The sequence below is a fragment of the Lepisosteus oculatus genome, chromosome 8 (assembly GCF_040954835.1).
Source record: "Lepisosteus oculatus isolate fLepOcu1 chromosome 8, fLepOcu1.hap2, whole genome shotgun sequence".
Taxonomy (NCBI): domain Eukaryota; kingdom Metazoa; phylum Chordata; class Actinopteri; order Semionotiformes; family Lepisosteidae; genus Lepisosteus; species Lepisosteus oculatus.
Genome location: NC_090703.1, coordinates 6,213,639 through 6,470,101, shown reverse-complemented (window position 1 = coordinate 6,470,101; position 256,463 = coordinate 6,213,639). Strand labels below are relative to the sequence as shown.

General features: G+C 42.7%; 9 protein-coding genes, 2 long non-coding RNA genes, 2 other non-coding genes and 2 pseudogenes across 24 annotated transcripts; 7 read left to right on the top strand and 8 right to left on the bottom strand.

Annotated features, from left to right (window-relative positions):
* The first annotated feature begins 2,708 nt into the window (after window positions 1-2,708).
* On the top strand, window positions 2,709-4,672 carry LOC138241013 (uncharacterized). 2 transcript variants are annotated; one of them, XR_011190201.1, is made up of 3 exons: window positions 2,709-3,033; window positions 3,454-3,620; window positions 3,990-4,672. It is a non-coding gene; the product is annotated as an uncharacterized lncRNA (long non-coding RNA). The 2 variants fall into 2 exon arrangements; XR_011190200.1 differs by having other exon boundaries at window positions 2,709-3,081.
* A 4,681-nt stretch (window positions 4,673-9,353) lies between these two features.
* ankrd9 (ankyrin repeat domain 9) lies at window positions 9,354-11,306 on the top strand. Its single transcript, XM_015350275.2, has one exon. It carries the CDS (start codon window positions 10,196-10,198, stop codon window positions 11,045-11,047), a length of 852 nt encoding a protein of 283 aa, XP_015205761.2. The 5' UTR covers window positions 9,354-10,195; the 3' UTR covers window positions 11,048-11,306.
* A 2,166-nt stretch (window positions 11,307-13,472) lies between these two features.
* Window positions 13,473-44,844, bottom strand: tecpr2 (tectonin beta-propeller repeat containing 2). 2 transcript variants are annotated; one of them, XM_015350274.2, is made up of 21 exons: window positions 44,648-44,844; window positions 43,541-43,610; window positions 42,654-42,904; window positions 41,818-41,946; window positions 40,723-40,854; window positions 40,375-40,532; window positions 39,490-39,802; window positions 39,191-39,323; window positions 38,515-39,009; window positions 37,069-38,045; window positions 35,619-35,802; window positions 34,572-34,745; window positions 31,479-31,659; window positions 30,153-30,294; window positions 29,593-29,833; window positions 28,646-28,735; window positions 28,099-28,332; window positions 20,688-20,836; window positions 16,357-16,498; window positions 15,942-16,091; window positions 13,473-15,543 (listed from the first exon to the last, which is right to left on the bottom strand). In XM_015350274.2, the coding sequence occupies exons 3-21, from the start codon at window positions 42,870-42,872 to the stop codon at window positions 15,386-15,388; spliced, it is 4,401 nt and encodes a 1,466-aa protein (XP_015205760.2). In that variant the 5' UTR covers window positions 42,873-42,904; window positions 43,541-43,610; window positions 44,648-44,844; the 3' UTR covers window positions 13,473-15,385. The 2 variants fall into 2 exon arrangements, with proteins under 2 accessions (XP_015205760.2, XP_006632369.2); XM_006632306.3 differs by lacking the exon at window positions 43,541-43,610.
* A 26-nt stretch (window positions 44,845-44,870) lies between these two features.
* cinp (cyclin dependent kinase 2 interacting protein) lies at window positions 44,871-47,678 on the top strand. Its single transcript, XM_015350276.2, has 5 exons — window positions 44,871-44,983; window positions 45,257-45,434; window positions 45,753-45,885; window positions 46,120-46,249; window positions 47,304-47,678. The coding sequence occupies exons 1-5, from the start codon at window positions 44,977-44,979 to the stop codon at window positions 47,504-47,506; spliced, it is 651 nt and encodes a 216-aa protein (XP_015205762.2). The 5' UTR covers window positions 44,871-44,976; the 3' UTR covers window positions 47,507-47,678.
* A 450-nt stretch (window positions 47,679-48,128) lies between these two features.
* Window positions 48,129-56,553, bottom strand: znf839 (zinc finger protein 839). 2 transcript variants are annotated; one of them, XM_069193064.1, is made up of 8 exons: window positions 55,339-56,553; window positions 53,701-54,669; window positions 52,754-52,981; window positions 52,569-52,661; window positions 51,842-51,994; window positions 50,578-50,706; window positions 49,901-50,045; window positions 48,129-49,559 (listed from the first exon to the last, which is right to left on the bottom strand). In XM_069193064.1, exons 1-8 carry the CDS (start codon window positions 56,320-56,322, stop codon window positions 48,550-48,552), a joined length of 3,711 nt encoding a protein of 1,236 aa, XP_069049165.1. In that variant the 5' UTR covers window positions 56,323-56,553; the 3' UTR covers window positions 48,129-48,549. The 2 variants fall into 2 exon arrangements, with proteins under 2 accessions (XP_069049165.1, XP_069049166.1); XM_069193065.1 differs by having other exon boundaries at window positions 53,701-54,666.
* A 411-nt stretch (window positions 56,554-56,964) lies between these two features.
* Window positions 56,965-57,037, bottom strand: trnak-cuu (transfer RNA lysine (anticodon CUU)). Its single transcript has one exon. It is a non-coding gene; the product is annotated as a tRNA-Lys (tRNA).
* A 340-nt stretch (window positions 57,038-57,377) lies between these two features.
* trnai-aau (transfer RNA isoleucine (anticodon AAU)) lies at window positions 57,378-57,451 on the top strand. The gene has a single exon. It is a non-coding gene; the product is annotated as a tRNA-Ile (tRNA).
* Window positions 57,452-59,099: 1,648 nt separating this feature from the next.
* Window positions 59,100-79,090, top strand: ehd4 (EH-domain containing 4). The gene is made up of 6 exons (XM_006632169.3): window positions 59,100-59,521; window positions 61,948-62,124; window positions 66,623-66,720; window positions 72,473-72,885; window positions 74,569-74,733; window positions 75,914-79,090. Exons 1-6 carry the CDS (start codon window positions 59,292-59,294, stop codon window positions 76,469-76,471), a joined length of 1,641 nt encoding a protein of 546 aa, XP_006632232.2. The 5' UTR covers window positions 59,100-59,291; the 3' UTR covers window positions 76,472-79,090.
* A 1,266-nt stretch (window positions 79,091-80,356) lies between these two features.
* sptbn5 (spectrin, beta, non-erythrocytic 5) lies at window positions 80,357-137,469 on the top strand. 3 transcript variants are annotated; one of them, XM_015350483.2, is made up of 73 exons: window positions 80,357-80,534; window positions 84,311-84,422; window positions 86,826-86,993; window positions 87,903-88,019; window positions 88,484-88,641; window positions 89,122-89,350; window positions 91,933-92,567; window positions 93,067-93,205; window positions 93,597-93,820; window positions 94,261-94,414; window positions 94,748-94,948; window positions 95,804-96,010; window positions 96,768-96,948; window positions 97,074-97,210; window positions 97,485-97,694; window positions 97,879-98,031; window positions 98,462-98,592; window positions 98,917-99,168; window positions 99,297-99,584; window positions 100,183-100,423; window positions 101,086-101,225; window positions 101,378-101,477; window positions 101,989-102,159; window positions 102,572-102,736; window positions 103,096-103,322; window positions 104,469-104,655; window positions 105,051-105,251; window positions 105,579-105,695; window positions 106,234-106,400; window positions 106,614-106,746; window positions 107,483-107,628; window positions 108,223-108,337; window positions 108,777-108,887; window positions 109,383-109,562; window positions 110,165-110,368; window positions 111,257-111,406; window positions 111,825-111,929; window positions 112,145-112,336; window positions 112,584-112,739; window positions 113,114-113,305; window positions 113,853-113,948; window positions 114,378-114,496; window positions 114,776-114,890; window positions 115,305-115,418; window positions 116,572-116,693; window positions 116,857-117,019; window positions 117,338-117,526; window positions 118,918-118,995; window positions 119,284-119,456; window positions 119,576-119,666; window positions 120,202-120,348; window positions 121,088-121,225; window positions 122,640-122,896; window positions 123,336-123,522; window positions 123,885-124,097; window positions 124,362-124,558; window positions 125,434-125,638; window positions 125,971-126,147; window positions 126,786-126,941; window positions 127,847-128,064; window positions 128,481-128,670; window positions 129,110-129,286; window positions 129,634-129,741; window positions 130,561-131,193; window positions 131,422-131,493; window positions 131,807-131,893; window positions 132,005-132,096; window positions 133,183-133,359; window positions 134,563-134,670; window positions 135,092-135,240; window positions 135,601-135,687; window positions 136,138-136,284; window positions 136,429-137,469. In XM_015350483.2, exons 2-73 carry the CDS (start codon window positions 84,312-84,314, stop codon window positions 136,551-136,553), a joined length of 12,402 nt encoding a protein of 4,133 aa, XP_015205969.2. In that variant the 5' UTR covers window positions 80,357-80,534; window position 84,311; the 3' UTR covers window positions 136,554-137,469. The 3 variants fall into 3 exon arrangements, with proteins under 3 accessions (XP_015205969.2, XP_015205968.2, XP_015205970.2); XM_015350482.2 differs by having other exon boundaries at window positions 84,306-84,422; XM_015350484.2 differs by lacking the exons at window positions 80,357-80,534; window positions 84,311-84,422; window positions 86,826-86,993; ... (1 more) ...; window positions 88,484-88,641; window positions 89,122-89,350 and adding an exon at window positions 90,732-91,417.
* A 614-nt stretch (window positions 137,470-138,083) lies between these two features.
* On the bottom strand, window positions 138,084-150,183 carry LOC102694681 (cytosolic phospholipase A2 zeta-like). Of its 3 annotated transcripts, none has more exons than XM_015350487.2 (20): window positions 150,066-150,183; window positions 149,285-149,357; window positions 148,767-148,903; window positions 148,319-148,450; window positions 147,392-147,432; window positions 147,038-147,080; window positions 145,996-146,050; window positions 145,538-145,692; window positions 145,000-145,143; window positions 144,825-144,859; window positions 144,457-144,592; window positions 143,979-144,115; window positions 143,193-143,415; window positions 142,724-142,841; window positions 142,320-142,457; window positions 141,518-141,625; window positions 140,820-141,005; window positions 140,376-140,542; window positions 139,824-140,010; window positions 138,084-138,474 (listed from the first exon to the last, which is right to left on the bottom strand). In XM_015350487.2, exons 1-20 carry the CDS (start codon window positions 150,087-150,089, stop codon window positions 138,257-138,259), a joined length of 2,457 nt encoding a protein of 818 aa, XP_015205973.2. In that variant the 5' UTR covers window positions 150,090-150,183; the 3' UTR covers window positions 138,084-138,256. The 3 variants fall into 3 exon arrangements, with proteins under 3 accessions (XP_015205973.2, XP_015205971.2, XP_015205972.2); XM_015350485.2 differs by having other exon boundaries at window positions 149,933-150,156; XM_015350486.2 differs by having other exon boundaries at window positions 145,538-145,689; window positions 149,933-150,156.
* Window positions 150,184-153,150: 2,967 nt separating this feature from the next.
* Window positions 153,151-155,612, bottom strand: LOC102694483 (acyl-coenzyme A thioesterase 1-like). The gene is made up of 3 exons (XM_069193062.1): window positions 154,905-155,612; window positions 154,061-154,263; window positions 153,151-153,942 (listed from the first exon to the last, which is right to left on the bottom strand). The coding sequence occupies exons 1-3, from the start codon at window positions 155,479-155,481 to the stop codon at window positions 153,340-153,342; spliced, it is 1,383 nt and encodes a 460-aa protein (XP_069049163.1). The 5' UTR covers window positions 155,482-155,612; the 3' UTR covers window positions 153,151-153,339.
* Window positions 155,613-158,490: 2,878 nt separating this feature from the next.
* On the bottom strand, window positions 158,491-160,976 carry LOC138240965 (acyl-coenzyme A thioesterase 1-like; annotated as a pseudogene).
* Window positions 160,977-167,934: 6,958 nt separating this feature from the next.
* Window positions 167,935-172,856, bottom strand: LOC138241012 (acyl-coenzyme A thioesterase 1-like; annotated as a pseudogene).
* Window positions 172,857-174,794: 1,938 nt separating this feature from the next.
* Window positions 174,795-178,000, bottom strand: LOC138241011 (acyl-coenzyme A thioesterase 1-like). Of its 2 annotated transcripts, none has more exons than XM_069193060.1 (3): window positions 176,609-178,000; window positions 175,798-176,030; window positions 174,795-175,676 (listed from the first exon to the last, which is right to left on the bottom strand). In XM_069193060.1, exons 1-3 carry the CDS (start codon window positions 177,183-177,185, stop codon window positions 175,074-175,076), a joined length of 1,413 nt encoding a protein of 470 aa, XP_069049161.1. In that variant the 5' UTR covers window positions 177,186-178,000; the 3' UTR covers window positions 174,795-175,073. The 2 variants fall into 2 exon arrangements, with proteins under 2 accessions (XP_069049161.1, XP_069049162.1); XM_069193061.1 differs by having other exon boundaries at window positions 175,798-176,000; window positions 176,609-177,864.
* Window positions 178,001-182,221: 4,221 nt separating this feature from the next.
* On the top strand, window positions 182,222-230,281 carry LOC107077782 (uncharacterized). 4 transcript variants are annotated; one of them, XR_011190198.1, is made up of 8 exons: window positions 182,235-182,380; window positions 182,624-183,175; window positions 199,355-199,530; window positions 201,135-201,220; window positions 223,600-223,650; window positions 223,758-223,859; window positions 227,390-227,499; window positions 229,189-230,281. It is a non-coding gene; the product is annotated as an uncharacterized lncRNA (long non-coding RNA). The 4 variants fall into 4 exon arrangements; XR_001478780.2 differs by lacking the exon at window positions 229,189-230,281 and having other exon boundaries at window positions 182,230-182,380; window positions 227,390-228,311; XR_001478781.2 differs by lacking the exons at window positions 201,135-201,220; window positions 229,189-230,281 and having other exon boundaries at window positions 182,233-182,380; window positions 227,390-228,311.
* Window positions 230,282-256,463: the final 26,182 nt, after the last annotated feature.

The window sequence follows — 256,463 nt, the reverse complement described above, 5'->3', positions numbered from 1 at the left end:
ACATTTTCTTAAAACCCATCAAAAAAAAACAATACAAGCAATCACACATTCAAATAATCAATACAACAGCCGCGACCCTTATACGGTTTAAGGCTTGTGCTGTGCACAGCCTTATCTTTACACCCGGGTGTCTCCACAGACAACAAAATCGTCTAAACGTCCAACAAGAGAATGCAGCTCTCATTGAACTGGGATGGACATGCTAACTCACCTACCTGGTGTCTTTCACTCTAAGCCAGACAGTACCTCAAATGTGGCATTGAAGGTACTGACTTCTAAGCTTTTCCTATCAGTTCTGAGGCTTGGCTGAGGTGGTCCTGACCTACGGTATCTGGTGTTCTTTTCCCACTTGCTCGTAGTTTCATTCATTTACATATTTCAAACTTTCAGGCATCTCTTGGGCTTTTCGTCTCCCAGATTTGCATTTCTTTGGACATGCGTTGTCATCTCCCACACCCATCCTCACCCACTCTTTCTATTGTGCTCCTGTGCTGTGTGTTTGTTAGTATGTATATGGAAAGGAACAAGTGATAGGTTTATTCCAATAGAATGAGAAGAAAGAAAACAACGTTTTGGCCGTGGAGCCTTCTTCAGGTGTGATATGTATGTGTCCATTAATCTTTTTCATTTGCATATCTAGTGTGACAGTTTATAAGAAAGGCAATAGAAAAACAATTAACAATGAAATTATAAGCAGTTTTATATATACTGTAACAAATCCAACCTTTAAACTCCCACAGTTACTGAACGCAATCCTTTCAGTGACTAAAAAACAAACTTATTTTTTAACAGCTATGAACTCTATCAGTCACAGAGCTGTGATGTCAGTGTTATCTAATGTCGTCACTGCCTTCAGTTGAACAGAGAATGAGGTTATATTTGCATTCAGTTTGCATTTAATTTCTTCAATGGTAAGGACAAATGTACTGATCAGTTACAATGAAAGCAAAGAGAGCATTATCTGTTATTCAAAGTGATGTTGAAATATTTGAAGAATAGTTGAAATTAAATCAAATGTTCAAACTTGGTGAATATTACTGCGTACCTTGTTGAAATAGTGCCATTTCTACTTCAGGTAAAAGAAAGCTAAGTGGATGATGCCAGAAACCATCTCTTCCTTCTATATTCCTTCTTTATTTAGGAAGTATATCTGTATACTTTGAAAGAGTAAATGTATGTTTCGAAAGATTTGTTTTAAATATGAGGTTGAGAATTGAGATGATGTTGTAGACTAATGGTCATTGTAAAAAAAAAATTTTTTTCCCTGACCAGCACTGTGACAAGAAGAGGAAATGTTTTCAACCACACACACACAAAAAGAAACCCTCAAACAATGGTCTGGAAAAGCAAACCAACCCAATGCAGTAAACAGATAGTTCAGACTTCGGCACCGGAGACATAGGAGGTGTGTTGTCAGGCTGTTTTCAATCCACTCTGGTCTCAGATACATCAGCAGTGGCAGAGTCCATTTTGCTACCTCCTCGGCTATCCATTATTTTACTGCCCAATAAGAAACTGGGTCAAGCTTGCCTGGAGCCTATGCAACAGTTGTGTTTTTCTGTAAATTAAAAAAAATCAACTAATCAACATATTTCTTTTGCAGGCCTGTTGTGACAGTGATCCCGTGACATTTCCCCTTGTGCTCTGAGATACGGTTGTCTGGAAAAAGAAACAGATGTGGAGATGAGGGCTCACACCAGGCCAGGCCAGGCCAGGCCAGCTGGTTGTCTCGGTCCCCATGGAGATTTGTGAAAGTGCTCACCGTACGGGGTGGACACCGGCGCTGACTTTGGGAAGCTAAACGGCTGCACGACTCGTCCTCACAGCCAGTGGCCGCGCAGGGCTGTGGAGAGAGAGAAGGGGAGGGAGGCTGGGGGGTGGTGGGCAGGTGACGCTAATGCGGGTCTCGAGAGCATGGGCGTGGTGTCTCGGGTCTGGAGAAACATGGCTTCCAGCTTGGGCCATCGTTCACCCCTTCCCCCGGCCACAGGAGCACCACTGCATCTGAAACACGATCGCTTCTTGTTGCCCCATTTAAAGTGGGGGAAAAAAAACACCGACTGCAGCCATAACTTTGCCCCCACCCCCCTCCAAAAAAAGATAACAACATTCAAAAATGGCCTAAGATGTTTTATTAGTGAGCAGTAAAGACCTAAAAAGGTACAAGTAGGGGCTGTGATCCCAGGTCATCAATGAGGATTTGCTGCATTTAAAAGACCAATATCGATGGGTTTTTTTTTAAATAAAGCATACAAATGCCGTTGCTTAACACTAGGCCATCGTGTCTACAAATACAAGACACGGGCATCAGGTCGTGCTGTGGGTTTTAACTGGGCGCACTGGGAACCTGTGCTGTGCGATGGGCCTTCTCCCTACATCCCTGCAGATAGTTTGGTAGTTTGATAGTCGCTTATGACCCCATGAAACGACCTAAGGCCCTCTCTGAGCCAAAGATTACGGGCTCAATACACAATAGGGGACGGATTGTTTCGGGCAGGGTTCACTGAGAATTTCACATGTTTTTACAAATTTTACTATTTAAGTTCTAAATCGTCTCCTCCATAACTCGGCAGTTGCTGTTTGTCTTTTTCCCAGCATCCCTTCCCCGTGAGCAACGCGCTACCAACAACGAGACGCTCGCAAAACATTTACTAAATAAACGCGTGTTTTAAAAAAAATTAGATGTCATCTAGTGCGCGTAACGTGTACCGACAGACGTCCAAAAGAGCTTTTTAACGTGTGAGCAAAGTCCCTTTGTTGCCAGGCCGGGGTGCAGACTCGCTCCAACACGGGACAAGTCTCGTCTGTGACGTCCCCCGGTTACTTTTTATATCCCCGACGGTGGCCGGCGCCGACAGGTTGAGCAACCCCGAACACTGGTGTCACGTCGGCTCACCGTCCCCTCCGCAGCACCACCTTGCGACGGCGATGGGCGTTGCACCCCGATTGACTGTGCAGCGCCATTGAACACGTTCGCCCGAGCGCTCCTCTCCGTCTCCCGCCGAGAGATGGGAAGGGAGAAGACTCTTTGAGGTCTGGAGAGATGAGTCGTGCAGCCTTATAACTTGCTTTATAACTGCGGTAAATGTACAAAACTATGAAAATATTTTTTTGGGGGGGCTAAGGAACTCATCAGCATGAACTCGGTTGTTGTCATTCTTTTACTTCTTCTTTGACTTCTGATTAAAATGTAGGTAACCTTTGCTTTACACTCCCCTGCTAATCGGAAGTAAGCGAATTTACCTTAGGGCAGAAGGGAGCCTCAAAAAAGCATTAAGCCCCTTTTGCATTATTCGATACACTGTTCACTGCCCTGGCCTTGTCTAATTCACAATATTCATATTGTTCTTGCAGTTGAATTAGACTAAGTTCCTTCCATACAACCAGCTGTGCGTACAGACGAATACTCTGTTTGCACGCAGTTTTGTGGCAGCTTTCTCTGTGCTTGTCCAGATCCAGTATTTCTGAGGATCTCTGTTCCTGCTCCTCTGTCTCCTCGGTCAGCGCCAGTAGGCGTACACCGCAGAGCTCCTCTGTGATGAGACAGTGTTGATGGCTGGTCCCTCATTAAATACACAGGAGGAGCTGACCTGGACAAGGAGAGTTTTTTTGTTGTTCAGGTTAGTAGAGGAAAATAGTCAGACTTTGAACTGGATTATATGACCCACTATGTACTGGGTGCGATGCAACTTAGCTCATAGTGGGTTTTTTTTCAGAAAATCTTCCTGTTTCTGACAAGTTTGAGACTTGATCAGTCTTGCTTCACCTCAGTATTCTAGCTGTAACATTGTGACATTGTGACACTGTTACATTGAGATGCTGTGATATTGTGACACTGTTACATTGAGATGCTGTGATATTGTGACATCGTGACACTGTGACATTGTGACACTGTTACATTGAGATGCTGTGATATTGAAACATTGTGACTCTGCGATGTTGTGACACTGTGATGTGTGATGTTGATGTGGTGATATTGTGATTCTCAGGGTTCCAGAAAGGAATCCATCATCCCCCTCTGTGCTGTGCCTACCTCTGCCTTTCTAGTTCAAATCGTCTTATTGAAGTTTTACCAAATAAACAACCCAACAAAGTTTCCAAGGCACAAATCCCCTCGACACCCCCCTCCCCCCACCCGAAACCAGGGTTCGACCAGATCAACTTAAAAAATGTCAGAACCAAATACAAAATATACAGCCGTAACCGATAGACAAAGCAAGGAAAAGAAGCCAAACATGAAGAATAAAAAAGGTACAATCAGAAAAATAAGAAAGGGGAGAAACAACAAGATGCACAGCTGCCTGTTTCTGTCTTTCCCTCGATGGGGTCAATCACAATAACACACACTGACGAGTAATGAAACAAGATTTCAGTTTCGGTTCATCCCAATGGGGGAAACAATTAAAATCAAGCTGCATTACCTGTCAGAGCGTGTGTAACTGTAGGTTAGCACAAACTGTAAAAGGACTGAGCACTGCTGTATTAGGAACAATAAGGATCTGCAGCACGAGTAGTTCCTACAGACGAGCATGGGGGTGATGAGCTAGCGACTAGTTACACTGCCCCTGGAGGGAGTTATCTGCATTTGTAGAGTGCACGGTTTTGTAGTGAGCCATGAATTAGTAAGTGGCCACAGAGGAACACTGTTGTTTGGATCAGAATTATCTGCCCCCCCCCCCCACCACCACACACACACCTCCCCCCTGGCCACAAGACTCTCTGTCCTTGGAAGCCCTGTCTGTCTCTCTTTGTCTCTCCGAGTCTCACAGAGTTACCATAGAAACAGGAGTGGGATAAGGTAACATGAAAAGTGAATCCTGTAATTTCTGAGAGACGGGCGGGCATTTTGTTGATAGGCGAAAAAAGTGACAAAGAAATCACTTGTAAGGGAATGCAGCGTGCCGTCCGAAATGCACACAGACACATCAGAACAGGTCTGCACTCGGTCAAAGGCGTTGTTTCTTTCATATGGCTCATGATTCAAAATGGCACAGAGCAGCTTTATCAGTGGAAACCAAACAAGAAGTAGTTTTTGTTGTTGTTGTTGTTGTTCTGGGCCTCGGAGATGTCTGCAGTCTGTGCAGCGCTTCGGAGAAGCCGGAACGCCAATGACAATCATCAAAGATCCAGCCAGACATCACATGCTCTCTCTCTCCAGCACCTTCCCCGGGCCCTGCCTGTACTTCCGCTGTTGCTAGGTAACAGCTGTGGGGCTAGATGCTGAAGTTGAGTCCCCCTAACCCCTCTGTCTGGCGGGCCTGTCTAGCAGCACCGCAGACACGGTCCTGTGCAGCAGCGCCCGCGCAGCAGAGCCGAGCAAAGGGGCTCCCTTGCCTTCTTTCTAGCCTCTCAGCAGCTGCAGACTTTCAACAAGCCTCCATTCGTCAAAGAATATTTCCAGGCCAGTGTCCAGCTGATTTAAAGGCGGGCAGGCGCTACTCAAATTGAGATTTCGCCTGCAGGTGGGGATGAAACGCTTCAGGTGTTTGTGTGCATTTTGAAGCAATTCAGAAAAGATTGTCTCCCAATATTTATTTATTTTTTGTCTCTGGGAACAGTCCTTACATTTACCGTAAGGCCTCTGCACGCTGATTTGTGCACAGTTAAGTGTTTCCCCCATGCCAGCGATCCACACATCTGTCACTGACCCTCACTGCTCTCCCATTGTGCACAATGCTGTCATTTACCAGGCCTCTACTGGAAATACAGCTCCAAAGTTTCTACACCTGATTCCATCACTAAGAAAGTAGCTCCCTCTGGTGACCTAGTTACGACACGCGTGCCTGACTGTGGTCTGGGGCGAGGGACAGTCTTAGTCTTAGGCTAAGTGGTCATTAAAAATCCCAGGGTGTCTCTCGAGAAGAGTAGGGGTGTTACCCCGGCATCCTGGCCAAATTTCCCATCGGCCTTTATCAATCATGGCCTCCTAACAATCCCCCTCTATAAATTGGGGGATCAGGTGGGGCTGCACACTGGTGGTGGTGGAGGGGAGTCCCCATTACCTGTAAAGCGCTTTGAGTGGAGTGTCCAGAAAAGCGCTATATAAATGTAAGCAATTATTATTATTATTATTATTATTATTATTATTATTAGTCTTAGGCAGGGACACTCACACAGGGGTACAGTGTACTGGATGAGCCCCTCTGCTCGGGACTTTCCTCACTCAGACTCCGTTGCAGTACCGCAGCGCTCCAGCAGGGGTCTCTAGAGCCGGCTAGACGAGTTTCTAAACTGACAAAATTCAAGTGACTGGGGGGCTAATTCATTTAGCGCAAATCATTAGTAAATTGGAATAGATTAAAATAATTCTTGTGCTGGAGGAATTCTTTCACGTAGGGCCAAAGGAAAACCCGCACGGGAGCATTCGGACTGGATTTACAACCAGGATGTAAAGGATTTACACATCTACTGCTACATCTGTTCTCTTTCTTTTCTTTTCCCGTTTACAACCGTTTTTTGTGCAATATATGCCAGGGACCTGTGCAATACATTTATATCTATATCTATATTTACATCTATATTTATATTCATATGTGTGATACGATTTTTCTGCGTACTGTTCTGTTCTAGTTTGTTCTTTGTGCGTCCGGACTGTGAGTAACTCTTTCAGTGCTCCCCTCACTGTACTGATTGTATTGTATGTGTTGTACTATTATTATTATTGTATCTGTGTTTGTTTCTGTGGCTGTGTTGTCTGTGTTAAGCTGCTGCTGCACTGCAATTTCCCTCACGGGATCAGTAAAGTATCTATCTAAAGCCACTGGGGAAACAGATCAAGACAGACTCATCGTTTTTTTCACTTTACCGCTGTGACACCCAGTAGGTACGACTTATTTTGGTACAGCGAGGAACTGAACAAACTAGAAAGCTCTAAGGGGCAAACGATGGTGCTTCCGCTGCATGCGTCCGCGTGTGGGTTATAATAATTTAATTGCTTACACTTAAATAGCGCTTTTCTGGACACTCCCCTCAAAGCGCTTTACAGGTAATGGGGATCCCCTCCACCACCACCAGTGTGCAGCCCCACCTGGATGATGCGACGGCAGCCATAGTGCACCAGAACGCTCCCCACACATCAGCGATCAGTGGGGAGGAGAGCAGAGTGATGTAGCCAATTCATAGAGGGGGATTATTAGGAGGCCATGATTGGTGAGGGCCAATGGGAAATTTGGCCAGGACGCCGGGGTTACACCCCTACTCTTTTCGAGAAACGCCCTGGGATTTTTAATGACCACAGAGAGTCAGGACCTCAGTTTTACGTCTCATCCGAAGGACGGCGCCAGTTTACAGTATAGTGTCCCCATCACTACACTGGGGCATCAGGACCCACATGAGCCGCAGGGTGAGCGCCCCCTGCTGGCCCCACTAACACCTCTTCCAGCAGCAACCTTCGTTTTTCCCAGGAGGTCTCCCATCCAGGTACTGACCAGGCTCACACCTGCTGAGCTCCAGTGGGGCTGCCAGCTGGGAGTTGCAGGGTGAGATGGCTGCTAAATGTGTCCGTTATGTGTCCCAAGAGCTTCCCCCCCAAAAAAACCCCTCCGGGACAGCCCGGAGGAGCCAGCGCCTGCGCCCACCCCTGGCGACTCGCACCCGCGCCTGACTCAGCCGGGAGGTCAAGCGCTCGGGCGAACGACAGGAAGGAAACACACGCGCACTCGGGGGCTGGTGAACTAGTGAAAAAATCATTTCACTATCGCCTCTCCCACCCTGCACGTTTCGCCGGCGATGATTATAGTCATTCTGCTAAGACATTAAACGAGTCACCAGGGGACAGAAGGGCAAACTACGTGGAGGCAGTTAAAATGCCAACAGGATGCGCTTCTTTACTGAAAGGACTGTCTGTTGTAGCGAGTTTACAGTATTTGTTTGTTTTTACTTCATGAAGGCACTACTGTGTATCCTTGTTTTCGGTTACTGAAGTGTCTAGCGATTTCATGATTTCTTTTTTTTAATAAATAAAATGCAGGCCATAAAAAAATGTTTCCCTTCATCCACGTAGCTAAAGAAAGGATGATTGTCACTTTGAACTGTAAGCAGATACACCGCACCGGACTGTCCACAAGAGGGCGTCGTTGTCCAAGTTTAAACTTTTTCTTCGCGCTTTCAACTCCAGTTTGTGGAAGAACCCGGCCAAAAACTGATCATATGTTTTCCTTCAATTACTTAATCAATGCATCGTTAATAGGGATTTTAATAAGAATACATTCATTCTATTTGTACTGCCTGATGGTCAATAAAGAAAAGCAAACTTTATTTGCGAAAATTTCCTACCACACGTAAAATATATTAATATTGGTCGGAAAGTAATGGTTCTTTTTTTACTAAATGAGCAATAAAAGAAAGACATCACTTTCCTACCGACCGTCTGTTATTTTATCTGTCCATCCTCGGTAATCTCGGGTTCTAGGCTAGAGCTTCCTTTCGGCAGCATGTCACCGGTGTAGATCGCTCCTGTTAGAATGATTTTATTAACGGATTAAATGTACATGTCGGGGTCGCTCTTGACTGCGAGGGCGCCGGGACTTTCACAAGCCTCTGGCCTCCTCCTCGCCAGCGCGAGACCGGTGGCGTCAGCCCGGTTTCTATGGAGACAGAACCCCGGGCGGCGCTGCCTGGCGCCTCTCTGGCGCACCGCCGCGGGCACGCGCGCCCACCCTGCGGCACCCTGTGTCTCTTCGGGCGACACGCGCGGCTTGCTCGCGAGGAGGCCGGGTCGGGCGCTGACCCCTTCCCTCGGCATCCACGCAAAATGTCTTAAGAGACGTTACTAGGTACATAACAGCACAATTGATTAAAAACAACAACAACAACACATACTGCTATGATTTGCAATGCATAATTGTATGCAATGTATAATTATCCTAATAGCGCTTTGAGAAACCACGCTTTATAAAATAAAGTTGATTATTTTATTATAATAGTCCGTGACCACTATCAACGTCAGCTGTCCCTTAGCTGGGGACAGGAATGAAGGTCTTGCTGCGCACCAGAGGACCCGCAGAGCTGCTGAGATGAAGCTTTGGCGATGTTCACAGTTTCTTTTCCTGCTGTTTCATTTCCTGCCCTAATCCGTTGTGCCGATTTACCTACTGTAGTTGCCTCTTTCAAACCCGCGGACTGATAAAGATAAAGATATACAGGCGTTCGCACTGGAACTCTTTTACCACTCCTAAACCGAATCGGAAAGGAAGGCGAACAGATATTTTGTTTTTAACTTGTCCCCCTTGACGCGGAGCCCGACTCTCGCTGGTTTCATTCGCTCCTATGTGGAGAGTATCTTATTATATCAGATGAGGAGACCCTCCCCCGCTACACGCTGACCTGCTCTGAATGTTCCCGGTGCCGGAGAATTTCACCCGATAGCAGGTGTCGCGGTGACGGCACCCCGGGCAGCTCTTTTCAAGGAGAAAAGTTGCGGAGAACTTTGCACTCCATTGACGCAAAAGAACGGCCACGCCCCCTCCCGCTTTCAGCCAATGGTGCGACTCGGGCCACAGACAGCAGCCAATGGGAAGGCGGCTGCTGGAGCGTGGCGGTGGGGGAGGGGCGGTCTCCAGCACGTTGGAATAAAAGCTGCGCTCAGCCCTATCAGAGGGGTTTGAAGAATTGTTACTCTGGCTGGGTCACCGACGGCAAAGAGTGTGCAAATACCCTGCAAACCCTAGCATAGCGTCGCCTGGTATTTTTTTCTCTGTTCAAATACAACTGTTCTTAAGCGTTGATACAGGCTTGGGCTTGCAGACGCAGCACACTTCTGAGGACTGCGCCTGTCTAGAAAGTTGATCTGTAGAGGTTCAAAAGTAGAAAAGAGCAAAGACAAGCAGGCAACAGCAACCAAAAACGGTAACCTCGTTTAGCCATTGTTGTGCTATGGTAAACAAGAGATGTTTCTCGGTTATAGAGCATTGTACGTTATGCGAAAGATCCAGTAACTAGAACACAGAAAAGCAAAACAAAAAAAATACCTGCAAAAAAACAAAACAACAAACGCGTGATAAATGCGTTTGTTTTGGTTCTGCCAAAATACAAAGCGAGCTAAAACAGACTGGAAGCAAAGTGTCATAAAACCCTTAAACAGGGCTTTTGACAGACGGGGAAAACAGCATTACTGTGTTCATTGTGATAGCGAGTATAAATCGCTCATTGATCACCCCAGGGCCCGGAGGAGGGCACTGACAGCTGGCCGGTCGCTATGCCTTGGGACGTCAGGGTTCTGGACTACAAATCCGAAAGACACTGCAAGAAATCTTCCTTCGCGTTTTACCGAGCCGTGCGCGACCTGCTAGCGGTGTGGGTCTTGGAGGACATGCGGACCATGGAGGTGTTTCACTGGGAGGAGGACGGGCGGGCGTGCGCCTACTCCCCATCGGAAGCCCTGCTCTACGCGCTGGTGCACGACCACCAGCCCTACGCCCGCTACCTGCTCAGCAGATACTCGCTGGCCGCGCTGGAGACGCCCAGCAAGAGCTTCTGCTGCTGCCCGTCCTCCACGGCCCCGCACCTCGCCATGGCCGTGCGCTACAATCGCGTCGGCATCCTCAAGATGATCCTCTCCGCCGCCAAGGGCTTCAGGGAGTGCGAGCGGCTCGGCTACGTCAACCGCCGCGGCTGCGCTCACCTGGACGGCGGCAAGACCCCGCTGCATCTGGCCTGCGAGCTGGTGCGGCCGGAGTGCCTGATCGTGCTGCTGGGACACTCGGCGTCCCCCTGCGTGACGGACGCGCAGGGCAACACCCCCCTGGACAGCCTCCTGGCGCAGATCGGCCGGGGCGCGCCGGACCCGCGGCTCCAGCGCCTCTGCCTCGGCTACCTCATCCTGTTCCTGCCCGAGCTGCGCTGCAAGGCGCGGCGCCAGCTGCAGGAGAACGCCGGGCGGTGGCGGGCGCGGCTCGGGGAGCAGGCGTTCCAGTGGCTGTCCGGCTCGGCGCCCACCTCCCTGTTTGTCCGGGCCATGCAGGCGCTCATCCATTCCGCTCCCCCGGAGCACCTAGACTCCCTGCCGCTGCCCGACTTTCTGAAACCTTTGGACTTCAGGCTGCAGTAAATCCAGGGAATCTCAAAGACTTTTTTTTTTAAAAGAAACAAAAAAACCGTGTACGGGTATCAGAAACTGTAAGAAGCCGAGTTCTGGCTTGACTTGTGGTTGGGTTTGACTGTAAATAAGGAACTCACCTGTATTATTTATTTATTTTAAAGGCACAACCAAACCTATGCACAATAGTCTTCTACACTGCCTTTGTACCTGTGATAGCTAGCAATAATGAATTGTCATTCACTTAATAAAAACGAAGGTCTTGAAATGAGCTTCTCTAGACTGGGGTGTTATTTTCCAAAAACAAAACAACAACTAAAGACCTACTGGTAAAGAGCTCACCGGCACGTCACAGCCAGTCCACATACTGTACTTCAGCGACTTTGTTTTGCGGTTCATATCTCGCATCTCACTCCCGCAAGCGACGGGAAGGACAAGCGTGCACTTTAAAGAACGACCAGAGCAAAGACAAGCGGCATCCCTCAGATATGTCCGGACATCGCTGTAAGAAAGGCGAGCTTAAACAAATACACAAAAAAAGCCCCGTGTAATATTTTCCAGAGGGGAGAACTCCATTCTGGGGGAGTCAGTCTTTGGCTCAGTCTTGAGTCACTGTTAAATGTCGCGGATGAGTTGTTCTACACTCCCAGCTGCCAGAAGAGAGGGTTCCCTAAATAAAGCTGACACGCTGTTGATTTCCAGCACGGTACCGAGACTCCTGTTCTCAGACGCACTCCCTCCGCCCACCTGACACATCCACCACGGAGCTGTGCGCGGTGTCAGCGCTGGTTTTTATTTTTATATATATATAAAAAAAGAAAATGCAACAAACAAGGGTGTACGCATACAGATGTCACGACATTACAGCACAGTTATTAACTGAATAACAAATCAGTTAAAACTTTTATCGACTGCACAGAGGTTGTGTGGTGTTAGGGGTCACATTAAATAAGTTCATATGCTAAAAGATTTTTGTAAACCAACTCGCCAAGCATATTTTTAAAACATGTTTAATGTATTTGAGATCGCTTTCATGGATTCGATTGTTTCAAAGCACGTAGGAGTTTTGTTTTTCCTCCACACGTGTTGCAGACCTGTCCCTGTGAAAGAAGCGCACTGGTGGAGAGGTGATAGTTGCTATGGGCGCACCGCACAGCCCGAGTGTTTTGCGGTGTTGCATTGGCTGTCATGGAAACTCCAGACTGGTCTGGACTGTCACAGTCCCTCTCCCCGGCACTGCACAGGTTCAGCTTTGTTACTGGAGAGAAACAGGAAACCCCTGCCTACCGGGTTTTGCATATTGCTTTGTAAAACGATGTGGCGAAGCCCTGAGGCATAGTGTACGTCGCTCGTAGTTCAGGGGCACCTGATTCTATAGTACCATAGTCACTAGCCTTCACCTCTCAGTTCGCATCCGAGAGGTGAGCCAACAGCAAAAAGCGGTATTCTTCTTTTCTTTTGCTTTGGTCAAAGAAGAAAAAGACCCAGAAAAATCCTGCTCATAAAACAAACACGGGGGATAGGAAACAACGCCAACTGAAACTTTTTAATTCGGTAAAAAAAAAAGCTTAAAATCTTGTACATTTGATGTTTGGCCGTTCACCGGTCACCCGAGCGCCAGTGAAGTGGAACAAAACAGCTGCAAAACGAGTTTCGATTCTCCAGAACAGGGCGTGTTGGCGACACGAGCAGAGCGATAAATAACATCAGCTGAGGCACGAAGAACCAGGACTGGCAGTTTACCAAGTGACATTTAGCAGGCACCCTTAACATAGGACTCGCACTCCTGTAGATAACATTCCTCGACCCCTGCCTCCCCATTATGGCCATACCGCTACCGGGTCTTCTTTTTAAGGCTACAGAGCCTTCTTTATATATATACACACACACGTGTATCCATAACATGCATATTATTTATGTGTTTTTAGGTTTAATATTTTTTTCTTGTACATCGCGAGTCCCTTTTTCCTAGAAACGAAGGAAGAGGCTTCTTCACTAAAGCGCTGGCGAAGGAAAGCGACAGCCCCAGAAAAGGGACTGACGGCTCAACAGCACGGCGACACCGAGAAACGGCGTTATTGCGGAGATCCGATCGAACAAAGTCAATCAAGCCCTTTCAGTCGCTGCCTCTCTAGTCGTGAAGCGGGCACACGGTCCCCGAGTGAGCGCGCGGTGTGGGAGCTGGTGCCGAGATCCACGCAGCAGCCTCCGCCTCAGCCTCAGGGCCGGCTGTCGGAGCGGGTCGAGGTGCGCGGTCCGGAACAAGCCACAGTGGACCGGCCGCCCAGCAGCTCCAGAGAAGACCTGTGGTTGGGCGCGCAACCCAGCACGCACGCACGCACACTGCCAATCGCACGATTCAGAGAAAACAGCCCCCTGAGTCCGTCCACACCGGCTGAAACTGCCCCCGCTCCTAAGAAGACACGAGGCGCCACTCTTTCAGTTTCAGTCAGTTTATTTATTTTTGTACTCCCACTCTTAAAAGCCAGAACAGGATCTAAAATACCAAAGCCATGTGGATGATCTTCACAGGATACCAGTCTCAGTACTCCATCCATTCGGTTTACAAGGATGACAAGAGGGTGCTTGGTCTCTCTGGGCCACACTCACATCCAAGGCCTCAGACAGTGAAAGCAGCTGAGAAGATCTTGGAGCGTGTGTGTGGAAGGGGACAGGTCATAGTGTGTACATTGAGAAGGAGTGTTAACTGAGGAAGAAAGGTAAAGAAAATGGGGGTCTTCTGAGCCCAACCCACAAAGCTTGGCCACATTTATTTCAGAAATCTATTTGTGAAAAAAAAGGGATTTGTTTAAACTGATAACACAGTCCCATAAAATTTTAAAATCATTACTACTTAATACCAGACCCGTGAAAATGAAGAGATACTTCACAAAAATTTCAGGACAAATTTTAAACACTTTCCACAACATCGTGTTTTTAAATCCAGCTCACTCCTACCTCTCCTTAATAAAGGAGAAAATCCAAGGAAAAAAAGTGAAGAGGTTTCATTCCCAGAGCTGCATCAGTGCAGACAGGACTTTGTCTGTAGTACTGGAAGCAGCAGGTCTGCTCAAAATCAAACATCAACAATCTGTATGTCCCGCTCACCAATCACAGCTAGTTTAAGTTAAGTTTGACACGTGTGTGTTACAAGTTCAAAATTATAGGTATTCATTATAAAACCAATTAAATATGAAACGTACAGTTATCATCAAACTACAGTATATACATTAGTGTAATAGGAAACGAGTAAACCAGTACACTTATTTTATCTGTTTTCATTATGCTTACATTATTTCCCTTCATGTTGTCATTAATACAAGAGTACAGTACTTATGGAAAAACAGAAAGTGGATATATCTAATATTATTGACACCGACGTACAGAGTGCAAGATGAAAAGTCAAGTGTTTGCATCTTTCTTGCTAAAGTGCACAAAGTAAGGCTTAGGCAAAAGAATAACAGATTAGACAAGCTTATAAACTGTGTTTTATAGGACCAATAGATATGCATAATTGTTGTTCACTCTATTATGCAGACGAATATGCAGAAAGGTGCAAAATAGATTTCCTCTGTTCCTTAGAGCTCAGTATTAGATGCGTTGTTGAAATAAGGCAGTGCATTCATCATTATGTCCCCTGCAGGTCCAGTGTGTTACCTTATATCGGAGCTTTTTCTTACAGCACAGGCAGTCTCCCCTGCAGAACATTAAATCACTGGTTTCTCACAGGTGAGTCCAGTCATCCGAAGAGATTGAAGGAAAACGCAGGGGAAGACAGCTCTGTGCAAGCGCCCAGTGTGGTGAATATATATGCATATAGGTTCATTCCCAAGATTATTCAAATCAACCTTACAAGTTTCTAAAATATGCTCTGGGTTGTTTTATACTGTTTGGATCACGCTGTTTTGAAAATATTTTTGAAAGCTGGCATAAGCATTACAACTAGCTAAAAGGCAAAGAAAGGTTAAACCTGCGAAAACACAAGTGAAAGATGCGCACAGAAACGGGAGGAGTGGAAGTGGTGAGTGTGAAGACTGTTAAGATAGAATCAGTGAAGCTGTAGCAATGAATTTCACAACAGCCTCCTTGTGTGGCAGGCAAGTGTCCTGAACAGTACAGAATACATGTGCAATCAGCATTCTTGTGATTAACTCATAACTCCACAGGTCCGCACAGCCAACAGTACCACTAGCAGCACGCACAGTTAATAAAAGATACCAGAAGTTAATTTATATACATATATAAAAAGAGAATGTAAAATCCAAACATATTAATAAATTAGAGGCCGATGAACCTTTTCAGTATACAGAAGAGTAAGGATGCCTGGACCTCCAGGTGCCCGTGGGGTCTCTAGATGACCTCCCACTCGTCCTCTGGATCGTCGCCATTCAGCGACGATGAGGCCATGCTGACCTTTGACCTGCTGTTGCTGTGGCAGAAGGCCTTGGTCAGTCGGCGAATCAGAGAGCCGGTCATGCCCACTGCCCACAGCTCGTCCACTGGGGTGACTGTAGAGGAACACAAGGCCCGGTGTTGAAGTTACTGCGTGTTCAGGGGTGGAGACATTTCAGTAGCTCTCGCTGTGCAAGTAGTGCATTCAGGCAAGCAGCTCTAAATCTGCCGAAAACCCTTTCTGATATCTGTTTTCTTCAACTATACAAAACTCAACTGAAAAAGGCAAAGGGGGGGGGATGTTTGTGACATTTTTTAGCTTTTACATCCTTTATGTGTTAAGACTTGACAAGTGTGTCTCAACAAGCTTTCCCACTACACGTTTTAGTACATCCTTTCAGCTGTTGTGCATTTACGCCTCATACAGATCCAGGAAAATACTGTCCCAGTAAAGAAAGATGGGGAAATGGTGAAAACGTTCAAAAATGGACTTCAAAAACATTGCTTAGCTCACCTGTTAAACAGCTGACCAGGCCTGGTATTTTCTTCCAGTAGTCTCCTGCTGGGTTCTTCTCTGTGATGCCATATCTACGGGCTACATCTCCATTGGGGCAACGCACCCACACAGTCCTGGCACTCACTGTTAACTGCCACGCCTGCAGGCCTGTGAAAGCACGAGAGGAATACCACAGTGCAAGCAGGCTCCACGTATTACACCTCCAGAAGCAGCTGTCTTATTTACTGTAGTAAGCCTGCACCTATTAATGCCAACTTAACATTTATCTCTAAATGCACTCCAAATTTTAACTACTGGCTAACAACACTTTCTTTTCCATCTAAAAACTGGAAGCATGCTTTAGATCTGCATATGTTTCTCCTTTCTGCAGATCATTCCTGGAAGGCTCGCTCCCCCTGTCCAGCAAAATTACCTGGGACATGCTCCCAGTCTGTTCCCACCGGCATCTCCTCTGTAATCCCAGTCCGGACGTGCACGTATCCTCGGCTGTCCACTGCCCACAGCATCCTGTCGTTGGGACTGGTGTACACGCTCACCAGGTGCACCCCCACCGGCTGCAAGACCAACAAGCGCGAGACATTTACTGCCCGCAGGTCACCCATTCCAAGATATCCAGCAGTCAAAACATCTGCATCAAACTGCAATACACACTGCCTAGAAAAAAACACGTATTAGTCCCTTAGAGTTGAGATATTGTACAGTATTGGAAATAATGATGGAAACAGTGGGGAAAAAAGTGGGCACAGTATGTCATGAAAATTATGCTCCACGGCTTAAACAGCTACAGCGTAATAATTAACAATGTAATTATTATTTCCTTATACAGTACTATACTGACGTCCCACAATGGAGCTGGTGATGAAACCCATCCGAAAGTGTTCCAAGTGCCATTGCTCTTGCTCAGAAGCCATTCCTGAACGAAGAAAGGAAACCAAAAGGATGAAGTAAGGGTTTCCAAGCAGCTCCACGGCCACTGAGACCTGTGCTGATGTGTACATGTTACAGTTTCCAAAGAAATGTTAACACCTGTATGTGCAAGTCCCGACAGGTTCGCTACTGGATTGTCACCTACCACCTGAAACTACACAGACTGATGAACTGTCAGTTTTGGAGTGTTTTTCTTGATCAATCCAATACAGCCTTACATATAGTACTTAGTAAAAACTGGACAGTCCAGCGATAAAAAAGTCCCAGTGTTTACCTCTTATTCCAATGTCTACAATGGCAACTATTTATTTATACGGACATCTGTCCTGAGGTGACGTGGCAGTTTCTGATGGGTTGACATTGTAGCATTTCACAATAATACTGCATTTAATAACAAATAAATAATCCATTCACTTCTATAGTGCTTTTCTAGACACTCCGCTCAAAGTGCTTTACAGGTAATGGGGATCCCCTCCACCACCACCAGTGTGCAGCCCCACCTGGATGATGCGACGGCAGCCATAGTGCGCCAGAACGCTCACCACACATCAGCTATCAGTGGGGAGGAGAGCAGAGTAATGAAGCCAGTTCATAAATGGAGGTTTTTAGAAGGCCATGATTGGTAAAGTCCAGGGGGAAATTTGGCCAGGATATCGAGGTTAAAAATCTCAGGGTGTTTCTTGAAAAGGGATGGGTTGTTAATGTCCCCAGGGAGTCAGGACCTTGGTCTTACATTTCATCACAAGGATGGCGTCTTTTTAAGAGGGAAAACTAAGAGTTACTATGAAATACTCTGACATGGAACAATGTAACACTTTCAAGTTACATCAGTTGCTTCTGACAATTTAATATTAGACATAAACCTTGCAAAAATCGATCCATTGTATACACGTTAGCCTTCAACAAGCCTGGGAGAATGTGAGTTGCCTCAGTGGGAAGGGAATCAGACTCAGGGCTGGTGCTGGACAGGAGCAGAGTGGGAGTGACATCACAGAGGCCCCCAGTTTGTCAACACAGAGGAAACACATCTTCGGGAGGATTGCTCTGCCACATGTGGTTTCTGACAGCCGGGGAAATGTTCCAAGTGCTTACAGGAGCTCACAATCAAATGAGAATAGCTATGACAACCTTCTGACAAGCTTGAGGAGAATTATAGGTTTAAATAATTGTAAAACAGTTGGTTTGGAGTTAAAGCATTCGCAGTGCTAAAGCATTATCATGACTTGTCCTGGACTCCGTAGTCAATTTGTTTGACGGTTTGTTATTTAAGATTTGGTTCCTTCGTCATTTAATGACATATCACAATGAAATCGTAATCATAAGCGAACGATATCCGAGCCGAGACATTGTCTGCGCAGGACAGCTGCTGTCAAACAGCACGCTTTAATGAGGGCATATATATTTCAGAAATGGACACATTTGTAATTCGTTAAACCAGCCCTACCAAAAAACTCCTCAGTGCCCAGGATCTTAATTTGACTTCTGGATGCTAAAGAGCGGACCAGCAGATAATAACCCCCAAACTCCTGGCACAATAAGGAACACGCAAAATGAAATCCTAGGTTCAGCAAAGAGAAACTAAAGTCATTTCATATTCATGGAGATTCTGTATCACTGGATATCGAAGATGCCGTAAATAGCTTCATTAGCAGGAGCACAATGCGAAGGAACACATTCTCCTTAACAACAGCAAGAAACTGATGAGTAAGAAGCAAACAGGGGGTAGGGGGCAGAGAAATGCTCTATAAAATGTGAATACAATTTAAAAAGAGGCGCCCCAATAATTCTGAAAACTCTGAATAGTCCATCACACCTCTGTGCTCTGTGGCAGGCCAGCTAGAAGGCACTTGGGCCACACACAGCTGGAAGAGCACACCCACCTTCCGTAACTGAATGATAGTTATAACGTGATGTAATGCAACAGAAAAGAAACAATGAAAAATGCACATGGAGAACAGCAGCAGCAGCAGCCAAAAACATAAATAAATCAGAAACGAATGATGGGAACAATGTAGGCGTATTACAATAATGACACAAATAAGAAACCGGGTCAAGAAAAACATCCCCTTGTGTTGTCCTGGAAATAGCAACAAACCAACAGAAAAGTCCAGGTTTGCATGCATGACAAATACAGGACCTGATCTGTGGATCACACATCGCCGTGGTGTGCACTGCTGGGTCTAAAGGAGTCGCAGCATCATTCTCAAACTGACTCCTGGGTCGGGGCGAATTAAAAGAGGATTCATGTGGTCTGTAAACGAACCCTCAGGACAGGAAAATCATAATGAGCATCTTGCCATAGTAAGAGGGTTCATATGAGACGGATTTCAGAAGTAGAATTTAATCATGTAACAGACCTGAGGTGTCTTATTCCGGGGAAAAAAATACCATATTTTGTAAATAAAAATGCAAGAAACATGTCGTTGAACTCTGTTTCAAAGTAAAACACTTGAGTAAATTAAAAAAGCTAAAATTACATCAGATGAAATCTCAGCTTTTCCATTAGTATTATAGTATAACTGACGTCTGATAAGGGTGAAATCGATTTTTTTTTTTTACACGCAAAGCAAATGTATGGTATTAAATTTATAAATGCTTAGAAATGCAGAAAATCCTCATAGCTTGGAAGTATTAAAAATATTTTTAAAATGACAGTTCCTCACGAGGAAAATAAAGACGCTACAAAGGGACAGGAAACAGGAAACGCAATGGAAACGAAAGGCCCCGTTCAAAGGTATTCTTGTTAAAATCAGTACTTCTCTTTTCCTTTTGTGAAATATTTTTCCCGAGCCGTGGCTCCCTGGGTTCAATCGATCAGCCCCCCCCCCAACACGACAGGCACACGCGTTCAGGAGCCGGCGGCTGCGAAAGAGGAATGCGATCAGGGCCGTATCTTTCGACCACACCCGTGGGCGCTGGCACTGGCGCAGGGGAGCACAGCTTTCATTTCTGTACAAAAGAAACCTAAACCTAGCAGGCCGGAAATAAGCCCCAACTTGCTGTGCGGTGTTAATCACACAGCACAAGCTAGAGGATTAAAGCTCAGTATTTTAAAAGACACTTATGGGAGAAAAGCTCATTATTACTGGGAAACCTTATTTTTACTGTATCCAGAGCAGGACTCTTGCCGACTCCATAAGGGCAGCAAAAATACATGCTCCGCTGTACCTATAGTTTATTTTGCAGAAGACAAAAACACACACAGACGGAATGAACCTCCTGAAACAGGACCCTCTAACCTACTGCCTACCTGTCAGGCAGGGGAAATGCAGGACTGAGCTTCCCTGAAGTTACAGATCTCGGCTGTATCTAGAGTTATTTCCAGTACACTTGTATCAAAACCCTAGTCAATCCACTATACCATGGGGGCTTCAAATAACCAACATCATTTTCTTCCTGTACTTCGCCAGAACAGAACTAATGTGAAAAAAAACAACATGTGATCCAGGCAGCTATTTCTATTCCACTATTAGGAAACAACTCTTGCGTATTTTCTGTGCATGGCACAATTTAAATTTTTGTTTCATGTTCCCATGCTTTAGACTTGGTGTCATTGTGTATTAGCATTATTCTTTACCCGGTTGCATATTTGGGCACATGTTCAGTAAGTTACATGCCACAGCGCTGAGTCATAATGTCCAGCAAGACTGTCATTGTGTATTAGCATTATTCTTTACCCGGTTGCATATTTGGGCACATGTTCAGTAAGTTACATGCCACAGAGCTGAGTCATAATGTCCAGCAAGACTGTCATTGCACAGTGGTGAAAAACATGTTGCCGAGCTCATTTAGGGAGAAGAGAGAGCCCATGCTTACCTGCTCAGGGGGTTCAATGCTGATCCAGGCAGGCAGCATCATGCTGGGGTTGAGGGGCTGGGTTCCCACCCGGAAGTAGACCATCCCATTGGCATCACAGGCCCATACATTCTGACTGCCACATGAGAGGCTGGACAGCTTCACCCTGCCTGCAAACAGGAAGCACAACACCTGAGCACCACCGTAACAAAGTGTGCACATACAGCATGCAGACCTGCCATATTTAAATGAGGATCCTCAGCGCAAACACAGTCTGGTGTGCATCAAAACACAGCCTGTGCCTTGAGCATCATGTTGAGCCAGAAGCCGACTCTTCTGCAGCAGGTTGGTATTAATAGCAAATACACAGATGTGGGAATACTGGACCATTCCACTATGTCTGGTCCCAGTCCTTCAGGTACAGCAGGGCTCTGAATTCATGCATTTCCAACATGCTGATTGTGCTGGTTGGGCTTGTGAGGCATTGCTACTTTATGAATATTTCCAGCCCATGATTACTCTCATCCCCAAGATTTGTCGAATTACTCTCGGTTCTGAGAGCTTAACAGTTCACACCAGAGTCCCTTCCCACTGCTGTGCCCTCATAAGTGATCCTTTATCTACTTTCTTTGTAGACAGCACAAACATCTTGTTTCCAAAGAACATATTTACATATGTGTACACAAAATACACATTCAAAATCTTTTTCCAGGAAGCTTAACTTAATATATATAGTATAAACTTTTGTATCTTCTTCTACCGATCCAAAGACTGCGATGAGCTTTATACATGAACTGTAAATAATGGGATGTCTCATTATGTGAAGTATAACTACTGGAATATGTGTTATTGAACCAGTGTAACCGCAACTTCATTCTTTTACAACACTTAAGCTGCGGGCTTTAGATTCTACAACTATGCTGCTACAGGAAATTACAATAAGGCAGAATATTCATGATATGATATTGTTATTATTCTCAACAGAATGGGTGGCACAGTGGGAGGGTGATTAGTATGGCTGCCTCGTGGCACTGGGTTTAAGTCCAGACCTGGGGTGCTGTCTGTGTGGAGTTTGTATGTTCTGCCCTTGTTCATGTGGGTTTTCCTCCGGGCGCTCTGGTTTCCTCCCACAGTCCAAAAACAGTTAACTGGCTTCTGGGAGAATTGGTCCTGTTGTGAGTGTGTGAGTGTCTGCCCTTTAGATGGACCGGTGTCCCATCCAGGACCTGGGGGGCTATGACAGAAACTTCAGTCCCAGAGCCGCATGCCTTACTCCATATAGAAGCAATCTGATACAGTAAAAAAAATAATAATCAAAAATCAGTTCCAGCAATAAAAGTCTGTAACAGTCTGTGTGGCTTACGTAACACACCACAGCATCTGGCAACTGCAGTGTGCACGACTGTTCAACCACCTGGTTTGAACCAGGCACTGCTGCGTGTTAAACTTCAATGTGAGAAACAGACTGGCAGGCCATGAGGTTAATGCTCTGGTGGCTATTTGGCTATTTCAGGAGGAACAACCGGTAAGTTTCTCAGTTGACATGCAACACCTAATGCCTGCAGAGCAAAGGGGCCGGATTCGATTCCAGTCCTCTGTAACTAATCAATAGCTTGGGAACAGTTTGTCCTACTGCCTCCACAGGAAAAATTGTACCTCATTGCACAACACCTCTTGATCTTTTGCCTTTGAGCACAACACATATACATGCACACAGAAATACATTTTTTTTGTTAATAAAATAGTCATTTTACAGAGAGCTATCCAGAAAAGTTTGAGTTCTTTTTGATGATGTTCAGTCACTGTGTGTTGCACATCATCTGCACTCATCATTTGTAGCAGACTGGATTTTGTGCCATTGTTATGCTCAAAAGGACAAAGGGATTCCTTCTATGTAGTGCAGCTCCAAACACTGCAGTCTCACCCCTCCTCTTACAAAGTCAAGTCAAATCTATAAATAGGAGTTTCCACTGCAACACAGTACATTCTGCAGGGGCTCAGCTGAAAGCGTTAAACGCCCCCTCCGACACATGCACAAAAATGCAAGACAAATGCACGAAGCAGCACATCGGCACACACAGAGAAGGAATGCATATGCAGACAGACTCGGCCACTTGTGTAGGGACAAGCCACTTCACCCTCCCACTCACGCACATACTGTATTCACACACAATCCCTCCGTTTCCGTCTCTCAGAGCTTCAGGGTCAGACATCCAGGTAGAACAGCTACAATCACATCACTGTAAACATGATCCCTGTTCTCAGAAGTGGCTGCAGGCTCTGTGCGCCTTAGAAGGCTATCGGCTTTTATCTCAAGCAGACAAGAGTGTGCCGGTCAAACAGGTCATTGGTTGAACAGACATAAGAAACGAAGACTGCAATTCCTGCCAGAAGCATCGGCTGGGATACGAGTTTGTTAAACAGTGCAGCATTAAAGATGCGAGCTTAATTAGAACTCTCAATGTCAAGGCAGACCTTTATAACAGACAGAAGCCATCCACAGCTACAGCAGGCAGCTGACTTAAGGAACCCTAACATGTTTCTGAAAACAGCAACTTTGAATCTTTGCAAAAGATTGTATCCTTGTCAAAGACTGAGTCAACAATCATGTTCAGATCACAACAATTGCGTTTTCAATCCTTTAGGTCTCCATAACAATGTATTAAAACTGACACTGTGCCAGTTAACAGAAAGACAGTGCTGCGGCTGTCATTTAATTTTCCTCTACATTAGTTCTCTCCCTCAGGTGGGACTCCCCAATTAAAATTTTTACTTTCCTTTAAAACTGATTGATCAGAAGTGACACAGAGTAGCACTGCCAAACCCTCAAGGGCTTTAGTCTAGCAGGGTTTCTCGATTGTTAGAATTCTAATTTGAAATCAACGTAAAACACTGGAACTGTGAAAAATCACTGTGGTCCAAATACACCTCAGATGGTTTTGCTGCCAAGGCATTAAGCCACTGATAATTTTTGCAGAAAAACGTGATGGGTTCTGATCCTCCAGGAAATGATTTGCTGGCCCATGATTCATGGCAACAGTGTGATGAAGAACTTGCTGTCTAGCAAGAACTTTCTTTATACCTGATGATCCCATATAGCAGGGGATAGAGACCAGCCAAACACAGGGTAGCGCTGTCCAGCTCATAGTCTCTGCCAGGTGCTGTGGTGACCTTTGCACCTCACATGGGTTTAATGAAACCAACACAATTGTTTTTCTGCGAGTATCTCAAACATTGGACTGGCTCAACTGGAACTGAAAATCTTTGCATGACTCACTTTTCTTCATAGAGCTGGTTTTATTGAGACGAGCTTCAAAGGCGTTTGGGAACACTGCCTAAGCTGGTGTACTGCACTGAACAGCAAGGCCTGCTGAAACAGCGGGGGAGAGAATTATTTCCCTAGATGAAGGGGGTTTCTTACAAAGGCATGTTGCTTGGAGAGCAAAGATAAGCTGTTGTTTCACACTTCAGCCCGAAGAACTGAAATCCCTTTGAGAGTCAAGTGCGTGCTCTCTCAAAACCACAAGAGCTTGTGAGTAATTTAATTGCACTCAGAAACATATTTCAACCTGGATAGCCTAATCAGTCTCATTCTATCTGGGACAGGTACTGAGAGATTTCGGAAAGCGATTCTGGTGACTCGTGAATTAATTTACCTGGGACTCTGTGGGGCTTGAGGCCAGCAGGATTTTCAATTACAAAAATCGAAGCACTTTAGTGTGTGGTTTCTCTGTATTCCAGCTCGATTTCTTACAGTCTGATGGATGTAGTTTATTCTTCATAAATTAACCTTTGAGCAACAAGGTACACGTAATCAAAATTAAACAGGAACACAAAAGCAATTGAAAGGATAGGTATGCCCAAACATCAGCAAGGCATGCCAAATTGAACACGCTATCATTATTTTAATCCTCATCATGAGGAAGTTCCCCGAGCTTCCAGAGAAGTTAGTCACTAGATACTCCAGCACACTGCAGTTTATAGATTGAGTTCTGCATAGAAGAAGTGGTAAACAAGTTCTAGTACTGAACAGTAACTGAAGAGAGCTTTGCAGGGCAAAACACAGAAATGAATCTCCAAGTGAGTATCCGTCTTGTACAGTTATGCAATCCTGGATGGGCCGATCATTTGCTTATGAGATAGGGCTTAAAACAGGTTTAAAAACTCAGCTGCTATCAATCCCCCAGTTGTCACCACGATAGCAATCATCACAGTAAGCAGTCAGCTTTAAGACTTGCATAGGACATTACCTTTGCAGCCCCCCGCTACAAAACACATGAAATGGATTAGCAAACAAATGCAGTTACAAATACAGGATATGCACAGGAAGCATATATTAAACTCTAGGCATATATATTAAAAAGTATGCTTCTATGCTAACAGATCATTCTTCATTTAACTTCAGTTGGTTGCTAGCAATTCAGCTGACACAGAAAAGTAGAGGTCTTATAATTTACCCTACGGATGTGCTTCTGTTTCTGTCTTCTTTGGTACCAGAATTTATTGTTCTGCTTTTCTACAGAGTGGAGAACCCCTGGGTGTACCCGTCACGAGGCCCAGGCTGCTTTGCCAAGCTGTGTCGATGTGCCAGCGCTCCGCAGCTTGTACCCCACGGTGTCGGATATCACCCACTCTGCTCATTCCTGCGCCCGCCCCCTGACCTTCTCCCGCCTGCCCCACAACAACCTGCGTGTAACCCGGCATCCCAGATATCCATTACGTGAGCAGACCAAGTGCGTCAAAAAATAAATCTCTCCTCAGTCCCCCCCCGGTGAGGTGTGTGTGGGGGGTATTGAATTCTCTACAGTCCTCTTGGTCTGGCATGGGGACAAGATCATTCTCACAACGGCTGACTTTGCGGACTTCAGAGTCCTCATCAACAACATAACTCTGCTTTGGGCTGAGCTCTCAGGGTTAGTCATTTGCAGCACCATTCCTGAATATCCACCCCCCCACCACCCCCTGACTTATGTTTATGGAAAGCAGAAACAACTTTTAGATCAAAGCGTTTAGAACTTTAGATTGCTTTACATTTTGATCGGAAAAGGTGTACCCTAATGCAGGAGGTTTAATCAGTAGAATGTTTCATCACATGGGCCATTAATCACAAACACCCTGATCTTCTTTAATCGGTGCCTTCAAGGGGATGTGCCAGAGTCAGGTTAGTAACTCTGGAGCTACTAACCTTCAAAAGCAGGTCAGACCACTGGAGTAATGCAATACACTAGGAGGTGCATCAGAAGGACGGCACTTGGAACCTGAACAGAGCTGCAGAATGCACTTTCAAGATGTGCACCAGTCCTGAACGCTACCTGGAAGACACACTGATAATTCTAAAAACACCTCCTGCCTTACATAGAGGAACTCGAGATCCACAGTAACACCTGTCACCTATCTAAAAGTATAGAAAACGGTCTCGGGAGCAGGTAGGAGAATGTTGGGCATACACAACAACTTTCTATTCTCTCTCAGCTTCACATAAGCTTTCCCTTTCCATGCCTTTCTTTTCTTTTTTCAGAAAGTAGGTATGATGACAATAGGCCCATGGAGCATCTCGCCAACCTGTTTCACTTTTTAAAGGTCAGTGAAGAAGAAAAACAAAAAGCCAAAGTTGATCTTTTTATTTTTTTACTTCTTTAACATTTTCCCTACTTTTGCACAATTACTGCCCCTCACTCCTCAGTTATGGAATCTAGATATTGTAAACAGGGATATTATCAAGCCACTTCATCACCCAGATGCATATATTTTTGCAGCTGAAAACATCTGCAGTCACACCGCAGACTTTGGAAGAGCCCGTGGTTCATTAGTGAACAGGTAGATCTTGCAGGCTGAACCCTAATCAAAGCGGGGCTGCAGCAACTAGAGGCGATGAATGAAAATGAGTCTGGCAATTTATGAGAGAAACAAATGAGCTAATGACTATTGCAACTCACAGCCTCTTCCTAACTTTTAGAAAACTGTAAAACAAAGCTAAATAAGTAATAACTATGTATTACTTAAAACTGAATGCTTGCATTTGTGATATTTTAAAGCACGAGCAAACAAAAACAGTTGTGTGAAGGAATCAGAATTTCAAGTAATTGAAAGCAACAAATAATTTTTCTGCAGTAAAACCTTCAGACATTGTTCAAATATTTTTAAAAATCTCATTAGCATCCATAACCCATATGGAATATGGCAAGCCTGCTCTTATCTGCAGAGTTCAGAGGGATTGCTTCAACACGCAGTATACAGCTCCCTCAAAGCTGTAAAACTGTGGTCAGTGGCACATGAAGGAGCATTGTTTCGCTCATAATGTCCATCTTTGAGCTTCATCGATGGGTAATGTCATTGGCTTTCAATACAATCCACTGCAAATGGTACTTGGAGAACAGCTCCTAGCTCCATACAGGATGCAACAAGGCACATTTCCTTAATATACGCTATGTACTGTACCTTCCCTGATTTTCTACACCTGTTTATGCCTGGGCAGCTCAGTTGTCTTGCACTGCATATTTTATCAGGAGTTATGTTTCACAAGTTGGCTTCCCAAGCGCAAAATTCACTAACAAAGCTCACTCACCAGTTGTGAAGAAAGGAGGAAAGACTGCACTACCCATACGAGGAGTTTGTTTTTTCTGTTTTTTTTTTAATTTTAGGTATATGCTGAGAAGTGCTGATTTATTTATTTGTTTTTGTTTTTACATATTTGTTTCACATTATCAGAGGGGTTATGGTTCTCATCCAGAGCAAGCTCCTTCCGTGTAGGACAGAGAAACGAGTCCATCCATTTGTCTGTGCCTCAGCTGGAGAGTAGCGCTCACAGTGCAGACTCCACCGGTGAATCAGCAGCCTAATTTTCCACAATCACTTGCTGCTGTGTTTTATTTGAAAACAGCAAAAAAAATCCTTTCCTATCTAAAACTGCAGTGTGGTATTAAGAACACAGAATGGCTTTTTTAACACTAAGGAATCCTGATTGTGCCCACGAAGGACCCTTTCTCGGGCATCTGGTATCAAAGGTTCAGACAGAGTACATGCATTGCGCGCACACTGTACAGACATTTGCCGTGCAAGACGCTGTGGTGAAGACAAACAGAAACAGCAACAAGACACACCTTTATGGCGGTTTTGCTTCATGTGATTCAATACTAAGAAGCGCCTCGGTTCTACAAAACTGTTTTTGCAACTGCTTTTCAAAATCTGTGCAACAAGCGGCATTAAGGGAAGGTTTTGAGGTTGATCTCTTGGCATCTCTCTTGCACTTTAATGAAACAAAATGATTAAAACGGAAAACCACTAAACACAGAAGATCTCGGTCATATTTGCTCTTTTATTATGCTCCAATGTGTTTGTTTTTTGACCCTTCCTTCGACCTCACAGGTATTATTAGAGCAAATGTTTTGCGGAGACATGAAACAAACAGGGAAGCGAAAAGGCTTCTCCTTACCAAGCTGGCTGAGGTCCAGGGGGGTCCAGTGCATGCCAGTGGGGCAGCTCTTGGAGAGGGTACGGATGTAGACACGCCCCCTTGTGTCCAGACCCCACACAGCATCCTGGCAGGCTGACAGATGCACCATTTCCACTTCGGGGGGGAGCTGCACAGTCGAGGGCCGGAACTGTGGGCACTGGTCGCTAATACAGAAGAGGTCTTTGCAGCTCTGGCCCAACCACAGAAAACTCCCTACAACAATGAACGAGGTTATCAAAGGACACATCAGCAGACAGGACTCTGCACTGCGCTGCAGGCTTACTTAACAAACCACCCAACCACCGAGTGAAGTTCAGGCAGTTAAATAACAAGGGTAATGATGAAGCCCAAACTTAAAGGTCACACCAGTACAGAAAGCATATGAACCGAATCTGGGCGGCAGAACTGAGGTGCACAGAGGAGTCAGACATGAATTGTGGCCTATAACACGAGCATTTCTTACTTTTTTAAACCAAAATAAATATTTGGGCCTTAAAGACTTAAATAAGGACCGACGCACAGTCACCTTCTTTAGTCGGAGCCGACGACGCAATCACAAAGGCCCACTTGGCTGCCGACGCAGTTCCACGTGGCACCACGTTGGCCCAATAGGTGCCTGCAGGATCACAAATGGAAAGGGTTAATGTCCTGCACACTGCGGACTTTTCCTTTTCATTCGCACCTCTCAAACAACTTTGCTTTTCATGCTGAACTTCGTCACGACTGACAAAACTAACAATAGTTGAAAGTTCCCGAAAAACCCCATTTTCCAAATTACTGCTACGCGGCGATGATATTTCCAATTGAGAACATTAGCTTTGAGTGAACATTAGCAATAATATAAGATGTGAACAATTGTAAAACTTCAGAGGTAAGCTGTGGGAGTTTTCTGCTAGTTAATTCTCTCTGGTTTGGCAATTGTATTGTATAAGGATAAATGCAAAAGGAACTTATATGATTAATTCTATGAGTTCCTATTTAAATTTGACCTGTAGCATTTCATTAAAGACAGTAAGTATGATTTTCAAAGCATATATAAAAGCATTACAGCCAAAAAAATCATGATGAAATGAAGGCATGAATTATTCTTTCAGTGCCTCACACCACTTGCAGCAGGACTATTTAAGCTTGCTGAATATTGAACCACATGGCTCTCCCAATTTGCTCATTCACATTGTTAAACGTCCCTTCTTTAAACGACCCTACTAATTAGCATTCTACTAATTAAAGAGTTTGCTGTAGCAAACGTCTGCATTCCTGTTTCCCCACAGCACATTCCCGCTTGCCTATGGTATAACCATGATCCTTCTGCATCAGGCCCTGCGTGATCCACGAGACCAAGCCACCAGTGTTTTATTGTAGCGGTGATCTTTAACCCGCGTCCCAGGCTGCTCCTTTAATGAGCGCGGGGCTTTAGGGCAACAGACAATGCAGGCTTCAGACAGGCTAAGCGGGTGAAACTGAAAGCCGCACCGATGAGGCTGCCCTTGGCCACGTGGAAGTCGTTCCTCCCAGAGGCGATCCAGACGCCGCTGCTGTTGACGCCGAGCAGGCTGGGCTGGCACTGGGGCTGCTGGGACCAGAAGGCCACGCGCAGGCGATCCGCCACCTTCTCCACTGGGGCCTGGGCCGCCGAGGCCACACTGTGCGTGGCCTGGATGATGGTCTGGAACAGGCTGCACTGGTCGAAGACCACGTAGTCCGTGATGCTCACCTAACGGGACACAGAAATAACTGCATTATTTATTTCTGTCCCAGCTGGAGGGGTAGCGGCCAGATGGAGCTCTGGCACCCAAAACAATGTCACTCGGCTAGGGCAGGTTCTTGTAACCTGTAACCTCAGAGGTCTGAGGTCTAAAAGTCAGGCCGAGGTCAATCTCAATCTCTCAGTGTAGTGCCTGGACGCAAAAAGGCGCATACGACACACAGCTCCTATCTATCCACCTTTCTGCACTCGGGTTCACAGACAGAAGCTGCCCGACCATAAAGACTGTACTGCAGCCCGCAGTGCAAGGCCCTGGGTGTCCACCCACCTGCCACCAGTGATCGTCCTCCCCCTGTGGTTTCTGGGCTGTGATGCCCGTCCTGAACCACAGGTTCCCGCTTGTGTCCAGAGCCCAAGCGGTGTTGTGGTCTCCCAGGGCAATGCACACTGGCTCCAAGCCCTGGCTCTCACTGGGGGGAGGAGAGACACACTGCTCAGGCACAACTTATGCATCCAACTACAACAGCTGCAATTCGTGTGAGCCCGAGAATGTTAATTCAAGCAACATGATACATACCAGGAAGTCCCCAATTATATTCCACCTTAATTACAGACGGCATATCAGAAATTCCTTTATAGGACTTAACATCTGTGGTAAACACATTAACACTGTTTTTTCAGAAAATAAAATATTAAAAAGATCATATTCAAACAAAAAAAAAGATGTTAAATGCACCTAAAAACAACTCTGTATGAACTCAAGTAGGTAGCCGAGTCGGCATGTGTAGGCTGCAAAGGAGAACAATTTAAGGTTTATTCCATGCTGAGAAGAAAAGAGACAACATTTCGACTATGGTGCCTTCTTCAGGTTGTTCACACCTGTGAAGGCGGCTCCACAGCCGAAATGTTGGGTCTCTTTTCTTTTCAGCATGGAATAAACCTTTAATTGTTCCTTTGCTAACTAACTCTGTACGTCAACAGAAACCAGAACACAAGTAAACTAAAACTGGCCCAATACTGAAGATACCATTGAGACACTACTGCACTATTTAAAAGAATTTTAACATATAAACTTCAACTGCTTCAAACTTGGCATTGAAAAAGCAGAATGACTGCTTTCCAATGATAAGAAGGAGACTCCCTTCTCCAGTCATTCAGCCCCCTATCTCTTGCTGTTCAAAGCTTTAAAAGTTGAGATAGAGCTCAAGGAGCACGAAAGCACAGTAATTCGCAGCTTCAGAGTCCCTCTCTCGAACAGGGAGGGGGTGGGTTGAGGACCAAAAACCGCACTAAGCGGATTAAAAAGAGCTCAACGCCACACAAGCGCACAAAAACTCCCCAAAACAAGGCCTGTCGTACGTTGTGCAACAGGACTGTTACACCTTGTTTATAAAAGCAGACAAAAATGTTTTTCCCCAAAGGATATTTAAAATCATTACCATGAAAGAGAGAAGTTCTATAAAGTAGAATGAATCTCCTTTCATTTTTTCGAGTCTTTAAAGCAGAGCTCCTGACCACTGCACTTTCTACCCAGTGACTAGAAAGGTGTGGGAACCCTGGATTGCAGCTTTCTCTCACCCAGCCAGGCCCAGCCAGGCCCAGCCAGGCCCAGCCAGGCCCACAGGAGGTTAAAGCATTGTGCATTGACGGGTACCTGACAGCGTCACATTTCCACTGCTCTCCTTCTGTGCAGAAGCTGCTGAGCCCCTCCCTGTAGAAGACACCTCGCTGCTCGGTCAGCGCCCACACCACGCTGCCCCGGGCTGTGATCTGGGTCAGAGGGCACGGGCAGTCCACCTTCACTGCCCGGGCACAGGGCCGGTCCACACTCAGGCCTGCGGAGGAGCAGCAGCACTGCGTCACCCTCGCCTCCTTGCATTTTGTGATGACATTAAAATGATTTAAAAATGACCTAACTGCACTGTAGTTTGTAAACGGAAGTAGTCTGGTTAAGGGGGATAAGCGTTTCAGGCCAAAGGCACCTTGGGATGTTTAGATACCTCTATAGGCTGCTCCATGCAGCAGCTGGGGACTGCAGTCTAGTCCCAGGTCACACAAAGGGAGATTTGTAAAGCCTTTACTGCTACTGAATGAAATTTGCACATGATTTTCTTATGTCAACGGAAGAGCTAAAATGGTGCAAATCAAGCACTGGACTACATATGAGAGGAAAGGTAAAGATGTGCGCTTGCCTGCACTCCTAAATAGCGTAAATTATTGGACTACAATGGACTACAATAAAAGCTAGTCCACACTATCCGAGGTGGAATTACGACCTACTGATTTGGGGGGCACTGCTTCATGAAACAGTGTAGAGCCTCTTTCTTGTACCAAATTATTTCCTGGTTTAAACTGTGCCGATCTGTCCCAGTGCTGTAGCTGGGGAAAGCTTCCTGTATTTAATTTGGGCGCACCCGAAGGATCTGGGGTTGGCAGGAACTCTTTAAACGCACTCATCCAGTGACTGACTTCATTACACACACCCACTGTGACCTGAAACTTAAAAAATCCCTTTCGAAGTACTGTACGTCAACACCAATTGTCAGTGATCCAAATGTCTGACCCACAATTAGTCATTAATCAAATATTTTTTGCAAATCACTACCTGATTTTCAAGAACAACTAGTTTTCTCTCTTTTTATTCCGAGTGACATGAAAGCACTGATCTTTAGGTCTAAAGTTTGAAAGGAAGTCTTTAGCACCGTCACCCCGAAAAGACACTGTGGGTTGTCCTGCTAAGTGTGTAACAGATTCCCAGAGAGGATTCCTCTCTCTTGTAATATAGTACAAGATGGCAAAGTACAACTGAATCCCACGGCTGTACTGTCCTCAGAATTGACAAGTCAGTTGAGCTCTAGGGGCTGCAGGATGATTCAGTGGAGCTTGAGAGATTTGTATTGCAGAGCCTGGTCTTCTGCTTTGCTCTCTGACTCCGGGTTGCAAGCTTGAAAGGACAGCAGGCACAGAGAAGACTGGGTGCTGTTTCCGAGTGGCGTGTCAGCTCTCAGTATTAGCTTAGGGCTGGCATGACAGCAGAATTCATCCTGGAGCAGGAACAAGATGGAGGCCTCTGGGACTCCGTTCCTGGACCTGTTTGTCTTTGTTACATAATTAACAACGAACAGAGAGGGCTCAAGCAAATGCAGGATTATAAAACGACGCATCACACAGCTTAAACCTCCACCGGGGTCACCTGTGCTGTATCAGAGATTCTACGGCCCAAAACCCTTCTTTGTTAGATGAGAACCAGGTGCTGCTGCAGACCCACTTGATTTCCAGACGTACTGCTTCATAACTTTTTCCCGATGAATACACATCTTCACAAATATAAAGCAAACGACGAAAAACAGACATTCAGATTCCTGGAAAGGTGTGGGGAGTTTTATTACCATGCAGAGCAGTACTTCACCGTTTGAAATCTGGAGATTTGGAATTTAAGACAAATGGTGCTCTCTGCAGGTGAATATGAATAAAGATTCATACAGTATATTGCACATTCCAGATAACATACTGCAAAGTAAATTAAAATCAAGCACTATATTGTTATAGCAAGCAAAAAAAGAAAACCGCTATGGAAACCGTTCAGAGGAGAGAAACCAGATACACCCCTGTGTTCACAGGAATGTGCTACACTGACAGGAAAAAAATATTGAAACTTTTTAGTCTTGAATAGAAGACCTGGTTAAAGTCTTCAAAATCTTAAAAAGACAGTCATTTGGATTTCTCTAGGACCAACTGTGAAACACAAACTAGAGGACTCAAATGGACATTTATTTAAAAAGGGAAAAAAAGCAAAGACTATTTTTCTTCTATACTTAACTAAAAGTTAGCTTTTAGTACAAAAATGCACAGAACAGTAATCATTAACTCCAGGCTATAGTCTCAATGCTGAGTTATCCCAAAATATCCACCAGTAAAGAAGTTCTTTCTTAATTTAATCAGTTCTGCCTCTGGGCTCATGTTTTATTAAAATAGTTATAGTTACTCAAAACAGTTTACAATGTATTTCTCATATTAGCCTACTTTGTACTTTTCTCTTTATTTATGTGTCCTTTTAAAAATATTCATAACATTAAAACAATTAACTTTAAGAGTAACAGAGATAAATATTGATCAAATAATGCCTGAAATTAACTTTGCACATCTATAAATTCATTCTCCTTAAGCGTATTAGCAGAGACTTTGTTGTATGAGAATATCAGGAGCAGTTTTATAAGTTCAAAGCATCTGTTATATGAAAATGGTATCTTTTGAACTTTGTGTGCTTGCTGGCTATCCAACATTATTTTACAAATGAACATGGCATGAGAAATAGTTGCAGAATGACCACCAAAATGCACTTTAATTTTGCATTTTGCAGCAATGTTAGATAATGCTTTTGAGATCTCTTTAATTTAATTTTTTTATCTCCTTTGGATGAATGCCTTTAAATGATTTAAAAATCATTTAAAACTATGCAGTAAAAATATAATGTTCTGATACTTATTAAAATAAATACATGGAACTGTAGTATAAACATACAACGACTTAAAATAAGCATAAAGAAGTTTAATTTTTGAAATACTAAATGGATAATCTTTTTCTTATAGTGTCAGGATTACATAAACATAACTTAAGACATCAGACCAAAAGATGTCAACACAATATAGGGCACACTGCTGTGTAAAACCCAATCAAACTATGTAGTCATCCATTTGGGAGGGAGATAGTGAGTGAGGCAGTGAGAGGGCATCTGGGACTGACACACCTGTCTGCAGGTAGAGATCTCCATTGGTCCTGATGATCCAGGCTGTATCATCACTGAGAGCCACAAAGGCAGTCTGAGGGATGGCCTCATACCAGTGCCTCCTGCTCTTGATGGTCACCTTTCCGCAGGCAAACGCCTTGTTAGTCTTCTGCTCCACCTTCCACAGCAAGGACCCTGAACCAGAGGGAAACAGCACCTCGCCATCAGCTTCTCTCCCGCTTGCTTCCCTCTCGCGCACAGATGCCAAGAAATTATTTTTAGGAGAACAAAATTTCAGGATCGCACAGAGAGGAAAAGATCAAAATATTAGTGAAGATGAAGCAAAAATGCCGGCTGACGCTCTGTGCTGAAACAGCAAGACGTGTAGACACCAGCGGTAGGAGATGGTGAAAAGAAGCACTCTTTTAATTAAAGCAATGCTGTTACTGGTTATTTTTCACTTAAAAAAGATCTTTTATGCCAAAAAAGCTTAGGTGTGAGTATGATTATATTATGCTCTGAAGCAACATTTTTTTCCTGTACATTTTACTTCTCTCTTATGGCGACTCATAAGAGCTACAAAACCACATACTGTAACGTTCTCCTAAGGGGCTGCACTGGAAGTAGTACCACAGTTCAATATTAGCCAGCTGTTAAATGCCACTTAAACTAAAGTACTGTTGAATTGACCACGTGCCGCTGAAAAATAATAGGAAAACATAAAAAAAATTATTGAACATTTCAGTTCATGTACTGAAAGATTTGTTGACATTTATAATATTGCTGTTTGTATTTCATGATTATTTGGCGAGGAACGCATAAGAAATGAAATGACCCCTTTTTAAAAAAAGGCTACAGAACCAAAAGACGAAATTTGAAGGCAAAAATAAGAGCTTGACGACAGGTATAATGCTTTCGAATCAAAATGTCATCATGAATGTTGGTTGGCTTTCGCTGCTATAAAAACTCAAGAGGAAAAAAAAAACAACTCACTTAATTCCAAATGCTGTTGAAAAGAGCCTGTAGATTATATTATAATAAATCAAGCATACTCCTAACAACTCTCACCTGAAGGTGACACTGCCACCTGCTGGACACTGTCCTCAAATTTCTGCCAGCGCAGCCCGGCGCTGGGCAGGGGGCTGCAGTACAGCACGCCTTTGAAGTCCAGACACCATATATATTTCTCAGACACCACCAGGCTCAGGATCCCATAGCCCGGGCCGGAATAGCCCATCCAGCTCTCTGCAAACTGACACAGACAGTGAACACACAGCGGCAAGAGGCTTCTGCAGCGAGTCTTACAACACAGTGTGAAAACAGCTTCCCGGGCTGCCCGTGCTCAGGACAGGAGTAGACAGACGCGCGAATAGACAGCGGTGCTGTGTACTGTCAGGAAGGAAAGGCAGAGCTGGGCGGGACAATGGAAGCCCTTTTGAGGCATCTTTAAAAACATGACATCGGTGGTGGACTTGGGGTATGGGCTGAGCTGCACCTGCGCCACAGAGCTGGCTGCTCTGAATGTGTGCGCCTGTGCACAGTTAATCCCAGCAGCCAACAGCTGAGTTCGCTCAGCAGCTGTGACCTAACTGCAGCGGAGCACAGTGAAAAATCACCACACAGGACCGCATTCTTCTTTCCTTTCCTTACTCCTTATCTAACGTATCAGTGGGGCTAATATGGGGCAGAGACCCACCAGCCTGAAACAGTGACTTGGTCTTCACAGTCTCCTCCAGAGCCTCAACACCCACCCTGACAGGTGAAGCTAATATAAAGTCTCTGCGCTACATAATTAACGTAAGGAATAGATTTATTCATGTGTCACACATCACCCTGCTCCCACCAGCGTGCAGCACTTACATCTGTCTGAGCTGCTGCAGAAAAGCGGATATCCATGACCACTCTATATAACCATGCCTTGCCAGCTAAGCCTTCACAATCTATGCATTCTCTGCAGAAACCCCCCCCAAGGGAGCTATAGAAGAACAGCTATAAAAATGTTTCAGACAGCGTTTCTGCTTATAAATTCAAGGACCAACATCCATGACTTCGACAAAAGCACAGTTATCTCTTAATATTCTTGTATAATTGCATAATTATATAATTATATACATAATTGTATAATTAAACATATTCCATTTCACAGTAGTTAAGTATGCTAAAAAGAGGCTTACAGAGTTAAGTATTCTAGGTTACTACAGACAGCTCTTATCCACCAATTAAAAAAGTATCACTATTCCAACGATTAGCGAATATCTAACTTAACTTTGTTTGCAAAAGAACAAGTAAAGGTTTATTCCATGCTGAAAAGAGAAGTGTGCGGGTGAGTTTGCAAAAGCTATAGAACAGGCTAGTGCTATTCAGTTAAGATATTTTTTTCTGCTAATAAGTAAGGAACTTCAAAATATTAACCAGACTGTTTCCACCCCAATTATATTATTTCAGCAGAAATGCTTTTTATGATACCCATTATACCTGCTCTCTCTGGAGCAACAATGGAAGTATAAGTAAATTTTACCTGATCAGACTTGAAAAGGCTTGAATCCTCCAGATCTGATTTCGCTGCGTCTGAGCAGTGCCCATCGATGAGCCTCTGGAGGTTTGTGCCCAGTAAGGGCTGCTCCACCAGGCTGGCATCCGACGCTGAATGCGGCACTGCGTGGGCATAGATATCCTCCTCGTCGCTGGAGATGCACTGCAGCCCTGCGTCTTGCCACTCTTGCTCTTGTGCTCTGGTGCTGAGCGTGGAGACGTGGCTTATGACATCGTGCAGAGCTGGGAAGGGGGTGACTAAGTTCTGATCAGATGCTTCCAGACTTCCACCAACACCCAGCAGCCCAAAATCATCCAAGGCGGAGAGATCATGTGTGTGGCTGGGTGGCACATGGGGTTCCGACTCATCCTTTTCTGACCTTACTAAGCCATCCTCCCCAGAAACGCTCTCAGCGCTGGCTTGCGTGTTCAGGCTGTTGCATTCAAGGAGAGCGTCGGCATCACAATCTGGAATCGAACCCCTGACCTTTGCACCTTGACCCGGAAGCGCATATCTGTTGCTTTCAGACTGCAAAGCTAGAGGGTCTTTCTGAGTGACTTCCTGGCCATCCGACTCCAGGAGGCGCGGGGAAGGAGGAGAGGAGCTTGGGGCCTTTGCAAGCGGCACGTCTGAAGTTTCACAGCTCTGAGGAACAGGCGCCTCCAGCCCCAGCACCTCCGCAGGGAGGTCACGGAGATCAGCGCTGGGCGGCTCCCCCAGCCGAGTGCTCGTGACCTCAGGCGAGGTGAGGACCGCAAAGAGGTCGTGGCTGTGCGAGTCCCCGCTCACGGAGCCCTCCCGGTCAGGAGAGTCGGCGCTCTGAAGGTCCAGGCTGCTGCCCAGGAGGCTGGTGCGGTCCGAGAGCAGCTCACACACCGGCGTGGTGGTGCCATCGCTCACGGCGTCTTGGCTGAACACCCCCTCGGACCAGCTGCTGTGGTCCGAGAGCCTGTTCCCACTGTCTGTCCAGCGAGGGGTAACACAGAATTAGTCATACAAAAAAACAACACCTCGACAGGGGCGGGGATACGTTTTTCCCTACATTACTGAATCACCAAACCTACCTTGAAATCAATGCTTTATCTTAAAATTAAATTACAGAGATCCCTGCCATATTATAAGACTGGTCCTACTCTTTAGTGATGGTATATATGATAGAGAGCACCGGTACAAGTAGAAACACAAGTAGACACACACACAGCTGTGCATGATAGCTTGGTCTCGTGCATAACATGTTCACTTAATCTTAACAGTACTGTATGTGGACCAAAGGAGAACCAAACGATTCCCATAACATCTGCACTGCTCTTTCGGGAAGTCATCATTCCGATTTCACCACCAAATTCCGAAAAGCCTTGAGACTCCCCAGTTTGGGATCGTCTCTTAATAGGATAAAAATGCTAATTAAAAGAGTAAAAAACAAAATCCTACCGTGCCTCTTTTTCTTCTTCTTCTTCCTGACTCTGATGGACTTCACCACCAGCTCTTGCTCAAAGTCCTCCGTGCTGACGGTGCTGAACCTGGTGGAGGAGCTCAGCCCCTCCACCGAGAGCTCGGAGGCAGACTGCTCCACGGCGGCCCCCAGCCCCAGGGCGCTGTCCCAGGACGTCACCGAGCTGCTTCGGCTGCGGGACTCACTGGTCCCCGAGCCCCCCCTCAGCGGGGCCTCACTGGCCTGCTCCCTCTGTGGGGCACCCTTGGGGTCACCCAACGCCACCTCAATTTTCTCCAGCACTATCACCGCGTCCTGCTCCTTTCTCCCCCCCTCTCTCCTGCAGTCCTCCTCGCCGTCTGGTTGTGTGTCCCTGCTCTCCGCGATGATGGACATGGTTCTGATCGGCTGGGCAGTTTCTACGGCACCAGTGGGTTGGACCATCTGGGGTGCAGTGGCTGTAGGGGTACTCAGCCACAAGGGCACATCAGACGCTGGTGGACAGAGAATGTAAGAGACGCATAAAAGTATATACAAAAAGTACCATGAACTTTGTACTTATGTGTGACAACAAACAACGCAAAGGCATTCCATTCTGTTCTATTTGTCTCTGGTCTGAACACTCTGAATATTGAAATCCACAGTTTGACTGCGACTAAACTGCGGCAGTCTTACCGCTGGAAGCCAGGCCTTCGGGTCTGCTGGATATCCTGATGATGTCGCGGTCCCCCTTCAGAAGAAAGATCTCGTGGTCTGTGCATGACACGGACACGATGTCGCCGGACCCCTCCAGACCGCCGACGACAGCCTGTCAAATACGATGATGTTGAATTCGTTAATGCTTGCGGTCCCTTTAGCTAATGATATTTTGTTCATTTTGTTATGCTGGAAAATAAAAATTACACGATAGATTCAATCTTTTGAAACGGGTCCGGCACTGTTCTCTGTGTGTGTGTGTGTCTGGGCTCTGTCACCTGATTGAGGGAGTCCAGCACATAGATGCTGTACTCGTTCCAGCTCAGCACCCAGCCCTCCCGCAGGAAGCAGCTCAGCAGGCCCAGCTGTCTCTCTGCGGGCCGGTACCCCTCGGTGGCATGGCTGCCGGCGCGCGGAAACAGCTCGAAGGGCCTCACGCCCTCTGCGAACACGTCCTTCAGGATGTAGGTGGCCTGCACGCTGCCCTGCACGTCCGCCTTCCAGAGGCGCAGGCCTGGCCGGGCAGCGTAAACCACCAGGTCACTCTGCTTGCACAGGCCAGGGTGGAAGCAAGCCCCAAATTTACCATTGCTGGAGAAAAACACAAACGCAGCTTAGCGCTTCTGAGATCCGCATGCGGTGTGTGCAACCCTAGTTTTTCTTTTCGACAATCCGGAGTCTGCCCAGGCCTGGCCTGGCCTGAGAGATGTTCTTGAATCGCTGGGAACCTCTCAGAGCCCCCAGGCTGCCCAGACCGCCTCTGAGGCTCAATTCAACATTGCACACAGGTTATCAATCACATCTCTACCAACACCTCGTCTTCCTGAAGATAACTGCTGGGAACACTGAGGAAACAGCCTTGATCACTATGACTGAACACAGGGTCTTCACAAAAGGAATACCCCCCCCCCATGCAATGGACTAAGCATTTTTCTTTCAAATATAACCAAGGTTACATGCCAATTAGCTACACCTTTCCACATGAGGCATGATATTAACATCTGTACTTTCTATACAGAAGGCCAGCCTATACTTCCTATCAATAAAACAGTTAGGAATCAACACAATAACTAGCATACTGCAGTTTTCTATAACTGCAAGCGCAACAAAGTCTGTGGTTTTGCAACCCACAATAAGTGTTAATTTTACTCAAGAATCCATACCCTTTCCTGGGCTTTGTTCCAACCTGCTGGACTGCCTTCTCTTCGGTGTAGAAGAGCAGGCTGTGCTGGTGTGTGGATACGAGCAGAACTTTCTGGCTGTACTCCAGCTGTACGATGGCAGACTGCTCCTCCAGCAGCACGCTGGGGTTGCACACACCCTGCACACGCAGAGGAGCCAGAGAGAGACAGGGCTCGATTAGGCATTAGGCGAGCCTGCACCAGGTGCCTACAGCAGAGCAGCACGCAGCATGCTCTGAAGGAATAAGAGGAGACAAACTGACCAGGCTTCATACACCCAGTGCTGTTTAAACAACCAGACTGGGATCAGCAAATGAACGGGAGCTGTACCTGGTCCAAATCGATGGCAGAATAGACAACTTTCCCTTTGTCATCCCCGGAGAACAATTTCATTCCGTTTGCACTCCAGGCCAGGGCTGTCACTGTGCTCTTGTGAAGTCCAACTACGTCAAAGCGCCGCAGCTGTGGGTCAGAGAGGGAAATCACAGGCACGCCGACGCAGCAGTGTCATGCCCACGAACACTGTGGGAACTCTCAAAGTCTTCAGCACACTGGTCCTTCAGAAAGGCTTATCCAGCTCACTTTCAATAAATGAATGCACACTATGCCAAATAATGTGGCAAATTAACCCAAACTCACATAAAAAAGCCACAAAAAGTTCAGAAGCACCATGAATGGTTAGTTGCATTGACCGTGTGTTCATTTCATTCCTCGCCTTGATTTCACGGCTCATATTTTAGCCTGTGGACCCAATTTGAAAAGATATACCCTTAATCATCAAATGAAGAGGCTAAGTTTTAAAAAAAAGAAACATGCATAAGAAGCCATGACTACTCCATGAAGAGTTACTGCAATCTTGAGATATAAACCTTCACGAACCAGCCCACATCATATTATTACCAAAAGGCACCTCAATTTAAAAGGGCAACATGATACAGACTAACACTGTATCACTACTAAGCCAATGAGGCAACAACATACCCAAGAAGTAAAGTAAGATCAGTAAGATAACTAAAATCACTTTATTAGCCATATACAATTTCTTGCATTAGGAATTTCTCTTTTCACATACCCCAGCTTCCTCTCCATGAGACACACAGGCACACAGACGGGGAGAGAGAAGATGGAGGTCAGAGCGCAGGGTCAGCCATTTATACGGCACCCCTGGAGCAGCTGGGGTTAAGGGCCTTGCTCAGGGTCCCAACGGAGTAGGATTCCTCTGCCAGCCGTGGGATTCGAACTGGCAACCTTGCAGCCACAGGCGCAGATCCTTAGCCACAGTGCCTCCGCTCCGCCCAGCAACACTATACTCAGCATGCTTTGCACAGATATTACCATTTCAATTACCACTCTCTGTCATTCACTCATGACTGATGGAGAAGCCGGGGTGCTGAAGTGTTATTGAGCACTTGGCAGTGTACTGACCTGCTTGTTCCTCCCGGGAAGAGGAGAGACGAGCTGGAAGAGGGCCACTCTGCCCGAGGCCGTGCCCACTGCCACCAGGTCATCGAAACAGCTCAGGAGCTTCACGGAGGTGATGGCCTCGGTCTTGCCCTGCACGGACACGCCACCACACTGAGACAGTGGAAAGTAACCTCTCTCCTGTTCAAACTGCTTCACTACCCACGCGAGTCAGCATTACACCGATGCTATAATATGTAAGACACATAGGCTTGAAAACAACTGTCCATGGGACGCGTTTCCAAAGAGTGAAACTCTTAGCTCAATTAACTAATTAAAGGACTGGGGGAATGAGAACCGAAAGACCTTCAAGTCTCCTGGGCCTGTAGTTGAAAAAGCCCAGAGGGCCTGTGGCGTATGTAATCCCCAACCTGCTGTGAGAGAAAGCTTCAGTGCCCCCTAGTGGACAATCATAGGGAACAATTCAACAGCAGCAGATGTTCAGAGCCAACCTGGCCTCATGTCAATTTGATTTTTAAGTGCATTACTTGACAAGGTGCACCAACAGCTGACCAGCAGCCCAAAAAGAACTATTCCCTTTATAATTTAACACTTAGTCCCACTAAATCATTAATCTTCCAGTGGATACGCCAGTTTAACAATCTATGCAATACAGTACAAGTCATGGTCTGCAATACAGATGGACCTCACCTGCCGCACTTTGTGGGTGAGAGGGTTAGGTAGAGCCCAGGGAAGGGAATCTGTCACTTTGAAGACAAAGCAACGCAAAGTATTCAAACAAACGGGACGATCATAGTGCCGTCGGGACCTCTGGTAATTACACGCCCAGCGCGCCGTACCTCGAGGTTATACTTATTCATCTGGTTGAGCCGCCGGCAGTAGAGGTAGAGCATGCCAATGCTGCTGCCCACGGCGATGTAGTCACTGCTGGCATCCAGCGCGGTGAGGTAGACCAGCACCGAGCGAAACCCCCTCTGCACCTTGGCGGGGATGGTGTTCAGCAGGTAATAGAGGGGGCAGAACTCCTTCAGGGCGGCAGGCGAGGCCTGGGCAGCCATGGCGGGGGGTCAGGGTGGCGCCGGAGCAGACGCTGAGAGAGGGGCAGAGGAGGGCGAGAGGCTGGGAGGGAGTGCCGACACACACCTGATAAAGACAGACCTATATCTCGGTCGCAGAAGTCCACAAATTAGGTAATTGCTGTATTCACTCATTTCCAAAATCTTCTGTGAACGAATAACACAATTAAGAAACTCCTTGCATCCATTTATCTAGCAGAAATTAGACTTCATGAGGCTACTTGTCAGATATGCAACACTGCAGTCATGGGTTTCAATTACATTTGTGAGTGCTCAGATTGCAGCACTGAACAGTTCTGGTCCGTTCCCTGAAAAATAACAATCATCCCTGTTTATTCACAAACTACATGAACATCCCAGTTCATTCACTCCTTCGGGTTATTTACATCTAGACAAACAATAAAACAAATTCAGCATTGATTTATATATATATGTATTTTAAGACTTAATATTGTTCATACTATTACAGTTAAGTGAAAATGAAAATACAGTACCTTTATAAGGCAAAAGAACACAGATGTTGCACAGATTATTAATTCAAACAAACGGTTTTGTTTATATGCTTTTAAAATGGTACATATACATATAAAAGAAAGGACACGAAAATCAGAGCTTGGAAAAACAAGAAAAAAGTATTTGATCATACTCACAGAATCAGCAATGCACAGGTATTGGGTTCCAGAAGGACACCATTTAGGCAAGTTTTGGAAATCCTGAAACCTGACAATTATTTCAAATGTATTACCATGCAAAACCCTGCAGTATTGCACACGAGGCGCCATGCATACATTGTGCACAGATAACTGAACTCTTAGCCCGTCTTTACCAACTGCTTTGAAATACACTTAACACAATTAAGGTTATTATGTTAGGCCTATATTTTAATTAGAGACGTTATACATCCCCACTACTTAATGTATAATAATGTTTGTCGACTACGCAATTTGATAAAAAGTCCAAACAAAATGACCCGCGAAAAACCCTTTAGCCTTTTCTACTTCGCCTTATTATGTGTACAAGGCGACACTAAATAGAAGAAAATTGAAGACAATTCCCTAAAACTGTCACTCAATTAGAGTTATCCAGCGGCTTGCCTTCTGAAATCTCGTTATCTCCTCTACATAAGCAGAACAAACCCAAACCAAGTTTCAGGCGTTATTCTGTAACTGAGGCCATCACTAGTCCTGTCTAGCCAGTTATTTCTATCATTATGAAAACACGCTCAGAAGGCTCACAGCAACACAAACAACTGGGGGTTTATCATCACGACGCATTTTCAAAAATAAGATCGCCGACGCCCAGAACTGAAAAGTCACTGCAAATACAGTGAATTAGTGGCAGATTACGGACTGTGGTACCACCAAGACACCAAGCACAGCACAATGCACACAGCAGACGGTCCGTTTCATATTGAAGGGTGACAACGAGCGTAATGAAAGAAGATGCAGCTAGCCACAGAGTATATTCGTGAGAGGAAAAGCATTCACAACGCCGTTTCCTTACAATAGCAAAACAGAAATTTGTCGAACACAGTCTGGGAGCCTCTAAAAATTAAACGCCCAGTACTGTACCATTAACAAAGGCCGGATTTCTGTACCTTTCAATTCCGTTTTTAATGTACGTTGTATTACTCTTTTGGTTTAAAAAATAATATTAAACAAAGCCAAACACGCTGCTTTCCTAGTGTAGTCACTGAACAGTGACAGGGCTATGTTAGCAGAATACGCTCCAAGAAAACGAAATTATCTCTTACTTACGTTGCAACGCGAACATTACATTGGATACCTTTTCTCTCTCTCTTTCTGTAAATCAGCCAATTTAATTGTGTTCTGTACATTCATTTTATGAACTGTAAACAAAAAAAGCAGCAGTTAAATTCTTTTTTTTTTTTGTTGTTACCAGAAAGCCCAGTCGCTCTGTTTTAACAAGGCATCAACATCACAGGTTCGACTGGTTGACATTTGACATCAGGAAGTGACGTAAACTACGTCTTCAATATGGCCGCCTCCTACAGTAAACATGCTTGATCTTACATCGGGGATAAGCATTGCAATTTATTTATGTATTACGTCTGAAAATTACTGACATGGAAGGTTAGTTTTTTTTATAGTGCGTGAGTTCGGAGTCTGTCAAAGAGTTATACAAAGTAGTTGTCTGAAATAACCACAAACCTTTTTATGTTCTACTCGAGAGTTCATGCCGATTTATGTACTTAAGAGTTTTAGTTAATTGAATATCAGTGAAAACATGTAAATACGAGAGCAAGCAAAACCGATTATTTCGTCAGATATATCTAAATGTGGTTCAGATACAGTTTTCTTTTAGATATTTACTATGAATCCGATTAAATCGATTTCTGTTTTAAGTTTCAGTGAACAGTTCAGGGAATGCAGCATCTATTAGAAGACCTGTTTCAACTAACAGTGCAAGAAAGATAAAGGACAATGCTGCTGACTGGCACAACTTCATTCTGAAATGGGATCGATTAAATGATGAAGGTTTTACAATTGCAAACAAAATTGTCAACCTGAAACTAAGCAAAATGTAAGTATTATTCTACATGCATTTGGCATCTCCAATAGAGAGTGGTGCATTGCCATTTCATTGTTATTGCCCATTAGCTTAAGAAAATTTACTTTCCAGTGTGAAAATTGAAATTGAGATCCATAAATTAATTTTGATTTTGTAAGAAAAGTGACGTGTAACAGGTACTGTATAAGGAGCATATATGAAAATAATCATACCCTTAATTTCTAGTAATATGTACTTTTAGTCTAGTGTTTGTATAGTATTGTTTATATAAACTATTATTCTAGTAATAAAAAACACCTCCACTTTTACTACCCTGTCTGCTTTTACTAGAACAGAAAATGACTCAGAATTTAAACTGGAGTGTGATGGTTCAGCTGTCTCCCCAAGATCTGCTACTGCAACCGAACCAAACCAGGAACTGCAGGACGAATGCACTGAGCTGTTGAGGATCTTGGAGAAAATGGTCTGTAAGAGCAATAATATTGCAGTCTTGTCAGAATTGCATTTTCATGTACATCCCTCAAAGTGGACCGCTACGTTTTGTACATTATATCAGAACTTACATTGCACGTAGATTTAGCTCGGGTCCCTGAGTAAATATATGCAAAACTATATAACTCTGAAACATACACTAATTTCTAAGAAAACATGATAAAAGTGTGAACACAGGATTCATTTTGTTCCCATTTATGGCCAGACTCACCTTGTATCAAAAATGAGGAAGCTGTCATCTACCGTTAAAGGCATATGTGCACTGGAAACATTTCACCATGGAGATGCCGGAAGAGAAAGCCCTTTGTTTCATACTTGGCCGACGGCACAGTTTGGTGAGTAAAGATGAAATCGGTACTGAATATATGAGGGATATGCTGTTGAACCAAGCTAGACCAAATTACTTCATCTTGTAAAAATGTAAAATACTTGCAGAAAAATGTTTTTATAGAATAGGTTTCTGACAATTTTTTACTGTTCACTTACTTTTAATTGTGCAAACAAGAAAGGTTACAATCACAAGCTGGCTTTTTGGCTGACCTAGCCTCTTTTGTAGTTAAGACTTAACTAGTTCGAGTTAACTTGAAGTTCCGGGATGCCCCTTTTACCGTGTGCCTTTACAAAGCAAAGATGTTTATAAGGTTCTACAGCTTGTTTTTTGTCATCAAACGTCAAGTGTTACTAAAAGTGGGCAGCACGGTGGAGTAGTGGTTAGCAGCACTGAGCCCCGAGTTCAGTTCCTGGGGTGCGATCTGCATGGAGTTTGTATGTTCTCCCTGGGATTTCTATGCGGGTTTCTCCCCACAGTCCAAACACATCCAAGCTTATGGAACGTTGCCCCTGGTGTGAGTGTATGCATGTCTGCGAGTCCTCTCCGGGTTGTGTCCTTCCTTGAGCCCTTCGCTTGCCGGGAGAGGCTCTGGCTTCCCCACGACCCTGTATTGGATAAAGCCGTTAAAAACCATATAGTTTCTTAATGTTGTGTTCCGTTTTCATGTGTGCTTTCTCAATAAAGCGTTAAAAGTGCAAGTTTAAGAGATCCAGTGCGTGCAAATAAAAGAAAAAAAAACAAATACTGGCAGCATTATTTACACTTGAGGTTCTCCTGTTTTACTCTCCTGTGCTGCCTTGCCAAGCTCCTGAAACCGTGGGGTGAAAACTGAATTGATTTTTACATGAGCAGATGTAAATGTACTGTGCAATAAATCCAGCACCATCAGGCTTTCACTCTTCAGGCCTGAAAAAGAAGCAGTGCTTCACAAAACAATTCAAAAGGCTGCAGTGGAAGTTAAAATCAAGAAACAGAATAATCTGGAACAGTAATTATAAAAGTGTCCATCAAGACCCACTGAATGCTGTAAAAGTTTTTTTTTTCCCCCCTCTCTCTAGATGACGTCTCCTCAAAACTTTTGGAATCTTATGAGCAAGAACTGACCCTTAAAGAAACAATAGTGCAAGAAATTGCACACACAACTGACCGTAGTCTTTCCCTGGTTCATCTGTCAGCCTGGCTTCATCAGCCATACATTGAGGACAACACCAAGGTTCTTTTAGAAAGCATGCTGCTGGAGACTGGGCATAGACCACTGTGAAGCAAACTGGAGGACTTATCTTAAATGTCATCAGTTTCAGATGAAAAACTGCATTCTTTCTCCTTTGGCAGAGAAATGAGTATATACTACTTCATTTTGAATTGTTTGTCCAATTTTATGCGATATTAGGGTGAAGTGACATGGGAAGCTCACAGAGAATTAAATATAGCACAGTAACAAGGCAATTCTACCTGAATATGTGTATAAACAAATACTTTTGATGAACATTTCTCTTGAAACCTTGAAAGAAGTTAGACTGCTTGATCTCATGTTCAGGGCCCTCATCCTTTTAAAAGCTCAGAAAAGATATTTATTATAATGGAAACCAAAACGTCACAAGTTAAGAGTAAAGCAATAACACTGCTTTTATATAAGCGACAGCATATAAACTTCAAATATTAGGAATTGTTCCTGTTAATGTCTTAAAATATGCACACCATCTTTTAATTAAAATGGAAGGGTGAACACAAACATCCATAACCAGCTAAGACTTTTTTTTTATTTCACAGTTTAATTTTAAGTATGAAGATAAATAGTTGTGGGAAAATATATTAGGAAGGAATTATCTGTCAACTAAAACTAAAATTTTGAAAAGTAGTGCAAATAAAGACTTACACCAGTATAAAACAATACTGCGGTTTATTTTCTCTTTGAGAAGGGGTCTCAAGGTATAATATTAATTCATCAAAGGCAGTGAAAAACAATTTGGCAAACATTTGTACCCTTAAAAAAAGTAATAAGAAAAATAGTGCAAATTTTTTAACTCAATTGGTATGTAAATTCTTCTTATAATAAGCTATACATATGTACATATATTTTAGGAGGGGTTCATAGAAAACCTTTTCAACAATGGTGAGAAACACTGAGCATTGTACACACACATATGAAATAAACTGTACAAATAATTTAAAAGTCTTCAGCTTGAATGTCAAGATTATAAAAATATATGATGGTATGCTGAAAAAGCCCCTCCCAGAAGAGGTCTGCTACAGGGGCAATTTTGCCATTCTACCCTTGAGATTCAGCACTGCCTGAGTAAGAGCTCACTGGGAAGTCTCTGAAACCAGGATACCTTCGCTTTGTCCCTCTGTCTCTATACCCAGCAGGGCCTCCACCGTCTCCAAGGGGACACCTTCAGGAGCACGGATGTGCATGGTGGTGCCGTCGGTATCCGTCACTATCAGAATGCGCTCCGATGCTATATCCCCTCCCGAGTGGTGCATGATGAGGCCTTCCGATGTCTGGATGAAGATCTGCTCATGACCCTGAGATAACAGCTCCTGGTTTGCGTCCGAGAGCTTGAACTCGACCGTTCCCCCGACGGATATGATGTGCTCCAGGCTGCCGTTCTGCTCCACGCTCTCCACCAAGGTCAAACCCTTCTCCTCCATCACCTGCAGGCCGCCCTCTGGCTGGCCCTCGGCCTCACTCTGCAGGCTGTCTGAAGCAGGGATAGGTGCTAAAGTCTGCTGGTGCTGCCCCCTAGGCTCTGCGTTGTGAGTCCGGTAAGAATGGTCCAAAGGCACCACATCCCTGGAAAGTGCCTTCTCCAGCTGGTGCATTTGATCTGCTATGTCAGAATCGTTCAGCACCTCCGAAGGTTTCGCGCTGCCGCCTTGCTGGTCGTTTTGGGGGATCGCCAAGAGAACTGTCCCACTCTCCTGCTCACTTTGTACATCCCCCTCCATTCCTCCAGCTGGTTCAACCTCCATGACTTCGTGATTCACAGTGTTAGCTAAGTGCTCCTCAACCAGCTCCTCGGGCGTGAAGTCGTTCTCCAGGCTTGTGAAGACCACCGCTTGCTCCGAAACAGTCAGCTCCTCCTGCTTCTGGATCTCAGTTTGAGAACCATGCAGAGTGACTTCCACTGGCTGGTACAACAGCACATTAGCTGGTTCATTTCTAGTCTCCAAGACCGGAAACCCATTTTCTGTCTCCAGTGCTTTTCTGCTGCTGGGGTCTACTTCTAGTGCACCCTTCACAGCTGATCCATTTAGTTCAACTGTTGGCCCCTGAGACAACGCACTGGGTTCGTTCTGAGCCTGAATAGTGCCTGCAAAAACAAAGGCATTAAGGTGATGAAACACTGATTAGCAGTAACGACACTAACTTGTGAACATCTTTTTTCAATGTGGTACAGTACATTTTCATGCACCAGGAACCAAGATCATTCCGACTGCAGTTATTACAACTTAGAGTGAAAATAATTGGATTGATAATAATTGGATAATAAAGATTGGATCAAATCTGAAATCCGAAAAGATCCTTTAACTTTTCAGATTTTTGTCTGAAAGTGATTTATGTGTAAATCACTGAAGAATGGATGTCATGTGTTTTAAAGCTGTTCATACAAAATATACTTCTGTGTAAAGCAAATACTACAGTATGTTTTACCTTGTTGAGCAGTCCCAGTCGTTAACTGCACTTCTTTCACAATATTCTGAATTCCGTTTTGGTTAAGGTAAACGCCATTCGTTTCTACAGCTGAGTTTTCTATTCTTATCCTTTTTGCTGGCAGAAATGAGCTTTCGCTCTCATGCTAGGAATAAACATTAAAAAAATTACTTCTGGGTACTTAAATACATATACAACATAACCAGATTAACCACCAAACATGATTATACATTCAGGCCCATAATTTCAAATTCCACAGTAACAAAATGTTAAAATGTGCACAGGATAAAAAAAACCAAAATCAATCTTAAAAAAACAAATGGCAAAACCTCTGGCAGTGTATAATGGGCGCTTTAATGGAAAACAAAATCACTAGAAAAACTCTGGTCACAACATAATTTCTTTACTATAAAAAGTATTTTTCAAAGATGAAATTAGTCTTCATTTGTCAGAATTCTGAATGGTAAAATCTACGGCTTCGTCACCAGAAAAGTTAAGGAAATTTAGAGTAATGATAAAAAAAATAAAAAGGGCCCAGGAGAAGAATCCTTTCAGATTGTTGTGAAACTTGACACAAATACCTCGAGACTGCTAAAATGATCTCGGAAATAATCTGATGCACTTCGCAGGTTTTTAAAACACAAATTATTTTTCCGTTTTCTGCCGAAGCAGTTTACCTCCATGAGACGTTTGCCTGCTGAAAGATTATTTTCCTTGCAGACCCTTAGTGCTGGCTGTACCACAGAAGCTGCACCTTGCAGCCTGGCCTTCTTCACAAGATCCTCAATGCCCAAGGACCTGGACACCTGCGGAAATGACACTGTTAGTTCTTCAGCCATCTAACAATGGATGATCCAGATGAGTCACTGAAGCTGTGCATTCTAATGCCCCAAATCTTAATCATTCATACTCCCCCTTTTATTATGCATAAACAGGGGTAGTCGGCTTTCAGGTTGGGGGGGGGGGGCACATGTAGGAGAGGCTGGGTGGGGATTGGGAGGCAGAGCATCTGAAGGTTCAGCTGAGCCGAGACTCTTTGCGTCAGAAAAAGGGGTGGCTAGAGTCTCGAGCAGCTCAACAAGTTAAGGGGTTGCAATTCTGTCTGAGGTGCCTCTACCGCCCTCATTCACCCTCCCACTCTGCTAGACGAGCTTCTCCCTGTGCCACTCAGTCACCTCTCCATTCCCACCGTCGATGGTGACAAACCCAGAAATGTATTAAAATACTTCAACATGCTTAAATGTATCCAACTGTCCAACAAGGTTAATTTAACGCGGTATATTGAGATAAAGAGTCACAATGTTTTAAGTTTAAAGATTTAAACTCAACGTAAATAGCGTGTTACTCTCTCTACTCTTATTGCATCTCAAATGTACTTTTTATATTTCATATCAAAATATCTTTTTATGTGTTTAATATGACAAATGGCAACAGCATCTTTACTCACTACTTTTTAGCCATATTTCTTTTCTTTAACCTTGTTAAACTGGATTGTCGGATTACATGACACCTACTGCGGCCTTCAAGACAAGTTACAGAAAGCTGTAAATGACAGCTCTAAGTGACAAATGACAAGCAGACGGCCATTCTGGCAATCTGAAAACTGCAAACAGCTTATTCAACTCTCTTTCTACCCAGTGAAGGAAATGGTTGAAATGAAATGATAATCTTGTGTATTTTTCACAAGCCACTCTGCCAGCTGTTTAAACCAATGTCTTGTTTTCAAGAAGTGGTTGGATGAGGTCAATCAGCTACTGAAAAACGAAACAAGCTAGATAGGTCAACTTCTCTTTTTTTGTAACATTTCTAATGTTCCAATAGGAGTTAGCCATACAGAAGCTGCCCATCTCTTTTCTATTATACCGGGTGATGGACACACCATGCTCTTCTCTGTGTGCGACTGTGCTCGGAGGGAAGGGGCATCTTGCGCTGGTACACTACCTCTGGGTCTCTGATCTCCAGAGGGGTGTGCGGGCCCGGGCCGAGAGGAGAACCGAAGTGCTCCTGCGCCATCTTCTTCACCTGGCTGTGCAGCTGTTCGAACTCCCTGTACACATCTGCAAAGTGAGGCCTGGAGGGCCGCCCCTTCTCCACCTGAGACGGAAACAGTGCACAGCAGGACTGAAGCTGGTTTTAGCCATGGTGAAAATAAAGTTTTTTAAAAAAGGTACAACATACACTGGGATTAAGTGCTTTATTTTCTAAGAGGGCCCTAGCGTGGCACTAATCCTACCCTATCTTCAGAGGATCTTAGGCAATTCCGCACAATCACTTGGGGAATCCTAGACACAGCTGGCTAGTGACATGACCTCGAACCCACATTGCCTGGATCATAGAGCAAAACCTGCAACTGAGCATGCTCCTTTACTGCCACTTAGGAGGCTCCAATTCATCTACAGTTGGGTCTTCACATGCGTGAGGCTTCGGTGCAGAGAACAGCCAAATGTGCTGTAATGTACTAAAGTATACCGTAGGTGTGGTTAAAAGACATAAGCTGATTCACGAACATTAAATTCTCAGATATCAAGACCCTACGGTATTTTTAAACACAGAGCTTCCATTAAAGAAAAGAGAATGCCAGTTGCAATTCAGTAACTACCGAATATCCTCTATAACAAGACGACGTAAGATTTCCAAAAGGTGCTCCGGTCCGAAACGCCTCCATTACCTTCATGAGTAAAAACTCCCACACTGTCATGACTTTTGCCAGGCGGGGCAGAGCCATCTCCATGAGCTCTTCAGTGTCACTTTGCTGCAAGATCTAACACAGACAGAAAGAGGCGTCCTTAGCCAACTGGCTGACATAAGGCACACGCAGACACCCGAACGAAAGACACGTCGGGGCTCGCCTACCTCTTTCAATCGGGCTCTTCTCCTCTGTGCCTGCTGTTCTGTGGTAACTCCTCCCAGGTATTTGGGGGGCCGACCAGGCCTGGCTCTTCTTGCTGGACGGCCTGATACTTTGGGGCGCCCTGGCCTGCCCGGTCCCTTGGGTCGGCCAGGACCGCGTGGTCTCCCCGGCCCGGCGCAGGACGGTACCCCTGGGCCCGGGGCAGGCTGTACTGAAAGGGGGGTGTCAGCCTAAGCAACAAAAAGATGATGCCTTGAGCTCTGACCCAGTCACCTAGTTGGCCTCATGGACAATCATGAGGCATCACGCTGGAAGTGATTCCAGTTTCCAAGTGCATATATCAAACATACGGGGATCAGACAGACAGGTGTATCAAAATGACTTTTTAATGTCCCGGACATAAAGTGTTGGATTTTTACTGACCACATGGCTACGTGACATTAGCTAAAGAGTACGAGTTTTTTATCCTGAAAAAGAACATAGACTTAATAAAAACATTTATGTTGACCTTTTACGTCAAGACATGACCAAGCATAAAGCAAGATTTGCCAATAAAAAAAAAAAATCAGACAAATGTCTGTAGTTCTTTTTGCAGCCCTCTTATTTAACCATGCAGCGCCAATGAAGACAACCTGAAGCTGGAAAACGAATTCCTTTGTGCCACAAGGCTTCAGAGCCTGAGGTGGAACGAACTTCCTTTGGCTCCTAATACTAACCTCCCACACTACAAACCATCCCAGTTATTTAATAGAGAAAGCATGCATTACACATACTAATATTCCCATCTCTCCACCCTGCAGACGGCCTCCGCATTTGACATTTCTCATTCATGTCAGCTCTAAGGTTCCCGACATTGTATTGCGTCATTAGATTGTAACCGATCATGATTGAACGTGTGTGGCGTTTCCTTTTCATTAACAGCCACGTCTTTCACCCGCAGGTCACCTACCTTCTGCCCTTGCAGTGCCACGACTGGCTCCGACAGTGGCCCTACCGGGTCGACACCCTCCGCAGGGGCCACAGGTGGCCCTGGGGGCAGCAGCTCGGTGCCGTCTGCCGCCCGTGAGGCTGGAACTGGTGTCGGTGTGGCGTGCACAGGAGGCTCTGTCGCAGGCGCCCCCCCAGCGTTCCCCGTGGGGGGTCCCACCTCGCAGCCCGCCCCGTCTGCACCCTGGGGGGCAGCCGCTGCCTGCGCGGGCGGCTTCATCTGCCCGTGCGCGGGATTGAGTCGGTAGTGTCTGGACAGCCCCCCCCGGCCGATGTAGGCCTTCTCGCACGTGTCGCACTTGAAGGCCTTGGGGTTGAGGTTGAAGTTGATGGGGGCCGCGTCACCCTTGCTCTCCTCGGCCTCCTCCTCCTCCACGCTGATCTCGGAGTAGTCATCCGAGTCGGACTGGTGGCTGTCCGCCAGGTCCTCCCTCTTTATGAACTTGTAGTCTTTCACTTTGTATTTGGGGGGTCTGGAAATGCGCCCGGACCGCGTCTTCACCTTCTGCGGCCTCCTCAGCCTGTCCTTGTCCTTGTCCTTCTCCCGCTGCCTCTCCTTCCTGTCGGGGGCGGGGGGCGCGGGGGTGGGGGCGGGCGCCGCGGGGGCCCCGGGTCTCGGGGCCCTGCCGTTCAGGGCGGCCCTGGGGGGCGGGGCGGCGCGCGCCGGGACCTGCCGGTGCACCAGCAGCTGGATGGGCGGCTCGCCGGAGCTCTGCAGCACGAACTGCTGCGGCGCCCCCGCGCCCATCACGGGCTGGATGTGGATGATCTGCGGGCCGCCGAGGCCCACCGCCGGCGTCACGCTGAGCTTGGGCACCGGCTGGCCCGCGGCGACGCTCTTGGGGTGGAACACGGCCAGGGGGGGCAGGGGGCTCTCCTTGGGCTCGGGCAGGGTCTGGCTCCGCACCTGGATGCGGATGGTCTCCAGCTGCTGTCGGGAGGAGGGAGAGCGTCAGCGTGCCACGCCAGCAAGGGAAACAACCCGAAACAGAAAGCTGCCGCAGTTGGAACTCTGCCCAGAGGCCCGACACTGGCAGCTATAAAAACATTTTTAGAATCAAACGAAACTTCACATGTTTCTTAGAAATCAAACAAAACCTCAGCGCAACCTCTATGAGTAAAGGAACAGGTTCCAGCAGGAACCACAGTTAAAACGTAGCGTTTCTTTTCTCTTCCTTTCAGCATGGAGTGAACCTGAACATTACCTGTTCCTTTGCAGCCTACCTGCGCTGATAGAGCTCAAAGCTATTAAAGCCTCAGTTTTCAGTCGAGATCGGTGCCTCTCAATTTAAACATAAGAGGACTTATGTGCCGCCGAGCCGATTTTACAGGGCTGCTACCCGAATACAAGGACTGCCTTCCAAGCTACGGTTTCAAGATGACTGGCACTTACTTAAACCTGCCCGCCACCATGAATAGCACACACCGGGTTCACACTCGGTTTCCCCAGGGGAGAGGAAGGTGGCAAACGTAACGGCGAATATGAGAGAGACGCGAATCAGGGCCCAAGGCACCCACACTGAACGTGGCCGCCCGAAACGCAAAACGCTGTCTGTCCCGCACCGCCGCCACCACCACCAGCCCGATGTCCGGCCCGTACCTTTTTCTGGATCAGGCGGGTCCCGTTCTGCGACTGGCTCTGCTGGAGCGCCACTTGCTTGGCGACGTGCTGCAGCTGCCGGGACGCGTTCTGCATGATGGCCAGGGGCGGCGCGCCGGCCGCCAGCTCCAGCGGGCCTCCGCCGCCGCCGCCGCCGCCGGGGAACAGGCAGCCGGCCTCCAGGGAGATGCAGGTGGCCGGCGGCTCCGGCGCGGCCGGCTCGGGCGGCGGCTGGACGAGGGACACCACGCTGTGCGGCGGCGGCGGCGGCGGGCCGGCGGACTGCTGCGACTTGGCGACTTGCTCGATCACTTGTTGCAGCTCCTCCGGCGCCAGAGTTGCGCTGTGCTGGATGTACTGAGCAGGCGGCGGCGGCGGAGCGGGTATCTGCGGGAACTGCGGCGCTGGCTGCTGGGTTTCGAAGATGCGAGCCGCCTCGTTCTCTGTCACCTCGACCAGCTGCTGGCTGGCCAGCTGCTCCACAAGTTGCTGCTGCTCCTCCGGGGTTAAACCCGTCCCCTCTACGAAGCTGCCGTCCGGCTGGACGTATATGATCGTGCTGGTGGCTGGCGCAAGGGTGTCCACCAGCTCACCTGCCACGGCAGTGAAGTCAGTCGTGGTCACCGTCTCCACACCGGGAGTCTCGACGAACGACGTTATGATGCTGCCCCCGGGGAGCAGTCCGTCCCCGGCTGTAAATGCACTAACCACCTGGCAGGTGCCCCCGAGAACAGCACCCTCATGGACTCCCCCGCCAGCAGAGACGTGCAAGTACTCAGAAATGCCCGGAGTCTCCGCCAACTCTTTCACGCCGACTTCCACACAGTTGCTGCCCGGCCCGCTCTCGTCCTCGGCCTCCTGGGGCGCCAGGACCCCGCTCATCGCCTGTGTCACCCCGGCGACGACGTGGAACCGGGCCCCGCCGCTGCCGTCCCCCTCCGTAGCTCCCGTTGTCATGTTGCTCTCGTCCTCCTTGTCCGCCATTTTGGTTGGAGTATTCCCCCCCCCCCCCAGGCAGGAAGAGTTGATAGCAAAACAAACAAAAAAAAAATAACTCGGGACGGATTTTTTTCTTTTCCGCGCCGGAGTCGCGGAGGAGAATTTACGTGAAAAAAGAGAGTGGTGGATGGTGATTTTAATTGAAAATGTTACGAAAATTAGACTTTGTAACCTCGCATTCCGAAGCCTTTTATAAACGTCACGACAGCTCGCTACAGTAGTCGGGTATGGGCTCCTGCGAGGGTCATTTCGCAGACCCAGTCGGGAGACGAAGGGCTCCCTGAAAATGCAATTAGCTGCGTACAGTATTTTTTCGAAACTACACTCTTTTCTTCCAAATAACTAGTTACGAACGATAAAAAGGTCCGCGCCAACCAAAGACGGTGTTTCCAAACAAGTCAACCAGTTGGAGTATGTTTTTTTTAAAATAGATTTGTAATAATAGTTACAAGTTGGTACTGTAATACTTTACATAACACATGCAAAACAAATCATGGCACGGACTGTGAAAATCACGACACCTTACATTGATGCATACCATTGTCAATAAGTCATATGAAAGACGAGTTTTTCTGCGGTGTGATAAAAATAAATAGTATGCCTTGATTTTTTTTAACAAAATGGTACCGCCCAACGTGGGGCTCGAACCCACGACCCTGAGATTAAGAGTCTCATGCTCTACCGACTGAGCTAGCCGGGCTGTCTGGTGTTGGTAAGTTGGAACACACGTTTTAGACAATTTTAAAATTGTGTCAGATTGTATTGCAATTTATTGTAGAGCATTGGTTTCAACTTGTTAACTTTCCTTTGCCAGACGTATCTGATATGGGCCGTTCACTGATCGTAGGTCATAGCGTAAGACTTGTTTTTTTAAACTCCTGTAGCTAATTTAAAGTCAGAAATGCCTTGTTTATATGGTACGTGTAAAAATAATCACAAAACGTTGTTAGTTTAAATGCATCTGATTCCGAATCCTGGCATGCGAAAATAAACCGAGAAAGTGAAAGTAAGAATTTTAAAGTAAAACCCCCGTGAAAGGCGGCCGGTTAGCTCAGTTGGTTAGAGCGTGGTGCTAATAACGCCAAGGTCGCGGGTTCGATCCCCGTACGGGCCAGAGCTTTTGCTTTTAAAATATTACCTAATGTTATCATGCAATTGCAATCAAAATGTTACTACTTTTTTTGCGTTTTAAACAATTATATTATTCTTTGAAACTGAGAGACCCCCATCCATAAAAATGACACATTACCGGGCTCGATAAAAAAACAATACATTTTGTTGCACAGCCTCTGATAGATGACCGTTTTCTCCTAAAATGTTCAACACGGGTATTAAAAATGAACCCAGAAAAATACTGTCCCTTAAGCACACTCAGAGTGTGAAAAATGTGTCGGACTTAAATACAACACGCAATTACATCGAGAAAGTATTAGGTTAAACCATAGAAAGCGTTCTTAATGTCATGTTATCTTTTTTTTATTTAAATTCCCGCAAAACGCGACCTGTCTACACAAGGCAGACCATCGCGGATTCGAACTCACAATCTTGTTGCAGCATGGCAAGAGGCTTAATAACCAACTCTGACACTTTCCTAATACCCGCCACAACAGTACAAAAAGACGCATAGTGCGTCACAGCGTGCAGAAGCAGGCATTTAGCAGCTCGCTGAAAGGGCTGCTCTGGCCGGGCGCGGTGGCGTGTGTCTGTCATCCCAGTTCCTGGGAGGCTGGGGCTGGCAGAGTGCTTGAGCTCAGGTCTCCTGGGGCGTGGCGGACACCTTCGTCGACCGGGTGTCCGCACTGAGCTCGGCATCGATATGGTGCTCCTGGGTGAGCCCGGGAATAGCAGGTCGCCTGAGGAGGGGCGAACCGGCCCAGGTCCGGAAACGGAGCAGGTCAGAACCCCCGTACCGCCCGGTAGGGGGTGGTCGTGCCTGTGGTTGTGTAATACTTCAGCGTTTTGTGTTCACGCACGTTTGCAATGCTTCCTCAGCGCCCTAATAGCACCCCTCTTTCAAAGTCATGCCTGTCACAATTACAGGCAACCAGGCCTGCCCAGCCCCTCTATACATGAACTTAAGGATGCTGGGTTGCTATCTGCTTAGGAACGAATGAACCACGACTGTGTCGAAGACACGTGTTCAAAGCCAGAGGTTAACGTAAATTCGAATTAAGATGTGTGACTTGCGTCGTTTCTAATTAATTTTACGGGTTATGTGGATGTTTAATTTAAAGCAACAACAACAACAACAACAAAAGGCTAGAGTTTGGCGATTAACTAGACGGTCTAGGATCTCCTAGTAAAATGAATGCGACGCAATACTTTGATCTGACGCAGGGGGGCGCAGACGATCAACTGTCCAGACTCGCACCTGTCCCACTGTTTTTTCTTAGACGTGCGCAAGATGGCAGCATAGCAGTGGAGGAGGCGCACCGGGTTTGACCACATGCTAAAATATTTTAAAAAACAGCACTAGAGTACAATACTGCACCCCTTACTGCATTTCACTGCGGATGAAAAGGCCAAATGCAGATATTTATTTCGTATTTATTTTTTCTGGCCCTGTCATGTCGTTCGCTATAATAAAAGCCCCGGGGATGTTTAAAGCCTCAGAGTCCTTTTTCTACACCGTCGCTATCGGAAGGTGGCGCTGAGCTGGATTGTTCCCAAATGGAAGCATGTATTTAAAAAAAAAAACAGCATTTTTCCTGTCTGAAACTCTTGGTGCCGCGCCTTCCCCTATGAATATTGCGTGAGGCGGCGTGACGTCTGGGAGGGTCGGTCGGGGCGGCGAGGTAGGTGAGCGGCTGAGCCAGAGAGGTTATCCGGACTCGCCTGCTACCGTGTCAGGAGAGCGCGGCTCGGAGGTGCCACTCGTCGCGTCGCGTCGGAAGAGAGCAACAGCGCCCATAAACTTCGGCGGACCCCCCCAGCCGTGCGGCATCACCATCACCATGTTCAGCTGGGTAAACAAGGAGCAAGGCGGCAGGAATAAAGACGGGGAGATGTTCCAGACTGTCACCGAGGGGCTGCAGGCTCTCTACACCAAGAAGCTGCTGCCCCTGGAAGAGGCGTATCTCTTCCACGATTTCCACTCCCCGGCCCTGGAGCCGGCGGATTTCCAGAGCAAACCTATGGTGCTCCTCGTGGGCCAGTACTCCACGGGCAAAACCACCTTCATCAGGTAGGTAACCCTCTAGCAACAGTGACACCCCGGGAGATGGTGGTGACTTAGTGCGATGGAGGAATGAAAAAAAAAAAAAAGAAAGAAGAACGTCGCTAATCGCTTTTTTGGCGACAGCTTTCCTGGGTTTGCCTCCCGTTGGTTTTCATCACAGGACGAGATTGCAGGATGTCGGTCCCGATCAATCTGATGCGCTGGAGGGGTGGGAGATGAACACAGTCACACAACTCGTGCCTGTTTTTCTTTGATACAGTAAAATGTTATTCATATGATGCACACGCGTTTAACTTGTGTAGTCGCACTCGGAGTGCAAGACAGACATTCTCGCTATTTGTACTGTTGACATCATTGTTGAGGAGTGTTTGGAGGAGGAGGGGGGTTGAGTGTGTGTGGAAAGGAAACGCATTTTAAAGCTTCTGTTCATACATGTGTGCATTACTGTTCCTTACGCACTAGTGGGTCAATCGTGCCCACGTTCTGGTTGGTGAACCTCCTGGTTGCTATGACTGTGTCCGGAGCCCGGATAAACAGAAAACCGTCTGTCTCCGAGTTACAAACCGCACTGAAGCGGAGGTGCGCCTTCACCGTGTGTACGTTCAAGGTGAAACGCCAGCATCTGAATTTTAGAAATATATAGGTGTATTCTTTTCGAGACTTAACTGAAATGTACTTTTACCAGGGTCTGTGAACTTTTCATGCAGTGCTAAATTACCAGTACTTTTCCATCCTGGTTTCGCACCGTCACTCTGGATGAGTCAATATGGGAGGAGCGCTTAACAAAACCTTTGCAGTAATTGAACCGGATCTTAGCCAGTCCGCGTTTAGAATCTGTGCACGCGGAAGCCTTTCAGCGAACCTGATCTAAAATTAATCTACAGACACGAAGGTGTGGTGATGAGGTCTTGGGGGTGTTTTTTTTCCAGTAATCTTTGTTAAAGACGGCCCAGAGTAATAAGACTGCAGCATAATATACAATAATACATAAAATAATAAATACATATTTCATATTACAAGTTAAAAATGCAACAGATGAGTCCAGGAAGAAAAACAACAAGTTGCTGTGTTTGTTAATGCCTTTTGGTGTAACTATAAAATCTATGAATATATTGAGATATACATAAGTCTTAGAATCTGAGAATGGTGTTAAGAAACCATAGTTCAATTTATCTAACCAGCCTGTCTGTTTCATATATTTCTGGATATGCTCATCAATTTGAAAACGTAAAAAAACCCACTGAAACTGCTACCGACTGCTTGCATAAAATGTCAAATTGTCACTATTCCTGTGCTCTTTTTTAGTGGGTGGTTTGCACTGACAGACTTAGAATCACATCCCTGTCCTCATAGAGTCACATCCGCCGTCAAAGATTGTTCATTGTGTTTTGCAATTCATTTCTCCTGCATCTTGCATTTTTCTATTCTTGCATAAGATAAAACCACAGATGTCTGTTCGGAAAAACTCCCATTCAGCACCTGCTGGCATCATAATACTTTTCCACACTTCTCAAAGTGCCACAGTCACTGTCAAGTTCGTCCAAATGCCTGCTTGTACTCTTTTGCAGTCTGCGTGACATTATATAGTACATTCAGTCTTCCATTCCTACAGTCCATCCACCAAATCCAGGTGAAAACATTTTGCAAAGGAGTGCACAAAATCATGACTGTTTGAATTCTCTGGCCTCTTTAGGGTGGAATTAAAAGAATTGGAAAAAAGGAAGTACGATAGTCTGTGTAAACCCCTTTCATACTGGTGATGAATTCAAACCTTTGAATTCTGATGTGAAAATGGAGTTGTTGTTTTTTTATGGTTTTGTCTGCAATTGCCATTCCTTTCCCCGTAAGGTTTCTTCTTCGAGACTGCAAGACTTGTTTCCACACATGCCCCTGAAGTGTTTCAGATATTCACAATGCAGAAAAAATGCAGGCAGGCATGAAAAAAAAGAAAGATTTGTCTTTCTAAAAATAACAGCAGATAAGTGTTATGTTTAGAAATCTTTTTTGCATTCTCTCCCAACTATTGTTGTTGTTGTGAGAAGTGTTTATCAAGTCCTTCAACAACGGGTCGTTGGTGTCACAGGGTTATTGTTAGTGGAAGCAGAAAGGAAGTTACTGTCTTGTTGTGCAGACCAACAGGCACACTGGTGACACTTCTTCAGTGTCTATTCATAATAATATTTATTCTCCCTTGTGCGTCAGTTGTTAATTTCCTCTGTAAAGAAGGACAGAGGATTATCTTAACCTCTTTGTTTCTGAAACACCCCATCAGCCGGAAATGTGAACAGCAAGGAGACGTTTTTGTGGGAAAAGAAGAGGGTTTGGTTTGGAGGTGTTAAAAAAATAGATTTTTGCCCTTCCATTAAACTTCAGCGTTCCAGTTTTTCTAAGTGACTTCATAGAATTCCGCCTGAGTGCTGTTTCCATTGCAGATACCTCCTGGAAGAGGATTTCCCGGGCATGCGTATCGGACCTGAGCCCACAACGGACTGTTTCATCGCGGTGATGCACGGGGAGAACGAGGGAATCATCCCAGGGAACGCTCTCGTCGTCGACCCCAAGAAACCCTTTCGGAAGCTCAACGCCTTCGGCAACGCCTTCCTCAACAGGTGAGCCAGGATGTGCCTCAAAAGTCTCACGTCTCACCCTCGGCGTCCGGACTCGTTCCTTGTGTGTAAACATCACGTGAGCCGTGCTTGGTCTCCGCTCAGCGGAATGGGTGTTTCTGTGAAAGGGCAGGGTGAGTTATGGCCCATTGTTCTCGCACGCGGGTTCACTTCTGATCAGTGTGGCTGTGAAGGCACTTCATTTAGTCCTTTGCTTCCATACCCGAGCATATACTGTGGTGGAATTAAGGCACATTGCCATCTCCTCAAAAAGGAATGTCCAGAATCCAGAGTTAGTTCTTGTCATCTGAAGTGTTTGAAGTCTCCTGCTTAGCTTTCCTGTCACACCAAGGGCATGTGAGAGCGGAGTCGAGCCACTTCCTGCTGAAGAGGAAGTACCCCGGCCACCTCACATGGGTGGCAACGGCAATGGCTAACGCTGGCACAGAGCGCAAAGGCATTATTTTTATCTCTGTATAGATGTGATCTTTGTCTTGCCAGCATTTATATGTAAAGGAAGTGGCTGAGAAGTGACATGAAAAGCTGGCTCGGTGAGCTGAATTAGCCGGGGGAAAAAAGGGGGCCTTTTATATGGAGCGAAAAAATAGTATTCGCTGTGGCAGTGAGGAAGAGAGAGGGTCATGAATGAAAGGTCTAATAAAAAAGAGATCTGAAAAAATCCTGAAATGTGGTATTCAGAAAACAAACTGTACTTCCCTGGAACAACCAAGAATGAGAGTTTGCACAAGTTTTGAATTGTGCCAGGGAGGAGGGACCATCAAAGCTCAGGCGTTGTAAATGAGTTTGACACAGCGCGCAGTGATCCACACACAGCCTGTCACAAAGCCAAGAGCAGGCAAAAGAGTTAATGTGCAAAATGCTCCTTAGATTACAAGGTCATGTTTGAGCTGAATTATAGCCTGACCAAACGCAGTGCTTTGTACAGCCCCCACCTCTCAGTACATTGGTGGGGGGAGGAGGAAAGGTAAATAAAAGTTTAACATTTTACATCTTGGTATTTGTTTTTCTGTCAATTAATTGAACTCACTCTCAGTACATTGTGCAACAATACAGAATAACCTGTATATTTCTTATATTTATATAAGAATATATAAATATATATGATATATTTAATATATAATATGAATATGATATAACATGTAATATTATTATATATATCATTAAATGTATATAATATTTATATTGTATATTTGTATGTTTCTTGGCCAGTTCTGCTGTTTCCTGCCCTTTCTCAGTGGAATGCAATTGATAGTTTAAAAAAGACTGGCTCATGTTTAGCCTTATCTGAGCAGTCTTTTCCCTTGGTGATAACTAGTGAAGATTCTGTCAGAGCGCTGATCAGGGACAGCTAGGACCTCAACAGAACAATACAGAGAGAAAACCTGAGAGAATTCAGAGATCAACAACAAAAACAGCAAAAGATCTAAGTTTGTTTTGTTAAATTACTGAAAAAGTCTTATCCACATGGTGGAAAATACATACTTGGGTTTTAAATTCATGTTCTGAAAGATTATGATCAGCACATAGACGACACACTGAAAAGGAACCATTTCAAACAGTAAACCTAACAAATAAACAAAGGCTGTTATGTAAACTTGAAATATTGGCTGGAGAGAACTGTGGTCACAAGGTTGGTGGTGTATTTTGCAGGTCACATTATCTTGGGCACAGGAAACTGGGCTTCTGACTTGCCTGAAAAAGACCATCTCTTTTCTCTGACTACAGTACTGTAATTGTATTGACTGGAAGTGGGTCATTCTGTGCCAAACCAACCAAAATCCAGGAAAATCCCTGCTTCAGGATTTTGATTTTGCTCATAATTTGTGTGTTGGAAGACCAAGGTCAGGTATGAAACAAGGCCAGATACTTAAGCTCAGCGTTTTAAAATTTGCCGAGATGCTTGCATTCCAGCACGTGGACTAGTCATAGTTCGTTTTCTATTATTTGAGAGTTATTCTGAGGATTTAAACACAACATTTAAACCTCAGTAACAGTGTTTTTTAGTATTGAAGGCAAGGTAGATCTGTACAATTAATTTTAAATAAGTACCAACATCAGACTGTCATCTATAAGCTCACCAACGGTTGTGTTAACTTGTGTTAACCAGGACCTTTTAGCCTGTCGAGCGCTTTTTTAATACTTTCGTCCTGAAGCCTTTTTGTGGGGTAATTAAATCAGACATTCAAGTAGGTACATTGTAGCTAGGCTATTCATGGAAACTCAGTAGAATTCTGAGCGCATAATAGCAACATGGAAATTATATCTCTTCCCCTTCAGAAGGGATGAGCACTTGACAATGGACAATCGGAGAGTTTTTTTTCCTGGGGCTACTGACGTTCTGAATATTTTTAGGTACTCACCATCACTCCAAAAGGAGATGCACTTTAACTGAGAGCGCTCTCCTAAAACAGGCGGGGGTATATCACTGCAAGTCTTTTTATCTTTGAGCTCGAGTGTCTGGCCTTGTCACCTCTGATGTCCGCTGCTCATGAAAGGGAGGGTCCATACCAGAGCCCATCCAAGCAAACTGGGCTACAGTTCGTCCTGGTTTCCACAGCTGTAAGCAGACTGGGGAGTGTGTGACTCACCCCCCACCACACTCATGCAGCTGGTTATTCCCCATTTGTGCTGAGTGGACTGGAGCAACTAGGGTAAAGTACTCCTCTTGACAGCAGTGTCGCCCAGCCTGTGGGTTTTGAGTCCAGACGTTAACCCACTAGCTACACTGTGCTGTTCCCTTCCACTGCATGAGCAAAATCCGAAGGCAGGGTTCCTGATATGGAATAACCCAGGTCACCCTGAAATGAGCCAAATCCTGTTGGGCTGAAATAATTAAAAGTAGAATATGTGGGAGCTGGGGAGTCCAGGCAGTATAAGGGAATCTGGGAGAAAAAAAAGCAGTTTGCCTTTTTGCCCAGGCAGACACAGTTTTGCAGACAGGGTAATGAGGAAAGGCAGTACAAGGGTGATAAGGAACAAAAACACAAGGGCTCAAGGACAATGATGCCTTTTCCCTTTCCTGCCCCTTCCTGAAGGTTTTCAAGTGTCTTGTCTCTGATGCCAGGCCCCTCTCTGAGGACCCCAGTGGGCTATTGAAACCTGGTCCTACAGATGTGCTTATATTTAGCACAAACTCCTAAGCGTTACTTAGGTCACTCGGTTCTATTGTTTTACAGCCTTTTTTTCCCCCTAAATAATGGAGACTCCAGTCTGCGCTGCTGTAGATTCTCACACATCCGTTTTCCTCCCATAATTCCAGCTGCTCTCATTCCTGGCTCCATTTCCTGCACAGCGCCACACAGGCCCCCCACCCTGAGACCCTGCTCTCTGGAGCAGCTCCCGAGCTCCCGTGAAACTGGGTAGGACCTCTGAGTGTCTCAGAGCTCACAGTCTCCTGCAAGAGAACCGTGGTTCTTCCATGACAAGATGCTGCTCGCTTGCATCCCTTGTCGACCCTTGTCTTGCACGAGTCAGGGGAAGTGATGACATGGCATGCATGTAAGGAAGCTCTGTGGTGAAGATGTTCGTGCAGAAGATCTTTTCATCTCCTGCAGTAGAGGGGACCTGTTTTTTACTGGACAGGCCTTCAGTGGACCTTAAAATAATACAACCTTGCACAAAGGCAAAATCAACATGCTTTCGAGCTGCCTAAAACTACCTAAAATGTTTTTGTTTCTAATCAATAAGATGTGATTAAGTGATTTAAAGTACCAGATAAAAGTATAGTGCAGGACATTAGTCCTGTATGGGTAAACAAAAAGCTTAGAAGAGAAGGTGGGACCAAAACTCCAATTAAATTGGACACAGTCCTTTAATAAATTCCTTTCTTCACTCTTTTCTCATGAGCTGTACTCTTGTCAATGGATTTTTAAGAGATGTGCCAGTAAAACACATATTTGTAACATTGATAATTTCATGGTCAGGTTTGAAGAAAAAAACAGAACAGGAGGGTGAGCAAACACTGATGAAGCAGCACATGAAATTCAAAAATGTGAAGATAAAATTCAAAGCTGAGCAAACACCTGGGAGCTCACAGTAATGGAGACAAGCTCAAAACTTGACACGCAGACAGCTCAAAATTAAACTGTGGATGCAAAATAGGAAGTGATGAGCTTATCAAGAAATGTGTCGATTTCAAGACCAATAGATCTCTTCATTTTCATCCCCTGCTGCAAACTAGTGCTGACTGTCAGCTGATCTCCTGTGCTATGGTTGTCTTAACTGAGCAAATAAAGTCGCTATATGTCTGTTAGCTTTACTGGGTTATTCTGTCCAACTGGTCTGAAGCAGCTTCTTAAAGAAATCTTAGTTGTACCCGCCACCGTCCAACATCTCCAGATCTTTCAGGATGTGCTCACTTTGCCTGAATGCCTGTCTGATGGGCTGGGCTGGTTTTCTTACGCTTTGCTGTGTGTTGCTGGAGAAAGGCCCAGCCCTGTCCGGTGTGCCAGGAATGACCCTGCTTCGTTCATGCCCGCAGGTTCATTTGCTCCCAGATGCCAAACCAAGTCCTGCAGAGCATCAGCATCATCGACAGCCCCGGGATCCTCTCTGGAGAGAAGCAGCGCATCAGTCGAGGTGAGCGAGGAGGGGGGATGGCTTAAGCTCTTGGCACTGTTTTTTTTTCATCTTTTGCTCTTTAAATAACTTTGGATCGATAGATAAGACTTCATTGATCCCGAAGGGAAATTGAGGTGTTACAGCAGCCCAGCTCAAGACAGGCAAAAACAGACATCAGAATAGATGAAAAATTGAAATGAGTACAGCAAGACAAAATAAAATAGTTAGTCACTGTAAAACAATCAAATATGTACAAAATGTGCATAGGTATATACAGACTGAAAGTACCACAGTATAAAAAGTATTTTAATGCAGTGTCCAAAAAGAACCTAAGAAGAATCTTTACATTTTTTTTTTGCATTTCTGGGCAACAGGTGGGGTGCTAGTCTTTTGTTAGAAGAGATCTATTGTTGGTGGAGGAAGTGAAACAGAATGAGGAAAGCAGCCGTTCAGCCTGTCTTGTTTGTAGTGAATTCACTAGTCAAAGCGTCGAATCCAAATCAAAAGGCTTGATTCTGCAACAAACCCGTAAGGCCTCATTGAGACGTCTGTGCACGCTTTTGGTCGCCACATTATAGGAAAGATGTTGTTGCTTTAGAATCGGCCCGTAGGAGAGCAACCAGATAAACTCCAGGACTTGCCCAAGTTTGTGCAGAGCAACTGCAGTGTCTCTCGCCCCTACTCCTTGTCCAGAAGGTTTCCAACTAGACAGAGGGACATACCTCAAAGGAGGCTGAGCTTGATCTTTAGGATGGCTTGTTTTCATGTGATAGTTTGTCAGATGTTTTAATTGTGTGATCTTCAGAGGAGTGTAGTGAGTGGGTTGTAGTAGTTTCTTGTTGTACTGCTGCTACATCAGAAGTAATCTAGCTGTTAATGTTGATTCCATAATATCACCCTGCCAGCTGGAAGCGAGAGAAAGTGTAGTATTGGAGTATATAAAGTCAGCGCAACATAAGATATTCTGTATGATAACAATGTATGATAAATGTGATATCCTGTATGAGTAACTTCAAGCTGGCTTTAATTTTGTCAGAAGTTATACAAATATTTTTCAATGTTTTTTAGGTAATCTACTGACTTATTGTGTAAGATTTAGTCTCGAAAAGGGCGACTTTAAATAGGTTAAAGAACGGTATTGTTTTGTGTGTGTAAGTGTGTATGAGGGCTCTGCAGCTATGTCTGTGCCAGGGGAGAGGAACAGTAATTATGTTTCAGGGAACCTTAATTGAGTAATGCCGGTGAAAGCATTTCCTAAAATGATCTATATGTGGGCATCATGCAGAACAGTCAGCATTCTTGCATTAACTTTGAGCAAAAACAGAAGTGAAACAAAGCATGGATTAATAAATGCAATTTAACGGCAAAAGAGCATCTTTTTTTAATCAGTGATCTGGTTCCTCTTTCAAAATGCAGTCCTAGCATATTTGCAAAGAAGCATCAAAGCTTTAAAAATTCTGAAACCTCATATTGCAAAAGTGGAACACTTGAAGGCAGAGATGGGATATTTTTAGTGGGGCAGATTTTGTGCTGAGGTGTTTTCCATAGTCTCTTAGCTGGGAAGTTTCAGGCATTGAGGAAGGTGAAACTTTGGCAGCAGTCATTCACAAGTCAGAATTCTTATCCTTCACTGTCCTGGTGTTGTGCTCTACTTATTGTAAGACTCTGGGTTCAAATTCTGGGTAAGGTAATGCTGTTCCCTTGAGATAGGGCACTTCACCCCTATTGCTTTTGTAAAACACACATATAAATACGTACAACTATAAATCACTTTGGATACATTTCATCAGCCAATTAAATTTGCAACTAAACAGTTTTTAAGTTGTAATTGTTTAGAATTGTAGCTTCCCCCCTGATCTGTTATATAATATGTAGTCATTTATAATGTAATTTCAGTGAACAATCCTGGACTGTTCAACAATAATGCTCATTGGGATGGGTTTGGTTGCCATTATTTTAGTACATTGTACCAAAATTACAAAGGTGAAGCTGTTCCAAAATGTGTGGAACTTTGACATCTGTTAGTGAGGTTAAAGGTTTGATGACTAAAAGTAGCAAAGTTTTGTTCAGTTTCAAGAAAGAAAGGGAACTGGAAGGGGAAAGGAGAAGTCACCTTAATTTCTGTGGGTTTTTCACCATTTGAAAAATCATCTGTTCAGCAGTGAATTGTTTCCTTCTTAATCATAAGAAGGACTCTGTATCTTAGAGCTTTCTTATTCGGTTCACTCCTTTCCTTTTTATATATGAAGTGCGCCAGGCAGAGACCGCAGAAGGAATAGATCAGTCAAAATGAATCTTGTTGCTAAGTATTATGACATCATGCCACAGGCTTGTACAATGAACTATGCTTTGAATCATCAGCTGGCGTCCCCAGTAGCACCCTCCCCATAGGAATCCAGAAATCAAGAGAAAACTGATCTTCTGTCTCATGGTCCATCTGTCCTACAGGACACCCCGACCTATTATTACTTTTATCATAGAAACATTTTACTTTTCTTACCTTGTGTGAACCGCCTCATTTCGTGACTTATTGCCATGCTGAACACATTTTCTCAGTACTTTTATGCTGGGCTCAAGCCTCTGAATCATGTTATTTTAAATTTCAGGCAGTATGCGTTTATTTTTCAAGCCAGGAGTTATTGTTGGGTTTATATATGAGCTTATAAAGTTGAAATCGGATGCATCTCATTGCAAAGCTAAACACCATTCTGGGAGTCCAGCTTCAGGAGGGGCTGCAATTACAACTGACTTGTCACTAGGGGCCGCCATACTGCTTCTACTTGTTGTAAATAGCCAACCGGGTGTCAAGTATTTTATGATTGAATTATTGGGTTTAGAATTGTACATTTTCACATGGGGTGTAATTGGGGGTTTGGTATACAATAGGTCCAAACAGTGCTAGTGTTTATTAATTGTATTTAATTAAATAAATGCAGGGTCTGTGATACCCATAGTGCAGTGTACTCTTATATTTTTAAAGGATATTCTCCTTCATTTTGGTATGATGAATGATGAGCAGATGCTGAACACCATCATTGAATGCTTTTGGGACAGTCATAACCTTGAAAGCTTAAATTAATGACAGGATAATTTCAGATAGCAAATCGATGTATATTTATGTCTCCTGGAGGTTAGGAACCTGAGAGTCATCTTTACAGCTGAAGTATGTCTCGGATATGAACAAATGAATCAAGAGTTGGGTGTAATTATCTCATCTGCATTCTTTACATACTTGTATGTAAAGCAACACACATGGTTTTAATTTTAATGAAGTCGTGGATTAATTAAGATAAGAGATATTGAGCCTGTTTTGTTCCTCCCAGGTGTTTAATTTTGGTGGGGGAATGATATAGTAGTGGCAGGTTTTTGTGGTAACCGCATCTGGTCTGTGTTTCACTCAGCTTGTTTCACTGAATCGGCTCCTAAGCCGTTACAGGCTGAGCCCTGCACTAGTCGCTCTGCCGCCGAAGGGCGTGCGAGGGCTGCCAGTGAGCGCCGTGAACAAGAGCTTCACTTCAGATGACGCACTGCAAGTGTGGAGCTTGGACAGCCGTTGAAGCTGGGAACCCCAAGCACAAACGCTCGAGGGAGAGGAGTGCCGATGGCCGTAGAGATTCCCACGGCGTTGAAAATGACAGGCTTCATTATTCCGACATGTGCTCTTTTCAGACTTTCCCTCCTGACGGCACCATGGTACAGAAACACTGCCTCAGAACACACGGACTTGATGCGACTGGTTTCCGATGCACATGTATCCATAATGCCTATATTATTCTCTTATTAGCTTAAGGAAATCATGTGGGAAGCACTTGCAATTTGTTTAGCTTTTTTGGTTTTCAGCTGCTCTTCTTGCCTTTTATGTTAGGCGGGCCAGCTCATGTGAATCTTCTCTCTGATCTTTCTGGAGGAGTCAAAAACTATTCAGTATTCAAAGAACTGGATGGACTGCCTATGGTCTGGCACGCTTTCCTGAATATTGGTTAAAATGCTTTGAAATTATTGTTTCAGTCAAATGTGTTCAGATGATATGCTGTCCCTTTCTTGCCTTAGTGCTTGATATGATATGAAGGCATGTGTACCGTATCTCAGAATTGGAACTTTATTCTGGTGTTCCTGCTAACGCACAGCCGAATTAAATATAACATAAGTTTGTTGTTTTTCTGCATTTTTCTGGACATTTAAATATTTAAGAGACTCATCATCATGAGCCTGGAAGTGAAAGCAATCATTAGAAATTTTGTAGCGTTGAAGTCGGGGTTGAGGGTTTTGTAATGGAAGAGTTTTATCTGCTGACACTGTGAAACAGCTGGCCCAGATCCCCATATGTATCCCCTGGCTAGGTGTAAACCATTGCAAAGCAGAATGAGTGTGGTAATTACACTGTTTTATACAGAAAAGCCCTGTCATTGGGAAGGGAACCTCTTCCGTGTGTGAAAGAGAGCTGTGACATGCGAAGTCACGCGCAGACAGAATTCGACGTGTCTGGCAGAACGAGACTCGTGTTGCTGGCTCGGTGTGGAATGAATGAACAGGGTGACAATTTTGTCTCCCTCAAAGAAGCAAAAGTAAATGTTTTGTGGGACGGAATCTTTATTTTCTATGACAAGCTCATTTTGATCTTCAAGTTATAAACGATTTTCTAAGTAAGTCCAGGGTGTGCTGAGAGTTATTGAAAATGCAACAAACGCAAATGTTTCCAGTAGGATTTTAATTTTTTTTTTAGTTTGGTATTTAAACTTTCTTTGCCCTGCTGCTGGCTCTGACTGCTCTAGTCACAGTCTATTTTTTATTTTTGCATGAGGGGAGCACATCACTGTTAAGCTCAAAAGACCAGACTGCTTTGATGTTCTTCATAACGGGTTGAGGAGTGGTGTGTACTCCCAGCGTGTTCTCTTATGAAAATCGCTTTGGAACAGAAGGTGTTTCAGTCTCTGGAGAGTAGTTCTAAGAGGTGGCATGATGTGGTGGCACAGTGGTTCAGGTCACTGCCTGGCAGTGCTGGGGCCCTGGTTTCAGTTCCGGACCTGTGGTGCTATCTGTGGGAGTTTCTGTTTGAGAATGTTCACTCCATGTTCTCAAGAGTCTCCTCCTGATGCTCGTGACATGCTGGTGGGAAAACTGGCCTGGTGTGAGTGTGTGTCTGCCCTGTGGTGGACTGGCGTCCAGTCCAGGGTGTACCCTGTCTGGCACTCGTTGCTTGCTGAGATAGGGTCACGGGGGAGCCGAAACCTGAGTTTATGAAGTCATTAGGAAATGAGTGGTAGGAATATTATCTATGATAAAGCAGCATGGGACAGTCTATTAAGAGGTATGAAAAAGAGAGATCACAAAAATCAATGCCAATTTTATTTAAGTAAAAGTACTTCAAATATGCCATCATCCTCCAGTTCACACCTGGCAGCCCACTGCAGCTCAGCAGGTGTGAGCCTGGCCAGTACCTGGATGGGAGACGTCCTGGGAAATACTAAAGTTGCCGCTGAAAGAGGGACCAGTAGGGGGCGTGTGGTCTGTGTGAGTCCTAATGCCCCGTTGTAGTGACAGGGACTCTATACTGTAATAAGGTGCCGCCCTTCAGAAGAGATGTAAAACCAAAGGTCCAGACTCTCTGTGGTCATTAAAAATCCCAGGGCATTTCTCGAAAAGAGTAGCAGTGTTAACACTCCTGGCCAAAGTCCTGGCCAAATATCCCATTGGACGAAAGAGATCCTGCATGTTTTTAAGAACGAGCAGCGCTGTGACGAGATGCGTTTCGCCCCCCCCCCCTCCGCAGGGTATAATTTCTCGGAGGTCCTGCGGTGGTTCGGCGAGAGGGTGGACCGCATCATCCTGCTCTTCGACGCCCACAAGCTGGACATCTCGGACGAGTTCTCGGAGGCCATTAAAGCCTTCCGCGGGCAGGACGACAAGATCCGCGTGGTGCTGAACAAGGCCGACCAGGTGGACACGCAGCAGCTGATGCGCGTCTACGGCGCCCTCATGTGGTCCCTGGGGAAGGTGATCAACACGCCCGAGGTGGTGCGGGTCTACCTGGGCTCCTACTGGGCCAAGCCCCTGCAGAACACCGAGAACCGCCGCCTGTTCGAGGCCGAGACGCAGGACCTCTTCCGCGACATCCAGAGCCTGCCGCGCAACGCTGCCCTGCGCAAGCTCAACGACCTCATCAAGCGGGCGAGGCTCGCCAAGGTAACCGGCCGCGCGGGCCGAGAGATCGGTGCCCCCCTTCTAACAGTTCCACCCCCCCGCAGGCATGCAAAGATGAGAGCTGTGCGCTCCCTTTTCTGCCGTAGTTTCTGCAGAGTTTGTTTTCTGTGGTGGAGGAGGTGAGCTTCCCGTCTCCTGCCACCGGTTTCTTAATTAGGACCTGTTGAGCAACAACCTTAAACAAAACCAGAGTCTGGTGGCAGCACGGCGTCTCTGGGCTGGATTCGCTAGGGCAGGCACTAGCTGTGTGCCGCTGACACGCTTGTGGGAGTTTATGACAAGCTCTTATCTCTGCACCAGTAGAACAGAAATGAGGTGGGGGGGGAGTGTTTTTTCGGAAGTCAAGTGTTTCATGCTGCTTCACTTATGTAGACCGTTTTGGCGAAACCTTGACACGTATTGACAACATGAAGCATTCTGGGGAATTTAAACATTTCAAAACAAGAGTGGGCTGCACCCGGAGAAAGATAACGGGCATGGCCTTACGATGTGCGAAAGCATACACGGACCCTGCTGGTTTTGTGTTCGTTAAGCTGTGTTGTTAAAAAGAACTGCGCTTTTTAGTGTTATTTTTGAGCTTCAGCTGCCAGGTAGACACTTCCCCTGCTTCTTCCCATCTCATTTGTTCCAAAAATGAAACATTCACGGACTTTTTCCCATAAGCCGAGTCCTTCTGGAGCCCTCGGCTGGATCGTTCTTATCTGTTCCGGAGTGTTTTTCAGGTCGGCCAGCAGCCAGGCGCTCGCCTGGTGTTTGTGCTGCTGTGGCCCGTCAGCGATAACCCAGCCTCGTGAGACAGCTGGCAGGCAGGGCTGCCAGGTCTCTGGGGCCCAGAGTGTAACTCTTTCTTGGACAGGAAAGGCAAAGATTTGACATTTTGGGCAGCGTGTTTGCTCTTGTTTCTCTCTGTTATTTCCCTTTCTTGCCTTAACCTAAACCTTTTCCAGCTGATCTCTTTTTGATTGTTGTGTTTACTCTGACTGCCTCCTGTTGCTTGCTGGTCATGTGACCCAGGTAATGGAGTAGACTGATTAGGATATCCTGGAAGGCTTTTTTTCCCCCAGAGATTTCAATAACTGTGAAACACATTTGTTTAAGCACAGAGCCCTTTCTATAGATGGAAGATATTACAGGATTACATCTTTTGGCAAGGAATCAAAAACAAACAAGAATATTTTCCCTTTATTACCTAGAATCTGGAACTAGGCCTAGAGCACCTAGAGCACCTATCCTAGTCAGAACTGACACGATCAGTTTGCAAGTAATGAAAAGAGCATGTGGGTGGGACATTTGCTAGTTGTAGGAAACGGGCAGCAGTGTTAGCACTGACTAGGACTCTGGACTTGGAACTGGAAGGTTGTGGGTGCAAGTCCTAGGTCAGCATCTGCTATTGCCCTTGTAACCTTGAGTCAGATACTTTACTAGGATTTCTTCCTACCTAGGTGCAAATGTGCATGCTTTGATGTGGATAGGAGTGTCATCTCCATTAATAATAAAATGCTGGGGTGAAACAGGCTTTGTAGCCTGTTAAAGGTTTCTGAAGCACAGTGCAATGGTAAAATGGTTTCCACACTCTTCTGCTAGCAGCTGTGGGGCTCACAGTATTGTCTGTGTGGGAGATTTGGCTTGACTCACCAGGTTGGTTCACCTTCCTGTTTCCTGCAGGTGCATGCTTACATCATCAGCCACCTGAAGAAGGAGATGCCGTCCCTCTTCGGCAAGGAGAATAAGAAAAAGGAGCTGATTAGCAAACTGCCAGAGATCTATGTCCAGCTGCAAAGGGAGTACCATATTTCTCCAGGGGACTTCCCCAATGTCATCAAAATGCAGGTTAGAGCTCTGCTCTCTGCCGTCTTTAGGAACTAGGGAGCTCAGGCATAAGTCTTGTATGAAGCAGACATGGAGTGGATGGAGTGAGGATACATCTCCAGCACACAGCTGCTTAAGGCTGGCTGACTGGCATCCTATAGGAAGTGTCCGTGATCTCATTTCCCAGATCAATTTGTGAGCTGTACCAGCTTGTAAGCTTAAACTGAAGTTTTCTTATTTCTAATAGAAGGGGGTCCAAACCACCATTGCACGCTGTGTAAAAACACATAACATAATTGTACAAGGTAAAAGGGTCTTGATTTCTCAAAGTCTCATGCAAAGTTTTAAACCCCCAATATAAGAAAACTGAAAAAAACATGATTTTTATATCATCTACAGGTCCAGAGTTTCTGTATCCGTGCTTCCAGTTTTAGTGAACATTTTAATTTCTAAATTGTCAGCTGCAAGCAATGGGAAATTACTGTTAAATGAGGAGGTACTACAAGTGATTGGGGAGTCCAGAGTGGTAAGAGTGACCCTAGAAATCAAAGTAAAATAATGATAAAAATTCTGTGACTTCAGTGAACCATCTGAAGTGTGGTCACCACTGCCATCTAGTGGCTGCTCAGAGTCATGCTCCTGTGGGTGAGAGCAGGATGGTTCTGGATGTTGGGTTAGTGCTGCTGCCTCACAGCTGTTCGGTCCCGAGTTCAACTTTATAGATTGGGGAACCTTCTGTGTGGAGTATGCATGTTCTTCCTGTATCTGTGTGGGGTCCCGGTTTCATCAACCTACCAAAGACGTGCGAGCTAAGTTAGGCTAGGTGGCGTCTCTCGATTGTGCTTGTGTTTGAATCTCACAATGGATGGTGTCCCATCCAGTCATACCTTACATCCTATTCTTCTGGGACAGGCTCTGGACTGCTGCAACCTTTCCCAGGAACAAGCAGCTGTCTGCTAACAGTGGGTCAGGAGGTGTTTCTGAATCTTGATTATGCTCTTGAAGTTTTCAGCACTGTAAGATGCAGCACAACTAAACAAGAAATGATTTTGGGACTAGTCTTTGTAAAAACTAATGAATGAACAATATATCAATGAGCAATGATGGAAAAAAATAACTATAAATGGTTGTGAATGAAGGATCTCAAATCAGTTTAAAAGTTATAATTCTGTGCCTCTGTGTGTGTGTGTGTTGTTAACAGGAGCAGTTAGAGCACTACGACTTCAGCAAGTTTCCTTCTCTGAAGACCAAGCTGGTGGAGTCCGTCGACAAAATGCTGGCCAGTAAAATCTCGGGGCTGATGATGATGATCCGCGAGGAGGAGAGAAAGCAGCCCACGCAGGTCGTTAGCGGGGGGGCGTTCGAAGGCTCTCAGGACGGGCCGTTTGGACAGGGCTACGGGGAGGGGATAGGGGCGGGCGCCGACGCCGAGGACTGGATCGTCAGCCGTGACAAGCCCAAGTACGACGAGATCTTCTACACCCTCATGCCCATCAACGGCCGCATCTCTGGCATGAACGCCAAGAAGGAGATGATGAGCTCCAGGCTGCCCAACTCCGTCCTGGGCAAGATCTGGAAGCTGGCGGACTGCGACAAGGACGGCATGCTGGACGACGAGGAGTTTGCCCTGGCGCAGCACCTCATCAAGGTCAAACTGGAGGGCTATGAGCTGCCCAGCGAGCTGCCCAGCCACCTCGTGCCACCAGCTCACAGGAAGAACTTGATGGTCGGCTCTCCCTTCAACCACGAGGAAGAATAAACAGGGCGTACAGAGAAGAGCCGGGGCTGACGTGCCACACAGCCCCCGAGCTCCCTGGGTCATTGGCGACCTGTGTAGGCGCTGAACTGTGAGTGCAAAACCGGAGTTCAGCTGCTAGGGGAAAAAACGAGAATAAAATTTAAATGGACAATGCTTCCAGGATTATCAAGAGTGCCGGCTCTATGGTTAGTGTATCATAGTATCATGCTTCCCGCTGGATTGCTGATACTAGGTGAAGCCTAGTGAGGCATTGATCTTCAAGCAACATCTGTGCTCTGGCTGTTGTCTGTAATAGTCGTGTATAGTACCTCATTGTTAATATCCAGAGGTGGCGGTCAGGAGATAAAGAGAGAGATCGGCACAGAGTTCTACACGAACATTCCCAGAGAGCAAAGAAATACGTTTTTTAATTTACGTCATCTAAATGGGGTTTACGTTTAGTGAAATAGTGAAAGGATAACCTTGTCTATGGACAACCCCGGTCCTGGAGGGCTGGTGTGTTTGTGGGTTTTCTAGGTCTCTTTAAAGGAGCAACACCTGAAGAGTGCAGCCTCCAGGACCAGGACTGGACATCTCTGATCTAAGAAGATTTCTTTTTCACTTCAGTTTATTAGGTTGAACGTTTAGAGAATCATAAGCGTTGAGGCATTTGGATCACAGATTTTCTACAGCAAAAAAACACATTTTTTGTTCTGCTAAATATAAATCTTTTTTCATATTGTGGTTTGAGAATGTTTAAGGTCATGCAAAATGGCAGGTTTATGCTTCACATCTGGAAAAATGGAAAAACAAGTTAATTTAATTTTATTCTAATTATTCTACAAATTCCTGAAAACTGATGAAAACCTTTATATGTTATTGCTAACGTTACCCTTATTTACCTGGAGGAATTTAAACACAGCAGCCATGGATTATTCAAAATATCCATGGATTTCCACAGATATTCTACTAATCCGCAGTATTGTATTAATCATCGTTTCGTTGTCTATTAAACCTACAGTAAGATAGGGAAGCACATTTTGGAAAATTGTTTTTGTGATGGGCCGATGTTGAAATATGTTTCAGAAAGTGTCTACTGTCACATTTTACATCAAAGTATGGTAGTAGCTTTATTTTCACAATCTGGTATCCTGTTACCATTAACCCTGAGGAAAAAAACTTAAATGTTCATATAGAACTTCACAATTCTGGGAATTAGCAAAATTCTGCAGAAACCTTTAGGTCATCTTTAGGATGTTTTTGTAAAGTGAAGTTTGTCTATGGGATTTTGGGATGAACCACCCACCTGCCACTCAGCAGACAGGTTTGAAAATGGAAAGGAAGATCAGGACTGTAGACACACAGTGTGTAGAGCTTGTCTTCTCAGTTGAAGGGGGGCTGTGTTTTTTGTATCAGGAAAGAGGCCACACAGATACATAAAACTGACATAGCACTGTTCTTTCTGTCTTATTATGTGCAATAATAGTATAATTCTGAATATATTGAAAGGTGAAAATATACTCAATCTCACTGAAGAGAGAAAGGCAAAGGTGTCGTATCTTTCATAGCTTACCAGGTGTTCTTCAGGCTGTTTTTGTGTCAGTGTGTGTGAGCATACAATACTTATAAAGTTACTGTACATATGTACCAGAACACAGATAAAAACGAGCAATTCAAATGTATTTTTCGCTTTTTGTTTTTTAATTTATAGAATGTTTTATTATAAAAACAAGATCTAGACACCTGAGATTTTTGGGTATGTAATTGAGAACACCCATTTTAAGGGAGAAAATGTGATATACCTTATGTATTTTAAAAAAAAAGATTGTGCCTCAGAGGGTCCCATGATGCCTTGAATTGCAATCAACAACCCCAGGTCCTTGAATCATGATCTTGTAAAACCATCGTGTCCATTAAGTGACTTTTGGGACAATTCAAATCAGTGTGTCACTGCTTTATGAAGAAGGTAGACATTTTCATCCAAAAAGCACCCACTTCTTTTCTAGTTTGACCTTCAGCACAGTTATTGCATTAGGTTCAGTGGATGTAATCAATCTTGTGCCTTGTTTTTTTAATACCTTTTCTTTTCATAATTTAAACCAGGTCAAAGTAGTATGCACAGGAATTCTAGGTCTGTGGCAATCACCTTCAGTTAGTTAGTTATCACACGTACAGTATACTTTCTCTTCCCTGGGTGTCACTTTGGTCTTGCATTATTTACAAAAGTGGTCTGTAAAACCATTTTAGTCTGGACATTATTGTACATTGTTCCAGAATCTCTGGGGTGTGGATTTGTACAGCTCCTTCAGCTGTGAGTCTTGACATGTGGATTCTGTAACTGAGCGCTGGTCAGAGTATAGGAAAATGCAGTCAAGACAACAGATCAGCAGACTTCCCACACCCCACTTCAGCGTCTTGTTACACACCCTATTCCTTGTTCCTTGGAATTCCTCACTGTGTTCAAATCATTTTCCTAGCTTCTAGTTGTTAAGAAAGGGGCCAGATGAATGTGATGTTACTGTTACAAAGTCTTGTTAATGCTCATTTGAAACTTAGAGAAATATTGTATAAAGTGTATATTTTTAGGAGAACAAAAAGGTGTGATATTTTAAGTTTATAATAATAAAGAGGTTCAAGACATTTTGGTCTTTGTTCCTTTTTTTTAATCTGGGGGAAACTTTTCTCCTGTACAGTAACCAATCAAAAGTGTGCAATGGAACAGCGCTGTCGAGTTCTCGTCCTGGAGAGGCTGGTGATTCAGCGAGTTTTCTAGGTCTCTTGAACTCAACAGCACCTGAACAGCTGGGAGAGGCTGTTGGATTGGTCTGTTTAAGCCAGTAACGAGCTCATCAAGAGTTGAGCTGGAATGGAGATGTGCAGACACCGCAGGACTGGACAGCTCTGCACGAGAATACGGTCTGAAGAATTATGAAATGAGAGTTCAGTTAATAATGCTGGCAAAAGAGGAAGTATTTCTGAAATTGCTGTTAATGAGTATAAGTGCAACTACATGACATTGCGAATTGCAGAGAAGGTGGAAATGAAAATGCTTGTGTTTGCATGAGGGTTTAATTGGCTCCCGTGTTCCAATTGCCTTTGCAGGTAAAGACAATTTCAGACCCTGCGTTAGCCATTAAATGTCCAAAGCTTCTGATCCTGGTTCATGAGGGTTTAATTGGCTCCCGTGTTCCAATTGCCTTTGCAGGTAAAGACAATTTCAGACCCTGCGTTAGCCATTAAATGTCCAAAGCTTCTGATCCTGGTTCATGAGTATAAGAGCATGCCTACCAGTAAACATCAACGTATTAGTCAGATGCAGCCTGCTTTCTAGTGAAGCACGCTGCTGCTTTCCAGTGTTTCCCTGTAATTTCCAGGACATCTCTTGACTAGCACAACAGAGCTAGTCTTGCTTGCTCTACTGTGGCTTTTATCTTGATGTCTGACTTGGGTTAAAAATCAAGTTATCATTGAAAGACTGGTGTAGGACAAAATACCCACAACAGATTTGTTATTGTTTAGTGGAGAGCTATAGTACTAGAGAATCGCAGTTTGTCTCCTTACAGAGACATTGTTCTCCCTGCAAAGCGATGACATCGATGATGCATACAGGCTATTCTCTTGACATGCTGAAGCTCCCTGAGTATGTATGCCATTTAGCCCTGACACTAAATTGTCACATGTTATATACAGGCAAAGTGCAATTCTGGCTTGTTATTTATTACATCTTCTTTGGTGCGTCGCTGATTTCAGCACGTACAGTATGCCAAAAAGTGTATTGAGATCTGCCCAGCATGACAGCCATTCCTGTAACCTTTAACCAGACTGTCATGTAAGCGCTGTCAGGTGAGGAGGGGGTGGGCACTAGCTGTTAAAGCCTTTCCCATGATTGCTCTCAAAGGTCGCTCTTCCTCTCCCCTGGAGTTGATTTGGACTGCTCTCTGGAACAGGTCTTGGAGGAAACTCCAAGGTGAGACAGAAAGAGATGAAAGGGAGACACGTTTAGACAAGTTCATGAAGGGATTGTTTCAGATTTGCATGCCAGGTGCTAAACGAGCTTTGAAGGACAGGTTTCTTTGAAAGTAAGGTAAGCAATCATATCCTTCTTTGCTTCAATGCCTTGATCTGTGGGATACATCGTGGGTCCATCAAGAATTAACATAAGAAACAGAATGAAATGGAAGTCTGTGTTGATGTCGGGTTGACTTTTATGCAGCTCACACAGTGGTAACCAAGAAGTGCTGTTACATTCTGATCTAGCCGTTGAGTTTATTGGTGACAAATCCCGCTTAAAAGAAAAGGTAGGATGCCTATGGCCTCTGTGGGATTTCGTTGGTATTATTAAGGCATGGGAAGAGCGAGTATTGGGAATTAGTGAAGGTGCCATTCCAAAATGGGATCAAGACTGCAGGTGGTTTAATGTGCAATTTGCTGGGGTGTCTCAGAGGGATGATTTGATTGTTAAAGCTCCACTGTTATGCCATAGGAAACAGATATATCTACTACACCCTCAGCTATAGCAAAAAACAAACCAGTAGAGGGAAACAGAACCTGTGATTAAAGGTTTTTCTGCATTTTTGATGCAAATTATTTTTCTTTGCATACAGCAATGCTCTCGGAGCTTTGCAATGTTCAGTGTGTAACAGGGATACATTAAAATCTCAGAGAGTGGTCTCATAGATCAAAGACATTTTAAGCTTTTCTGAAATCTAGGATGCAAGACGGGTCTCTTATCCATCAGTGGAATTTTCTTAATGCTTCACCACCACAACCACCATGAGAAGCCTAAAATGTATATTATCCACCTGTACAAGAAACCAGTGTGTCTCACTAGGCTAGAAACGTCTGCAGGTGTGTGATGTTTCAGCAAACATGCCCTTGAATGCTATTTGGTGTAATTTCCCATGGTCCTGGATTCAGATCTTACAGTACACAGAAACCTTTCCAATTTTATTCTTTGCATTCTTCATATTTAACATTTTTGTGGATTTCAGGGCTGGGTTACCAGCAGCACACTTCTCTAATTAAACCAGTGAAGCAGTATTGTCTGGCTCATCTCACACATTGCGTAGCACTGCTAAACTGTCTTTCAGGTTAGGGTTGTTGAAGGAATATTTTCAGCCTTTTTAAAAAAAAAAATAGATACCAATATTATTACATTAACACACCCATATTAAAAATCCATAAACAGTCAATAGCCCTTCAAATGGTGTAGCTTCCATCCTACGAGTAGTATCTGTTGCACCGGAAATATATTTGATAGCTGATCATATAATTTAAATAAATTAGAAGCTGTTGGCAAGAAGCATCATTCATTGAGATTCCATATAAATGTGTCCACTGTACAGTTCAAACTCAGTCATCAGTCTGAATGCCCTGTGGTTGTCTGCCAGACCGCTAACACTGTAGATTCCTACAGCTAATTAACATTACTGATAAAGTAACCCAGTTACTCATTAACAACCACAGCAAGGAATGCCACTGCATTCCCCGAATAAGGTTATAAAGGCAGTTTTATATTCAGGGAGGGTACCTTGTTCTTCAATGGCATGTGAAAACGCTGATAAGGCTGACATCATGATGACGTCACCATGTTGTAAAAGAGTGGGGAAGGTTCGCTGGCTCTTGCTGGGAAGCTGTAAAGACAGATGGGAAAGTGGAAAAGAGACATCATTCTCCGACCCTCCCCCCCCCCGAAGGATCCAGTTACCAAACAGCTGTGCTGAAGAATCCCCCCTGCCAAGATCTGTCACCGGGCTTTGGATCAGATTCCCAGATGTGCAGTGAGCCCTGAACTTTAAACAAGAGGATTCTCTCTGTTAGTATTCAAAGTGACTTCATCTCCACTGACTGGATACAAGTTTGTTCAACACAAATGAAATATTGCTCTGTTGATAGAGGCCTTAAACAGTAATACATTCATATACTGTAACAAGTTCAAAACCCCACATAACAATAAGGAGAGGTGATACTGTATTTCATGTCAACTCACTCTTTGCTCTTCCAGTTTCTAACAGCTCCTTGATGGAGTGTTTTCACTTTCCATCTGAGATAAAAGCCACCTGCTCAATCAGAGAGGCAGCATTCCTGATTCTCCCTGAATCCTGCCTGTATCTGGCTCTGGGCTCTGCTGTCCTCAGAGTCCCTGCCAGTTTCTCTCCTGTGGTACAGCAGCGTCACCAGTGTCTGATTCCAGAGGGCAGTCAGCTTCACCAGGACCCGAGAGACCAGAACAGCACATTAACCCCCCTCCCGACGGCTGACACACAAACACGTTTCCTGACCCATTTCTAAGACCCGATCAGCCAAGCACACCTCATTTAGACTCGCAACGCAAAAATCTTCCTGACGCTTGAATCACATGAACGACCGAGCACACCTCATTCAGATGACCAAGACACAGCCTTCCACACTGCATGTTAGTGATGACAACCTAGACCACAGGAGTAGGAACACAGCATTATGCTTATGTATTCAAGTGGGGACCCTGCATCATCTCCAAAGGAACAAGTAGAATTTAACTTCAACTGGAGATTAAAGTAGAATTTAAAAAAAAATTCTGAACCCCTATGATACACTTGAAGAATGCTCAACAACCAGAAAGTTTTTTTTCTGCTTTTCAGCATGGAAGTCACCTCTGTTTGTATATTTTTCATGTGCCGCCCCAGTGTGAAAATGAGTGTTGGTTTTAAGCAACAGTTTAATTTATATACATACATTGCAGGTGTAATTGGTGTAAATGGAATTGTTAATATCTGCTGTTGGTTGTTTGAACTTAGTTGTCAGTAAAGTCAAAACTTGGCTTTAAAACACACAATCTGACAGAGAACTGCAACACCCACCAGAATATTAACTGCCGTATTTCAACATAAGAACATTTGGAAGCCTGAACTGGAAAATAACTAGGGCTGTACAGTAGAGTGAACTAGTACAGATGTTAACAGAGATATAAACCCTCTCTCCCACAAAGCAGCAGGCTGAAACATGCACAGCAAAGATGATACAAAGGAAGGCAAACAAACTGATTTGTAGGGAAATTATTGAATAATTATTTCACATTCAAGAATCAGCCTGTGGCCCAGAAGAAAATCTCTACAGACATGATGAGAAGGGTTTAACTGAGTGAGAATAGGCATTCAGTTTTAGAGAGCCAGGCACCATGATTTGCAAATTCTTTGTCAACTCAGAAAAACAATGTTATAGAATGTGGTAGCAACATTACAGATTTAAGCCAGCTCTAGAAATGAATTGCTCATATGTACTGTACAAAACATCAGAAGTCAAAATACTTTTATACTTGATTCACTGAATTTCTAAACTGCTTTTTCAATTCCAAGGATAAATGCAGCTCATATACCAGCAATGTGCTAAATTCACACTGGACTGCTTCCTCAAGAGCAAGGTTCAGCTATGGAATAGTTTTATCACACAAGCAATCTTTCTCACATGAAGCATGCAGCAATCTTTCTCACATGAAGAAAGGGTGTCAGATTACTGAGGCTGATAAACTAAACTAACAGGAACACCAAAGGGTTAAGTGCAGTTCTCTCACTTTTCTGAGAAAGGAGCGTATCGCTTTAGTAGTTATGAATAAATCCTCACTGTGTGGCTTGTTTTTGAATCTGTATCAATCTCTGCAGCTCAGCAGATCTATGTATCTGCTGAATCAGAGGTACAAAGGAACATGAGGAATCATGCTTTTGTGTTATCAGTTGTTAATGTTTTCTGGAATCTTAATTAACTCAACAATTTTAGCACGGGCTTTCTGTTGAACGATGAACAGGAAGAGTCCTACAGACGCCCAATTCCCAGTGCTACTGCCATGTTTAATGTGTTTCTGTTTCTTCTGACACGGAAGGGCAGGATGGAGGGGGAGTATGGGCAGGGAAGGATCAGGGAGCTGCAGGAGCAGAGGATGGCTGTTCAGAAGAAGACCTACACCAATTGGATCAACAATGTCTTCTCCAAGAACAGGGTGAGTCACCTGACTGGTCTCACACCCAAACAGAAACTCATACATATACATCCACGAGCACCAAACTCACACACACATACACACACATGCAAACACATACCCACACACACAGACTGACATATATACACCCACATGCACAAACACACACACATGCATGGACACCAGGATGGGAATGATATCTTGCCATTAGGGGGAGCTCACCCCTGGTTGGGGGGTGATGCATCACGCGTAAAAGAGATTTCTTCAAAAACCCGTCAAAACCCACGTTACTAAGGCTCCCTCTCAGACAAGTGTAAATTGATTCTGCGTCTGTGCCATCCGTATTTTAGAGACCCCCCAAAATTGTGCAAATGGTCTCTTCAGGGGAGCTCATGCCTTATTCAGGGGAGCTAAGCTCCCACTAGCTCCCCATGATTCGCACCATGATGGACACACACACACATACTGTACACACACGAACACGCAGGGAAGATATTCATAGCATTCTGATTTAGAATAAAATGAGGAGAGAAAAACTTGTTTTCCTGAAAGTCATTTCACTCAAATTCAGCTTGGGAAAATTCTGTTTTTGTGCTTGACTAGACTTACGAACAGTGGAACAGATTCTGCCTTGGAGAAAAACAAGCTTTTAAAAAACAAGTGTTAATACTCTTTATGTATATTTCTCCTAGACCATATTTCTTAATAATAATAATAATAATAATAATTGCTTACACTTATATAGCGCTTTTCTGGACACTCCACTCAAAGCGCTTTACAGGTAATGGGGATCCCCTCCACCACCACCAATGTGCAGCCCCACCTGGATGATGCGACGGCAGCCATAGTGCGCCAGAACGCTCACCACACATCAGCTCTCAGCGGGGAGGAGAGCAGAGTGATGAAGCCAATTTATAGAGGGGGATTATTAGGAGGCCATGATTGGTAAGGGCCAATGGGAAATTTGGCCAGGACGCCGGGGTTACACCCCTACTCTTTTCGAGAAACGCCCTGGGATTTTTTAATGACCACAGAGAGTCAGGACCTCTGTTTTACGTCTCATCCGAAGGACGGCGCCTGTTTACAGTATAGTGTCCCCGTCACTATACTGGGGCATTAGGACCCACATGGACCATAGGGTGAGCGCCCCCTGCTGGCCCCACTAACACCTCTTCCAGCAGCAACCTAAGTTCGTCATGACTTCTATATTTTATGTGGATATTTTCATGTTAAATTTAATATTAATAAAGAAAATTTCCAATGGAAAAATATTTTGTGTCAGTTGTATTGCTATGAGAAACATAGCACATACGATACAGCAGTTCAAGAAATATATACTGTAGCTGCATTGAATCTAATTGCACTTATGCAACATTCAGATGTGGAACTGCTATAGTCAGCTGACTGAATAGATTTCATCGATTCAAAATACGCATTATGTACATACTATATGTGCAGTACCAAGTCATTATACTGTACATATATAAAACGTATGGAGTAGTTAGGATGCTATTACCTGGTGCTGTAAGTACAGAGACCCGTACGTGTTGAACTTTGATACTGGTATAAACTATTTCTACAGTGGTGCTGTAGGTACATAACTGTCAAGATGTTCTTTCTCCCCTGTCACCTATGAGCCTCAGCAAAAGGTTACTGAGACCTCGTAAATTTAGTAAATCATCTGCTGTGAGAACTGTAATTCTCTCCGTATACTCCCTCACATCACAATAAAATCTCTTGAGGAGGGAAGCTGTCAACACAGATCACTGGGGTGGAGTTGTGCTGAGTCACAGTCTGCTGGAAAGACGACGATGGGAGTTCGAAGAGTCTGAATGGTCGGAAAGGGTTTCAATGGTTTTCTGACTAAAGATCATGAGCAGGGAATGGTGCTGTGCTGCCTGGCTCACAGCTGTGCTCAGTCATCTGGCTTTCCTCACTCCTCCTAATGCAAAGAGTGCAATAAGAGCAATCACAACCCAGGCTTAATCCCAAACGCCCTGTCAGAGAATCACAAGGGCTGTTACTGTTTGATTCCCTCTCTGTCTCTCTTTCAAGATGTGAGCTGCTGACATATTTCTCCTCTTTTCTTTCCTGAGCAAATGTTCTAAAACTCTCAGGGGTTTGATGCTGGCACAGTATCTCTCAGCTCTCCAGTTGGACTGGGATCATATATATATTCTGGTCCTGCGGGGTTAGTAAGGCTCTTTTAATGATTGAGTGATCAAGGCCTGGGGAATGTGGTTGTGCAGACTAAGTCAGAAAAGAATTGAACTAATGAAGTGTTTCTGAGAGGTGGGAATCATGGAATGAAATCTGGGGCCCCTGTGGGCCTGAGCTAATTCTCCCCGCTTGGGTAGAGCCAGGAGGCATGAGTGTGGACTGGGCCCTGGTCCCTTAGTGATGGTGGGTGTGTTTCTCCACCAGGTGCACATCTTCATCAAGGATGTATACACCGAGCTGAAGAGTGGGATCTACCTGATCCGCCTGCTGGAGCTCATCTCCGAGACCAAGCTGCCCACTCCCAGCCAGCGGGACATGAGAGTGCACTACCTGGAGAACAACAGCATAGCCATCAAGTTCCTCAAGACCAAGGTGTGGGGCAACCTGAGACCCCCAAGAGGACAAGACACTGACGCCTTCAGAGCTCTTAAATTGGCATTTTGTGTTTAAGGCATCTTTGATTGCCTGTGAATCACTGCTGTTTATTCTGGAACAATGAATAGCCGTCATCTTGACCACAACCGTAACTGTGCTGCTCTTGGTAAAATCAGATTAATGTGGGTGTACACAGTGGTGATGGAACTTGTGTCTACAGAGACATTATGCGGGATTGTATAAAAGCAACTAGCAAACAGCCTTCTATTTACGTTTATTTTTTCTTTCGCAAACCCCGCTTAAGAGTTGCACTTTCACACCATGCCAGAAGATGAACTAATTACATTAAAATGGTAAAAATCACATCAGGGGTACTGAGCTCCTCCGCCTAAGCTGTGGTCCTGATTAAAAATAGGTTAAAGGCAAACACAATGGGCATTTTTAACTTTATAAATTGTTGCTAACCCCTCTCTAAAATTTTTTAGACTTGTCACTTGAATATCCTTAAGTATAACACTTACAGGTTATTAAAATTTAGCACCAATTCATCATATGGACCGAGAGAACTCTCTATTTCTGAATGATTCTATTTTCCTAAGAAGTTTCAAGTTAAAATGCATAAAATCAGTACAATTAGCAGATAGACTGTGCAAAAGCCTGATTTTACACTTGCATAGCTCCACCCTTTCCAAAGAACATTAAATTAATTCCATCATGAAGCAACTTTGAACTGTAATCTGTCACACATTGGTCTTCAGTCATTCAGTTTCGCTGAAGCCAGGACATTGAAATGTCTTGGTGACCCGTGCCTGCTCTCTCGCACTCCAAGGCCTCGTGCTGGTGTCTCCGTGGTGCAGAATCTCAGCCGAGTGCTGTCTCTAACCCGGGTCCCTCTGCTCTCCCCAGATTAAAGTAGATCTGATTGGCCCAGAGAATATCGTTGATGGGGACCGGACACTGATACTTGGATTGATCTGGATCATCATCCTGCGTTTCCAGATTGCTACAATCACCCTAGAAGAGGTAGTGAGAGGAGAAAGAGTAGAGTACTCACATCACCACCATGAGTGCTGCAAGAGAAATACTGCTCATGTATCTATATACAGTACCTATATACAACACCTTTATACCTATATACCTATGTGGTATGAGACTGCCCTAGTTACTATATGTCCATTAACTGCGAGCAGTAACTGTAAGAACACTGCAAAAAGAAAAAAATACAATGGCTTAAATGGGATGACAATAGAATAATTTCACTTTATCTACCACTGTACAGAATTTGTTGTGGATACTACTCATGTAAAAAATAAGGACATATGACCTGGCTCATTTTATAAGTGTTTCTGGCAGATTTGTAGATAGTGTGAGAACGTGCTGAATACTATATGAAAAAGAGGTCCTCACAGTTTCCATGGAGGGGAGATGTAATGAAAAGTGAAACCAGGCTTGGGAGGGACCTGATGGCTGGCGCCTGCTGTTTTTAGGATGAGTTTGGTGCCAGTGCGGCCCGCCGCTCTGCCAAGGAGGCCCTGCTCATCTGGTGCCAGCGCAGGACAGCGGGGTACCCCAGTGTCGACGTGCGGGACTTCTCGGGCAGCTGGAGAGACGGCCTAGCCTTTAACGCCCTCATCCACGCTCACCGGTAAGGACGCTCACTGGGAAACCATGTTCCGATCAAGTTCATTTACAACACAAGTCTATAAATACTCACCACTTGACTTCCAGAAAACTGCTGTAAACCCGGCGTGATGTTCAGTGATTTATGAATGCGGCCTTGTGCTTGGGTTGCTCTGATAAGGAGGCTGGGAACATAACGTACATCATTGCTTTTGACTTTTCCTATTTTTGACATTTTTTGACGTTGCTTTTAACTTTCCCTCTACTATATTATCACCTGTAAAACTGGCAAAGGCTTGTGTGATCCACTGATGCACCGGGTTGCATTTCCATTGCGAATGGCACCAGAACTCGATTCTAGATGTCTGTGTGCGCGATGTCATACCATCATAAAGATCATAAGCAACAGCTTTAATAAGGATCAGGAGGGGTGCGTGGAGCAGTTACCTGCTTTCGTCCTCCTCTTCCTCAAACCTGGCTTTGTTCGTGTGTGTTTGCACTGTAGGCCTGACCTGTTTGACTACAGCCGGCTCCGGCAGGACCAGGCTCTGCAGAACCTGAACCATGCCTTCGGCGTGGCCGAGAGAGAGCTGGGCGTCTCGCGGCTCCTCGACGCAGAAGACGTGGCGGTGCCCCAGCCGGACGAAAAGTCCATCATGACCTACGTGTCCCTTTTCTACCACTACTTCTCCAAGATGAAGCAGGGTCAGACCGGGCAGAAGAGGATTGCAAAGGTCAGCAGGACGCCGCGCTTCCAGCGTGGTTTAGACAGCTTTCTGCCCCACTGCCTCTCACCCCGCCACGCTGCCGCCTCGCCACCTCTTTCTGTCAGGTTTCAGGAGCTGTGCAAGGGCGTGCTTGTTCAGCACTGTGATAGGAGACCGCCAATGAGAAAACCAGGTGGCTGATGTAACTCATGTGGGCCAGTAGAGGGTCCTCTTCCCTCCAGGTGTGTTTACCAAACCACTGCCCCAGTATGTTGACAGTATGGTGCTCTTGGAGGTGCTGTCCTTCAGATGAGATGCTAACCAAAGTCCTGATTTCTTGGTGATCCAAGATCCTATAAAAGAGCAGGGATGGTATTCCCTGCTGTCCTGGCAAAATTCCACCCATGGCTTGCACAATCTGGCCTCCCAAAAGTCCCTCTCTTTTCAGTCGTGAAGCAGTGGGCCTGCTGGCGCAAGGGGCTGCCGCACATCTCCCAGATGAAGGTGGATGAGGGGCCCCACCAATATATGAAAGTATTTCTATCCTTTGGGGTGAAATGCACTGTGTGATAGATAATTATTATTATTGTATCTCTGAAACACTCAAGACAAAAAGGACTTTAGAACTGGTAAGAAAGGTCTAGTTTCCATACATTTCTCAAATCTGAACTTTTAAAGGTTTTCAATGACCTACTGAAAATGTGGAATAGATTTCTCTGAACCCCCCCTCTTCTACCCCGAGGATTAAATTTATGGCAGGAAGGGCCGAGTGTAACAATGCAAAAGCTTTTCAGACTTCCTCTGGGGAATGACTTCACTCTGCATGGCTTTGTAATTCTCCTGCAGGACAGGGGGGTCGAGTAGAGTTTGCAGAACACGGATGCTGATCACAGAGGGCACAGGAACTTGCAGGAGAACAGAGCACCCAGCCCTTTTACCTTTGAGAAGAAAGGTTTGATGTGGCATAGATTGGAAAAGCTCAAAATCTCATGACAAGGCCGGGAATTGAGATTGTAGGATTTTGCACTTATGGAGTCGGGACAGAAGAGGAGGAAATTCTATAGCCAATTGAAATATTTTAATGGGAGAAGTCATTGAGCAAAAAATAAAACAAACATTTGTGCTTGTACAGAGTATATATGAGCATTGTTCATTCATATTGCAATACAGCATATCTGTTCTTGTACAAGTATATTCTTAAACGATACTGTAAATATTTAGTGCAAACAGAGGGTATCGAAATCGCAACTGATTGAGTGCATCTTTCCCGTCCCTGCGTAGAAGATTCTAATAAAGGAAACCCCTGTGGATTAGAGGATTTAATAGAGGGGAGGAGAGCTGCTAATCAGATCAGCTCCAGCTTGGACTTTCAAAAGCAGACAAACACATACACTCTGTGATTCTGACACAGAGCAGAGCAGGCCGGACACAGCAGGGAGCCGAGCAATGGGAGGACGGCAAGCTTGCCCTCTCACCCACACACTGAGAGATCACCACAGGGAGCTGTGCTGAGGGAGACTCCCAGGCCAGGCAGGGTGAGAGAAGTGGCGGTGTCACAGCAAGGACTCAAGACACAGAGCGTGAGCGAGACAGGAAGAAGCCAGCAAGAGCACTGCGGAGCCTTGCGACTTGCTGTCTGAGACAATCAGAGGGAAATGTCTGTGGAGAAGCATGAAGACCAAGAAAGGGGCAAAGAAATAGATTTGCAGACAGACGTGATGGTGAAGACTTGCAATACCAGAGGCACAGATCGAGAAGCTCTAGACACGCACATGCTGGATGTTTATGAGATGAACATTGTGCTCAGCGATAAAGCCTTGAAGTCTTTTTGTCTTCTACGTGTAGTCAGAATGGGACAGCACAATAAATGAAACGGGTGGTTGCAGGAGAAAGACAGGCATGACTTGCAGCTAGTAGGATTGAGGCAGAACGCCCAGCACTCTGGGCTGTAGGACCCTCATTGCCTCTCTCTTATGGAACATCACTGGGCTCATGATGGCTTTCAATGGGAGCTTCAGTAGCCAGTGGGTGAGGTGGCAGCACATGCGGGAGGTGACCATCTGGCCACAGAGAGGTGCCATGATCGCTGGCAGGGTGGGTGTGCACAACCTCTCCTTGCCTCGCGCTGCGTTAGAGCCCCTGCTCCTTCTTCATTCCTCAGTCCTCAGTGCCGTAACGGAGCTCTCCCTTAACTCTCACAGTTCCTCTCCCCTATTAACTCCTCTACACACTGCCTACTTTTCCCTGAGAATCGCTGACAAAAAACGTTATCTTGGCCTCTGTCTCAGTGCTGCGTGACATGCCTTTTTAGTCTTCTGATTGCCTCTTCACACAATGCTGTGGAACACCATGCTCAGTCTATACTAATGCCTTTCACTGACTGTGATTGTGTTTTGATTCCAAGCATTTCTCAGCCTGGAATCCTGTGGTTGTTGTACAAGTTGTTTAAAGGAAGACTCCACAGCTCCTCACCTGTACCTGGGCTAAAATTCTCTTCATTGCTCGGGCAGACCTGATGGTACAGATGTAGTCTGCATCTCTGCTTGTAAATCTGTGCTTACAGGACCTGTGCTGAACAGAGCGCATTGTGTTTGTTCTTCCTCTTTCAGATTGTGGGGCTGCTGAAGGAGATTGACGACCTGAAGTTGCAGTATGAGAGGATGGTGTCAGAGCTTCTCAAGTGGATCAAGACCAAAGTGATGGAGCTCAACGACCGCTTGTTCCCTAATTCATTACATGGCGTGCAAAGGCTGGTCGCTGTCTTCAAGACATACCGCACAGTGGAGAAGCCGCCCAAATACCAGGAAAGGGGAGCCATCGAGGCTCTTCTCTTCAACCTGAAGACTAAGTTGAGGGCCAACAACCAGAAGGCCTACATGCCGCCCGAAGGCAAGACGCTGGGGGATGTGGAGAAGCACTGGAAGCTGCTGGAGAAAGCAGAGCACGAGCGGGAGCGTGCCCTGCAGGGGGAGCTGCTGAAGCTGGAGCGTCTGGAACAGCTGGCACAGAAGTTCGGCCGCAAGGCGTCCCTGAGGGAGGGCTACCTGGCTGACACCGTGGACCTCCTCCGCAAGCAGGACTTCCGGGCCTTCAGCTCCCTGGAGGAGGCCGAAGCTGCCAGCCGCCGCCTGGAGGCCCTCAACACAGATGTCCAGGCCCGCGAGCAGAGGTTCCGTGCGCTCAGCGACATGGCCGCCATCATCGAGAAGGCAAACTATCACAGCAAGGTCCAGATCACTAAGAGGTGTGAGCTGGCTCCGTGTGTTTTCTTAATACCCCCCATAAGCTATGTGGCACCAGCAAGATGCATGAGATATTTTCATATTGCAGATTGCTTCTTAGGTCTGATGTTTTCACATTGAAACTCGGAGAGTAGTCTGTCTCTCTTCCTTTCTCCCTGGTTCACGGGTGACTAGAGAGATAAGACCAACGAGGGCTTAGAAGAAAATACATTAATTTGGGTTCTGCATGAGGAAAAGAACTTACAAGTAAGAAAGACACAAGACTGAAGGATACCTCTGGGGAGATTTTTGGTAAACAAATCAAGAACGTGCAAAGCAGTCAATGTCTGTTCTATAGAATTCTCCCTAGCCTCTCAGAAAGAGAACACTATACACCGTTTTTCTGAGCTGAACCCTTAGTGAACATTTCTCACAAATTTTAAACCATTCAGAGGACAGAGATATTGCCCAGACCTACTGGTTGCCTTCCAAATCAAGGTTCTTTCTGCTTATGTATTGCAGACAGGAAGAAATTGACCGGCATTGGAAACATCTCCTCCTTCAGCTGAAGAAGTACCAGGAGAGCCTTAGGGGAGAAGTGCAAACGTTGGCACTGTTTAGAGATATTGAGGTGGTGTCCCAGGACCTTCAGGAGCTGCAGGTATGGAATGATGATGCTCAGAAAAATCCCAGTCAAGAACTCCTCCTGAAATCCTTGCTATTTAGGAAAACCCTAGAAATCCATTCTACCCCTTTTCCTCTCCACTTCCATCTCATGTTCTGTTTTTCACTGGCCTGTGTGCTCCTGGATGATATGTAACACATTCCTGGGGGTCAGGACACAATACAGTTGCCTCCATGGTATATATCTTATGTCTACCTCTACTCGCCTCACATCCTGCTTTAATTTGACCTGCTCGCTCAGAGCCCATGTTATTGACTATAATCTCCAGCCTGTGTTATTGCTCAGGCCTGGTCCTTTCCCATCTCTGTGAACCTTCTTGCACAGACCCTTGTCTCCTTCCCAGTGATGTGTCCCTCTCTCCTCCTAGGTACAGGCCAGCTCGGCAGATGTCGGGAGGCAGCTGCATGATGTTGTGGCACTGCTGCAGAAGCAGGACCTCCTGGACTCCCAGATCACCTCTCACGGAGAGACTTTGCGCAGTATCAGCCGGCAGGCTGGAGCAGGCCGGCACAGTGACCCTAAGCAGGTCCAGACCCGGATACAAGCTCTCAATACCCAGTACCACAACCTGGTGTCCCAGAGCAAGAGCAGGTGAGCATGCATGATTCGTCCATCTCATGAGCTCATTATTCTACAACAATGATAGGAGGTAAAAAAACTAAAAACTCTAGTTCATCTAGAACCCTAAAGAAGCTGTTTTTTCATTTTTTAGGGTTCCATTATATCCAGTTTAGTGCTATTCATGTACTCTAATTGTGACCTCTTTTTTGTCAAATTGGCTCCTGTTGGTAAAATAATAAATTCTTGTACTGTGACTCCTTGATATAACTACAATTACTGTACTGTACTGTATTATTTTTAGAAACCTCCTGTGCTCTTGTATCTACGATACATATATGCACAAATTTGTATACACATTCAAATCATAGCGTATTCCTTAAATTTGTTTTAGTTCTTTCCTGTTTTGGATTTATTTATTTATTAAAAAACAAATGTATTTTATCTATTAAAAAACTATACACATACTCCAGGAGCCAGGCACTACAAGAACAGCTGAAGCTGTTTGAGTTTTTCCGGGACTGTGAGGAGGTGGAATCCTGGATCTACGAGAAGTGGCAGGTGGTGCGCACAGCCACCCTGGGCCGGGACCTCAGCCAAATCCTCCTCACCATCCAGAAGCACAAGGTGTTGTTTTTAACCTTTCAGCACAGAGATTGCACACTGCATTAACATATTGGTGAGCTGAGGGTTTGTGTTCACTGCCAGCATAGGGGGTGTTTTTGCACCTGTTTGTATTTATATCAATTACAATAATGGCAATAACAATACTCTGTTTAGTTCATATCTGACCAGGATATTTACATATCATCATAGATAAATCACACGCATGATTGTAAAAAATTGGTGACCCATTTCACTACTAAATGTGTATTAGAATTCCTTCACTCACCTTTTGTTAAAGGATCTTTCAGATCAACTCTCTTGCTCTTTTGAATTTCACTGTCCTATGTGCTGCAGGCTCTGGAGGCTGAGGTGCAATCCCATGAGACTCTCTGCACTTCTGTGATTAAGAGAGGTCAGAACCTCTGCAAGAAAAGGCACCCCAGTGAGCGGGATATCCAGAAGTGGACTGAGGCCTTACAGAAACAGTGGCAGCAGCTAAAAGACGAAGTAGCCAACCGCAAAACCCGACTGGAGGCTGCCAGCATCATCAAGCAGGTAACCTGATCCCTCACCCCAGAGATGGTCTGAATACAACTGCAAGTAAGGTTGTCTTTCATATATTTAGCACTATGGCTGTGGATGGAAATAGGTTATTTAATTCTCATTAATTCATTTTCATATATCATATATCAGACAAAGAGCCAACCACAAAAAAAAAAATGGAACTGTCCCTTTTTGGTGACTTTATTTGCAAGTCAATTGTTTTTTTTAACAGATGAATCATCCCCTGTATTATCGATATTTGCATTTGTGTCCTAAAGCAAGAGGAAAAAATGTTGGTAAAAATGTTGGTGCATCATATTTTACATACTACATTTCTTTGGTATAAATAATACATCATTCATTTTTTCCTCTTAATTCAATGGAATTTATGTTCTCTCTGGCCTTGACATTTTGTTTTCTAGTTAAAAAATAAAGGAAATTACCTCTGTTATTTCTCTCCACTTCCACAATGAGTAAAAAATAAAGGCTCTGTCCTTTGAAAGAGACGTAAAACTGAGGTCCTGACTCTCTGTGGTCATTAAAAATCCCAGGGTGTTTCTCGAGAAGGATTCTGAGTCCTGGCCAATTCTCCCATTGGTCTTTACCAATCATGGCCTCCTGATAATCCCCATCTATAATTGGCTTCATCGCTCTGTTTTCCTCTCCACTGAGAGTGTGGTGAGCGTACTGGCACACCTTCCAGGTGGGGGCTACACTCTGGTGGTAGTGGAGGAGAGTCCCCATGACCTGTAAAGCACTTTGAGTGGAGTGGCCCCCTTCTGGCCCCACCAGAAAAGCGCTATGTACTGTAAGGGTAAGCAATTAATTGTGGTGGTTGAGCAGCCATGTCTGCCCCCCTCCCCTCAGTACTTTGCTGACGTGAACGAGGCAGACTCCTGGCTGCGCGAGCGGCACCCTCTGCTTACCACTGAGGACTGTGGGAAGGACGAGTCCAGCGCTGACGCCCTGCTGCAGCGCCATCTGCGGCTGGAAAAGGAGGTTGTAGCATATGCCTCTGAGGTGAAGAGGCTGGGAGAGCAGGCCAAGATCGCCGCCCTGCAGGCTCCTCTCACTGTGAGTTACTCAAGGCGGGTGTGTGTGTCCAGTTTAAGCAGTTATGGCCAGAGGAGTGCTTTATGAAGTCAAAGGGAGGGGAGTTATAGTTTAATTGCATCACAAAAGCAGTAGAAATATTCAGTTACTCCATAGGTTAAAGGGATGACTATGGCCTTATAAACTGTTTATATCATCATTGTGTTAAAGATTTTTCATAGACAGCAATTGATGGGCATCTAAACCAAAGGGTGAGCAAACTTTGGTATAAATAGCACAACAGAAGGGTCTTCACATAGTAAACACTGCGTAAGAGATGGAATAGTCCATTTTCCCCTTTCCTCAACAAACATCTGAACAGATCACTGCCACCCTGTCCACGGAGGGTCGGTTACTTGCTTTGAAAAAGCTGTTTAATCGATACATATGCTATCACTGTCATTCTGCTTTTGAGAACTGAGACATCTCTGTATGCAAATAATCCTTCAGTTGAGGATGGAATCATTATGACAGCAATTGATCAGCAATGAACTGTGCCTTTTTTTAGGATTGTTATTTGTTTGGTATCATGATCATCAGAATGTCATTGAATAACTGCATTTAAATGCATGTAGCTTATAGGAAAGACATCAATGACTTTGACTGTCCATAGGAAGCATTTATCATGTTTTGAACTGAGGTCTTCAGCTGAGGAGTATAATTGTCACAGGAGATTGATTTAAGATCATTCATGAAGGCAGCAAATATGATATTCCTTGGGCCTCTCCAATCACTGCAGGCAGAGCCCCAGGAGAATAAGAACGCAAGAGACAGCCCATCCTCAGAGGATGAAGACAAGGGTGCTGAAAGAGGGAGGCCTGCAACCCGAAGAGCAGGCAGGGTCACCCAGGTGGCCCCCAGGATGCAGGAGGAAGCTCAAGCTCACATTGGACAGGCCAAGATCAGATTCAAATACAGAGGTAATTCACTCTCCCAAAAAGTAGAGGCACTTTTGTGTGTTTTATAAAACTGATGATGAGCATTGATTTCGTAGGAGAGGAACAGCATTGGTCTGAGTCTCATTGCATGCTTGTTTTGTGCCCAGGTGAGAAGGTCACTCTGGACAGAGGAGAGATGGTGGAGGTCTTGAATAAACCCAACAAGGAAAACTGGCTGGTGAAGGACAGCAGGGGTCATGAACTCTTGGTCCCTGTCTTCTACATCACTGAGCTCCAGGCCAAGGTGAGGACATGGGTGTAACATTGAAAGTGAATCACTCAGGACTCAGCACATAAGATGAAGATCAAGCAAATAAAAGTCAAAATGTCTTTCAAGAAATGGCTGGTTATTCTTGGATCAATTAGATCTAATTACCAAAGGAGCAAGATGACCAAACGGTTTGTAACCTTTCTTTTGTTCTGATCTTTTGGCCAGCTCTCAGTTTGCCAGGAGGAATGTGCTCTCATGTTGCCCTGACAGAGGTGTGATGTATGACAGGTTTGACTGTGGTTTTCAGGTGCAGCCTGTGCCTCCAGCTCTGAAGAATGGGGTTCTGGAGAGCCCACCTCAGAAGGTCAGCCGGCCTCGGCGTAGTCGCTCCATGCGCCGCGGGACCACAGAGATCCAATCCTCCTCAGTGCCAGACCCACACTTTCAGAAGGACACCATCGCTAGCACACAGAGTGTCCTTGACAGTGACTTCCACAGCCTCTGTAGGATGGCTCAGGTGAGCGTGGATTCAGGTGCATTCTACACGGGTCATTGCCAAAGTCAGTGCTGGTGGAGAGAAGCGAGATCCGACATTAGCTGTGTTGTGTGATGGGAAAGGAGCCCCTCTGAGGTGTTGGAAGACAGTTGTGGAGAAACAGCACCTGTTGGATGGGTAATCTGAGGAGTCTTTTTTCCTACAGTCCAGGAGGAAAGCCCTGGAGGAGATGATCCGGCTGCACCGCTTCTACAGCGCCTGCCACGGGTTCGAGTCCTGGATGGATGACAAGGAGAATGTCCTCAACACTTTCCAGTCCAATTCGGAGAATGTGGAGGCCATGCAGGTCAAGTATGAGGTAAAAGAAATTGAGCAGTATTTAAGAAAGCTGTCAGTTTTATAAGGAATAATAAAACCACCTCATTAAATGCTATCTTCATTGTATATATAATATTGTAATTCATTCATTTTCAAACACATTGTGCAGCACTGCTCTTTATTGTTCAAACACCAGAGACAATAAGAAACAAATCTGATGGAAGATTAATAATGCCTTTTTTCTCTGAAGAAGCTGGATGGAGTAAACAATGGTTGTGCTTTATAGAAAGATTCAAAATAGATGCCACAATAGAGCTGACAAAAAGTGACATTATAACCTATTATTTCTAAATAAGCCAAGAAACAAACAGGCATGCTGTGCTTTGCTTGCTGCTATGTTGATTGCCAGAGTGACATCCAGAGTGGCTCGTTGGCAGTACAGGTTGTGTTGTTGGTTCCTTGTCATCCAGAACTTCCTGACGGAGCTTGCTAGCGGGAAGGGACGGCTTGATGGCCTCACCCAGCTGGCAGACGAGCTGGTGAAAAGCAGGCACAGCAAGCAGGGGGAGATCTTGTCAAGACAGAGCCAGGCCAACCGCAGGTGAGAGCCACTCGGAGAACAGTCCAGGGTCAGATAAATTCAGCACTGCTATTCACTCCTGGTCTTGGAGGACCGTAGCAGTGCGTGTCTTATATGAAGGTTAAGACCTGGAAAAGCTCCTCCAGGAGCCTCCAGGAGCAGAAGTGAAGCCCATCGGGTGAGTGATGTCCATCTGACCACAGCTCATTTCTGCAGTACAAGTTAAAAGCATGCCACAGTGCCTCAGTGCTTCAGTCCAGACGCAGGGCTGCTGTGGTCCGCTCTGATTTCACTTTGGCTAAAGAGGTGTTCTGTATGATGCTGATGTATGGCATTGATTGTCAGGTGGGAAAGAATGCAAAAGCTGAAGGATGAGAAGGCACGAGAGCTGCTGGGGAAGGCAGACGTCAAGTCCTTCCTGCAGAGCTGTCAGGATGCCCGGGTCCTGCTGGAGGAGAAGAGGACCCAGCTGGAGGGCCCTGACATGGGCACCTCGTCATCTGCCCTGAAGACAGAGCAGCGCAGACACTCGCAGGTTGAACGTGAGATCCAAGCTTTAGAGAGGAAGATTGAGTACCTGAAAAATGTAGCCCAAATGTGAGTGTTTTTTTATGTTCAACTGGTGCAATGTTAATTGATACTTAATCAGGAAAACTGTTTGTGTTCTGAAATCCCTCAAGCGTAATTAGTAACCAGGAACTGTGGGTCTGTTGTCCTGCCGGCAGGAAGAAAGACTCAAGCCCAGCAGAGAGTGAAGCCATCATGGAGGAGGTGCGCAGCCTGGAGAGGCTGCTGGGGAGGGTGAAGGAGGGGGCCAGGCAGAGGCACAGGAAGCTGGACGAGGGCGTCCGCAGGCAGCGCTTCCTCCAGGAGAGCCGGGATTTGCTCCTGTGGGCGGAGGCCATGCGCGAGCAGCTGGGTGGAGAGGAGAGCGCCTCCGACGTGGCATCTGCCCAGAGACTGCTCAAGGAGAACCAGGACCTCCGCAAGGAGCTGGACTCCCAGCGGGAGAGGTGAGGGGTCTGGTGCAGTACGTTATAACAGAGCTCCTGAAAAGACTCCCAGTAAATCTCAGTTTCCCTGATAAACAAATAAATACCCTAATTTTTAATATAAAAAATAAGTCAGTTGAGAACAAACTCTCATTTACAAGGATGAACAAGAGACCTAACGCCACTGCTGCACAGTAAACAAAGAAACCATAGAAAGAAGTTAAAAAAGTTGAATAACAAAACAGGACAGGACAATATTCTCAAGTGCAAGTATCAAGCAGAAATAGTTAACCAAACAATTGAAAATATCCTCAGATTCAGAAATGGATTGAGAAGGTCCAGAGCTCGAGATGCTGTACAAGTATCTTTAGCACCACGGAATAGATGTCAGATGTGAAATTTAATTCCCAGTCGGGATGTATGGAGATGGCTAGCAAGATTAGCTGTGCTCATATTAGAGACTATATCTCAACACTCCTGGATACAGAAATGTAACCTGGGTTAATGCAGGTCTTACAACATGTCTTAAGGATGGTCTAAAGTTCTGTCCCTCTGTCTAATTTGGGTTACGTCTATGCCCAGGCCTCGGAGTGACGAATCTGTGTGTCTCTCCTGTCAGGATGAAGGCGATGGAGGAGCTCGGGAATTCCCTGGCCCACTCCTCTCCGGCCAACGCCAGCGAGGTCCGCCAGACACAGGGCAAGCTGGCACGCGAGTGGGCCGAACTGGACAAACTGTGGGTGAAGAGGAACAGGCGGCTGGAGGAGGGAGTGGAGCTGCAGACGTTTAACCGCGAGGCCGATCGGGTCGAGGCGGCGCTGTCCAGCCACGAGGCCCGGCTGAGAGTGCAGGATCTCGGGGTGAGCTCCACGAGAACCTGCCCGTTCACTTGTTCTTCAAACCCCTGGCAAGGACTTGGGGTTATGCGAAGGATTGACGTCTTTTACTTCTTTTCTTGTTCTGCTCAGTCCTTAACATAAAACAGAATGATTTCAGCTCCAAGCTCTGAAAGCCACAACATGTCATAGTCCACTTTACTCAGCAACATCTGTATTTCACCAGCCAGCAAAGCGGAGAAATAAACAACTAAACATGCAGAGGTTAATGCACAGGTTAGAAATGCTTTGCTTCACAATAACAATGGGATTTTCATACATTCCAGGGAATTCAAAGACACTGCAAGATTCACATTTGATTTCGTTCAGTAGTCAAACTATTTCTTTGAATCATAGTTTCACATTGTTTCACATTGCTTGTACAGTATCTCATTAGATGTTTTCATGGTATGATGGGTCTCTATTTCAGCAGAGCATTATTCGGTTGTCCTTGAGGTTTAGTGACTGGGTCAGGGGTTGCTCTCATGGGATGAAGGGAAGTGTCCTGCAATCTGCTGTTTCTAACATAATGGCAGTTCATTGCCTGCACAGGCTTAGGGCAGCATGTAACCCTGTCTTTGCCTGGTTTGAAGTGAATGATGTGTGGGACACTGTGGCTGGAGACGTGTGCCTGTCTGTGTGTGTAGGACTCCGTAGACAGTGTTCACAGCCTACTTGGGAGACAGGAGGAGCTGGAGAGTCTGCTGAACACACTGGATCAGAGGATAGGACTCTTGCAGGACAGGGGCAAAGACCTTACTCGCAAAGGCCACTTCGCTGCCAAACAGTAAGAACACAGCCTCCCCTCTGTACTTTCTGAACATCAAAGTTGTAGGGGAAGTAATTTAAAAGTCTTGATTATTTAGAATATATAGAAGGCTTTCCATCTAATGGGGTTAAGGACCACAGATCTGCTGCTGTGGCTGTACTTCCTTACAGAATCCAGCAGAGGGCGCAAGCTATCCAGCAGAAGAGGGATGAACTGGGAGAGAGAAGCAAGCAGAGGAAGACGATGCTTCTGGCCTCGAAGAATTTTCAGGTGCTTCCTTCCTGCCTGGAATTGTCACACAAGTTGTCTTTTGAACCCAGTTTCTTTCCAGCATTCCTATATTGCAAAAAATAGTCAGAATTGTAACTTCGTCACAAGACTTCCTCCGCGGAGATGGAAAAACTACATTCAACGCTCTGCTTTACATTTCCCCTTAATTTGTGAAGTAGATTATCCATAATTAGAATTAATTTAGTAAAGTGGTTTCTAAACCACAATAAAATAATTCTGAAACGTATGTTGCATTCAGACAAACAGTTTTGTGATTAAGAGAATCTGGCAAGAATCCAATAAAAAGGAGGATTAATCCTACCAACAGTATGCAGTAATTATCAGACAAATTTAAAACGGTTCAGACTATTTCATTCTTTATTAAAGCTTGATAAACTCAATATTGAGGGTCTCAATATTGACATCATATTTTCCAGCACGGGAACTTCTCTCTTGGCGTGTTCTCCTCTGCTGATGGGAGTGTGCGTTTGCTGTCTGTGTGTTACCACAGGAGTTTAACCGGGATGCAAGCGAGCTCCTGATGTGGATGGACGAGAAGTTCAAGATCGCTGAGGACGAGTCGTATCGCGACCCCACCAATGTCCTGCGCAAGCTGAAGAGACACGAGGCGGCCGAGAGAGAGATGCTGGCCAATCAAGTGCGAGTGGACACGCTGAAAGAAGTGAGTATGATAAACGGTGTCTGTTTTGTAAAACTTCTCTCTCCTCTCTCCTGCCCCACTCCCCATTCTTGCCTCTCTGCCTCACAGCAGGTCTCTAAACTGCTTGAGTGTGTGTGTGTGAGAGAGTGAGTGTGTGTGTGCGTGCGTGCGTGCGTGCGTGCGTGTGTGTGTGTGTGTGTGTGTGTGTTTGGGGGGTCGGTCAGTGTTTTCAAGCAGGTTTGAGAGAAAGCATGACTTTACTGACCGGTTACAAAGTCATGCTGCCGGTGGGGAGTGGGGGGGGTCAGAGTTCGAAACCACAATGCACTTGGGGTCATCCTGTAGTTTCCTGTTCTTGTTCCTGTTGTCTGATTCTAAGAATGCTGGAGGTTGCTGGCATTGTTTCTATCCTTCTGCTCCTCTCCTGCGTCAGAAGGGGCAGGGGCTGCTGGCGCAGAGTCCCTACCAACGCCAGGCCATCCAGGACAGGACGGAGGAGGTGTGCTCCAGGTGGGAGGAGCTCCAGCGGAAGATGACGGACAGGGGGGACAAGCTGAGGCAGGCCGGCCAGCAGGAGCAGCTGATGGAGCTGCTGCAGGTCAGCGGCACCTGACTTCCCCTCTCAGAGTGTCAATAAAGACCAACCTCTGTAGAGACACTAGATATGTCCAACAGGAAAAGAATGTATGGCACACTCTATTGCTATTCTTCCTTCAATAGCAGTGCATGTGCTTTGGGTTCCAAACCTTCTGAATTTGACCATTTCTAGAGCCCAAAGTATTGTCAAATAATATTTTCTCAGGTTCGCCCAAACAATGCTCAGCAGCCAAATGTTTCTTTTTTCTAATTTCCATCATGGAATTTGACTTAATCTGCTGCTTTTGCCTCCTGCGCACGCTACCGCGGACACAGCTCCCCGCCCGCCTTATTGTTCGGTGTTGCCCTTCTGGTTGCCAGGATGCCAGGGTGAAAATCGAGGCCCTCGAGAGGATGCTGCGGGACGCTGGGAAGGGTCACGACCTGCGCTCCAGCCGGCAGCTGCTGAAGGAGCACCGCGAGCTGGAGAAGGAGGCGCAGGAGCTCGCCGACAAGATGAACGCCATCGTCAGCCGGGCCAGGAGCATGGCCACGGACCACTTCGACTCGGACCGCATCCTGCAGGAGACCGAGAAGTACCTGACATGGTGAGCCCTCACACAGGGTTTTCGATTTCTTTTAACAGAGTTAACTCCTCACATCGCACTTTTAAGTGTGTATGCTTTACACATGAGAAAAATGCTTTATAGATTAAATTCCCTCTATTACCAGAATAAAACTACAACTCCCAGCAACACTCACCCTTATCTCATGTATTGTTTTATTATTTCCTTCTCACACCTGAAGAAGGCTCCACGGCCGAAACATTGTGTTCTCTTTCTTCTTTTTTTCAACATGGAATAAACCTATTACTTGTTCCTTTGCAGCCTACGTATGCTGACGCAGCTACCCACCTGAACTACTTGTTTTATTATTGTCCTGTTGGTTGACATTTTAACTTCAACACATTTCCACCCCATCGAAAAGCACAGTTTTGCCATAGGCAAGCTGGTCAACCCTTTCCTTTCTAAAAAGAATTGACATTTCATGCCACTTTCACCTTTTTTTTTTTAAATGTAAAAGTCCTCATTGCTGAGGAGCCACATTCAAGAGCCAAGCGCCCGTGGTGTAACAGTTTGTGAGTGAGCAGTGAGCAGTGAGATGGGTGAGAGGCTGGTCAAGGGATTTCTCTAATAATTGTGCTCCTTTTACAATCTCCCTAGTGCGTTTTTCACTTCCAAGTCCCAGATACAGATACAGATACAGACGCAAACGCTGATGCAGAGACAGACACAGATGCACAGCAGACACTGACGCAGATGCAGACGCAGACGCAGACGCAGACGCAGACACAGACACAGACACAGATACAGATGCTGACCCAGATGCAGATGCAGATGCAGATGCAGATACAGATGCTGGCGCAGAAGCAGAAGCAGATGCAGATGCAGATACAAAAGCAGATGCAGATGCAGATACAGATGCTGGCGCAGACGCAGAAGCAGAAGCAGATGCAGATGCAGATACAAAAGCAGATGCAGATGCAGATACAGAAGCTGGATGGAGGGTTTGGAGTAAATGCGAAGGGCAAAATTGAGGGATATAGTGCTATGTTGTGGAAGGCGCTAACCTGGTTTCTTTCAAGAAATGGCTGGATGGGATCTTTGGATCTGCTAATGAACAAGCAAGCTTGAGTGATGAAACACTTTGGGCTCAGACAGTGTGAATCATGCGCCTGTTCCTGTGTTTTGCAGGTTTGAGTCTCTGCAGGGCCCGCTTGCACACCGGAGGACCCAGCTGGAGACGTCCGTGGCCCTGTTTGAATACTATCATGACGTGGACTTTGAGCTGAACTGGATCTCAGAGCGCCTCCCTCTGGCCATCTCCACTAACTACGGGAAATCTTTGGCCAGCGCACTGAGCCTGCTGCAGAAACACAAGGTATCAGACCTGCCTTAAAAACCTCCTAAAAAAGGTCCTAGAAGTGTCCATAAATACACACCGCAATATTGTCCACATACCTTCATGCACTTGTGAGTATGTAATGTTGTATTTACATAATCGTGCAAAGAATAGTAGCGTTCCCTGATGTTGGAGACACAGGGATGCTCACTCAGAATTGTAATTCTAAGACAATTTAATTCCATTTTAAATGTTACAAGATACTGTAGAAGATGAATTACTGAACCAAAATCAAAATCAATCAAGCATATACTGTGCAGTTCATCACCGTTTCAATGTCAAAAAACCTGTCTGCACCCCAATAAAGTACAAGGTGCTGGCTGGCATACAAGAGCTAATTGTAGTTGTTGCCGTGCCCCTGTGTGTCCTGTCAGGACCTGCAGGCAGAGGTGAACGCCCACAGGCAGCATGTCAGCCGCGTGCTGAAGAAGGGGGGCGTCATGGCCGAGTCGCGTCAGTTTAGGGCCGAGGACGTTCTGGAGAGGAGCCGGCAGCTGAAGCTGGAGTGGGGGAAGCTGGAGAAAGCCTGCGAGGACAGGGCTTCCTGTCTCCACTGGGCTGTCACCCACCAGCAGGTAAGACACGCCCCTCCTTCCGCTCCTCAGCCAATCAGAGTGGGGCTTTCCCCCATCATTGCAGAGTTAGAACATGCCCATGTTCTTATAGAGAAAGCAAATCCAGCACACTGAACAATGTCCTTTAATTTACTGTGTATTCAGGAAAGTCCTCTGACTGGATGTCTTCTTGTCTTTTCTGGTGCTTTTAGAGGATTAGACTTTCTTTGATGTTAATTAAAAATGTACAACCTTTTCCAGACAGGTAGTTGGTTGGCCTCCCCTTTGTTTGATCTTTGTCGGTTGTGTCGATGGGCACCAGTAACCCTTTTGGCCCCGCGCTTGCAGATTGTGCTGGATACCGCCGAACTGGAGGCCTGCGTGTCGGAAACGCTGCCCCTGGTCAGCAGCGACGACTACGGCAAGAACGAGCAGGCCACTCTCAGCCTCATCAAGAAGCACAAGGTAATAATAATAATTGCTTACACGTCTATAGCGCTTTTCTGGACACTCCACTCAAAGCGCTTTACAGGTCGTGGGGATCCCCTCCACCACCACCAGTGTGTAGCCCCCACCTGGATGATGCGATAGCAGCCAGTGGGCACCAGTACACTCACCACACACCAGCTCTCAGTGGGGAAGAGAACAGAGTGATGAAGCCGATTCAGAGATGGGAGTTATTAGGAGGCCATGGGTGGTAAAGGCCAGGGGGAAATTTGACCAGAATGCCGGGGTAACACCCCTACTCTTTTTGAGAAAAGCCCTGGGATTTTTTAAAGACCACAGAGGGTCAGGACCCTGGTTTTACATCTCATCTGAACGACAGTGCCTACAGTATAGCATCCCCATCACTATATTGGGGCATTGGGACCCACACAGACCACAGGGGGAACACCCCCTACCGGCCCCACTAACACCATTAACACCAGGGTAGCCATACGCTACCAGACGTACAGCGCTGAGGTTCAGGGTGTGGCAGTGACAGTTCCGACCTGTGTCCCAGGTGGTCGGCGGGGAGGTCGAGGCGCTGTGTGAGCAAGTGGGCGAGCTGCGTCACAGGGCGGAGCGAGCCTCACAGGAGAGAGGGCAGAAGGGCTTCGATGAGGTGGACTGGCCTCAGGACCGCCTGCAGAGCCAGCTGGGCAAACTGCAGCACCTCGCCGCAATCAGGTACCGCGAGCGAAATCGTTAGCCAGCAGTCTATCTCAAATACAATTATTCTACAGTGTGTGAGATAAATCTTAATTGAATATTTCACTTAACCTGCATGTGATTGAACCGTTAGAAATACATCACAGTTCCGCATTTAAATCCTTGATGCCAGTGATCTCCATGGCACTGAGCTGGCGAAGTTTCCCACCTGTGCCTGCTGTCTCCGTCCAGGTCCCAGCGACTGGAGGAGGCGTTCCGATTCCACGAGTTCAGCCGTGAGTCCGGGGAGCTGGAGGACTGGATCGCTCAGCAGAGACAGGCTGCATCCTCCGAGGACTATGGGAATGATTACGACCATGTGCAGGTGAGGCAATTGTCACGGACGTCCAAAGGGACTAACCGTGGGGAGCAGGAAAGCGGAAAAAGACCTATATGCGTAGCGGCGAGACGGGAAAAAGGCCCGGGCTCATAGTGCAAAGAGTTCAGGAATGCCGTATAGAAACCTATGCCCTCAGGGAGCGGACGTGGGGCGCCCTGGTGCTAGGCGGGTCTCAGGACATCCGAACGTCAATGCTGAGCGAGGACAGAGTGCAAGATCCGGAAATATATAGCCCAAGGGAAAGAGAGGGACAGGAAGGACAGCAGACCGGAAACTAGGGACAGGACAGAGAAGGAGCGCCCTCTGGCTGCAGAGGGCGTGACAGCAATTTTACCATCCTTGAAGGGAAAAAGATGCCTGAAACATCTAATGATTTCTGTTTGTGATCTTTCTGCTGCCTCTGAAGTCACCTTGCTGATGTCCTGCTCATAGTTGCATTAGAATACGCTGAAAGCAGGAATTCATCAGGTTGCATGAGAAGGCTAAGCTCAGTGACAAGTGCATAACTACTTTGAAAACAAAACTGTTGCTAGACATCATGTGCAATGAAACAGTAACTGAAAAACTCCTTTAATGCAGTGTTATTGCACTGTCTTTATAACTCAATAAGAAGGAATTATATTTATCCATAAAGGTTAAGTAGCAGGCAGAATGGCATCATTTGCTGACAGTAATGGTATGCAATGTTGGGGGGATTGTGTGTCTCTGCAATCTCTTTCAGCACCTGCAGGGGAAGTTCGATGTGCTCCAGAGGCAGCTGGAGGTGGGCACGGAGAGGGTACACAGCTGCCAGGGACTTGCTGATTCGCTTATCTTGCACGGGCACCCGCAGGCTCGCCAGGTTCAGGAGCTGCAGGACCGCCTCAGGTAGGGTACAGTACAAGTGCTGACCCCCCGGGGAGGCGTGAAGTAATCAGACTGAAAATCCCTCCAGGTGCTCACGCCTGGCCCAGCTGCTCAGACCACTCGTATGCTTCATGTGCAATGCTGGCAAATTATTATTCCCTGCCAGTATTGTTTCAATACTGTGGCTGTGACTCGCTGACTTCACTTCTGGAGCAGGAAATATTCAGTAGCGTTGTCTATTGAATGTCCTCTAAAATAAGACTGCTACCTAATGTGCAATATATATGTTAACATTCTGCTTTACTGGGAGAGGAAAGAAGCAACAGGTCAACTCATACACTTTCTGCATTTACAGTAGAAGATAATAGGTCTCTTGCTTTTTAATCTAGATTTAAATTACCTGTGGTTTGGTCTGTATGTATGAATGTTTGAATCTATACACTGAATCTGCTTCTTAATTGTTAGACATTTCTTCTTAAACCTCGTTTGCCTCCTCTCTCTGAAAGAGCTCTGTCCTCGCAGAATTCAATAACAGCCACCTCCTGCCTCGTAGCACCAGGCCAGAGGTCTCTTCTTTTTAAATGCCATCCTGCTGTGGCAATCTTTTTCACCCAGGCGCTCCTGGGAGGAACTGCTAGAGTTGGCCCGGGTTCGAGGGGAGAAGCTGCAGGATGCTGAAGAATATCACAGATTCTACCGAGACCTGACAGATGCCCTGAACCACATAGAGGTCAGTCTGGGTGATGCTGGGCTGAGGGCACTGCCGAATAAAGGAGTTATGGCATCTATAGGAGGACAGACTCCACTGAATGCAATCTGAGCCTGAAGAACATCAAGTAGCTCTTTGGGAAAATATTTGCAAGCTCCTTGAGATATCAAGCAAATGAGTATGGACAGGGCTGTGACGGTTATCCAGAATGAACCAGATTGATGATACTGTGCCCAGAACGTGATGCAATGAGTCTGAAAGGGTCTGGAAGGAGGTACAGTACATGTGAGAGGTTTGCAACAGTAACAGTTTTGTAACAAGCTGATATGTTCTGGTTCTAGTCTCATGGACCACTGGAGTGTGCATCCTAGACAGTCATATCTCCAGTACAGAGAGCTGATTCTGAGAATTTGCTCAGGAGCACTACGGTTTTAAAGCAACGCCACTCTCCTCCCTCCAGGAAAAGTACAAGAGCATTCCCGACGACATTGCGAAGGACCTGAGGGGGGTTTTGGCGCAGCTCCGCAAGCACGAGGCGCTGGAGCACGAGCTGGCCGGCAACGAGCAGCAGGTACTTCAGTGGCCATGGAGAGCACAGGACGGAGCTGTTAAATATGAGAATATCCCAGCATTGTAAAAAGTTAACATTTACATAAGAAGTACATTGAACTCTGCTGGGGAGAAACAAGGGAGAAACAAGGGGAAACAAGGTGCATTTTCTTTTACATCTCTGGTTGGAAGAAAATAATAACTCCTAATTATTCTGCAAAATACCTTTTAATATTGTTTTTTTATATAAGTTTTTTTTTTAATATATCTAAATATTTGTAAATATGAGCCCTCAATATAAGCTGTAGGTAAAGATTTACAGTAAAACTGAGAAAAGGAGACAGCTCTTTACCCCCATGTGAGTGCAAGTCTGGAACAAGTTGCTCAGCAAGTTGCTCCGGCGTCTTTCTAGAAACGCGTGAGAGCCTTGGATCATTTCGCTCCTTGGTCCCACACACGCTGGACGGGCCGGCGGCCTCCTCTCGTTCGTAACGCTTTCTGTCTCTCTGTGTGTCAGCTGCAGGAGCTGCTGGACTCTGTGGAGCCCATCCTGGAGCGCTGCTCCCAGGAGCAGGCCTCTTTGCTGCAGGACCGGCAGCAGGCGGTGGTGGAGCGCTGGGAGAAGCTGCGGGCTCGGGTGGAGCAGCGGCGCGAGGATCTGGAGCAAGCCAGCCGCCACTACCGCTTCCTCAACACGGTGAGAGGCACAGGAGAGCCGGGCCGGGCCGAGCAGGGCTACCAGGGGGAGGGACTGAGAATCCAGGAGGGCGTGCCGTCTGTACGCTCCCAAACGGAGATCAGCTGCATTTGGCGTCACATCCTGGGAGGTGGGAGTGAGCGATGTGGCGGGAAAGCAGCACTCGAGGTGAAAGAGCTGAGGGAAAGTGAGACCGCTGTGCTGCCGTGCAATCTCACGTCAACATCATGGCCGCCCAGTGCAATACGACACAACACAATCTCGTAGATTTATAAAGCAACATCCATGGAAGCAACAATAGTGCTGTACAATTGAAAGCCAGTAATTAAATAAGTCAAAAGGTAGGAGTGGAATGGTTTTACTGCAGTGGGCAACTAATTGCTTTGAAACAAAATTGAGATCTTAACCCCCACCTGCTTTCTTCGATCACCTTTTGAGCAGTGTTAAGACCTGCTGTTGCAGATCACTGCTGGTGGGTGGTTGAAGTGCATGAAATGAGAGAAGTGGTATTCACTGGGCTGGTTTTGAAGGAACAGTGGGGCACAGTTGTACTTTGCTTCTTCTCCTTTTCTTATTGCTCTCTTTTGCACTTGGTGCGCCAGGTGCAGGACTACTTCCTCTGGTGTGCTCAGGTACTGAGCTACATGAAGGCAGAGGTGTCCATCCGGGACGTGTCCACCAGCAACATGCAGCTGATGCAGCACCAGCAGCTCTGGGCCGAGATACAGGCCCGTGAGGAGACCTTCCACCAGGCAGTCACAATGGGCCAGGAGCTGCTGCAGGAGGAGATTCCTGCTCCCAAGGAGGTACTGTATGTGACGCTGTACACCAGGAGATCATCTCGGCCCATGGCTGACAGAATGTACATTTAATCCTCAGTGTTGAATGGTCACCTGGATAGTTGCAGTATACATGCAATGACTTTGCAAGCATCAGTTAAAATCATAATTGTGTAACAGAGAATTCCATTAAGTAAATTGTGATAAGTTTATCAAATGAGAATTGTCTTCACTGGGTTACCCCTCATTTCAAATTTTCTATTTCTTACTCAAACCCAGAATTCTAAAACAGGAGGTATTCATTTCACACACCCAAAGAAGCTCCAGAGCGAAACCATTGTGTTTTTTTCTTCTCTGATTTACATTTTGTCATGGAATTGTAAAGTAAAAATCCACCGAAGACCTTGTTTGCTATGCAGAAAAGGAGTTCATCGTGTAAACGGCTGAGGAGAAACATAATTAGGAAGATGTTTCCCAAAAAGAAGAGTTACAGTTGACCTTTTATACACTTACTTGATAAGGAAAACAAAGAGCTTAAGTCTCAAACAGAATAAAACTTCGGTCTTACTTAATTTCTATTGGTTAAGCAAACCTCTCCTTTAAATCAGGAGATGTCAACATAACTATAAATGTCTTCTACAAGCAGGTGGTTATAATTGGCTTTCAACTCTAAATAACCTTTGAGATTCTCAAAACACACATTTTTTCTGTGTGTCTGCAGGCCTTATCAGTAGCTGTTTCCTCTTGCTGAACATGGTGTACTGAGAAAGAATTTTCCACCCTTCAGAACCCTGCCTGTTCCTTTGCACCTTGTGCATTGATACAGCTCCCCACACTCACCCCTGTCCATATTTCCACTCATTCTCCTGCCTGTTTCTTGGAGACCGATGACTCCCAGTGCTCTTTCACCTGCAGGTCAGGGACAAGCTCGGAGCTCTGCATGCGGAAAGAGCAAAGCTGCAGGAGCACTGGAATTGTAAGAAGCTCTGGCTGGAGGCCACCTTCCTGGAGCAGGTCTTCTACAGAGACATTGCCCACATGGAGAAGCTCATGAACACACAGGAGGTCAGGCTATAGCTACCTCTAGAAATGTTCAAGAAAATGTGGCTGTAGGTGGGATTAATTACCTGTTGAAACTGCAAAATATGTATGGAGAGTTACTAAGGTACATTTCTGTAAGGCCATTGACAAACATTTACTGTAACTGGGGATACAATTTACGAAGCCTGGACAAAGCCTTCATTTTCACAAACTTCAGGAAGTTCCAACAACAAGTTGTCTAAGTTGCATTCATTCTGAAACTAGTTCATTGCATCTCTGATGTATTACATATCTCATTACTGGAAACGCAAGGGAGCTGCTCTAGAAATACAGTAAAAAAATGTGTTTGTAAAGAGGGAGAAACATCTCTAAGTCCCTTGGAGAAACAGCTGTCTTTCAGGTACTGTAGTCAGGTAATTGAAGTACGCGCCTATCTTTTCAGATCCACCTGAAAAGCAGTGATCTTGGAGCTTCTGTAGATGAGACAGAGAGGCTCATTAAACGTCACGAGGCCTTCGAAAAGCTGCTGAGCTCCCAGGAGGAGAAGGTCAGACAAAACGTTTTATTTTGTTACAAAAGCAGAAACATTAAATCCAGGGGATTGTGCTCTAGGGCGTAGACTATCTTTCCTCAACACTCTGGAATGAGCAGGACATGACTGGTAATCAGCAGCAGGCACATTTTGTCATGTTTGGGCCCGATGTGGACATCCTGCAGTAGCCTGATATTTGTATCTACTGTTCACTGTGCTCATTTTTTCAGGTAAAATCACTCCAAGAGCAAGCTGAGAGGCTGAAGAAAGAGGACGTTAAAAAGGAGAATGCAGCGCACATTCAACACAAGCTAAAGGCTGTTCTGGAAAGGAGGAGTCGCATCAAGGAGCTGTCTGCACGACGCAGGGAGGAGCTGTCCACAGCCAGGCTGTTTTCTGTCTTCAACAGAGACCTGGCAGAGGTACAGAGGAGAGTGTGCTACTGGCAAGAAGACACATACTGTAGTCAGCATGTATGAAGATCTGTAGAATGGCTTCATCTCATTTCTAACCTTCCTTTTCTGTTTTTGTTTTAATGCTCTTATGCCATTGGTTTTATGTCAGTGGACCAACCTGAGGCACCCACACCCAATGTTAAAACGTTAAAGAGCAGTGCCAGACACTGATAAATTTTGCCACTCATTCATTCACTCTCGTGGGTTTTTGAAGGCGGAGGGATGGATTTCAGAGAGAATGCAGAAGATGCAGGATGATTCCAAGAAGGACCTGAGCGACCTGCAGGTTAAGATGAAGCTGTTGCAGAAACACCAGGCTTTCGAAGCAGAGATCCTGGCCCACGAGGAGATCATCACTTCTGTCCTGAAGGTTGGCCAACTATTCATTGAGACTGGGGAGCTCCATAATCTGATCATGACTGATATTAAGATCAAAGACAGGATGTGTCTTTTACTCTGCAAAGTGCAAGTGAGGCCCAGTTCATCAGTTTGTTTTCTTAAAAACAGTTATTTCAAAGGATTTGGAACACTTTGCTAACTATAGCTGTTGCTATAAATGAACAGCTATTGATCAATTAAACAATTAAACTCTGGCTTCTAAGGGCTTAAATCTATTCAGATTTGTTTCCCAATAATATTAAAATCATTTAATTGGAAAAATTCTGATATGTCACTGCCACTGTGACAGACCTTTCTTAGTTAAGCTGTGTTTTTTAACCAAACTGATCGGTGTCCAATCCCCAGACAGGAGAAGAGCTGGTCACGTTACGCCATCCCAAATCCTCTGAGGTGCGCCGGGGTGCCAGAGTGCTTAATGACCACTGGGAGGCGCTGAAGAGGGCAGTGGCAGCAAGAGGAAAGGTGCTGGAGGACAATAGGGACTTCCTGGAGTTTCTGCAGAAGGTGGATCAGGTGGAGGCCTGGATCCGACAGAAGGTATTGTGATGTGTGGCCCTGCGTGAATAAAATTCTATGTATATAAAGACCTTGACAACAAACCTTCCACTTAGGAGCTTCCACTCCAGCAGAAATATAGAGTTCAGGGGGTTGTGAGCTCAAATCCTTGCAGAAGATCATAAATCAAAACCACTTTATGGTATTCAAGGCCTTGACTTTGTTCATGCACGGACATTGCAGGGATAATTTCAAGAGACCAGGCATATATTGCTTAAACCAAAAGGCACCGTAGCTCTGGAAAATGCTTTGAGCGTAACATTTTCCCCCTTTTCAACAAAGGTTTGCTAAGATTTGAATTTTTTTAATGTGGTCAGTAGAGCAAGCACCAAAAGTCTGACCTTCCATGGTTTCAAACAGCTCTGTGTTAAATCAAATTCGAGGAGGAAAAAATCCGTAACAGTGTAAATTGAGAGTAAATTCTGTAATTCTGTTCATGGGCTCTGTCTGCAGTTTCCTGCCAGTGCCAGTTCTTTTCTGTGTTACTCCCTGACACTTCCTGCCCGCTCCCTGTTTCTCGTCTCTTCAGGAGGTGATGATAAATGTGGGAGATGTTGGAGAGGATTATGAACATGGCCTGCAGCTGCTGAAGAAGCTCAATGAGTTCAGAGGGACAGGCTCAGGGGTGAGTGTGGGGTCTGGGGTGACACGGAGTGTGGAAATTGGCTGTATGTCGGATTGTCACTACCCTCCTCTTTTTTGATTGTTGGGAAAGCATTCCAATCCTTAGGCAGCAACAGAAAGAGCCTCTGGAATATAGTAGTCCATCTGTGTCACTGCAGTGTTTCTTCCTTTGAAGTGTTTAAATAACGTCAAACTTCAAAGTTGTGAATTAGCCAGGTGCATTACATGTGATAACGCTGTTCCTTGCTTTGCACTGGATCGGAAGTGTATCTGAAGATTTCCTCTTGATAGAGAAGAAGGGAGGGGGAGGAAGGCAAAGGGAATAGGGCTGTAAATAGGGAGCAGGATTCTGCTTCAGACACTTGTCTTAGTCCCGGAGGGGCGGCTCTGAATGCCTGTTATGCAGAGGGGATGATTGATGTGTCAACAGGAAGTAACAGTGGACGATGCCCACATCAAGGCCATCAATGCTCTGGCTGCGCGGCTTGAGAGACAGCACAAAGAGGAAGTGACCACTGTACGCCAGCGCAGACAGCAGATGAATGACAGGTAATCAACATCACTCACCGCAGCCCCCAGATTCTTGTTGCCTCTTGCTTGAAATTGTCTTGATCATGAAACCACCCTGAAAATGAGTCCTCTCCAGCGACTGCAAAGGGTTCTGGGGAACAGTTGACGGTTGTCTGCTTTGTGCTGTCAGAATGTTTGTGACACACATGTGGGAACACCCTGCAGCACAGAGACAAGCTTTCCGCTCATTTATCAGACGTCCTGTTGATGCTCCAGCTGGGTGAAAAACTGCAGCTAACCTGGGTTTCTCATCCTAAGATGGAGCAGTTTCCACGGCAACCTGAGCAGGTACAGGAAAAAGCTGGAGGGGGCGCTAGAGGTCCATGCACTGATCAGAGAGCTGGAGGAGCTCCGGGAGAGGTCGGGGGAGAAGGTGAGAGGACATGGCGAGGAAGAGCTTACATCTGGTCCTGTAATCTGGCAAGCATAACAAGGATGAGACAATTCTACAGCACAGCCCAACACAGCAACAGCAGCAGCAAGAAGTAACAAAACAACATTGAGTTGAATGTAACGCTTGTAACAGTATATATATGCAGACCACATGAGTTTTATTGAATCCCCTAATTGAGCCCACTCCCAGCATGATTGTTCCGGTGCTGCAACTGCGAGCAACAAAAAGGGTCAAGATTATGAAAACGTCAAGATACTCATTCAACCAATTAAGAGCTGTAATAATTCTAGTGAACCTTCTGTATAACACGTGTTGGCGGTCTGTGTCCTTTCCTGTGGTGTCCCTGATCCATGCAGGGGCATGTCTAATGGGGTTTTCTGTGGCGCCTTGCAGAGCTTGCTGATGCAAGGGCTGGACTATGGGCAGGATGTGCCGAGCGTGGAGAACCTGATTCGTCGGCACGAGGAGACCGAGCGAGAGATTGGCATCATCCAGGAGAAAGCAGCGGTGTGTATTGAGGGGACAGACAGCTGCACAAATAAGCTCCCTATCAGCGGCATAGCTACTCTGCTGGATGTGTGCAAATAGTGCCTTCTTATAGTTGCAAGGCTATAAGAATTAAGCACATCTGAATTCAGAACTGAAAGCTTGTCCTCTTCTTACTTCACTACCACTAGATGTCCCACAGCGACTCCCATTCCTGCATATCTGTGGGGCAAAGACCACACTTCCCCTGTGATCATGGCCTTTCAAACTAGTGGATCAGCTGAAACCAACTGGCCAGAATTCCTCCTGCCTTCTGAGCTGTAAACTCTTGCAAAACGTCTTGAGTAATTTCCTTACTGTATCTGGGATTGCATCCTTTATGGCTGCGTGCCTTTGTAGGGAGGTGTTGGCCAGTTGACAAAATGAGGATTGAGCAACCCAGTGTTGAAGTAAAGGGATAATTACTAAGAGTTTTCAAATCTGAACTCTGGCTCTGGTACCAACTCAACGTGTGTTGCCTTAAACAAATTCATCCTTGTTCTCCATCCCTATACCTGAGATTCTAACATACAGTAAGTGATCAGCAGTGGGACATGTGTAATTCAACCACTGGTTTATATCAGTTCTATCCATCCATTATCAGAAAACCACTTACTCCTGGCAAGGGTTGCAGCAAACCCGACACTATCGGAGGGGGTGCAAGGAGGTAGTGTACTGCACCATGGACAGTACACCAGCACTCTGTAGGACACCCACAAAACACTCACACACACTCTGGGACAATTCAGAGAGTTCAGTTAACCTAACAAGAAAGTCTCTGAGAAGTGGGAAGAAACTGGAGCACCCAGAAGAAGTTAAAAAGAATGAATAGAGAAAGCTTCTTCAGGCAGGGGAAGACCAACATTCTCCATTTTACAGAAAGAGGAGAAGATGCAGAAGTGTTTTGGGTACTAGAAGCACCTGAAATTAACGAATCCCTGTGGTTTGATGGGTTTCTTATCAATTGTTCTCAAGGAAACAAGACATGTTTATGTTTTAAAGAAAATTCCTAACGGGGTGCCCTCTGCAGAGAATTGAACTCAGGGCCCTGCAGTTGTGAGGCAGTAGCATTAGCTATGAGGCCACTGTGTTGTTTGTGTGGAGAAGTTCCTTTGAATCATCTTTGCTGTGACAGGCCCTGGAGAAGGAGGCTAAGACCAAGGTGAAGACCCAGCCAGTGATGGCAGAAAAGCTGAACAGAAAGCAGAAAGAGATGAGAGATGCCTGGCTGAAACTGGAGAAAGAGGCGAAAGTGAGGTAGGAGAGCAGGTCGGGCAGATGCTGAGAATGTGTTTCAAGTCCTTCCTGTGTACCTCTATCTTGCACTTTCACTTGGACACAGAGATACTGTATGCAAAAACACAGAGAGGTTTAGTGCTCAGCACAGGAATTGTGATAAGGGAGCTTCCTGCTGTTCCAGGAAAGAGAAGCTGCAGGCGTCTCTCCAGCTGCAGATGTTCAAGGCAGACCAGCGCCCTCTATTGGACTGGGTCCTCAAAGTCACCACACAGATGGGTGAAAGTGGGCTGCCTAAGAACAAGGCAGAAGCTGAGCAGTTCATTGCAGAGCACCAGAACACAAAGGTAAGAAAACACGCCAGTGGTTATGCACTCAGAGTTAAACTTCACGGTTAGTTATAGCACTGCTGTATTTAAGCTTTGAAATAAAGCCATTTCTTTTCACACTTCTCACAAACTTAATCTGATATATGGAAATCCCAGGGGAAGGTAGATAATGTTGTACAGAATTTTTAACAAGGTATTGAACTTATTTAAATTATGGGTACGCTTCTTAACACAAGTCTCACCCCTGAACATGGTAGGCTATGTGATGTCCTGTTTGTTCTGACAGCTGGTTAGTTTGAGACACTTCAATTGAGAAAAAAAAGTCTTTCATTACAGGCAGAGATAGATGCACGTGGAGACCGCTTTGATTCTGTGAAGAATTTGGGCCAAAGTCTGGTCAGGTCTGGTCACTATGCATCCTCAGAGATCCGTCAAGCACTCAGCAAACTGGACGAAGCTCGGACTGGACTGAACCGGGTTTGGCAGGACCGTAGCCAGAAATTGGATCAGGCTCTGGAGCTCCAGGTATCAACTACAGGGGCAGACATTAGTAAAACCACAGAGAGCCAGCTACCCCACCTGTAGGGCATATTGAATCCGACGATGATCTTTTGATCATCCTGGTCTGGATTTACAACAATAAAATATCAATTTCAGAATGCTTGCCTTTGATACAATTCAGGCAATTAATTTTATTTTTAATATATCACATTTTCTATATAGGAACAGTGTATAATAAAATAGGAAAACTAAAACCATGACATTCCCCATATTTTGAATCTGCATAGCATGAATCTGTAAAAGCAGACAATAAAGTAAATAATGTAATTTGTTTCCTAGGATTGTGAACAAAGTTCCTTTATTTCTTAAATTCATATATACACAAAAAAGCCTGTTTTCCCTGAAGAGAGGACATCAAAGGGGAGTAGTTCTGACTGAGGCAGCAATGAATAATGAAACAAAAACCAGCCCCAGGATTCTAACAATTAAGAAGTTATGATCAGCCTAGAAAAGAAAGGTTTTGGGACACCTTGAGAAATGATAATTGTATCTACTTTCTGTCAGTAGTAATGCAATACAAAAATAGCTTTTAATTAACACAATAAACCTGTGTACAGGAATTACACTGATATTTTGTACCGTTGGGATATTGCCACAGTGTGGCATCACTGAGCTGAGGATGTCTCAAGTTTTTGCAGTTTTCACTTTTCAAATCACTTTAGGTAGGAGGTGCTTTAGTCTTGAATCAAAGACATTGGTTGACAAAATCACTATTTGGTGTGCTGGACCAAGAAGTGTCAGTTGTCTGACACAGTGGCACTTGTGAGGGTGCCCTCTGTTGTTACAGGATTGGATTTGCACCTATGATGCCACAATAGAAGAAAAGCAGGTTATGTTTGACTCTCTCCCTTGTACTGGGAACTAGAGTTCGAACCGTAGGTCCATGTATGGTACTTGGGAAAAATGTCCACGAAGTTGAATTAAAACTCTGCAATGTCAAATACAGCTTCTGCTACAGGATCAGATACAACAGTTCCTATATATTGAATAAAACTACATGAAGTTCACACCAGAACCGCGGGTCATCTTGGTTTCCATGGTACTAAGTAGGAGTAAAGCACCTCCTACTAGTCCAGCACAGGGATTCCTCAGCAAGGCTAGTCCCTGCTTATGCAGCTGGCTGGACTGGGGCAACCAGAGAGAGGCACTGAACTCAACAGCAGTCTCTGTCACTGGGACTTGAACCAACAACTTCTCAGTTAGATGACGAAGGACTTACCTACTATGCTACACAGCACCCTAGTATTAAATATAAAGTGGGTGAAAAAATGAGTGTGATCAGGAGAAAGATGTTTGTAATTTAGTAGCTTTCTTTCATGGATGTGTCAAAGCGCTTGCACTGTTCCTGATTGCAGGTTTTCTATGGCTGTGTGGAACAGTGTGAGAGCTGGCTCAGCAACAAGGAGGCCTTCCTGGCCAATGAAGACCTTGGGGTATCGTGTCTGTTGTTGTTGTTGTTGTTATTGTTGCATAAAATGCTAGTTCAGTCTGATTTGTTGTAAGCTCTATATTAGATGCAGGTTTTGCAAAAACTTGTCCTGTCAAACTGAGTTTCCATGAATTATATGTTGAGGCACGCTCATCTTCATATGACAAACCTCTGTAGTCTGCAAGAAAGTACTGTTTTTTTTCCAAGTAAGGCAAGGGATGCGAAAACTACACATGTTTGAGTTCAGCTATGAGCATGTGGCCATAGTGAGGTGTGAGCTGTGTCTGTCCAGGACTCCCTGTCTGGGGTGGAGACTCTCCAGAGGAAGCATGCCCTGTTCGAGAAGGCAGTGGAGGCTCAGCTTGAGAACGTGGAGACAGTGGAGAGATTCGCCCGGCAGCTTGTGCAGAAACGACACCCCCACTCCGGCGACATTCAGAGCAAGAGTAAAGCAGTGCTGCTCAGGTGATTGTCCCAGGGAACAGCCTTTGTCAGTCTGTGTCAGGGCATGCATGTTTTATGGGCCCATTTTAAAGGTCTCAGCCCTGCTCCTGAAGCTTTGTCTGGATTCTTCTGTCTTGCAGGAAGGAGAAGTTAATGGAGAGCAGCGCAATTCGCAGGAGGAGGTTGGAGGATTCACTGCAGCTCCAGAAATTCTTGGGCAGCAGTTATGAGGTAAAGAAGGGGCCAGAGGGTGTTGCCGTCAGTGAGATATCCATGAGTATAAACAGTTGTTTTTTTCATGACATCTTGCATTATGTGTCACTATTCAATGCCACAAAATGTCGTGACCTGTTTGTGGGAAGTGTTCAATAACAAAACATTTTTTTAGTTTTGCAATTTGAAGCTTACAGTAAATGGAATCAATGATCTCTGTGTTTTTTTCCTCTAACTGATATTCATGGTACTAGACCTTTTTTTGTGAGTATGCAGGAAAAGGATCTCTTTTCATCACAACACACAGCTTTTTAATTTTGAATAGAGCTGTTTTCATGACCCCCGTGTTAAGAGTCACATTTCAGTTACAGCTCACAATGATGCAGCAGGTCTATGGGAATGAATCAAGTAAACAGTATGTAATACACTGTGCATTTCCAAGGCATTTCCAAGCAGCAAGAAGGTGTGTCTCCATGTGTAATCCCTGTGTGGGGGAATATGTAACCTCCATACATGAGCAGCTCTGATCTTCGAGTGTGCTTGCTGTTGTCAGGTGTGCTCCTGGCTTAGTGAGAAGAACACAGTGGCTTTGGATGAGAGCTGGAGAGACCCTACTAACCTACAGGCCAAGCTGCAGAAACACCAGAGCTTTGAGGCTGAGATCCTGGCCAATCATAACCGTGTGGAGGCTCTTACCAAGGTACAGCACACCTCTCACCAACAGCACCTCACCCTTACAGAGCCCCTTACAGTCTGGGTCCTGTAGCGTTTCATAAAAAGAAGAGAACAAGCCTACTGTTTTCTGCATCGGGCTATTTTTCACCTAGCAGAAGATGCTTCCAAATATGACCCATATTCTAGATGTTACTACTGTCTATAAAAGGCAAAATCATACAAATCAAAATCTTAAGGTTAAGAATGTATTGAAGTGCAGAATTGCCTGGAAAAACACACCAAAACAACACTTTTCTCTTGTTTAGAGATAGGCAGTTTTTGTTACTGTATCAAAATGCTGTTGATACAGACAAAATGCCTACGTGCTGTTGGTGAACACAGACAATAGAAGCAGTAACTGACTTAATGAATATTTATTGACTGTGATGAAATGGGAAAGAAGTACCAGCATTTCAGCAAGCACCAGAGCCATTATAGCCATTATCCCTGCATTAAAAACATGCATGGTAATTAACTTACATATCATTGCTTTTATCCCAGAAACTAATTACTGTGCTCAGACAGATAGACGTTATAAATAAAAATGAGAAAAATCTCTGGGGAAAAATGTACTTGACTCCTGGAACATTGCATGGTTATGAATGGCCACTCCAAACTTCAGTCTGTCACAGCTTGTGATTCAAAATGCTGCACTTTCCTCTTACTGAAAACAGTAACGTTGCTAATGGTATTAAAGGAAAGCTGCTTGGGTTGTTTTCTTGCAGGAAGGAGAGAGGATGCTGGGATCTGGCCATTACGCCCATGATCAGATCAGCCCCAGACTGCAGGACCTGCAGGGCAGCTGGGAACAACTCCTGAGCAACTGCAAGGAGAAGAGGTCTCGGCTGCAGGAGGCCTATGAGGTACTCACACAGTACAACACAGGAACAACACCTGAACTGAGGAATGGAATTTATCCCCCTGACCTGGTGAACGTAGCCTTTCTCTTAGAAAATGCATACAATGGCTCCTGAGAGGATCAACCACAAGTGACACCTCTCTCTCAGAGCTCAGGTTGTTCCATGACAGCAGTGTTACCACCTCCCAGCCTCAGACTCTAGAATCTGAGCAAGCCTGGGCCTGGTCAGTGCTGGGAGAACACTTAAGGAAAACCAGTTGCTGCTTTAAGTGGTGTTGATGGGCCAGCACATGGCTCTCTTTCCCCTGAACCAGAGTCTCCCATGTAATGTCCCAGTATTGTGACTGGGGAAGCCATGCGGTTGGTAGTACCATCCTTCCAATAAATCACTAAATCATGGTCCTGACTATCTGGTCATTAAAAATCCCAGTTAATGCTTTTCTCCAAACTAACAATATTTACCTGGGGGTCATGGTAAATTTAAACTCTGGGCTTGTACTATCAGGCCTTCCTTAATTTCAGTTTGTCACTTTTCCACCTGAAGTGCTGTGGAAGGGCTGTTGGCACACAATGACTGCTGCCCTTCATCCATTTGGTGCTGCACTTCAGCAGCAAATGAAGTATGGTGTTGGTGTGAAACGTGGGATCCTTTGAGATGAAATGCACTATATAAATGCAATGTGTTATTAGTCATAAAAGTAGCTCCAGCCTGTGACATAACACTAGAAGACGATGACGTCAGTGATCATCCAAGGCAGAAGTCTTCACATTGTGGGATGTGTCCTCTTGGGTGAATGTGGAGTAAGAGTTGGGGGATCACGAAGTGAAGCTGTTGCTGAGTTTTTAAAATTACCAACACCCTGAAATTGAGAGAGTGATCACATTGACATGTTAAGCGATAAATGAGCTACTGTCTGTAAAAGGAGTGTGTACATTGTATTTAATTGGAACCCCACACTGTTTCTGTGGAAACTACGCTTGCTGTCTTCCAGTTTAGAACCTCATGTCCTTCTGTGACCATGAGCATGCTGTACCGTGGTTGAGTCTGATATTTAATTTACTGTTTAAGAAGTACTGCCTAGTGTTGTGTAGTTGTTATTCTTGGCAGCTTTCTGCTCCTGGCTTGACCGGCTCTGCAGCTCTGTGGATCTTGCAGTGTGTGTCGTGAGCGCGTGAGCGCGTTGGAGTTGCCTGTCTGCAGGTTCTTACTCGACCCCTGGAGCTCTAAGCTGAGCCATAGCCAGTTTCAAAATGGGTTGGCTGTTGCGCAAAAAGTCACTGGGGATTGTGCTCATGGAGGCAGCGCATATAAGGGATTTCTGCAGTGGCACCTACAAAGCGTTGGGGAACCGATGCATCTATTTTGGGTTGACTCGCTCCACTGAGACAGAAACTTGGTTCGTTCTCCCTGACCTCAGGCGCTGCAGTTCCAGCGCTCCCTGGAAGATGTGGAGGACTGGCTGGCCTCTGTGGAGTCCGAGCTGTTGAACGCAGACAACGGGTGTGACCTGCCCGCGGTCTCGCGGCTCCTGAAAGCCCTGCAGGGGCTGGAGGAGGGAGTGGAGGGCCACGTGGAGAGGATCCAGGGGCTGGTGGATGCAGCCAAAGATTTTCGTGCCAAGGGCAACTTCCTGGCCGAGGAGATCCAGAGGAGAGTGGGGGAGACCGTGTACCGGTACAGTAACAGAGCCTATGTAGAGTGGGGTTACCGAGGGGTTCTCAATCTCTTCTAACTGGGGGTCCACCCTTCAGGGCAGTAAACCCAATCTGATCTGATGATGAAATAAAAACACACGATTGACCGTTTTTAAAATTATGAATCATAAGGAATGCAGAGTGGTAGGAAATGCAGAGTGGTAGGAAAACAGATTCTCACTGAACATTCCCATGCACGACAACCAAGCCGATTACGAAATCATGCCACTAGTTGTCTTTGGCCAAAGAGCCAAGTTTCTGTTGCCAGCCCCAAAGATGTCTGGACCCCAGCTGGGGATAATTGACATATAACATCATATGGCTTAAATCTCTTTATACGTGTGGGATGTAGAAGCCTTCTGCAGCATAGCAATGGTGCTGTCTGTGTCTGTGAGTGCGCCACCTGTCTGTGACTGCAGATATAACAGCCTGGCTGAGCCCCTTCAGGCCCGCAGGGAGACCCTGGAGGCGTGGCAGCTCCTCTTCCAGCTGTACCGGGACATGGAGGAGGAGCTGGTCTGGGTGAGAGACAAGCTGCCCTCTGCCTACTCCCAGGACTGGGGCAGCTCGCTACACGGCACCCAGACGCTGCTCAAGAAACACCAGGTGAGTGACAGTTGGCGGGGGGGGGGGGGGTGGTGTTGGTATCTGGGGATTAGCCTAAAAAAAGTACAGTACAGGGAAATATGACAAATTAATAAACGTGTGGTAAACAATGCATGATTCACAGGTTATTGGGAAAATGGGCCTGACGTTCTCGAGGTTGTCTAAATACATTCGGGTGCTATGAACTGTCCTAATGGTTTTGAAAATGCTGCTTCTGTCAGCTACAGTCCATAACTAGTGGGCAACAATCTTTAGGGCTTGGAATTCGGTTATTCCTTTGACTTTCCTTGAACTCCTGCTGCACTGCTCTCTGCTTGTGGCTCCTCTGCGTGCTCCCTCACCCACCCCCCCTATCTGTGCAGACGCTGCAGGAGGAGATAGCCAGCAGGGACCCCCTGGTGCGTGCGGTGCTGGAGGCCGGGAACACAATGGTGAAGGCCAGACACTTTGCCTCCAAGGAGATCCGCGAGAGGCTGGCAGAGCTGAAGGAGGCCGTGGAGAGCCTCAGAATGGAGGCAGAGCACAGGGGCAGGGGGCTGCAGGAGGCTCTGGAAATCCAAGTATTCCTTGCTGAGGTAACTGGTCATTGAACTGGCCACATATCTCTACTCACAATCCCAACGCTCCCACCACAGGCAAGTACAGACTGCAGGAGCCGATGACATTGTTGATATTTATGGACTACATGGAAATCCTCGGTATTAAGTGCACACAGCTTTCTATTGTATTTTGGGTTTTCCCCTGTTACACACCTATCGGATTCATTTTTCTGACGGGAGTCTTCTGTTGTCATCACAGCAAGCGTGTCTTCCCTCCCATTCTGTGTCCTGTCCTGCCAGCTGTCGGAATTAGGATCGTGGATGGAGGAACGGCGCCCGGCGCTGGAGTGCTCGGATTTTGGGAAGAGCGAGGAATCGACCCAAGCTCTGCTCCGCAAACTTGATTCTGTGGATCTGGATCTGGAAAGCCAATGGCCCAAACTGGAGTCCCTGCAGGAGACTGGAGCCAAATTGGAGCGCTATGGGCATCCCAATAGGTACTATAACACCCCCAGGGCCGTTCCTCTGCAGTGCAGAGTTACGGATTTGATCTTACTAAGTATCAAATGTCTGGGATGTGGGAGTGAGGAACAAGCTACACACACATGTTGTTGAAACCCATATTCTGATTTCTTTCAAGAAATGGTTGGGTGGGAATCTTGGATCAATTGACTACTAATTACTGAATGGCTTCCTCTCTTTTTTGTTACTTTTTCTATTCTCGAATATTCTTCTGTAAAAATACTAGGGGAAAATCATCACTATGCGACTTTTATACCTCTAGACAAAAAAGAAGGACTTTCTACAGTATATCACGTACAGCTTGATTGAAGATGATTTTGCAAAGAAAAAAATGAGTTGCTTTTCAGCCCACAGCACAGTAGATGGCAGCAGTGTTTTCTGGAACCACCTGGTAATATGTTGGCCAGTGTTTAGGATTTTTGGATGAGAATCAGGATACTTTACATGTCAGATCTTTAAAATATAGATATGGTTTTACTCTCTTTATTCATTGAGCAATATTGACATGAAGTCCATTACCTAGTCATCAACAACATGGGGCAAAAACATTAGGTTTTTCTTCCTGCGTGAGAACTACCTTGAATGTAAAGTTAGCTTGAATTTAAGCCACAGACTAGGCTTCTACTGTTTCTTCCATAAACGTCCAGAGATATTACAAAATGTCTGAGGGGACATCATTCAGGCAGAAATCATCTTTGCAGGTCTGTGGTACCAAAAGGTTAATGCTGTCACTCTACAGATACTCTCTGTTTTTTTCTGTATATTCCAAAGCAGCTGGGTTGATCAAGATCAATCCAGCACCAATAAGTTAAAGCTGTCTGATTCTTGCTCTCTGCTCCTGTCTGTCCAGCCATCTGGTGAATGAGAGCCTGCAGCCCGTATGGGACCAGTACCAGAGTCTGCAGCAGCTGTCCGCAGAGCGCCGAGCGGCACTGGAGGAGCATTGCCGGGTCTATGAGTTTGAGAGGGAGGCCCGAGAGCTAGCCAGCTGGCTCAGTGCACAGAGAAGCACAGCAGAGTCTGAGGAGTACGGCCAGGACCTGGAGGATGTGGAGGTGCTTCACTCATAGTATAAACGCTCGCTGTGCAGCGACTCAAAATCAGTTTGAAGCAGGAGGCCTCCAGCCAGTACACTTGTCGGTGGCAGTGGCAGTGTTCATGTTTATATTCTTTCCGTGGTCATGAAGGAGGAGGTCTTATTGTAACTAATGAGTAAAATCAGCTGGCCAAGCTTCAGTCCAGCTTGTTCTCTTGCACTCTTATTGCTCTCCCTGAAAGTTACTTTTGATGGAAAAAAAGCAATAGTATCCCCCTGTGACAGACCGAAGCAGGATGAAATCCAGGAAAATGTGTTCTCTGTAGAAATCACCTCTTCTGTCTTTGTCAGGTGCTGCAGAAGAAGTTTGAAGATTTCTCCTCAGAGGTGAGCACACTGGGTCACAGCAGAGTGAGGTCCGTTCTGCAGCTGGGGCAGAAGGTGAGGTCACCTGAGTGCCAGGAGAGAGAGGCGGAGCTCTGCAAGCTGTGGGAGGAGCTGCTGCAGACCATAGAGGCAAGAGCTGAGGTAAGGACACCAGGAGCAGTGAGTGGCATCTAGTTTTGTTTTGGAACACAACTACAGTATGTTGTTGATCTGCGGATAATGCTTGGGTTTACAGCATTCAGGATACATGAATGACTTAATATGGACAGAAGGTAGTTCAAACTGGTAATCAAACTTAGTTTTATATCTTAAGTGATACATATACACCCCATATCTTGAAAGTCATCAAAATCCCGTATTACAATTCACTCTGATACTCTAGCTTTTAAGAATGTACAATGTGCCATTTTAACATGTACCTATGTATACAGTAGCTATATCTACTGTATACTGTATATACCTATTTTATTTGGTTATGTTGTTGTACAGAGCCTTGATGTGATAGGCCATGAAATACACTATACAAAATAATGGTTATTATTAATAAGGATTGATTTGGATTAATCTCCCCTGTTCTTTGATCATGGAAATATTTCTCTGAATCAAAGAAACTGACTTTGGGTTGATGCTTCCGTACACGTTAAATGCGCTGCCTTTTGAGACGCTGTGGGTCCAGCTGTGGACTGGAGAGCGCCCCTCTGGGGGTGTTCCGCCTCAGGAGCTCTGGTCCTGAACGACCGGGCCAGAGCCGAGGTGACAGCGCCCGGTTTCCCGGACAGAACCTGAGGTCTGCACGCGAGGTGCACCAGTTCGACCACGACGTGGATGAGCTGAAGGGCTGGATGAGCGAGAAGGAGGCCGGGCTGAGCGCCGAGGACCACGGCCACGACCTGCTGGGCGTGCAGGCCCTGCTGCGGCAACACGACGGCCTGGAGGTACGCCTGCCCGCTGGCCAGCGGCGCCTGGAGACACAGGGGAAAACTCAGGGCCGACAGGGGGGGGTGTTTTGACGCCAGGCAAAAATGGACGGCGTGAGGTGCAAAACTGCGCCCTAGGCCGGGAAAAAAGAGAGAGACGAGTTTATTTGCCTTTTGTACATGTACGTTGGGATTCGTATTGACGCTGTTCCCTCAGGACGTACACAGTACAAAAGAACACTTTCACACGATGTAAACAGTACATTACAACACACTAAATAATAATAATAATACATAAAGACAGTACAATGAAGCAAAAAAACATACCCCAATCAATAAAGGACAATAAATACACAGGAAAATAAATATGTGGTAATCAAGTTTAAAGTGCAGAGTGCAGAGGTTAGGTGAGTTCTGAGGCATGGGACTGTTAATGATGTACATGTAAGAAGGGCACAAAATATTCAGAGAAACCTGCAGCTGCAGGATGGGTGAAACAATTCCAGTGCAATGGATCTGACTCTGCAAAAGGCACTGACTCTTGAACTGTTTGCTGGGGGAATTTCCTCATTAGAGCGAATTTGCAGAGCCCGCCTTTCTTGTGGAGAGCTCTGGAGGTGTGTCCTAGCGGAGGGAGACTCATGCATATGACTCTAGATTCAATCTTGTGTGTTGTGTGATGCAAGAAATATTGATGAGGGTTGCTTGTTAATATAGGCTGAGCAATTTGTGTCACCCCCCCGACATTGTCAACTCCTCCGAACTCAACAGAGTATCTTAAAGAATTAGACTTTAGATCTAGAACAGGTTCAAAGGCCTACTGAACAAGTGCAGGGTCAGGAGGAATAATGAGCGTTTGGTGACTGAGTGTCTGAAGCTGAGGACACGAGGTACGGTTAGTAACTCCCAGGGTGCTGTTGCAGAGGGACCTCGCCGCTATCGGGGAGGAAGTGTCCCGGACGAGAGAGAAGGGGGCTGTGCTGGGCCACAGGTATCCTCAGGTGAGGGACAGCTTGGAGGAGAGGCTGGAGGAGGTGGAAGAGGCCTGGCAGAGCCTGCAGAGGAAAGCCAGCGTGCGGAGAGAGAGACTGGGCCAAGCCGAGACTGCGCAGAGATACTTCATTGACTGGAGGGAGCTAGTGTAAGTCTTCTTGGGTTTGCACACAACAAAAAATCGGGGTTCATACAGTTACAGCTGTCTTTGGGGCTGTCCATACTGTATAGGCTGGTTTCCTGGTAATTTAACATCATATAAATAAATGTTATATATATATATTTGGACCTTTGTTCCTCTACAAGAAACAAGTCTACTTGCACCTTTTACTATTAAGCTCTTGGATTAAAAATGTACAGTTTTTAAAGAGAAAAGGGATTGTTGAGTACTTGATGAGTACTAAAGCAACACAGTTTGCCTCAATGTGGGGTTAAGAATAATTAGATATCAGTTTTTACTCCTTAATTAAACATTAGTTGCCGGATGCTTTATTGAATATATTCGCTTTTTGAGATCGATGCCGGCCGAGTCTGTGTCTCAGGAGCTCTTGTGTTGCTGTGCAGAGCCTGGCTGAAGGAGAGCCTGTCGCTGGTGCAGGGGGAGGGGCTTAGCGGGGAAGGCGGGGACGTCGAGCAGCACCTGAAGAGACACGAGGAGCACCACCGCGAGATTGACAGGCAGCTTGACAAATCACAGGCCGTGAAGGAGGAAGGACGCCGCCTCATCGAAAGTGGGAACTTCATGAGTGAGGAGGTAACACCGAACTAGAATTACTGCCTAAGGAGAAAACAAAAAAGACTCCTCGATGCAGAGGATACCAAGACTCCCTTGGCGATCAGTTACAATATGGAATGATAATGAATATGCTTTAGAAGAGTACACCATGATATAAAGCCCAGATAAGCCAGCTGGGTAGAGCATCCTTATTTTATGTGACAGTACCTCTGGTTCTCTGCAACCAGGGCTTGAATTGATAGGGAAATGGGGGAAAACTCTCCCCTTGTTTTCTTCTTTGTTGCTAGTGCCCTGTCTGAAAAAAACAGTTCCATTCAGAGATTGGTCTCTCCGGAGCAGAGGGGCCGAGCGCTGCTTCGATCACCCTCACACTGTGATACAGTGAGGAGGAGGAGGCCCAGCTCCTCCTGGTACAGGCACTGAGAGTGGGCTCCCTCTCCCCTGCCCTGTCCTGCAGGTGGAGGAGAAGCTGGCGGAGCTGGAGGAGCTGGAGGAGAGGCTGGGGCAGGGCCGGAGGGAGCGGCAGAGGCTGTACGACGAGGAGCTGGAGGTGGAGCAGCTGCGCCGGGGGCTGGAGCAGGCCGAGCGGTGGCTGAACGCCCACGAGGCCGCGCTGAGCGCCGACGTCTACGGGGTGAGCTGGGGCCCGGGCCGCTCTGGCGCTGGACGGGCATAATGACACGAGCTGCACTTTTATTTTATCCCATAGGCTGGGAAACATCAATGAAACATGTCATAGTCTTATATAGCTGCATTTGTGCATAGGTCAGTGTTATTTTTCTAATTCCTTGTACAGTTACATGACCCTTGAATTAAACTTAAATCATTTTAAAGAACTAAAAACTACATTTACAGTGTATTGATTCTGCTGAAGTCTGCTGGGTCATCAACTTGGCCAGTGCCTTTGAGGATCTTGAATACTGGAATCACACAAACAACCCTTGATAGTCTTTGGCTTCAGAGGGATGTTTCTCTTCACAGGACTCGGTGCCTGACGTCCTGGAGCTGATGAAGAGACAGGAGGACCTGGAGACCATGCTGACTGCGCAGGAGGAGAGATTCAAGCAGTTAGAGGAGAAGAGGACCAAGGTGAGAACTGGGAGGGGTGCAGTTCTGTGAGACAGAAGTACAGAGAGTGATGTGCACAAAAGCAAGACTACACAAAATCTTCAGTTTCCCATCTTTAAACTATCAGCAGAATTCAGAATATGCAGTATATTAGTGCATTTAAAGGTCTATTCCATGCTGAAAAGAGAACAAAAGAAAAAACACGTTTCAGCTGTGGAGCCTTCTTCAGGTGTAAGGTGTCTTCTTCACACCGGAAGAAGGCTCCACAGCCGAAATGTTGTATTTCCTTTCTTCTCTTTTCAGCATGGAATAAACCTATTACTTGTTTATTTGCAGCCCACGCATGCTGACACAGCTCCCAACCTGACCTATTAGTGCATTTTATTAGTAATTATAGAGAACTGCTCGAAAATGTCACTAACAATGTGCAACAGTGTGGAGTCGTGATCAGGGTTCCTGGCTCATTACTGGAATCTTTTGGGTTCATATCCCAGCTGAGACATTGCTGTTGTACCCTTGACAAGGCAAGGTCTTTGCTTCGATTGCTCTACCAAAATGCCGTGTTGTCGTAATGGGTAATTTTCTATGTTGTCATGTTCATGTTGTAAGCAACAGTTTATCCTTTTGTTTGTCTGGTCAAATATTCCAATTAAAAAAAATAGTTATGTTTTATCCTTAAATGCTCTTGATGCAATGGTTCCTAATAATATAGTGTTTCTGAGTCAGTGCTCAGTAGACATTTGTTGGGAAAATGTAAATGAACACTAACCTGCAGTTTGCTTATTGACAAAATATTGTAATTGTAAGCTTGTTGTGTGGCCCCCCCATGCTTTTCCACAGAAGGAGCAGAGGCTGCAGCAGCTCCAGGGCCAGGAGGGCGAGGGTTCGAAGCCCACCAGGGTCACCTCTCTGCGGAGGAAGCTGTCGGACCGACGCCCTGCAGGACCCACCAAGTCTCCCACGCCCAAGCTGCCCTCTCTGCCGCCTCCCCGCAGTCAGCCCCCGAGATCCAGCCACACAGACACCGTCGTGTCTCCCGTCCGGCGCTCCCTGAGGTCTCCCGCGGAGGCCACCCCCCCCTCTCTCCCCCCCAGGCCGCTGGGGCTCCACGCTGTGAAAGACCCCTCCCCGACCTCCCCTCAAAAACCCCCTCTCCCTCCCAAACCGGCGGTGCCGCAGTCCCCCGTTTCCCCGCCAGCAAACCCCGGAACCCCCACCTCTCCCGTGCATGTCCTCGCTCGCTCGTTCTCCTCCCCGCCCCCAGCGCCCGGACTGCCGTCTCATCCCGGTGCCACGCGACGCTCTGCCCTGCCATCCACGGCAGGCCTCGGCCCTCCTCCGCCCCATTCTCCCTCTCCGGGAGGAGGACCCCCAGAATCCCCTTCCCCGGCTCCGCCTCCGCTGCCTCGTCGCCCCAGGGCTCTGGACGGAAGAGGAGAGGAGCCACCCAAAGTCAAGGCTCCGCAATCAGAGGTGAGAGTGAGAGACGGCCTTCATGTGTCACTTGGGCGGCTCTTGTGTAGCGAGAGCACATCTGAGGCCCAAAATCAGAATTGCCTTTCGGTTTGTAATGGTAGCACTTATGAGCCACATAAACTGCAGTGAAATGCCCTTTAAATGTTAGAGGGGTTGTGATTTATTTTCAAGGAGAGGAGGGTCGACTGCGTCCTTTAAAACATGTTAATGTTTCACTACTTACAGCAGGACAGTGACATTGCCCAGCTGGAGGGACCCCTGGAGGTCAAACAGAAACTTCTTGCTGATGGGAATAAGGTAAGAGCTGCAGAAGCGGAAAAAAGAGCCAAGTCTCTCTTGTATATGTTCTCTGTCTCCAGGTGAATTAAAAATGCTAAATTCCGATCATAAGAACACAGGCATTGAACTTATCAAATAACCAATCAGTGCTTTGCAGGAGCTATTAGAACAATGCTGAAAAAAAAAACAGTGAAGTGCACATATGATTAGTAGAAGAAATATAATTCCTTTGTGCCATGAGTGAAAGTTGGTACCCAATATGAAATACACTACATTTACAGTGAGCAGTTACGAATGTCTTGTTCATCAGCTGATGCTCTTGTGTTCACAGACCTCTGCTCTTCCATGGGGCTTTTTCTACACTGTCCTGGACGCAGACACCCTGATCTTGTACAGAGACCTGGAAGAAGCGACCACGGTAAGGCTCAGAACGACAGGCTGGACAGCTCTCATTTTGCAGCCGGTTGCAGAAGGTGTTTGGGTTCCAGTATTTCAGAGGTTTTCATTAAGCTTGTTCTTCTGGTTTCAGGAGTCTTCGAGCTTGCCTCCTATTTGCACTGTGGGAGCAGTTTGTGATGTTATTCCAAACCACAAGAAGAAGGACTATGTCTTCAGACTGACGTGAGTCGAATAATTTAAGGCATAATAAAAATAAAGCATGCCATACAGTAGAATCTGATCTCATTTCTCTAGAATGCACATTTTACTCACCTAATTGGTTACACAAGATTTTAAATTCTTACAACTCTTATATTGCTCATCAACAGTGAATATTAGCAATTTACATTGAGGGTACCTTGAAATACATTATTTTGATCACGGAAGGCTTCCTGCTCGATTTATAGAAAAAAAGCACAGTATAATTAACCACAAAGTTCCATTAAAATCATATGTATAACAAACTTCTTGTTTCTTTTACGTACATTATGACATCTTACCCCACATAGTTCTTCAATGAATAAAAGTGTGCTTTCCGAGCATTAAAGATATTTAAATATTCTTCATATTTTGTTACCTATAGTTAGACTTTTTTGTACCATTTTACTGGATGTCTGTGTCTTAAGACCTTTACTAATATTTAAAATAGCACCCATTGCCCTCAAATTACATCCATACCCTGGACCCAGTAGTATGAGCATGTGACTATTTTATGTTTGTTGTCTTGGCTCTCAGCTCTGAACCCTGCAACCACACACAGGGGAGTGATGATCACATTTAGGCAGACTCCTCTGCCCCACCCACCCATAAACATGTCACTGGCTATGCAGCCCCAAGTGGGGGTTTAGTGTTGATTGTTGGAGAGGTGTGTCTCTGCACAACGATGCCGCAGGGGTCACGCCACACCAGTAACACCAGGGGTCAAGAGCCTGGGCAAACTAATCCTATCCTACTCTGAGTACACTAGCACTCCATAAGTAGAGCTCTGCTGGTTGGAGAGTCCTGGTTGCAGTCGACTCCTGATGTGTTCCAGGTTAAACTGCCTTAGTCAATGAGCCCTGTCTGCACTTTAGAAAGCACCCTAGCAAACTGAACCAATTGGGAGCCCCAGTAAGATTAATTTTGTGATAGGACTCCCTGTCTACCAGATTTTAATAAACCTGGGATCAACTAGGCATTTCAGAGCTCAGGTGCAATAGAAAGAAGATTGCCTTTTAGGCAGAGCTGTGTATTCTTCTTAAGAAAGCTTGTCGTGTCCTTGTCCTCCAGGCTGAGTGACAGCAGTCAGTACCTCTTCTCAGCTCCCAGCCAGGAGGTGCTGCAGTGCTGGGTCGAGAGACTGCAGCGGAGTGCCAACTCTGAGGCCGGTCCTGTTACCTACAGCTCCCACGGCAATGTCAATGGATCACAGTCGCCCACATCGCCTACTGGCCTGACACTGCACAGGTGAGGAGTTGGTTCACGTGCTCTGTAGGGCTGGGCTCAAGTACCAGCTTTGATGTATAACTATGCAACGACCAAAGGATAAAAATAAACCAGCTCAAAGCCAATTTGTGTTTAATGAGAAAGTTATTAGTGATTCATTAGTGATTCATTGTAACAGTGATTACAGGGCCTATTGAGAACCTACACGTCTAAATGAATTTCTGAACATCTAATGTATTACATGAGGAGTCAGATTATAGCAGGCTGCTGTAAGAGGGAGAAATCTTTGATTTGGTTTTGCTTCCGCACTAAAGTTTAAACATTTCAGAGTGAGTTGCTACTATTTTATGCATTGCTTTATTGTTTGCATTTGTAGAATTTACACATGCTGTATTTTCATATGAAAACAGTTGTCCACAGTCCTGATCTAGTGTTGATCCATATACTGTATATTAATTTGGGTGGGTAGCTGTAATAAACCTATTACTTGTTCCTTTATTGTATATTAAATTCTCTTTTGAAAAATGGTAGAGTGATATTTTACCCAGTTGTGGTTTTCACATATTTGTTTGAAGTACTTAAATGGCTGCAGTTTAAGGCTTGCTTGAAACCTATCTGCATCTATATAATCTATATAAAAATAAACATTACTGAGTAAAATGAGGGTACAGTATAAACAGGTAATGTGAGTGGTTCTGTTCAGAGGCAGTGTTGTTTATCATCTATTCCACTGCTTTTAAGAGATAAGGGAAAAGGAGAATTTTCCCAGGTTGAATTCCTCATAGTGGAATTGTGGGAAAAGACGAAAATGATTATTTGTTTTTACAACCAGGCTGCATGTTTCTTTCTGAACCAGCAAACCTAGGATAAAAAAATTAACCAGAGATGGTTGATGGCAGGAATGTTAGCAACATTCAAAACAGGATTGTTTCTCCATTTAAAGTGTTTGTTTAAAAAACAACAACAGTTGCCTCACGCCACATGCAAAGGGAGATGAAAAGTGCTGATCCAGAGAGTTTGAGAAACACAAGCCCCAGGTTGGAAAGGCTTGTTTCTTGTAGAATGCTAAAGCATAACTCGTCTGACAACACTGCGGTATGACCTCAAGTCTTTGCACACAATGCAAACTCAGAGATGTGTATCGCCGTTTCTCCTGTTTGTACTTGTTGAGAGCGCCGGCCGCCCCGGCGGCCTCATGCCTGAGCTCTCTTGCGCCCCCTGCAGGGCTCCCCTCCCGCGTCCCCGCCCTGCGGCAGGAGAGCGTGCCTCCAGGGGACCAGGCCCCGGCGCTGCTGCAGAGAGACCCAGCAGCAGCAAGGACATCCTGCCCCGGTATGACTGCCTTGCCCTCCACAGGGCTCTCTGACGTGCGTTTTCCAGCGTGCCTTTGCCTCTTATGTCACTTCCAAGCTATTCGTTCCAGCAAGGGAAATCATGGATGCTCACCTGACCTGATGCTGAGTATTGTCTTTATCCTGCAGAGGGAAGTTTAAGTCATTCAAACAGTTTAGAAGTATACCAGATAATAAGTGCATATCAGCACAAAGAGCTTTGAAAGACTGGCATACCTGTACCAGAAGATAAGGGAGAGGAAGAGAGCCATTGCACTAGTCTATGTTATTGCTGATTTTGATGTTAAATGCCCTGCATTGTTATTTTATGTTTCCAGAACCATTTTTTCAGATAATATATGTATACATCCCACGTTACTTTTACAGTAATGTAATTTCTACATGTATGTCTGGCCTGATAGGAGAACCCCGTCTTTTAAAATGAAGCAGCTGGCCGAGCCCTCAGACCCTCCTGCTGGCGGGCAGCCAGACTCAGAGACTGGCACCACAACCCCAACACCGGAGACGGCGTCTGCTGAAACCCCCCCGTTCCAGGAGCCTCTGGGCACAGGTAGGCTCAGTGCTGGCACCAGGAATCCACGGCTGGAAATTCAGCAAATGCCCCACGAGACTGACAGACCTCACAGCTCTCAAAACATCCTGAATCGGTAGACCAGGAGACTTGCTGAAGTTGTTCCAGCGGCATCTTGGCTCAGATAGTTGGTCCAAATTACACTGAATAAAATTAACTGGTGAGAATACCCTGATCGGTTTGATTTCGTAAACCCTCAGCATTTTCAGGAGAGGAGGATGCTGTTACTGAATGGGATATTCCTCGTCAGAGCCTCCTTCGTTTTGGATGGGAAGAACGAAAGCAAGTTATTTGAGCTTGCGGGATGGAATCCCTTTAACCTCAGACGTTTTGTTGCAGATGTAGGTAATGAAGATCTCATCCTCGCTGAGTCTGTGGAGGGACCCACAAAGAGGAGAGCTCCCAGTCCCCCGCTTTCCAGAGCAGGTCAGCCTCTGCCCGGTGTGCCTTCAACAGGCCCAGAGCCCACCTGTCTCCTTCAGCCACTCTGGGGTCAGAGGTTAGGTGCTGTACTGGGGACTGCAGCATTTCCCTGGAGTAGGGTGTAACACGGGCTACTTTATGACAGGAGCAGTAGCTTAGCTACAGTGAACGGGTCCTGTAAAGTCTAGGAGAAGTGGGTTTGTTCCTGCCTGGCGATTAAAACAAGTTAATTGCAAAGAGCTCTTTCTGCAAGGTGAAAAACATTAGCACCACTATCCCCACACCTCATCGCAGAGCATGCCCTTAGAGCACCCCTAAGTCATGAGTGGCTAAAAAGATGAAAAATATCTTTAAAACTATGAAGAACCGTACATATCATGAGGTGAAAAAAAATAACTATAAATCTCCTAATAATCGATAGAGCTGATGGTAATCAATTTGATTCTGGCGCAGGAGAAGAGAAGGGATCCAGTGACGGTGCCGAAGTTGCAGTGGAGACGGAACCTCCCCCCAAGCCCCCCCATACCTACTACAACGTGCACCACTACCCCGCGGGAGGGGAGCTGAAGGGCTTTCCGGACAGAGCGCACAGCCTTTCAGGTACCCGGCGCCATTCTGCACTGACACCTTCCTGTACATTGCATGGCTGCCCTTGTGAACACCAAGTCAGGAGGCCCTCCAGGCGGCTCCTCCCAGAGCTCCGCCCAAGCCACGTCTGACAGTGTGTGTGTGTCTCCATCGCAGAGCGCCAACCCCAGTCCTCTGCGACTCCTGCACAGAGGAGCCTTTCCTGCAACACGGCGGAGGGCGGCACCAAGGAGAAGCAAAAGAAAGAGAAGAATGTCTTCAGAAAGCTCTTCAAGAAGTGACTGCTCACCTTGAGGGCGCAGGGGCCACTGACGGACAGCCCCACGGGAATCTGGACCAATGCAAAATTTTCAGCACCTGACGGACGAATCGCTGCAAAGTACGAAAGGCCCTTGGATCGGCCGTGACTGTTCGTGTTCACTCAATGCCATTTCCTCTTAGTCCCTTGCACTCCCTGCAAATTTCAAATTCGTAGCAAATTTGGACAAACGTGTGAGGATAAAGGGTTAGGGCCAGCGATGCAAGAAATGTCTTGGGCAGTTTGTCACTGTGTGCTGAGTATCCACCTGCCGCGTAAAAGGAAGTGAAATCCTTGATGCCTGGGAAATTGTTCTTCCAAACCATGGCAAAGCAATCAGCACGTCTCGATTCAGATTTCTGTCTTTAAAGTACACCACTCTATAACAAATTGGACTCGTATAACATTGACAATATAATAGTAGCTGGCAAGAATAACCCTATCGCAAGATGGGCTGTGTAATGTTTGACCTCAAAGTGTAACAGTGGCTCGCCACTTGTAAAGCTGCATACTGTATAGGTTAACTAATTATAAAGGAATGTTCACATTTCTTTTGCATACCTTGAGGCGAGAATATAACAAGCATTCTTCAACTGACAACATTACTGTACATAAATTGCATTTGGGAAGAAAACTGTAAACCTTGAGGCTATGATGGAAGCCAAATTGTTTAATATCGGGTTTAGAAGAGGAAAGCATGACTCTGATTTAAATCTAGATTTCTTAGGTACTGAAGCCTTTAAACACCACTTTGTTTTATACTTCACTTTACCAAACCTGTAAATATAGAGAAATTACAAAAATCTACTAGATACAAAGGATAATTCAAATGCTTAAAATGTCTGGTTTTCTTTTATGTTTAATAAACAAGGTGGACGGTGGATTTCGATTAATCAAAATATGAATCTAATACATGATTGCAGAACATTGATTTCATGTCCCTTCCAGAAGAAATCTAAAACCATTATACCGACTCCAGTTACAATATGTGAAACATCCTGGTTATGAACCTAGAACTGTACAGTACATATCACAATTTTAAGTGTGATCAAATTTATATAATTGTTAAAATCTCACCCTACTGCATATTCAGTTTTATAAGCACATACTTCAAAAGTTCAGAGCAGTTATTCATAAAAATTAGGATTTTAAACGAAATGTGCATTTATATCTCCAAGTATTTTTGAGGGACACCAATTTCTTACTGCACCCGTTACAGACAGTTGTGATCAATTTGCATGTTTTAAGATCTTCTAATGACTTAAATTGACTCCTTCACAGTCATAGGAACTACTTACTCAGTCAAGAGCAGCTTCATATTCTCAAAGGGTGGTTAATCAGCTGCCTTTCTTTTGTGAAAAAAATCAATTGATATCTTATAAAACATCAGCAGACAATTGATTTAGGAATATTACTACATTGTTATAGAAATATATAAAGTTTTTTTTAAAAAGACATTCCTCGGTTCAGATGATCTTCTCCTAAATATAGGAATACATTCAAACAGTGTGAGAAAGAGAGTCAAAAACAGTCCTTAGTCCCAGTCATGGGTTTCCAAACCACATGTGAGAGTTCAACACTACGTTTGGTAATAATGAGGTAACATTTTTCTCAAGGAAGATCCCAGCGATGTGGTGAAAACTGCTGACCTTAATCACAAGCCAGACTGATTCCTTTGGCTAGAGACTAGGATGCCGCCTTTGCGAGTCTCTTCCTGGCCAGCGCCTGCTGCAGTGCCCCGAGGACGGCCTCCTTGCTGTGGACAACATTGTAAGCCGCGAGGGCCACGAGCCGCTCGAACTCTTCAGCGCTGTAACTCATGTCGTACGTCCTGTATGGCGAGGCTGTGCTGGTGACGTCGACCTCCCCCTTCTTCAGCTCTTCCTCCCCGACACGCTTCACACCTTCAAAAAGAGGAGACCAATGTCCATTTGCTGTAAGGAGTCAGTACCAGGTTAGCTGGCTGAGGCAATGCTAGCCCTTGGCTTACTGTGATGTCAGGTCACATCATTAACCTTTTTTCCATGCGTTTTTCCATTTGTCGTGGTTCAACACCATGTTGTGAACATCATGTTGCGACTCTCTGCTATCTTTCTCCAAGGTCTTATGTCAGTCCCCTTCAGGGATTAATGAGCAGACCACTTTCTTCTCCAGACCTTCCCCTTTTCTCCTCTCTCAGAACTCTTAACCTTTCACTCTGTCCTCCCCTGTCCTTGCGAGAGTTTACTTCTTGAGGCCTACACTTTAACTCTTGGTCAATGTTTTCCACTCCATGCGGCTGGCTGCATGTCTGTTTGCAACGGTTATGACTGCACAGTGTAATCTTCTCGGAACTCTCTCTGTGCTGCTCCCTCTTAACTGAGGACTGGGAACTCAAACAAAGCCACTACTCGGCTCATCTGTCCAGCGCCTGTGGTTGCAGTCAGTACAACATCTTTTGCTGCATCTTCTCAAGCAGCTACGTAGCCAGCTGAAAGACCTCACACTAGGAGAATCCCTCTCATTTCCTCTCACAGCCCCTGTTGATCCCATTCAGTCCGTAATAGACTGCTGTCCCTAAAGCAGCAGCAGCCAACTCGACAGGTTTGTATAACTCAACTCAAGTCTAGATGCAGACAAACACTAAGCTCCTCTTTATGAGGCTCTCATCAATTCAGGGGTAAATACAAAACAGCCTATCCCAAGAGCTCCTTTCCTTCTAGTGGAACTGCATTCACTCGTCTGGTTGCTCCTCACTAGGAGCCTAAGCTTGTATAACTTAACTTCAGTTACTCCTTGTCTTCAGTTACTCCCTCAGCTGCCATCTTGGTCCAAGGCCACACAACAACTAAGGTGTGATCCAAGATGCTGGCTTCCTACAGAAGCTCTTCCTCCAATCACATATTCCAGTCTACCTACTCCCTTCTCACTGAGTCAAGAACATGGCCAAGGAGTGCTCAGGTACATGATGTGGAAATGAAGAACTGAAATCCAGCGTCTCTTATCACGAGAGTGCTTGAGTTTGTGCAGTCTTCACTCACGCTATCACTCAATCTGAATCCCCCTTATCTGATTAACGAGTGATCATCGAGAAAAAAAGATCAGGAATGAAAGGTCACCAAAAAGGACCTCTTTCCCCGAGTGTTGTTAATCTCTGAACCTGTTACGGAATTCCAATATGAATCTGGGTACAAGACTGTCTAGGCGACCACCAGCAGTCCCCTTTGTTGTGAAACGCGTCTGCTTGAAGTGAAGGAAGAATGAGCCGTTTTACCGGGAGCCCGATATTCCCTGAAGGAGGCATTGGTGAGAGGGAAGTGGACCACTATGGGGGCACGTGGATCATGGTCATCTGCAAACACATAACACTCCTGCAGGGGGCGTCCTTCCAAGCCACTGAGATCAATGCGTGGGAAGGGCAGGCGGTGATCAGCACAATACTGCTCCGTCAGCTTCAGAGCCTAGAGGGAATAACGAAGAGAAGTTTGAAAAGAAAACTATGAAGTATTATATGAACAGATTCATTCCTGCCTTGTTGACGCTCAATGTGAAATCGACAATAAATTACCCAAATCAAGTAAAAAAAAAGATTGTTGCATAGGAATAAGACACACATTTGAAATGATTGATATGGAAAACAATATCTGCTTAGTACCTTATTTTCTTCCTTCTGGGTCTTCTGACAAAATAACAGGGGGAAAAACCCACTGACTTCAAGCCATTTGAAAATGAGAAAATGGCTGCACTCATAGGTTTGGTTCTGAGTAGGTTCCTCTCACACTTCTACAGAGGTTCTACACCCGTCCCTCCCTTCGGCTCCTATTACCTTGAACTGGTCACCCCAGGTGAAGTTGAAGGAGAGGATGATGTCCACCTTCCTTTGAGGTCTGAATAAAGGAGGAAAGCCCGTGTTGATGGCGAATCCTGAGTCTACCAGGTGCAGTTTAGAATCGGAGGGTGTCAGGCTGTTAGGGAAGGCATCTGGATGGGTATCTGTTTAGCAGAACCAAACTCTCAGTCAAAGCCAAACTTTTGCAGCCCAAAAGCGCTTGCTCCTCCATGTCAACTGATGTGAAATGAGTGAGCAACAAAACAGCAGAGTTTTCAAGGATCACCAAATGTGATAAGCCTTTGTAGCACGCAACAGTGCAGTCAAGAGGACAGGAAACACTTAGGTTATGTGCCTGTAATATATAAGCATCTTGATTGAACAAATTGACACTGGAAAGGGCCAGACATGAATAGACCAAGTCTCCATTCCATCACATACCTTTCCAGGCCATGAAGCTGCTGTTCTGACTGTAGTCCCAGTACAGACTGAACCCTCGCAGGAAATTGTAGCTCTGCCCAATGACTGGCCTGTCAGTCAGGAAGCCATTCAGTACTTCGGCAAGGTCATTGACTGGAGAGATTAAGTAGGTGTCTAAGGCAGTTGGCTCAAAGGGGTTGATCTCATCTAATGGGAGTGGTGGTAAGAGAGAAACACTGGTATGAAAACCTTAAATTGGCTTGAATGTGGCGTGTCATGATTTCATGATTTCAATCTAGCACTCTACTGCTTTGGATTGTACCAGGATGACAGGGATTGTTCTACATAGTGCCTTACAAACCTCTTGATTTTTTGTGGATTTGAATATACAACAGATAAAGTTAAAATAGAAATCACAGCTGTTTCAAAGGTTTTTTTCTTTCCTTTTTTGCCCCACTGCAAGAGATCTGAAACTCTGGGAGACCTTTTACTGTTTTTTTTAAACCGTTTTCTATAAACCTACCGAAAGGGTCTGCTTAAAAATATTATGGAATTTTGTATATAGTTTTAAACCATGGTGCTACTAGAATAGCTCTGAAACTGAGCTGGTTACAGTTTGTGAAAAGAAACAAAACGTACAGCAAATGTTTGACAGGTTTTGTAAAGAGTCCTTCAGCATTCCTGAAAGACGTGAGACGATTGAAGCCAGAAAAAAATACCATTCTTTCGCACAGCATCCCTCAGCCATTGCATCCAGGTGGGTACAGAGCCTGTGAGGGAGCTCCACACCTTGGCTAGGTTAAAGGAGAAGATGCTGCTCCATAATCCTGCAGCAAATAGAAGATACACAGCAAACGGGTGAACAAGGGCACACCAATTCTTCAAACCACCCTTCAGCCACAGCACTAACTTCACAACTTTGAATATTGTACGCAAGCTGGAGAACCCTGTTCCGATTCAAAATGGAATTACTTCTTCTTACAGATGTGATCACATACCTTCATGCGTTATCAATTCCTGCAGGAATTCGTGGAGTCACTTCTACAGTACATTGAGACCAGAAACGCAAACGGCGAAGCAGAGAGTGTAATAATGGGAGACTTCAACCCACACGTTGCACACGTGTGTGTTTAGGCAAGCAGATAGTATTTGAGCCACAGTGACTCGTCGAGGCTGAGCTCATACTGGTTTTTCGTGGCCAAGCCAGCACATGACTCTCTCTCTCACCGCCCCCGCACCAAATAGAAAACTAGTCCATTGCAGATCCTACCCCCAGGAAATGCTGGTCTCCAATCACACAGCTAGGTGGACTGGTAAAGGACAAGGTACACGCAGCAGGGACTTGTGCCCACTTACACACTATGCTACTCTGCACGCATTTGTGTGTATGAATTTACTGTATGTGAAACTATTTAAAGACAAAGTTTAAAGGAGTGCAAATTTATATTACTCTCACAAAGTGCATTGTTCATCATCAACATCCAAACCGGGTGCTACCACATACAGCAAAAACACACTCACCCAGCAGGAAGGTCAGTCGTGTCTCACTGTGTCTCTTGATCAGGTGACCCATGTAGAACTCACTGCCAAAGTCCTCCGTGCGGATGAATGCTCCATACTTGGGGAACCCAATCTCATGTGGGGTAAACTCACACCATTCTATGAGGTATAATGGGGCTTACAGTTAAAATGGTTAGATTGAATACAACAGATAGGCTATGTATTGACTCCCTGAAAGAAAAAGACCTTTTAGTTTAGATAACTAAAGGAGTTTCAGAACTCCACTTCTAAAACTAAAGAAATAAATGCCAGACTTCTACTAATATTTGTGCCAGATTATGTACTGTAATTAATTTGCAACAGACATGCGTAAGCTCTTGTTAAAAAATATAAAAAATTCAGTTTTACATCAAAATGGTTCATACCAGCTGTATCTGCGGTTCCCTTAATTGCATCTTTCATGTTGACAGCTAAGTAGATGGGGTAGGGGTTTTGTCCTTGTGCTATTGTCTCCTGCTGATTGGAAAGTGTCCGAGGATCCCTCTGTAGATGAAGAAGGAAAGTAAAATGAGGAATTCTGAGGATACTGCAAGGTATTTTTTAAACAAAAATGCTTTTAACCTTTGCAATATAAATTAGCAGTGACCTTCAAAGAAAAACAGACCATTCTTATTCCTGGGAATTGAAGACCTTCAATGTTGCAACTGCTGTTGCCGTTGTTAAATACATCTAATCCTAAATTAGCCCAACAAGTTATATGTTCATTTTCTTCATGTAACAATTTAAAATAAAAAGGATGGAATAATTGCTGTCCATTTAGAAAAAAAATAATTTATAAAAACCATCTGCACTAAGGGTCTCTCCATACCAATGACATTTTAGAATAACATTTACCTTCCCATGAATGAAATACTCAATAATAAGCCCCCACAAATCAATTACAGACACGAGCTGGCCCTCTTGTCTTCTCTGCTGGATCTCCTGGTAGTAATAACTCAGCTGTGCTGGAGAGAACACTCCATGATGACTCTTGCAGACTTCAGACTGGGCTTGCATGATTGGCCCTTGCAGGTCTTTCTGTGACCAGTCAGCATCTGCATACAGACTGGACAAGGCCCTGAAAAGAGTTGAGAATTTTCATCATGAAAGTGTGTATTTATTAAAATATTTAACCTTGGGCCTCTGTGCATGAAGAGTTTATAAAATTCATCTCTTGAAAACCAAAGCAAAAAGCTATATGTCTGTTGATGGCAATCAAAGAGCATAGTGGTACTCTATAAACAGAACCACAGATTTCAGACTCAAGCCAAGAGGATTGAACCTAAATACTCCTTCCTACCTGCAATGCTGGTATCCTGAACATCTCACTTCTGAGTTGTGCTAGACTAACTACTTTGTAATTGGTTTTAATTGGTTGTAATTGTACTGTAATTGGTTTTCCTTTTGTTTGGGTCACAGCCAACGCAGAGTTTATGTGCTATGTAGCTATAGCTTAGAAAGAAAGTGTAAAATATTTGCTGGTTAGTAGATGCATTTGTGTTTCTGGTTATTTACCTATGGCTTAGTGGTGGCATCAGTTGGAAATCTTAAGCAAATATATCCAGATTGACTTTTCTCCTATGCCAACACCTGCTACAAAGATATTGTTTAAAAATGTAATGTAAATGTGTGAATACATACCATGTTGAACCTGAGACCCCAGAAATGTAGGACACGGTGTCTAGAATATCCAGGTTCTGAAGCCCCTTCAGGCATCCATAAAATGCAGTCATTGCTCTAGTCCCACCCCCAGATCCCACTACCGCCACCACAGGAACCTACAGAAAAAGGAGCAATGATCATGGCAGGAAACCTGCTAAATAGGTATAGACAATCTACATCTGGACAATGAGTTCATATTTGTTCAAAACCTCATCTGAATACCAGCTGCTGATTTCAAATGTAAATGTCAATTGTAAATGTCTTTTTAAAACATTCCACTTTCACATCAAGGCAGGTATCTCATGCCACAACAATCAATGATTTTAAAATATGATACTAATTACCACCATTCTCCAATGCTGGTGCACACACTGTTCTCTTTCCAATAATAAAAACTTTTGCCATCTTAGCTAATGCAATTGAATTTCTTACAAATAGGGAGAAAAACAAGAAGTACCTCCTGGGAATCAGGTGTGCTACTCAGCTGGAGTGCTCTTTGAAAGCCCTGGCACACCCTTGAAGACCTCTTCTCCAGAAACTTCTTCTCTTCCTCTGGGATATCAAAACTGAGGCGCACATCAAGATCCTCTGAACTGCACGTGTACACAGGACCACAGAGAAAGACAAAATCCTATGTTACTTCTGACCGCATGGTGTGAACTGACATGGCCTTGCATTGTTAAATAAGATACATCATCTATTATTCAAACTAAAATAACTCACATGTTACACGTGACATTGGATGCATGGTGGTATTTTAAAGATGTGTATCATTACCTCTCTTGATTTGTATTTTAAATATACACAAAGCTTAAAAAAAATTACCAATCTTTAGTCCTCAGCTGAAGATCGATGTCATCCTACAAACAGGGGAAAATCAAGTTACTGATATTACCCACATATTTTGAATAGTTTCAAGTAACTCAAGTAGAATGATGCAGAAGATCTTGGGAGAGTGGAGACTGAAATTCAGAGGAAGAAGGTTGGAGCAAGGGGTTACCTCTCCTACAGGAACTGACAGCAACACTTCCTGCCCTGCTGGGAGAGACTTCACAAGCACAGAGGACAGGGCTGAGGTATCCTCAGCTTCATCTTTTCCATCTCCCTGGTCTTCATCTTCATCTTCCTCATTGATATCTTCTGTCTAGGGATGAACAGATACATCAGTACAGAATTTCAGGACATACTGTAACTCCAATTCAATCATAGAGAACAGTAAAGAAAACCAAGATATTTATGTGAAGTGTTCCACTGTATTAGTCAGTTTCAATCATTTTGAAAAGTACGACTATAACAAAATTAATTGGTGGTGGCATTCAATATTTAAAGAAAAAATATATTATTCAATTTCCTGTGGGGGTAACAACTGAGTACATTGATTTGTAAGTGTTAGACATGTCATCCATTACTTTATTAAAAAATTCAGCAAAGACTGAGATGCCTGTCCGGTTCTCTTTCGGCTAGAAACTTCACAGTTGTAGCTATCAGCTAAAAGGTACATAAACATCTTCATAAAACGTCTGCGATATGCAAAGCACCTTGGCTGAGGTGAGCCTGACCCTGAGCTCTGTCTCCAGGTCTCCATTAATGTAGAAGGTGAGAGGCTGGGGAGGGCCAGACACCTGAGAGGGACGGAACACAACCTGTTCTTCCTCGTACGCTCCCGTCAGCTTCAGAACCACATCTTTATCTGCTGGAATAAACACGGCTGAAGGGTTCACCGGCAATTCAAAAAGCCCTTAAATGTGCAATTTAAAAAAATGTAATTTCATTAGAAATTGGAAAAAAAAAAATTAACTGCTGATTTGTTTCAGCACAGACAGGTGGCACTCTGCTGTGGGCTCACAATGAAGCTCGTCACGATATGGACTATAGCTATACAAACCCACTGAAGTAACTCATTTTAGCGAGAATTTATATTATTAATGGAAACCCCCTCACATACAACATATAAATAAAAACATCCAAGATATTCCTGGATATATTGCTCACATACCATCTATAAACCATTTTTCATTCACTTTGACCTCCAAAAGTGAAAAAGGACCAGCCTAAAAACACAGAAATGCTTTCGGTCAAGACGTGATTATGCACTGGCAGAAATATGCATCAATGGGTTTTGCAGTTGCTAAAGCTGTATCGGTGTCACAAACAACCTTTAAGCATATTTGCTTAATTAATGGCAAAGCAAGCACTGATTAACCTCAGCAATGCAAGAAACAGAACTCTTGAAGCTCACATAATTAAAGCTGTTTGTAACAGGATTATGGGGTATCTGCACATTTTTCTGTGATAGTAAGGAAAACACACACAGAGGGTAGCATTAAGAATGCAGTAAATTAGTACTGGAATCAAAGGCATTTACTGCTTTTTAAAAAGTCTCTCACTATACATGGTATATAGATTATCATAGTGAAATATAACCACATATATTGTCACTAGGCCTTGAGAGAAATTCAACAGTGAATTTTGAAAGAAAGTAGATTAGGCAGAATGTGTCAGTCCACCTGATTATCAACCTGCTTTCTCTGAATGGCTCTAGTCACTTTTCCTGGTAGAATAGACAAAGGACACATTCAGTTACAGGCGGCTGAAAATACTAACTCTGCAGCCAGCAGCCATATTCACAGTGGTTACTTTAATCAAATTTATCTCTTTTGCATGCACAGTGGGAACAGTCTGAAATCTGTTCCCTTGTGTATTGAATTCAGCTCCTATTTGCTTTGTGTCCAAAAAAAAAAGGAAAACGTAATTGAGATAAAGATTTAATCAGGCTTAGACACAGCTCCATCTATGATCAAATCTGGCAGAGTTCATCTCTCCATTATAGACTGGAAAGACCCTCAGATGACCCTCAAAACAGACCCTCCGCACACCGGAGGAGGAGACATTAACAGAAACCATCCATAATCAACAAATGACAAAGGCTTAAACAAAGTTAATGTTGGTGCAAATGTTTTGAGTTTATCCAAATCAATGAGTGTCAAAAAAACTTAATTTAAACCAACTCACACTGAATTGTAGATTAAAACACTTACCACCAGTACTCCATTAGTGATATATTGGCTTGGGGGCTCATTGCTTCAAAAAACAAAGACATTAAAATTGAATTGTTGTTGTTTTAGGTTGTCAGTCCTTAAGCATGGCCTTGATTATGCTTAAACATTTTAAACTGGGCTGTGACTTACAGGGGACACGATAAGCGAGCAGAATGAAGACAGCGCACTGAATGCTAGAGACTCCTTTTGAAATCCTTGTTAAAGACTGCTTCAGTGACTAAATAGGGACTGTTACTTTTCATTTTAAACAACAATGCGTTTTTAAATCTTTCTGAACTGTTTGTTGCCCTCTCATACTTTCCCATGATGTTTTTTTTTTTTCCTTGAACTCACCTCTCCTCCAAGGAAAACTCCACCCACAGCTCGTCTCTGCTCTGGAAAGAATGGAAGAGTTCGAATGAGATCTATTCATGTGTAAAATCGTTTAAATATTTCCTTGATTAATTTATCCCATATTGTTGATGTCATTAACATGTTACTCATTTATGCTGGTTTTAGTTTCTTTATTGGTTTACTGGGGGTGATGTGATATTAAAAGACGACTCATCTCATTCCTTTTTATAAAATATACAAATGTCATGCTAAAGGGAAAAGATGGTTCGCCTCAGTTTTGCGGTCAGCATGAATTCCGTTCTGGATGACATAGTTCCAGGATAAGGAGCTGGTTGAACAAAAAGACCTACTGTATAAAGGTGTAGATGATACCCACAAAGAAAAAAGTATGCTTAAACCCACGTTCACAGTAAAGTCATTAATGTATGTACTGTAGATGTGTATTGAACACCCTACAGTTAATTATAGATGGTAAAATGACCACATTATTGACCACAAACATCTTAATTAAAAAAAATAATTATTTTCATGAAAATAAGGCGACACATACATTCTAATGCTCATGACTCTGCACAGTGTTTGCAGAAGCAGTTTAATTTTGCATTACTAATATGGAGCACTGTTTAGGGCTTCACACTCAATGGGAAGACTGCAAACTCAAATCCTCTTGTGAGCTAGTACTGTATGTGGTTCAAAGGGATTTCACTAAAATGACTGCAGGAGAATTACCACAAGTACAAATGTAAGTCAGTTTGGAGTTGGTGTCAGCTAAATTAACAAAAACATTCAATCAAGAATTAATCTAATGGTTTTCTAAATAAATAAATAAATGTTTATCTGACCATGAATACTAAACTTTTGTTTAAAAAAAGGAAGGATAAATTGAAGGCTTATTTTGGTGGTTTTCTGTGGGTACAGAAAAATAACCTCAGGGTCCAGCACAAAGACTTTCTTTTCTGTCTTCCCAGGTGACAGGTTATCAATGTCAAACAGCACTTTAGAACACAGGTCGTCTCGGGGAAGCAAATCCTGGTCATACACGTTCAGCTCTAAAATGTTCTAAGAAGAAAGCAGAAGAGAAGAAAATTTCACAGCCAGCAGTATGAAATACGTCTCAATTTGTCGGCCCTGTCCACGCTTTTCAAGCTGGTCTTTAATGACCAGGTCTAAATAAGAAACAATTCTCACACTGAACAATCCCTGGCTCTTTCTGTCCCCGAAAGAGCGGTGTTGCAGGGAACCTCTGTGTATAAACCCATTTTTATAGAGCATTTTGAACATTAATACTGTTAAAACCCAGGGAATGGAAAGCAGGTTTTAAATATGTGTGGCCTTCCCCTGAGCCCCTGACTGTCTTGTTGTTGGAGATGCTGACCTTCACATGGCTGTGGATTCTGTAGTGGAAGGTCTCGTTCCACACAGGATTGCTGGAGTTGGCCACAGTCTTGGTGCGGTAGGTTTTGGCTGAGGCAGTGGGGAGCCGGAGTGTCACATAGCAATCTGACTGAGACCCTAACCAACAGCGACAGTGCACATGATCAAGGAGCAGCCCATGGTACTATACAAAAGCACTATGACTAAGAATCCATATAGCAAAACTAAAAGTTTTATGCCATTTTACATGAAGAAATTAAAGGATAAGATCACTTTATTAGCCATATACAATTTCTTGCATTAGGAATTTGTCTTTTCGCAAACCCCAGCTTGCTCTCCATGAGACACACAGAAATACACAGAAATACAAAAATACAGGTACCCCTGGAATTAAGCAGTTCACATCATTTACTGCTAGAATCAAGTTAAAATAACTAAAAAACTTACAACCCATGATATAAACATAATGCATTCAATGCTATTCATACAGTATTTTGGGGAGTCTTTAATATAACTCACAGATATCATGCTTGGGAATGTTTTTGCCTTGGAGGACTTTTACAGACAGATTCCAATAGGGATCAGTTTCTCTCTAGAGCCACAAAGATAAAAAAAGGAAAAAAAAAAGATTCAAATGTTTCATGCCACTGTTTAGAAACAACTAGAAAGAGCATAAAACAAACTTTGAGGTGGTACTCATAACTACAGTAAAATACACAGATAAGATTCTTAAATAGATTTGATACGTATTATCAAGAAATAATTTGCATCATTAATTATTTTATCATGCTTTTATATTTGCTTACTGGTAGATGTTGTTTTAATAAGGACTGACCACTTTGGCTAAACGCAAATTTTATCGTAAAATTCTTCAAGAGAAACATTTTCTGCAAGCATCTGAGGTGAACCTGTGTCAGCGGCGCTCCAGAGGGTGGGAGGACGTACAGTAACACAACAGGGAGTGTCAGAGACAGACAGGTGAGACAGTAGTGTGGAAGTGCTGAAAGGTAAAGGTTCTCAGGATCTCCAAATGAATTGCATGTGTAGAGCAAGAGGTGAAAGACAGTATAGTATGTAGAGTAGTACAGATTCACAGGCAAGTAAGAATCAGTTACAGAATGGCACAGTTCTTCAAAGACCAGGCCAGGTTACAGCTCACTTTCTTACCCACGCTGCAGGGTCAGGTGGTGTGTGTACTCTCTTATCTTCTTTCCTGGCAACAACAGCAGCAAACACTGGTACCAGCCGCGCTGCGAGCCTTTGAAATGCAGTTTGGGGACCCATGCCAAGGGACACTTACTGAAGGATTCAGCTCCTCCGACATCTGCAGCCTGGAAAGCTGGAAAGGGCAGGCATGTGCAGCGCAGCGCCCAGTTTCCCTTGACAAACTGGCCGACACTCACTGCCTGTGAAAAAAGCCGGACCCACCCACCCTCTCAGAGGCGTGTCTTACAGTGAGAACTTTCGCAAGAAAGGAGATTGGAATGAAGAACACTTGTCGCGTCATGTGGTCTTGTTTCTGCCCTGCCTTTCAAAATAACTAACCTGTGAAGTTAAACAATGCCAAGTTCTACATCTTTAAAGAGCAGCCTGTTCAATTCACTTCGAGAAAGTGATTTAGTATGCACCAGCCTGGTGTGAAAGTCAGCCCTTGGGTCAGAGGTTCCCTCAGATATAATAAATAATCACTAATCTAGTGGATAAGGATAAAAAATAATGACACAATTCTAGATTACTTAATAACTTTTGTTTTGTATGTGTAATGTTATGTCTGTGTACAATTTTGTTAGCAATTTTGTACGTTAAATCTGCTCTTTTGGATTAGACTAAAAAATGGGATTTTTGCCATTTATGTCCCTTATTGGCAGGTTAACTAGTTTGCTGTGTGAGATTCTTTCCAGGGGGGAGAGGGACCGAAGGGCCTTTGATGTGCAGATGTACTTCGCAATTTACCTCTTAACGAGCGAAATCAGCTGGCAGCTGGCTTAATTGGACCAATTGAAAAGCTCCTCCCAGCGCCTCAGGTGGTGCTGCTTTGAGGAGACGGCAGAGTCCAGGATCAGGATCAGCAAACCAGGTTTCAGGTATGTTTTAAGATAGAATGTAAATCTAGCCTGGGAGGCGATATTTGTATCTTGAACAGGCTGCTGCTGAAAGCCACTGAACAGAACATGAGTCCCCACTAATAAAATGGATAATGCAGAGTGGAGGCACTATGGTTTGTTTTGCTCTTACATAAACATCTTTAGACATATTGCAGGCTACACAAACGGTTTGGTTCTGTAATTTGTCTTCAAGAAATTCTTTACTGGAAAGCATTTAATTTCATCTGATCAGGTGGAAGTGCCTTAGTTGTTTTAAAACAAACACGGATTTCCAGTGCATGTGAAGAATTTAAAAAAGGCGTGACTCATGTTCATGACAAAAGCTTTTTTTAAACTTTATACGGAGCTGTATAACTTAATGAACATTAAGCATGACTACTTAATTTCCAGCATAACAGTTTACAACACTTAAAAGACTGATTGTCCCCTGAATGTTGGGAGAAGAAAATAAAATTATTGGCATGGAAGAGTATGGAATAATATTTTTTATTAGGTTCTGTAGTGGCTGGAGTTTTTCAGGTTTGGTTGTGTGTGGAGAGATGGTGATTATGTGTTCGCAGTTTGAATTTCTTGGAAAGCCCATATTGTCTGCTTTCTTTCTAATTCTGTTTGTAAATATCAGTTTGATTTGCTACAGCAGTTAAGGGTGGGATCTGGGGTACTGATTCATTGATTTGTCAATGTATTGACTGTGAACCAATTAATAATCCACAGTTGAAATAACTTCAATGCTTTAGTTGTTACAACAATCATAACAATGTCGGCAACTGCACCACACAAAAGCAATGTGAAAAATGGATTCAGTGTCTTCTGAAACAGAATTGTTTAGAATGCGCTCTAATCCTTAGTTAGAAAATAAGTTTTGTTTCAATAAAAAAGTAATAACCAAATAAGCATGAACAAACTAGCATTAACAGCATTAAAGAGGGCTATCTGAGTGATCATCTTTCACTAAAGCCCTAATCCTGGCATAAACATGCAGTTGCATGTCCCTCAGATGTAACTCTTCAGCAGGCATACTTAATCTCTCAGAAAACTGTAGAAACGCAAGCATAAAATGTCATTTAGACTTGTCTTCAGTTCCTAGAAAAATGTATGCACACATCAAATGCAAATATTTTGGGTAGCCTGGATCACTTTGAAATTGAAATACAGTAACAACATGGATTTGACAACTAGAAATGATTGCAGACTTTGCAATGGAGTAGTATAGTGCGCTATACAATTTATGGATTTTACTAAACTACTGCACTGACTTCAACACATCATAAAGGTACATTTTGCTGAACAATTTATGATGTAGGTCCTTCATTGAGTAACTGTATAGAGTCACTGGACAAACGGGTTACTACTGGACTGTTTTCAATGTACTTGCTAGAACTTGCTCTGTATTCTGGAGAAACTGATAAGGAAGAAGGGGCTTTGGGAATATAAAGTATTGAATATATTGTGCATGAGCTCTGAGGATGGGGTTGCTAAATGATACTGCCACAGTGAGTGCTGCTTTTCCTAACCAGAAAAAGAAGGCAAATGGATCCATATCTCAGAGTCCAGAATTAGCTGCAATTACCCTCATACAGTATGTCATGGGACACTCACATTTGTGGGAGGAACCCTGGCACTGTATTCTCTTGATACTTTCTCTGAAGAAGCGCTATGCCAACTCATTCCAATAGCCCCCAGGGTAGTGCAGTGGAAGTGAACAGATTACACAGCAGAGAATTAAAAAAAAAAAACCTTTACAGTAACAGAACAACACTTCTCTTTACATTGTTACAGTAGTGCCTTTTCCTTATTTGAGGTATATCAAAGTTATATATCCTGGACATACACTAGGTTTGAGACTTCCCTTTTTTTTCTCCAGTTCTTAGTTGTATCCTTTTGAAAATTAATATGTCACAAGACGTGACTTGTTTATTAGCTTGCGGTAAACCTCTTGATTTACAGTATGATCTCCCCTGTCTTAGTCACACTGATGTTCTGCTTAGAGACATGAAACATATGACCTATTGCAAGGTGCAGCAAGAAACCACTTTTTAAACGTCAGGGGTGACATGTGACAGACACAACAGCACTTCCTCTCATGCTGAGAGCTGCACCTTGTGCATTTATAAACATTGACAGTCATAAACACCAGGAATTTCAGGAGAGCACATGGGAATTATCTCAAAGATTGCTGGCAAATATTAGGATATAGACTTGTATTTAAACCCTCATGAGAACTGAGGTATGACCTCCTTCTGAACTATTAGAACAAATACTATTACAAAATAGCAGCAATTCAACACAAATTGAGTTTTAATGTTTTTTAAAAAACTACATTAATGAGTCATTCAATTTTTTATAAATCAGAATAATGTAAAAGAAACTACACTTACAATACAGCTGCGTGAAGCAACAGCTGGGGCTCAAGCAATACAGATATTCTAATAGTTACCATGGAACAAATACTCTCCAATATAGTTGGACTTAAAGCTTGCTCTGTCTACATCCTGCTGCTCCTAGATTATCCAGGAAGAACTGCCTGATCCTTCTCCAGGCCTCCTCCTGGGCAAAGGCATGGGACTCAGCCTGGCCTCCCCACAGTAGAGGGGCGTTTATCACCTTGTGGAAGGAGGAGTGACAGTGAGGGAAATATGGTGGCTCTATGAGGTGTCCTGTTCCAGGGAAAATCAGGACCTCTGGCCTCTCTTTGCCGTGTGAGATCAGACGCTTTGCAGCTTCAGTAGCAAAAAGGCTGGCTTTCCAGATCTGATCATCCTCACCTGCCACAAAAAGGAAACGGGCACTGGCCCTCTCTATGGGCACTACTGCCTGGCATCCTGGATCACGAGGGTCTGCGTAGGCCTCACAGAACCTCAATAAGCCCGATTCCTTATCCACCGTGATCTTCTCCGGCGAAAATCTCAGTGCTTCCAGGGTTGTGCCTTTGTAATGCAGCTGGGACTGGAAATTGGCATTACACCCAGACACATTGACCACTGCGAATATACCACTCAGGAAACTAGCCATGGACAGGGCAAGGTCAGCTCCTTTAGAGACGCCCAGTACACCAATACTGTTCTCCCTCACCTGGAGGAATTAAGAAAACAAAAAAGGTGTGACGTTATTGTAGGGCGCGAGGACGTGGTTTAAAACATCTGTCCAAACTCCAGCCATTGCTGGTCTACACAGCTGCATGCAGGTATACCTGTGGAAGTGCCTGAAAGAAGTGGAGAGCCTCCTCAAAGTATTCCAGATCTAATTCCTCCAAGTTCTGTGGGAGGTCCTCAAACCCGAAGTAAGCCAGTACCATTGTGGCAAACCCGTGATTGGCCAGGAGGCATCCTCGATGCTCTAGAAGTCCTCCAGCTGTTCCTCCCAGATCAATCACCCCTGGAAACGGACCGTCTCCTGAGGAAAACCTGTCCATCAGCTCTGACACTGTTACGGTATTCAAGTAAGCACTGAAATGTTCATTTCATGAGTCATTAAACTGTACAACCGCTGTTACATTTTTGTCTGGTAGAATTATAGTATAGTACAATAAAATACAAGCCTTGCTTTCAAATATTTTCATCTCAAGTATCCCATAGCATAATGTAGAATACTGAATGATTACACATACTGTATATCTTTCTTGCATATTTCATTTGTCCAAGAATTAGAACAGTATTAGTATAATTCCTTAAAGCTGTAAAGTGGTTTTCCCGAAGCAACTCAAAGTACTTTACATATACATAATCAAAACTTATTAGTAACTAGTGTTTGTTCCTTTAAGCCCTTTATAAAGGTGTTTACATACCTAAACTCTGTTTAATACTGTGCAGATCTAAAACAGTAATCACAGCCTGCTTAAACTGTAAAACAACTTTTTTTATAGACTGAGCCTGAAATGTTTATGCTTATGTTACCATGAATAATCTCTACTTGAGCATTCAGGCTGTGAGCAGTTTTAAACGAGCATTTAATAAACTATTATTCTGTTCTCGTTTAAGAACTGTTACATGCTGGTGACTGTATTGGGTTATATTTATCTGTGACAGAACACTCACCGGGGGGCAGAAAGACCGTCCCCCGGATCCGTCCTTCTCTCACCGGTATCCTCTTCACTCCTTCCCCGAGGAAGCTCCGCTCATGAAGGCAGGAGGCCAGCGGAGGGGCGGCGCTCTCCACACTCCCTGCAGCCTGACCGTGGACGGCGATGTGCACTGTGAACGGGGTGGCCATGTCTCTTTTCATTAGTCTCCTCAGGGGCTTGAGGGGCTTCAGGGCCCAGAGGAAGCCCATGGGCTGCACCCCGGTGTAATCACCCCCGAGAGACGCGGACTGGGACAGGTCTATCAGACCCCTCTCGTCCGCCTGGTAGCGGGCGACCGAGGCAAACACGTCGCCCTTGTCGCCCGTCAGAGTCGCCCGGAGAGCGACAGGCTGGTGAGGAGACAACCCCTCCACTTTCACCGTCACGGGTCTGTCAAACAGGCACTTCGAGTCGGGCTCCACCTGAACTCTGACCGGACTCATGGTCACTCTTGTACCGACGTGCAAAAAACGCTTCCAGGCCCAATGGAAACAGAAAACAGCCGACTTTCCTGCCGAGACTCCCGTTCTTAGGTGGCTGAAAAGCAGCATTTTCGCTCATGGACTTTGAACTGTTTTGCGAACCGCCAAGCGGAGACTACGGTGGCCTCAAAGTGCGAAAAATAGACACGGATAAAAATCGTTTAAAGGACACGAGAAAAAAAAATTAAAGGGGAAAAATCGAACAGAAGATACTACGTCAAACATTACAAAACAATACATAAAACAAGTGTTTTAAAGGTGAAGTCAGACCCCATTGCATTTACAGTATTTGTACTTTACTATTGTATAAGTGTATTTCACTACTGTGTATTCCAGACCGCACAGGAAAACAACTTTTATTTTAACTGTTTTTTTTTCCATTGCACACAGATGTCGTGAACAAATGTTGGTAAACCAGAAAGACTATTTTTTTTGTCCCACGTTTCAAACTCATGAGCCAAGAACATTTTGTGAAGGAAAGATAATACAGGGAAAACTTAATTTATTTTTTTTAATGATTCATCATAATCGTATGAAGATCATTTTAATGTTATAACTGCAAAAGTTTAAGGGGACAACCATAAAACAATTATACGTATGGAATAAACGAGATGAATAATATTTGTACCTCAGCGTATCCATAAACACGATGAAAAATTGACAAACGATATGGTTGACAATACTGTCCTCATCTGGTTTTCTGTAGTATAGCTTTAGGTATTAGCAAGGCCGCAAACGACACTTGAAAATAAACTCCTTGCCTTACCCTATATAAAGATACGAAATGTCGTGAGTTTGCTCTTCACCATACAGGTTTGTGGAAACCTTTCATGTCATGATCTCTGAGGACCTCTGGAAAAGAGTTATTGGTGCTCATTATTCTGGAAAGGGTTACAAAACGATTTCTAAGGATTTTAGGTTTCAAATATGTAAATATTCTAAGGGTCTGAACAAACTTTTTCTTGGCACTGCACATCCAAAGGCCAAACAGCAGGATATTTTGATATAAATGAGTAATTCTTAGTTAAAACCTATAGGACTGTTAAGGGTGAGCTTACCACCCTTCTACCCTTTTAGTAATCCATGTTTCATAGATCTCCAGAGGCAGTTTCTGCCTGGAATGATGTCCCCAAAAACAACTGTAACAACTTTGTAAGTATAGACAGTAAAGGCCTAGTTCAAGTCTTCAATTGAAACTAATCCCTTGGGCTTCAGGTCAAAACATCATTTTTATGTCTCCTACTCAGTACATACACTAGAAAGAAATACCCAAAAGAAAAACAGAAAAAAAACAACCAATGCTTTCCATTTTATCAAGCCACGTTCTCAAGTAGCACATAAAAAGACCCAGTTTATTTTGTAAGGTTTCAACAACACATCTACTACATTGGATGAAAATCAGACATTTTTATAAATAAAACTGATGGAAAAAAGCCCACAAAATCTCCATAAGGTTTTGTAAAGCCAGGTCCTCACATGGTTATCTTCTATAATAAAATAATGATAACATGATACAAAAGAAGAAATCAGTGTGATAACACACAAACATAAACAGATAAGTCTTTGTTTACTTTTCATGTGATGCACAGGCATAAGCAAAATAACTCATTTTACAGCCAAGCAGTGACCACAGGGATGTGTAAACCTCTTCAAAGTCTCAGTGTCAGAATTCATTGAGTGACAGCTTTTTTGCCTATCGGTGCAGCCAAAATCACAACAGGTTAATTGTGAATCTTACGTCCCTCTTGGAAGTAGATGTTTTCACGGATTCAAGCAGAAAAATGGTAAATATTGTTTTCTCTATTTTGGCAAGGTTTTGCTTTTGCGAAGATATTTATGAGAAAAATGTGTAGTGCATTATGTAAATAAGACAAACACCATATTTTTCACTTTGCCGTACAGACCACCAGCAGTGCAGTGTGGTACTAAACGTCTAAGATGTCATAAAGAACCAAAGCCCATTCATTTTATGTATATAGGACGATATGCACCTAATATGTAGCGGGCGACCGAGGCAAACACGTCGCCCTTGTCACCCGTCAGAGTCGCCCGGAGAGCGACAGGCTGGTGAGGAGACAACCCCTCCACTTTCACCGTCACGGGTCTGTCAAACAGACACTTCGAGTCGGGCTCCACTTTAACTCTGACCGGACTCATGGTCACTCTTGTACCGACGTGCAAAAAACGCTTCCAGGTCCACTGGAAACAGAAAACAGAGGACTTTCCTGTTGTGACCCCTGAACTGAGGGTTTTGAAAAGCAGCATCATTGGTCACTGACTTTGAACTTTGTGTACGGAGTTCAGCTGTTCTGGTTATAACATCCCTCCCGGTAGAGCAGCCTGGTACACATGAAGTATAAAACACGTAAAGAAGCGCAATGGGGCTTCTTGAGTGGAATGGGGTCCACTCAAGGTGCAGTACTGAGACCGGACTCTAGGCTGTCATGTTATAATATTTTGATGCACATGTATGTGAACAGGCTTTCCTAATTGTGAGACCTGACCCACTGGTGTGGTGTGGATATTTCTTGAGTGTGATGTGGGATTATAGAATAAACTATTTAAAAAGTTAGAATTGTGGCACTTCATGTAGATCATACTACCATTGAACCAAATATTAAAAGACATATGATCATTGTAGCAAACTCATGTACTGCATGTGGTATTACAGAAAGAATAGGTATAGGTGAATCAGGAGGTCCAAAATATTCCTGGACAAGTTTTTGTTGCTCCATTCATGTAGGTTCACATCCTCCCAATGCATTGTCACGTTCACTCCTGGGCCTGCATGGCCTCAGTATCTCCTGGTTTTGCCTGGGCCCTGAATCACTGCATTTGAATTGATTGTACTTAATTGTTCTATAATTCCACTGTTTCCAAGTGTTTACCCATTAAAAATGACACTAAAACCTGCCTGTCGAACTCCTGCCCACAAGGACCAGAAAAGAACATCATTACTTTTTAAAGAGCCCTCAACAGTGATGTGGCGTATTTCATTATTTCAGGTTTTAATACAATCAATGTATAAAAATAGAGTAATCTATTCAACAGTTTAGTTAAAATGGAATTTTATTTGTCTTACATGTTTACAAAAGCTACAAAGTTCAAGTAGATCTGAGTTGAAGTTTTTATGTTTAATATTTCAAGATCATATCACATTGCTGATATATTGATACATCCAAACACCAAACAGCAGGACATCATAAACCAATTTAATAGTCACTAATTGCTTAAAACTTATGGATCAATTTGGTGTAAACTACGTAACATGATACAGGAAAAACAATTCACACCACACATAATAACAGTGAGAACATGTGAACTCTTCAATATAGCTGTACCTAAAGCTTGCTCTGTCTACATCCTGCTGCTCCTAGATTACCGAGGAAGAACTGCCTGATCCTTCTCCAGGCCTCCTCCTGGGCAAAGGCATGGGACTCAGCCTGGCCTCCACACAGTACAGGGGCATTTACCACCTTGTGGAAGGAGGAGTGACCATGAGGGAAATATGGTGGCTCTATGATGTGTCCTGTTCCAGGGAAACTCAGGACCTCTGGCCTCTCTTTGCCGTGTGAGATCAGACGCTTTGCAGCTTCACTGGCATACAGACTGGCATTCCAGACCTTGTCATCTTCACCTACCACAAAAAGGAAACGGGCACTGGCCCTCTCTACTGGCACTACTGCCTGGCATCCTGGATCACGAGGGTCATCATAGGCCTCAGAGAAGTTCCATAACCCTGATGCTTGATCCACCTTGATCTTCTCAGAGGAATATGTCACCCTCTGTAGGGTTGTGCCTTTGTAATGCAGCAGGGAGATGGTATTAGCATTACACCCAGACACACTGACCACTGCAGATATACCACTCAGGAAACTAGCCATGGACAGGGCCAGGTCAGCTCCTTTAGAGAGGCCAAGTACACCAACGCTGTTCTCCCTCACCTGGAGGAATTAAGACGACAAGACTGGGGTAAGTGGTTGAAAACAAATGCAAGATTTAATGGCTTATGTGCACAGCTGCATGCAGGTATACCTGTGGAAGTGCCTGAAAGAAGTGGAGAGCCTCCTCAAAGTATTCCAGATCTTATTCCTCCATGTTCTGTGGGAGGTCCTCAAACCCGAAGTAAGCCAGTACCATTGTGGCAAACCCGTGATTGGCCAGGAGGCATCCTCGATGCTCTAGAAGTCCTCCAGCTACTCCCCCCAGATCAATCACCCCTGGAAACGGACCGTCTCCTGAGGAAAACCTGTCCATCAGCTCTGACACTGTTACAGTATTCAAACAGCCACCCAGATGTTAACACACCTGTTTATATAACTATTGTAACATTTTTGTCTAAAATAATAATAATAGTACTAATTCTAATAAATCATACTACTTGCATTTACAGTATATATTATATAGATGTTTTCATCCAAAGTATAATAAACTAATCTTAGTAATAACTCGTTTGTTCCTTAAAATATTTTAAAAAATTGATTAACAAGTCTTAGGCGTTCTAAAATGATGTAGGTAAATCTTTAGATTATACAGAGTCTATAAAACTTTAAGTATGTGGGGATATGGATGAGCCATCGTAGCCTAATTAAACAATAGGATATGTTTTAATCTGGCTTATCTGATGAATTTAACAAAACTAATTTTTCAGTATCCTGAGCCTAAGGATTTGTTACTACGAGCAGTAAGTATTTCAGTCAATGGGTTTCCCTTTTTTTGCCGTCCTAGAACAATTTGAATACAGGAATTTATATACTGCTGAGACCCTCTATTGCAGACGCCTTTACAAACTCTTTACCATTTCCAGGTTATTTTCACTAATTTCCACTTTGTGTTTTAACTCTAAACACTCACCGGGGGGCAGAAAGACCGTTCCACGGATCCGTCCTTCTCTCACCGGTATCCTCTTCACTCCTTCCCCGAGGAAGCTCCGCTCATGAAGGCAGGAGGCCAGCGGAGGGGCGGCGCTCTCCACACTCCCTGCAGCCTGACCGTGGACGGCGATGTGCACTGTGAACGGGGTGGCCATGTCTCTTTTCATTAGTCTCCTCAGGGGCTTGAGGGGCTTCAGGGCCCAGAGGAAGCCCATGGGCTGCACCCCGGTGTAATCACCCCCGAGAGACGCGGACTGGGACAGGTCTATCAGACCCGTCTCGTCCGCCTGGTAGCAGGCGACCGAGGCAAACACGTCGCCCTTGTCGCCCGTCAGAGTCGCCCGGAGAGCGACAGGCTGGTGAGGAGACAACCCCTCCACTTTCACCGTCACGGGTCTGTCAAACAGGCACTTCGAGTCGGGCTCCACCTGAACTCTGACCGGACTCATGGTCACTCTTGTACCGACGTGCAAAAAACGCTTCCAGGTCCAATGGAAACAGAAAACAGCCGACTTTCCTGTTGTGACCCCTGAACTGAGGGTTTTGAAAAGCAGCATCATTGCTCACTGACTTTGAACTTTGTGTATGGAGTTCAGCTGTTCTGGTTAAAACATCCCTCCCGGTAGAGCAGCCTGGTACACATGAAGTATAAAACACGTAAAGAAGCGCAATGAATTTAAAGGACATGAAAACATCTTTATCGTGATGTAACAACAGTTTTTATCTTGAAGTAAAGTGAAGTGGGACTCTCCTTGTATTTTTTTACTTTACTATTTATAAATTGGGTACATCACTAAATTCCTGATAGGCATCTGTACCTCAGGAAAAAAATATTTTTGTAAAGTCTTCATAATAGGGTCAGTTTTCTTTATCGGGAAGTCTACATAACTTCTTCATAAGGTAATCATGATGACAAGAGAAATACTGCTGGTCAATGATAAGGAATTATTTCAGAAGATGAGAATAATGATTTCTGGTAGGTATCAAGTGCTGACACTAATGAAAACAATGTTGTTTATATTCATTTCTTTTTGTTTTACAGTGTACAGATTCTAACAGATTAAGAGGGACAGTGCATTTCAGGTTAAATGGAACACTGTGTTTATTACAAACTGTTCCAGATATATTGTAAAACCTGTTTGGACTTTGACAATAACCACACATAAAACTTGTGAACCAATGTGGATATACCTGAAAGACTGAATTAGTGTACAACATCTGAACAACACCTGAACTAGCAACATTTTGCAGAGGAAAAACAATCAACTGAGAACAGAATTTTAATGATTCAGTTTAATCACATGAAGGTCATTTCATGTTAAATATGGACAACTTTGAGAGGCTATTGTTTTTAGTTCATGGCTTATATAGAAACAATAAAAATATACATGTTTAAAAACTCATTTAAAACTGGTAATCAGGCGTGTAGTGGACAGTATTGTCCACACCCATATACTCATATACTGTTGGTCAAGGACGCTTGGACAGATTCTCACTCCATTTACAAGAGTTGTGGGCTGTTGCACTAATGTGTACAAAGTTTACATGTGGACAGGTAAAAGTTTATTCCATTCTGAAAGGAAAAGAAAAGAGACAATGAATCTAGAAGGAAGGTCCAAATCCCTGCACTGTCATAGAAGGGAAGTGCTCAGGCTTGTTGTCTCTGCACTAGAACATCTCCTCTGGACATCAGATAATGCGAGGTCATTCTCCAGTTCTACCCCATTCCATCACTCAAGAGCCATATGTCTCCTTCACCATCCTGCTAGTTCAGCCTCTCCTCTTAGAATAGAGATGACCCTGGAGAAGTGTGATTGGGGAATTTTTAAAATACAACAATTGGGAATGGAGAACACTCCATTTCTTAACATTGCACAATTAATCAGAAGGTAAGTATAGTTTTGTACGTACATCCAAAGTGTTTAATATCCCAAAAGAGTTTATATTGCATTAAAAACGCTTTTTAAAATTCTTCTATACGTGAAATTAACACTGACTTACACCCCGGTGTAATCACCCCCGAGAGAACATCTCTGCTCTGAGTGAGGCAGGAATAATGATTTTTTTCACCTTTGAAAATGATGCCATTCATCTGTGACAGTTCATCTCTGTGATTCCAAAATTCCATAATGCCCTGGGGACACCTTCTTCTCTCCTCTGGCCATCCTTCCTGTATAGTTTTTCTGAGCTTTGCGAGCTGTGCATCTTTTGCAGTTTCTGCGCGTATTTCATTCAGGTGACGCAGTGGGGTGTTCATATCAGACAGGCTAGGGGCAAATTTTGCTAAGTAGTTTGCCATGCCTAGTATTGTTTCAAGCTCTCCTTTTTCTTTGGGAAGTTCCATGTCCTTCACAGCAGCGATTTTAGCTGGATCTGGCTTGATCCCATCCACGGTGAGGAGATGTCCAAAGTAGCTGACTTCAGTGGCGCAGATCATGCTTTTCGAGTTGAGTCGGACTCCTCGCTCTCGGGACCTTTGTAGCATAGTGCGAAGGTTCCTGTCGTGTTCCTCCTTGGTTCTCCTATAGACCAAGATGTCATCAACAATCGCTGTAACGCCTTCGAGGCCTTCATATGTCTCATCGATTTTCTGCTGAAACTCATCTTGAGCTGAAATTACCCCAAAGGGCAAGCGTAGGAATCTGTAGCACCCAAACAACGTTTTGAACATGGTTAGTTTTGATGACTCTTCTGTGAGCTTGACAGCCCAATAACCTGACCTAGCATCCAGGACACTGAAATAGCGTGCTCCAACCCACTTTGGTGTAATATCCTCAAACGTTGGCAAAGGGTAGCGTGGACGCTTTGTTCAGATCCCTTGGATCAAGGCATACTCGGAGTTTACCCATGCGTTTTCTCCACCACCACAAGTGCATTAACCCACTCCGTTGGCTCTGTGACTCTGGCAATGATGCCAGACTTCTCCATGTTGTGCAACTCCTCCTTAAGACGGCTCCGCAGTGCAAGAGGTATGCGTCTCGGTGGGTATACTACAGGAACTGCATTTGGTTTGAGGTGGATAGTGCATTCACCTGCAAAAAGCCCAATTCCTCTAAAGACATCTGCAAAATCTTGTAAGATTGGCATTCTCTCAGTGGGAGGGGTGGTCACAGATAAGACTAGTTTAATGAGGTCCATGTCTAAACATGCTTTTAGTCAGAATACTGGAGGTGCATGAGTGTCTACAATATAAAAGTCCAGACACATTTCTCAACTCAGCTCAACGTTTTCTGATTCACCGCTTGCTTTATTTTCTGCCACGCAGCGGCGCGCTTTTGCAAAGTGGTTAAATTTTCCACATTTTAGGCACTGCTTGCCTTTTGCCGGGCAAACGTCCTGTTCGCCGTGAGCCTAATTTCCGCAGTAGCCACACTCTTTTTGGCTCTTTGCTGCCCACTCCGGTGTAACGTCTCCTGTTCGGCCGGGTTTCCCAGCCCTGGCAGGGCGCACTGCCGATTAACTGCGAGTACTGCGCTCTCGCTGGGTTTGCGCTAAATCGTGAGACCTAACGATGTCTATGGTCCGTCAATTCAGAACCAACATCCAACAACTTTTCTCTCACTCTCGGTGAGCGTATTCCGAAAACGATGCGATCCCTTACCATCTCCTCGCTATCAAGAGTAATTACAGTCTTTCAAATGGTTCGAAAGGTTCGTCAGCTCCCTGTACTCTCTCGTGAAATTTATATTGAGCAAATCTAACATTTGTTTTAGGCTTAACGTGCACTTCAAAACGGTCATAATAGGTTTGGAGTACCTTTGCCGCCTCCTCGTCGAGGGTCCATGTGTTGTAAATGTCTCTGCCCTTTTCTCCGACCAACAGGAGAAAAGTACTGCAGTGCTCTTCCAGCGACGTTCATTTTAAATCTTTTGTCCTGACGTGAAACCTATTTATTCTCACACCATTGTTTCTTGTACACGTGTAGAAATGAACAACCCAGGATGACGATGTGACACTCGAACAAACTCTTTATTATTTAGCCTGTAACTCCGAACCCGTTAGCCCCTACATTCACTATGACCTTTGACCCTGAGCAACCGTTATTCCCGCTCAGCCCTCCACCAATCAACATGCAGTTTCACTGCTGACGCAAATATTACACTACGTCAAACTTGGCAAAACAAAATATAGAACAAGTATTTTAAAGGTGAAGTCAGACTCCATTGCATTAACAGTATTTGTACTTTACTATTGTGTAAGTGTATTTCATTACTGTGTGTTGCAGACCGCACAGGAAAACAACTTTTATTTTAACTGTTTTTTTCTTCCATTGCACACAGATGTGGTGAACAAATGTTGTTAAACCAGAAAGACTAATTTTATGTCCCAAGTTTCAAACTCATGAGCCAAGAACATTTTGTGAAGGAAAGATAATACAGTGAAAACTTTATAATGATTCATCATAATCGTATGAAGATCATTTTAATGTTATAACTGCAAAAGCGTAAGGGGACAACCATAAAACAATTATACGTACGGAATAAATGAGATGAATAATATTTGTATCTCAGCGTATCCATAAACACGATGAAAAATTGACAAACGATATGGTAGACAATACTGTCCTCATCTGGTTTTCCGTAGTATAGCTTTAGGTATTAGCAAGGCCGCAAAGGACACTTGAAAATAAACTCCTTGCCTTACCCTATATAAAGATACGAAATGTCGTGAGTTTGCTCTTCACCATACAGGTTTGTGGAAACCTTTCATGTCATGATCTCTGAGGACCTCTGGAAAAGAGTTATTGGTGCTCATTATTCTGGAAAGGGTTACAAAACGATTTCTAAGGATTTTAGGTTTCAAATATGTAAATATTCTAAGGGGCTGAACAAACTTTTTCTTGGCACTGCACAGTACAGCTTTAGGTATTAGCAAGGCCGCAAAGGACACTTGAAAATAAACTCGCTCAATTTACAAGAGCCAGTATGATACTGATGTGTACAGTACAAAGCTTAACTGGTTTAGTGCAACACAAAGGAGTATCCACTGAGACAGCGGTATTCAGATCGATTCTACCTTTCCTTTGTAAGTCTTTACTAGCATGGGCGAATTAGGCAATTAAGGATTGATGTAGTAATATAGAAAAGTTCAAATCCCTTCACTGTCATGGAAGGGAAGGGCTCAGGCTGGCTGTCTCTGCACTAGAACATCTCCTCTGGACATCAGATGATGTGAGGTCATTCCCCAGCTCTACCCCATTTCATCACTCAAGAGCCACACGTCTCCTTCACCATCCTGCCAGTTCAGCCTCTCCTCTTAGAACTGAGATGAGAGAAGTGGGAAAGGGGCATTTTTAAAATACGATAACTGGCAATATGGAAGAGATTTCAGTTTTTACATACAATCTGAAAAAAAACCAATTCTTAATTCTTTGCTATTATCGGTAAATGTAATTTTCTTCTTTTAATGATAAAATAAGACCAGCAGCTCATTTCGTAGCTATTCTATCACATATTTATTTGAAATAAGAAATTGTTTTCCTTTAGCCAACGTTCAGTTGTTGCCTCGCAGCACTGGGGCCCTGGGTTCCATTTTGGGCTACTATCTGTGTGGAGTTTGTATGTTCTCCCCGGGTTCTCATAGCTTTCCTCTGGTTTCCTCCCACAGTCCAAATGTATTCTGGTAGGTTAATTGGCTTCCTGGAAAACTAGTCGTGTTTGTTCTGTGCCCCGTGATGGACTAGTTGCTTTTTTGATCACAACCCGTCAATATGGTAACATCTAGTAGGGTTTATAGTAATCAATTCCATGTATCTTGAAATAAAATGATGTATGAATTTAACAATGTGTAATCAAGGTACAAGGGATGTGAAAAAATAAGTGAACCCCTAATCTAATTAGCTCTGTCAAGGGAATAATTAGAATGAGCAAATGGGCTGTTTAAATAATTACATAGATATGAGTTTGGAGGCTGAGTTTGGAATGCCTTACTCTATATAAAGATACGAAATGTCGTGGGTTTGATCTTCACCACACAGGTTTGTGGAAACCTTTCATGCCATGATCTCTGAGGACCTCTGGAAAAGAGTTATTGGTGCTCATTATTCTGGAAAGGGTTACAAAACTATTTCTAAGGATTTTAGGTTTCAAATATGTAAATATTCTAAGGGCCTGGACAAACTTTTTCTTGGCACTGCACATCCAAAGGCCAAACAGCAGGATATTTTGATATAAATGAGTAATTCTTAGTTAAAACCTATAGGACTGTTAAGGGTGAGCTTACCACCCTTCTACCCTTTTAGTAATCCATGTTTCATAGATCTCCAGAGGCAGTTTCTGCCTGGAATGATGTCCCCAAAAACAACTGTAACAACTTTGTAAGTATAGACAGCAAAGGCCTAGTTCAAGTCTTCAATTGAAACTAATCCCTTGGGCTTCAGGTCAAAACATCATTTTTTATGTCTCCTACTCAGTACATACACTAGAAAGAAATATCCAAAAGAAAAACAGAAAAACAACAACAAATGCTTTTCATTTTGTCAAGCCACGTTCTCAAGTAGCACATAAAAAGGCCCAGTTTATTTTGTAAGGTTTCAACAACACATCTACTACATTGGATAAAAATCGGAACTTTTTATAAGTAAAACTGATGGAACAAAGCCAAAAAAATCTGCATAAGCCAGGTCCTCACATGGTTATCTTCCAAAATAAAATAATGATAACATTATAAAAAAGAAGAAAACAATGTGATAAGACACAAACATAAACAGATAAGTATTTGCTTACTTTTCATGTGATGCACAGGCATAAGCAAAATAACTCATTTTACAGCCAAGCAGTGACCACAGCGATGTGTAAACCTCTTCAAAGTCTCAGTGTCAGAATTCATTGAGTGACAGCTTTTTTGCCTATCGGTGCAGCCAAAATCACAAAAGGTTAATTGTGAATCTTACCTCCCTCTAGGAAGTGGATGTTTTCACGGATTCAAGCAGAAAAATGGTGAGTAAATATTGTTTTCTCTATTTTGGCAAGGTATAAGATATAAGCAACATCGTCGCTTATTTACTTTAAACTTTTTTTTAGGTTGTAAATACGCAGAACAGTTGTTTTAAAGGCGAAGTCGAACTCCTATTGCATTTATTTGTACTTTACTAGTGTAGCGCCCTCGCCCGGTGGTTTGGAGGAAGCGCACCTAGGCACTCAGGGTACCGCGAAGCAGGCTGGTAGTTGTAGCTGGGGGGGTCTGAGGGTTAGCACGATGACCAGCAGCTGACCCTGCTTATGTAGATAGTGTTATAGTAGTTTAAGTGTCCTGTGTAGCTTTGTAAGTGTATAGACTTCTGTTAACGAATTACAACCCTAAGCTGTGTAGTGTTCCGTCGGTTCCCTATGTGTGTTTAAAAGCTGTGTGGGGTTCTGGGTTGAATGGGAGAATAAAGCTTGTCTCTCTCGTCTCGTCTCCACTTGTCCTTTATTCTGCGCGAACTCGAAAACGCTACACTATTAACAAATGTTTTTCACTACTGTATATTCCAGGATTAGACAGACCGCACAGAAAAACGACACTTTAATATGGACTTTTTCTTGTTTTTTTATCGCAAATACATGTTGTGAACAGTGGGTGTACTAGAAAGATTAAATTCGTGTTTTAGGTGTTCGACTCCTGAGCTAGCATTATTTTGTGACTGAAGGATAACAAAGCGAAAACGTCATTTCATATTTTTAATGGTTCATAATAATCATTTGAAGATCATTTTAGTTACAAATGCACAAGTTTAAGGGGACAACCATAAAAAACGATTATACACTACTGTATAATTATATAATATATGATTATATACTCCCAGCAGCCATATCACCCTGCAACTCACAACTGGCAGCCCACTGAAGCTCAGCAGGTGTGAGCCTGGTCAGTACCTGGATAGGAGACCTCCTGGGAAAAACTAAGGTTGCTGCTGAAAGAGGTGTTAGTGGGGCCAGTAGGGGGCGCTCACCCTGCGGTCCATGTGGGTCCTAATGCCCCAGTATAGTGACGGGGACACTATACTGTAAACAAGCGCTGTCCTTCGGATGAGACGTAAAACCGAGGTCCTGACTCTCTGTGGTCATTAAAAATCCCAGGGTGCTTCTCGAAAAGAGTAGGGATGTAACCCCGGTGTCCTGGCCAAATTTCCCATTGGCCCTTACCAATCATGGCCTCCTAATAATCCCCCTCTATGAATTGGCTTCATTACTCTGCTCTCCTCCCCACTGATCGCTGATGTGTGGTGAGCATTCTGGCGTGCTATGGCTGCTGTCGCATCATCCAGGTGGTGGTGGAGGGGAGTCCCCATTACCTGTGAAGCTTTGAGTGGCATGTCCAGAAAAGCCCTATATAAGTGTAAGCAATTATTATTATAACTTTTATAAACAAGAAGAATAATATTTTACCATCGTGTTTATGTATACATAAACACGATGAATAATTTACAAACATGGCAGAAAATACTGCCCTCTTCTGGTTTTCTGTAGCACAGAAGCCCAAAATTGAACCCAGGGCCCCAGTGCTGCCACAGTGGTAAAGTATTACAGATGATTCAAAAGACGCCTGAAAATAAACTCACTGCATTTATAAGAGTGGCTGTAACACTGTTGTGAACAAAGTATAACCGATTTAGCACAGCAATGATACTACCATTCCTTTGTAAGTCTTTGCTAGGCTGCACCAATTAGACAATTAAGGATTAATGCAGTAATTTATAGGAAGGTTTAAAAACCTGCAGTGTCACGGAAGAGAAGTGCTCAGGCTGGCTGTCTCTGCACTAGAACATCTCCTCAGGACATCAGGGGATTTGAGCAGCTATTCTCTCACATATGTGTGTGAAATAAAATATTTGCTTTTAATTTGCCAACTTCCAGTACATGTAGTATTAAACACAAAAAGTCCATTCAGACTGTTAAGGTAACAGGTAACAGCTGTTTATAATGGTGGGGGACACTCTGCTGTAATGATCCATGGGCATCATGTAGAGTGTGAGGAATGGGGTCCACTCAAGGTACAGTATGGGACTGTAGGCCATCATGTTATACTAGTTTCATGTCCTTGTGTATTGTATCACTTGCAGGTTCACGTGGGTATGCGCCCTCGCCGCTGCCACCTCAGGTCAGTCCCCCACCACTGGGCCTCTGGCGTCACTCAACAGGGAACCAGCCAGTGAACAAATGTATACCGGAAAGACTGCATTTATGTTTTAGGTGTCCAACTCCTGAGCCAGCAACACTCCGCAGAGTAAAGATAATATGAAGAGAACCTAATTTAAATACTATTTTTTTCATGTTTCATTCTGATCATAACAAGATCATTTTTATGTTACAAATGCACACGTATGAGGGGGCATACATGAAAAGATCCATTATATATACAGAATAAAAGACATGCATAATATTTTTACCATAGCTTATACATAAACACAGTGAATTTACTGCCCTATTTTGTAGCATAGCTGCCGATATTACTGATATTAGATCAGCTATACTCTCTAACATGGCTAAACTTAAAGCTTGCTCTGTTTACCTCCTGCTGCTCCTAGATTATCCAGGAAGAACTGTCTGATCCTTCTCCAGGCCTCCTCCTGGGCAAAGGCATGGGACTCAGCCTGGCCGCCCCACAGTACAGGGGCGTTTACCACCTTGTGGAAGGAGGAGTGACAGTGAGGGAAGTATGGTGGCTCTATGAGGTGTCCTGTTCCAGGGAAACTCAGGATCTCTGGCCTCTCTTTGCCATGTGAGATCAGACGCTTTGCAGCTTCACTGGCATACAGACTGGCATTCCAGAGCTGATCATTCTCACCCACAATAAAAAGAAATCGAGCAGTTGCCCTCTCTATGGGCACTACTGCCTGGCATCCTGGATCATGAGGGTCCTCATAGCCCTCAAACAAGTTCCATATCCCAGATGCCTGATCCACCTTGATCTTCTCAGAGGAAAACATCAGTGCTGGCAGGGTTGTGCCTTTGTAATGCAGTTGGGACATGAAATTGGCGTTACACCCAGACACACTGACCACTGCAGATATACCACTCAGGAAACTAGCCATGGACAGGGCCAGGTCAGCTCCTTTAGAGTTGCCCAGTACACCAATACTGTTCGCTCTCACCTGGAGGAATTAACCAGACAAAATGTCAAGTCAAGACTGGTGGAAGTGGTTGAAAAATAAATGCAAAATACATTACCATGACTTGTGTGCACATCTGCATGCAGATATACAAGTACCTGTGGAAGTGCCTGAAGGTAACGGAGAGCCTCCTCAAAGTATTCCAGATGGAATTCAACCATGTACTGTGGGAGGTCCTCAAACCCGAAGTAAGCCAGTACCACTGTGGCAAACCCGTGATTGGCCAGGAGGCATCCTCGATGCTCTAGAAGTCCTCCAGCTGTTCCTCCCAGATCAATCACCCCTGGAAACGGACCGTCTCCTGAGGAAAACCTGTCCATCAGCTCTGACACTGTTACAGTATTCAAACAGCCACTGAAATATAGGGTTATTACTGCTATAGCAGTACCACTGCTGTTATATTTTTTACAAAAAGAATATAAGAATAATATTACCATACATTATAATATTATCTTGTAGATAATTTCATCTCAAGTATCTTAAATCACCTACAGTACACATACACTAAATTAAACTAAGTAATAACACTTGCTTATTTGTTAGATATTAGAAAATGTGAGAAAAAAAACAGTATAGGTATAATCAGATTTCTTATGTATGTAGGATTTATAATGATGTGGGAATACACTGGCCACTGCAGATATACAGTACCACTCAGGAAACAAGCCCAGTTGAAGTGGTTGAAAAATGACCTAACTTTAAACTTAGAAAACATTTTAATTTGTTAAACCTGATGAATAGAGCAAAACTAGTTTTTTTTTTTCTGCAGCCGGAGCTTGAGGTCTGTTCCTACAAATGAGTTGTATTTCTGTCATTCTGTCAGTGGGTCACACTTTTTTATGCAGTCTAAGAGCAGTTTAAACCAGCATTTTACATGCACTGTCCTAGACCTCCCTATTTCAACGGATACGGGTTCTCTGCGTATGTGCCCTCGCCGCTCATACCTCAAGTCGGTCCTGCACCGCCGGTGCTCGAACCCGCGTCACACAACAAGGACCTTGTCGGCTGAGCTAAAGCAGGGTGACCATATTCTGGTTTTCAAAAAAGAGGACGGGGGAAAATCGACACTCGACACAATACCCCAAAGTAATGAATGTTTATTATTTTTCTAATAAAAAAAATTCAATTTAAACTCTCTAGTTATTTTTAAACTTCTTAGTAAACTTTTAAACAGTTGCAGGATTGCCATTTCTCTTCCATAATGGCAAACAAGGAAAAAACAGAAATATAGCCTTATTTTAAACTTAAATAATTTTTATTTTCCAAAAATGAAGACATCATAACTTAGGAGAAGTCCTCATTGGTTGCAAAAATGATCAATTTTAACGAAACATTTTGAGATATAATGAAACGAGTTAAGCATCGTTATTTCTCATGGCCATAAAAACAGCAACACACACACACAAACCCTTTTCAAGCTACGCTGCATGTAAATTCAAAACATCTACCGGTAATGCATGGAAGGAACGAAAATATGCAAGCCTGTGTTTGTTTACACAGTCTGAGTAACGAGCAAAACAAAATCCCGGACAATTTGTGGAATTTTATAAATCGCAGTCGGACCGATATTTTAGGTCTCAAAAAGAGGACGTCTGGTCACCCTAGTTAATTCACAGGGGGCGTAGTCGTTACACTATTATCTTTTACAAAACTTTAACGCCATTCAAGTCATTTTAATTTTTTATTTTCACTTTGTTTTATCCCTTAAGAAACACTCACCAGGGGGCAGAAAGACCGTCCCCCGGATCCGTCCTTCTCTCACCGGTATCCTCTTCACTCCTCCCCCGAGGAAGCTCCGCTCATGAAGGCAGGAGGCCAGCGGAGGGGCGGCGCTCTCCACACTCCCTGCAGCCTGACCGTGGACGGCGATGTGCACTGTGAACGGGGTGGCCATGTCTCTTTTCATTAGTCTCCTCAGGGGCTTGAGGGGCTTCAGGGCCCAGAGGAAGCCCATGGGCTGCACCCCGGTGTAATCACCCCCGAGAGACGCGGACTGGGACAGGTCTATCAGACCCCTCTCGTCCGCCTGGTAGCGGGCGACCGAGGCAAACACGTCGCCCTTGTCGCCCGTCAGAGTCGCCCGGAGAGCGACAGGCTGGAGGAGACAACCCCTCCACTTTCACCGTCACGGGTCTGTCAAACAGGCACTTCGAGTCGGGCTCCACCTGAACTCTGACCGGACTCATGGTCACTCTTGTACCGACGTGCAAAAAACGCTTCCAGGTCCAATGGAAACAGAAAACAGCCGACTTTCCTGCCGAGACCCCCGTTCTTAGGTGGCTGAAAAGCAGCAACATCGTTCACTGACTTTGAACTTTGTACTGATAAAAAACATTCCTTTAGCCTGCTAAATTTGACTAACAAATCAATAATGGAAAATTTAAAATACAAATACGGAAAGCACACAAAGACGAAGTGTCGAAACGGTACATGGAAAAGTTTATTTTTCGGGAAAAGTCAGTAAAGAGTTTGGCTGTATTGTATTTTTTTTAATTTACAACTGTGTACGTCATAAACGTCTAGCATGGCATCTGTCCAAAAGAAATAAATAGCAGCGGTTTGTCTTATCTGGAAGTCTACACCCCTTCTGCTTAAGGAAATCGTGTTGTTTTGAGAAATTTAATTTATTTGTACAAATCATATTTTTCATAAAATAGGAGAAATCATTTCTGTTAAGTATCAAGCGCTGTTGTTGTATAGGCATTTACTTTTATTTACCAGATTCTAACAGATTAGCGGAACGGCGTTTTTCGGGATAAATGTGACGCTGTTAACTAAGCAAAATGCTAGATATCTAGTCCAAATCTGTTTGGACTTTTAGTTACATACTGTACAAAGCTTGTGAATGATGGATGATGCAATAAATCCAAACATCCCAGCCAGCAAAAGTTTGCAAAGGAAAAACAATCAACTGTGAACGTGATTTTAAACCACTTTTAAGGATCAGATCAGTCACATGCAGTACATTTTCTACTATATATAAACAGGCAAGAGGCAGTATTGTGGCACAAAATATTTGTATTCGCAATGAACACGAAACGATATATTTGAAAATACCTCCCTCTTCTGGTATTCAGAAGTATAGCAGGTGGTAGTGTTGGGCCCATAAAGGACACTTACAGCTTTAGGTGAAGGAGAAGGGTCTCTTAAGATTTTAGATAAAGACTGTGACACTTGGCAGAGTGAACACTTCTAGCTTCAAAGCAGAGAGGATTTTTGTTGAGATCTGGGGGGTCCCTTGATCAGAAACCACTGTAAAGCTTACCTTGGTATACCGTACCTATGTAAGGTGTAGGTTAATGAGTGTTAATGAGCAGTACAGAAACACACAACATAAGATCACAAAATGAAACAAGAAGAAGAAGAGGAGAGAGGGGAGAGACAAGAGTCTGGGGTTTGAAAACAAAAACAATTTGCAACTGGAAAAAAATCTAATTTTCAAACATTCCACAATAAAAAGGTAAGTATAACGTTTTAAGTAAATCCAAAAAGTAGTTCTATTTTCTAAATGAATTCCTGGCTTCTTTGCATTTTTCCATACTTGAAGGTTATATCATAGGCAATTCCTTACCATACAGTATTTATTGAAAATTACAGGGTGTTATTCTTTAGCGTTTAACATTTAATCAATGTGGTGCCAAATGCAACAGGTCTAATCCGGCTGTTAAGCAGGTACAGTAACAGCAGTTTATAATGGTGGGGGACATCTGCTGTAATGACCCATGGGCATCATGTAGAGTGTGAGGAACTGGGTCCACTCAAGGTGCAGTACTGAGACCGGACTCTAGGCTGTCATGTTATAATATTTCGATGCCCGTGTATGTGAACAGGCTTTCCTAATTGTGAGACCTGACCCACTGGTGTGGTGTGGATATTTCTTGAGTGTGATGTGGGATTATAGAAGAAACTATTTAAAAAGTTAGAATTGTGGCACTTCATGTAGATCATACTACCACTGAACCAAATATTAAAAACGTATGATCACTGTAGCAAACTCGTGTACTGCATGTGGTATTACAGAAAGAATAGGTGTAGGTGAATCAGGAGGTCCAAAATATTCCTGGACAAGTTTTTGTTGCTCCATTCATGTAGGTTCACATCCTCCCGATGCATTGTCATGTTCACTCCTGGTCCTGCATGGCCTCAGTATCTCCTGGTTTTCCCTGGGCCCTGAATCACTGCATTTGAATTGATTGTACTTAATTGTTCTATAATTCCACTGTTTCCAAGTGTTTACCCATTAAAAATGACACTAAAACCTGCCTGTCGAACTCCTGCCCACAAGGACCAGAAAAGAACATCATTACTTTTTAAAGACTCCTCAACAAACAGTGATGTGGCGTATTTCATTATTTCAGGTTTTAATACATTCAATGTATAAAAATAGAGTAATCTATTCAACAGTTTAGTTAAAATTGAATTTTATTTGTCTTACATGTTTACAAAAGCCACAAAGTTCAAGTACATCTGAATTGAAGTTTTTATGTTTAATATTTCAAGATCATATCACATTGCTGATATATTGATACATCCAAACACCAAACAGCAGGACATCATGAACCAATTTAATAGTCACTAATTACTTAAAACGTATGGATCAATTTGGTGTAAGCTACGTAACATGATACAGGAAAAACAATTCACACCACACATAATAACAGTGAGAACATCTGTACTCTTCAAAATAGCTGCACCTAAAGCTTGCTCTGTCTACATCCTGCTGCTCCTAGATTATCCAGGAAGAACTGCCTGATCCTTCTCCAGGCCTCCTCCTGGGCAAAGGCATGGGACTCAGCCTGGCCTCCCCACAGTACAGGGGCATTTATCACCTTGTGGAAGGAGGAGTGACAGTGAGGGAAGTATGGTGGCTCTATGATGTGTCCTGTTCCAGGGAAAATCAGGACCTCTGGCCTCTCTTTGCCATGTGAGATCAGACGCTTTGCAGCTTCACTGGCATACAGACTGGCATTCCAGACCTTGTCATCTTCACCTGCCACAAAAAGGAACCGGGCACTGGCCCTCTCTATGGGCACTACTGCCTGGCATCCTGGATCACGAGGGTCGTCGTAGGCCTCAGAGAAGTTAAGTAAGCCAGATGCCTGATCCACCTTGATCTTCTCTGGGTAACACTTTAGTGCTGGCAGGGTTGTGCCTTTGTAATGCAGTTGGCACTGGAAATTAGCATAACACCCAGACACATTGACCACAGCAGATATACCACTCAGGAAACTAGCCATGGACAGGGCCAGGTCAGCTCCTTTAGAGAGGCCCAGTACACCAATACTGTTCTCCCTCACCTGGAGGAATTAAAAAGATAAAAAGGTGTCATGTCACGGGGCACTGAAGTATTCTGAACCAAATGAAAACCCCTCCAATAAGTGAACTTTGGCTGGTCTACACATCTGCATGCAGATATACCTGTGGAAGTGCCTGAAAGAAGTGGAGAGCCTCCTCAAAGTATTCCAGATGGAATTCATCCATGTTCTGTGGGAGGTCCTCAAACCCGAAGTAAGCCAGTACCATTGTGACAAACCCGTGATTGGCCAGGAGGCATCCTCGATGCTCTAGAAGTCCTCCAGCTGTTCCTCCCAGATCAATCACCCCTGGAAACGGACCGTCTCCTGAGGAAAACCTGTCCATCAGCTCTGACACTGTTACAGTATACAAATAGCCACCCAGATGTGCAAAGTTAACACATGTAACTATTGTAACATTTCAATAAAAAAAAATAATAGTACTAATTCTAATAAATCATACTACTTGCATTTATATATTATATAGACGTTTTCATCCAAAGTATAATAAACTAATCTTAGTAATGACTCTTGTTTGTTCCTTAAAATATTTAAACATTTAATAAACAAGTCTTAGGCGTTCTAAAATGATGGAGGTAAATCTTTAGATTATACAGAGTCTATAAAACTTTAAGTGTGTCGGGATTTGGATGAGACATCATAGCCTAATTAAACAATAGGATATGTTTTAATCTGGCTTATCTGATGAATTTAACAAAACAAATTTTTCAGTATCCTGAGCCTAAGGATTTGTTACTACGAGCAGTAAGTATTTCAGTCAGTTGGTTTTCCTTTTCATGCCGTCCTAGAACAATTTGAATACAGGAATTTATATACTGCTCAGACCCTCTATTGCAGATGCCTTTACAAACTCTTTACCATTTCCAGGTTATTTTCACTAATTTCCACTTTGTGTTTTAACTCTAAACACTCACCGCGGGGCAGAAAGACCGTCCCCCGGATCCGTCCTTCTCTCACCGGTATCCTCTTCACTCCTTCCCCGAGGAAGCTCCGCTCATGAAGGCAGGAGGCCAGCGGAGGGGTGGTGCTCTCCACACTCCCTGCAGCCTGTCCGTGGACGGTGATGTGCACTGTGAACGGGGTGGCCATGTCTCTTTTCATTAGTCTCCTCAGGGGCTTGAGGGGCTTCAGGGCCCAGAGGAAGCCCATGGGCTGCACCCCGGTGTAATCACCCCCGAGAGACGCGGACTGGGACAGGTCTATCAGACCCCTCTCGTCCGCCTGGTAGCGGGCGACCGAGGCAAACACGTCGCCCTTGTCGCCCGTCAGAGTCGCCCGGAGAGCGACAGGCTGGTGAGGAGACAACCCCTCCACTTTCACCGTCACGGGTCTGTCAAACAGGCACTTCGAGTCGGGCTCCACCTGAACTCTGACCGGACTCATGGTCACTCTTGTACCGACGTGCAAAAAACGCTTCCAGGTCCAATGGAAACAGAAAACAGCCGACTTTCCTGCCGAGACCCCCGTTCTTAGGTGGCTGAAAAGCAGCATCTTCGCTTTTGGACTTTGAACTGTTTTTCCATGTTGTTTTGCGAACCCCCAGGCGGAGACTACTGTGGCCTCAAAGTGCGAAAAACATACACAGGTAAAAGTCGTTTAAAGGACACGAAAAAAATAAAAGGGTAAAAAACTAACAGAAGATACTACGTGTCTTATTTCATGTACACGTATAGTGTAGAAATTAACAACCCAGGATGACGATGTGACACTTGAACAAACTCTTTATTATTTAACCTGTAACTCCGAACCCAGTTAGCTCCTACATTCACTATGGCCTGTTACCCTGAGCAACTGTTATTCCTGCTTAGCCCTCCACCAATCAACATGCAGTTTCACTGCTGACGCACACAAATATTACATCCCCTTTCTTTTAACTTGAGTTAATGACTAACACAAGAATAACTACCTCCTATTCTGCTTTGCAAAAATTTGGTTAAGCAATGCTTACTGCACTCTTCACTTAACATCAGGATCATACCGCTACAAAATGAAACAACTCTTAACAATAATTTAACACGGCTATCACTCAGCTACTTGCTGACATCAGTATATTTTAACTCCTATGTAATGACTTAAAACCTTTCAACAACAACCACCAAAACTTTTCATAACAAATTTCAGTACAGTTGCAATTACAATTTTTTGTTATTATAATTAGGGCAGCGATCTGCCTACACCCTTTACATTTATAGGTCCAGTATGGTTCTGGGCTTCACCATGCATCGGGATTTAGTGCGGTAATAGGCGGAGTGTGAATCTTTCTTTGGCACTTCTGGGATCAGTGGTTCAGCGTCTGTGTACTGGGGGTTGCACTGCTCATCACAGTCAAAGTGTAATGGAACACTTCTTTCCGGACCCTATGCGGACGACACAATCCAAAATAGTGAGGAAACACTGTCATGCAAGAATACAGGGATGAAAACAGGGGGGCTCCGCTCATGAAGGCAGGAGGCCAGCGGAGGGGCGGTGCTCTCCACACTCCCTGCAGCCTGTCCGTGGACGGCGATGTGCACTGTGAACGGGGTGGCCATGTCTCTTTTCATTAGTCTCCTCAGGGGCTTGAGGGGCTTCAGGGCCCAGAGGAAGCCCATAGGCTGCACCCCGGTGTAATCACCCCCGAGAGACGCGGACTGGGACAGGTCTATCAGACCCCTCTCGTCCGCCTGGTAGCGGGCGACCGAGGCAAACACGTCGCCCTTGTCGCCCGTCAGAGTCGCCCGGAGAGCGACAGGCTGGTGAGGAGACAACCCCTCCACTTTCACCGTCACGGGTCTGTCAAACAGGCACTTCGAGTCGGGCTCCACCTTAACTCTGACCGGACTCATGGTCACTCTTGTACCGACGTGCAAAAAACGCTTCCAGGTCCACTGGAAACAGTGTCGTGGAAACATTTGCGGTTAGAATAAAGGAGCCACAGAAAGTATTCTCGATTACTTGGTAAGGTCTTTATTCATATTGCAATATGGAAAAAGGCATCGACCGTTTGTGCAGAGAAGTTTAAGCTCGTTCAAAAGCAAGCAAGGAGAGCCCTTGTTTTATATCTTTTTTAAGCTGATGCAACAGTTCAAGGACAGGCAAAGCAGTAATTTTCCATTTCTTATAGGTTTTTGCTTTAAGCAAAGAAGAGCAGTTATTCAAATAGTTTCTCATACTCCCTTCTTCAAGCAGCAGAGATAAACTTTATTAAAACATCCCGTGCCCTTGACGAGTTGGGTGCTGTCACACTTTGTTCTAAGTATCCAGCTGCTTCTGCAGCACAGCTCTGTCAGTAAACAAGATTTTTAGGAAAAAACACTTTTTCTCAGAAACTTTCCATTACAACAGAAAACAGCCTACTTTCCTGCCGAGACCCCCGTTCTTAGGTGGCTGAAAAGCAGCAACATCGTTCACTGACTTTGAACTTTGTATTGATAAAAAACATTCCTTTAGCCTGCTAAATTTGACTTACAAATCAATAAAAGAACATTTAAAATACAAATACGGAAAGCACATGAAGACGAAGTGTCGAAGCTGTACATGGAAAAGTCAGTAAAGAGTTTGGCTGTATTTTTTTAATTTACAACTGTGTATGTCATAAAATTCTAGCATGACATCTGTCCAAAATAAATAAATAGGAGTGGTTTGCCTTATCTGGAAGTCTACACCCCTTCTGCTTAAGGAAATCGTGTTGTTTTGAGAAATTTAATTTCTTTGTACAAATCATATTTTTCATAAAATAGGAGAGATAATTTCTGGTAAGTATCAAGCGCTGTTACTGTTGTAACGAACAGTTCTTTCCGGACCCTATGCGGACGACACAATCCGAAGAAGTGGGGAAACACTGGGAAAACGTCATGCAGGAATAGGGGCTGAAAACAGGGGGGCGTGTCCAAAGTGCGCTGGTGCACGGGGGAGGTGTGGCCGAGGCAAACAATCCAAAAGAGTAATCCTTAGAGGGTATCCAAAAACACAAGAGTAAGTCCAAAGCCAGGAGATCCATCAAAACAAGGAATAAAAAACCATGAACCGGGTCAGAACCAGCGGACAGGGAACGAGAACAGAGATTAAAACCTTAACGTTGCTCGGACTCGCACGGTGCAGAAACCAGATGCAGAGCCAGGATGAGCGTCAGCGCCTGGCTTTTAAGGTGGGCTGGGTAAAAGGGATCAGGTGCACAGAATGAAGTCTAAAGTGAAAGGGCTGGAGCACCCTTATGGAGGGGGGACTATAATCGTGACAGCTGTATAGGCATTTACTTTTGTTTACCAGATTCTAACAGATTAGAGGAACAGCGGTTTTCGGGATAAATGTGACGCTGTTAACTAAGCAAAATGCTAGATATCTAGTCCAAATCTGTTTGGACTTTTAGTTACATACTGTACTGTACAAAGCTTGTGAATGATGGATGATGCAATAAATCCAAACATCCCAGCCAGCAAAAGTTTGCAAAGGAAAAACAATCAACTGTGAACGTGATTTTAAACCACTTTTAAGGATCAGATCAGTCACATGCAGTACATTTTCTACTATATATAAACAGGCAAGAGGCAGTTTATATATATTGTGGCACAAAATATTTGTATTCGCATTGACCAAGAAACGATATGGTTGAAAATACCTCCCTCTTCTGGTATTCAGAAGTATAGCAGGTGGTAGTGTTGGGCCCATAAAGGACACTTGAAGAAATTGTTACAGCTTTAGGTGAAGGAGAAGGGTCTCTTAAGATTTTAGATAAAGAATGTGACACTTGGCAGAGTGAACACTTCTAGCTTGAAAGCAGAGAGGATTTTTGTTGAGGTGTGGGGGGTCCCTTGATCAGAAACCAGTGTAAAGTTTACCTTGGTATACCGTACCTACAGTAGGTAAGGTGTAGGTTAATGAGTGTTAATGAGCAGTACAGAAACAAACAACATAAGATCACAACAATAAACAAGAAGAGGAAGAGGAGAGAGGGGAGAAACAAGAGTCTGGAGGAGTCAGAACTTGAAGATTGTGCTAGACGAGAGCCCCTACTTCATGATCATCCTAACAAAACCTGACTGGAGCTAAGTATTTAAACCTTGCTAGCTTGCTATTCTGTGTTTTTAGGGATCTTGGGTTTTTAGGGTAAAAGATAGCTCAGTTAGAAACATCTTTCCTGCTTGTGGGTGCATTTCTAGAATATGGAGATAGGCTCCCATTTATTTTTTGTCATCCAGGGTGCAGAGAAAGAGATTTAACTGCAGGCTGTATTGCATTTAGTTAGAAGGCAGCTCATCTCTTATGTGGCCTTTGTGGGCATTATGAATTGAATGGTTAGTAGCAGTCTGGGTTCTCTGGGTGATCAGAATGTTAGGCCTCTGAAACACCTTGTTTGTAAATACAGTTTGTAAATACTGTACATAGAAGCGCAATGAATTTAAAGGACACGAAAACATCTTTAGCGTGACACGGAACAAGAGTTTTAACCTGAAGTAAAGTCAAGTGGGACTGTCCTTGTATAATTTTTTACTTTACTATTTGCAAATTGTGTACATCACTAAATTCCTGATAGGCATCTATACCTCAGGAAAAAAACCTTTTTGTAAAGTCTTCATAATAGGGTCAGTTTCCTTTATAGGGAAATCTACATAACTTCTTCATAAGGTAATCATGATGACAAGAGAAATACTGCTGGTCAATGATAAGGATTTATTTCAGAAGATGAGAATAATGATTTTTGGCACTGTAGGTATCAAATGCTGACACTAATGAAAACAATGTTGTTTATATTCATTTCTTTTTGTTTTACAGTGTACAGATTCTAACAGATTAAGAGGGACAGTGCGTTTCAGGTTAATAGAACACTGTGTTCATTACAAACTATTCTAGATATTTTGTAAAACCTGTTTGGACTTTGACAATAACCACACATAAAACTTGTGAACCAATGTGAATATACCTGAAAGACTGAATTAGTGTACAACATCTGAACAACACCTGAACTAGCAACATTTTGCAGAGGAAAAACAATCAACTGAGAACAGAATTTTAATGATTCAGTTTAATCACATGAAGGTCATTTCATGTTAAATATGAACAACTTTGAGAGGCTATTGTTTTTAGTTCATGGCTTATATAGAAACAATAAAAATATACATATGTTTAAAAACTCATTTAAAACTGGTAATCAGGCGTGTAGTGGACAGTATTGTCCACACTCATATACTCATATACTGTTGGTCAAGGACGCTTGGACAGATTCTCACTCCATTGACAAGACTTGTGGGCTGTAGCACTAATGTGTACAAAGTTCACATGGGGACATGGTATTAAATAATTTAATTCAGTTAATCTTTTAAGGGTTGTAATACTGCCGTAGCCCTTCTTTGGAGATGGGCTGATTCTTTGACTAGACACTGACGAGTCTGAGAAAAAAGATTTCTCTTTTTTAAATCTCGTATCTGCAATGTTACTTTCTTTAAACAAACAGAGCCACATCATGTTCTTCTCCGTCGCTTTAATTTTTCTGAAATCTCCCTCCTACAATACTCTCTTTTCACTGAGAAGCAAGCCCACATGAGACTGTAAACATTCCAATACCATAAAACGATCAATGACAAGAGTGAACTATTTAGACACGGGTGCGCTTAATACACTCAACCGGGTCTTCGTGGCGACCTCTAGTGTTTGCCCCGTTGTAACTACATCCAGACAAGGAACAGCCGAGAACATTCAATTTTATGCACGTAAGCTTTCCTCCTGTTTTCACATAAGGTTATATCTAGCATAATTATCACGTAATCGTCTATATACAGTATATATCTATCGTGTCTTTTCAAATAAAGCTGTTGCTTGTTTAGTAAAGTAATAGCACATTCATGTTCAGGGAGTCAATTAAATATGTTAATGTAAATATATATAAACTGTTAAGCATATCCGAGTTACTGCCACTTTTTACTTTCGCATTTTTTTTTGTTTTATCGCTAAAGTAAACACACACTGGCAGGTTAAAAGACTATCGCCGGAATTGGTGCTTCTCTCATGGGTATCCTCCACACAATTTCCCTGGTGGGTTTTTATTATCGTTTACGATGGAAGCAGAAGACTGCGGCTACCTTTCAGCTATCCCATTGTTGACATTTTTGAAGTATGTATTCTTTATTTCCACTTGTCTGAATCGATTATTTCTGTTAATAACAAATCTGTGCATCACTGTCAGAGGTAGAGCTGGTCACTAACACTAACACAGGCTGCGTTGAAAAGGTTCCTGGGTTTCAGGTCGCGCCTGTAATCCCACAGTTTGATGGGGCTCGTAGCAGACGCAGCTTCTCCAGAAACTGTCAACTAATGTCCCCATTCATTTTCCGTGTTCACGCAATACTGTGAGAGGGACACAGAGTCAGCCACCAGAGGGCACTGCTAACACAACAAAAACAAGAGAACGGAACAACAGGTCCTTCTTGCCGAAGAAAGGTGAAAAACTGAAGCCCTCAGTATTGTTTGTTCTACAAGGGTGTGAGCTGATGCCAACACGTATACAGGTAAGATACGTAAAAACATGGGGTCAAAGAACCCATATTTATTTTCTGCAGTACATGCGAACCAACCATTACAAACTATCTCGTATACTGTATATAAAAATATGATAATGAAGTTTAGGTTTAGGTTCTCACGGAGATAAGACAACTTTTGCATATGGCAGGAAAGCCTTTACTGCTATCGCGCAAATACTGTTGAGGCACTACTGATTAGACGATGCGTTATTGCGTAGTTCAGACGGAAAAAAACGGAATAATCCTTGAATCTCTCTGACGCATCAATAGTTTGCATTTGCGGCAGGGCACGTTCAGTAATCATGATCTTCCTGATTAACCTGTTAGACTGCCGTCAGGGAGAGCCGTCTCAATATCCTGGCATGGAAAACCTACAACAGCAACGGAGATTTTTTTTTTTGACAGCTTGCAAGTTCAGTTTTGCTTTAATTTAATAACACAGACAAAAATCCTGTTGAGATCCCTGTTGGTATTATCGGGCTTGATGGATGGTTTTATGGTAATTATCAATTAAAATATGATATGCAGCAGTTTTAAGAGAATAAATAACTGTTGTTTTTGTATCTTGGGAATCACGGGGGAGGCTTATACACTGTAAATATTCATAAAGTTTTTATGAAGAAAAATGGGGTGCTATGGGAAGCTTAAACTACAAGAACACTAGTTTTCTAGTTTCCGGAAAGCTGTGGGAAGTATATTTTTTCTTGTAGATGGTGACATGCAAGCTACAGGCTCAGAGTAACTCCTTATTTCAAACCCTTGATTAGAAAGTGTTGGCATGACACTCATCTTACCTTTGTTTCTGGATCATTTTTAACTCTGCACTTAGTTTGCCTTAAATTGTGTGTACATTTCAGTGAAAATCTCATTTAATAGTTTCACTGACCATTCTAATCCTTAAGCCTACCAACACTAGAGTGTGGCACAAACTGCGATATCATTTACTGCTGTGCTCTGTGTTTCTTAACCTACATGAGCTGAGAGGACAAAGTTTTGTTCTTATTTTTCTACATAAAAATTAAAAATCGTCATGAGTTCACATACATCCAGAGCCCATTGCAGAAAACCTTCTTCAAGTCAGCCTCAAAGGTTATTCAATTATGTTCTCAAAATGCCATTCTGAGATAAAACTAGACATCTGAGCATAAAGTAATAGGATTCAGGACCCCTGGTAGATTATTTTGCACAACACTTCTGTGTCTGATTGAACTCCACTTTAATAGAGTGATGTAATCAAACATAGCATGTAATACAAATAATTCTGCATTTTATTGTGGGCAAGAACGCCAGTCACAGACTATGTGTGGTTCAACAGATTACTGAGACCTAATTACTGAGATTACTGAGAAAAAATGACAAATGCATATCTCTCAAAGTCTGAAACTCAATTGTTTTCCCCCTGTTTCTTACATGATAGTTATGATAACATAACTGAAAATATTTTGACTGTTTACTTTCCCTTTTATTATGAAGCAATATTTGCTAACAGCATATGTAGTTGACGTATTGTGAACAGTACCACAGAATAAAAATCCTTGTTTTTATTCTGAGGAAATGGAAATGATCTGTATGGGGTTTTCTATTTGTGAAACCAGTGAAAACAAATTGGTCATGTCATAAACCTTGAACACATGTCACAGTAGGTTCTGTCTTTGCTGCAATTCAGTGAAATAATGAATGGAGTTTAAAGACACCCCCTGTCAGCTACAGCTTGATACATGCAGCAAGATGGGTTGTTGCGAAGAGTCAAAATTAATCTGAATCTAACTGTAGGTGGAAGTCATGATACTGATGGAGTTTACAAAAGAATGAAGAAGCTCCAAAGAAGTTGACACTTAAAAAGACCTCTCTATCTTTACATCTGTTCCATTAAGAGAAATTGGCTAGCAAAGTCTCATGTATTTCTTCTGGAACACTTAAAACAGTCAGACAAGGTGAGGAGGGATAATACCTTGAGTGTTTCAGATCAGCACCTATAAAGACAGGACAGAGACATTATCATTTTTATTTTCCACAGTGTAATGCAGTGACAAAATCCATAGCTAATGGGAACAGTTCTATACTTCACGGCTCAGGCAAAAGCAATGGATTAGACACATTGACATCTGGATTATACACATTTTTGTTTTTCCTTCAGTCAGGTTCGTAATGAATTCCTATTAGCTTGCAGAATTAATTTTAAAGGCCCGCCTTAGTGGTCCCACAATGAAATAAAATGGACTTCCTGATTTAAGGAGGAATATCTGACTTGCGATATCGAGACCTTTAGCTCAAATATGAAACAGAAATCTTGCATCATCGCAAAGTATTTCACATTCAAGACAATTATTGCCCACATTTTGCAAATGGACTCAGATCAAAAGATTTTTCCAAAGCGGACACATTATCAGCAATGAAGCCTTGTGACATCAGAATTGCACAGATTATCACTAGTGTCTGTCACATCCAAGTTTTTTCTCATGGTTTTTTTTTTTGTCTGCATTTTTAACTACTCTTTTCAAAAGCCCAGAGACCGTGTGCGGCTCATGGAGAATTCACATGGTGTCTTCCTCTTCTGTTAACAATTACTTCTCTCCACTCTGTTAGTTACAAAGCAAACAGAAACATTTTGTACGAGGCTTGACTACTGAGGGAGTCTTGGAAGAAATGAGCAGAAATGAAAAGAAAGATGACAAAGACCAGTGCGGATTCTAAATATGGTCCTGTGGTACTAAACCAACGGAAAAGATCTAAAGCAACCAATCTTAATACCCATGTTTGGACCTGTAGAAACTGGTTCAAGAATTTTCCCCCAGCTCTTGCCTACAGGTGGATAAACTGGGAAGTTAGCAAGTAAGCAAACATGCTTTTTGGGTAGTTGTGTTACCTGTTGAATAATAACTGTCAAAGCGATTTAAGGATTTTAATGAAACTGTCAGGTTCGTCATAAAAAAAAATCTTGCTTTGTGGTATGAAGAAGAAAAGATGAAAAAATGTAGTTATTGTGGCAGAGTTTACTAGCCTTTTAAACCTGCCCTTTGTGATTGTTACATCAAATTCTCCATAGAGCACTTTTTATATTATCAGTGCAAAGCAATTTGCAATTAGAAAATTAGTTTTTTTATTGTTTGCATAGACCCTGCGAAGAGTCTTAACTGTGCTTCAGTGCCTGCTGCCTTTGTATTAAAAATAAGCACCCTACTTCAACAACAAGGTTCAGTTGGGGAGCTGCAAAGGAACAAGCAGAGGTTAATTCCATACCGCAACAAAAAAATAAAAACATTTCAGCCGTGGAGTGTTCCATGGGTTTTTATACAGTTCTGTATAATGAAACAATTTAGACACATAAGCTCAGGTTTAAGTACTAGATGGGAAAATGACCTGTTTTCAAGATAGAGTTTTGGCTTTTTTTTTAGGTAAACAAGTTTCTGTTCACTAAGGATAACAACTCCGAAGAATGAAGTGTCTTGATAGTGTTTATTGAGTGTTTTAGTCATATATATATTTTTCAGCTTAACCTGCTTGGCCAACCTCCTGGCCTTAAGTTGAGGAACCTGGGGCCCCTCTGTGGAGCGAGGAGTGACTAAGGGCCAGCTGCAGAGGTGGAAATGGGCTGGACAAGGGATGCAAAATACAAATGTGTGAGAGAGAAGGGGATTACTTATTCTAGTATTTATGATTTTTAACGTGAATTGAACTTGGCTGTTGTCATCCCTCCCAAACTTTCACTTTTAGCTCCATATAAAGTTCTTTCGGGTTGGGTGGCCCTGCTTAAGGAAGTAATATCTCCACCTTCAGCTCTCTGATACAGAATGTAGTGCAGAGATGTTGGGCACGAGCAACAGGAGTGCTCCTTTATTTAGTCAATAAGAAGCCGCCGGATCAGAAGTTAGTTAAATTAAGTTAAAAATGTAAATACTTCATTTATAACGAGGCGAAGAAGGAAGCAGAACACAGAGAATTAGCAAGAAACTTGCATCTGATGTTTGACTATCCAAGTTGTTCCAGATGTGATGGGACTAAGATCCAGAGATACACCAAACTAGTGCAAAATGCTGATGCCAGATTGGAAGAGGAAGTCTTGAGTGACCCCTACCATATCCAGACAAGCATGGTCATTTCAGAAGCTTAAGTGATGATGGATAAACTGGTATTAATCTGTAAATTTAAAAAATTTGGTCAACACAATGCAATAAATGCCCTTTGACAACGTAAAGGACACTCCTAAAAGTGACTTTAAAGGCCACTGTAATGGTATTACATTTCTTCTACCAAAATAATGGCAGTCTCTTCAACTGAGTGGGAAAGCAGTATCAATTTAAGCTAGGGGTAGACTAAAAACTCAGTTGTTTTTTAGTTATTTCTCAAATATTCTGTGTAAAAGTCCTGCTTTGTAATTCGTAACCAGGTTTGATCTTTAATCCAGAAAAACAAAAGTTTTCCAAAGTAGTGAAGTCAAGCCTGTCATTAGCTCCAACCAAAACCCTCTCCCCCAGCCACCCTCTAACTCTGACTCATACAAATAAAAATTTGATTTCCTTACATTTTGTAAAGATAATCCTTACATTTCAAAACAACTAGTGTCCACATGTGTACTACAGCACATGCACCTTGTGGTTTAACACTGTATTCTTGCAAAGTCATACCTGTATGCAGTTTGCAGTCAGGCAGCTAGTATGATGATACTACAGTATGTGAAAACAGGGTTCAGGGTACAAGATCCTGCTCCTTGAAACCTAAACAGTGTTGAATTCTCCTGTTGCAAAGTATCCAGCGTTTTGGTGCAGCAGGGTGCCCTTGAGTCAAAAACTGTAGCTCTTGCTGAGTAAATGTGATCCTCCATGTGGTTCCTCCTTAATTATGAGGATCACTAATTACCTGCTAACTCGTTTAAAAAAAACTGCACACAAACACAGAAATTCAAATGGTAGCATTGTCGAGGGAAGATTTTCCAGTCTAACATTTTTCTATCCGGTACAGAAAAGATACGTTTTTTTTGTTTTTTTTTTTACGGGAATATGAGACCATTTGCCATGTCTTCTGGATTCGAAATTTGTAACAACTTTCAGTACCTTCATTAATTTTTCTGACAGGAAATTTACATTTGTTTTGCTGCAAAAAGAAACGACTCCTCGCGTGTTGATATATTCAAAATAGTTTTGGTTTGCAATACGTCAATTTCTGTCCCCGGAGGAGGGGTTCAAAAGCCACTGTACACCACTTTTTTTGCATGAAATTAAAGATTTCTCCCTAATCCCCCCACCGGCAGCTGTTAGGTAGAGAGGCTTATTGCAGTCAGACATGTGAATTTATAGATTCAGGCAGCACAGGCTCCTCTCCTGAATGCTGAGTAGGAGCACCAGCTCTCTGGGGACTGAGCAACTGCCTCCTGGATCAACACTGAAATTAATCGCTATGGAAATTACCAGCACAGGCGCCAAGAAAAAAAATGAAGCCAGCTTTTAGTTTCGACAGCAGCAAGGGAGAAATTGAATCAGCATTAGCCTACCTGGGCTATATTATAGAATGAAAATACATTTAGTTGCTCATTTCAATAATCTCCTTCGAATTACACAAACGACTGGCAGATATTTTCGACCAGGCCACCAACACTCTTTGATGGGGTGACATGTTTTCCTCCCCCCCACCCCTCCCCCTTTCTCCTCGTAATCCACACAAACAGGAAATACTTAGGAGTGGGCTTGCTTCGTGATGCAGGAGTATTTAAGTCCAGTAATCTCATCAACAGGCAGGGCCGGCCGATTTAGGTTTCAGTTTCTCTTCACTTAATGTTGGCGGAATATTGTTGCAGTTTCACAAATGCAATCTTCCTTGTGGGTGAGAGATGGTGTTTCAGTTGGCTTGATTTAATCTTGTGCTCCCACTCTCCTGTCTTGGCAGGTGTAACAAAGGAATGCACAGGAGATAGCTTGTATTTTGAATTGCATCATGTGCATGCTTTTTCCAGCCTAGTGTTATCCCTCCCATATTTCTATTTGGTTGTTTCAAAAATTGGTAAAAACTTTCGAAATGCTTTAAATCTGTGGGTACGAGGAGAAGCTTAGTTTGTTTTTTTTATGGGGAAAAACATCAAAGGAAGCAAAAATACATATGAATATCTGCTTGGTCAATGAGAGCTGAAACATTAGAGACTTCGCAATTTTTCTTAATGGGAAACAACAGCATCCAAAGCATGGTAGCTACCCATGAGGGGATTTCCTTGCTCAAATTTTGCATTGCTACAGTAAGTTACATTTTGGCTCATAAGTATGCTTGCAAAAGATGGTAAGACCCCAAAATCCCATGTGTTCTAGACAAGAGCACAAAGCAATCATCAATCAGTTTTGATTGTTCTGCATTTTCTCTATTCTAAATATGACACTTTAAAATGCCTCATAACTACAGGTGCCAGACCCTGGCGGAAAGCTCTAGGGACCTGCATTCATGTGCATCTGTTGTGTACAGAAATAGTTTCTCACGACAGTCCCTACTAGACCAAATAACACATTTTCAATATCATCGTGACTTTGAGGTTAACATTAGTGCATAAGGGGTGAGTCTTTGATAGGTTTGCATTATTGTTATCGGAGAAATGTTACGAATTTCCCCCTCAGTATTATACTGCATTTTGTTTTTTTAAACAATGTTAAATGAACAGTTGCAGATCACAGAGGTACTACAGGAATTATTATGCCTTTCCCCAACTGCAGACTTTTGATTTTGCTAAAATAGCCCTGTATCTTCTCACAATTTCTCCCAATCAGAATTATGATGAGGAAAATACTTGAAAAACTTGCAACTACATTTAAGCCCTTTTCAAGCAGAGGTAATCACTCATCAGAACAAGTGAATAGACAACTGAACTCTCAGTTTTAAGGGGTTTGTGTTCTGAGCACATTTTCTGCTCATAACTAGTTTAGTTGATTATAGCTTCCTGGAACACATTTCTGAACTAGCTTGAATTTTTATTTTTTATGTCTAAGGTATCTGTCTCGGCCCACATTCTGGTGCAGAATGGATCACTTAAGAGTTTTTTTTTGTATGGTGCAAAGACAGAACAAAATGTAATTTTAATTTTGTTTAACAAAAAAATAATAATTTTTATGAATTAAGGCTGTAAGTGTGTCAGTATTTCCTTTTAAAAGCTACTGTTAAGGTCACATTTTGCCATTTCAACATAGTTGTTAATTAGAAAAACTAGGTACTTTGTTTTGTTTATGCACAGGTTATATGGCTGTGTTAGTGTTTATATGCTTTTAAATAAGGAATTGTACAGAGTTGCACCTGACTTGCTTTAGAGGCTGTTAAACATCTGGTATACATAATGTAAACCTCTCTCTAAATGTCTGTGGCCTGTGTGCTGTCTGCTGAAATTCTTCTGGTTAAGCTGTGGTTTTTAGAAAAGATAATGCAATCTGTAGAATGGCATTTGACAAAATGGCAGAAAACACCACATTAAAAGGCACATTAAGCACAATGGATGTATAAATATTTTACAGTACTGTCTCTGCTGTTCAGTAGCTACAATCGCTCCTTTGTGAAACATTCCAGTTCTCCTTTTCACCCATGACCTTGACTACAGTTTCCATAACAACTGCAACAGCCCCGTTGGGGTTGGCATGTAAATTAAAAAAACATGATTAGAACGGGAATATTTATTGTTTTCCTATAATGCTTAGGGTCATTATTAAATCAAATTGGCTAGTGGTCCTTGCTGATAGACTCATGAATGCTAAATTATGCAAGGGGGCATCCAGAACGCAGACAAGAATATGCCATTGGGCTTCCTGTCACAGAGACATTATGGGGGAAAGGAAATATTTTACTACTGAATTATCCTGCCTTATTTGTAAAGGAGGATAAGGTTTTCCTGGTTCACAGTGGGTACAGTACAAAGAATAATGATAGGCAGTAAGCTAGCTTGTTTATATCCTGAGGACTGGCTACAGCTGAAGTGGTGTGTGTGTGTGTGTGGCTGAATGGGTCCTTGCTTGTAACCTTTTGTATGTTCCTATGTGTGGAGAGGACTAACAGATTTAGAATGGAGAAGTTTAATTTCACAAAATGCTCAGTTGAAATGCTTGATGAATATTGCAAAACATAGTACTGATCCCTGAAAAGTCAGTAGTTTGAGTTTAAAAGTGGCCCATGTTTTTATATGTGTATGCAATTTTAAATATACCGTATATTTAGGACCACCAGATATTGTTTTTTTATAAGCCAACCTGATTCGGAATCTTCCGCTTACAGCTGTGAAACCTGCAACCCCACACGGGGGAGTGAGGAATTGTAAGCGGACTCTTCCGATCTGCCCATCTTCCAGCCAGTCGTGTTTAATCACATCGCAGGGGACACAGCCCCCATGGTGGAGCTGCAGTGCTGATTGGAGGAGAGGCTGTGATTTTCCCGGCAGCCTGGAGGTGTCACTGGGCCGTGAGGTGTCACAGAGCCCTGGCAGATGGACTCCATCCTTCCTAGGATGGTGCTCATCCAATTGCTTGCCACCACTCTGGGAATCCTGGTCTCAGTTGTCCGATGACATGACCCAAGCTCAAAACCCGTAATCGTAGAGCTCAACCTGCACTTGGAAGAGTGCATTTCCAGGTCACCTGGGAGCCCCTCTTCTATGGCAAATCTGACAATGACATTTTTTAATCAAGAAGGACATTCCTGGATGGTACACTGAGACTACCCCTCAGAAATGCTGGTCCCAGTATATACAGCTGGCTGGACTGAAGCAAGGAGGGTATAGTACCTCACTCAAGGTACAACAGTAGTGTCTGCAGTTGGGATTTGAACTCACTACTGATCAGTACTGAGTCCATAAACTTTCAGTACCCCCATGTTATGCCACCCACTGTACAGATAGCTATGTATTATATATAGTATATCTCATTGTATATATAGCAATAAACCTGTATCACGCCTATCAGTATATGCTGTATACACATTACAACTTGGTTGCTTTTCTTGTGGAATGACAAGAGGCGGTCTGTTTTTTTAGAACAAATGAGCAACCAAACAAGGTTTTACTGTGATGTCTAAAAAAAGTAATATAACCAATACATAAGTAGCAGAATAATTCTAAAAAACCCCATAATAGTCAGCAAACCTTTCACTGCTTTTACAGCCTCTTGTAATCATACCCACTTCACCCCCAGTGTCTGAATGCCTGCCCAGTGCTCTTTTAATTTAAAAAATATCATCTGATTAGGATTCCTCTGTGCATTTACTGTGCTTATTATCAAGTCCCTCACCTCCTTGTTTTCCGGAGTAATTTTTTTTCAAAAAGAAAAATAAATCTGAAGCTTAAATCCTTAATTGCTTCATATATTATTAAAAGGCTTGCTGTAATAAACACATTGGTTTTTGCTATTAAAATTGCTTAACAAACCCGTATTCCCTTTCAGCATGTCAGCCTCTGCATCTCATTTATTCCCCCCTCCTCCCTCCCCAAGTTAATGGTCTCAGTCACCTTGAGCTGATGACGCAAAGTAATTTTCCCAGTAGCCTTGATCAGAAACCATAAATCAGTTTGATGTGCTTTTGCAGTTTAATAACATTCTGTCTGCTCCTGCAGACTCCGATGCGACGACCGCAGTATTCTGGAGATCCGTGGCACTGAAAAAATATGAGCTCCGTGTTCCACACTTTTTTTTTTGCTTAAGGATGCCACAGGTTTCTGAAGTAAATTAGATTTTATTAGCACACACCCACGCAGCCCATAGTCCCTCTGCAGAGGTATATATAGCAGAAAAAACATATGTACCTGGTCATATAAAGTCCCTTCATCAAAGGATATGGTCATTCAGCTAGGCAGCATGTCTTTTGAATGTATTAAGATGATTTTGTTTTACTTTATATGCTTATAATTATTGCTTTACATTCTACTTACTTACATGTAAATTACACAATACCCTTGAAACATCTTGTGTACAAGAGAGGCACTGTAAAAATGTGTGTTCTTGGAATAGCCCCGCATTCTGATGCATAAACTGTCCGTTACCGTGTTATACAAAAGGATGTACAAGAAAATCGCTACATGAAAATATAAGTAGGCAATAAGTGACATATGTAAATGGATGTCAAACTTCTTCTTTTTGCTTGTAATGTGTCCTGTGAAGAAAGAAAAATGAATCAGTGTTTTGAATTGCTCATAGTCGTTCAAGCAATTCGGTTTACCAGACAATCCTTTCTGAACTAGGACTATAGCAGCTAGTTACTATTCTGTACCACAGCAGCTCTCCTCCTGGCGATGATTAAATTATTGCTGTCTGCAGTCCTGCTTCACACAAGATCTCTCTTCAAGCCCTGACAGGAATGCATTTACTGTGTGCAGCTGAAGTGTAAGTGCCATTTACACAGAAAACAACTGAAAATCAAGTCAATAAATTTCATCATTTGTCTTCACCAGAATATTAAGAACTGAAGTGATGGCTCCCAAAATAAAAAAAGGCAAAAAAATATAGCTACCCAACACTTACATATGCTATAGCATTTATGTTTGAAAGGAGAATGCATTTGATTTGGAACGGTAGAGGTCTATTATAGGCATCTGACGGTAGCGTTGCAAGAATTATTGTGAATTGTCGTATCGTGTTTATAGGTCATAGTTTTTTAAAATATACATAAAAATACATAAACATACCCCCCCCCCATAATGTTTCAAATTCAGATCAGCGTTTGAATAAAGAAAGAGTACTAATATATACCCTGTACCCTCGCCTATGAAAATTCTTAGCATTTACAAGCACAGTTCCATAACAGCCCATTTAAAGAGTCAAATGGCATGAAGCAGCGACGAATGGCTCGCTCACCTCTGAATTTTCTCAGGTAATAGACACTTAAAAGATCAATTAGACAGTCTTTCAAAGTTCCTGTAAAATATGTCTTAATTAGATAACGGAATTAATGGAAATCGGCAATTTTAAATTGGTTTGTCACAAAACCCCCCCAAAAACTGCCAAGTACATTCAGTGTGATCATAATAATTCTCTGAAATCGTTTCAGATATACTTTATGTGCTGCAGTGTGATGTCTTTTCATGTACAAAAAACAATTCAAATTTAATGGGGATGTCTGGTGAAATGTTTGAAAATTACCGTCATGTAGCTGTAAAATACACGAGGAAGAATGCAATTCAACTGTATTCGTTATATATGTATATAGACCTGGTATTGTAAAAGTACAGTACACGCATTGCAATTCGAGGCGGTGACCTTGTGATGGAGCAGAAATGGTAAATAAACACCAAGCAATGCATAGTTTTGTGAATAATGAATGAATAATGCGCTTATCTGAGCTATCGCAGTGGTTTGGTCAAACCCCAATTAAGGTGAAGGAGAGTATTTGAACATTTGAGCCCTACTGGGGTAACTCAGCTGTCTGTAAGGGAGGACGTCCCTCCGATATTAAAGGGTGATCCAGAGGAGAGGGGTGTAAAAATGAACAGCACAAGCGAGTCTGCAAGAAGAGTGAAATTTATAATTATGTGTATCTTAATAGTAATATAAGCCATCTAATATTGATCATATGTATCTATGTAATAGTGTATAATATAATAATCAAAACATAACTTCATTTGTAACTAGTTTAGGGTTCGACCTCCTCCTGAACTTATGTATTTAACATATATTTAATGCAGAATATATATAATATAGTGTAAATATATATGCATATATACATACACACCCTAATGTCCAACATAATTAAGATTTAAATATTATTTTATTATGCGAGTCATACAGTGGGCGGAGTGGTGGCTCTGTGGCTCAGGACCTGCGCCTGTGACTGGAAGGTTGCCAGTTCAAATCCCGCAGCCGGCAGAGGAATCCTACTCCGTTGGGACCCTGAGCAAGGCCCTTCACCCCAACTGCTCCAGGGGCGCTGTACAATAGCTGACCCTGTGCTCTGACCCCAAGCTTCTCTCCCTGTCTGTGTGTCTGTGTCTCATGGAGAGCAAGCTGGGGTATGCGAAAAGATGAATTGTAAATGCAAGAAATTGTATAGGGCTAATAAAGAAACATTTAACAGAACATAAAGCAGAATTTCTAAGCCACCCTTGCCTGAATGCAGTGATGTCATTTGTCTTCATCTCACTCAGGCCCACTTGTTGCCCCTCCCAGTTTCTTCTCCCTTATACATCTCAGCCTTGTGTTGCTTTTAACAAGCACGGTAACTGTTTTTATTTCATAATTGACCCCTAGCCAATTAACAGCTCGCTTCCTTTCATAGCCCATGTGCTTCAGCTGAGCGTGGAATAATGCGCTTTAACTCAATTACAGCTCCCTGGACAGCAGTCACCTGTAAGAAACGAGGAACAACAGATTCTGAATGTCGGACTTAACCCCTTCTTGTGACGTGGGATATACTGTACGTCCATTTGCACAGGTTCCACAGATGGGTGTCATGTAATAACACAGAAATTCAAATAAATAGTGAAATGGAAGTAAAAAAAGTTGCCTCATTGCTGATGGAAAAATTAATTCCCACAGCATTCAGGCTGGGCTGTCTTTCCACAGTGACAAAGCCTTGTTTTGTAGGACAGTGGTCTATTGCATGCTCAACTGCAGGAATACCACCCTGTGAGTAGATGTGTGGAAACAGAGATATTATCATAGATCAGATAGAACTGATATAGTAACTGATATCTGGCACCTTAAATATTTGGGTTACGTCTATTTAAATACAGTATGAGCTCAATGCTCTAAAATCCAGTTTTCAATTAAATGCCAGTTTCCTTAAATGCTTTCAGGAAGACATCTGGAAGAGGTGTGAGTGGGGCCAGCAGGGGATGCTCACCCTGCAGTCCATGTGGGTCCTAATGCCCCAGTGTAGTGACAGGGACACTATACTGTAAACAAGCGCTGTCCTTCGGATGAGATGTAAAACCGAGGTCCTGACTCTCTGTGGTCATTAAAAATCCCAGGGTGTTTCTCGAAAAGAGTAGGGGTGTAACCCCAGCGTCCTGGCCAAATTTCCCATTGGCCCTTACCAATCATGGCCTCCTATTAATCCCCCTATATGAATTGGCTTCATCACTCTATTCTCCTCCCCACTGATAGCTGATGTGTGGTGAGCGTTCTGGCGCACTATGGCTGCCGTCGCATCATCCAGGTGGATGCTGCGCATTGGTGGTGGTGGAGGGGAGTTCCCATTACCTGTAAAGCGCTTTGAGTGGAGTGTCCAGAAAAGCGCTATATAAGTGTAAGCAATTATTATTATTAGGAGTGCTTGTCCTGCAGTGCTCTTTTGAAAGGACAGCACTTTGTATTACAAATGGGAGAGAAGGAGAAACAGAAACAGGTGCCCATCCGTTTATGAGAGAGGAAGAAGACTGGAAGACCGTTTCAGGGAGCATGTCGGAGCAGTGGGGATATAAGATCTCTCCTCACCGAGAGATCCCCATTTCACCACTGGCAGCCATGATCTTTCTGATCTCTCCAGCTGCCTCCTCTCACAGGGGTTTTGGGTCTCCTGTTGTAAAAGCACGTCAGAAACCAAAATTACTCTTGAGCTACTCTCGGTGACAGACTTATCTCCTTCTAAAATCTCCATTCGTTTGCCGATTTCAGCCTCTCCCCTCCTTCAGTTCCCACAGTTTTGGACACTCTTTCTCTTGTTTTCTATGGCCAATCCCCCACTGCTCCCCACACTGTCTCACCAATCTCACGCTATCTGTCCTTTCTTCTCCTACGCCTTATTTATTTACATCTTTCCCTCTCTCTCTCACACCCGAGGAAGGCTCAACAGCCAAAGTGTTTCTTTACCTTTCGTGCATAGAACGAACCTTTACCTTTTCCTTTGTAGCTGTAAACATGCTTGCTTTGCGGTTATAGTTACTCCAGAGTACGTTCAGTTGTCACTGCGACCACATGCATAGCACGTAAGCTGGAAATTGAAAATAACACTTCTATTTGGTTGCTTGTGGGAGGGTGATTCTCATTTCATGTGAGAACTGGATGCCTCATCCACTGACAGTGTGTGGAGAAGGGAGGGGGTGGACTTTGAACTTTTGGATCTGAGTTGTATTGATCCACACTGTATCAGATCACCAGCTGGCAGCCTTTCGGGGCTTGTGAAGTGCAATGGACTGAAGTGGTGTAGCCCCACACTTTCAGTTCACTAGGGCTGAAATATTATCATTTATGCTGCCTGTGTACACACACTTCAGATAGGATCACTGGCACGGAAAGGGGAATCAATGAGACTGAGACACCAAAGCCTGTTTTTTTCACTAAATTCGAACATTGAATTTAAAAGTTTTGAACACAGAACACAAAAATAATTTGTAAGAGGAAAACCTGCAGTATTTCACCACATTATGCAGAACACTTTCTTGCTTATTTTTACAGCAAAAATGAGATTTTAAACATATACTGTAGCTGCTTAAATTTATGTTTCATGCTAAATATGTGGGGAAAAGTAGGATCTTGCAGGCATTTCAATGTAGTTTAGCAGATTCTACACATTCATTTCGTGTAAATTACCAATTGCGAAGCAAAGAGGCACATTTAGATGACTGACACCCAGGTGGCAAAACATTCTTCGAGTAGACATAGAGAATGGACAGCATAAACTTTGGTTTACGTTTCACTGTTTGTCTTGAAGAAAGTCCGCTGGGTTGAATTGTCAGTGATTTTGAGTACTTCAGGTCCTCTTGACCTGTTCAGCAGGATGGATTTGTCATTAGTGCACTAAATGTGTTGGGGTTGTTTATTATTCAAGACTTACTCAGTCTAGGCAAATAATACACAGTTTCATTGTCCTCTAAAATGCAAATTATACAGTATTTCTAATTAGTAGGTAACGTCTGTCATGCAGTCTTGCACTTTTTTAAATCCTTTGAAAAGCTTCAAAAGAATTCTCTTTATTTTGACGTTTTAACTTAGACTGTGCTGTTCACAGACGAAAGTTTATTTTTGCTTGGGTTACACTAGATGGTACTTATCTTAATAGAAGTGATGTGCTGTTAATAAGGCTGCCTTCGAAGAAAAATAGTAATAATGAGATCCTATCAGAGTCTCCTCTGTAGCAGACAGAATAGCCTCATGTTAACTTGCATGTGGATCATGAAAGTGAAAGATGATTCAGCACAGACAGGTGGACTGAGGCGGACTGGCTGAGCTCCTTTAATCAGCCTGATTATATAGTTCTTCACTAGGATGGAAACTCCCTGGAGTTTTTTTTCCAGGTCAACAAGTTATGAAGAAGTGCGATCTCAAAGAAATCCTCAACTGACATTCTGTAAGGTTGCCTGTAATATCGCCTTGTGTTGGAAAAGTACAGGGACACTTTTAAGACCTTAACCTAACCAGGAGCAATGACTGAATTTGTCTTAAATGCAAGTCAGTTTTAGTGTTCATTACATTTTTCTCTATGTGCCCAAACTTTCACTGCAGATCTGTTACTGAAGCAGACTGTGGAGAAAGCTTTGCGTTTTGAATTTTTCTTCCATGAGAGCTATTGAACAGGACTGGTAAAAGGATGTAATGATAGCTGTTGCCTGTGACTTATCTTTGAATAATGGCATCTGCTGTCTGGAAAGCTTTTTCTCGAAGGATCGTGTTGTTGTCAGTCTCCCTTTGGAAGCTTGTGATTTCAGGGGGCGAGTCTCAGTTTTATTCTAACAGGGTAAAGAGAAGCTCAAATGGCTTTTCTACAGGGTTTGCTTTTTGATGCCCACACTTCAACAAAGTGAGTTAGCTTCAAAACCTGCGAGAAAACTTCATCCAGACTTCCTCCCAAAAAACACATGGCATTTCATTCAGTGGAGTAACTCTCAAAGGGGAGTCTGTTTTGCAAATAATGCTAAATGTGCTTGCCATAAATAATGACATTACACTGACTAACTAAGTTAGCGTGTGGAATATAGAGGGTATGAGGTGAGAACCTGATTCATACTATATGCTATTGTGTAACTGTCTTATTGTGTAACTGTCTATTGTCTCATCTTCTGTCCTATTTATATACTGCACCTGAGTGACTAATGAGAAACAGCTTTCATCATACTATGCACCTGTGTAAGTTTAATGACAATAAAGTTGAATTGAATTGAATATATATTTGTTTCTCAAAAATAAGCAAAAATGGTAGCTATCTGGTAGATGAGTGCCAGCTTGGTTCACATCTCCTAGGTCCTGGGTTTGATTCCTTACATAGCTCTGATGTTTTCCTCTGTTTCTGCAGTGTTTTTTTTCCAGAGGCACGACATGCTGGCCAGGTTAATTGGTGTCTCTATACTGTCGGTGTGCCCTGTGATGGACTGATGTCCCTTCAGGGTGTAGATCCCACTTGCATTAGATGTCCACAGAAGCCCTTATCAGAAGCATCCGCCGTGAAGACGGATCGATGTAGCATGTGGGGTATGTTGTGTTCTGCCCTAAAATAAATTAGAAGTGGTAGATACAGTGCCTATGGGATCTGTGAATACTGTAACGCATAAAGTAGACAGGAAAAAGGGCTTGTACTTAATAATTGCAATATATGTCTTTTCCGTTAATAACACTCTGGTAAGCTTTAACAGAAAATTTAACATCTACAGATTGCATATTTAATTTTATTCTGTTCCCTTTGTCCATCTGCTTCTGTTTCTTCCTTGTATTTGCTTCATGGGCTGTAAAAGGAGTCTTTCAGAACAGACATTTTAAAGCAGAAATTTCATGCATTGCTTTGGAAAAAAAAGCCTTTAAAAGACATTTTGGCTAACTGGGTCTTCCTCTGCTGGAGTCGTGGATATTGCCTTTTGTGCAGTGTGACTAATTTTATGATTGTTATGTGCTGGTAAGTAAATTGTGTAGAAAAAACAACTACAGATCCTTTTTTTTACTTCTGGCCACTGGGTGGTATCAGTGAGCCATTACCTTTTGTGTGTAAATACACTATATTATACACGCATGCAATATAAATGACTAAGGTTTTGTTTGGTAACTTTATCATCTCAGTGTGCACAATATAATGGATATTTAATCCTTGAAATTCTTATGTGGTAAAAATTACCTTCTGCATCTGAATGAAAATGCAGACAAAATGAGTATCTGTTTTTTTCTTTAACATCCTAATAGCAATTATAGTAAGTGATGCTGACTTACTATTTGACAATGTGAAATGATAATTTAGCTTCTCCACACAAAGAAATCTTCTCCACGTTGCTAATCTGAAAGCCAGCAGGTAGAGGATGATCGGGGTCTGTAGCTGTAGGGCTGCCTGTTTGATTTTGGATTTATCTACTGGTAAAATTAATTACAATTTGGTATCTTGTCTTTTATGTGCTAATGACAGAGTTCCGAATAATAAAGTTAAAATTGTTCAGACCTGGGACTTATTTAACACATACTCCCTGAAAGTGATGGAAATAGGTAGTTTTGTTCATCTGCAAAATATTAGTATGCAAAATCTGAATCTCAGCTTTGGATCTGAAAGGGGAGAAGATAAAATGGTCATTGACCAAAATGATCACCAGATTAAAATGCTGTTTTAACGCGACAAGCCTTTTCTAACAGTGAAGTCGAATTTGTTCTTTAGTGTATGGTGCAGATGAAGCCCTAAAGACAAGTGCATTTCACTGATTCTATCCATATTTATCTGGTTTAAATCCGTCCCCTTTTGGCTCAGTTTGATAGGGTCTCTTTACTTTCATCTGTTCACTTAAGAGATGCAATTTTGATTCCATTCAGCATAAAAAGGCAGCTGGACAATCCCGGAGACAAGAATTACCACTTAAACCTCGAATACAAAAGAGATGCAAATTGAATGAACAAAATCATTTTGGGAGTGCAGTCCCACGTTGTAATTGCGATCTATTTCATTGTGGCTTTGTGGATTTGACTTTAGATACACTTGCTCCTATTCAGTGCTTAGTTACTTTGTTCTTTGAAGTGGCAGACCTACTGTATAGCAGTCGAACGTGTGTTCTTCTTTTTCCAATGAATGTTTGAATTCATTACATTATGTGATTGATTATTTGTAGAATGATCTCTTCAGATCCCCGAAGATAAGCAAGACTAAGATTGGTTAGTAAATGGATTGGAGACCTCTAAGAACCACACTACTGGGGTAAGTGGTGCAGTAGGTGGCATCCTGAATAGGAAGATCTGGTTCCAAACTAATGCCCCAGTATGATAACACTGTGGCACACTGTGTTGTAGGAGGAGCCAGTTCTTTAGATGAGGTGTTAAACCAAATCTTGAATAGGGTGGGATCATTAAAGATCCCCCGTTAATATTTGGAGAAGTATAGTTGTTAACCATACTGTCATAGAGTAATTTTGCACGGCTTTACTCCTCACTTTAAGGAATTACTCAGTTCCATCACACAGTACCCAGTTAGGGATCAGTCTGGAATTTCAGATGATGATGTTTTTAAAAATGGAGGAGAGAAGAAACATTTCAAGAGATCAGTTCATTGTAAATTCCATTTGTGAGCTGGCTTGACCTTCATGACGGAAAGCAAGGATATTCTTCACAGATACAGTATTTTGTCTAAAGTATCCCAGTAAACTGTGAAATCCGCTTCTCCCTCGGTTGAGACAAAGGCTTCAGGACCACTGGTTGCAAAACAGTAAAAAAGAACAGATATTTCTCTTGGCTTTGCAGACACAAGGGTTACCATTCTGTGCTAATTCTACCATATTGTTTGACTTGGGAGTCAATTAGTTGCTCAATGGAATATTTTTATCTTTGTTTCCATAACGTCAACGTTATTTTGGAGATATTGCATCCTGATGTTGCTTAAATTTGGAAGTTCCTGAGTTATTACCATTGGATGTGAATTGGCCCTCCAAAACTAATTTCTTGAACACACAGTTGGTAAAACTTTGAAGGAAGTGGCAACCATCCCCTTAACCTTGAATGTCCTGATGATGGACATTGAAAGAGTTGAAATTGGGATGATTTATGGATTTTTTTAAAGCCGTCACTCAAGCTGTGGGGGTCGATAATCTTTTACCTTAGATCTTCAGACAATTGTCTGACTTTCCCCATGATGTTATACTGAGTAGTTTGCTTCCCTCTTCAACTTCTTTCAATACCCTGTAGCAATCAAGGTGACTTCTACAAGTTTCACTACAGCTTCGGGGACTCTGTGAAACCAGATGATTAAAAAATAAAGTGTTAAATGTACAGCGTTTAGTTTGAAAATACTGTATAAGTGAGTTTGGATATTGTGTTTTTAGAAACATATGCACTTGTGTTCTGTTATTAATGTAGTCTACTCATTTTTGGTACCTTCTTATTACATTATCATTCATAACTGTTTAAAAAGCTTCATATAAATCTGCATTTCTTTGCTAAAGCAACTTTTGGTCAGGGCTATAAATAAATCTGGTGGCTACTGTATTTTTGTCACTGCCAAAGTTGCAGGGCAAAAGGATTATAGTACTTGTAAAATGCACTTTACCATACTTTACCTGTATGATGTAGAAATACAATTTAATCTTGTGTCAGACCATTGTGTTAGCTACATACAGTATGCAGAACAATACTTTTTTACATGTTCTGCAACAGAACAGTGAACTAAGTGACCCACCTTTTCCTCTGCATCCATGTGCAAGTAACAGTCACACTTCCAGTTCAAAGATCTCTGCATTTCGATTTAAGCATGGATCTCTTTTCACTTACAGTTTTTAACAGGTTAGTTGACTCTGTTTTTCAGAAATTTTGTGAGGCATGGAGTGGATTTTCCCGGGCTCGTACAGAAACTACTGTATAAGTTAAATTTGCCTTTTTAGACTGAACACTACAGAAACTCTCAAACACATTCACTTTTGTTTTTGTCTTTTTTCCTTTTCCTTAAAAAAAGAGTTGATGCTTCTTTTGAACATGTATAATGCTTTTCACCAATCTAAGGACTTGTTAAACTTCAGGAAAGAACTTGAAGTAAAGGCACTAAGTTAAAGAACAGAAACTACATCTTAAAAATACTCAGGTGTTTATGTTGACACATCATTAATATTTCAAGACATTGTGAAGAAGCAAAAACAAATATTAGGATATATAGCTGGGAAGTGTAGAACATTTTACTGCTGTGGAATCGGTCCAGAGAAAAGCATACTGGGACTTATGGGAAATTCCTAAACTGACAGGCTGAAGAAAATAAAAGGTTTTTATTTGGGAGCAGAGAAGACTATGCGATGACATCCTCGGATTTCAAAATCAGCATTGAAACACAAATTATGGAACACAAGTAGCAAAATCTTGGAAGGACAACAGGAGGAACGTCTTCACCCAAAGTATTCTGGGAGTCTGGAACAAGCTGCCCGGCCATGTTGAAGCTGATACACTACAGAAGTGTCTGGAGGAGATCTTCGGGAAAATTAGCTACTGGCAAACGTACTAGATGTGCTGAATTCTCTCCTCTCGTTTGTAATCTTTCTTATCTTCTGGTTGAACATTATAATCAACGCCTGGATTGGATGGTGAAGTGGAACTTTGTTTTAATCATGTAAATCATCGATCGCAGTAGAGAAAACAACAGCTACCTGTCATCAAGTAATAATAATAATAATAATAATAATAATAATTGCTTATACTTATATAGCGCTTTTCTGGACACTCCACTCAAAGCGCTTTACAGGTAATGGGGACTCCCCTCCACAACCACCAATGTGCAGCACCACCTGGATGATGCGACGGCAGCCATAGTGCGCCAGAACGCTCACCGCACATCAGCTATTAGTGGGGAGGAGAACAGAGTAATGTAGCCAATTCATAGAAGGGGATTATTAGGAGGCCATGATTGGTAAGGGCCAATGGGAAATTTGGCCAGGACGCCGGGGTTACACCCCTACTCTTGACCACAGAGAGTCAGGACCTCGCTTTTATGTCTCATCCGAAGGACGGCGCCTGTTTACGGTATAGTGTCCCCGTCACTATACTGGGGAATTAGGACCCACATGGACTGCAGGGTGAGCGCCCCCTGCTGGCCCCACTAACACCTCTTCCAGCAGCAACCTTAGTTTTCTACTATTTCAACTATCAACCAAGTTGTTCAACTATGTGAGCGCAGTGAAATCAACAACTCTCTGGAGCAAAGCCAGAGGTGAAAACTGCAGATTCAAACACACTGGCCTGCCTTTGTTCACTTCAGTATATCGATTCTTTTTATTTCATTTTTTATTAGGAAAGAAAGAGTGAAAAGATGTAAAACAAAGGTCTTTGAATTATCTAGGCTATATTTCTTCTGTACAAAGTTACAGAAGAAATGCTGTTATGAGTAAATGAGTAGATGGTCTAAACTGAGTGAAACACAGCACTAATTACTTATGGACTTCTCATTCTCTGCTAGTGAAAGCTCATTGGTCTTTGAGGAATAAACCATCAATCAGCTCATAAGTGATCCCCTGACCTTGCAAGTCCAAAAGCATAAAAGACAACCAACAAATTAAAGTGTTCAAAAGTCTTATGATGTCTCATGCATCAAACTGCAAGATAGTGTTCTTGGCATGCACTCTACTTTTGCTATATTGTCCCCTAAAATACTGAGATTTGCAAAATCTTCTACTATTAACAGCCCTCCTTCTGACAAAGTCGTAGACTGGGAACAAAATGTTGTGATGAATATAAAGGAATTTTGTCATTGTTTTTTCTCACTATTGAAATTTCTTGAGAATGCCAGTCTACAAACACTTTTCTTTTTAAATTGCATTAGATATTATCAACAAAGCCTTAAATAAAATGCCCATTGACTCCTGTGCATTGCTTTTCAATCACAATCATTAAAGCTCGCACGTGTACTTGGATAATCAAATACCAGTAGATGAGTTGTCTGTCACTCCACAAAATGAAAAGAAAATATCTTGGCAGACCATAAGATGAAGCAATTTACAAGGTATGAAAACAAATTGCTTTCACTAGCATCCTGAAAGCTAGAGTGTATAGGTTAATAAGAATGACAATTTGCCAAGATGCAAAATCTATTCTTTTTACCCTTCCATGTCAAAACCTGATATAAGCAACTAACATTGCCCTTTCTAAATAAAATCACGTCAGATTGTACATACTGTGCAAAGCTTTTCAATTCCAGAGATTTCTACATATCCACTCCATAAGAACAACCGCGTGCACAGACATAAAATCTGGACCTTAACAGCTACAGTATGTACTCTGACTTTTGAGTTCATGCTTAGCAATATTGTATGGGAGGTTTAATGATTGATTTATAGCATCTCTGTAGAACTTGGTGTTGTTGGGTGCACAGAACTAAAAGATAATATCTGTAAAACACCAAATAGTATCTCACATTAGACTGAGCTTTAGCTACCTTAACATTGTTAATTCATAAGTTTTTGTTTTGCACTCCTCTTTATGCACCCATGCTAACATGGAATTGAGGTAAAGGTATTATCCATCACAAACAAATGTACAAACCTTACAGAGATTAAATTAGAGGCCCTATCGAAACAGAGGTCTCATATAAATCCTTTGGTCAAAATTCCAATCCAAGACTCACCAGATCCATCCTTACTTTAAAGTCGTTGCACATACAGTACAGTACATGTTTTGTGTTCAGGATTCTTGTAACATTATTCCCAGGTCCTGCATATGTCCAGTAGATAACAAAAAAGCTGACATAACTTGGCAGCTCTGATATAACTCCCTTTGCTGTGTCTTTAATGTTTTGCTAAGTAAACAAATAAGGAGTCATTCTCCAGTGGACTGGCTGCTGCCTGTCATTGAATTTTTTCTGCTGACAGTCGGGGCTCTCTGAATGGCTCCTTCGGGGTCCAGCCCCCACTGTCTGCTCAGTCTGGGCTAGTGAGTGTCTTGTGACCAGAGGACCTCAGATTTGTGGCTGTATTGCTCTGAACTCTCCTTCATTTCCCAGAGTGCATGCTACATTAAACTCCAGTTGTATTGCTTCTTTTTCTTTCTGATATGGTGGTATGTAGACATTTTTTACTTGACATATTACATAGATTAGGGCTTCCACGTGCGTGGATTTTGAATGGACCTTCTTTTTAGATTTGTCTAAAAATGTGTCTAACTGTGTATCCTTTTTATATATTTTTTTAAATCTATAATTTCTGCCTTTAGCTAGCATATTAAAATATTAAAGAATGATATGTTTTATAGGAGTGACTCATAACGGGGATGGTTCCAGCATGTGATAGTGTATGTCCCATCATTTTTGAGGATTGTAAGAAAGTAGCAGTGCTGTAGGAGGGAAGGCTGATGTATTTCTGTGATTGCCGGAGCACATGCCTCGTCTATCTGTCTGTCATGATTGTGAAAAAGTATTCGCTCTTTTTCCAGTCTCAAGGAGATGGAACTGTGTCATGACAGAATACTCAGAATTAATTCATATTCATACCACCCATAAATCACTTGAACTACAGTACTCTTCTCTCCTACCCTAAACGTAGAAGGGTGTTCATTCTAATACATATATAGTATATTATGTGATGATTATTTTGGACTAGTTCTCAATATTAGAGAGAAGAACTGTCTGAAACTCCCCAGTCGAAGTGCAGCTGTACCATACTGATGAGGCCTAAGAAGGGCTAGATAGCTGTGCATAGCAGCTTGAATTGACTTGCTATATGCAAAGTAGAATTAAATGTTTCTTCAGATAGTTCTGCTTTCAATTATTATGAAACTGTCACAGCTAATCATTATTCATTTATATTAGTTTGTTCATGTTCTTAAACACCACAAATAAACTTTATTTTATATAACGCCTTTAAAGGTGGCTTCTCAAAGCGCTTACAAACATGGGATGGTGTTTCTTATAACCACTCTATCTACAGGTCTATACTGCATCCTACATGAGAAGATGTATTACATACAGAAAATGAGATGTCAGCCATGTTTGTTGTTTTAAAGGGCAGCCAAAGCAATACAGGAAGAACACAATGAGAACTTAAGCAGAGGGTAATTCTTTGGACAGTGGAGGAAAAACAATTACCAAGACACAGTAGAAGGGATTTGGAGCAGGATATCAAAAATGCCACAGTGTTTCCAAACAGATGTTCCCACTTCTGAAACGCTCATGATTAAAACCCTCAGAATCCAGGTTGACAGCTTTTGAAATATATCAGCCACCCCTGACATTCCTGTTCCCATAGCAACATGGTGCATGAAAACTCACATGCAGAAACTGTATGAAGAAGAATTTTAAAAAGTAAGCTTAGGGATTTCTAGGGAAAAACACTGCAGTGAAACAGAGGGACATCTTTAAAAGAACAAAAGGAAGAGGGCTGCAGTAATTCATCATTGATTATGAATGATTAGAATCCATAGCTACCACACCTACAGAATACAGAAAAACCCAATCCAACCAGGATAGCAACTTTTCTTGCTACTGTCATGTTCTTCAAAAAGTAAGAATGTTTTTTGGTGAGGTGACACATTTTTTTTATGAACTGGTGTTTCACAATGACTTAAGTCAATAAGAAAACTGACTACTTACAGTATATACTCTTAGAAATACAACAACTACTGAATCTTCTCCTGCTACCAAAGTGGTAAATCATGTACATTACATTAATGAGAACATTAGTGTTTGTGAATGCAGCAGAAACACAAATTTGCTGAATATCTGTATTGGGTTGGTAAATATGTTTTGGAAGAAAAAAAGAAGGAAAAGAAAACACACGGTTTAACGCTTTGTGCAGTGCACACAGATACCAGTAATATAAGTGACCTAATTTTAAAACTCAGACAGGCATGTGGGCATACTGTATGTACGATCAACAGACTTCGGTCTTACTTCAGAGCAGATGGTTTGAAATCTACTTTTTAATTTACAGTATGTCACACACGGTGCTGTATTCCCGGGAGATCTGCACCTCTGTTTTTTGCTTCCCTCAGTGGCCTCTGCCACAGTACAAAAATGTCAAAGTTTTTCGATTCTGTTACACTTTCTGAAATCCTGACAATGTCAGAGTTATCTGTAGCCACAGCCACTTTATCCTTGAAAAGATGATCTATTGATGCCATTCTTAGGTTGACCGGTTAATCTGAAACTCCTCACTCTTAAAGTCCATGATAGTGCAGAGATAAACAACAGAAAAACAAAACAGGAACAATATTCTGTGAAAAAGGGAATTAGTGGTCCTCTAGATGAAAATTTGAGCTGGATCTGAGTTGTACAAGGCAATTTGTTAGTTCAATTACTGGAATTGCAAATAATGTTTAAAATGTCTTTTTTACTACACATTTCTGTTTAGCTATTTAATTGAATTTTAAGGAGAATGTAGATATGGGAAATCAAAATGTATTGGGCATTGTAAGAATATGCCCAATTCACTATTTAACCAGTTCTTCAAAAAAACTTCTCTAGTCTCTAGATACCAACAAAAGAAACAACTTTTTTTTTCAATGATTTGCATTAAAGGCAGAACTGAAAATGCTTTCCTCCAGGAAAAAATCAAGTTCTCTGTCATTATGAGGTAGACATTATCACATTATTAGCACATACAGTATTTTAGCAAGATGTGTGAATCAATTAAGTGAAATGTAGTGACGTATTATACATTTTTTAAAAGCAAAAAATTGGTTATATGTCAGGATTGGTCTCGTACATTTCACAGCATCAAATCAAATGCTCTTTTTAAAGCATTCCCTTCTCACCAAAGATATTAATGTGAAGATGAACTTCCCGCAGTGGTGTTCCATGCGGACCATCAAGTTTTTTTTAAAAAAAGACAAAAAGAAAAAAAAACTAGTGCACACTTCATTACAGAACAGATTGCTTGAAGACACTTACTTTTAATATGATTAAATACCAACTGGGGAAAAAAAACATTCAAAGGAACAGATGTTAACATTCATAATTAGATACTGGGCAAGCAGGAAACACAGTATTCAATAGGCCTGAATAAAAACAAACACACACTCACACACAACTACAGTCCCCTGTAAAAAAACTACTAAACCACGAAAACCACATCCAGAAACCATTCATACGAAGGAGAGCAGTGGAGTCAGTGTGTGTGGAAGGGATTGAAGATAACAGATTGTTCCCCTTCTTGTAAAGATTACACCTTGCCTCAGCAAACAGATGCCGAGAAACAATTTGGATGGAAATTGTCTTTGAAAAGGAAAACAAACACATAGAGGCAACCAAATGAATATAATTTTAATTGTAAAAGCTCCAGCTTGCTTACATAGGATATTGTGATGTTGTCATGATATTATTTGCTATTATATTATTATTATTATTATTATTATTATTGTTGTTGTCGTTGTTGTTGTTGTTGTATCCTTGTGGTTTTCAGATTCCAGACTACAGGCTTAATGTATGATCCAAATACAATAACCCTTTGTGTGACTTCAATCTCATATTTCCAATTAAGAAAGAGATTTCTCACTTTCTGTTTAAGCTGTCTTACTTTATGCTTTAGAGGGACCTCTGGTTATAAATTTAAAGAGGATTATTATTATTTTAATAGAAGAAAAGGTCTCTACAATTGGAATATGCTTGAACATTTCATTAGGAATTAAAAATCCTTCCTGGACAGTTAACTTTAAGATCTGACATTCTTAATTTTGTGTAGTATTTTACACATCTTTTGTCTCAAAAGCTTGGCTTAAAAATTCATGTCTAATAAATTCATTATGCAAGGTTTTCTTGTAGCTTATGGTAATACCTTATAATGCTGTTGTGGGTAATTAAATCGCAGTGCAAAATGAATGCAAAACCTTAAGTCATTAGGTCCGGCTCCCTCCCACACACATTGCGAGTCTTGTCCAAGATTATTATTAGAATAGAGAATATGCTGAAACCTTAACAAAGAGCAATTTGAAGAGAATCAATATAAAACTGATGTACCTTAATTTATTGCAGCGTTCTTAGACAATCTGGCAAGTGAACTATACATGCCAATTTACATAAACCACCTTGACTGGCATCTAATAATCTTTTCTAACTTTCAATTTAAAACACACTGATTTACGTCCTTTCAATCCTTCCATCTGTAGCCGAGCAGGGCTTGGGTATACAGTATATTAGTGGTTGCGAAGTAGATTGAGGAGGATTTTACTCATTTTCCCCATGCAGAACACAACTGGACTCTTCAGAATGTTTATGAAGAATCTGCACACGGTTATGAAATGTGGAGTTTTTACAAAAAAGAAAAGTAAATTAGGCAGTTTTCATCACCATGGAGTAATATCCATGCTAGAATTTAAGGTGTTCATGCACATTAATAAGACGTTGCTCTCTGCAGGAAGTAGATATTGAAAATACCCAAAGGCATCCCTACAGAAATCTGTATTCCAGTTCTGCAGATAAAAAATTCTGTTTTTTTTTTCCTTTTTAAGATTCAGATGATTTAAATCAGTCCGCACTTTGTGGAAAGCACTACATGTTTTGGAATTAAAGACACATGCACTGGAAAGCATTATCTATATGCTGGCTAGCAGGGACATTCTAGTCTTTCTGTTGTATGGCAAATATCTCTGCAGCATTCTTCCACACAAAGAGCAGTCGCGCACTGCGGTGGTGTGCGGCACAGGGCTGGGAATGAGATCACTCGTTTGCACAGTATGTATATGCCTAACTTTCACTGTACACACTGTAACGGGCATGGACGTGCACAGCGTGATGGCTGTAGTTAATGTTGCATTCACTGGGTATTCTACTGCAGATAATGATATTATGATGTGAAAAGAATTCTGCTGTTACTGTGTTAAATTGTGGCTTGTGTCAAATACTACTGAGTCAAAAAAGAGTGTGGCATGTGCAGACAGCACTGAAACTACAATCTATAGAAAAATACGTAGGAAATGCAGACATATGTACATACTGTACAGTATATACTTACAAAGCAGTATGTACTCAACATGAAAGATAGCATAGACTGCAACAGCTTGTGCCACTCTGTTCTATATACTTATTCCTTTCTCAGGTGCTGTCTTTGATAATTGCTTTTGCTTTTGTATTAGCCTGTCATTTGTGATGTGAGACAGAGGAGGAAAGCAGAGATTGTCATATCCTCCTTAGAGGATGAGAGTGCATGTTAATCTGTAAAAGTTTGTTCTGTCTCTTGCTATTGGTCTGTTCCTTTCTGTCAATATTTTCACAAAAGGAAGGCTACAAATGACAGGAGGCCATTTGGTCAGTTGTTTGTTTCGCCAGCAGCGAAATCAATCTAAGGATTTCATCCAGTCCTTTTCCAGCAGAAGCCAAGGTATCGAGTTTGACAGCATGACTGGGTAGCTTTTTCCAGACTCCCATCATCTTCTGTGTAAAAATGTTTTGGGTACAATTCGATCCAAAAGTATAGATCCAAAGTTTGATCATTGCAAGATAATAATTAAAAGAAAAGTCATAAATATCAGGCAATGTACATGCACAGACCCTGGTTAATTCAGAATTCAGCTCGGGTGATGGTTAATTTTCAAAATGGGGACTCAGAAATTATAGGTACAGTTCCTGTTCGACACAGGGGTTCCTGCAGTCAATGTGTAATGGATTGTGTGAATGGATTAGGCAACATCCATCACACTGGTCTATTTGGGGAACATGGGGACAGATCTGCACCCATATATTGGGCGCAAAGATGGAAGATTAGAGGAGCCAAATGTAAATTCAAGCAACTCCTTCACCAATTTGGAATTTCTGTTTTCCATGTAATTATCGGTATCGGTTTTGCAGCGCAAATTTTTTTTTCCGGCAAAGCTAATCGATTTTCAGACAACGTGAGTTTGCTTCCATTCTCATTACAGTTTGCAATTTCCACCACAGATTACATGATGACCCATCAGTGGCTCCCTTGTTTCTGTATTACCGATCACTCGTCTAGCGCCAGATAAGAACAAAGCCTATGCATCAGCCTGACAGCTTGCAAACAGAAAACAGGCTTGTAGGATTGGATTTAAATCCCAGGTGTGAGAGATAATTACCACATCACTCATGCAGCAACTGAAAAATGGTATTTCAACAAGAAAAATTACATTCCCTTTCCAGTGCCAACAAAAATCATTTCAGAGGCATCGCACTGATACAGTGTATAATTTACTCATTAGAGTGCTGTTTTGCAAGGACAAAAATTAGGCGGTCTTGTATACACCCTGACAAGAAAAAAATTACTGTTATCCAAGAGGCAGTAACATCCTGGAAATTGAAAAGCGAAATAAGGGGTTTGTTACCCACCTAATGTATAAGCATGCCTGCCAAAACACTCTCCGTGGGGGGTAGGAACCATCACAAAATCATTGCCAGTGTGCAATATCACGAACTCCCACTGTAATTGGATGGAAAATATTCCCCAGCTCCATTTGCGAAAAAGACGCACTTTTCCGGAGATGACTGCAGGTTAGCCGGTGTTTTTTGTTTCTCGCGACAGTGTTGAAAACGAAAATGTATTTTTGCACTTCATTGCTTTAGTATTTTAGAATGTCATGTTTTAAAAACATGACATCCATTCATGTTTCAGTGTCTCATGAACCTAAACCATGAATCTTAAATGGTGATTTGTGGGGGGAATATGGAAAGTAGAAGGATTTTCATTAACTGCTTAGTCCCAACCAGGCTTTTGCTGAACTGCAAGGTAACCTAGCAAACTATGGGCACAGGGCAGGGCACAGCTTCTCTCAGAAATAAAAGGACATACTGTACAGTATGTAGCCATGCAGAAAGCCATCCTGCTTGCATTAATAATGGCTCTTAGCACATTGTTAATGGATGTAAAAGATGACAAATGCAAAAGGTACAGACTTAAACGTCACAACAAATTCACAATTGGCCTATGGACATTTTCCAAAGTTTGTTAACTTTATACCCACCTGTTGTTAAGGGTTGCATTGCATGCTGTGAAGGAGAGTAGTGATTCCACAAACCATTTCTCACAGACATGCCAAATCGCCCACCTAACACCAGAAGATTTCTGAAGCCATGATCTATGTTAGAAAAGTGGCTAATTAAAAGTGCCCTGAGTGCTTTATCATTTAAATGTGTGCTTGATTGTTACTTGGGAACCGATAATTGAAAAGACTGTGAAAATAACGAAGAAGCTGGATATGCCGAACGAGGTTTGACGAGTGCATTTATGGATGAGGATATGGGATACATTTAAAGGGTATTTCTGTCAATAGAAGGCTTTATAGAGAACCAGCTTAAAGGGTTAGTAAGTAAAAACTGTTTTACACAACTTTACAACATGTTTTAGAGGTGCTAGGGGTAATGTCATAATTAATTCAGTTCTTCTCTTGATACTCGAGGCGCTTAATTTGCAAGCATGGTTTTTCACTTGTTACAGTGAGCAGCTTACCCTTTAAAGTGATTAATACATTTCAAGGGAGCCTGTATTGTAAAATAAACACAATAACATTATAAGATTAACTACACCAGATAGATGGTTTAACAGGATAATATATCCCCTTTAAAAATTGAACCCTCATCAGAAAGTGCGAAAAAGATTGCAACCTTCCTAAGCAAATGCTTCATGTCTTTCGATGCCGATATTGATTTTTAAACTGTTGGACCGATTAGTGTCTATTCCTGTATTTGCTGGGACTTTATTTCTTATGAAGGAAATGAGTGGGTGGCACAGGTGAATTAATCTTGTCTTTTGTTTTGGCTTGAAGTGCAATTGAGCAGATCAGAGCAGATAGAGTTATGAACTTGTTTTCCAGTGCTCCTGAGTATGGTCTGGTCTCTATAGAGCATTGAAGGACCATCAGAGCAAGTTGAATTTAACCTTTATTAAGTTTTACCCTTAAGTGGTAATGTAACCAATGACTGTATTTATATTTTCAAGACTGCTTATAGAGCTTTGTGATGTCTCTGTTTTATATGAGCTCAAGGAAGTGGTTGGCTTATTTTATTTTTGTAAGATTGTTTTACATTTAGTTATTGTTTTCTGAAGTCCAATACTGAAGTGAATATTATAATTAATAATAATTGCTTACACTTATATAGCGCTTTTCTGAATACTCCACTCAAAGGGCTTTACAGGTAATGGAGAATCCCCTCCACCACCACCAATGTGCAGCCCCACCTGGATGATTATTATCCACCTGAATGAATATTGGTAAAATATAGACTTAATGGATTAAGTAAATTAAAACTATTAATTAACAACAATTTACAGTAGTATTAATACTGTTTTCTGATTATAATTTGTACAGAGATACTGTGTATTCAAGCAGAAATGAAATGGCAAGAACCTATAACAGAGTAACAGGTATGTAAACTGTTGATGTACAGTAATGCTTAATAATGTACAGTATGATATGATTGTTTCTAGTATTTTAATTTCTAGAATTAAGAAACAAAGGTGGGGAAGACATACTGGACTGGTGGTTATTGCTGCAATCTGTACCTGGGTGGCGTCTGTGTGGAATTTCACAGGCTTATTTTCCCTGTCCTCACAAGCGATTTTGCTGGATGCTCCTGTTTTGTCCCACAATCCAACAAAATGCTGTGTTAGGTTAATTGTCCTGTTGCCCTATGGAGGCCTGACTTTCTGTGCAGGGTGTGGTCTGGCCATAAAGCCCCGTGAGTCCTAGATGAGCTCGGGTTTGCCAGTAAGCAGCTCTCTGAAAAAGCATGGGTGGACATACGGTAAGCTATATATACAGTAAGCTATGGATATGGATTTAAGACATTTACAAGTGCAGTGTAACAACAACAAAGGAATTTTGGAATAACTACATACAGTATTTGTGTTTTTTCTAGCAAATCACTATACAAACAGAGTTATAAACCTGCAGGGTTCCAGAGTTAATAAGTCATCTCATTCTTTAAATTATAAACTAATTTGGATGCTAAATTGAAACATTTTTTTTAACTGTTTTTTCTGTGGATAACAAGGCACCATAATTAAGTTGTGCAGTGACAGACTAACATTACATTGTCTTTCATTGAAACGTTTCTTGTTCACTGTGCTGTACAAGGAGCTGAGCAATTATTTGGTTAGAAAAAAAATATGGTACAGAGATTAGAGCAGCATTAACTGTACATTTGTGCATTATATTTCATTGACGTAAACGTACTCAAGAGTGCTGGTGGGTAAGTGTTTTATTTATTAAAATTTCTATTTATGCATTTTTTTTAGAACTTCTCTGTAAAAAAACTGAAAGCATTCTGCTTCAAAATATGAATTAATGGTATTTACTGCTTTTCCCTGCTAATCCTCAGAAAACGATTCCTCAAGGTGTTTGGTTTATATCCAGCCTAATTCCAGTCTCATTGGACGGAAGATTTCCCTTTCCCCTGGGAGGCAAGTCAAAGCCTGCTTAAGATCTGCTGTTTCTTGGACTTGGGGCTCTGCCTCAATACTGCCGATAGCAATGTTCACATGTGTCTCAGTGGAGCAGCGCCCTTACAAGGGAGAATCTATTGCAATTCCATTTGATTTGCTGTATCCAGTTGCGGAAGGGGTTCAGGTATGGTTCATTCCCCATAGACATTCATACTTGCCAATTTGTAAAAAATTCCAGGTACAGTACGGGCAACGAGAAAGTCATAGCGTGCGTAATGAAATTCCTCACTGCACACAGCACGAAAGCATCCCTAGTTTCAAGTGTAACTGCAAAACATGGCGTGAATCCTATGGAGTTCTAATGATTATTTACATTTTTCCATCACTTATTTTCTAAATGGCCAGAAACTTAAAACCAGGTATGAATTCAGGGGCTTGCAACAGAAGGGACCCTGAATACAAGGCTTATTATTTAAGGAAAACAGCAAACTAGCAGTGCCAGGCTTCTGGCACTGGTTGGAAACAGGGATAGATAGAGCATACTCTGTAGTGAGTTCTTATGTGTGCTGCGTGCTTTATCGGATCAACTGAGGTCAATAGGCAAAGTTCTGACCCTTTAAGAAGAGCATACAAACCAATGCATAAGAATGGATGTGCTTTTCAAAGCCGACTGGAAAAGAAAATAGGATTCTTCTCTCCTCTGAGCCTCCCACAGACAGAAAGAGCTTTCTTGCTGTTTCTCTTTCCCTTTCTGTGCAGTTGAGAGCTTAAGCTAAATTAATGTGACCACATTATAAATGTGCCTTGGCTTGTAATTCTTAAAAGAACAGGTGTGCTTAGGGTACAAGGTAGCATGGTACCTGTACTACCAGATAATAGTATTTCTAAATCCTTTTTCACAGACCTGGGCCCACTCAGTACTGGGATAAGACACCTCTGAGGAAATCGAGGCTGCTGTTGGTGTTGGTGTTGGTGGTGTTGATAGAGCAGTAGGTGGTGCTCTTCCAGACTTAGATCCTGACTACATGGTGATTAAACATTTCATGACACTATAAGATTATGAAAGTTAACTTTGCTGTCCTGGCAAAATTCACTCTGGTCTTGAACAGTCTGTCTTTTCCAAACTTTTTAACTCAATTGGCAAAGCAGTTTCTGCCTGATCTGGTGTGTAGTAGGGTTGTTAGTATAGAATGCCAGATGAGCATCACCCATGTGGTCTTCACTTCAGTGGTAGGAGATGTGACTCTGCTCCTACCTGGAAAGTCCTGTGAAATCCTTTACAATCCTTTGCTAGGAAAAGAATTTAAAAGTAGACCAATTACAAAAGAAGAATTAAATGCTAAAAAATACAATAACTTCACCAGAGCCATGCCATCTTGGAAATAAATGCTTTCTGCTTCACACTAAAAATAATGTGAGCTTTAGGATAATCTTAATCAATCAGATAAAAATCTCTCCGTATTACCTTATGCACTGCATGTCTCATTAGGGAACAAAAAGAGAAAGGTTGTGTATGAAAAAACGTCAAAATCAGGCCTCAAGCTGAAGAGAACAAAAGGTCAAATCCAGGAATGAATCTGTGAAGGAGAATGACATTGGAATTCTTAACATAATCTCAGCCTTTCCCTCACAGATTCCCATCATCTCAGTACAAACTCTTATCCCACATAGATTCTTATTTTCATGCTCACTGCTTTATGCTCATTATTGTGAGTCAAATGCATAAAGGGAACAAGCAGATGACTAGTCATATAGAGATATGGTTCATTAATTACCGGACTACTAATAAGACTGTTGTAATGGGAACATTTGCATATAGCAGCAAGGCTAGAATTCTCTGAACAGATGTGTTGATTATGAAAAGATCAGATTTCAGTTCCTGGCAGCCACCTTTAAATATTAATGTGGCAGACATTTAATCGGTTGCTAAAAATCTAATAAGTTTGCTTCAAAAAAATACTTGAATGTATTTAGTAGTAGAGGGAATTAAACATTTGGATAACCTTTACTTTTCCCATTAATCCACCTCCTGTTGCAGTACCATGTACAGTGTAAAAACACAAGAGACAGAGTTCACTTTTTAAATATCTGTAATCCCATAGTATTTTAAGAATGGTGTTTTTTCATTATCGCCCTGAAAGTAATTGTTTCCAATGGGCATTTGGGGTGGTATTTGAAACAGTACTGACAAGTCTGCTCATTAGGAAGTTTTTCCAATACAGGCAGAGGGAGGTGATGGGTGAAGGGTCAGCAGAGACCCAGGAGGCACCACAGAAATCCGGAAATAAGTTCATAGCAGAGACCTCCACAACGAGCAGGCATTTAAATCAGTTCTAGAAATTATGATGTATGGAAAGCCAAGACATTTTTGGCCGTTATGCACCACTTATACCGACTTATAAGTAAAGTATACTTATAAGTAAAGCAATGGTAAATATCACTAATAAAAAATGACATGAATTACACAAGATGCAAAGTCGGAATAATTCCTGCCTAAAGACAATGAGAGGCTCAGTGGGAGATTGAATAAAGAAGCATCACAAGTCTGGTTCAGTCCTAAGAAACAGCTGGTACAGTATCTTCCAAAGGTGAAGCTGACAGGTCCTAAATGGGAGTGTGATCCCTGGTACAGTTTGATGCGAGGTTCGTCTTCCTTTTTTGTCAAAATACTACAAATACAACAGATGAACAGTGTTTATAGGAAGTACTGTAGCTGGTCTCAAGATTTGATGCATTTTACTTTCATACAGTATCTTGGTTGGTTAAGCAAGTCTTTTTTATGGAATCAACACGTTAGAAGACAGCAATTGTATTTACTTCCTCATCTGTCTTGCTGCATCTCCCCCTGTATTTCACCCTGGTGTTTATAGCCGAGATTCAGGAACCCCCACGGTTCCTTCAGAAACTAAACCCCAGTGTTTTTTTCTAGAACAAAAAACAAGATGCTGATGGTGGAGCTGTTGAGTTGAAGTTTAGCTTTTAAGGTTTTCAGAATAGCAGTAGTGTTATTTACAGTACCATGATTCTTCTGCACAGTTATGCATTATGCTTGAATGTGGGGTTCTAAATGAGAGGAAGTTTCTGAAAAGTCTAGAAAAGAGCTTTTCCAGAAAGAGAAATCTGAGGGTCCCAGCTTGGTCTGTGTGGTCAGTTTGTGCAGTCTTCAGTGGGAGTAACAAGCAATCTTTCTAGACCTGGCCATTGTGAAAGCAGATATTCAGTGCTTATTCAAAAACTATAAAAGACCAGGTGGTTCAGTGAGGATTAATGTGAAAATGGAGCTGAAGTGCCGATGCCATCAAAATTGTAGCTGCCCATTGTAGTCTCCCTGGAGATTAGCAGACTCCAAAAAAAGAATAGAGTAACAGAACAAAAAAAAAGAATAGAGTAACAATTATCCCAAAAGTGTTTTAGAAGCGATCCAGATAATGGCTGATTGCATGATATGTTTTTTTTTTCTTTCTAAAGTGAATGTCAATTATCACGTTGAGCTCTCTCCGGCAACCCGGTCTCCAGACAAAAGGAGAACTAACAAAATACCTCGTTAGTACTGCAGAAAGACGCGTTTCTCCTTGCATGACTTTGCACTCTCTTTGTGGTATATTTTCTGTGAAGCAAAAAAATTGTTTTGCGGTTTCTCTCTGTGTCACTCCCTGAGAAGAAATGCGAAGCTCGAGCCATAGGACCGGGGACTCGTCATGTTACCCCCAGTCCGAACGTTTATATCCAAACATGCTGAAAGAGCTAGAACCCGTTGTTTTGGGCGCAAGAGCTCCATCTGGCCGCTCCGTTCCAGTTTCAGTTTCACTCGTTAGCCTGTCTTCACCTTTGGAGCCCGCAGGTGTTGTCTGTTGCCATAAGGCCCTGCAATAATTAGAGGAGTAGCCTGGAAAACAGGTTAATGCAGTGTTTTCCAACCCTGGTTCAAACAGAAGGCTGTGTCTCCAACTGAGTTCTTTATCACAGGCTAATTGATTGAAGTTTTCAGTTTTTAAAAAGGATTAAGATCCACAATAACTTACAGACTATGTTTGATGCTAAAGTATGACATTAATCTTTTTAGCAAAGGTTCTTTGTAACCAGCTAGAAACATACATTTTTCACCTTATACACAGTGATCAGTCAGGCTTTCAGAAAACTTGATTTGCCTCTGGTAATGTATGGTGCCTTATAATAATTTCTTGAGAGACAGATAAAGCATTTGATCATTTAGACTGGAACTATCATTGGATAGCCCTTGAACATTTTGGTTTTAGTCATTGAGTTCTTAACATGAAATCTACTCTATTTCAGTGACTTCCAAAATTGTGTTTCGTGGTACACTGGAGTGGATGGTTCAATGCAACAAAACCTTCATTAACAATGGAATGGTTATGGTACAATCAATAGGTTTGTTGTAAAACATACCCTCTGGTAAGAACAAACTATGAACTTTAAAGTAATCAACCCAGAAAATATAGGTTTAATAATAATAATAAAAGCACTTCACAGGTTATGGGGACTCCCCTCCGCCACCACCAATGTTTAGCCCCACCTGGATGATGCGACGCCAGCCATAGTACTCTCACCACACATCAGCCCTCAGTGGGGAGGAGAGCAGAGTGATGAATCCAGTTCATACAGTGCATGGGGATTATTGGGAGGCCATGATTAGTAAAGGCCAATGAGAAATTTGGCCAGGACTCCGGGATTAATACTGCTACTCTTTTCAAGAAGCGCCCTGGGATTTTTAATGGCCACAGAGTGTCCAGTCCTCGGATTTGCGTCTCATCCAATGGATGGAAGTAAAACTGTCAAAAAAAGATCTACTTTGTTCACTGCGTTCCATACTGTATGGGTTTGTCTGTATGTAGGTATGGAGTCTAGGTTGTGTGTATTTTGAACACTACTGTAACAAATCAGGCTGTGTTATTGTACTTGCAAGATGGACTGTTCATTAATAGTTTTTACAATATAATTTTAATTTGTGGACATAGTTTCTAAATGCTTTGAATAGCCTCCTCTCATCTGTAACCGGTTGGCAAGTACTTATAACATTAAAGTAAAATCCATACAGAATATCCCTTTTCAAGGCAAAGCTTCTGTTTCTGCAAACTGCTAAGGGAGGACAGAATTTAATGGGTATATAATACATTTTGCCTTCAAATGTTGTGCATTCTAATTTTCCTAAATATCAGAAAATGCAAAATAATTCTTCTCCCTTTAAAAGTAATTACTATGAAGCAAGGGCCTGCAATTTACCAGACTAGTTTAAAGATACTGTATACTGCAGTGATGCCAGTTAAGGTCAAAGAACAATGAATGAGAAGAACAAAAGAGGGATCCTGCTATAAAAGACTCATCATAATGCATTCTACAAAGTGTCAGTCTTTAGCTTTGTAGTGCAGTGCTACTGACGCTATTATTGACATGCCACACATAGCAAATGACTGCAGCCTTCTGCTAATAAGTGGATATTGAAAGCAGTCATTCTTAGCCTAGACGGAAGAGGACACAGAGAGATGGAGTATCTCTTTTCAAAGCATTGCTTATATGTCTGTGAACTGCAAAGGGAATGCAGGACAGGATTAAAAGGGTCGTAAAACAGTTAAGCCTGCACAACATCAGTACTTGGTCAATTTAAGACAAGTGCTATATGATATTAAACCTACTGTTCCCAAGAAAGTAAAAGTAAAGTATTTCAAATTCAGATTTCCAATGACTTCAATAGTGCAAACTCTGCAAAGAATACATAGCTCTGGTACATTTAATATATGCTGATATTATAGTTGATAATTATTTAACTGGTGTTCCATTTGTAACATATAGGTCCATATACAGTCCAAATGTATACAGTATATTTTTATTGTATTTTCCCCCCTCAAAATGCAAATTCCATAAAGGGTATACAGACATATTTCACTATGCACCTACTGTACCTGTACACTTCATTGCAATCAGACTGTATTTACAACATATTTTGGCATTCATTTTCTGTGCTGTAGAATGAGAACGTGCTAGTCAAACTCATTTTCTGTTAGACCGGGGGTCTCAGAAGCAGGTCCTGGAGGGCCTTGTGTCTTCTGGTTTTTATTCCAGCCTGAGTGGTCAATTAAAGGTTTGGCCTAATTATTTTCAAAATTAGACATACTGTATATACACTGTAGAATTTGTCATGTTTTTTTTTTTTACAGTTGGTTACTCAAGACATAAGCTTTATTAAAGGTACAGTTACTGATAATTCAGCAGAGAGCCTGGGTAGAATTATAGCAATTATGCAGCTAATTAAATAATTAGACCAACTTTGTAACTGAGAATGTGGGTGAAACAAAGACAGAGACACCAGGCACTCTAGGAATGGACACTGAGATCCCTGTGACTTTAAGAGTCTGTAAGACCTGTTAGAGCTATGAGGTTATTTGAAAGCAACAAAAAAGGGCTCACAACAGAAACAATACCACACCAAGACTAAAAATACAGATGCACGTTGCAGTGATGCTTCTGTCCTTGATGCTTCCTGCTTTAATGGCTATCTGCCACTCAGATAAGGGTGGACTTCATTTTAAAATGCCCCTAGACCCTTACTATCTCCCTCTAAGCCCTTCTTGAAACTGCATGTTTTGGGGTTTATCCAGTTGGCAGGTGAGAAAAATGTGTGTTGGTTCTGGTGATGTAAAACCGGAGGTGAACAATCACATTTGCTTTACATACATACAATACTGTGCAGCACGATTCTGTAGTGAGCGAAACAATCAGTTTAAATTCTTTCTTGAAGAAAGGTACTTCATATCTTCGCATGTGCATCACATTACTGCATTGAGGTGTTTCACCTTCCAGTTTCTCTGTTCATTGACGCTGAGTTTTAAAAATCAACGATCAGCCAAGTGATATTCATAAGTCTAAACCGGTACAATGAAGTGTGAGTGTGTTAGTAATCTTACTTTTTAAAAACAGAGATCACTATTAAGGCTGATTTATAGGTGCCAAATACTGTAGGTGTTAAGTGTCTGAACATTTATTAAATGGAACCCTTTCTTAAATAATCAGAATGTAATGAAGTGCATTTTTTTAATTCAGTTTATCATCTGGTTCCCTAAGAGAGCACGCATTCCCAGTAGAGATGTCCACATATCGCAGGTTTTGAGATGTGATTCTCCAGGTTATGCAGGATTTAAGAACTAAGTGACTTTTTACAATTAGAACTGACTTAGTGAGAAGTCATTGTGCTCAAAGTAATGACTGTAATGACTGTTGTTCTCAAAGACATTTTCAAAATACAAAAAAGGGCATGCTGAAAATTACAGAGGTAGGCTTGAAACCTTCCACAGTTTCGATCATGACACACAGTTAAAATCATTTGGGGGAAAAAGGAATGTAAAAACATATTTAAAGGACATAAAATGTTGAGAACATTTCATACTGACATATATTGTGGTAAAAATGTGGTGATTTTGTTTTCAGCCTGTCACTGCAACATTTAATTAAACCCAATGTGACTTATTCTAACCCATGAATCATTTATTCCAGCCAAGTCTCTAATAAATAGTAATGGCAAAGATGGCCACAGTTTTATTTAGTGACTGTTTACATTGCAAGACACACACTAAGAGACTGGTGTTTCAAAGCAATTCAATTACATGTGGCTATGAATGCACAAAAGGCAGACATTGACAGCTTCTCATTTTGGGTTAGCAATTTATCTTTAGACTGGTTTAACATGAAGAGGAGAGAGCTCCACCTCCTCTGAGACCCTGACAGTTAAATATTGATATTTCAGAATTATTAACTGGAGACAAAAGAGAGGGAAATGCCTGACCAGTACATGTAAAACATGATCGTTTTTTTTTTGTTCAGCATTATAAAGACGAATCAATGATAATAAGTTTCCATAAATTTGAAGTTCTCAGTTCAGACAAAAGTCCTGGGTTCAAAACCTCACAGAACTAATTTCTCCTGTGTAAGCTGAACTCAGCATTCACTCAAAGTTCCCCCAGAAACTATAGAATCTTTCAGTCTGTGAAGAGTTTTGTACCAAACCAGTAGTAAAATTATCATAATACAGGTTGCATTTTGAGTCCATGTGTTGAAGCTGGATTCTCTGTGAATTCTACAGTGCGCATTGAACCAGCAGAGCAGGGGTTCACTTTCTGATCCTGAATTTTCTGTCCATACGCAAAGAACAAGCATGATGTTCTGAACAGTTGAATCAGTACAAATGTACAAATAATGACCAAAGCTGTGCGGAATTATAAATTAATTTATGTGCTCTGAATTTTCAATCTGACTCCCTTTCGTCTCTCTCTTGCAGATCAGACATCAAGAGTATTTGCAAGTTATTCTTCAATATGTTGTGATGCAGGTGTGTAAAAGACTTCATACCCTTTGTTTTCTTTGATCAGTCCTTTGTGACCTGTCTCCTGTCCACTGATTCTAAAGCATAGTTGATACTGTGATTCTCTCTTCCAGCATCCCCTGGGACTGTGCCTTGATAGAGCTGAGCTTCTTCCTCCCTGGAACTGCTGGCATCGATAACATAGGGTGCAAATGAGATTTCACCCTCTTGAAGAAGTAAGTTGGCCTTTTCTATTAATTAAGCTGAAGGTAAAATGTGCTACTTGTTAATCTAATACGATTGGTAATGCTAGTGCAAGAATAATTAGTCGAAACATGAGCCACAAATTGCCCAAGCATATTAATTATCCCTGCACTGCTCCCTTTTTGTCAGCACAACTTTATCAAAGCTACAGACTCCTCCAATTTTTTGGATGTACAAGGGATGTTATGGAAGAGGAAGATCTGTACTTTTTAAAAACTGTACTGAGATAAAAGAGCCTCAAGCATGTAATCTGTACTTCTCATAGCAATGCTAGAAAATCCTGTTTAATACCAAATTTTCATATGTGTTTGCACCGAATCGATCACAGCCCCCAGCGTTCTTTTGTACTTCACTTTCAGAGCATCAAGTTTGCTGCTGTTTAATTTTTCATTCAAGGAATATTTATATACTGTATATATATATAACTGCACCATTTTTACATTTAGTTTTGTTCTAAGACTGCTGAGAAGTGGAAAGCAGTGAAGCTGCACTGCCATGCTTGTTATTGAAATACACAGGGATTTATTTAATCCTGCATCTTACCAAGGAGCATTCTACACCACAAAGAAACGTGGCTTAACGCGTTTATTTAAATAATGCATTCGTAGCATTCACCGAAAATGTGTTTGACACTTCCCACAAAATGATTCTGGCATTCTCTTTTATCAGGAGATTGAAAATGCCAGTGGCTTAGTGACCTGTAGACAAGGAAGATGAAATATTTAAAGCAAGGGGATTAACTTCTTCAAAAATACATACTCTAGGACACCCTTTCTGATTTGCCTTGATAGGAAAGACAGACCCTGTCAGAATTATTTCAAATGTAGCTGATGGCTTTGCGGTGCCTTGTGACCGGTGGTACCACAAGAATTCTTCCACGGATGCTGTTTTTTTAGAAAAACATGTCCTTGTTTGCAAAAGGTACTTAATGAGCAATCTGCTTCACCTAATTAAATCTGCTATCCTGTTTATGAATTAATATGGCTAGTATGTAAATATTGGTCCTTGCGAAATCTGCTTTAAAAAATAAACCTTATCTAGTTTTTTACTTACAGTACCTACTGTAGCTAAGAATTGAACATGGATCTGTTGCCTACCTGCACTCTATTAAAAAGTAACGCGCCAAAGGGATCTACATTTATCTCTGGCTATGTTTTGAGCTAGCCACACTAGAAACTTTGAGAAATGCTGCATCGGTATTCATCGTATTGAAAAAGCCATGAAATACAAATTGAAAGGTCTGAAGTTTTCAAGCAGCTGTTGTTCATTCTTTATTACTGTGCATGTCTGTGAATCAATGGTAATTTAACTCTGAAGTACTAGTTTCTACATAATGCAAAAAGTATTCAAAAAGCCTCTCGGTATTGAACAAGATTCCTCTCATTTTCCTCAACAGTATTGTGCCTTCTTAGAAAAATCTAAATGCTTTCACAACACTTTGTATACAGTATGTATTTCATTTCTAGAAGATCTTTTTTAAACAATGCCTGTTGTTCCTTGACCACTGACTAATCATGGCAATTTCAGTTAACAATAAGACAGGTTACGTAAAACTCCAATAAAAATGCTTTAGGTCATCTCATTACAAATATTACATCTGAAGTTTAAGGACACAGCAGAGTTCTCAGGATCCGTCCTGGTTTGCACTCAGTATCTTATATGTTTAAGTAGTCAGATGTTTTAATGATGTCTTTTTTGTGTGAAATTAGCTGAAGGAAATGCTGAATGCAAAATGTTTAGATTTGATAGTACAGTACTACCTTGATAGTACAGATAGTTGACTTGTGTCTGGATAAACACAGTTTATATTTAACATAATTTATTTGTGCTTATAACAACAGAATGGGTGTAGATGCAAACTGATGGTGCTCTCCTGTAGATATTCTTGAAGAAATTTGACATACCCAGTACTTCAATGGAAATTCTAACTTGTCTTTTCTTACATCTACTGTAAGTGCAGACTGAAATGAAACTCTCTCTGTAAACTGGGGCTATAATCAGGCACTGGTCTTAGACTTCATGTAAATGTCTGGTTATGTAATGTTTTACAAAAATGGGGTTTAAAGTTTCATTAAACCCTGTGAACTTACAAAATCATAAAAAAATGGCCTGTCCTCGTGGTCTTTAAGACTTAAAAAAGTGACAGATTGGAAATCTTTGCAGTTCTTGGAGCAGTGATAGAGTATAATGTGTTCTTTTCAGCTGGATGGTTTTGAACCTTGTTTTTAATGTAGGGCTGGTGCTGCACTCCCACGCTAGTGAGCCCCCTCTGTGAAGAAGGTCACGAGTTTTAATCTACACTCTGCCACTCAGGCAACCACAAAGAGTGTGTTTATGGCCAATTTTTCTCATTCCGTCCGTTTCCCCATTATACAACTCCACAAGCACCACTGCTTCATAATGACACCTGCTGAGTGCAGCGGGACTGGAGCGATTGCAAGCAGATCAGCAAGTTTCAGAGCCTGTCAGGTCTCACTCCTTGCGCAGGGGAGAGTGTGTCGGCAGAGCCAGTTCGTATTCTTCCACGCCGGCACCCTGCTCTTCCTTCTGAGTGAACACACTGACCTCTGGGTCACCTCGACGGAGATCTGAAAGCTCAGATCGCTCAGTCCCGTCAGCCGCGTGGTCCAGTACAGTCGCCGCGTGGTTGAGGGTGCAGGCGGGGGGGCGCGGCCGCCTGCTGAACTATCAAGGCGGCGCAGCAGCAGGCCGACCGGCGAGCCGCTTTCATTTGCGACGGGGAAAAGCTGTTTTCCTTCCGGAGAAGTAAAATAAACCGGCACCCTCCCCTGCGGGTCACACCGTGCGCCGCTGCTTGTAAGACACAGGCGCTGGTGGTCTCCGGTCTCGTCGCGCAAGGATGCAGCCCTGCCTCTGTGCCACGCCACCTCTCCCCATCCACCCCAGCGAGATGAGAATTCACTAGAAAGTACAGACAGTGTCCTTGATGGCACTTGGCAGAGCTTCTAGCACATTCATTGCATTTTAAATAAACACGTCAGCAGGGCTTTTCTGTCACACACATCAACCACCGCTCTACATGTGCGGTAGATGTCATGCCGTTTTGTTGCCTTTCATGTGGCTAAAACCCTCTTGTAAGTGAAGTTTTAAAGGTTTAACTGAGCCTTTTGCCACCAATTAAGTAACATTCGTTAATTAAATTGCAGCTTACTACCTCATAATTGCATGTCTTACTGGCATCAGTCTTCTTAAAGGTTTTACCACTATACAGTACTCAAATTCTTCCCGGCTTCTCTAATTAGAGAAGCATTTTTGTTTATTTTACTTTGTTTATTGTCAGATCATTTTGAATTGTGCACACTGTGTGTGACATGGTGCAGTCATTAAGTCAAGTTCTATTCAAGCAAGTTTACACTTTATCCTTCACACAGGTCCATTGAAGGCAGGAAGATTTTCATGGGGTCAAATTCAATTTATTTTTCCATTTGCCTTTGGAGCTGTTTATTTTTATTTATATATATTTTGTATTTCTGTTCCCCAGAGTGGCTGTTGCTCAGTGCGCTGGTGATTGGATTTGAAGCCTTGCATCTCTAGTTCTCCTGTCCTTTTGTCCTCCTCCATCACCGGTGATGATCACAAATCATTTCCACTGTAAGACTTTGAGCAGCCTGTGTTGAATATGTTGAGCTGCTTCCAAATGAATGGCTTTCTGTGGATGAACCTTCCATCACATACAATTGGTGCTAATTGACACTGGATCAAAACCTCTCAAAGAAGCCAAATGGAGTGGAATGAGGTGAATTGCTTGCAGTGTATGTATTTGATCTTGCTACATTTAGGTTATCTGAAAGCTACTTTTACCAGCAAGACGAAATGAAGAGACTATTTCACCAGCAAGACCGAATTAAAGAATTTCTTTTCAAGTGCGAGACTCTCTCATGCAATCAGTCCTGGTCCTCTCTAAAGATAGTTTTAGCACAGGGAAGAAAAAACATTTCTAAATGTACTTTTTAATTTTCTCAGTCCAGCTTAATTATTGTTCTTTAGTGGTGCATGGACCTTTAAAACCACAAAACTGTTTCTATGAAAATAAACCTCAAAATCTTGAAAAACTGAAACTAAACAGAAAAAACACAAAACAGTAACACTATTGAGGTTAATGTGCAGTTTATAGGGTAAAAATAATTGTGTTCAGCACATTACACATCATTGTTTTCCCCAGAACTTATTTTATTTTTGGTGTTGAATAGATCACAGAAAACCAAAGACACATGGTGATGTAACATGATTATTTTTGTGCACCCAAAGCCAAGGCAAAGTAATCCGTCTGTAGGTGTCAGCAGTGATTAAATCTGAGGAGCTATCTTTGTTTGGATATGAAAATAAATAAAATAGTTTTCTATAATGTAATTGTAATATCAACAGCAAAAAAATAAAATCAATAAAAATGTAAAACAGCCAAACACCAACTTGTGAAGAGGGTTTATTCTGCCGAAGGGTACATTGGTAGGAATTCAGTAATGGTATATTTGCATGAATATCTATGCAATTAAAGATGTATTCATTTGCAATATTTTCCACATGGACTGGACATTAAACACAATATAAATTATAAATGTGAAGTTCATTGAATAGGGCAATTAAAAGTCATTGCATAACAGTAAATGTTACTTGGATCAGAGCTTTCGTAAGTAAACATTTCTGTGTAGATCAAAGCAGGGAGTTTTTCAGCATTCATTAAGTCCAGCAACAAAAAAGTGTCTTCTAGCTTTTGGGAACCAGAAATAATACAGGAGAAAGAGCAGATATTCAGTCACAGACCTCATCCCAGATCTAAGGGGGCTGAGGTTGCAAGCATAATAAGGAGAATAAATTACAACTATGAATTTCCAGTAAAACTCCTACAGTATATTACATCCATTGATGTGCAGAGAGGATGGGGGGCATGGGGAGGCAGCTGTTTTTCTCTGTTTTTATTTTTTAAATACATACTTTTACATTAAAGGCAGCTGGAAAAGGGTCTGAATCTTTGTTTTGGGACTTTTTAATATTTGAGTACACGTGCATGTTTTTCATGAATAGGTTATTGGCATCTAATTATTTTTCAGCTTACGAGATTCTGTTTGAGAGTAAAAATGATCTCTGTACACAACCCCTGTGCCACATATTCATGCTCTCACGCATCTGGAGGACACCCCACGGACGAAACAATGTTTTCTCTTTTATTAGCGTGGGATAACTCCCTTTATGCCTTCTTCTTGTGCTTGAAATTATAGCAGTTGGAAAAAATAGCTGATTGGTCGATGAACTGTTTTGTCTGCTTTCTCTTTGTTTTCATAGAAAACATCTTCATTCAGCAATCCCAGGAAGGAATTAATTGAATTCTGTCCCTGCTCAGGTTACTTCTTCCTGGATCAGATGGATGTGACAGTATTGGGCTGGTGTGATGATCCTCTGACACTCTGTAGCACAGGGCCTGTCCACACATTGCTGGGTATCTGCTTTCTCTGGTCTAGTCTACTGGTTGTTGAAGCAGAACACTTCATTCTCTAGGCAGCGTCTCTCACAGACAGGCTACTTTAATCTCACTGTTCGCAACCAGGCAAACTTCTCACTGAGTAGGACTTATTTTCACTGTTCTTGCATTAATTAAAATGAAGTCTATTTGAATAGGCTATTTACACGGATTGTTAATCAACTCATTCTGTCAATGTTAATTCAATCCACAAACCTAACACCTAGCACCTGGCGTTTTTATGACTTGAGCCTTGTATTCTTATAACTCAAGGAACAGTACTACTCAGATGATCAGCAGACCTGTCTTCCCACTGTTTAAAAATGTAAATGACAGTTAATATAGATGTAGGGGACTTTTTCAAATGTGGTTCTCTCAGTGAAAAGCAGTTAGTCTTTTGGGTTAATACATTTTTCTGCAGCAAAATTGAGAGAGAAAATAAAGGCTTCAGAATTTTTTTATCTTCTGAGGATATTGATGCGGAAATGTGGCTTTCAATATGATAGGAATTGAATGAGTGTGTTCTTCAGAATAAAACACAGTAAGATTAATGACCAAATACCCAAACATTTTTATTTCCATATTAAACATTCATTTTTTCATTAAACATTGAACATCTCCTTCCATCTCTGTCACTGGATCATAGATTTTAAACAAAATTATGATTCTGTTTCCAGTGGTCCTTTTTAGATAATTAATATGTTTTGTTTGAAATGTGCAGTCTTTTCAGGAATTGTTAGTGAAATCACTGCAAGCCCCTGTTTCTGCATCTTTAATCTCTATTGTGTCATGTTGGGTTTGCAGAGATAAAAATGAAATACAAATTTATTCATCATGGAGGACTTCTCTTCTTTTTATACAATCCATTTAATCATTTGTTCCCTAAGAATCTGACTAATAATAAATGTATGCTCACTCACAATAAGCTCTTATTAGAGACTTGCTCCATTTCAATTTCTCACCAATGTGAAGATGAAAGAGATCAAAGACTTTTGAAAAGGTTACCTTGCTTTTGTATTTCAGACTTTTCTCATTAAAAATTTTGGAGAATATTCTGAGAGCGCTATTCACTGATGGCCACAGTGCTCAAGAGTTCATGCACTGCTGCACTGTCTGTCTATTGGGCAGGAAGACGAAAACTGAAGCAGTAAGACATACTGGCAGCAGGGCTGCATTATTACTCAGCTGCCAAATGCATCCACCAAATTATCAAGAGATGACGCAATTGACAAAAAAGTGAGATTGGCAGGGTCTGTCTGTACTGTCTGTACTGTGTGTGTGTGTGTTAGGGGTTAAGGGGCCAGCTTGTCTTAAACCCAAGAAATGTCCACAATAATGCATTTCCTCTTGTTGTTTTATGACTATTACAAAAACTGTGTGCTTTGCATCAATTATATGTGGTTAAATGAACAGTATTAGTATGAAACTAAAAGCATATATATACAGAGGCTGCCCAAGTCTAATTTCTATCAATTCCCGGAGTATTTCCATAAAATTACAAAACACACCAGCATTCATTATTTTGTCAGAAAAGAGGTGATGGATGAACATGCCACATCGCATCTCGTAGTGAATAAAATGGGCCATAAATTCCCAGCTTCCAGTCAATCTGCATTAATTTTATCTTGGAGTGTATGATAGGTGTTGCCACAAATGCCGGTCAAGTTACAGACCGCAGAAATGGTGTTATCATGAGATATAGGATAACAGACCCACTTGAACATTTTGTTTCTGCTTCAGCAGCTCAAATCTCTTCTTTAATAACAAAAAGTTTAACAAAAAAACATTTTAAAACTTTGGCCATGTTCCTGTGAACTGATGAATCAGTCAATTACGATACATAATTAATACCCTGTTCATACAGCTAAGCTATTTCAAAGTAATAGAATAATTATGTGAAGTAGTAAAGTAGAAGGGTTTTTAATTTCGCTCTGAACCTCTTGAGGCCCTGCACACCACACTGTGCCGCATCTCTTTCAAAGACACTGCAGCAGAAAAGGAATAGAAAATCAGATGTCCAATAAGATTTAACCGAGTGCTCACAGGAATTAAACTAGGAACCTTTTTTAATAGGATCATGAATATTCTCACTTCTTATTATCTTCTCAAGCGTAGATCGTATTTGCTTTTGTATTATAATAAAAAGCATTCGAATTAATGAAGTTGTACATTTCTAGAATCTATGCAGGTCAGAATTGTATAAAAAACATGCAAAAAGCATAGTGTTAGGAGTATACTATAGTCCACCAAAATCCTATACCAGCTGTGTAGGTTTTTGTATTGAGATCAAGAGTGTATGTAAAAAGGAAAAGGTTGTTCTCATGGGAGATTTTCATTTTCCTCACATAGATTGGGAAAATACACCAGGGAGTTCAGAATCAGAATGTGGTAAACATGGCTAACATCTATTTTCTTACAGATTGTCAGGGGACCCTTTGGAGAGAATGCCTGTATTGATATAGTCTTTTCAAACAACCAAGATACTGTAAAGTGAGGAAAATAGGTAAGAGAACCATTAGGGAATCTTCATCATAATATGGTATGCTTTGAACTTGATTTTGAAACTCTGAAGAGTCCAAAAGCAAGGCTGAGAATTTCAGGAAGCTGATTATGAAGGAACTGGAGTATGAGAGAAATAGAGATAAGATACAGTATAAGGTCTTTTAAGATGCTTGAAGTATAGAATAGATTTGTCACAAAAATGAGCTAATCAAAGTAGAAAGCAGTCGCCGAAATTGTTTAACACAATTACAATAAATATAAGGAGAATTGAAGCACTATATAGAGTGAATAAAAAGAACACCCACTATTTAAAAAGACAACAAATTGAAATATTGGATCAAAATAATTAATAGAAAGGTAGAGAAGGAGTTGGAGATTGCAATGGAGTCTAAAATGAAGAATCCTTTAGAATTACAGCAGCAGAAAAAAATTAATAGGATAAATTAAAATGTCTCAGAGATAATAATGGGAAACATTTAGACCCTAACAGCCAAATGACCAATGTATTGAATTATTTCCCTTTAATGTTTGCCAAGGAATAAATCAGCAACATGCCTCATGCTGATGAAAAACAAAAGGTCAATATTAAATTGTATTATCCTCAATGAGGTACTAATATCCATGGTGATGTTCTACCAATAATATTCAATGAAATGAAGGATGTTATTTACAGACCATTAACAAAAAGGTATAAAACACAGGTATAAAATTAATGACAAAGGTAATACCCATTAAGTGGAAATCTGTTAAGACATCCATCAAAAGTGACAAAACCAAACAAGTAAATACTGCCAAATGAGTCTTTTGGTAATGAAAGGTTTGACATTTTTGCAGACAAAGGCACCGTAAAGGAACTAGGAGAACTGGGAAAAGACTACTGTTCACTAAACACACTAAAACACCTTCTGCTGCCTGTATTGCTAATGGATTTTCGCTGACCAAAATTCTGAATTGTCAAAAGGTGTGATATTTTTAGTATTTCAGAATTTGTTTCCTCTGTAAGAAGAGTCGCTGTGCATAAGGCAGAGATAGATTCTATATTTTTAATGTTAACACCTGTTCCTTAATTCTGTACCTTGCTAGGTTTTGTCAGGCATACTAGAAATTTACTGTTGTAGCCAAATAAAATAATTAGGAGAGTGCCTGTGAGCTTTTACAGCACCTACAAAACTAACCGTAGCACCAACACAAAATAACCATCAACAGAAAAAAATGGATCTGTGTGACATTCTCCATTTTTTAATGCAAAATCTGTATTTGTGTCATGAAAAACCATTTCACTTTGTATATTCTTCTCTGTAAATGTTTAAGCCCCTTTCTTCCCTGCTATTTTACATCATTAGTTCCTGGAAGGAGCATGATGTTAGTAAGTGTCCATTGTCTACCCAGTGGGTCGTCTGAGCACTGATTTCTCACCATTGCTTTTATGGATCAGGTCAGTGAAGCAGAAAACTGAACTGGCTGTTTTGAAAGGAAAAAACAGAGCTGGAGCCACCTGCTGCTGTTCCTCATTGTGGCCACACTGCTGATCAATCTTTCACTCATCACCCCAACATCAGGGATGGAATTATTTTAGGACTCTTTTACTTGATTAAACGTTTGCTGCGATAGTATTAATGCTCTCAAGCAGCTCAATTGTTTTCATAAACTAAGCACATCCGACATGTAATCTTGGTGTGACACCTTGTTCTGCAAAATCAAACCACATTTTAGTCTTCAGTTTTTCAGAATGGAAAAATGAATCCCATAACTAGAGAAAATGAGTTGAAAAAAATGTTTTTTTTCCCCTTATTTAGATCTTGTGTTGAACTGTAGACTCACTGGTTTGGTATTAGCACTGCTATGTAGTTCTTATTGTGAAACAGTCACCGTTTCTTTCAAGTCTGCAAAGAAGATCATAAAAAGGCTTTAGATGTTAAAGATTTTCTTAAATTCATCCATTTATGCTGCAATAACTCTTTGTAGCTCGTTGTGAAGGCCTTATTACACCGCTTTTACTTAAACACATCACATTTGTTTTTTCTAACATCATTAAATGAGTCCAGTGGTGTTTTCAAACCTATGGTTTCATGGCAAAAATATTCAGCATGTGTTTTTTCAAAAGGCTGGGATGGTATTTCGTGCTGGTGCCTTACAGCTCTTGGGGTCCTGGGTCTGATTGCGAAGTGGGGTGCTCTCTGTGCAGAGCTTTTATAATCCCCTATTTTCCCCATGTGCTCCCCTTCCGCCCCCCCAGTCCAAACTGACACTCACCAGGTTAAGTGGCATCTCCTGAATGCAGAAGTGTGTGTGTGTGTGTGTGTGTGTGTGTGTGTGTGTGTGTGTGTGTGTGTGTGTGTGTGTGTGTGTGTGTGTGTGTACCCTGCAAAGAGCAGGTATCCCTGACAGAAACTGGATGGATGGATCCTCATAAGACTCAAAGAACGTGCTTTGCAGTGCTGTGTGAAGATGATGGAAATCAAACTTCTCCAGTGCCAATGTGTGTTTGACCCACTCTCACTCTCGCCTCAGTCTTAGTCTTGGGTTTATCTCGACTCATTTCGAGCTCCTCTGAGGCACTGTCTCCTCTGAGGATACAGCGCAAGCGGGACTTCAGTCTATTGCCCCATTTACCTTGTGATCTTTGAGCCGCAGAGCTGTTGCCAGAGAACTAGCAGGGACATTGATGTTTGAGTACCGTTAAAAAAAACGAATAACTTTACTTTTCAGTGGAATCTCATGGAACGAGGTTCTGTTATAGTAGTGAAAAGGATGAGAAATGTTCTGCCATTAGATTAATAAAACATGAAATTGGAGGTATCATTTATAATGAGGAAAGGGCCAGAAGAATAGCATTGTGCTGTTCACAAGCCAAGACCCCTGTTGCCCTCAGTAAAACACACATCAGGTCTAATTCATCTTTTCCAAGTGATCTCTGACACTTTCTAGCTGCCTCAAAGATACTGAACTCCAATAAGTCCAGGCCTGGAAGAGACAGGTCTAAAACTCATCATTGTAATGTAATAAAGCAAGAGACAGACATGTTTCTTTGGATTATGTGGATGACAGAATATTGTTCACAAAAATGTGCTTTTTTAAAAACACAAGGAGATATCAAGTTAATGTAAGCCCTAAAGATCAAGCATACATTGTTTCATGACAATTAATAGCAGAGAGGAAATACTTGAACAAATCACCAAGGATTTGCAGATGTTGATTCTTACAGTATGTTAGATGTGGCAGTTCTCAGTGTGTGCAATTAAACTTTTGTCTTTATTTTGCCAGGAAGATTAAAAGAAAATAACTTTTAATTTGCAAATTAGACCTAGAGACCTAGTTATACAATGGGGCATTAACTGGAGGAATCTGAGTGAAGATCCTTAGCTCAAGTGTATAACAGCAGCCTACTGCCCAGAACTTGACCCCATCACTCTCCAGTCCAGATCCCTAACCACTACCCCCAGCTTTTGCCCAATCCCTCCTTAAATACAAAATATTGGGCATAGACAGCCTCTTAGAAAGAAACAGGTAACATTTTCCAGAACAGTTCCACGGTATTACAGTTTCTCATTCGAGTAGAGATCAAGCTTTTTTGAAGGACACAGCCCTGTCAGTCTGTTCCTCAGCAACATTGCCTGAAAGTGCCCATGCACAGCATGAATTCAGATGTGCATCTTTTCCTGTGCTACAAAGAAGACCAACAAATACTTTGTATGACACAAATGTGATAATATTGGACACATGCAGAGCTAAAATGCTAAATTATTGACTTACTCTCTAGTACGTCTTTAAATGCCTCGTTCATTATAGACAGAAACCATAAGCCAAAGAGAGAGAGTTATTATGTTTTAAAGCAGAGTACAAATATATTGTTAAAAACATTTTAATTGATGAATTGGTTTTAATTAAAGGCATTCAATTCCAACTTTCTTATATTGTGTATAAAAACTGGGATTTTCCCAATGTGATATTATTTGTCTGTCCTATAGACTTTGAATTTCAAACCGGTATTTACTCAATAAATAAACAGTGCAATGGTGAAACAGGGGATTGAAAAGGGAATACCTCTCCAACAGGCTATTATGACAGCTGTGGTACTATAATATATGGTTTTATGACTCAACAGTTATAAAAGACTGCAGCTGTACACAGCTGGAGACAAGAAGAAGTAATGGCCACATTTAATATGCTGCTCCAGCTCGATGATAATTACAGCAGCACAGAGGTAGTTCTTAGAATTGCCCAGCAAGTCAAAGGTGGCTATTTGGAATTAGTGCTGCTCGTAAAACGCCAATCAATTCTGAGCGGAGTGGGTGATTGAAACACTTGTCATCATTGTAAAATTCATTGTTTGCCTCATAACATTTTCAAGGGCATTGACTCATAGCAGGTTAGTCTTGACAAGGAAGAAGCACTAATAATGTTTTGCTTAACATATATATATGGCAACTACATTTTAAGAAAATCATTGTTTTGGTATGTGTGGCAACTGGAATTTAATTTTTTAAATGACTGGTGGATTAAAGCAACACCGATATTTTTAATGAATGTGTGAGTGTGAGCAGTGTGGAAGACTGGTTAGGGACTGGAGGGCTCTGGGTTCGGATTCTGGGTGGCATGCTGCTGCCATACCTTTGAACAAGGTACCTCAATCAAATTACTCCAGTAAATGGCCTGTTGTATAAACGGGAGCTCTCTAGACTGTCATCATGAATTGGAATTTGTATTTAATTGACCTATCTGGTTATGCAAATGATTATACAATAATTACGCAGGTGTGGCATGTGATGAAGCATTCCAAAGCTAAAACCTGAGCTTCCACAGCTAAGACCCCTGACCCTGTTGGGCGTATAATGTTTTGAGGAGGCTTGGAACATATTCATTATGATCTACAATATATGGGTCAGGGAAGGAGAGTAATGGCACAGTTAGGTCTGATGTCAAAGTCAGACCTAGGGTTGGGGTGATTTCATGATCTGTGATGCTGTGATGCTGGTTAGTGTCAGAGCTGAGGTAGGGAGAGGCTGGAGCATTGCAGAGCTTGGCAAGATTATTTAAATGGCTCAGCTGTATTGGATGACCTGAGACCACCATCTATTGTCACCCAAGCAGAGATGGTGTTTCCTGCCCTCACCTGTCTTAACTAATCCCGTAATAAGGGCACTCAGGCCACCTCTTTCAATCAGCTACCTCTGGCAAGGTGCATCATTCAGATGTCACTCTGCTCTTTTACAGAACTGCCTTTCCTGACTGAGTCACCCAGGATCTCTTCTTTAAGAATACCTTTACAATGTGGGCTAATGTGCTTTAAGTATTATTTCTTCAGAGGCTTAAATGAGCTCTATTGAATCAGGGCATTATTTATTGATCGATTAAATTTTCAGAAAACAAGCTCTCACCCTCATGTGCATAATTAAAGAACCTGGGAAATCAATTATACGATTAAGTCCCTCCACACATTAGAATTGTGTGGTTTTAGACTGGAAGAAAATCTCAAGAATTTAAAACTGTAAATTTGTACGTGGGTTTCAAAAAATATTTTATGGTCTTACAAGTTTGCCAGTTCTTACTCCTTTCTTTTTTAAATTCTTGCAAGTTGCAAACGCACTGAAGAAAAAGAAATTCTTAAGATTTTATACTCACAAGTCAGTAGAGAGTTTGGGGAGACAGGGGGCTAGTTTTTTATTATTTTCTATAATAAGCAGATGGGCTTCTCGAGGTTATCAGACCATATCAGACATAAGGGACATTAAATGTCAAGAGAGCAAAAAGACTATAGAAAACTGATGTGTGCTAGGGGAACCTTTCACGCCAAATTGTCTCCTGTATAATAATGGCCAGTGACATCAATCTCAGAGCCAATGCTACAAATGTCACAATCTGACCTGGATCAAGATTAGAAGTGTTCACAGACGAAAGGCCAAAATCAAAGCTTCAAAAATCCTTATTTATTTATTTTTATTATCAGCAAAGACTGTTTCTTTATCTATATGGAATCTAAAGCACATGTTGTGCAGTTTTGTCACACAGAAGGATATAAAAGTAGAAATGTTTCCTGAGCTGTCAGTACTGCATATTTCGGTAAGCATGCTCTATTGCTTTAAGATAACCAAAATCAATATCTCCTCTCAAAGTGTCTTTAAACATTAAGAACCCCTGTTGAACAGACCAAACGCAAAGAGACTTTAAGGTCAAAGCTGAATAAAGTATGGATTATGAGCTATTGATTGAAAGAATAAAACATTTCATTTAAAAAGTCTGTCATAAGTTGCTTAAAGAATATTTGAGCCAACTTTTGTGAAACCCATGTTGATATTTCTTTGAAGTGAGTCTGAAAGAGCACACTTGTATTGTTTCTGACAGCATCTGGAATTTTGATACAGTATGTGACTAGTTAGGAAAAGTGTTCCTGTGTATAATTATATGATACAGATTTCAGAAAGTATTATCAAATCTGAAAGACACCTGAATGAGTAAGGCCATCAAATGAATATTTTAGCAGCATTCTTCAGTTTTCTCCTGCTTGTTTGGAGCTACTTTCAAACAATATTTAAAGTACAGTATACTCAGCCCTTGAGCTGGCTTGTGAAAGTCTCGCATAAAAGCAACTTGAAACTACAGGAGAGCTGGGGAGCTCTGAATTCACAGCGCTATTTGAACTAACACGCAGTTGTTGCAGCCCAGTGGCAAAAATAAATGAAGACTAGTTACTTTTCACACACTTCAGAAATCTGCCACTGGCTGGCCATCAGATGCCATGTGGTGGTTCTAATGATTTATGACTTGGTTTCACTTAAGACAATTATGACTGGAGGCTGCACTGTAAGATAGCTGTTCTTCAGTGCAGGTTAAATCATCTGAGAATGGCTGATTTAGAAGATCTGTGTTATAGTGATGTGAATTGCACATTTCAGATTTCCCTTTATTGGTTAGTTGATCTGGTCTCCCATAAAGATCACAGATACAGACACCTTTTTCCCACTGCTTTCCCAGTTCAAGCTAAAATCAAGCCTTTAATGGAGACAGGAAGGGCCAGTGACAGTTCTGGATATTTGATTTTTCTCTGATGCCGACAATGTGGTTATCATGAGCTTTTGTATAATTGCAGAGGGGATAAAAATGCTCATTTTTTAGTGTGATAAGGCAAGCTTCAGTGTATCCGAACACACACACTCATAAAAGGGTGAAAAGAAAAGTGTGACTACACCTCCTGTTTTAATGGAAAAGTCACTGGACTGCAGTTTACAAAAGTCTGAAATGAGGTGGAAAATATTGAATTACAGATGTCTATCTGTGTTCATGTGGCAGAGCTCTGTCCTTTAGCTACCAGTGATAAATTATTACCACTCAGCAAGCCTGAAATAGCTTTTAAACAAGGTTATAATATTCAAATGTCTTTGTTTTGTAACTCTAAAAATGAAATCCCAACCACTGCATTCCACACTAAGACCAAGTGTCCTCGAGTTCTTCTCGCTAATAAGTTTAATAAGGTGTATGCAGTAAGTCCAATCTACTGTATGTACCTGTAGTAACAATTTAATCATCTGACAGCGTACAGTAGAGGTCACTTATTCAAATGATGTTTACAGAATTGAAAGGGAAAATGTAATCTTCTAGGCTATCTAACCTGATCTGTCTGGATACGCTAGATATGATCTAGATCTATCTATTTAAGATTGGGTATCTAAATTTACTTTTTAAGTCTAGCTAATGTCCCCGACAGCACTAGGTAGACATTGCTTACAACTGCTATTGTGTATTCCTGTTTCTTCAGTTTACACACCATCAACTGTCATGGATGTCTTGCATATGGAATTTTAAAATAATAGACTGATAATAGACAGCGTAGAGCTAGAGAAAAAACAGCATACGTTTTTTAATGAATATATTAATTTTTATATATATATTAAACCATTCTAACTCTAAATAATGTTTTTTAGCTGAACCACATCAAGACAGATTTATTGGTCAAGATAAGGGAATACCATACTGATGACCTCAGTATGACCTTCTACATTGTGTGGTGCCATCTGTGTTGTCTGTTGTACTGTGTCATGAGAGATCAGCGTGATTAAGAATTCCAATGTGTGTCTACATATGGCAATAAACTACTCTACTCTCTCTCTACTCTAAGAATGGCAAAACAGCTAATGTGGGCTGCTTATGTTGATTATACCTGTATACAAAACAGAAAAAGGAGACTTTTTAGATGATCATGGCTAATCAGCATTCATGTACCCCTGTGGCAGATGACCCTGCAAAAAAGGTGCACTGACTATGGGGCCACAGACCTTGCCTTGTAGACCAGAGAGTGCTACTCACTGTGCAAAGGTGAGTATTTGTAAAGACAGTAAACATGTTCACCTGCCTCCACTAACGGCATTATTGTGAACTGGACTGGAATGGTGAAAGTTCATGTCTGGGTTTGTATGAAGGGGTGTGTCAGAGCTCGTGCAATAAAAGAAGTGTGCAGCTTAGACAGGCTGTGGGTGCCACTCTTTGCATTGGGCCATACACTTAATATTGTGCATCTGTTGAAAAGTAGTTTTGTTATATTTAAAATAAAGCCAGACCATCACCTGGACAAGAAATTTACAAAAGAGGTGGAGATAACCTGTGAGGGTCCTTGCGCCACATGCCTGTGACAGATGATGGATAAAACAATTAATACATGAAAACTATTCGTTGTCATGTCTTATTGTTTAAACTAAAAAGTGCCCCTAGTTCTCTCATCTGCAATCTCAAGAGTACAAGTAAAAAACTTAAAAAATAGTGAAAATTGCTTAACATTAAGGAAACGCTTGCTGCAGATACAGCAGTCTTTCCCCTATAATAAAAATGTGAAATTCCAAAGATGCAATTGTTTATATTTGGGAACATGGTATATTTTATAGCTAAACTCTACATTTCTGTTTAAATCTCTGGATGCTGTACATTTTTTTTTACCTCTGGTACAATGCGTAATTGTTTGCAGTGCTTTTGCTTCAGGCTTTTATTTCTATCCTCTGATGCTCTTAGCAGACAGTTTACCTCTCTCTCATCCCCTCACTGTTTTCTTCCCTGGTGATGTTGTTTCTACAGAAATCCAAAGTCTGCTATAGAGCTATGAGTTATCAAGCGCCTCTATTCAACCCAACAAAACACCCCAAAGCTTTGAGATTTCTCTGCATTGAAAATAATTGGTTATGAAAATAGACAGCTGAAAATCCCGTCATAAAGCCATAATCAAATAAAAATATCAAAACATGCACACATTTACATGTTCTTGCAGTGAAATTAAGTAATCATAGGATAATGTCAATCATTCTTATTTGTCATTTGTGAACACTTGAGGGATTGATGAGGCCCAGACTCATTAGCTGGGATGTTCAGTGAAAAGCACCTCCCCTAAGTGCATAATTGGTAGAGTGCTAGTGGTTTTAACTGGAAAGCAGAATCAGACAAAGGCAAGTTTAGAGTGATGTAATATGAAACAAGATAAGCTGTGAAAACGCAAAATGCTGTATTCTGCAAATTAAGCTGCATGACAGGTCAAAGCCTAAGGTGTAAATTAATGGTTTATAATAAAACAATTTTAGTTCATTCTATATTAAAGTGTGTTCTTTTTGCTTGGTATTATACGTAATGTCAATGTTATTGAGATCCAACAATACAATGCCTCAACAGCCAGGTCAGGGGAACGTGCTCAGTTTTCCGTATGCAGGTGTCACAGCAAAAAAAGACCGCAGTAGAGCAGGGAGGGGAAAGGCTGTATTGTTAAGTCACTAATGAAGTGCATTGTGAGTATAACAAACGAAGTATATAATATTGTTTGTTATACACACAATACACTTCATTAAAAATTAAATAACCTGTATCATTCCAATATCAAAGACATCATGCATTAACACTTAATTTAATATCCTGAACGAGATGCCAATATCAGTATATCAATAGCTAGTTGTTTAATATTATGAGCGCTGGTAGTGGCTGTGATTCTAATTGAAAAGAAAATAATAAACATTAAACAATCTTAAGAAACAGCTATTTCCATTTGTATGCATGCTGCTGAAATATTGGAGGCAAGCAGCTGTCGTGCTCAGATTCTAATTTGATTTATTGAGGGATATGGACACCTACAGCTGAATTGCCTGTGACCTTTAAATAGAAAACTGTATTATTTCAACAAAGGAGTTATTCTATCACTCATTCCATGTACAAACAGTGTGAGCAGCAAGGCAGGTGACCATATGGTATTTTCAGTGTATTTGCTATGTGTACTTTAAATTGAAAATAAATGATCTGGTTTAATTTTGTGGGGAGTGGTGCATGTCCCTTTTTGCCGACCCCTTGCATTGGAAGGGCTCATTAAGATTGTTCAGGATTTTTACTACACCTTTTCAAAGAAAGTATCAGGATTAATTTGATGCCAATGGGGTGACAATTTTCTTCTATTCGAACTATTTTCATTGCCTCTGCTTTTCTCTGTGTAACAGGACATCTCAGCTTTGTTTAAAACAGGACTTACTGTAAATATAAATCTCTGTACCTTATATTCACAAACGGGCAAAATCAGAATCATCAGTGGCATATTTATCATGGTCTACAGATCACTTTGCCCTGTTTTACAGGCTAAGAATCTTCTAAGCACAGTCATTTCATTGTCTGGTAGAATACTGCACAAATCTTAATTCCCATACAGTACTGCCTTTTATTGATTTTTATCCTAATTCAATTGGCCCAAATGGGGGTAGGTGAGGAACACCTAAAACAATACTGACAATGTTTAAAAACGTGCTTCAAGTAACAAACAATAGAAAAACAAAACTGGCCACACCAAAATTGAGAAAATGGGGTTGTAAGCGCAGTTGCATCTTAAGATCAGCAGGCATGGCAAATATTGGCTAAGCAGCACCAGAATCACATGATTTGAATAATATGACAGAACGCCCTTTTCATAAAACCGTTTCTGTGCCGTTGATGGGAGGAATCAGCTAAAGCTGTAATAAACCAAACATGGATCCTGAACACAATTTCAACAGGCGAGCATGTTTTGGACTACCTAAATATTCCACTTAATTTAATTGCTGCAAATTTTTCTCAATTTTCCACCACATCTGCTTATGCACAATGGCTGTTGTACATTACCCAGGTGGAGCTGCACTTCAGTAGTGGATAAAGGTCCTCTCCTCTTTGTGTAATGCTTTGGAATCCTTTGGGATTTAAAGGATTCCAAAGGATTATATACTGTAAATGCATTTAAATTAATCTCATTGTAGCCAAACAGAAAGAAAGTGGAGACACCAATCAGCTCTGAGTCTGAGGCTTCTCTTCTTACTCTTTACCAGTTTCATAAGTACCAGTCTCTTCAGAATCATGGTCTTCAGAAATATAATACAGTATTCTTCAGCAGGGGATCCCGATTCTTGTCCTGGAGGCCCTCACACCTGCTGATTTTCATTGCAGCTGAGCTTAATTACCTATTTGAAGCCTCAATTAAACGAACACATTGCATGATTGAAATATTTCAATTTCTTTCTGCTCAGACGTTTGGGGATTTTATTTTACTCATGAAATGCAGTGGTACTAAAACCAGCAGGTGTGTGGTCCTCCAAAACCAGAATTGGGAATCCCTTTTCTAAAGTATAGTCTAATTTATCATCTTCTTGTTACCCTCAGAGACATTCCTTCTGTAGTAGAGACAGTCACTTCCTCCTGTACACAAGTTCAAGCCATCACATAGGCGAATTTAAACCAGTGTAAGCAGTACCAGGTGTGCAAACATTAATGGCAGGAGTACTTTTTGAGGTACGCCTATGCACAAAGACCCTTTAGGCCACTCTATCCCTCATTGCATAGTAGCAGTAACTCTCAGCAACCAGAAATAGTGTCCAACAAGACTGCATGCAATCATTCGTACAGTATGTATGAGGTACTGAAGTGTGTGCAATCTTGTGTGAATCATCCATGTGGAAGTAAGTCTTGTTAGAGCTGCCTTTGCAGAGAAGGAGAAAAAGGGTGGTTTACCTAGGTTACACAGCAGGATGGAAACACTAATCAGCATTTTGCAAGTAGGACTGACCCTATAATATGACAATACGTGCGATCATGGTATTGGGAACCTATGTCACTTGATGCCCAGATCTTTGGAAAACCAACTGAGAACCCTCCAGCTGGTAAATTAATTTTATTACTCTCATCTTTCTCCATCAATAATTTGTTAGGCAGGGGATTGAAATGGGGGCCAGTACTGTATAAAACAGACTTGCCAGTTTGCAAATGAAACCGAAACTCTCATCGCTTTATGTTTTTCATTTCTGAAATCCATTCACACCCATCACCCTTTGTGTAGACGTTTTAATTTGAAAATATGTTCCAGCTGAATTTCAACACACGTGTGGCAAGGTGTGTGATATTGATAAAGCACATCCAAATTAAATTCATCACATGCCTGAGGCTTGTATTCCATTAAGGCTTGCAGTGTTATCTTTCAGCAAATGGTCTCTTGTGGTTTTCTTATCCCTTCAGTCCATAAAAAACATGCTAAAGTATGATAAAGTGTAACAGGCATTAAGCACAGGCATAAGGAGAGCCAGCAAAACTGACATATACTGAGAAGATTTGCACTGGATTGCTTTTATAGGAGGAAAGTGGTTGACAATAGTAAATAACCTGTCAGCAGCGATTTTCTGATTCCAATGGAATGTGTCCAGTATCACTCTCAAGCGTTCGTCTGTATTTTCTAATTCACAAACTCGAAATAACATACAGTAAACTCAGTCAATCACATAAATATGCATTCTACCTCGATTGTGCTCCATTCTGATAACCAGGCATGCAGCACGGTTTCAATTGCATTCTGTAAATATAAATCTTTATCAATGTAATATATCTCTCTCTTACCCTTGCTCACTAACTGTGTTCCTGATGCACAGACAAACAGACTGGCAGGTAAATTTTTCCTCTTTTGATGAGACCAGGGGGCGAGTCTTGTGGGAAAGAAAAATCCAGAAGCCTAGATCTTTCCCATTATTATTCACCTCACTTCTGAAACAAGAGGAGGCAAGGAACAGAGAAACTAGAGGCGAAGCAGCAGAAATCCAAGCAGTATCTTAAGAGGGACTGAACAAGGAAATATTCTATTCTAGCTTTAAAATTAAAAATTATAAAGAGCCAAATCTGTGTTTTCCTTAACACTAATTGGTATTGTTGGGAAAGGCCATCGTTAAAATTTGTTTCAAGTAGGATTTTACACTTATTTTAATGATAGTTAAAATGCACAATTCCTAGCTGAAGCATCCTGAGATTATATTGTGTCAAAAAATAGATGCGTCATTGCAATGCTCAGAATGAGAGATGCTATGATTTAGAAACTAATTACAGAAAATGAAAACAGAAGGTTACACAAAGGCTGATGTGAGAGCTGATCTTAAAATATCAACTGAAATACAAAGGTGCTAAACGCAGTGAATGCATTGTTGATTCAACATAACCTGCTGCTTGTCAATAAGGAATAGCATTATTCTGCTTCTCCTGTTGTTTGGACACTGTGTCTCAGGGTTCCACAGATACAAACTCGAAACTTCATCAGAGCACTTAGAATCAGAGCTCTGTTTTAAACACAGGAGGAGGTTCTCCTGCATGAACAGGCAACTTTCAAGGCCATTTGTATTCTGAGATTGTGCTGCACTGCCTCTGCCCACTGCAACGCTGTTTGGAGCAGGTCAAAGAAACAGCAGATGCCTGCAGTCCTAGTGGAACAGCACGGCTCAATGTGTTAATGTGTTGTTTATGATAATAGCTCATTATAGCTGTAGCCAAAAGCTAAGATGCAGTCATGCAGTGCTGCTTCTTTTTTGAATACAGAGCTTGCAAACTGTGCTGAAAGCTGGGGACCCTGCCTGTTTGGTAGTAGATGTGCTAAGTACTAATTGTCTTGTTATGATGTATACTGTATATATTCTTTACCCCAGAAGAAAGATCTATACGCTAATTCTATGCACATGTACTGTAAATTACAAACTTAATGTGCAATTTCATGTACAGTAAATCTCACTAAAAAAACAACAAAAAGTCCAAACTCATGAGTAGCAACAGATTTAAGCTATCACCTACGGCATTTTAAAACATCATATTCAAATTTGCATTTGTTCAGAAGTGTTATTACTGAGTAGCTGACAGACTATGAAAATATATAAAAACCCATTTATTGTCATGGAGGGAAACACATCTTCCTTGAAGAAGAAATGGGGAGAGGAGGAGAGGAAAAACTAATAAGCCTGATATATATCTACTTATGTAGGTTGTCATCCCCCTAAGGGGGAAGAAAAGAATACAGACAAAAAAAAAGTTTTTGAAGAAACAGAGAATTCTGTTACTATAATTTTTACAACGATTAAAGATTTAAAAGAGGAGACGTGTTTGAAGTAGGTCGCGTTCGTCTAATGAGCTAAGGATAACGGCTTTTGCTTCTATGCCATGAAGTGTGAAGCAGGGTTGTACAGATATTGCCAGGACATATTCTGCCATGTTTACTGAACAAGCCATCGGTTCTTTTTGTCGGCACTTCTCCATGGCGATAGAATTGTGAGAGAGAAATTCTGAGAATAAAGGGGCCCTGAGGAATCCAGAATAAAGGAGCAAAGATGAGAGAGACAATAGAATAGAGAGAATGGGGAATTGGGAGCACTAAGGGCAACAATAAGAAAGACTAAGACTTCAAAAAAAAACATCAGCAACTTTATAGCAGCCCCAATCCTGCTGAGACCACCTTGGTTAAATTGGTAGGGATGGTGCTACAAACACCAAGTAAGTATATATTAGAATTACAAATTATCATTGTAATTTCTGTATTTGAAAAGATGATATTGTGATCATTCGTCCCGGGCTGATTAATTATGACAGCGTATTTGCTGCATCAGAAAACAAAGATACTGTGTCTGCGCATAAAATGCGGGGTCTTTAGCACTCAAGGAATGTGTTTAAGGCAGTAAGGCACACAGTATCTGTACCAGAAAATGGATGTTGATTTGTGCCTGTAATAGTGCAGTGTTTTGCACTTGGGTCTTGTCTCATTCAAGGCAAAAAAGAAAAAAAAAAAGCCTGAGGCAGTTTTTGTATGTACTTTTCTAAGGCACAATATGAGTAATCCCTCCTGGAAAAAAAATATAACATTCTAAGAGCTGACATGACCCATCAAGAGATAAATAAATAATGAAAAGGCACTCGTCTTAACATTTTTCAATTAGAGGAGCCAAAATACAAAGGATGACCTGTTCAAGAGCTATTTGCATTGCGATTAATTAGAATGTCATGTTTTGTTTCATTGTAGTGAAAATGATTTAAATAAATACCCCGTTTACTTTGATGTGGTTTGAAATGTGATAAAAGAGAAGCACAAGCCCTGCTACATCACTGACATGAAATGGTAAAGCGACTTCTTTACAGCTAAAACTGCCTATTGAGGCTCCCCTACAGCTTGTGTATATAAAGTTACTGTTTTCTCATCTGACTACAATTAGGCACACTAATCCCTGGACAACAGCCCGTGCTATGAAAACCTGTTTTGAAAGTCAACCTTGATCTTTCTAATCCATCTGTCCATTTTCCACACCCCCACCCCCCGGTGGGTCGTTGCTGTGTGTGTCTGACCGTCTGCCGTTCCTCTCCAAAGGAGAAACTCCTATTGTATCACCTTAGATAGAAACAAACCAAACACATCATCAGACAAGCGGAAATCTTGGCCATCTAATCAAAAAGCATCTGTGCATTATGCATTGCATTATCTCAGCCAGGCACATGTGGGCTGCGAGTACACAACGCTGCCCTGGCGCGGGTCGCTGATTGTCTTGTCAGGCTCCTTCGTGTCCACACCTGATGGGGTGAAGATCTCTGCGTGCCACCGGTGCCCCCCATCTTCCCTTGAATGAGCTAATGTATGCTTTGTAGTCGGTGGCTCCTAAGTCAATTAAACTTATCAGTTAATGAGACTGAAGAGGGAAAAAACAACAACAATTTCTTCATTATAATGGTGGTTTTCTAGTGGCTCAAAGCCTTTTTACTGATTAACAGAAAAACTTCAGTTCTAAGGAGCTTAGCATCTCCCTGCTTTCATACACACAAGCAATTATTATTTGTTTGAGGACATATGTTAGTTTTCAACCCAGCATCCGTGCTTTTCTGCATCCTTGCTACAAACTAGGAGTAGTTTGTGTATGGCAGACTTGAATCTCTTCTGATCTAAATAATCCACTTGGTCAACTGCTTATTCCTTCACCACGATATTCAACACTCTCAGGAATTGGCTGATCCGTAGTGTATTCCTGGCCCAAAGGCTTAATTTCATTAGTACATGCATTCAGCACATTTCTCTGGTGTATTTGCATTTTAAAAGCTGAACAGGTCAGGTATAAAGTTCTGCTGTGCACTGTCTAAGAACATATTTTCTTTAAGAAGCATTATGGGAAAAAATGCATGCATGCATGCACTCTGTGTGAAATCTGTTACATTCGCTCAGTAGCAGAATTTATCTGCACGGTAGTAATACGAGCAATTCCTATGGACTGTGTGAGAAAAGAATACATAGGTTTGAGAAGTACTAAGCCAAAGGAACACAAACACACATAAAGTATATGTGTGCTTTATTATTTTATTTTAAGTATATTAAGCTATTTTTCACCGCATGGGCTGGGTTCACCAATACGTTTAGCAATAAAGTGAGCCAGATTGTTCTAATAGTTTCCTCGTGGCTGCTACCTTATTACCCTATTTTATGAATTCTTTCAAGAAATACAAAAATCTGACTGTGCTCTACAGAGTCCCACAGCACTGCATTCTGACATTGAAGATATGCCATCTCCTCGACCTGATGCCGTTGTGTTTTTTATTTAAAAAAAACTAAACATGAAACAACAGCCATGGGCAGCTGTCAGACTTGTCAGAGTGGATTTGAATGGCAACTAGCTGTGGGAATGTTCAGATTATCACGCAGTTCAGAAAAGTTCAGGCACCCTCTTGGAATTTTAAAACTGCAAATGTCCTGATGAAAAAGCAAAGGCTTGTCAGTGAGTGTGGAGTCTTTACACTCTGTATGCATCATTGAATTAAGTATAATAATACAAAGGTCCTTCATTAAGTTAGGAGGGCACTCCTACCTCTCCATGATGCTATGTTGTTAAGAATTTAGAGGGCAGTCTTAAATCTGAGTAGGACAGAGTCAGCACGGAGAATTAATTGTGAATGGGAGGTCTGTTGTTAAAAAAGAAGGAGGTAGACACCTCTTTTTCAACCTGTCACAGAAAACAAATTGCAGGGAGTTTGGTGTTAATCTTCCCTGTTCCTTACATGGAACTAGGTTGCTGGTGTTAGACTTTCAGCTGTACCTTAATTCCCTCAAATGGAAGTTCTGTTTTAGGCTTATTGCTTATTGGCTCCAGAAAAGCAATGAAGACAGATTCACAATATTGACTCACTGCTGGGCAGCAGTCCTAGAAAGCCTTTGATTAGCATTACTGACAATAGAAAAGACTTTTGAAATTGAGGTTGTTTAAACAAATTGGTGATGGAATCATGTTAAAGGAAGAGCAGGGTATGATTTGCCTAAGACTGGTGTAAAACACTGTTTAAAAAGCTGCGGTTAATTCTTTTCAGGCAGGCTGAGTCAGAGAACGGCCAGATCAGATAAGAGGCTTAAATGCTTTAATACACCTCTAAAAAATTAAAGGACTAAAGGCGATGTTTTCAGGTTCTGTATTTTTGAAAGGCCAGCTAAAATACTGCCCACGGTTTAAATGATAATCTTGGAAGATTTTTTTCATTGTCAAAGTAGAAGAACATCTCCACATTAATGCACTGGCTATTGACCAGTTTTAGTCAATATCTTCTGCTCTCTTAGGTTAGCAGAAGGTTACCACCACTTCACCAGTGCAGCCTATTTATGATCTTAGGCTGAAGATATGATATGATTTTCCTACTAAACAGAATACAATCTGCTTATGAACTGCTTAATGCAGCTGAGACACTCAGTGACTGACTTCACCTGACTTCTCCTACAGCAATGACAAAGTACACATCAGCCTAATTTCTTTCCAGCCAGGTGCTTCTTCTGTCCTAAAACCCACCCTTCCTGATCTTTTTGAAGTTTCCCTGAGATCCTTCCATCCTCTTGTTTAGTTTTTGGTCGGCATTGGTTTGTTTTTGTCCTACAAGCTCTAATCCTGTGTTTGTCAGTCACTTCTGGCCAAATTTTTTAATTTCATTCATTAATTCTATTGCTTGAGCTCTTGCTTGAGTTGCAGGTCCAGGAAGCCGGCAGCTGTGTTGTCCTGCATTGTTATCAAGCCTCTCTCCCTTCCCATGCAGCTCCTGGGAAACGTTAACAGATTTTTGGGCACTGACCTTGGCGACTTTGAAACAACAGCCCAGGAAGAACTGATGTCCATGAGTTTCCAGATATTTTGTGCCGCATGGCGGAGGTTTCATTTTCTCTCTTCTCTGACAGCTCTACACGAGACACTAACTTCATATAAATGTGACATCGCTGCTTCTAAAACTAAGCCAGATTTCTATGGTTTGCCCCATTTTCATCCTTCATGCATCAGGTACTGCAAGTTGTCCTCGGTTTGCAGGGATGGCTGTGCTGGAGGATCTAAAAGATAAGACTACTGGGCCACAGCAAGGAAATACAAGATAAATAGAAAACACTGCTGCCTGACTGAAATCATAATTTTATCCTGGAGGACTGATTTTATAAAGGATAAACGCTCTCTGTTCCCGTTCACAATACAAATGATAATCTTTTTGAAACATACAGTAGTAATTACGGTTTTAAGACCCTGGTCTCCACTCTCCCAGTGTAATCCCCCTTTTCACCTCCCTGGTGCTTTTCTGATTCCCGATGAAAAGTAAACAAATGCATTCCACTCATTTGAGTTTTTCCCCATTTTTCAAGTAAATAGAACAACTACAAACACCGACAACAGGTTTGAAGTATGGGTGGATTGCAATCATTTTGTTCTAAGCTAAGTGTATCAAGAAAATAAAGTCGAGTCTGCGTTGAAGTTAAAAAATAATTCCAGTGAAATATAATCTGCTGAATAACAGCATTTTTAAAATTGTTGTTGGTGGATTGCATGTTTGTCATTTATTATTTCATGCTAAGTATTCGAAAGATAGGTATTTCCATTATTTGTGAAGTCTTACATTGATTTAAGAGATCTGTATAATGACCTCCCATACACACCCTCCCTGAGTCATTAGGAACCTTCAAGGTTGCTCTCAACTACTCAATGCCATTAGAGATAATCCAAGTTGTCCAGGAAAGATCTGTGTTCTCATCTCCAACCTTAATCTGCTACACTCCGGCAGTAGCTCAATGACCTGTCTGAGCTGACAAGTAAAATATCCTTAAATTGATTAAGTATTGCTAAAAATATTATGACCTAGTCATTTCAGAATGCAAATGGAAGTGGTTAAAATGTAAGACAGCCTTCAATTTTTACAAGTCAGCAGGCTCGATATTTAATTTTTATGATTGCCCTGCTCACGAAGCAATAGGTGAGCATTTTATCAGTGCTACAGCAGAAATCAATTCCATTTTATGGACAGCTGAGAGACAGGGACTGCGGAGTGCACTGACAGTTCAGAAGTCTACAGTAAAGTTTCTACACCAAATATTTTCAAGGATTAATACGAATTTAAGTATAGTTTTAAACAACAGGAGGACATTCTTACTTTCTAGCTTGTTTGTTTACTATGAGCCCATTGATCTGAGGGTCTCACCCAGAAATGTCTTGAAAGTAACCAGGGTATCAGCTTTCACAATGGGGCTGGATAGTTTGTTCCAGACTGCCACAACCATAGCATACAGTACATTCATATACTGCATTGTCGTCAGCAATCAAATTCATTTATGCATGGCATGTATTTTATATGTGATATATAGTTCCATACTAGAGAAATGTTCATAGTTCTTTGAAAAAAAAAAAGAACAGTACAAAAATGAAAAAAACTGGTGTCTGCCCTTGTTTTTTAAAGGAATAAACTCTGCTAAGAACACGATCTAAGATGAAAATCGTATGAGACATTCAGCTTTTAGATTTCCAGATTAACTCTAAATTCTAAAATTGATGAGTGACTCTCAGTTCCTAAACCCATCTTCAGGGAATTCTGATGGATAGGTCATTTGGCTGTAAAAAGGCTAATAACTCTGCATGTCATAAAGACACCCTATAAACTGTGTGATGTGGGTAATGACTAAACATCTACACAGTATTAGAGGATTATGTGATGATGAATATAGAGATTAGACATCAACTTAATATGGAATTGTTTTAAAGAAAATGTACAGTAATCCTGCATCTGCCATTAGGATCAGGTTGCACATACTGTGTCAAGCTTTTCATGTGTAGGTTAATGCTGCTTTGCATGAGAGTACAGTATACCACATAGTAAAGGCAGAGCATGTGAACAGACTCTGCAAATACCAGGGCAATGAAACTTCATCATTTCCTGTTTCCAGTTATATAGCTCAGGGAGAAGCTCCTGACATCAATAAATCAGTTTAATTAAAAAATCAAGCTGAGCTAAGTGTTGTCCAAGAAAACGTTTTGTTTCATCTCATGTTTTTTATATGATGTGCCAGTGTGCAGGAAAAATGAAGGAACAGTTTTCAAAGCTGACAACAACACACATTGACAAATACATTGCTTGACCATTTATCCAGGGCTGATGCCTTTGGCTATGACTGCCTGCTCTGAGGGACTGCCCATGGGGATGATGGGATTGTGCCTCCTGAAACAGCAAAGCAGACAGACCCAAAATCAGAGACCCAAAATCAGATAACCAAGCAAGGCCCCTCATGTAACAGTACAGAATAAAACCAAGTGACACCTCTACAGGTTACTTTAGCATTAAATTCTAGTCTATGCTGAGAACAACATTCAGTATTTAGAGATAAGTACTTCAATTGTGTTTGTGAAGAAGACAGATGTACACAGATATTTGACTGTACTTTTTGAAAACTCCTTTGAATAAAAGCTGGCCAGACCCTGCTTACAAGGCAACGTAATTCTCAAAGAGTGATTGAAGATGGGCTCTTGCACATGCTAATTAAACGCAATAATAATGAGCATCCTTTAAAGCCTTTATGTCAGATTGGACAAAAATTTGGGTGAAGAATAAACGCCTGTAGTCTGATCCCTGGATAGGACCTCTGTTTTGTGACCACAACCTCATTAATATGACCTACCGAGAGATTATCTAAGTATTCATTTGTTTCTGATTAAGACCCTCAAGATATGCTGAGAAATGCTTATGTAAAACCAAACTAAGGTAGAAGACAGCTGTCACTCAGGCAGATGTAGCATTTACAATCCAATATCTTTATTTGATTTCAGGGAGCAAGAGGCTGAATATAGAGTTAGCAGATGGCAAGTTAGGAATTTAGCACTCCAAAGTCAGCAATGAACATAAGGATATAAGAAACCTTACAAACATGAGGAGGCTTATTCAACAATTTTTCTCCAGTTTCCTGCAACTCTGTTCTAAATGCAGTTCAACTTAGTTTCTGTTTAAATCCTCTTATTTGATTTCAGTGTTGATTCTAAAGAGGTCCACTGGGTTAACTCTGTTAATGCTTGTAACCTTAATAATCTTGTAGACTTTCTGTTCAAGATGAGACAGTTATTTTGTGTCCAGGCATGTATTACAATTTATAAATTGTAAACTTTTGTTTTGGATTCATCTGTAACAGTTTTAGAAACATACAGTATTATAACAGTATATCTAACAGTATATAACTTTCCCTTTATAGTGTGATAACACTAGATCAATACAGACATTCCTTCTAGCAGGTGGCCTGACAGCTGCACAGAGACTGACACTGAGGCAGAAAGATGCCTACATTAGTTGCTGTTATCCCTGGTGGTTTTTCTCAGTCTGTATGAGGAAAATCAAAATCTCTCATGATGACCATTTCTTCCTTCACATATACAATCAATCTGTCATTTCAGTATAAGACTGCATTGCAAGCATTGCACCCAGTAGGTACTGATACCCTTGACTCATCTATGTTAAGGTCCTGTGCTTGAATGTTCTCTTTGGTGCGTTGTACCACACCTCCACCTCTTCCAGCTTTTCTGTCTCTGCATTGGTCCACATCCACTAATGTCATATGCATCACCATCACTCTCTGTTAGTTATGTTTCACTGATTCCATTTACATTGAAATGGAATGCTAATGCTGTAGCTTCTGTTTCTTGGATTTTTGTTTGCAATACTCCTGATATTTAGGTACAGTATAAGCATTTAATTACTTTGTCCTCTGACATTTTGTTTTCCTTTTTGGCTCTGCTCTCTATGTACAGCACCTCCCTTACTGATTTTGTTTGGACTCTCGCCCCTTCCATTCCATTCCATTCCATTCTAGAATAAATGTCTCTGAAATCCTCCTTTCTCAAGCCTTGCTGCTGCCCATCTCATTTGGATGTCATCCATCGTGTCTGTACAGGTAGCCTTTGCCGTAGAAAGTTTCCGCTGACCGAGAAAGCTGAATCTTTATTCGAGGTTTCTTTGAAAAAGAAGCCTTTTTGCTTGGAAGTGGCAGGTGGAAGATGAGTGGTGAACTGACTGGCACATTAGCTTTGTGCATTGAATCTTGGGAAACATACAACATACAGAAAAGCTGCTGTATAATACAGTGTAAAGGCTATTATACTGTAATATTAGTAATTTATTTCAATTATTTTTTATATTTTAAATGAAATTACATCTGATTTTATAGAACCTCTGAAACCTTTGTGTTTTTAAATATTCTTCCTGATAAATGGTTAATTTCATTGAAATTAGTTTCACTATAAATATCCATATTTGAAAAGATTACAATTTGCTGAATGTATTATTCTTGCCAGACGTAAATGATGAAAACCCAAAGAGCACCTCACACAACCCTTAGTGATGACACTGAGTGATAGGAGTCATTAAAATTCTATTTTTTATCTGCAGATTGCCTGTCAAGTTTTAAATTTCCTCTTTCAAACAGTCAAGGAAGCAGAATTAAAAATGATTCTGCTAATTGTCTCAGAATTTGATCATATTTGCCTTTTAATAATGCTTCATCTTCAATATGGGTTAATAGCAAGCAATAAATATGATTAAACATTAGAACTTTTAATGGGTTTAATTAATGTAATAGTGAAAACAGTAGACAATGGAAGGGCTTCTGAATGGATTAAAACTTGCTCTGTTTTTAGAACAGCTTTAGTTGATAATAAAAAGCATTGGGTTGTGGCTGTACAGTATGCCTTGGGGTTTGCAGCTAAGCTTAATCCACATGGTCACTAACATGTAGTTTTACTTCAGTACTACTGTACAAATCTTAACAATGCATCAGCACTTGTTTGTTAGAATATACTTAATCTGAGCGTGTAGTGTTTCTATCACATGGGAATCAGCAGTTCTGTTATAAGAGGTGTCCTGTTGATGCTTGCTGCAAAATGTGCAAATTGCTTTGCAGCTGATTGCCCAACCTAAGCAGCAGTACAAAGGCAGATAGGGCCAGCCCTGAGCAGATGACCCAATGCACTCTGACGATCTTATAATAAAGAGTTTATAGACAGTGCAGAGTAAACCAAAGCACAGTTCCTCCAGAGACTTCTGTATTGACTCACATTGAACCTAAGAACCTTTGATTAATGGACTTGGGATGCATTGTAACATTGAAAGCTCTTAAACTACCACCGGGCTTTCAGCCTTTTTGGACTAAAGCACACTGAATACAAAACCTGACACGCCTTCTTGTCAGTAATGAAACATGTAGATCTTTTTGCTGAACTGAGATCACTGGGGATGTTTTGTTTCTAAATCATGTAAGAGTCCTGGCGCCAATCTGCAGTTTTATATGAAATATAATCCTATTTGTCAAATCAGGATAATTGCAGCCCTAGTTCTGTGTCAGTTTGTTTTGTGTAAATTGGTCCTTTTAAACTATTCAAGTGCAAAATGACTTCAGATCTGAAGCATTGCGAAACTGTAGTGCTGTGTATAAATTGGACAAGTCCCATGCTAGCTCAGCTGACTCTTCCACCTTGTCTAGAATGTTACATCCTACTGTACAGTGAGGAAAGAAGCAGAGATAAGAGTGTTGTCAGTTTTATGTACTCATCTTGCTATGTCTTTGCTCTGAAAATGTGTAGATGTTTGTTTTATTCCTAATGTACTGTAAGAGTCCTAATACAACTCACAGCTGCTCTAAAGTTCAGAAATGGTGACTTGCTCTGCTTAGATGACAGGCATATTTATTTTTCTCATGAACTGGCCCTGGCTTAAAACAAAACCCTGGATAAATAAAACTAATACCAGAATCAAAACAAAGAGCCCCTATTTAGCTATAGTAAATATCAATGACATCTCTGTTGTCATTGTCATTCTCCAGTAGTAAAGTATTCAGGTATTTTTTATTTAAAAATAAAATAAAATGCCCTCTGAGGGCAAGCCTTCTCTATTAGCTCAAGGTGTCGTTTCTCCGAAAAGACCACATATTTTTGTTTGCTTAGTTTTTTTTTTTCAATTTTCATCATTTAAATTAGGCGAGATTAAATATGTACCTTGCCGTATGGTATGACTTTATTTTATGTAATTTCTG

Bases quoted from the DNA above. Each gene is read 5' to 3' on its own strand.
- ankrd9 (XM_015350275.2), top strand. From the start codon at position 10,196: ATGCCTTGGGACGTCAGGGTTCTGGACTACAAATCCGAAAGACACTGC.
- tecpr2 (XM_015350274.2), bottom strand. From the start codon at position 42,872: ATGGCTGCCCAGGCCTCGCCTGCCGCCCTGAAGGAGTTCTGCCCCCTC. The intron at 16,499-20,687 runs GTAAGCATGGGC...TTGGTCTTGCAG, and splicing joins GCATTGAACCCCCTGAGCAG to CCGGTGGGGGTGCACCTGGT. The intron at 16,092-16,356 runs GTAATTTTGCTG...GTGCTTTCACAG, and splicing joins AGACTGGGAGCATGTCCCAG to GCCTGCAGGCGTGGCAGTTA.
- cinp (XM_015350276.2), top strand. The intron at 45,886-46,119 runs GTCTGTAAGAGC...ATTTATGGCCAG, and splicing joins TGAGGATCTTGGAGAAAATG to ACTCACCTTGTATCAAAAAT. The intron at 46,250-47,303 runs GTGAGTAAAGAT...CCCTCTCTCTAG, and splicing joins TTGGCCGACGGCACAGTTTG to ATGACGTCTCCTCAAAACTT.
- znf839 (XM_069193064.1), bottom strand. From the start codon at position 56,322: ATGGCGGACAAGGAGGACGAGAGCAACATGACAACGGGAGCTACGGAG. The intron at 52,982-53,700 runs GTAGGTGACCTG...TTTGTTGCTTAG, and splicing joins TGGCACTGCAAGGGCAGAAG to GCTGACACCCCCCTTTCAGT. The intron at 51,995-52,568 runs GTAATGGAGGCG...TTTCCGTCTCAG, and splicing joins GGGAGTTTTTACTCATGAAG to GTGGAGAAGGGGCGGCCCTC.
- ehd4 (XM_006632169.3), top strand. From the start codon at position 59,292: ATGTTCAGCTGGGTAAACAAGGAGCAAGGCGGCAGGAATAAAGACGGG. The intron at 66,721-72,472 runs GTGAGCGAGGAG...CCCCCTCCGCAG, and splicing joins GAAGCAGCGCATCAGTCGAG to GGTATAATTTCTCGGAGGTC. The intron at 74,734-75,913 runs GTTAGAGCTCTG...TGTTGTTAACAG, and splicing joins CCAATGTCATCAAAATGCAG to GAGCAGTTAGAGCACTACGA.
- sptbn5 (XM_015350483.2), top strand. From the start codon at position 84,312: ATGGAGGGGGAGTATGGGCAGGGAAGGATCAGGGAGCTGCAGGAGCAG. The intron at 111,930-112,144 runs GTCAGACAAAAC...TCATTTTTTCAG, and splicing joins TGAGCTCCCAGGAGGAGAAG to GTAAAATCACTCCAAGAGCA. The intron at 128,065-128,480 runs GTAAGTCTTCTT...GTTGCTGTGCAG, and splicing joins ATTGACTGGAGGGAGCTAGT to AGCCTGGCTGAAGGAGAGCC.
- LOC102694681 (XM_015350485.2), bottom strand. From the start codon at position 150,049: ATGGGTCCCCAAACTGCATTTCAAAGGCTCGCAGCGCGGCTGGTACCA. The intron at 148,451-148,766 runs GTCAGCATCTCC...CTTTCTTCTTAG, and splicing joins GAATCCACAGCCATGTGAAG to AACATTTTAGAGCTGAACGT. The intron at 141,006-141,517 runs GTATTTTTTTCT...CACTCCCATTAG, and splicing joins GGATGCTGTGCGAAAGAATG to ATGAGATCAACCCCTTTGAG.
- LOC102694483 (XM_069193062.1), bottom strand. From the start codon at position 155,481: ATGCTGCTTTTCAGCCACCTAAGAACGGGAGTCTCGGCAGGAAAGTCG. The intron at 154,264-154,904 runs GTGAGTGTTCTG...GGTTTTCCTCAG, and splicing joins GACGGTCTTTCTGCCCCCCG to GAGACGGTCCGTTTCCAGGG. The intron at 153,943-154,060 runs GTATACCTGCAT...TAATTCCTCCAG, and splicing joins TCTTTCAGGCACTTCCACAG to GTGAGGGAGAACAGTATTGG.
- LOC138241011 (XM_069193060.1), bottom strand. From the start codon at position 177,185: ATGCTGCTTTTCAGCCACCTAAGAACGGGGGTCTCGGCAGGAAAGTCG. The intron at 176,031-176,608 runs GTGAGTGTTTAG...ATACTGTAACAG, and splicing joins GACGGTCTTTCTGCCCCGCG to TGTCAGAGCTGATGGACAGG. The intron at 175,677-175,797 runs GTATATCTGCAT...TAATTCCTCCAG, and splicing joins TCTTTCAGGCACTTCCACAG to GTGAGGGAGAACAGTATTGG.